This window comes from Podarcis melisellensis (genome assembly GCF_964234715.1).
Source record: "Podarcis melisellensis genome assembly, chromosome: 1".
Classification (NCBI taxonomy): Eukaryota; Metazoa; Chordata; class Lepidosauria; order Squamata; family Lacertidae; genus Podarcis; species Podarcis melisellensis.
This window is the reverse complement of record NC_138528.1, coordinates 44,683,520-44,971,877: the sequence shown is the minus strand read 5'-3', so window position 1 is coordinate 44,971,877 and position 288,358 is coordinate 44,683,520. Positions and strand designations below refer to the sequence as shown.

Genomic DNA, 288,358 nt, shown 5'->3' with positions numbered 1-288,358 from the left:
GTAGGCAACTGTGTATATATTAATGTTTTTATTAATAGTTTAAAGTCTATGTTACATTCATCTTACATGGAAAATTGAAATTCAGCAATTCTAGTGTGGAAGTGACAGTCTACAGATACGTATGTTAAAGCATTTTACACACATGTATTGTCATTGTGCAGTATGACCACTTACATGCAAAAGTCTGTTTATACTGCAGACAAACTTTGTGTATAAGTTTGGTAATGTGTGACCCAAAGGGTAGGTTGGTACGGTGTTGCCTTGTATGTGTTCTCCACTTTGTTGAACAGCATTATTAATCCTACGGAACAGAATATTTCTATAACTGCTGACATAGCGTATTAATTTGAAACCTGCACTGTATTATGTTGTACTTGCTGCATAAAAATATCACATGAATCCACACTAAATTATTTTTATTTGTTCAGAGAGCGCCCACATTGTAGTGTATCATTCTCTTTAAAGTTTGTGCCAGGCGTCAGCAAATTCATTTGCCCTCTTGTCATGTGTGATGAGCGGCAAGCATTATTCTCTGAGCAGTAGAGTGGTGGTTCCTGCCACCGCCCCAGCTTCAAAATTGGGAGGAAGGCGGTATGGCAGAGGAACCAAAAGAGACTTAGCTATAAAGGATTGGCAGGCACGGGAAGTGTTGGCTCTTGCTACCTAAATGCATCTTAGGCACCTTTGTGCAGCACCCAAAACTGCATGCTGCTCTCTTCACCCAGGAGTTATTGGGTACCACTTCCCAGAAATGCACAGAGGACCTTCCTGCAGCAAGTGCCAAGCACTTTTCAGCTGGTCTTTTCTGAACGCAATGCTGTGTGTGTGTGTGTGTGTGACCACTCTGCAACTTTGTCAGCTGGTTGGTTCTGTACAAAACAAAACATTTTCAACTCTAGCAACACAAGCAGTGCTTTAGGCATTAATTTAGCTTTGTCTTCCAACAATGAGAATAAGTAGTAGAGTGCTAGGAAGGCCTTTTGTCTTGAGAAAATGATGGGGATATATGTGAACTTTCTGGGTTTGCCAATTGAAAAATTCTGTGTATCACTCTTGTGAGGACTAAGGCTGGGCAATGTATTGATATATCATCCAAAACTGCTTGAAGTCCATATCATTATATCGGTTTCATAATTTTTGACCTAGCAATACAGTGGTGCCCCGCAAGACGAACGCCTCGCAAGACGAAAAACCCGCTAGACGAAAGGGTTTTCTGTTTTGGAGGCGCTTCGCAAAACGAATTCCCCTATGGGGTTGCTTCGCAAGACGAAAAAAATCTTGCATCCCCCCGCGGGTTTTTTCCGCTTTTTTCACCCTTTTCTTAAGCCGCTAAGCCGCTTATCAGCTGTTCCGCTGATAAGCCGCTTAACAGCTGATCGCTGGAAGCCGCTTGACAGCTGTAGCGCTAATCCGCTAAGCTGTCAATGGGCTTGCTTCGCAAGACGAAAAAACCGCTATACGAAGAGCCTCACGGAACGGATTAATTTCGTCTTGCGAGGCACCACTGTATATTGAGAATCATGGGGGGGGGGGGAGAGGTGTTAGTTATGCAGAAATCCCAATGTGGGAAAACTGAAGCCAGCCAATGCCTCTACATATAGCACAATGTTGAAAACCACATATCGCCCAGCGATAGTGAGGACCTACTAGAATCTGTAGTTAAAGGCTGATTGTAAGGATGTTAAGTACACCTAGCACTTCCACTTGCTAGCTACATGTAATAATAGACCTATCTAGTTCATATGAAGTAAACATTTTGGATGCTGTTCTGCTATGTCCCATGTGCTTGACTTCAAGATTTGTGTTACTCTTTAGAACACCAGGCCAGAAACTACAACTGATGATGATGAAGCCCTGGATGAAGAAGCAAAGAGAAGAGACCAGCTAATTAAAGGGGCCATTGAAGTGTTAATACGGGAATATTCCAGCGAGCTCAATGCCCCCTCCCAAGAGTCTGACTCTCATCCCAGGAAGAAGAAAAAAGAAAAGAAGGAGGATGTATGTGTTTTGATTTTGGACACAAACAGATTTACTTCATCTCCCTACATAAGGGCCAAACCCTGTGCCAATACATTAGCTCAAAGCATCTGATGAGAACACAAATCAACAAAACCTTGATGTTAGCAGAAGTTTTCATGTTTCATACTGAAATTAAATCAGTTCTAGATGCCAAACCCTGTGGATGTTGTAGGTCTGTGAACACAAAGGTCACAAATGGCTAGACTTCTTGGAGCTACAGGTTTGAATCTCAGCAGGTTTGATTCAGCCTTTCATCCCTTCTAAAATACATGTATTGAAATAATTGCAAAATGTTTTTTTGAGATGGGGAGAAGATTTTAAGACCCTAAAAGAGATTCTGCCTGTAATGTTTGACATCTTAAATGCCCTAAGTCACTGGGTCATAGAGGTTTGCACTGGTGTTATAGCCACAACTCAGCTGATTGGCAGCCCTTCTTCACTGTCCTGATTTAATTATGTTTGTGCACATAGCTAAGAAGCTCTTTCTTATCCTTGAGGGATGAAAGCCATGATGTTACAAAATGGTTTGTTAATATTTGGCTGTTGGGCCACCTGACATCCATACTTTTTAAGTGTAACATTTGACCCAAAATGCTATAATTCCCCTTCTGTGGATAACCCTGCTGATGATTACACTAATTTTTGCTTTCCTCTGGGGGGGGGGGGAGGGTACAGCTTAGTAGTCATTATGCCAGCCTTGAAAATGCGTCATGATTGTTTCAATGATGGGCTCTTAATACCTGCCACTCACAGCAAAAGATGGGGGTGAATTTTGGTTTCTGCAGCCTTGCTTACTAAGCTTAACTTTCTCCCTTATGTTGTGCAAGCAATAAGATAGCCTTGGCTGCTGGTGAAGTGTATGAAAAGGCAGTGCAAGAAATAATGCTTCTCACTCAGGGAGTGAGTGCACCTCCCACTGTTCTTTAGCCTCCACGTAACTTATTCTTGCACTGATTTTTTTGCATTCTGCACTTATTTATAGGCAAGCCATGTCTCTCTCTTTAAAAGTTATTATCCATGCTATGTATATAATCAAGAATATAATGGTATCGAGAGACATAATGGCACTGAGAGGTTACTTTTTAGAAGCCCATATTAAAAGAACTGAATATGGATCTTCCTCCTTTAATAACTGCTAGTTTTAGGGTGACCTGTAGCCACACCTTGCTGATGTAGCTGGGTTTTAAATTTAGGGTGGTCTATCAGAACAATGAAATATTTAACTGTGTCCTTGTCTTCCTGCCCCTTGAAATAGTGGAAGTGCATCTTTATTTTGTAAGGATGAACATGGGACACGAGCATGACTTCTCCTCCCCTTATCTGTTGGGAAGTGTGGGACTAAAAAAGCTCTGTGCATGGTGGGGGGAGGGAAGTATATAAAACTGTGGTGGGCGCCATGTCAAGCTGGTTTTGAGGCACTGTTATCCCCTTTATTGAATGCTTATAATTGTGACTGGTTCCCTTGCCCATTCTGTTTGTTGAAAAGATGAGGGATAATGTGGGGAAATTGAGAGTGCGGGGAAAGGAAATGGCAAGTGAAATCTGACTCTTGATTTCAGATGTGGGGAACCTCGCTAATTTGCAGTAACTGTTGGCAACCCCCCCTTTGATATAATTACAATTTTGCGAATTAGCGAGTAAGAAACAAAACGAGGCTTATAATAGTACCACAAAAGGCCACTTTGAACAAGCGTAGCTTAGCTTGCAAGATTTCCTAGAATGCTAATGTTCTGCAATTTTAAATGGAGACATGCCAGGGTGAGGTGGCACCCAGCAAACCTTTGCCGAGAAGTAGATCAGTAAACGGAGAATTAGCGAGGTTCTTCTGTAACTTTGTTGAGTCAGACCTACGGTCACAGCAATGCAATATTGCTTATTCTGCAAACATACAGAACATTGTTTTTTTTCCAGAGTAGCGTGCAATCTATTTTTTAAAAAAGAAATCTCCGTGGATTTTTCCGCAGATTTTCCGCAGATTTCCAGTGGCCCCACTGATACCCTATCCACTCATCACCAAGGTTCGTTTACATTGTAGGCTTTGACAATGACTATGTTTACTGCTAGTTACCAGATTTGTGACTCGTGTCCATCTAATTTTTTTTTCCATTCATTTAACATCAGACTGTGAGGTTTGGTACTGCAGAAGGCCTTTATTTATCTCTTACAAGACTGGTACAAAACATCTAACCTTCAGCTTTTCTTTTGGTTCTCCTGTTTCTGTGCAGATGGGTTTTAATATTCTATCTCCTGTTCTGCCCCCCTTTCTCTCTTACAGGAGGATATAAATGCTATTGAAATGGAAGAAGATAAAAGGGACCTGATATCCCGAGAGATCAGTAAATTCAGAGATACGCACAAGGTAGTATACTTATTTTTGTACCTTATACAAAATTAGGTTTTTGCAAAATCCAGTTTCCCTCCCCCTTTAGAAAATTTAAAAGCACATGACCATATCACATATAGTAGGCATAATGTGTGTCTAAAAAGCCACTAAGGACAAAATCCCACTTAAATCATCTTATTTTGTCCTTTTTATTTTCTAATGACTACCTTGCAGTCTCCTCAGTGTGAATACATTAAAAAAATCAAACACATCTACCCCACTTTTCTTTAAATTAACCCAAAGCAGCTAAAACCATTTACATAAGACCCAATAATTAGACTGGGCTGCTGCGTAAAACATTCTGGCCCCCACATCATTCAAGCAGTTGTAAGACATAATTCAATCTCTGTTTTACTGAGCTCTGCTGCTTAATTTAAACTTGAGATTTAATTTAATAGCTCTGAGTTGAGAATGGGGGTGAAATTAAATTAGGTTAGTGGTTATCAGACTTTACCAAAATTTAGATGCATGGAAGAACTGTAAATTCCCATTAAGCTAATCTATTCATTGACCCCCACCATTATGATAGAGATCATATGGTGACTAATGCAAGATGAAAAACACAGCTTGGAAAGTAACATGGAATAGGATGTAAGTATGAGCTTCTGTTTTTTTTATTATTTATGGATGCCCCCTCAGAAAAATATGCAAAGGGGTAACTGGCTTGGAAATGTGTTTACACAGCAAATCCTACCTCAGGGTTCCCACCTACAGAGGTTTCTGTAATGTGAATTTGTGAATGTGTTCCGGTTGGGTTGGGAAGGGTGGTTTAAGGGAGGTGAAATTCAAGCTATGCATGCACTGTCTCTTGATGTTAGCTTCTAAGGGAATATGAACTGCCCACCAAGGCTGGAGTACTGCACGCTCAGTGAAGTATTTATCCCTGAAATGAGTGCTTGTAGTTTGCTAATATTGGTATAATGGTGTGAATTTACGAAACGGGTAAAAAGTACTCTGGTTACAGGATCACACTTACTTTAAAGCAAAAATGGGTGTACATTGCTGGCAATGCAACATATTGTAATATAACTTTGGAATGAGAACCTGAGGATAATTGTTCCAGAAGATGTATGAAACTGTTCAGTGGTGAAACATCGTCTTATTTCCAAGCCCCAACATACCTCTGAAATGTAAAGAAATAATGTGATTAAAACAAAATCAAAATATGCTTCACTGTTTCAGAAGCAATCGGGCATTTTGCTGCCTTTGATCTATCCTATTGGGGGAATATTTTGAATTAACCTTTTCTAATAGATGGAACTAAATCTAATACAAAATGGCCATTTCATATATTGGGTGGGATGTTCAAAAAGGGGCTGGCTAATGAGCACAGTGAACCTTTGCATGTTTTTTGGTTAGAATTTACAAACAATTGGACTGTTAGGGTATCAGCATTGCAGGGGGTGTCCATTTACAGCACAGATGAGTCTGAAGAGAACCGAAGGTAAGATTTTCCTTTTTTTTCTACCTACCGTCTTTGCTCATTACTTTATTAGCATATCCTGAATCCTTTTCACCCCTCATTTCCTATAAAACATCCTTTTGTTCACTTGGAAGCAGCCTATTACTTAAATTTTCAATATGAAACAGCAGTGCTGATTTGGCTTTTAAGAAAAGAGAAGCTTGAAATAAAAGCCTTAAGATGCCAAAAGTCAATGCAAATTTTTATCATGGCTTTTACTACAAAAGAAATTTTTGCGGGGGAATCCCGGAACTTAACCAAAGACATTGTTATTGGAACAACTAAAATAATCTGTAAGTATCGATCATTTCAGTATATAAACTTTTCTATAAAAGTATATGAAATTTGAGGTAAGTTCTGCTTTTGAAAGTTAATATAGCTAGCATAACCTTAATACACTAAATGAAATTATATTGTATGAGAGCATTTCACTTAGAAAGTAGGTTGCCACATTCTGTACACTTTCACTTTTCCTCCTCCATTATGGCTGTTCTCTACCATTCTCAAACACCCTTTTCTTTTGTGAGTTCAATGTATCTAACACCACCCTCCCTATATCTCACTTTTGGTACCATTTAGTGTGGTGGTTAGATATATTGACCTTTTGTTTATTAGTTTTATTACTGTGACTTTGTTTTGGTTCTCTGGTCCATGAGCGCACACGAGAAGACTGTCTGACAGGTAAGATTGTTTTTAAAGTTGTCTTAAATTCTTTGTTGAAAGAGAGAAATATATGCGCACTTTATTGTTCCAGTTTATAAATTATTTCAGCAGTGGTAAACACGGTGCCAAATGGGGCGATTTTGCTCTCCCCCCCTTGCATCAACTGCATACAATATATTCAGGGTATAATCCTTCCTCACTCATGCTACACCCATGCACAGACGGGTCCTGTAATGATAATGGTGCTCTGTTACTTTCTCCTTAGCATACATGCAGGCAATGAACCAGGCCACTGCTGAAAATAAGAGGCTTGTGCACTTCTCTTACACCCTCCTCCTCTTGCCACTTGGTGAAGGAACGGATCATGCTCCTTCCACCAAGTGACAAGAGGGGGCTGAGTAGTGATGCAAGAGCCTCTTATTGGCTGAAATCGTTCGGTGCACTGATTGTGCGCTAAGGAGAGAAGGCGTGAGAAATGGGCTCTGTTAAGCCCTACGTTGATCTCTTCAGGCACAACACTTGGATGTGGAAGGATCATGCCCTTAATATTTTGGCACCCATCAGGCTGATATTTGGCTTATGTTTTTTTCCCTTCCTTTTTTTGGTTTACTTGTGAACCATGTACTTGCTCTTCCTCCCAGAAATATAGCTTGTAGGCAAGGTTAATCCAGTGTTGGCGGTCCATGTCCTAGCACAGCATCTGTAAGTTAACACACACCAATTGCTTCCAAGGATGGATTTATCTATCATTTTAATGAGATTTTATTTTTCTATTGTCTTCATGGGAGTTTTGGTAATAGGCATGACTTTTTGAATTTAAGAAATGCACTTTTGTATAGAATTCAGTAAAAATGTACTGTATAACCTTTTAGTCTTGTCTATGTGCGATTTCCAACCTTCTTGAGGATCCTGTTCTTTAGAAACCATTACTTTAAGCAGTGAATGCAAAAAATTTTAAAAGTTGGGGAGAATAAAGTGATTGGTAAGATGTATCCTTCCAAACATTTCAAGTAACATACACAGTTGAAGTTGATTTTACTTCCCATCCTTGCATAGAATGAATTTGGTTTGGCTGTGGTATGAGGTAATCTTGTCTGTCAGCATCCTACTAAATGATCTGCCTACATGGGCAGAATTAACTTTGCCAGCTAAAAATTCATCTGTGTTCAAGCTCTTTTCTATCTTTCGTGGCTCGGGAGTTTTCTGTGAACTATTGATGGCAATGCACTATGTAATTGTCAGCATATGCATATATGAGGTGAGCATTGCCCTTCTTTCCAAGGTTGGAGATTGCCAGTCTATGTTAGATATATGCTTTTTGCACGAAATCTAGCCTTACGATTGCAGAACTTTTTTTCTTATGAGCTGACAGTAAGCTGTTAAATATTTAAATGTTAAATTATTGGTGTTTTTGAAATGCTCACTACCAGCCTTGGGTGTTGTGCTTGGTGGTGGGGTGGGGCCTCCGACTCTAGCTACATGCTAACTTTGAAAATCCTCTTGGTTTCTAGAAATTGGAGGAGGAAAAAGGCAAAAAGGAGAAAGAGAGACAAGAAATTGAAAAAGAACGGCGCGAAAGAGAGAGGGAGCGGGAGCGTGAAAGAGAAAGAAGGGAGCGTGAAAGAGAGAGGGAGAGAGAGCGTGAAAGAGAGAAGGAAAAGGAACGGGAGCGTGAACGAGAACGGGATAGAGATCGGGACCGCACTAAAGACAGAGACCGGGACAGGGAAAGAGATCGAGACAGAGACCGCGAAAGAAGTTCAGACCGAAATAAAGATCGGAGCAGATCTAGGTAAATTGTGCTGTGTAATGAATACTTGTTAATAAATTTGACAATGGTTCTTAAGGAAATAATTCATGGGTGCAACCTGTTTTGAAGACCAGCATGCAATAAGCCATGAGGCAGTGAATTAAATGGTATGATTTGCTGACAGCCGTGGTGCCCTGACCCTCAGGCCCTTTTGTATGGTTTGGCTGACGGAATAAAGCCACAACCAACGTACAGAGAGACTGTGTGTGTGTCTGTGTCTGCCTCTCAATGTAAGACAGCAAACTGATGTACTGTGTCTATTCAAAACGTCATTTGTCTAATGACTACACAAGCAACGTTGTGGCTAATTTGAAAAACTTAACAGAGGTTTTCAGTTTTGGCTTAATTTCGGTGATCTCAAAATCGCAACTTTTGTAAACCTCGTATTGTATGGTGTTTTAATTATCTATTAGAGTTAATTTTGTTAGACCTAACCTCTATTACCAGCAGTATTAAATGTTGACAATTACATGCATTAATCATTTGTCATTATATTTGTCCACAGAGAGAAAAGCAGAGACAGAGAAAGGGAGCGCGAGAGAGAACGGGAGAGGGAACGGGAGCGAGAGAGGGAACGGGAGCGGGAAAGGGAACGAGAACAACGGGAGAGAGAGCGAGAAAAGGACAAGAAAAGGGATAGAGAAGAGGATGAAGAAGATGCCTATGAGCGGCGCAAACTGGAAAGGAAGCTCCGTGAAAAGGAAGCAGCTTATCAAGAGGTATAGGAGGATGTTGCTTCTGATTTGGGGATTGGATTCAAAGGGATTCTGTTGCAAATGGAAAGCACCCGGTTTTCGGGGGTGGGGTAAGAATATTAACTCTACCATTCCACCCACTGGCATCAGAGCCCTGCATTGAAGCCGCTCTCCTCCAGTACCCCATCCTCCCTCAGGAGACACTTGTTGAAAGGAGGTTGTCTCTTTTCAGGGTGAAAGCCCCGTTCTCTGAATGAGGTCTGATAATAGTTGTTAAAGATCCAACTCCATTATCGTGGAGCATGTTTCCTGCCCATACCTGTATTCTAATAATTTTGTAGCATTGACCATCAAACTTCAGAGCATTTTACAGAACCTCTGTATTGAAATAGAAGACTGGGTGATATAATTAAATGTGGATGGTTTTGCTTCTCTCAAGTGACATATGAGATTTCCCCCCCCCCCTCTGGTTCAGTAAATGGTAAACAGATTATTTTGTTTCAGCGTCTTAAAAACTGGGAGATCAGAGAACGGAAAAAAGCTAGAGAATATGAAAAGGAAGCTGAGAGGGAGGAAGAAAGGCGAAGAGAAATGGTAAGGGGTTCATTATTTTTTGCACTGCCTTTATTAGATTCTCAAATGGCAGAATCTCTATGCTGGTATACAAGGGTGTCCTGTAGTGGCAGTAGTAGTAGTCGTAATATTTTTGTGACTTAAGTGGTAGCTCACAAATGTGAATGCAAAATAGCTGAGTCTGTATGTTGCCACAATTTTTAAAAAAGCATTATGCAAAAAGAAAGTGTTTGGCTGCTTTACAGACTTTGTTCCTTATAAAGTGAAAAGGTCCACTTCCCACCTGAGAGATGCCCGCTCCCACTCCAGCTTGCATGCAAGTAGGAGTGGGATTGCTCACCTGGGGAGTTCAAGCCCTTCCAAGCTGAGAAAGCCATGATCCCGTTCTGCAGCCCGGCAGCTGCATCTTGAGAACTCCTGCACTGCCTCTAATGCAGCTGTCCGCCTGTCTCCGCCTTGCCAGGTGGTGCTCCTTTAAACTTCTCCATTGAGGGGAACGTAGCTACACACCTCTCACAGGAAAAGTGTGATGGAGCCAGCACCTCCTCAGCTGATCCATCTTCTGCTCCCATGCAAGCAGGAGTGGGGTCAGAGATCTCTCACCTGGGAAACAGGGGCTTTGCACTCCCCAGCTAAGCAGCCCTGATTCCGCTCCTACTTGTGCGGGAGCAGAAGCTGGATCTAAGTTTGCATGCCTAGTGACATTTTTACATGTTTCTTTCAACAGCAGGACCCATCCATTTTCAAAAGCTATATTGTAGACTGTTTTCAAAAGTGGATTGGCACAGGAAACTGCTTTCTAAAATGCATGCCCAAATTCCTCTCATGCATTTAGAGATCATTAACTTGGTTCTCTTGCATCCTAGCCAGAACTGACAGGCTACTTGAGGCAGATTTGCACTCAAAGCGATTATTTCAGGTCCCTTATGCAAAGCCTGGCTAACTTATCTCATGCCTCTACACTTTAGTTCAGAACTGGAAAGTCCACTCTCAACTCCAGCTTCAGAGGGTTCAGTAGTTTGTGAGGAGGAAATACAGTTCCAGAAGCAGGAAAAGCAAACTAGTAGTGACTTACTATCAACTTAAAGGAAGGTGCTACTCTAGAAACTTTCTGGCAAGGAATAACTTCTACTCCTTCAAGGGTGACGAGCTAATTTCGGTCTGAAATTAATTAAATGTTTTCAACTCTCTTACAGGCAAAAGAAGCTAAGCGTCTAAAAGAATTTCTAGAAGATTATGATGATGACAGAGATGATCCAAAATACTATAGGTATGCTTAGCATGAACTGCAGGAGATTTTTATTTATTTATTAAATTTGTATACCCTTCTATACCCGCAGGTCTCAGGGCGGTTCACAAGATAAATCAGTTTGTGTTCTCAGGTTTCGTCAACACGACTCCTATCAGAAAGACATACGTAGGAAACCTTGTGTTCCAACATGTGATGAGTAGGAGAGGTTTACAGACAATGTGATTTAGAATAATAGAATTGTAGAGTTGGAAGGGATCATGAGGGTCATCTAGTCGAACCCACTGCAACACAGGGACATTTCTGCCCAATGTGGGGCATGTAGTGGGTGAATCAGGTTAAGCTGGCCAAAGGTGCTCCACGCCACAAAGGAAACCTGTGTGTTCAATGATGGAGATGGCAGCCCCAAATTTGTAAATTTAATGCAGCACCAATAAGAGTGATCATTAGATAAATCCTAGCAAATATGCACCTCTTTTATGAAAAGCACTGAACATATTCAGATAACTTTGTGTTGGAAGAATGAGGAGACTCGTAATCACTTTCAAACTAAAGGATCTTTTATTTCCCTAGTTTTAAGAATTGCTATTCCTTCCTGGCATGTTCTTGTAAGAATCCAGGTGCAAAGAAGTACATGGCTAAATCCTACTCCAAACAGAGTATTTTATTTCTCTGATGTAGGGAATGAAACATGAAACTTTACAGTCAATATTCTGTATCGGGTGCTTATGGTGTGCTGTTTTTGACAAATATTTGTGGGAAACAAGTGCCACGAGACCTTTAAAACAAAAGTGAATACATGTTACAGGGGAAGCGCTCTGCAGAAGCGATTGCGAGATAGGGAAAAGGAAATGGAAGCAGATGAAAGAGATAGGAAAAGGGAAAAGGAAGAACTGGAAGAAATCCGGCAACGTCTTCTTGCGGAAGGACACCCAGATCCAGATGCAGAGCTACAGAGGGTAAGGAATGCCTTTTTTGGCAAAGTGTGGTGAATGAGCATTTTTATAATAGTAGACCGTGTCATGTAGTCGACTATTGGTAAGCTAGAGATTTGTGACTGACCCTGTTGGTTGACATGTCCTGGCTTTATCCCCATGTTCATGTGGAAAGCAGTTTTTTGTTTCAGATCTCTTTATATAAGTATCATAGTATTGTTAATCTGGATTATTCCTTACTTATAAAGCCAAATAAAATTGAGCTTTTAAAAAACTGCCTCGGATTAACTAGGATTATCCATTTACGGGGACAGCCAGGCTTGCTTTGCATGTTTTAACTCCTAATAAGTGCATTTGGTGAAGAATGTGCATAAGACCACAATTTTGTTCCATAGATGGAACAAGAGGCTGAAAGGCGTCGACAGCCACAAACCAAACAGGAGCCAGAATCTGAGGAAGAGGAGGAGGAAAAGCAAGAAAAGGAAGAGAAGAGGGAAGAACCCGAAGAAGAGGAGGAAGAGCCAGAGCAAAAGCCCTGCCTTAAACCAACCTTGCGACCCATCAGCTCTGCCCCATCTGTTTCCTCAGCAAGTGGCAATGCAACTCCCAACACTCCTGGGGATGAATCTCCCTGTGGTATTATCATCCCACATGAAAACTCGCCAGATCAGCAGCAGCCAGAGGAGTACAGGCCTAAAATAGGGCTTAGCCTCAAATTGGGCAAGTTTTTTTTCTTGTTTCTATCCATGTGAGGAAGTAGGGCACAAAGATAGGAAGTCAGATTCTGTGCTTCCCTTCTTTGAGCCTTTTGATTGTATAATTATTATTGATCCATTTGAGAGCAGAGCAGTTGAGTGAAGCAGCATAGAATAAACTCTTTAATCTTAGCCACTTTGCTCTGTGGTTGATTCCCCCCCCCCAGTCTTTTATTATTATTATTTTGTTGATATCCCATTGTTTTTAAAAGTGCAGCTCTTACCTGAATTTGGAAGAGTCTCCAGATTGTGTTTAAATATATTAGAATGAATCTTCTTTATATTTTAGGTGCCTGCAATAGTCCTAACCAACCCAATGCCGTGAAAAGAAAGAAACTCACTGTGGACAGTGTCTTCAATAAGTTTGAGGATGAAGACAGTGATGACATGCCCCGAAAAAGGAAACTGGTGCCCCTGGATTATGGTGATGAAGACAAAGGCTCCTCCAAAGGCAGCGTCAATACTGAGGAGAAGCGCAAGCACATTAAGAGTCTAATTGAGAAAATTCCCACAGCCAAACCAGAACTCTTTGCTTATCCTCTTGACTGGTCTATTGTGGATTCAGTAAGTGTAAATTTTTACAAAATCTTGAGTGTGAACTACAGGACATGTGTTGCACTAATTTGCCAGCTCTTGTGGTTCAACACTGAGTATAGGTAAAATTTATGCACCTTATTGAATAATATGAGCTCTGTGGGAAAATCCTTATTTCGGTACATAACCAAGCCCACATGCCTGCTATTTATCTTTAACTAGAAAAAAATACTACCCTAAACATAGGCATGTCACATCATTTTATTTTATTTTATTTTATTTTATTTTATTTTATTTAAAATTAATTTAATTATGTTCTGTTGAAAGCCGCCCAGAGTGGCTGGTGTAGATAGTTAGTTAGTTAGTACCGAAATGCAAAGATTGGCTTGGATCCTAAGTTTCTAAGTGCCCCTCTGCTTGTGAAAGGCTTCCAGTCTAGCAAAGGATTCCACTAGCAGTAGGAAGGGGAGACAATATTCACTTGTTCATCTTAAAGCTCTCCCACAATGTTCTGGAAATTCCCCCAAACCTATGGAACACATTACAGTGGTACCTTGGGTTACATACGCTTCAGGTTACAGACTCCGCTAACCCAGAAATAGTTGGTCTTTAAGGTGCTACTTAGTTGGTCTTTAAGGTGCTACTGGAAGGAATTTTTTTTGTCCAGAAATAGTACCTCGGGTTAAGAACTTTGCTTCAGGATGAGAACAGAAATTGTGCTCCAGCGGCGGCAGGAGGCCCCATTAGCTAAAGTGGTGCTTCAGGTTAAGAACAGTTTCAGATTAAGAACGGACCTCCAGAATGAATTAAGTACTTAACCCGAGGTACCACTGTATGGAGGACGCAAGAGGCTGGGGGGAAGAGGAAATCACTTCTGCTCACTGTACTTTAATCAGTGAAAGAGAATTCTGGATTCAAGCCATTCACTTATATATCAGATCATTTAGTAGTGGTAGCATGGAATATATAGCAGGCAAGAAGTAAGTTGCTGTTCAGTCAAACTTGTCTCCTTGATGAGATCTGCTGCAGGCAAAGGGAGACAACTAAAACCTGTTGTATTGATACATCTGCCCATGTCCTATTATGGATCCTGGCTTACAAGTTTGGCAAGTGCTAGCTACCAATTAAATAATGTTAAGTTCATAAACATTTTGTCTTTTAACTGATCTACTTAATTTTTTTTACATGTTACATACTGTACATGCCTTGAAATCGAAGGAATTTAAAGCAAATTTTGATAAAGGAATTGCCATCTTAACTCTGCAGTCCTATGCATATTGTTTTAGAAGTAAGTCTCATTGAGTTCAGTGGGACTTATTTCCAGGTGTGTAGGGTTGCAACCTCAAACATTTTTTCTATTTCATTCTGCTATAATTAAACACCAGAAGCAGATAAATCTAAAAAAACCAGTAGTTAAAATTAATTCAAGCTTTACTTGGTTTATTTACTGATGTAAGCCCATTTAAATCTTGCAGTCATAAACACAATAGGAACTTCTTTACACACTACATTACAAGATGTGGTCATAGACACCAGCTAAAATGCGATTAGACAAATTCATAGAGAAGGCTTTCAGTAGCTATTAGGCATAACGGCTTTATACTGCCTCCAGGATCTGGAGGCAAAATTCATCAGTAGTAGTCACTGGGGAACAGTGGGAACAGGGCTATTTCATTCATGTCCTACATGTTTGTTTCCCAGAGGCATCTGGTTGGCCTTTCTGGGAAACAGGTTGCAGGACTAGATAGGCCTTTAGTCTGAACTAGCAGAGATTTTCTTTCAATATTAATACAGTATTGTTGCTATAAGTGACAAAGGGACGTGAGTGGTGCTGTGGTTTAAACCACTGAACCTCTTGAGCTTGCTGATCTGAAGGTTGGTGATTCGAATCCAATTGATGAGGTGAGCTCCTATTGCTCTGTCCCAGCTTCTGCCAACCTAGCGGTTCAAAAGCATACCAGTGCAATTAGATAAATAGGTACCGCTGTGGCAGGAAGGTAAGCAGTGTTTCTGTGCGCTCTGGCTTCTGTCACGGTGTTCTGTTGCGCCAGAAGTAGTTTAGTCATGCTCTCCACATGACCTGAAAAGATGTCTTTGGGCAAATGCTGGCTCGCTCAGCCTGAAGCGAGATGAGCACTGTACCCCAGCCTTTGACTGGACCTCACCATCCAGGGGTCATTTACTTTTATCTTTACTTTTGCCTTTTATAAGTGACAAGGGATGAAAGCAATGTATGGTCCAAATAAAAAAATATGGAAACTATTTAAAATGATAATATTTTCTATTCTAGACATTAATGGAACGTCGAATTAGACCATGGATCAACAAGAAAATAATAGAATATATTGGTGAAGAAGAAGCAACGCTAGTTGACTTTGTTTGTTCAAAGGTAAACTTCTTCATAAATACATATTTTAGGTGGCTGGTGCTATAATTTTGCTTGCCAGTTGGACTTACTTGCACCTCTGGACTAAGTCAGGAATAGCCTTTACAGCAAATAGGCTGGCTCCTTTTACTCTTTCATTTCAGCTTAGCAATTTTCTTGTGTGATTCCGCTATTTCTACTGTTCTTTCTATGTATAAATACTAAAAATAAAAATTAGACTTCCTTTCCCTCATCTTCACAGACTGGCTTCTGAGAAGGAGACACAAGAAGCTCCCCCCCCCCCCCCTTTTAGGGATAATTGGATTGCCCTCCTTAGCAGCAGTGATACAGTGAGATCTACCTCTCTGCAGGCTTTAATTTTTAGCCCTAACAGAGGTGTCATTGGCTGAGGTGGATTTTTAGAAATGTGTACAGTGGTTACAGACGCTTCAGGTTACAGACTCCGCTAACCCAGAAATAGTACCTCAGGTTAATAACTTTGCTTCAGGATGAGAACAGAAATCGCGCAGCGGCAGCGGGAGGCCCCAATGGCTAAAGTAGTACCTCAGGTTAAGAACAGTTTCAGGTTTAGAACGGACCTCCAGAACGAATTAAGTTCTTAACCTGAGGTACCACTGTACTGTCATCACTAGTCAAAGTATGAGCTGTTTCCCAGCCCCTATGCACCCAAGCCACCACAGCCTGAAGTAGGCCAAACACTCCTGAGCAGGCTAGACCAGGCCTAGAGGACACCACAGCTGTGTGTGGCATTCCCTTCACCAATGGAGCTAATATCCCCTTTATAAGGTAGGATGGCAGTCTCAGCATCACATGAGTGCATTGGAGCACATTGTGAGGGGCAACTGGTCCAGATGGATGGGAGACCCTTTGAGTCACAGCACAGCATTGACTGGCTCAAACTTCAGGCAGCATGTCTGGCCACCCAGTACTACTTCTACAGCATGCCTGTCTCACACCCTTTGCTTCCTCTGAAACAGCATTGGCTGGAGTAGTAAGTTGTTGCTGTTGGGATCCACCCTACTTAGTTGGGCTTTTGTACATCCCAACCCAGTGATGCTACATGGGCAAGTGAAATAGCACCATTGTACCTATCTGAAGAGTCGATTTGCTTGTCCAATGTAGCATCACCGAGGCCACACCCTTGCATAGCCTGCAACATCTCTTTCCACCTCTGCTAGCACGGTCGGCTTTCAGTTGTAGGATATAGGTTAACATTAGTCTGAGTTTCATTTCTGGACTGTTCATGCTCAGTGAGTACGCAAAACTAGAGAGGAGTCAGCCTATTTCCTGTAAAAGGTACTCCTCCCTTCATCCACTGGAGGCGCAAGGAAGCCCAACTCAGTGATACTACACTGGACAAGCAAATCTACCCTTCAGGTAGGTACAGTGGTAACTTTCTCTCCACCTCCCAATCCGTGCACTTTCATTTCACAGTATTTGCCCAAAGTAAACTACTAACAGTGTGTTGCCTTCTATGCATAAATATATAACTATGTTGTTTTTTAAACTGATGGTTCAAAAGCCTGATACTAGACTTGCACACATAACCTGCAGGCTTGTGCATCAGTTATTTTGGGAACTACAGTCTGCTCCAACATGACTGCAAACTGTGTGAGGGTTTTGTTTTGAGTTAACTAAGGTGGCAGGACACAAGTGGTAACTTTCCTTTCTCCCTGTTCTTGGTCTACCTCGGTCACTCACAAATGCAATCAAATACCTGTTATGAATCGAACAAGGGAGTTGAAACTAAAAATGCCTTTTGGTCCACCTTTCAAATCATTTAGGGTTGTATCCAGTTGTGTTTCTACTCACAATAAGGGTTTTTTATCAGCAGAGGCTTTTGTGAATGGATTGGGAAGAGAAGCCGTTTCCCAAATTTCCTATTTCTCCTACATACCTGGAACACCTCCCATGCTCTTCCAAAAGCCCCCCCCCAATCCTCTGGAACAGGTTTTTGAGGTGCAAGGAGCTACAGAGGGAAGAGGGGAAACAGTAAAAATCACAGCGCTTGCTTCCATTCTCAGAAGCTTCCCCTGGAGCAAACAACCTTATTTAAAATTGAAAGCAACGGGCTTGCTTTTCATGGATTTTATTTTAAGATACATGTGTTTGCTACCTGCTAGAATGTTACTGTTATGCGGGTAACAGTTCTAAATCTTGCATGGTTCAATTTTCAGTCATACAAGTGCTGTGTTCTCAATGTTGATATGCCTCTCTTTTTCAGGTTATGGCTCATAGTTCACCGCAGAGCATCTTGGATGATGTTGCTATGGTGAGTAAAGGAAAAACATGCCACATCCAGAATTTCGAATTTGTGTAACTTAGAGCTCTTCTGTGAGAATCACCTTCACTAAATGTATTCAGAGAGATGTACTTTTTCCTCTGGTTTTTAATGCCCTATTTTCTTCTTTTTTGGTGTAGGTGCTAGATGAAGAAGCTGAAGTTTTTATAGTCAAAATGTGGAGGTTATTAATATATGAAACAGAAGCCAAAAAAATTGGGCTGGTGAAATAAAGAATCCCTTTTTGTTTTGGGGGCGCCATTTCAACTTTTGTTCTGCATCACTGAAGAACTTTGAAGTTTCTCTGTCTTCAAGAGACATTTGTGAGACCTGTATTTTTTAAATGTAGAAAATGTGAATTTTTTTCCATCTTGTTACACTGAGGTCCCCTCTCCCTCCCTCCCACCCTCACCCCAGCTTCCTTGGTTGTAATTATCTGACTTCTGCATTGGTGGTTTTTCACTCACCAGGTACAGTTACAGGTATTGTTTCATAAACTACTGCAGCTGCTGTACACAGTCTCTGATATTCATCTTCTAAACTGTTCCTTGTAAATATTGAAAAGACCCATGTTTTAGAAACATCTGTGCTTACCACAAACCAAAATAATTGAATTTTATGTAAATACACCAACCTCTTCTTTCCCTTCTCCATTTTAAAATATTAGAATAAACTTTAAAATTCTAAAAATGGATGGGAGTCATTTTGTTGGCACACAGTTTTCATCTGCATGGATAGGGGATCATTCCCTTGTTGGACTTTCTAATATTTCTAGAGGAATCTGTAGAAAAACATGGTGGACTTGCTTCAACTCAGGCATTCTTGTAAAGCCATTGATAAATTTCCTCCTGCTCGTTACATGAGGCCTTTTGTTCAGTTACGGTGGTGACAGAATTTCATACTCAGTTGTGTTTTTAATCAAGGATAACTAGTGCACAAATTTATTTAATTTTAGCTTCCTACTAATACAAGTCTGACATCTAAAGTATTCTTTTTTAATTATTTAAAATAAAATCCATAGACAGGTTTGGGAAACTTGTGGATAGAAAAGGTTTGAAAATGTAACTTGAGCACAACAGTTTACAATGTTAAAATCATATGCTTTCGAACAATGGAGAAATTTGTTTTTATGTAAGTCATCAAGTCAGTTGTGACTTCCTTTTTGTACTGTAAGCTGTCTGTCGGATAGAGGATGATATTTCTTGTCCTCTTACTCTGTATGAGTTTTATACATATGCTGATGTGGTATCAATAACAATGTACTGTAAACTGCATTTTTTAAAATCTTCACAAGTAGAAAGACTGTACGCTATGGGCCTTCTTGATTGCAGGATGAACACTTTCCAGGAAGCAACAATTCTCACTTTTTAAAATACTGCTCTTCTGATATCTCTTTACCTGAAGGATACAGGTTGACCTATTTAGGAGGTGCAACCATGACACTGAGTTACTGAGTACATGCATTATAAGAAGACAGCTGGAAAAAAAACTGTTCTTAATAAATGGGATCCTATAAATGGTTCCATCATGTAAATATTTCAGATATTAAAAATGTATATATTTGATCTGGATTTTGATTATTTAATTATGTTTCAAAATATACTACTACTTCTATTTCATTTCTGGAAGTAATGGATTAGTTGGCTTGTTGATCTGGCAAAAAACTTCCCAGTATGGAAATACAGCTTCAAATTCTGCACACTGGCCAAACTATATAGTGTTGAGTTGGATCTAGAATAAGCTGGTTGCACTTGAGTTTGTTGAAATCAAGTTAGTCATGTTAGTTATGACTAACTGAAGTCCCTAAGTACAATTTGTTAAATTTGTAGCCTACGTTTCCACCAAATGTTGCTGTGACTAACAGTAATAATTTAAATAGAGTACAATAAAACACCAACAAAATACAAGTTGAAGTAAAAACAAAGTTGCCAAACTTAATCTAGATCCCACCTAGTGAATTGTATTGTTACAATTACTGGGGGAGGCGGGAAGGAATGGAATCTCAAGAATGGGAACCATACCACTTCTAGGAGACAAATTATATGTAATTGACCTGTTACGCAATGATAGAAGTGACAGCCTAACTAATCAAAGAACAATAAAAAACTGAATAATGGTCTGTTTTACCACAACCCTTCACAAAAAGGGAAAGGGCCATAACTGGATCCTAGCATTTCCAGGCAGGATCCCGCTGAACTGGAGAGTTGCTGTCAGGTATTAATCTGATGCCCTTCAGATGTGTGAGATGAGGACTCCTGTCATCTGCTGATCATTGATCATGCTGTCTGAGGGTGATGGTTTAAGAGTCCAATCTGGAGGGGGCACCAGGTTGGGGAAGCCTATTCATGATGAACAAGTGGCCTGACTGCTATAAAGCAGCTTCAATGTATGGTTTATCGAAAAAGCAACACTGAACACTTGAAAACAAGAATGTATGCTTGATATGTATGGACATACAATGCTAAATTAGCAACAGCAGTGCAGCAATAAAAGGTAAAGTTAGCTGCATGGCTCCCTGGAGTTGATGTTGGTAACATTAATCTCACCATCAAAATTAACAGTTTGCATCCTAACCAGCAAAAAAAAAAGTCGAGAGCAACAAAAATTACTGCTGAAAAATTAATTTTAATGTATGTAACTCCCAACCATCTGCTGAAACATAAGTTTTTAATGCAGAATTGACCTGATAGTGTCTTTTATTGGTCCCTTTTTTTAGCAGACATGTAACTCATGTAACTTGTGTATTTGTTTTGAAACTACTGATTTTACTTATGTTTGATAACATTTTCTGTCTTCTTGGTTTCAAAGTTTTATTTCACTGGCATTTTATTACAACTATATTCTATGAAAACCACATGGGAGTTTTTATTGATTATCAGCATATACATCTTGTAAAATATAAATAAATAGATCAGAGGGGGGGAATAGTTCATCATCCCAACTTGGCCATGCATGCACCTGATGGGAGTTTGATACCAGCAACATCTGCAGCACCGTAAGTTCCCCAGCACTTATTTTATATACAGTAAAAAGTTTTTCAAGGTGTGTATTAACACAAGAATATTGGTTTATAAGAGGTGCTGAGATAATAACCTAGCTCAGGGTTTTCAAATGCCTTGGACTACACTTCACATCTCCAGCCAGCATGGCCAGTAGTTGGAGATTATGCGAACTGTAGTCCAAATTTTAAGTTTCTGCAGTGTCTTTCATGTTGTGGGACCCTTGATTGTATGCTCCTCACTTTAAATCAGGGTAGATTTGTCTAGCTGACAGTTGGGCCAAGTTCACACACTAGTAGTCACAGCTGTAGCAACATAAACTGGATACCTTGTACATCTTATAACAAAGCTTATCTAAAACTATGAAGGCAGTCCTTATTCCCAAACTCAAAAGGTATTGTAGGTTAGGATGTTGAAAGCCATGAGGCTTGTTTGTACATTATTTTAAGTTCTTACATTCATGAGAAGCCACCACGGACAATCTACAGAGTTGTGTCTACATGTAAACAGCTTTGTATCGTTTTTGAAAAGTCAGGAGCCTTTGCTTGTCAGAGTAAGTAAAGGTAAAGGTACCCCTGCCCGTACGGGCCAGTCTTGACAGACTCTGGGGTTGTGCGCCCATCTCACTCAAGAGGCCAGGGGCCAGCGCTGTCCGAAGACACTTCCGGGTCACGTGGCCAGCGTGACATCGCTGCTCTGGCGAGCCAGAGCCGCACACGGAAACGCCGTTTACCTTCCCGCTGGTAAGCGGTCCCTATTTATCTACTTGCACCCGGAGGTGCTTTCGAACTGCTAGGTGGGCAGGCGCTAGGACCGAGCAGCGGGAGCGCACCCCGCCGCAGGGATTCAAACCGCCGACCTTTCGATCGGCAAGTCCTAGGCGCTGAGGCTTTAACCCACAGCGCCACCTGCGTCCCTTTTGTCAGAGTAAGGCAGGGGTCAAATCCCCAGTTATGCATGAAGCTCAGGAGATGACCTTGGGCCCCTCACTGTTTCTCAGCCAAAGCCACCTCACAGGACTGGGAGGCTAAAACGAAGAGAGGAACCATACACTACCCTGAGCTTGGAGGAAAGGTGGGGGTATAAACGTAATAATAAAATGAAATAAACCTTGTCTCATAGGGCAAATGTAGCAAGTGGCAGAGGTAAGATACTAGTGGCTGTGGCTCCTCCTAAAGTGCTAAGGGAGTTGTAATCCTCTGCACACTGCTTGAAAGTAATCCTAACTGAATAGGATTTTAGTGTCAACATACATGTATACATAGGGTCGGGCTGCAAAATAAAGTGGGTGTGTACCAAAGATGTCATGGACTTTGAAGACACTCGAACTCAGGACGAAAGGTAGAAATACGCTAATAATAATAATAATAATTTGTTAAGAGGAAGGCACGTTTGGCAAACCCTCACCACGATAAAGTCCCACCCGGAAACCTACGTCCCCATTGTGGAAGGATGTGTGGATCCAAAACTAGCCTCCACAGTCACTTACGGGCTCACTCTTAAGACCGTGTTCATGGAAGACAATCTTACTCGGCTACGAGTGATCGCCAAACTTAGAAGAACAATCGCAAGGGATCTACCCTAGCAAAGGAGCGACTTCCCTGTTGATCCTCCACGAACAGAGCTAGTATTTTCTCTCGGCCAAACTAAACCCAATGCGCAGCCCTTCAGAAAGAACGCAGACGGTTTTGAGCTTTAATGTATTTATTATCCCCCTTTTGCGCCAATACAACCTGACCAACCTTAGCTACTAGGCACCTACACTTCGGTGGAAGGCGGCGGGCGAGCGAGCGAGGACCTTCTAACTCTTAGGGAGCAGAATGCCTGCGCCGGCCTTGCTTCGAAGAGAAACGTGCAGATTAAGGCAACCCTTCTTCGAATGGAGCTGCTGCCTTTTTGGCGCAGCGATTCCTGACGTCATCAGCCCCCGCCCGCTTCCTCCGGCGGCGGCTGCTGCTGGTGCAGCTGTTGTCGTTGCGCGGCCTCGCGCGCTGCTTCTGATAGACAGACAGCTGCGGTCCGCCGAGGAGAAGCTCGGCTGCACAGGCGCACCATCACCCCCGAGAGAGCGTGAGTGGGCGGGGACGAGGCGCCGAGTCCCGAGGGGAGGGGAATGGGGGCGGGGCTTCGGCCGGAAGCGCCGTGCGTGTCGCGGGAGGAGGGGGTGGGAGGGAGGGGGTTGTGCTGTGAATTCGGGCCGGGAAGAAAACAAACCGGTGGGACCGGCTCCGAGGGGGGACAGGTAAGGAGAGGTGGGCCCGGGGCGGGGAGCTGCGAAGAGCGCGACGAAGAAAGCAGGCCCGTGAGGGGGAAAGGAAGCGGGGCTCCTCTTTCGGGGGGGGTGGGGGCCCTTCCCCTTCCTCTCGTCACGTCCCCGCTCCTCTCGCCCCTTCCTCACACGAGCGTTTCCGAGGGGAGTCATGGGACTCCGGAGCCAGCCTTCCCTCACACCTCCGTGGCCCTCTTTGTCTCAGATCAGAAAGGATGCCCCTCCCCACACGAAACCTCCTCCTGGCTTCAGACACTTTAAACAATACGGGCTGGCATCCCACCTCCCCGCCTTCCCTTCGTGGGTGAAAATGCCCCGGAAAGAGGGCGGGTCTCCTCCAGCCACTCCCGCGGACCTCCAGTCCGTGTCGGAAGTGTGTTGAAATCTGAATTAAAGGGCACTCCTAGGCGTGTCTACTCATTAGTAAGCCTCGTTAAGTTTGTTGTTGTTTAGTCGTGTCCGACTCTTCGTGATCCCATGGACCAGAGCACGCCAGGCACTCCTGTCTTCCACTGCCTCCCGCAGTTTGGTCAAATTCATATTAGTAGCTATCTCGTCCTCTGTCGTCCCCTTCTCCTTATGCCCTCAATCTTGCCCAACATCAGGGTCTTTTCCAGGGAGTTTTCTCTTCTCATGAGGTGGCCAAAGTACTGGAGCCTCAGCTTCACGATCTGTCCTTCCAGTGAGCACTCAGGGCTGATTTCCTTAAGAATGGATAGGTTTAATGGGATTTATGCCCAGGTAAAGGTGCGTAGGATCGCGCGACCTTAAGTGATTTTGAGTGTACAGCATGGCCAGAATGGACTTGGTATGCTAGCAGAGGCTTTAGAAGCTCTGAGTGGTATTCTAAGTTTTACTCGGAGAGTAGACCACTGGAATTGATGGGATTAGTTGTGTTCATTAATTTCACTGAGCCTACTCTGAGTAAAGCTTAGTTGATTTTTACCCTCTGTGTCTTTTATAGTTGTACAAACTGCGGAAACTTGGAGCTTATGTCATCATGGGGATGTGGTAATGGGGAAATCTTTGTCTGTTGAAAGTTCTCTTCTGAGTGTTTTTTTAAAAATGGTGCTTTTTCCTTTGGCACAGTGTTCTGATAGTACTGGACTGCTGTTTGTGTCCAGTTGTTTTCAAACTTTTTTCAGAATAAAGACTTAAGTGCTCCTTTTGAAGTATGTTAGCCAGTTCTTTTTCGCTTTCCACCAGAGGTCTTGAAGCCTCTGAACTGGTGCTTATCAATGAGATGCAGAAATATGTGGCGATGCACATATTTCTGATTGGCTGTACTGATGAAATTTGGTCTTAGGTCTGCTTTGCTAACCCACCCCCCTTTATTGAGTTTTGAGGAGATTATCTGATAGGAGAGGGTTGTAGATGACTTAGATGGTATAAGACTTTTTTTAAAAAAAAAAGTCTAACCATATTAAAAATTGAAAAAGTAAGTGTAAATCATTTGTATAGTCTGGATAGTAGAAAGTTGGACTTTCCCTTATTTCTTTGCATATTTATCATATGTAAAGTAGGGTTCTAATTGGCATTGACAATGGAAATATGGAACCCAGCAGTGTAACTGGGGTATATTCCAAGCCAAGCAAGTAATATTCTAAGCACTCTTGGAAACAAATGAAAATGAGGTAATGCACAGGATTCCTTTTTAGTGCTTTTGAATTGGCCACAGCTCCTTCTAATTGCTATTACTATCACATTTCAAAAAAGTTGGCAGGACTATCATAATCTGTCTAGACTGTTCATGAATTGATTGGTTGCTAAGCAATGGATTATGTTTTCCTGTCATTTTGTTTCAGTGGTTTCCAATCAAATACTGTAATGTCGGTTAAGAGAACACTTCACAGGAACCTTGGTTAGTTCCAACCATGATTAATGTCACTGCTAATATAATAATTTGTTGTCACTTGAAGCTAGTTTGAAATCCTCTGTTAAGGAGGGCGCTAGTCGTTGCTATGTGTAGCAGCTAAGCACAACTAGGTCCAGCAAGACAAATTTGTGTTCTAGAAAGGAGAAATAATTCAGTCCTGTGGCCACTCCTGACTGCTTAACTGTGATTAATTTCCAAAAATTATAGTGCTCCCTTCATTGTACAAATAATCTCAGGGTGAGTCACAATAATAGTAGAGCATCCACAACATAAAATTGATAATAGAATATTGCTAATATGCAGATTAGCATCTAAAAGAAGTACAGCAACCCTTAATGATACAACAGAAAACTACTACTACTACTTCTTTGGCAATCACTCATAGCTGAGTAAGATTGTATTCCATGAACACAGTTTTAACAGTGAGTCCATAAATGACTGTGGATGCCAATTCTGGGTCCACACATCCTTCCACAGTGGGGACGTAGGTTTCCGTACTGGAGTTGATCAGGTAACAAGGTTGTGTCTGTACTGGTCTTGTGTTGTAAAGCATCTCTGTGCTGAAAATAAGTATCCAGAGAAATGTTCCTGTTTAAGAACAGATCATCTCTACCTGAAATAATAAAGCATTAATATATTTTAATCCTATTTACAACCTGTCATGCACTTTCTTCCTGTTTTTAAACCAGCTTCATTTCTCAGTTCCCTCCAATCCTTCTAGTTTGTTTCCTTTAAAATTTAATTCTCATTCATTGTGCCATGCATGCAGTAACTTCTAAAATCCACTTGGTCCACATGTGAGATATTTCTTAATAATTAATATGTGCATCTCTTGTAGTTAGAGGCTTTTTCTAGGTTGCTTCCATATAGTTTATGAAAGTTCAGTGGAAATACTACAGAAGAGAGTACCAACACTTCTTTCAAAGAATCAGTCTGAGTAAAGTATATCATTTATTTCATTAACAAATGTGAAGAAAATTATGGACTCTGTGTTTTTATAAGCATTTGCAACATCCTTCCTTTACAGTGGTACCTCGCAAGACGAATGCCTCGCAAGACAAAAAACTCGCTAGACGAAAGGTTTTTCCGTTTTCGATTTGCCTCGCAAGACGAATTTCCCCTATGGGCTTGCTTCGCAAGACGAAAACGTCTCGCGACGTCTAAAAACAAAGACATGTTTTGTTTATAAAGTTAATTTATTTTCCCTTCAGTTTTTGAACTGCTCTTTACAGTATGTGTGACTTTAAAGAGCAGTTAATAAACTGTTGTTGTACCAAATTTGGCTTTGTTTAGACCTTTTTTGACCATAGGAACGCATTAATTGATTTTCAATGCATTCCTATGGGATTTCGTGCTTCGCAAGACGAAAAATTCGCTAGACGACAAAAATTGCGGAACGAATTAATTTCGTCTTGCGGGGCACCACTGTATAATATTCTCCACCTCCCACATTCACTCCTCCATGCTATCGATTTTTATCAAAATAATAATTGGCAATGCTAACTGCAAGAATACCAAACCAGAAAAAGTTAACTGTCTACTAATAGATGGTCTCATTTATTACAACATATGGTGTTCAAATATCTGACTTTCCCCATTATTGCATTCCTTCACTGATAAATGGCTGTGGAGAAATAAGTACGGAGTCTTATTTAGCTCTCTTAGTAAAAATATAACAGTATACTACTACTCAAATATTGCTTCCTTAGACTTGATGAATAGAATGCAAACTCAAATAAACAACAATAGATGCTATGACTATATATTTTAATTTTTCTCTGTGATTGTTTAATACTGTCCTACTGGACAGTTAATAATCTTCCATGTGTGTATGTCTCATAGAATAAAGTCAGAACATAGTGAACACTGAAATCCTAAGCAGTTTTCGGTGAAGGTGAAAGCAATGATCAACTGTCTGAGCCTATGCAATTATTTATTCTAGACATTCTTCAGGTGGAGCTTGGCCAAACTTGTCAGTAGAAGAAGGATTACTATTATACACATCAGCTAGCCTACCAATCTTGCCACCAGGGTGGAAAGTATAGAAACCATCATTCTTGATTGCATCCCCAAAGCCTTGTTGGAGCATCTGTTCAAGATGATAATGAAGTGTTTCTGCCAGTGAACTCTGTAGCTATCTTTTATTTTAAATCTCAGAGCAGGCACATTATTGAAACAGTATTTTTCAGAGTAGAGTCATACCCTGGGTTGAATATGCTTCATGTTGAGCGCGTTTGAGTTGCACTCCGCGGCAACCTGTAAGTAACGGAGCGTGTTACTTCCGGGTTTCACCGCTCACGCAGACGCTCAAAATGACGTCATGCGCAGAAGCGGCGAAAGCGACGTGCATGTGCGCAGACATGCCGTCGCTAGTTACGTTTGCTTCTGGATGCGAACGGGGCTCTGGAACAGATCCCGTTCGCATCCCAAGGTACCACTGTATAGAATAAATAAGTCTAAATGGGTTGAAAATTTTCCTTGTCTCTGTTGGTTATATCCTACCATTTTATGTAATTTCCTACAGACCTATGCTTGATTCTTAAACGACCTTATCCAAAGAAGAGGATGAAAGGGCAGAGTAGATTGTAAAGTAAAGAGACCTGGGTGACTGATTTCAACTAATTAGTGTGCTATCAAGTTATTTTTTGAATAATTGCATTCGCCATAGGTTTAAGAACACTAGTGTGTAGACAGCGTGTATTTGGAAGTTTAAGAAACAGTTCTCTTGGCTCTGGTTTTGCAAAACTTTTCTTTTTTTTTTTGTAATAATGTTGCACCCAGTAGAGCTGATTGCTTGTCTTCCATTCTTTCTTTTATGTGTCTAAAACTAAGATTTCTCCCATCCTTTTGATTTTTCAGAATTATCATATATCAGTATTAGATCTTATAGTGTACATATCATTCTAATTGGTTTTCATAGGAGGTTTGCATTGTTTTTTGCATTGCATTGTTTTTCGATAACAGTTAAAAATCTTGAATGGCTGTCACATTTGAATCTGTTTCCCTTACTACTGCCCATCAGCTCCATGTTTCTATGTTGCAGACAGCTAAGGCTTAGAAGTAATTTCCATTTAGCAATGTGGAACTTTTCCTTTGTGCTCGGTAGGGCTGGGCAATATATCAATATATCATCCAAAACCAGTTTGAAGTTCACATTGTCATAATTGTTTCATAATATTTGAGCTGTCAGTATATCACGAATCACAATGTGTGTAAGGACTAGGCGATAACTGGTTTTCAACATTGCAATAACTCACCAGCTAAACGTTGCAATGTTGTCAGCAGCTAAACCTCACACAATATCACCAGCTAAACTTTGCAATCCATCACGTCTGTAATAAGGATGAAACTATACAGAGGTGAACAAGACAATGTCCAGGCAACTGCTACTACTTAAGAGGTCTAAAATGGGTAAATGACAGTATTATCAATCACCACACAGTCAGTTTCATCAGCAGGCAAGCCAAAACGCATCCCAACAGAATTTTTGGTTTTGGCTTGGCTACCAAATGGTGGTATGCAGGACAATCCAAAGTACAGCAGTGAGTCATAGTGAATACATATAATCTGGGACTGCCAGTCTGCCAGCAGGAGGCAGAAGCAGCAGTGGCAGAAACAGCTGGCCATGACCGCGGTATGTGTCGGCAGTAGAGGTGACAACTTGCAAGGCCTCACTGTGACAGCCCAATCAGTGGTGGCCTGTGAGTCCTTGTGGTGGTGACAGGAGGGGGCAGTAGTAGCAGCGGCAGCCTGCAAGGCCTCGTGGCGGCAGAAGTAGCAGTGGAGACTTGCAAGGCCTCACAGCAGCTATGAAAGCTGGTGGCAATAGCGGTGGCAGCCTGTGAGGCCTTGCGGCGCCAGCACAAACAGTGGCAGCCCGCAAGGCCTCCCAGCAGTGATAGAGAGTGACGGCAGGAGCGGCAGCAGCCTGCAAGGACTCACAGCAGCGATGGGAGGCAGTAGCAGTGGCAGCCTGTGAGGACTCAGCAGTGATGGGAGGTGGCAGCCTGCAAGGTCTCGCGGTAGTGATGGAGTGACAGCAGCAGCCTGCAAGGCCTCATGGCGGCGACAGAAAGTGGCAGCAGTAACAATGGCAGCCTGCAAGGCCTCACAGTGGTGACAAGGAGTGACAGCAGTGGCCTTGCGGTGGCAGTGGGAGATGGTAGCAGCCTGCAACGCCTCGCAGCGATAACAGGAAGTGACAGCAGTAACCGCAAGGCTTCGTGGTGGCAACAGGAGGTGGCGGCAGTAGTGGTGGCAGCCTGTGAGGCCTCACGACGGCGGCAAAAAGTGGCAGCAGTAACGGCGGTGGCTTGCAAGATCTCATGGTAGCAACAGGAGGTGACAGCAGTAGCAGTGGCCTGCAAGGCCTCACAGCGGTGATGGGAGATGGCAATAGTGGTGGCAGCCTGCAAGGCCTTGCAGCGGCAACACACAGTGGTGGCCTGCAAGGCCTTAAGGCAGTGATAGTGATGGCAGTAGCGGCAGTGGCCTGTGAGGACTTGTGGCAGGGATGGGAGGCAGCGGTAGTGTCCTGTTGGCCTCTGCATAGTTCCTTCCTTATTTCAGATATCAGGGTATATCAATATATCATGATGTTTAGCTGGTGATATATTGCAATATTGAGAACCAGTTATTGCCCCGCCCTGGTGCTCAGTACCTTCTGCCAAGCTGTTTCGTATACATTTTCCCCCACCCCACCCCCCAGTTTATTAAGTGACTTCTCCCATCTTTAGGATCTTCTTTCAAAACCCAGTACCTTAGCACAGCCTTTCTGCAACAAGCCTTGTCTCAACTTACTTACACTTCTGCTGCCATTTGACATACTTTTCCCCTTCCACTCGACCCAGAACTTACACTTACTTTTCATTCGTGATTGGAACCTTAGGTGGGTGAGCAATAAATAAATGGAGAGCAAGGACAATACACCATTCCCTGCTCTCCATTTATCTATTTTTCCTCCCCCCACCCCACCCCCGCTCACCCAGTGGGTTTTCCTTGCTTGCTGGGCATTGGGCAGGTTGCAGGAGGGCTCTGGTAGCATCCTAGGGCCCTCTCATTATCTCAGATTCTGGTAAGCAATCCTCTGCAGTGCGGGAGGGGGCAGTTCTGGGGTTACTGACTTTGCACGATTTTGCCTTTGTTCATGTTCTCCTGCAACAGAACCTTAATGTAAGTAGCAGGCCAACTGTATATTTATAAATCCTGGGTGTTCCCTTTATTCCCCATTTCTGGTGAATATAACTTGCAAACTGTGTACAGCACATATCAAACTTTGGCAAATGGTGGTAATAGTAATGGTGGTTTAGATTAATGTTTTATATTGATTTAGGAAACCATCAGAACAACAAATGTATCAGATGGTTGCATGTAAAGATTGGCTTCTTTCTGATGTAATCATTTTAAATTCTGTTCTTACCCCTTTTGAGTTGCTTCCTTAATCACTAACAAGAAATTCTAGATCACTTTCACACTTCCTGGTGATTTTTTGTGGGGGAGGTAGATATGTTGAGGGAAGATGTTTGTCTAGGCACATGTTCCTGTCCTGAGCACTATCACCATTTAGTTTTCAGGGGTTCATTGGCCTGCTCCAAGCAAAAACACTGCTCAACTTTCTAGCCATGGTTTAGAGACAATTGAGTGTTCTGTGGGTTCACAGGCTCATCTTGTGTGAGCATTCCTCAGTCTCGTGGCCAGCTGTGGTTAGCACTGTCTCTGCTCAATGTCAAAATTAACCATAGGGAGTGACAAACAACCATTTTCAACCCAATGGTTAGAAACTGGTTTGCGTTAACTATTGTTAGCTTTTTAACATCAGTGCAGATATACGAACCACAATTATCTCCAAAATAGGAAGGAGTCCCCACCCAGGACAGGAAGAACAAATGACTCCATGGCGTACAACAGATCACCTAACAATGGTATGGAAAGAGTTATAGGGTCAGGCAGCAGTGTACTTGCATTCAATTACTTTCCCCTTCACTCTTGTCTTGAAAGCCAACAGCTTAAAGCAAGAACATCATTTCAGTTCAGGGTAAGATAACAAAGGATTTCAGACTCTCTCTTTTTTAAAAAAATTACAGTTGCAGTATCTCAAGAAGAAGGAGCATTTGTGGAGTACCAAGTTCCAATGGCAGAACTATCTGCACACTTATCACAAGTCCAGCGTGGGCAGCTGAGAGAGAACTTGCCTGACAACCATCAGACCAATACTGTACGTAAGGACTATTTTTTCCACATGCCAGATTATAAACTGCATATGGTAGCTGTGTTACAAAATGCTGAAAGATTGTGTAAAGCCTCTTGTGTTTGTTAAATGGGTCTTGTAATCTTGAATGTCATGACGAAAGCAACATTTAGCAGGTGTAGTGAAGTGGTTAGAGCAGGCATAGGCAAACTCGGCCCTCCAGATGTTTTGGGACTACAACTCCTATCGTCCCTAGCTAACAGGACCAGTGGCCAGGGGTGATGGGAATTATAGTCCCAAAACATCTGGAGGGCCGAGTTTGCCTGTGCCTGGGTTAGAGTGTTGGACTAGGAGTGAAAAGACCAGGTTCAAATCCATGCTTGGCCATAAACTAAATGTGTGATCTTTGTCCAGTCACTATCACTTAGCCTAACCTACCATTATAAAGTGGTTTTGTAGATTAAAAAGTCATGTGTGCTGTCTTCAGCCCTTGGAAGAAAGACAGGATACCAATGTAAATAATAAAAAAAATATATATAACTGCATTTAAGGGGGGGAAATTCCTGTTTCATTCTTTGCTAAATCTTTCACAGCACATGCATATTATACTACTTTAGAAAGCAGTGACCAGTAAACTCTTTAACTTTGATTTATTAAGTTATCAGATTGTATACACTGGTACCTTAGTCCTCAAACTTAATGTGTTCCGGGAGTCTGTTCGACTTCCGAAACTGTTAAAAAACCAAGGTGTGGCTTCCGATTGGCTGCAGGAGCTTCCTGCACTTAAGTGGAAGCCGCATCATATATTTGGCTTCTGAAAAGCATTCACAAACCGGAACACTTACTTCCGGGTTTGCGGCGTTCGGGAGCCAATTTGTTCGGCAACTAAGCCATTTGGGAACCAAAGTTCCACTGTACTGCTTAGTTTTTATAGACAGTACAGATTTATTTAATTTTTTTTGCTGTGTGAACATTAGGATTTATTTGTTTATGTTTTATTAAAATATTTACAACCTGCCATTTGCCTGTACTGATATCAGGGTGGAGCACAGAACAATAAGTAAAAACAGCCACCTAAATAATAAAATAAACAGTACTGTTAAAATATACCATCAAGCAAAAAGGAAATGTCTGAGAAAAGAAATAACTCTTAACCTGGTGCCAACATGAGGATAGCATTGGTGTTGATTGTAAGGAAAGGGTGTTCCACAGACAGGGCGCCACTATGGAGGAGGCTGGTGCAACTGATGCATCACACTTCAAGAAATTGGCACTGCATACTGTGTTGTAGCATCTGCTTGAAGTTTTGTACTTGTAGTATCTTCTGTATTTGCAACATACTCTTCCAATCTCACTTGCCTGATAAAGAACCACAACCTGGGCTCAAAAGCAAATGACTGATGAAGTAACTCTGGAAAACTTCTTGCTTTAAACCCTTGTCTTGTAAATCACATTGTGAGGGCAGTGTATCCTGCAAAGTGGGTTATCTTTTAAATAAAATAAACGAAAAAGGCCTTATTCAATCAAAGTTTCTGAAGATCTGAATTCACTAGAAAGCTTCATGATCTAGTTCATATTCAGAATTACTGGCCTTGTTCACCTGTCACAGTAAACCACAGTTAATGGTTTATGGTTAACATATCAGTACTGGATGTTTTGCTCTTACCCACTTCTGCTACATAGGTAGAAACAAACCATAGTATCTGACTTAGCCTTACATCCAAATTAGCGTGAGCTGCGGGCCATTTTCTCCAAACCATACCCTCCAGCTCATCAGCTGATGTCACTTAACTCCCTGCTCATCACCTTATGAGTTAATGTTAAAACCTGCTCAGTTTGGCAGAATTACATGCAAACCCCTTTCTGATTTCGTGATTCAGGAAGGGATATGCTTTGGAATCCAATGCTAAAATGTGGGATGGGGGCTTTGTATAATACTGCCTTGCAAGATGCTTTGAAGTCTTGACTTTGGGACTTTCTACCTTGTTAAATTTATGGCAGTTCAAACCATATGCAATTGCAGGCAGCTTGGGCCAGTTTTGGAGCCCCACAAGCTATCAAGGAAGCCAAGAGAGGATTTTACATCTTAAGACACATGAGCGTCATCTCTTCTGGTCATTTAGCTTACTCATTTCATTCAAAGCTTCAGCTTTTTCATCAGGTCACTGCTAAATTCTGGACCTTCTCTCTGTGTCCTGATCCTCAGTGAAATTTTAGAACTCATAAGGCTTCGTGGGCAATTTGGTCATAAGCTTTTCCAATAATGTTGCAATACATTATGCATGGAAAGTCACGTCTTTTATTGCTTTAACTGTGTTGTACTATATTCATTCAGAATGGGACTTTTACAGAAATATCATAGCATGTGCTGAACAATGAGGGGCCAAACATAAACTGACATTTGTGAAGAATTTGTAAGACATTTTGAACCAGTATTATTTCAGTATCATTTACAAAATCTTAAAACAGCTTGTGCCATAAAAGGGGAAATTTCAGTATTTTTTATTAAAATAAATGCATAGATATGGTTCCCATTCTGAGTGGCCAGTCCAGATGATGTTAACTTGGCAGGTATACACAAGATCAGCAGGCAGGAACAGCATCATTTAAAAAATACTATTGCTCCCTAATTTCCTGACAAAGATTGCAGACACTTGTAATACCTTACCAGTTCATTGCTTTTCAACATGAGTTCCAATGCTTTGAACATCTTTTTGAAACCTTCGTGCCAAGCAGAACTCCCAAAAGTTTCCATACTGAATGTGAAGGTTTCTCAGCATTAGTTCACCCAACTCCTGATACAAGTTTTTCAAGTTTCCCTGAAAATCTCTTGCATCATAAGAGATAGTAAACACATTCATTTATACTGAATGACACAGAATCTGTGTTTCAAATATTGCCATTTTCACATGCTAACTTGGAAATTGATAAGAGCCATAGTCGGAAAAAGGTTTCCCCCCTAAAAGATCACTTACTGCACTGACTCCTTGCAGAAACCAAGGCTCATCCTACATAGAATCCTCAGTAATTGAAGAGTCAGTGGAAGTCCAAAATTTGGCAAAATTTTCAAACCCTACACACCATCATATCTCTTTCCTGGAGCTGCCTTCTGCATTTCCAGTTGGGTGAAAAGGCACTGACATAGTTCAGGAAGTTCGCACGTCCCAGTTCTGCACCTTTGGGACTATTGCTTGGGTTTGATATTTAACTCTTTTTTTTGATAGTTGCCAAGGCTGCTGTTTATCTTTGGTATTACTCATTCACCTTGAAGATATACAGTCATTCTTGCCCACACACCAGAAGTACAAGGGTCTGGTTCAAACCTCTTTCAAGGCTTTGCTTCCATAATGGCTGATGAAACTGAGGAATCTGTTCCTTTGCTTCCACTGCAGGTGGCACCTCTGACCTGTGATCTGTTTAATGCTAATCAGGTAGGGATTTGTGTTTTGTCTGTACTGGAACAAAGTGCAACAAATATGACACAATTCCCAGTGTCATAAAATGCATCTTTGCTCAGATATGCCTGCAGGTTTCACTGTTGTGCATTACTTTATCTTCTGTTCTGAATTGCAACCCTCAACACAGTTCTTACTTGGAGTAAGAACCATGTCATAATGTCTTTTTTCCGTCTTTGTGTACTTGTGGCCAAAACCCATCATGCCACCCTTCAGAAGAACTGATACCAAAACTATTTAGTTCATACAGCCTGTGAAAATTAACTCCCTGTAGGAAGCAGTCATCAATATTCACTTGCAAGTGTCTTTGAATTGTACCTAATACTGCACTTTTTTTTTCCTTCCAAGGTAAGGGCCAAAGATGTTTATTTGAATCCATCAACAGTTATTTTCAGTTTCTTTAAATAAAAATGTGATGCACTTGACTCTCACCAGGAGAGGAAATTTAGGATCATGGGTGTGGTTGTGATTTGTATTCCTGTGGCTTTTGGGAGAGTAGTTTTACTTAGATATTTTTTCCTCTCTAAATTGAAATTATTTCATATGGTGTATTAGGTTTGAATGCTACAACAGCATACAAGCTAACGTTTTATGTTTTTATGCCACCACTGCCAACCTCCACAATCTCATAAGCATAGGTATTACTGCTCTTGTACCTGCTCCTGTCTTGTGGTAATGCCGTACTTGTTTATTTCCAACACCCTTTCATAATTGGCCTGTGTTCCCTTTGCAATTAAAAAGCAACTGGAGAAGGCAAAAATGTAGGAATGGATATGGTTGCACTTACGGGAACAAAGGATAAGTTCAGTCCTACTTTGTTACTGCTGTTGAGGATATAGATTTTACCTTGGACCCTCTAGCACAGCATTGGAGTTTATTATTTATTCACAAAATTGGTTGCTACACTGACACCATACCTAATACAAGTACACCAAAGGAAGGAAATGAAAATCTGGGAAATTTTTGAAGTCTTCTTCTTATATCCCTTCCTGTTTTCCTACTTCCTCTGTTCCCATACCAGAAGGTGCAGTACTTTTGCATAGTGTTCACCAGAAAGGGAGGCACTTCTCAATGTCATTTTTGGCAACATTGAAAAGCACACTCATCCCCCAGTTTAATTTATTTTATATTTTGTAATTGTATCAAAAAGGCTGGAGGAAATCTTTGTCTCAGGGTCATGGCAACATTTCAGTTCGGAGTGATATCAGCCTCTAGCCAAAATTGATATTGTATCTTCATGATGTCATCCTGTTCATTACATCATCCCTGATTTGCTGTCAATGTATGACTAATTGAGGGGGGAATCAGTGCCGTGAGGAAAGAAAGAAAATGGTACTGCAGACTTGGTAAATGGTACAGCAGAGTGAAAACATTGGCATAAAGAAGGGGGTGGGGAAACATTCCTGCATATATATTTTTAGGAAATACTTTGGGACTCGACACCAAATGCATTACTTTCTATCCAAAAACCAAATGGGAAGACTATCTGACACAGCCATATTATTTCAAACCCTCAACTTTATGCCATGAAGCTCTTCTTAAGGGAAAGGTGCTGTGGCAGAAGGAGAGGCTGCTATTTACTAAATGCCCTAGTGGAAGGAAAATATGTGCATCAGTAAAAAGCACATGAATCCTAATGTGCTTGTGCATTCCTTGTTAAAATACTGAATGTAAATTGCAGATTTTAAAACGTTTTTATATCTCTTCAGGTTGTAAAGAAGCTTCAGATAGAAAGGTGATGGGAAAAGGGGTCATGTTGGGGAACGAGGAGACTAATAGGTTGAAATTTACCAAAGCTCTTTCCCCCAAGAGCTGATTCATTTTTAATTTTTTTTGCACATTAGTAAATATCAAGTAAGAATATTGTAGAAAAAATTATTGAGGTAAATTAACTTTGGCATTTGTCGCATATGTAGAAATGGTACACTAATTAACTGAATACAGGTAACTGATATCTGTCTAATTAGCATAATTACCCCTGAGGATTGTAACACTAACTGCCCTGCCTAACATATGCTTTCTTTCTGCTTCATCTACAAGTGCACATTTACCATTTATTGCTTCTTATTCTTACAGTGTGACTGCTATCATTAATTGCCCCTGTATATTAGATGCTCTGCTGGTCTTTAGATCCTTTCAGCTGAATCTTTCCTTTATTTCACATGTTGCCCTTTAGAAATATAATTTTATTATCCCTATAACTGGCAACTTCATGGGGCTCCTGGCGATGTGGCACAGGCGGGGCCCACGCCCACTTAGCTTCAGCAGTGCTGCAGCATCAAATGCTGCCAGACTACTCACTGAGCTCTGCCTTTTACGATTACAACATGGAATATACATGTTGCATGCATGTGCTTATGGATCTGGGATTTTTAAAATTACGTTTGTAGAATGACAACGTTGAAAGACGGCGTAATGAAAGCAGCGATCGAAGATGCAACGATAATCCCGGTTCGGCCTCTAACGGGCAGCCACAGCACAGCACTCGGCAAGTGGTGGAACAAGATGATGACGACGACGATGAAGAGCTGACGCTGAAATACGGGGCAAAGCATGTGATTATGCTGTTTGCACCAGTCACGCTTTGTATGGTGGTAGTTGTTGCAACCATCAAGTCTGTCAGCTTTTATACACGGAAGGATGGACAGCTGTATGTATTATTATTTTTCCTTTTCGCTCTGATGTCCTCTGATATCTACCCCCTTTTGTGTTCTCCCATTACGCCAGTCTTTCACAGTCATACAGTGAGCAAACAAGAAGCAGGAGACAAATGTTCCCTTGGCTGTGCTTTCTTTGGGGGGGGGGGACCCTTCCTCTAGCTGCTTTTCTCCCAGCCATGCTCTGAGACTAGAAATGAGCTCTACCAGGAGAAAAGCAACTGGAGGGGGGGAGGCAGTTTTGGAGGGGAAGGATTAAGCTGCTTCTTCCTCCCACTTCTCTTCTTTAGATCATTCTGGACCCAGGTCCCACTTTAAATGACCCATACTATAATACTGTACACTATTACATCTAGTTATACCTTCAGTGACATTCTGTGAACCAAAGGATAACTTGAGGTTTCTCATTTTATAATAACATGCAACATTGCTCCTTTGTTGCATTCCCATGTAAAGTCAAGTTGAACCTAGTACTTTATAGATAAATAACCCAAGTTTTTATTCTATATGCTCAAGTCCTCAGTCTTAAGGGTTTTTTTTCTAGCATGGTAATCTTTTATTAACCTCACTACAAAAATTAAGCTTTCTGACTACAACGTATTTCCTGTGTCTGCCTTTGGTTTTGTTCACAAGTGAATGAAATATTAAATTGTAATTTCATTCCATATCCACTAGATGGTGTGGGCATACAGGCATTACAGTGGAACCTTGGTTCTCGAACGGCTTAGTTGACGAACAAATCAGCTCCCGAATGCCAAAATCCCGGAAGTAAGTGTTCCGGTTTTCGAATGTTTTTCAGAAGCCAAACATCTGATGGGGCTGTTGGCTATTTTTTCCGGGGCGCCAGCGCCAATTGGAAGGCGTGCCTTGGTTTTCGAACGTTTCGGGAGGTAAACTGACTTCCAGAACAGATTAAGTTCGAGAACCAAGGTTCTACTGTATTTAGAAGAATTATGGCTCAGAGTATGTACTGTATGTGCTAACGCTTGCTTATTTGTTGAACTCTCCTTAGGGTTGGTCTCTTGCGCTTAGTCAAAAACTTACCACAGTTTAAGAATACATTCATATTGCACAAACTTCACCTTTTACTTTTTATCTGTATTCTATTGCAGCATCTACACCCCATTCACGGAAGATACAGAAACAGTTGGACAAAGGGCTCTGAATTCTATTCTCAATGCTGCCATTATGATTAGCGTCATCATTATCATGACCATACTCCTGGTTGTGCTTTATAAGTACAGGTGCTATAAGGTGAGCTCAGGTTTACTCTTACTGTATCGAGGCTAATATTGTTTCTAATAGCATACCAGGAATATTTTCAGCATACAAAGAGCCAAAATAGTTGCTAAAACAGTGCCTAAGCTAAAGATCAACTGTGATAGAGCAGCACAGGGTGATAATAATAAAGATAGCTGCTTTTTCGATATTTCACTATAGATAAGGATAGTTATGAATATCTAAATTGGCAACTAATGTGTATTTTTGACTTTAATTTAGTAGACCTGTTTTCAGGGAAAGAATAAATATTGAATTAAATTAAAGCATCCTTTAAAAGCTGGGAATAATATGGAAATGTGCAAAAAAACAAACCAAAAAACCCACCCCAAACTATTAGAGAATGGTTTTGTTGCATGCACTCCAATCTCTGATCGGTAAGAGACTCCAGGGGTCCCAGTGCTTACCCAGGCTTTAGTTTTCTTGGAATGAAGGTCAGTGGGGACTGTGGTGTCTTTGGGATATATTGCTTTATTTATACATATATACTACACGAGAATAAGATGGAACGGCTCAGAGCATTAACAGTCTAGGTTGGAGGGGGGGGGAGGGTCACCAAAGTCATAGTTCTGGATTCAGCACACAAAGCAGGTCAAGCTGCTGTGTCTCTCCAGCTTCCTCCTCTAGCTTCAGACCAGACTTAAGACAAAGGGCTCACTCTTTACTGATGTTTTCCTTGATCTTGTACTCCTAGGATGATGTAACGTTTGGCCAGGGGGCAAAGGTCCACACATTTGTCTCTATAGCAGTATGGTCACTCTTGCCTTGTGTAGCTGAAGGGTGCTTCCAAGCCCAGCTAATCTTACAGAGAGACTGGCTTGACCGGTTCAGTGGTCCCCTCTGCTAGATTCCAACCTAACAGATACATCATCACAGACTTGGAAGGGACCCACAGGCATCATCCAAAACACCAGACCAATCCTGTAACAGGTTATTTGGACCTCTTGTAGTCTTTATTTGTCCATAATGCTGGTTCTCCCTCCCTTTGTCATGGACTGCATGTACTTATGAAATGAACACATTTTACTGTGGAATATATATGTACTCCACTCTGTCAAGTATAACTATCTCCCTATGGCACGTTAAGCCAAACCTTGGCTTAGTTGCCACACACACTCAACTAAAAAACCCCCAGAAGGAGCCAATCACCTGTGACGTGAACCAGGTTCTTGTCTTATTGACCAACAAATAACAGTTTTCTTTTTTATTAGTAGTTTAGGTGTATGTAAAAAGAAAAAAAAATTCCAGAAAAACGGGCTTCAATTTTCATTATTATATTCCTTGTGTATAGTAAAATTATACTGCTGTTTTTTGTGTTTTCAGGTGATCCATGGGTGGCTCATCGTTTCTTCACTCTTCTTGCTTTTCTTTTTCTCATTCATTTACTTAGGGTAAGTTTACAAGTATCTTGACCTTTAGAAATGTTAGTAAGTAAGAGGATTAGCAAATTTTTGTTGGCTTGTAAAGTCTATACCCCTTGTAAAAAGTAAATATTGAAGTACATCTGGAGTAAAGAATACCACGAGTGCAGCACTGCAAAGCTTTGTGTATTTTTCCTTGGACATTCCTCTCAGCAAGGAACTAATAATCCTTAATTCACTAAGTCTTGTAGTCTGAGCTGTAGAAGAGTGTGCTTCTCAATCAAGATTAAAATAGAGATATTCAATCTTGGGTCCCTAGCTATGTTGCAAGTCGCATTATCCTAGACCATGGGTAGTCAACTAAGGCCCGGGGGCTGGACCAGCCCAGTCGCCTTCTAAATCCGGCCTGTGGACGGTCCAGGAATCAGCATGTTTTTATATGAGTAGAATGTGTGCTTTTATTTAAAATGCATCTCTGGGTTATTTGTGGGCCATAGGAATTTGTTCATTCCCCCCCCCCCCAAAAAAAAATATAGTCTGGCCTGCCACAATGTCTGAGAGACAGTGGACCGGCCCCCTGATGAAAAAGTTTGCTGACCCGTGTCCTAGACCATAGGCTAAGCTGGCTGGGCTTGGTAGGAACTAGGATCATCTGGAGACCCAGAATTGAAGAGCTCTTCTCTGGAACACGAGTGAATGGTGTTCAGTTATAGCGTAGAACACTTACATGTCTCACTGTTGTGATTACTTTTCCAGTTACGGAGATTAGAAGGAGGTAAAAGGCAATAAAACAATGTGATGCACAAGCGAGCCTAAAAGCATGACACCACATTTGAAATGAAACTTGAATCCTGTGTTTCTTCTAAATGAATTCCCCACCCCTAAGCTTTAAATCTAGGCTAGGAAATGAAGAAGAAACTTTGAGCTTGCTGCACAAAATTCAAACATAATTTGCAGGGTTGACGGTTGCTGTTTCTTCTCCACCATTCTTTGTGTAACAGGTTTTTCTCTTAATCTTGTGTGTGTGTCCAATAGGGAGGTTTTTAAGACTTACAACGTTGCCATGGACTACTTTACCCTAGCGCTCATGATCTGGAACTTTGGAGTGGTGGGAATGATCTGCATTCACTGGAAAGGCCCTCTCCGGCTCCAGCAAGCCTATCTCATTATGATAAGTGCTCTAATGGCCCTGGTATTTATCAAATACCTCCCTGAATGGACTGCCTGGCTCATCTTGGCAGTGATTTCAGTGTACGGTAAGATCCTTCAAACACATCTTTTACTAGGAACAACATTGACTTACTCTGCTTTTTTCCGCTTTTATATTTAATGCCTAGAAAGCTAGAATCAAGAACCAGACCCTTTTACTTGTGTCCTTTTGAAGTCTAAGAAATCATATTGTGAATCTGTAGAATACCTTGATTATTCTTCCGTGTGTGGACTATTCCATCACAAGAACTATTTCTTTTCAAAGCATTTATTTTCCCCAATCCTCTGTAGAAACCTTTGCCCTTAAGACAGCCTGTCTCTGGTGAAATGAGATAGGTGATGCCAATGGGAGAGAGATCTCATTCTTAATACCCAAACTCAGAAGACCTCTGAAAAAGAGGGAACGAGAACTTTTCCATATTTTGCTGCTTGATAGCAGCCAGTCCTAAGAAGAATCTCTTAACAAAAAATCTCATAACAAAAAAAAATTGTTATGGAAAATATCTAGTAACAACAACTCTTCGTAGTTTGCCGTTAATAAATTAATACCGTCTTATCTTTTATGGCATACTTCCTCCTTGGTGATGCTGGACTAGGTTTACCTTTGGCCTGATCCAGCATGACTTTTCTTAAGTTAACTTGCTCTCATTCTAAAAAGAGACAAAAGGGGGAAAGAGCAGATTTGCGCAAGCCATGTGACAAGTTTCTTCCCAAGCTTGATCTGAGGTGAGAATTGTGATGTCTTTGCAGCACTGAACAGTACAGAACACAAAGAGCAGCCTTTTGAGATATACACACAATGTAAAACAGGTTTGTGAATGTCACATGCTTTCTCCTCAAATTGTATTTGTTCAGGAAATCCAAATGACCTTTATAAAGCATTCCTGTTCTCCTGCATAAGATGTACAGAAACAAAGGTTGCACATAAACACAGATGTTCCGTGTCACAAGATTATGCAGATTTGACAGTACCATCATATAACACTCTGTCATCATTCAGATTCTGCACTCAAAATTTGTTTGCTATGCATAAAGGCAATTTATATAACTGTTATTAACATCTACGCTGAATATGAAAAGAATTGCCAAGTCACGTGGAAATACACATTTGCATCTGCGTAAGACTGTAAGTGGGGATGTTTCGTTCAGGAAGAGTGGATGTTTTTCACACTATTGAATTTCAGGCACATCTGATATTTGTGTGTGTGTGTGTGTGTGTGTACGCGCACTGCTAAACAAAGTGATGGCATTTAATTTGGTAAAGAGTGTCTTAAGTGTCTTAAAATTACATAGTTCTAGAGATAGCCATGTAATGTTCAATTTTAAAAAGAACCTGGAGAATAGGCTGTGTCATGTACATGTTGTAAAGGTAGTTTTATTCTTTGATATGTGAGCTAAAACTATTGAATGCCCAGGTGCTAACATGTTTTTGAAGCCTGCCAGAAGCAGCCACATAGGGTGGAGCAGGAATAGATTTAAGCCCCAGAGGCCACATTGAAATGGAGGACAGCCATCATTTGCTAAATCTGCTTTGCCTCACTAGTTAAGTCAGTTAATAAAGATGCCTGAACTTTTTGGTATCCATGGAGGGAAATGATCAGACTGGAAAGCACATAAACAGATACATTACTTTGGTTGCTGCATATATATTTTTTCAAATAAGACTGCATATATATTTTTTCAAATAAGACTTTATCTTCACAATCGTGAGACCTGTGAAGTTTTGGTTACTGTAATATTTTGTCCACAATGTGGAGAGATATACAGGCAGTATCCTAGCACATAACCTGAAATTTTCTGTAAGACTTCTTCCTGCAGGAGCACTGAACTGCTTACTAAGCTCTTTACCTGATCTTTGACATCTGAGGCACAGTTTTTACTATTATTTATTAAATTTGTATATCGCCCTTCATCCAGAGATCACAAAGCAGTTCCCAACATAAAAATACAAAAGGAGAACACAAAATATATAATAAAACAAAAACAAACCAATTATGCCCCCCCCCAAAAAAACATCCCCAAAACACCCCTAATGTAAATCAGCCCAAGGCCTGGTTATAGAGAAACGTTTTTGCCTGGTACCTAAAGATATATAATGAAGGTGCCATGCAAACCTCCCTGGGGAGAGCATTCCACAAATGAGGAACTGTTTTTAGGACTCAGCCTACTCTTTTTATGTAATTTATTTTTACTGATTTTAATATGGTATTTTTATACTGTTGCAATCCACCCTGGTGTCTTACAGTGACTGTTGAGGTGTAAGCAATCTCCACTTTTAAGAAACTATATTGTTTAGTGTGTGTTTTTTCTGGACAGGAGTTTTTTCTGTGTGGGTTGACCCCAATGTTGGTGTCTTTCAGATCTGGTTGCTGTATTGTGTCCTAAAGGACCTCTTCGTATGCTAGTTGAAACCGCTCAAGAAAGAAATGAGACTTTGTTCCCAGCACTCATTTACTCATGTAAGTATACAGAGTTGAGTTTTATATTCTGCAGCCTACTCCCAAACTATGGATATTAAAAATCCATCTGATTTTCTGTTGAGGTTGTGTGATGCTAGATGTGCAGCTGTGTTGTCGCGTTTTCATTTCTTTGGGACTCAGATCTGCTGTTGGCTCAAGAGCTTGGAACGTGTGCTGCGGAGGATGTCTCAAGATGAAAAGAACATTATGTTCCACCTTAATTAAAAATGGAAAGAGGGAAAAAGGATTTGGCCTGGTCAAAACACCTCTAATTGTTTTTAGCAGTATTAACTTACTGCATTTAGATCTTTCTTTAGATCCAAGGCTGGCCCTGTTTACAAGCATTTATAAAGATACAACTGAGAAATACAAAGTTCATCTTAGAGATTTGGGAGATCTCTGCCCATTGATTTGTATGTAACTTTCAAGGATTCTTTTTGAGGAGTGGGAGGAAACTGATCCACCAGTGCAGCAGCAGAAGGACATACGAATAGTTCAGCTGGATCTCTCAGTGGCCAACCAGATACCCATAGGAGGGGCACAAAAGGGGACATGAGTGCAGCAGCTTTCTCCCCACTGGTATTCAGACACATACTTCCTCTGACATTGGAAGTAGAACATTGTTAAACCCTGCGATTTCATGCAGATACATAGCTGTCAACTTACAGATTTGAAAATAAGCAGCCTCCAAAATAAGGGATCAGCAGCCAAAATAAGGGATTTTAGTTAACCACCTGAAATACGAAGTTAAAAGGGACCAGATAATTTTGGAGAGCAGCGCCGGTTTTTAGCCCTTCGTTTCCAGAGGTTGCTGCTCAAGCTGATGAAACACTGCAATTAAGTAACTACAAGCAGCAACCACTTTTCGCGCAAAACAAAGTCCAAGCTACAAAGATGCTACCCCAGGCAGAGACGCTCAGTTCAGCGGCCGCAAGGAGGATGGTGGCAGAAGGGCCCGAGGCTCCCGCCAGTCCCGGCGGGGAGGGGCTCCTGGGGGCCAAGGCTGGTGAGAGGAGGCCGGAGGGGGGCGGGCCCTGGCAACCAAGCAACACAGTTGGAGCCTCCCTCCTCCCTGGCCGGCAGGGAGGGAGTGAGAGGAGCTGCTTCATTTGAAACCTGGGAAATTTAAGGGACATCTTCAGTAAGGGACAGCAGCGGGACACGGCGCTGGGATAAGGGAGTTTCCTGCCAAATAAGGGACGGTTGACAGCTATGTGCAAATAGCAGTACAGATGATTTTATGGTTACGAAACTATACAAATATCACACGTGCCTGTCTATTTGGATTAAGTCAATCTGATTTCTTTATACTAATCTGAATGCTTCTACCATGGGTGCCTACTATGCATTTGTATCAGCAAATTTCTTTTTAAAATAAATAAATAGGCTAATCATACTTCTATTTGATTTTGGCATTTTGTTTCAAATTAAGATTGCATTATAGTTTTATGCAATAGAGAGGGTTTTTTTAAATCACCTGGACTTACGACTAGCCTTCCCAGCACTCATTTACTCATGCAAGTGATTTAATGATAGCTGTGCAGTTAACGAACAGAGAAAACAGCCTGGTTACTGTCGTCTTCCATTTTTTGCTATATTTATTTGTTTATTTAAAATAATTTTTATGCTCCCCTTCAAGCTCAGTAGCAGATGAAACATCTTACTGGCTTACAATCTAGACACCAGGTTTACAATAGGGATGGGGAGGGAAGAAGGGAAAAACAAAACCAGTCACTGGTTCCTGAAGTTACAAATGGCATAATGGAACTCTGGAAGAAGAAAAAAAAACCTTAAAAATATACTTTCCTGTAATTGACGTGTAGTTAAAAAATTTAAAAATAGGTAAAGGTAAGGTAAAGGTACCCCTGCCCGTACGGGCCAGTCTTGACAGACTCTAGGGTTGTGCGCTCATCTCACTCTAGAGGCTGGGAGCCAGTGCTGTCCGCAGACACTTCCGGGTCACGTGGCCAGCGTGACAAAGCTGCCCTGGCGAACCAGCACCAGAGCAGCACACGGAAATGCCGTTTACCTTCCCGCTATTTATCTACTTGCACTTAAGGGTGCTTTCGAACTGCTAGGTGGGCAGGAGCTGGGACCGAATGACGGGAGCTCACCCCGCCGCGGGGATTCGAACCGCCGACCATGCGATCGGCAAGTCCTAGGCGCTGAGGTTTTACCCACAGCGCCACCCGCATCCCAAAAAATAGGTAGCAGCAGTTAATTAAGGATATCTCTGATTTTTCCAATAGCAACAATGATATGGCTGGTGAACATGGCTGAAGAAGACCCTGAATCTCAAAAGACAGCTACCAAAAACTCCACTTATGATAAACAAGGTGGGTTTTTTCATCTTTGCTTAGTTTAGTTCTTTTCACAATGACTTACTGATCAACTTACAAGTGACCCTCCTTTGCTAATAAAAAGTACTTTTACTCATCATGTACAAGGATTTTATGAAATTGTATTAAAGAATTTTGCTTTCTGTGATTGGTACAACTATACTGGAATGGTAGTTTGGGTAATGACACATAATGTTAATTCTTCTGGAATCCCATTAACAACCCCCCATGCTCTTTTCCTTTCGTCTCCATATCTCCTGCAGACATGGAACAAAAATCTTAAATAACATTTACAACAAGGACATAAACATAAAGTACTATTCTGTTAAATATAGTTTTCACGATGTTTTTAGATGTCCAAAACATTGGATTCCAACCATAAAATTAACCCTACAATGTATTTTATTATAATTATTATTGATTAAATTTGTATATTGCCCTTCATCTGAAGATCACAGAGTGGAAGTTCTGTTACATGAGCAGAGGATGTTCTGTTCATGCAATGATTTTGTTGGATTCAGCCCATTTTCTCTTTTCAGTTCCAGCAAATCAGAGCCAGAATGCAAGTAGTGAGGCAGATGATGGAGGATTCAATCCGGAATGGGTGCAGGAACAGGTTCGTAGAATAGGGAATCAAGAATCAACCCCTGAAACGCGACAACCTGTTCAGAATCTTCCCAGTAGTTCACCAGCAAGTGATGAAGACCCAGAGGAAAGTAAGTAACATTGCCAGATAAATATATGTCAGCTTAGCAGGCACCTAAAAGAATCTGGGCCATTGCAAAAGGACTAGTTGTTGATATGCTTGTAGACCTTCACAAGATTTTTGCTTCAGATTACTTGCCCTCAGAAACTTAAACGGTGTTACTTTTATATAAGTAGGTGCCATAAGAACCTGCTTCTTTGTCATTCTTTAAATGAAACTGTAAGCTTCAATGAGAGATGAGGTATAGAGCATAAATTGTAATTTCTACTTTAATTATTCAAGTGCCCTGTTCAGGAGGTAAGGATGAAATGTAAACATTTCAGTCATTGCTGGTTCATAATCAAGAGATCAAGGAGACAGTAAAAGTATTTGTAGGTTATTCATCATGTTTTCTGTGCAGTAGTACTGGGCCTGCATTCATCAGAGACTCCTGTAAAGCTTTTTGGTACTGTGCACACAGAACATCGCTTAATTTTTATTCCTTGTTGCAGCATTGTGTCCAGATGTTCATTTACTAATAGAACATGTAGACAGACACATAGTAGGAGTTTGTGCACATCACCAGACTTTTGGGACACCAGCCCACCACTGTGATAATGGATGTATATGATTAAAATAAATAAATAGAGAGAGGGGGGGGGACAGGCAGACCCTGTTATCCATGCCTGTAAGATACTTTGGCCAATATAAATAAATAAAAACTTACTCCACATGCCCAAGCTGCATTCATCTTGTGTTTCTCATATACCAGCCTCTTGTGCCACATGGCAGACCACTTTTGCAACCGGAGCTACTTTCAAAAGCATTTTGTGATACAATATATATGGGTCTTCTGTTCTGAAGACAGAACCAGTGTGGTGTAGTGGTTAGTGTGTTGGCTTAGGGCCTCGAACACCAATCCCCACTCTGCCCTGCTGGGTGGCCTTGGGCCAGTCACTCTCTGCCTACCCTACCTCGCAGGGTTGTTGTGAGAATAGGGATAGGGAGCAAGAGGAACCACGTACACCACCTTGAGTTCCTTGGAGGATACGTGGGATGCATTCAAAAGAAACAAGTTTTTTGAAAAAAACATTTCCCCCCTAAAATAAGTTCATATTTTGTGTGTTTCAGCTGAGAATTCCAAATCATTGGGGGTGGAGAGAAATATAATAGCCATAGTACTTCTCCCCACTCATCTGGAATTCCCAGCTGAAAGGGACAAAATAAGAAGTGCAACTGGCAGAATTGTGGTTTCCTATATGTGCTCAAGGTTGCCATTGTCACAGATACAGATATAGGCAAGGAGTGTTGGGAAGAATTTAGGTATTTAACCAGGACAAGAGACCTCGCACAGAAATATCACCTGCTATCTGGCAACAGGGATGCTTGAGGATAAGATCAGTGAGGAAAGTCTAGTGAGGACCTGGGTTTGGAAGTGTTAGTCAGTGCCACTGTTGTAACTTAAAGACTTGAGAAAACATTAAGGCACTGCTTGAGTTGCATTGAATGGGATGAAAATACAGAGGCCCTCCTGTTTTCTGTTAATTGAATGTTATGATTCCAAAAACCTTGCCAAGCTGCTGATTATCTTAAAAAAATAAAGGTAACTCATACAGAAACCATAAAGATAGGTTGAATTATAAGGATGCATCATAATTAGACACATGTAACTTTATAAAAATCATTATAAGAATTTTGCAGGAGACACGAGACATTGAAGCAATCTTCCAAGCAAGCAAACTTATCATTTTATGCACAAACTGCAAGCTCCAAGCAAATTATTTGCTTTCTAGGCAGAAAAACTGAAGTTGTCTTTTACCAGAAAGTTGTAATCAAGTAAGATGCATGATGAATGTGCCATAATTTCAGTCAAGGAGTTCCCACTTGATGATACCACTTACATGGCAGGGAGATGACTAGGAAACGTGTGGGGAGAAGCATAGAGGTATGTCGGGCAGTATTTGTAATGTTGTAGGAAGGCAGTAATGTAGTACCTGACCGCATTGTTAAGCCCACTGCCACTCCAATTTCCTGCAGCTTCTTGGAAGCAAGGAGAACACTGAACTTACTGTGGCGTCAGAGGCTGCAGTCTGCCTCTCTACATCATGGGTGGAAGACCTTTGGCCCTCCAGATGTTGAACTGCAACGTCCATCATCCCTAGCCATTGGCCATGCTTGCTGAGGCAGATGGGGGTTATATTCATCAATAGCTTGAGGGCCAAAGGTCCGCCCCCACCGCCGCTCCAAGTTCTACCCTATGATTCTCTGTCATCTGTTTCCACTCAGTCTGAAGCTGTACACTTAATTTGCATATGCTGATGTGGATGTTGTTGAGTGTCCCTCCCCCCACCCCCGATTTCCGTTCTAGTGATGTGCACTCACTCATCTTCTTGAGAAATAAAGCTTCCAAGAAATAATTTGTGTTTCTGCTTTTTCCAACTCCCTGTTTTGGTTCTTAATTCACTCAGTGGATTTGAAATCCTGGGACTTCACCATATTTATTCAGGTCACATCTGTTTGATATGAAATAACAAGCATTCGGCACATTGCCGTAATATCGCCAAGAGAAGGGAGCAGGAAGAACCAAAATACTTTTAGCTGCTTAAGATGGCCTTGATTTTAGGGTTGAATGACAGGAGTCATTTTGTGCCATTGCTTAGTTCTTCTCCTTTACCTCGGCAGGGGGAGTTAAGCTTGGCCTAGGGGACTTCATTTTCTACAGTGTCCTGGTCGGCAAAGCCTCGGCAACGGCCAGCGGAGACTGGAACACAACTCTAGCCTGTTTTGTAGCCATTTTAATTGTGAGTATTATATTAAGGTAGCAATGTTAACGTCCCACTCTAAGTAGCAAAGTGAAGTCATTACTACTGCATCAGGGGATTTTAGAGATCACATTTCAGAGCTCTATTCTGTGGGATTTGTTTGTCTGCCTTGCCGGTCAGGCAGCCTCATTAGCGCTTCTTAAATGTGTGTTTCCTTTGTTTTGTCCCCCTCAAAAATCAGTGGATGAATTGTGATAGATTCTGAACCTGGTATGTAGTTTATGTGAAGAATGTGCATACCCAATTCGAATTCTCTGCGTGATGCTGAGCCACCAATACCTACCTGCCTGGTGGAAATGAGGCTTTTCAGCTTGCCACTCTGGGCTTTGATGATCAGTTGAAAGAGCCTCTACTCCCTGCAGATTCCAAGAGCAGGTGGGCTCTGCTGTTTAACTGAGGGAAGCCGAGCTCAGAATCTGCCAACAGATAATACCCGGTGGCCATATCCATGTTGGATTTTCACTCAACAAGATAAAGTGTGTGAATCATCTGTAGAACATTCAGTGCAAATAGTGTTTCTTGGAAGCAGGCAAACATAGCCTGTAGTATTTTGTGTTTGTTAGAGTTCCACTGTCTAATTTGTGTGTACTTTTTTGTCTTTTCCTCCCCAGGGCCTGTGCCTTACCCTCTTGCTGCTTGCCATTTTTAAAAAGGCCTTACCAGCTCTTCCAATCTCTATAACCTTTGGGCTCGTTTTCTATTTTGCCACAGATAACTTGGTGCAACCTTTTATGGACCAGCTTGCGTCCCATCAGTTGTATATCTAGCACACTCAGAGTTGATCACCCATGGACATTTGTAACGACTGTAGCAAATATGGGAGGGAGCAAAGATTTTTCCCTATTTCTTAACTGCCGCTGTGCTGGGCACTACTGGTTTCTTCTCTTCTTTTTTCAAAAAAGGGTCTCTTAATGAAAGGGTTATAGCACATTAAGTCTTCAGCAAACTTGAGTTATACATCTTTGAAAGGACCTTATGTACAAGATACCTATGCTTTCACCAGCAACACTTCTGTTTAGCATAGCGATTCCACCTCCACCCCACTGCTGAAGAGTGCTGAGAATTGTTGTGATGCTAAAGAAAGGGAACTGGTAAATCAAACTGAGATATCTGGACCATTTGAAGTCAGCCTGGCTCCGGAACATCAACTCTTGCATCCCAGCTTCCACTCTGGGTTACCTGGAGAACAGTAACTGGACTTTGGATGAGAAGATTTATATCTTGTCTAAAGAAAAAAAAAATCATGCAAGTCATTCTGTGTGTTTTGTGTTGAATTTAAAAATTCCTAATTATCATTCTGGCACAAAACCCTGTGTGCAAATTTGCACATTTCTAGCATTCTTTGGCACAAAACACACACTTTCTGATTATGCTGCCAAGTGTTCATCGGATTCCATTTACAACAGGTTTGTCATGAGATCAGAGGTGGGGTCTTTGTTTTTGAGACATTTTTAATCCTATATTTCTCCCTGTCCCCCCATAAAAATATGCTGAATATTTAATGTCCTTTCAGCATTATAATGAACATTATAATCTATAGAAGAATGAGAGATTTGAAAAGCTGTAGAAAAGCAATGAAACACACTGCAACCAAAAACATTTATAGTTTTCTTTTCAACAGAGTGGTGAATTTTGGAATTCCATCTTGTTTTTTCAGACTTTTTTTTTAGCATTTCTTGGGATCATTTAGTAAAATAGGATGTGTTTATACTGTAAAAGTAAAAAAGAGTAAATATTTATTTTATAAGACTGAGGGCTGACACATAACATTTACCCCCACAGGACTGTTATGTAGCAAACTCTGTGAAAGCATACATGTGAAAAATACTACATCTGAGCTCGTCACACATATGGGTTTTTCAGACAAAGTCTATATGCAAAATAAGTTCATCCTCTGGCCTACCCATTGGATAATTCCAGAAAAATTCTTGTGGTAACCACTTGTAGGGTAATTTAAAAAACAAACTTGTATTCTCCATTGGGAATCATTCCAGAAGTACTCATATAGAAGTGTTTGTTATGTTAGGGGAAAAAAGACCTAAAACCTCCACAAAGACTATATTGGCTATGTTGGCTTTCTTCTTTGATTGCCTCAACTTGAGTGCCCTTGAGAATGTCAGATGCACCAGGCTGCAACCTAGAAAGTAGAACATCTCTATTGAAATGAGATGTACCTACCTACCTAATCCTGTAACACTGAATGGCTCACAATTACCTATTGAATTCAATTTGGATAAACATTAATAATGTGGAAAAACTTACTGTGGCTCTCAGGCTGAGATAAGCCAGAGCAAGCTGTGTAAATAACAGCTTTCTGTTTCCAATATTATTTGAGGAATAGGATCTGAAATGAACTACTGATTGTCAGATGATAAGCTGTTGGTGTTTTGTTTGTATTTGTACATTGTTCCTCACTTGAACGTTCATGGGGGGGGGGGACTCTGTCAGTATGATTCCTATAGAAGGAGATTGACAAAGTCTGATACTACAGTTGATACCCCAGATCTACATCTTAGCAGAGCAGTGATGTTTATCTGCAGAAAGAAATAAACTAGTCAGCGCCCGCAGAAACCAATAGAAGTCTTTACATGAATTTCAGGAGGCCCCGAGAAACTTGCTTAGAATTGACTCGCACTACTAGTTTTTGCACTGCTAAGATCAATTGCACCAAGTTTGTTAGGCCTCAGTGAAATGGGGAACCTATGTCTGTACAGGTTAGGACTATGGTGGAATGGCCTTCTGTGCAAAAATAAACAAATCCCTCCATTTAAAAAGACAACATTCCTCTTTCTGACTTGCTAGTTGTCTAACCTTCGAGTTAGAAAACTCAAGATGGAAAGTGTTTATTAACTAGTGCATTGAATACAGTAAACTTTAAATGAAGTAAACTAAGTGATCTCTTTTGGTCTTGGCTTGCTCTTAGGAAGTAAAAGTTGCACAAGAGTTTGAAACAGATCACTCCCTAATTGTATCTTGTAAAATATTAAAAGAATTGACTGCATTGCTGCCAGTTTCTTAATCAGTGGCAGCGACTAACATGGTTTAGGTTTAGTAACCAAAATCAAAAATTGGACACAAGAGACGTGTGTATTTAATATAATATTCATTTGGAAAGTTGTAACCCAGAAGAGGTTGCTAGGTACTAACAGCTTCTCAGGAAGGACTAAGTCATTCAGTAATTTGAATTCACTTGAACACATTAGATTACAGTACCCTTCAAAAGACAAGACAACTGTAGTGTACTGTTTGGTTAGATATGAATATAGTTCCCTATTGAACAGGCCATCAAATTTGACCTTAACACAGAAGTCAGTGTTCTTCTGTGTTCTATTGCGAGCTCTGGTATCTGCAATTCGGCATGGCTCTTTTAAGGGGGGTTGCTTGTAAACAGAAGTTTGAAAATTCAAAGCAAGAGTTACAGGAGTACTACTGTGAATGTGGATTTTCTCTGACTTTTCCATATAATGGAATTTATTAATAAATTGACGACAAATATGGGGGAGGCGTCCGTAGCATACAGTATAGTAGCATTTTAGAACGAGGCATGTACGTTCAGGTGCCATTTAGAAATGTTGGGTTAATGCAGTTTATTCAACCTTGATGGTTACCAAACTTTTAAGGGCTGTAGTAAGCTGAAAATAGCTGAATCTTCTTGAAGTACAAAGCACATCTTGGATGTCTTTGACTTGCAGGCTCTTGATATTACAGTTAGAGCAGTTGCTTTATGGTGTAGTAAAAGAAACAAATAATTGGGGTACATTACAGAGGATGATTAGAATGAAGAACATTTAAGGGTTTTTTGGTAAATTGTTTTGGCAGCTATGTGTAAAGGCCATTATCAAGAAATCTACAGTACTTGCATTTGTACAGTGGTGTGATTTTTTAAATCTCACAATATTGGTCTGTCAGTGGGAATACTGGAAATGGGGTAGAGTTGAATTATTTTACACTCTAGCATTTTGTTTTTTGTTTTTTTCCAAACACTGGTTTGTATATAACCTGAACTGAATGTGAATAAGTCTTTTTAAAACACGTTTCCAATTAAGATATCATTTTGATAGGTTATTGCAATTTTCCCTGTATTTATCTGATTATTAAAAATAAAGAATGCATGGATCCTATGACTTTTTCATTATTTTTGCCGAACACTTTTAATTCCAGAACAGATGAAAATCTTGAAGGGCACCTTGTCTAGTATTTGTATAGAAAACCCCCAGCTAATATATTGCACCACCTCTATTACTGTGGTGCACCATTCCAGAGATAGCTGTGTAGCAAGAAATATGCATAACGTTTAAAAATGTGAGTGGCTGAAAGCATATTTGCTTCAATTGGAATTAAGTAAGGTCACCTGATCTGGAAAATCTTTGCCACACTCCAGACTGAGAACTGAGCAAAAATTCAAAACTTGCACGTTGAAGCTCTCTAGGATAAATAAATGATTTGGTCAAGCTAATTAAGATTGTTGTTTTTATTTCATTTCAGGGAAGCTGCTCAAAAATTTTAGTAGAAAACATTCCTGTCAGTGATGGGCAATTTACAATGGGCAGACTCCAACTAATTTGTGCCATTGGGGCAAGGATTTGCAATGGTGCAACAGGACCTTTCTCCTTCTCATCCCCTCCAGATATTCCTCAGATCTATTTCAGAGGGTTGGGGAAAGGCCTGGAACAAATTTGATGGACAGAGGAGAACATTTAGTTGTGCAGTCAGAAATACTTGCAGTGATGGAACATTCATTTAGCAGCCTGTTTAATTCCTCTCAATGATGCCAGATTAGTATTTATATAATATATTATATATATATAGTATAATATAATATAATTTATATATAATAGCATTTCATATTCAGTTATATTATATATAATATAATATAATATAAATATATAATATTTATATATAATAGCATTTCATATTCAATTTTGTTTTACAACAATGTGGCTGTTCCCATGTAGAACAAGAATTCTCCTTATCCCTAGGACTAGAGTAGAGATGTCTGAAAAACCACCAGTCACAGTTACAAAATCTTGGTAGATGTGGGCAGAGTTTGGTGTCATCGGCTGCCAATTACTGACATTTCCTACTGATACCTAATCCATCTTCAGAAATTTCTAAATCCTTTGCCACAGCATTTTCCTTGTGCCAATGAGTTCCTTATCGACTTTCCTTCACACAGGCATTTGCTTTGGAGGCATAGTGACTCAGCTGCTTCATTTTAGGCAGAACCTGCTGCTCCAGAGGCTCTTAACTGCTGAAAGCCTTTTTATTTTCTTTACTTAAATTAGTAAATTCATATCCCACCCTTCATCTCCAAGGAGCCCAGGGCAGCAAACAAATCAGTTAGAAAACAATGCATTTTAAAACGCACATTTAAAAAAATCAACCCAAAGCATGTAAAAAAACAACAACACTCATACCATCACAGCTAGCAATTTCAAGGCTGCCAGGAGCAGACATTGAAAGTTAATAACTGAGAGAAGCAGATGCACCACACCAGGGAAGGCATTTAAGAAATTGAGGAGCTGCCACCAACGAGCCCTTGTGGGACAGCATCAACTTGACCATATGACTTTGTAAGGTAAAGGTAAAGGGACCCCTGACTGCATTATGGTTCCTCTGCCCACCCCCATAGGCCACTCAAAATATTTCTACCCATCTCCTGAAATTTATTTAACTCCCTTCTTAACCCCCTTCCCTTCACCACCACTTGGTTTCGTCTCTCCTCCCTGATCCTTTGCATTCATTTAGTCTGCCTGTAACAGATTTTCTCCCTTAGCATCTTCCTTTCTGTTCCCAGCTGGTTTACTTATTTATATCATTAGTAATTCTTAACCTCTTAGCTTGCTTTCTAATTTCTATCAACACCTCCTCTGGCCCTTCCTTGGACCCACAGGAGACATGATTAAGACACGGAAACGGCTATACGGAAACGCAGAAAGGCAACTTGCATTTGAGCAAGAAAAAGTAGCCTTATTAGGACAAAATGTATATAGGTCACTGATGGGCGGAAATACTTCATGGGCAGTCAAACAAATCATTAGTGTTTATAATACGAGAGCAGCAAAATATGAGCAAATGTTTTCTTCTTCTTTTCCCCAGTTCATTCTATACTGTTGAGTGCTTTCATACTGGCGTAAATTTATCCTTTATGTGTTGGTGGTGATCAACACCACAAAGGATGTAATAAACACAACTTCAGGACATTTATCGTGCAAACCAGGGAGAGTAGGGAATTGCTACTAATGAACATTGCTTAATATAGTTAAGCCGGTGGCAGATGGGGTCTTCCACCTACTGCTGCAAAATAGGCTCCACTGAATTTCAATAAATTACGTGGAATTTAGTGTTTCCTGGGGTGCTTTGTAATGTCATGTCCTGTGGACAGCAGCCCGGAAGATTCCTCCCATGACATTACCTGCTTAGTGAGCCTGTCTTATGACCAAACTCAGATTAGATATCAAGATGGTCCAGTGGGGAGGGAGGTTGGGGGGAGAGGGGTGTGTCTCTAGAAATAGACCAGCAGTATATATAAGCCCTCACAACTATTAAGTCAGATTTTATCACATGCGCAGAGAATCCGAAGACAGATTTTCTTTAACTAAGCTTCAGTTCAGCGGGTAAGATTGGATTTTCACAAGGCACAGCAGCGGAACAATGAGAAAAGCTCAGAGCTGGGGGAATTAATCAGCGCACCTTGCAATCGAAATACAGGTCAAGCGAAAGTGTGAATGAGCCCTCAGATAAATTGGATTTATTCCTGGTTTGTATGGACAGCAGGGGTGAGGAACCTTTTCCAGACTGAGGTCCTCACCTCGACAGCCTTTCGTGGACCACATGGTTTCACTGTAATGTGCCTTTTCTCTGTTTCTAACCCTGTTTGTATTGGTGGTGGTGTGATACAAGATTAAAACTGACTTTTTGAGAAAAGCTCCACTCCATTAGTAACCCCATTAGCTTGTCATTTCTTAGTTACAGCTTAAACTATTTTGTTTGTTTTACATCTTTTGGTATCCCCTTGCTCACTGTGTCCTTAACATCTTGTTTTCATATGGAACAAAATATGCCTGCCATTTAATCCTTAATTTTTCTGTTAACTTGACCATTACATAGCACATTATGTAAGTTAACACTTGCTCTATGTGGAGAAGGAATGACAGGGAAACTCACCGCCTTCCTATGGCCTGGCCTTTATATCCTCTCCACCACTGAGTGGGGCAGGGGGTTGCCTGGTGCTATAAGCCCCCCGCCCCACCAAGACATGGCTGACCAAGGAAAGGGTGCTATAGGGTAGGGTTGCCATATTTCAAACTGAAAATCTGGACAGAAAAGTTGTTGAGCTTTTTTGGCAAAATCGCAAAATAAATGCCGTTTTTGAGCTATTTTTATGGGAAATCGGCAAAAACAGCACTGCTCACACGGGCTGCCATACATCTGGATTTCCCTGGACATTTCACCAATTTCCGCCCAGACACTGCTGCCAACTGCAGTATTCCAGATGTGTCCAGGAAATTCTGGACGTATGGCAACCCTACTATAGGGCTTTTATGAAGAGTCTCAAGAACCAGATAGCCAGGGCAGAATTTGGCCCCCAGGCCTGAGATTCTCCAGCCCTGGTGTAGAGGTTTTTTTATATTCTTTGCCAGATGGAAAAGATTGTGGCCTCAGCAAAAAGTGCATATATTCTCAGGAGTTTATTGAGATCTTTATCCTGCCTTTCTCATTATAAAAAGAACCATTCAACACAGCTAACTGTATCATTACAAAAGTACACGCTACCTACTATTAAAATAATCAACAAAGCATCACAGTAATAATTAAAAGCACTTAAACAGTGCAATCCTAGTTAAATGGGAATTAACCCCAGGTAAGCATATATAGGAATGCAGCCTAAAAGACAATGAATAATCGGCGACAGCCAATAAAATTTTCAGTGGGTGAAATCTAGAGGACATAAATTTTACTTGCAGTAGTTTCTCCCCCTTTCTATTCTGTTTCTATTCTATTCCAAAAATATATACCGGTAATTATAGAATGAAAACGCACACATAATAGCAGAGGAAACAAAAGGCAGCGCACCTTGCTTGGTTTGACTTGAACTACAAAGCGGCAGGTCACTGGGACTGTATCCTGGAGGTGAGTCACAGTGAGCTCAAAGTCATCAGCAGCAGTTTCCAAACTATTTTAAGAGTAGAACTTGGCTGTTGCCATAGCAGCAGTAAACCCTTTTAATCTCGCTTCCTGCAAAGATGAAGCCGCCGCTGATTATCCACTTTGGAAATCAGTGGTAGGCTGTGAAAACAAGAAGCAACAGTGTGCACTGGCTGGCTGTACTAAAGACTCCAGTGCAACCGTTTGATTTGTATTTTTCAGGAGCAAGGAATAGACAGGTTCCCTGTCACACACTGAGCATCTCAATGGAGCTTTTGTGGCAATATGCCAGTGTGGAGTAGTGTGGTGGGGGGGGGACTGCTAAATTTGGTAGATTACTGCATGACTTGCTATAGATTTGCAAAGTGTTCTCGATCCTAATTGTTTAAAAATAGCAACAGCAACAAAGCTATTTTTTAAAAATTCTTCCTAAATTAGGCAGCTGAAATGAGTAAAGATTGGGAGGGAAGCCAAGAAGTGATTTTGTGTGAAAGGGACTGTGTGTTTAGCCACCCTGGTATAATACTCATGAGGTGCAGTAATGGACACAGCGATTACTGCTGAGATGGCATGTGTTCCTATCCCTGCTCAGCCATGAAGTGATCTCTCACAGTCTCCTGCTGCACAGCCTCCTTCTGTCCTTTTGTAAGGACAAAAAGTGAAAAATCCAAGTATGTCACAATAAGCTCCATGGAGGGAAGCTAAGGACCGTGAGGGCCACTCCAAACTTGTGGCTTCTTCTTCCTCTTTGGCTGGTATATTCTGCAACATGTCACTGACGCAATAGTAGTGCATTAGTGATGCTTTTAATACTGGACCACCCACACTTCATTCTGGTTTATTAGTTGGTCTGTGATGCTCCTCCAAACAACATTATCAACAATTTCCAGAGTTGTTTTAACAACCAATCCCTCTTCACAGGGAACTCTGGGAATTTTAACTCTGTGAGGGGAGTAGGGGTGTCCTAAGAACTCTCTGCATCCTTAACAAACCACAACAACCAGGATGGATTGCTTAATGTAGTATCAAAGTGCTTTAAACGGCTCCAGGGTTTCAAGGTTTTCACAGCCCTATCTAGCAATGGCAGGGATTGAATCAAGTGCTTTCTGCATGCAAATAATGTGCTTTGCCACTGAGCCACTCTGCCTTATTGGTTTTTTAAAAAATAAAACGATTTCACAAACATTTTACGTGAATAACAATACACTGGGACTGTGGCACTGCATGTGGGGTTAATTCTTTTTCCTGCATACCCCCATAGCAGGGATTTGATTTGCAGGGATACTACTGATACCACATGAGTCCCAGTATGTTTTCTCCCAACAAGGTAAACAACTGCTTCAGGGCGGTCTTTTTTTATTGGGAAAACAGCAGAAACTCTTTTAACAACTATTCCTAGCACAGAAATTCTAACCCAGTTCAGAGTTGCTGCTATTAATTTTTTAATAGCTTGTGAGCTCCTGATACAGTGGTACCTCTGGTTACGTACCGGTACTTAATTTGTTCCGGAGGTCCATTCTTAACCTGAAACTGTTCTTAACCTGAAGCACCACTTTAGCTAATGGGGCCTCCTGCTGCTGCCGTGCCGCCGGAGCCCGATTTCTGTTCTCATCCTGAAGCAAAGTTCTTAACCTGAAGCACTATTTCTGGGTTATCAGAGTCTGTAACCTGAAGCGTATGTAACCTGAAGCGTATGTAACTCGAAGTACCACTGCACTGGAAATGCTAGGAACAGGTCTAGTTGTGTCTACATGGTGAGCTGCTCTGCAAATCGTGAACACAGTGTGCAGAGTTGGGCATGTGGAGGCTGTTTATATGGGAATAGGTAAACCAGTGAGAAAGTGGCCCCACACAATATTATATATATGTTTAAGTAAGGGCACTCGGTTGCTAGTCAGCACACATATAAGCCCAGCCCACACAAAGATACCTTACCACCAAAAATGTCAGTCTTTCAAATGTATTTCTGTAAAAATGTGTTGCGATAGCAGCTCTTTAGCAGATTATCTTAAGGCTTAAGCAGTGGAATGTGTGAATGCAGAATAGCTTCCTACTGGAGGCTGGCCAAAGCATCAGCATCACAAGATCCTATTTATGCGGTTGATGTTTACTGGCAGAGAAACAGAACTAGCTTAACTTTTACATGGGAACTGTTTTAAAATATAATTTGAAAATTCTTGTTTGCTGCGATGCTGCACATCAAGGTGAATTATAGTGTTACGTTGTGGGTGCCAGACTCCCTTGAGTTAGGAGTCTGTGGATGCCAGACCACTGTAATCTCCAGATCTGGCTAGTGCTAGAATTTAATCAAGGCTTGGTTGTTGTTGTTGTTTAGTCGTTTAATCGTGTCCGACTCTTTGTGACCCCATGGACCAGAGCACGCCAAGCACTTCTGTCTTCCACTGCCTCCCGCAGTTTGGGCAAACTCATGTTGGTAGCTTCAAGTACACTGTCCAGCCATCTCGTCCTCTGTCGTCCCCTTCTCCTTGTGCCATCAATCTTTCCCAACATCAAGGCTTGGTATATGTGTGTTAATCTGGGTGCCAGACATTTCTAATCCCTGGACCCAGTAAGTGTTAAAATCTAATAAATGTTCTTATTCCCAGAAATAAACAGGCTAGCTTGGCGTATTAAGATGTGTGCTAGACCTCTCTAATCCTTGGATCAACAAGTGTTAAAAGCTAATTAAGTTTCTAATGTTTGATGTTTCATTATGTTTTTTATATTCTGTTGGAAGCCACCCAGAGTGACTGGAGCAACCCAGTCAGATGGGTGGGGTATAAGTTGTTGTTGTTGTTGTTGTTGTTACCACCACTACTACTATCTTTTTAAATGAACTTTTTAAAGCTGTTATGATTACAAATTCAAAATGTGAATTTAACTGATCAGTGATAGGCACAATACAAATATTCACACAAAGTATAAATGGCTTTTGGTATTTATTGCCAAATGCTTCTTCTAATGCAAATGCTCCAAGGCCACCTAGGCCACATACAAACCTCGGGTTACATACGCTTCAGGTTACATACGCTTCAGGTTACAGACTCCGCTAACCCAGAAATATATACCTCAGGTTAAGAACTTTGCTTCAGGATAAGAACAGAAATTGTGCAGCGGCGGCGCAGTGGGAACATGAGGCCCCATTAGCTACAATGGTGCTGCAGGTTAAGAAAAGTTTCAGGTTAAGAACAGACCTCCAGAATGAATTAAGTTCATAATAATAATAATAATAATAATAATAATAATAATAATAATAATTTATTTATACCCCGCCATTTGGCTGGGTTTCCCCAGCCACTCTGGGTCGGCTTAACCTGCCCACTTTTTAACCCGAGGTACCACTGTATCTGTTAGTGCATGTGAGTTTATACATGCAGAGAAAAGGGAAAATAATGGGTTGATTTGGGTGTGCTTGTCCTACACCTGCAGCTGCTTAAGTGTGAGTCAGCAAACTTGTGTGAGTGAGTCAGAAAGTGGCTCAGCACAATCTAAAGTATAAATACCCTTGTGTTTGTAGCAAGTTTGCCTTGTGCCCTGCCGCTTGGCTAGAACCTAATCTGTGTAGCAACGCTGCAAGGAAGACATGTTGCTGGAAATACCTTTTAGTACTTTTGCTGTGAGCAGTCGAGGTAGGATTATTTATGCTACAATGGTGTGTAACTGCTAAGCTAAGGAGCTGCATTATCCTTTGGACTACCTGTCAGTAAAGGAACTGACTCTACCCAAACTGTCTGGTGTTTTTCTTTGACAACCCCATTCTGGTTTTTCCATTTGCTGGTATGTTGAATTGGCAATCTGCACAGTATCATCACCCCAACAGTACCATCCCACTGCAAATAGTCCTGGGTTAACTCAAAGAATCCTGGGGTAAGCTGCTTGTTATGGGTGCTAATAAGTCTTGTTAAAAGGTAAAGGTAAAGGGACCCCTGACCATTAGGTCCAGTCGTGGCCGACTCTGGGGTTGCAGTGCTTATCTCGCTTTATTGGCCAAGGGAGCCGGCGTACAGCTTCCGGGTCATGTGGCCAGCATGACTAAGCTGCTTTTGGCGGACCAGAGCAGCGCACGGAAACGCCATTTACCTTCCTGCTGGAGCGGTACCTATTTATCTACTTGCACTTTGACGTGCTTTCATAGAATCATAGAATCATAGAGTTGGAAGAGACCACAAGGGCCATCGAGTCCAACCCCCTGCCAAGCAGGAAACACCATCAGAGCACTCCTGACATATGGTTGTCAAGCCTCTGCTTAAAGACCTCCAAAGGAGGAGACTCCACCACACTCCTTGGCAGCAAATTCCACTGTCGAACAGCTCTTACTGTCAGGAAGTTCTTCCCAATGTTTAGGTGGAATCTTCTTTCTTGTAGTTTGGATCCATTGCTCTGTGACCGCTTCTCTGGAGCAGCAGAAAACGACCTTTCTCCCTCCTCTATGTGACATCCTTTTATATATTTGAACATGGCTATCATATCACCCCTTAACCTCCTCTTCTCCAGGCTAAACATGCCCAGCTCCCTTAGCTGTTCCTCATAAGGCATCGTTTCCAGGCCTTTGACCATTTTGGTTGCCCTCCTTCAAACTGCTAGGTTGGCAGGAGCAGGGACCGAACAACGGGAGCTCACCCCATCGCAGTGATTTGAACTGCCGACCTTCTGATTGGCAAGTCCTAGGCTCTGTGGTTTAACCCACAGCGACCTCTTTTATCCTCACAGAGCCCTGCAATTTAAAGAGTTTGCTGGGAAAAGGGATTGATTGTCAAACCACTCTGACAACTGGAGCTCTTTGAGAGGAGGGGAATGTGTGGGTGAGTGTGTATACTACAATAACAAACAAAACATAAATGTTAAATTCTTATAACAAAATGTTTTGGCTTCCGCCTTCATCAGGTGCCCTGAGATATATTTACTCAACACAGTCAGATTTTATCCCCACACCCACTGCCTGCTGGGGACAAACTTTATATTCTGATGCTTCATTTTTAACTTCCCAACTTGTTAGATTAATCTCTCACTTGAGGGTGCAGAGCTTTGCCAGACGCACCATCATGTGTATGTTAGCAACATTAATCTTACTTTGCAATTTCCCCCACATTCTAATGGGCTTCAGGATAAAGTCTGAAGATAATTCCCATCCATCCCCCTGCTTTGTGCTCTTTGCTGTTCCTCCTAAACTGTGTGTGTGTGTGGGGGGGTGTTAAATCTTCCACCTCTGCAACACCAGCCCCATTACTCCATTATAGATAGCTCCCTTTCCATTTGTCCCATCTGCTTCAGCTGACAAGCTAGAAAACAATATATTTCCATCAAATGTTTCCCCCCAACATGGAATGTGAATTCTAAGCAGGTTGAAATAGAATTAAACACTGTATACGGCACTGTATCAGCTGTAGAACTCTACTCCAACAACTTCTGTGCCAACGTTCTGTCTCTGCAGCACCATAATTCTATCATTATAAAAGGGATGGGGGGTTCGACTTCCATTAAGAGCTGCTCTTTCATAATGCTACATGTTCCAACCTGTTATACGACTAACCGTGTCACACAAGGTCTGGGCTTGAAGCCAGCACAAACGATTCCACAAGGGCATCCAGGACGTATATTTTCATTATCATTTTCTCCTGCTCTCCTTTTCTGTTTAAAAGCATCCTTCGGGAACTGAAGCTCTCTCACACCCTAAGCAAGAATTGTGCCCCTAGACTAGGAATGGCAAACCCGTGGTTCTCCAGATGTTGCTAGACCGACCTTTAGCCTTGTTGGCTCACGCTGATAGGAGTTGGAGTTGAGCAACACGTGGAAGGCAAAAGCTTCCTCAGCACTTTGCTAAACCAATAAGCAGGCTGGGTCTCTAAAAGCTCTGTTCCAGGCCCTGCCTATGTATAAACCTTCTGCTCCTTACATGTCATCCATACTGAGAGCCAGTGTGGTATATAGAAACCTATTGTGGTGTAGTGGTTAGAGTGTTGGCCTAGGGCTGGTCATTTTCTCTCAGTCTAACCTCAGGCCTGTAGTGAACATGGAGGGAGGGGAGAACCATATATGCCATCTTGAGTTCCCTGGTGGGATATAAATGTAATACAGTGGTACCTCAGGTTAAGTACTTAATTCGCTCCGGAGATCCGTACTTAACCTGAAACTGTTCTTAACCTGAAGCACCACTTTAGCTAATGGGGCCTCCTGCTGCCGCCACGCCGCCGGAGCACGATTTCTGTTCTCAACCTGAAGCAAAGTTCTTAACCGGAAGCACTATTTCTGGGTTAGCGGAGTCTGTAACCTGAAGTGTATGTAACCTGAAGTGTATGTAACCCAAGATACCACTGTAATGATAATATTTTTTTAATAGCATTATATTGTGGATAACCAGTCAGCCCATACTATAGTGTAGACACAAAGCTATTTGTCTCCGGAGAGTTTTGTGTTTTGTCTGATTCCTAACCGTGATGATGTTGGAAGTACAACACCATTAATCATTCTGCTTGTAACTTCAGGTCAATTTTGGTATCAGTAAGTCAGCTAATGAAGCGAGGGGCGGGGGTGAGGTGTTGCTTAGCAACCAGGCAGAGTGGTATGATATTTGCTGAGGTAGTATATGCTCTGATTGGCTGTGTAATTCTGAGGAAGTTTTCCTCTGTATGTTTGGTTGAATGCAAGGCCTGAAGTAAAGAAAGGCAAAACCCCTCTGTTCCTTTCTCCTCAATTTATACACTATTTTTTGTTCAGTTTCCTCCACAAAGTGTTATCAGTATTTATTTTCTCTCTGGACTCTCTCTGCTTTATTTAAGTGACTTTGCTTGCTGCCTTTGAGCAAGCAAGATTGGGAGCAAGGATGCCTCCTGAACCAGCAAGGAAGTAGAAAAGAAAAAGAATAATAGAGGGTGTATGTCTGTATCATGTTTGTGCTCTGCTGTCACATTTTCCAAACGTGTCCCTGCAAGCACAAGGGCTGGAACAAACTCTGAGGTAATAATGTTTGTGAAGAGTTTCCTCATACTTAAAATGGGTTACACAAAAGTCTACCTATTCCAACTCATAGCAGACATAACCCTAACATTTTAGAGAGAGCCTGGGAAATTTTGTTTTTATGATAGGAAAGCTAGTACAATGCAGTTTGTTATTAGTCATCTCAAACACATAGGAAGAGAGGAATGTGGATGGGACGAAAGCAGGTGGTTCTGGCTGGTATCACTGGAAAAACTGCAGGAGAGGTAATAGGAGAAGGGGCTTGAGATGCAAACTCAGCAGGAAACTGGCAAGAATGTTAATGTCAGCAGTAAAATTTTAGATTTAATTATCTGGATGATGGAGAAGGAGTTGCAAACTTCAAAGCACCAAGGATGAAACCTGGTGCTCTCATTAAACCCGGTTTTGCCTCATTTTATATCTATACGTTAATGGCAAAGTAGTAAAAAGGCCAGCGCTCAGCATGGGAGAAAAAACTGACAAGGGTGCATTTATATTAGACATGCTCTCCGCATTGTTGCTGAAGCAAGACTTAACTTCAGCAGGAAGGCCTCTCCTCTTATAATCCTTCCTGTCTAGAAGAAACCAGTGACCAGCTTGAGTGGATGGGAGTCATTCCATGGGCTAAGGATACACTGCAACCTGCAGTTCAGTGGCTCACTGCGTAGGGAAACCAATCACAGAGCCAAAGGTTTCTAGTTAGAGCTCCTGTTACTATGACACAGTGCCAGATTATCTGGATACTTCATGGAGGTAGTGCTGCTGAGTTGGCTCAGGTCTACTTATTAGCTCAGTTTGTGGGTGGAGCTGTGCTGCTACTGGGGCTTTTCAGTGGTGGTGCCACTAGAGAAGTGCGCCAATCTCCATTATTAATTGTCAAGAGGAATTTGAAAACATTCCGGTTTACCCAGGCATTTGGTGACAGAAGAATACTGTTCCTTGCCACCTCAAGATGTTTAGATGGAAGTATGCTTTCAATTCTAATTGCTTTTAGAATATATTTTAAAAACTGTATTTGCTTTTAGATGTTTTTAATTGTATTTGTTTTTAAAAGGTTTTGATCTGTTTTTGAATGTTTTTGTTTTGTCATTGTTTTTAAGTGGTACAGTGGTACCACGAGTTAAGTACTTAATTCGTTCCAGAGGTCCGTTCTTAACCTGAAACTGTTCTTAACCTGAAGCACCACTTTAGCTAATGGGGCCTCCCTCTGCTGCCGTGCCGCCGGAGCACGATTTCTGTTCTCATCCTGAAACAAAGTTCTTAACCCGAGATAATATTTCTGGGTTAGCAGAGTCTGTAACCTGAAGCATATGTAACCCAAGGTACCACTGTATATCTTTTGCCACTCTGGGCTCCTTGGGATGGAAAGGTGGGATAAAAATTCAACAAACAAACAAGCAAAATGTCTGCCAGCAGGCATCCAGAGAATACTGGCTGGGAAATAAGGTTGGAATTTAAAACCACACTGACACTACGATGAATGAAAACATGGAACATCCTGTCAGTGAAAAAATTCTTTCACACAAAACCATAAAGCCTGTGCAGGAAAGCACTGGGATGATACAAGAAGAATATTCTGTGCAAGTTCCAAAGGGAATTAATTTATTTTATATACAAGCTTAATACCAAAGAATAACAATTTCTCAAAGATAATCAGTCTTTCATTACCTGCTTCTGCAGGATACATCAGCCTGCCAAGTAAATAATAGACATTTAATACTATTTTACACTTATGTCAATATTATGCCATTAAATAAGCAACACACATTTATTAGAGTGATCTATTATCTTTCGCTATGCATTATGTAATTTTTGTCCTATGAGAAATAGATCATTTCTTACAATTGTGTGTTGGGGAGCGGAAGACACACCCCTAACCAGGCACACAGTCCAGCCAAAGTCAACCTCTTTTGAATATCATTGATTTCAGTGGGACTCAACTCTTCACATTCCTCTGATTTGCAGCACAATCCTGTGCAGTTCTACTCAGAAGTACTGTAAGTTCCACTGAGTTCAGAGGGACTTACACTCTGGTATGTGTGTGCATGCAAAAATGCAGCTACATTGTTTCTTCCCCCAATTTGGAGTAAAACTGGTTTGGGGAGGGGGACTTACACACACACATAAAAATGTAGTTACTCCCACTACTGGTTTGTGAAGCGGTTTATCCAGTACATTACCCACCATCCACATCTATTGAGAAATGCTGCATTTTGATGCATTTCCCTCCAAACCAGCTTTGATCCCATTTGAAAACATAAACTATATGAAGACATGCAGGCCCTGCTCTGCCTACTGATATGGACAGACTGTTGACAGGTTGAAAACACACCTAACCATACTGATGTGTACCATGACATGCAGCTGGGGGGGGCGGGGAGACCTTTCTGTGTTTCAAGATGATAATGCTTATACAAGCTCAGTGAGCCCTTAATGTTAGCTGGATTGTGTGTGTTCCATTCTCAACATCTTCAGTTAACAGATGGTTACATCTGATGGGTGGTTGCTTTCTGTATGCTTTGCCATGCAGCCAGCATGTATGTTACTTCAGAACATTCAGCCCTTCCATAGGTTTTTTTTTTTTTGCATTGCAGTATAAATAAGTAGATTATCCCCAGCAAAGAAGATTAGGGGTAGTTTGGAGAAGAGAAGGGAGGAGAAGGACAGAAGAGAGAGAGGGTGAATAAAAGAGACATCAAAAGTGTCAGTATCCAGGCTTCTTGCTTCAATATCACACGGTGGCTTTTTTTATCCCCTTTGGGTTTGGGTTTGGACTTGGGCGAGTCAACGGGAACGGACCAGACACCAACATGTCTCGGGAGAAACTGGAAGCCCTTGTGAAAAACATGGAGATTATGCTCTCCGAAGTGGAGCAGCTGAAAATCCACTGTACCAAACAGACGGAGGAAGTCAATCAGGTGGTTCTGGAACTCCGCCGTGAAAACAAGGAGCTGACTCAGAAGTATGAGCAAATCTGTCAGGACCTGAAGGAAGCCAAAGAGGCCATAGTCCAGCTACAGGACACTAAAATCGCCTTTGAGGCCAAAGAACGGCAAGCACAGAAACTGAATCGGCAGCTGTGAAGCAGGAGGAGTGTGTGTATGTGTGTGTTGAGGGACCATGATATTTCCCCAGCAAAAGCAAATTAAGGGTTGTGGATGCAAAACCATGGACTGGCACCTCTAAACCAGCATTCGTCAGCTCCCCTCCAAATCCATGGGTAAGCTGAAGGTTAACATCCATCTGTGGAGATAAAGTTAAGGCAAGAAAAGTGCAACTGTGTGTGTACATCACAAGCTTGTCGGTGCCAAGTGATGTCTCTGAATTTCACCACTTTGAGAGGGGCATTTCACCACTTTTCTTCTCTTTGATTGGATTTTCCTGTTGGAGGTCACGACCTGGTGAAAAGAAATTGAAATCCACTGTGGAGTATGTACCAAAAAACATAGGGAAAGGAACTGGTCCTTCACCGAGCTTCTGATAGAAACAGGATTGTATACTCCTGCGATTTTCAAAGATAAACAGTGAACCATTTTCTCACAATCTACTTTCTTCTGCCGAGATGATCCTTTCTGAGCTATCAAGTTATGGTACCATCAAGTCTCGTTTTGTGGTGTTCTGACATTGTTACTGCCCTCCTGAGAGTGACATGCAGGAAGGATTGTCACATCAGCCTCAAGATTGTATCCACTTACTCTTAAGGTCATGTCAGGCAGTGACAGGAATTATGTTATGTTTTGCTCTAGCCATCTGTTGCAATACTAGTGATACAAAGTGCTTAGTATAGGTGCTTCTCTGATATTTCAGAGCATTTCGTCTTTGAACTGCATTTTTACATCATTGTCAATATAACTGTTATATTAGTTGAAAATGTGAAGGGGGGAAAGTACAAAACCAAATAGTAACCATGAGATTCTGTCATCTAAATCTGAACCAGACTTTAATTAATAATCCATATAGTGATAGCAAGAGAATGAAGATCTAAAGTTTGTAGTAACAGAAAGGTTGAGGGTTAAGAATGGTCTTCTTGCATATGTGGATTATTATTGCTTTGCCTAAGGGAAAGTTACCGTACCTGCAGGCGTCTGGGGTGAAAGGGAGCCTGAGTGGCATTTGCATTTGCAAATCAATAATGTTAAATCAGGCCCCCTCTGCCTCTTAGCATTGGTGGATATTTTTGTTTGTTTGTTTGCATACAGATGTATAGAATCCAACCAGTATATAAGATCCGTGATATTGAGGGAGGAAATATCTTGATCTGCAGCACAAGTACCCAGAGGCAGAGGTGAGGGGATGAGACAGACTTTATAATTGTTTGGTTAGGTGGTTATAAAGATGGAGTTCTTCAGGTGCCTGTTTTAACTTGCCTGCTTGAAGACCAAACCCCATTTGTAAACAGATAAACGTAATCCTCCTCATGGGGACAAACCCAAACTGAGTGAATTTGATGGGAGGTTTTGACACCAGTTTTAAATGGAGCAGAGCTAGTCCTCCTAAATGAGACGTATTATTAAAAATTGTAATAAGAAATACACACAACAGTACTGTTATTGGGAGGAAGAACCTCTTAGGGCAATGTGGGGAAAATAAACTCATTGCTTCATCATTGCTGGTGATGAAGGCGACTGTTGAAGAGTTTGCAAGTATTATAATTAGCAGCTTCAGACCTCAGTTTTGTTGTGGGCTGGCCTGAGATACTTTACTGCCTGAGACAGAGCATCAAATAGTGCCCCATGTTATGCATTTTTGTGTTTTTATACTTTAAACTGTTATTGTGATCCTCAAATGAAGGATGGTATATCAATTTAATAAATAACAACAACAATAGTAATGTTATGATAACTAGAATCCAAGGACGGAAAAGTTATTTTGGCACCTGAGGTAAAACATCCCTCAAGCACCTCTCCCCATCCTCGGCAGTAAAAATACTAAATTAAATAACATTTTGCTGCCTATATATTACACACAAAATCGGTGTTTTGCAGTCTTCCATTTATTCTCAACTGAGAAGAGAGGCAACTGAAAACAGGCAAAAGAGATGCAAAGGAGAAGAGCAGAGGCCTCCTGTATCTTCAGGAGCTGTGAAGCGAAGAGCATTTCAGCAGTTGCAGTTTGTCCCACAGGAGGTGAAGGGTTGCAATGCCCTCTTCTGCACATCACCTGCTAAAGGTGTGGGAGCCTTTGGTAATCTGTCCGTAGCTGTGAAGAACATTAAGCTGAGACAAAGGTTGTAGACAGCAGGTGACAGGTTTTTCAGAGGGTAACAGGAATTGCCTCTGTGGACACATGTCCCGCTCTCATCTCTTGCAAAACAGTTTTTGCAGGTTTTCAAAACGGTACAAAACCTTCCCAGTCTGAAGTCTCTGGGGGTGAACAGAGATATGTTGACCAGTTAGTGCTTTTTTCATTCTGCTTCTCAACAAATATATTTTTCTTTGTACTTGCAACATACGTTTTATGCAACACCGACAAAGGTTGATGTGTTAATCAGTCTAAATTAGATTGGGCCTGTAGCTGCCAGATTCATTTTGTGTTGCACATAAATCCAGAACTCCAAAGGTGGGGAGGGGAAAGAGCTTTCTATTCCTATACGGTCTTATTTCTTAGTTATTTTTCTCCCTCTTACTGGGCACAGCTTTATACCCTCCCTATCTCTTGTCTTTGTATGGTATACCTAGCAGGCTATAAAACTGTCAGTGCTGATTTTATTTTCTTCCATCTTTGCAAGGAGTCTAGGTGTGATATACCATAAATAGTGTAAATAGTGACTAAAATCTTCAGGGCCAAATATTATATACCTTGGCAGGAAGCAATAATGAGTTTTATTTTAAAAATACGTAGAGGGGACAGTTTTGAAAATAAAATCTTAAAGTGCATATCTACATTACAGAGACTTACAGCACAGGCCTGAGAAAATGTCTACTCAGAAGTAAGTCCAATATAATTCAATGAGGCTTACTTCTAGGTGAGTGAGGTTAAGATTGGAGTCTTGGAGTATAATCCTTCATGTTTGTTCAGATGTAAGTCCCACTAATGGCTTTTACTTCCTAAATTTCCTCATAAGCGAACAACACTGACTTTAGTGGGATTTATATCTGACTAACCATGCATAAAATTGCACAGTTACACTGGTTTAATAGTGGTTGTAAGTCAAGTAAAAAAAATTCCTTCCAGTAGCACCTTAAAGACCAACTAAGTTAGTTCTTGGTATGAGCTTTCGTGTGCCTGAAGAAGTGTGCATGCACACGAAAGCTCATACCAAGAACTAACTTAGTTGGTCTTTAAGGTGCTACTGGAAGGAATTTTTTTTGTTTTGACTATGGCAGACCAACACGGCTACCTATCTGTAACTGTAAGTCAAGTAGTCCATCCCTTGTGGTAGGCTCTGCATCTCACCAAATTATATTTCTTATGATCCTTTGTGAAAAGCCATGGCAGTTAGCAAATATACATTTGTTCTAGATACACTCTAAGAGGTGTTATCTGAAAAGAACCCCAAGAATGGAACAGCCCAGGGCTGCAACTATTAAAGGTACAAAAGACCTGCCCTGTTTTGTCAGTGACCACTCTTATTTTTTTAAAAAAACACATGTGCTTATAAAAACTTCAGATGCCAAGCAGCATCTTAAGAGTCATTCTTGCTTCTCTTGCACACAAGAGAAATTACTCTTCTAAGGCAATTGCTAAAAACCAAGGGAATATGCTTCCTGCTTTGGAGATAAAGTTTTTACCCATATGCAGATTTAACTCAATAGTTTAATCAACTTAGATTTATGCAATGAATTGGTTGAAATTTGTTTAATTGGGCTACAGTTGTACTTAAAATGTAGTTGATATTTGAGATCCAGAAGAAAGGCAAACAAATAGTCTCAGGTTTGTTCGTAGGCTTCAATGTTATAAATATTTTCAATTCATTGCAATCTTATAACACGTCTGCTTTCATCATCTTTTTTCTACTTAAAAATATTATTGTCATTATTACTACTGCTGCTTCAATAAACACTGAATAAAGAAAAGCAAATGTGTAAGGTCTCTATTGTGAATTTCAGGACATTTGTGACTGCATACAATTCCCCATTAATAGTTAATCATTATAACAAACTGAAAGAATAAATAATTATTATCAGAGTAATGAAGAGAGGCTGCTCAGATTCCTCTGTGCTCCCAGATTACTTGCTCCAAATTAGACTCCGTAGTGACTGTAGCTGCCAGATTCAATTTGTAATGCATTTGAACCCACAATTCTAAAGGTGGGGAATAGGATGAATTTCTACCTCTTCCTACAATATTTTTAGCAAGTCAGGTAATTTCTCCTATTGTGCACAAGATAAGACAGTGGAGTAACCAGCCTTACTATCTCATGGCCAATGGGGCAGTGAATCAGAGGCATTTATAAATGCCATCTCCAACTCCTTGAAAGATTCCATCAACGGTATCTCCGAAATATTTTACACATCACTTGGGAAGACAGGTGAACTAATATCAGTGTACTGGAAGAAGCAAAGATCACCAGTGTTGAAGTAATGATTCTTCAACATCAACTTCGTTGGGCCGGTCATGTTGTGCAGATGCCTGATGATTGTCTTCCAAAGCAGCTACTCTATTCCAAACTTAAAAATGGAAAGCATAATGCTGGTGGTCAACAAAAGAGGTTTAAAGTGTCTCAAGCAAATCTTTAAAAATGTAGTATAAACACTGACAACTGGGAAACACTAGCCTGTGAGCGCTCCAGTTGGAGAACAGCCTTTATCAAAGGTGTCATGGGCTTTGAAGACACTCGAACTCAGGACGCAAGGGAGAAACGTGCTAGGAGGAAAGCACACTTGGCAAATCCACACTGTGATCAGCTCCCACCTGGAAACCAATGTCCCCACTGTGGAAGGATTGTTAAAACCGTGTTTATGAAAGACAATCTTACTGGGCTACGAGTGATCGCCAAAGAAGAAGAATCAGAGGGCTCAGAGGGTTTACGGGTACCAGGGGAAGATCTCAAGGGTGCCATAGTGCCACGTTGCCAACCCCTGCTATGTAGGATGCAACTGAACATCTTCCCTTCCTTGCTCACATATTGTTGATGTTGTTGTTTAGTCGTTTAGTCTTGTCCGATTCTTTGTGACCCCATGGACCAGAGCACGCCAGGCACTCCTGTCTTCCACTGCCTCCCGCAGTTTGGTCAAGCTCATGTTGGTGGCTTCGAGAACACTGTCCAGCCATCTCATCCTCTGTCGTCCCCTTCTCCTTGTGCCCTCCATCTTTCCCAACATCAGGGTCTTTTCCAGGGAGTCTTCTCTTCTCATGAGGTGGCCAAAGTATTGGAGCCTCAGCTTCAGGATCTGTCCTTCCAGTGAGCACTCAGGGCTGATTTCCTTAAGAATGGATAGGTTTGATCTTCTTGCAGTCCATGGGACTCTCAAGAGTCTCCTCCAGCACCATAATTCAAAAGCATTAATTGTTCGGCGATCAGCTCTCACTTCAATACATCACTACTGGGAAAACCATAGCTTTAACTATACGGACCTTTGCTGGCAAGGTGATGTCTCTTGTTGGCAAGGTGATGTGCTCACATACGGCTAACGCCAACTGTCCTGTGGGAAGGAGCCTGATGAATTGTTATGTTTTGATGTTATATTATCTTACGGCAATTTTATTGTATTTTGATTGTACTTATACCCTGCCTTGGGCAGGTTAATTCCCAGAGTGGTTTAACAGTCAGTCCTCCCCCCAGGGGGGAGGATTGTACTTCTGTGAGAGGAATAGGGGTATCCTAACAGCTCTCAGCATGCATAAAAAAACCACAGCACCCAGGATACTTGGAGGGAAAGCCACAACTGTTTAAAGGGGTATGATACTGCACAGGTCTGGACTTTAAATCTCTGTGCCCAACAACAACACACACCTCAGAAATGGAGCTTTAAAGCACTAACTTGTGCCTGGAAAGCTCAGAACAAAAGGACGTTGGGATAAATACTTCCTTGAGTAAATTTTGCTTTTGGGCTGCTTTGGTATCCAAAACCAGGTACAGTACTGCTTTTAAAGCTTGTATTTCAGGATGGTGAACCACTTCAGCCTATTTTGTGGTTAAAATGAGTTTAAGGTAAGGAACAGGCATGCCTGCTTCAACCTTACTGCAAGACTTACCGGTAGTCTTTGTTTCTGATCTGAGCTGATAAAGGACATCATTCTCTTTTAAAGCTAACTGGGGACTACAGAAGATCTATGAACAAATGTAATGAGCCTATGCATCAGAATCTTTAAAGGACCCTGGAGGGACAGCAAAATGTATACTTGTTAAATAAGAGAACCATATACCATTTAATTGCAGGCATGGTTCTCAGTTGGTTCAAAATGAACCCGACCTAACTGTGGGACAGGCAATTATATAATGTGTCTAGTAATGGAGAAAGACGTGAGGAAAATGTCCGCTCTCTTAACTTAAATGGACAAGAGAGATGATGGAGTTTCTTGCTTCTGAAGAGCAGATGGGCAGGAAGAGGTTGGGGAAAAGAAAAGAACTGAGGTGCTTAGGTGAAAGATGTGCTCTGATCATCACAATCAGTGTGTGCTTCCCTGCCAGCAGCAACATAGCGGCGTAGACTGCAGTGGTACCACATAATCAACCCTTTTCTGACCTGATTGGATGGGTTTCGCGATTGCTTCAGCTGAAATATTTTTGATCCCTGACAGCTTTCGATCAATCAACAGCATAATGAGGGTAGACAGCATGGGCTCTTGCCACAGCCATGTGGGGAACAGAGGTGAAATGAAACAGACACACACTAAGCCAGGGGATCTGTTCTGAAATGTTTTAAATGTGCCTCTTCTCTGAATTACTCTCAGTTTTCTCCTCACCTACCCCTCAGCACCACCCGTAAGGGAATTTTAAACTTAACAACTGACTAATTTATATGAAAGTGCAATTTTAGTGCAATCCCAAGCATACGATTTGGGGGCGGGGGAAATTAAATAGGAGCCCATTGAACTCAATGAGGCTTTCTTCTGAGTAGGCATAACAGTGCAATCCTACCCATGTCCACTCAGAAGAAGAAAGCCCCACTGCAGTCAATTGTATTTACTCCAATTTTTCTAATAGCATCCTATTTTTAAACCTTGTGGTTATTATTTTAAGAGGCCCAAATTATTTTTAGAGGAAGGTAGTGATTGCTTGTTTGTTTGCTGCTTCTTCTTTTTTCTTTGGCCTTCAAGCGCTGCAGTTTGGTGGTCTTTTGAAGCACAGAGAACCTGTTTCCTGGTACTGAATGATCCATTGCTAAGCCAAAACCTTACAAGAATAACCTTTCCCTATCATACTAGCCCATCTGGATACAGGATAAAACACAGTAACAAAACCTTTGTTGAAATCTTTTTAAGAAGTTCAAAGTCTTCATTTTGGGCTGACATTTCATACATCCCAAGGGACTTACTCCTTAACTGAGCAAGATGCTGCCCTTAAGCAGTGGCCAACAGAGCAGTAGGCACAGCTGGTTTCCCCCCCTATGTGTCTTGGCTGGATCCCAGCTTGGATAGTCACATTATCTGATGCCCCAAACTTCCCAAATAGCTTAATCATCTAACATCTCTGAAGAGGCTGCTATCAAAAGGAAACGTATGGGTGGAGAGGAACAGGTTTTGTCAGGGTTATTCTTAATGAAATAGAACAAGAGTTTTAGGGCTCATCCACACTGATCCCCACCCACCCACCAAATGGTTTTGCTGTGAAAAGTCACTCTTTAATGCTCTTGGCAATCCATGAAAAACCCAAATTGCCATTTTCCAGAAAAGCTCAGATCTGTGCCTAGAAAGTACAGGGCAAAAACTAAGTGTCGATGAGTCCTTACCTAGAATTTGTATTTCAGTACAGTGGTACCTCAGGTTAAGAACTTAATTCGTTCTGGAGGTCTGTTCTTAACCTGAAACTGTTCTTAACCTGAAGCACCACTTTAGCTAATGGGGCCTCCCTGTGCAATTTCTGTTCTCATCCTGAAACAAAGTTCTTAACCCGAGGTACTATTTCTGGGTTAGCGGAGTCTGTAACCTGAAGCATATGTAACCTGAAGCATCTGAATCCCGAGGTACCACTGTAATTGGTTACAGAAGGGAGGCACACAGTGGGCTTTCCTTAAGAGGCCCTTGGCATTTTTTCTTTTCGGTCTTGTTAGCGTTTTGTTCAGAAATTTAAGCTCCTTAAAGGCAAACAAGGTTTTACATGCACACATCAGGTAGCCACTATCACTGCTGGGCATTTATATCTAGGAAGGTTAGAACACACAAAGAGGACCCTTGAACTCATATGAGGTCTAGGCGTGTCAATTTATTTAATACAGTGGTACCTCAGGTTAAGAACTTAATTCGTTCTAGAGGTCCGTTCTACCTGAAACTGTTCTTAACCTGAGATACCACTTTAGCTAATGGGGCCTCCCGCTGCCGCCACACCACTACTGCACGATTTCTGTTCTCATCCTGAAGCAAAGTTCTTAACCCGAGGTACTATTTCTGGGTTAGCGGAGTCTGTAACCTGAAGTGTCTGTAACCCGAGGTACCACTGTACTGGTGAAAAGAAGCAGGTTTGACTTGGCTATTTAAAGCACCACAAGGCAACTTCTTTACTGCCCCCTGCTGTACCTTGAACAGCAGCAGCTACATCATCTGCAAACATCTCAATGCAAGGAACAACTTCACTTGCTGATTTTGCAGATTAAGCTGGTATTAAAGGCACAAGAACACGCTGGGCTGTTTAATTTGTAGTTGGCTGACAACCTCAGATTTGTATATTGCTAGTAAATAATGTATTGGTTTTTGAGCTAATCAATAGTATTTCAGTTATATTTCAGAGTGGACAAATGCCGAGAGATGAAAAAGTTTGATATTATCATTTCTTTGTTAGGATACTGTGTTGTTCTTTTAGTCTTTAATTTTTTAAAATGAAAGTCAGATTATTATTATTTTTTTCATTTATTATCAGCTGCCTTAGGAAAACTTTATTTTGAAAAGCAACACAGAAATTCCAGAAATAAAAAATAAATACTCAAAAAAACCCCTGTGCAACCAGGGTTATGCTTCAGTTGGGCCTATAGGACATAGCCCATCAAATCACTGTGGGTCCTAGCTTTATTTAAAAAAAGAAACGATGTGAGGTCTAGGTACTGCAGAATGCACTGTTTCTCCTGCCTGATTCCAGTGGTGTTAACCAGGGGATCTTTAGAGACAGGACTGCAAAGAAGGGGAGGGAAAGGCAAGCATTCCTCCCACCAGATTTTTTTGTGTCTGCACAGCTCAATGCCATAGTTCTTTTCCAGTTGGCTTTTCCTGAGGATTCTTATTGTCAAATGAAGATTAAAGTAGAAACAAATTCTTCAAGCAGAGATTCGTATCTTGGTGCTTCTGCATTTTTTCCAGACTTCTGAGATGTACAAGTCCTAAGAATCTGAATCACTGCATTGTGATGATGGATCCAGCCCTGCAGAAGATTTGGGATTGATGTTCCTGGCTTCAAAGGGCAGGAGGGGAAAAGTTCAAAGGTGGACTTTGGTGTAGGCCTGTTTTCAGGTTGCAAAGGAAATGCGATTTGCAAAATCTCACTGTTTAAACTCCAGGACTTTAATGGAAATGAGAAACAACAGCTGCAATTATAGACCGTTCCAATAATCTCTCTTTCTTGTCTTTTGATGTGCTGCCTGTGGCTAAAATAAAAACTTAGCTGAGAAAGGCCCCGCCCTGGAAATGACTTGTGCAGCCAAAGACAGATTGCGTGTTGTTGTTGTTTTTGTTCAAAGACACTCAGGTTAAAGAGCTGGAGATCATTCAAAGCCTGTCCCTTCCATGTGTGCATGGTTACAACTTCAGCTTCTGAAAGCAAAACAGGAAAGCTGTGGAGGAACTTTTGCAGCGGAAGGGGTTAAATGAAACCCAACTCCCCTTTTCCTGTGCAGTAAAGGATTAGTAACCAAACAGAAGCTAGAGGAGAGAGGTGGTGTTAAAGAGCCACTGATTGAGCTGGAAGACTGAGGACTTGAGTGGTGGTGATCTAAGATAGCATTGCTGCCTCTTGCAGTCATCTGTGAGCAGACAAGCACAGCCACAGGTAAGTCTTCCTTTTGGATTACTGACTGTCTGGCTCTTTGTGCCTCTCGTTGTCCACATAGTGTCTGGGTTTGGGGCTTTTTTATCGGAATAATAAAAAGTTTTGTAAAAGTGACAGGGAAGAAATGACTTAATGTGAGCCTTGTTATTATAAACATCAGATTTCCTGGCAGTAAGAAAGCAGCCTCACGTATTAAATTAATGTTAATCCACCCATAGCTTCAGTAATTCAAATATTATCAAATAGCTAATATGACATTCCCATGTGGGAGGCAGGTAGAATTTGAGCTTCATATATACTTGGATTGTCTGCCTTTGGATAATCTTCTCAGTTTCGAGCTGAGAAGGCAGTGTATACATTTAACAGATCCTGCGTGTGCAGGAAAGGTGATAAGGGTGCTTTTATTTATATGTCAGAAAGTAAGTTCCAAGTTTTGGAACTATGGTACCACAAAATCCATTGGTTTCTACACATGCCTCTGTTTAACTATCACTTCTGTGTATATGCTTGGCTGCTTCAAAAAGCAACAGTGGCTGTCTGTGAGCCAGACTGCACTCCCATGAAAATGTGCAGTTATGCTTCAGTGCCAATGGTGAAATAAGCTAAGCTCAGCACAAGGTGGACAGCAGTGGGTGGCATTATACAACTGGCACAAACCGTGGTGGCTGGCATGGGCTGATTAAACAATCATGTTGCTACATGCTAAAATGGTTGTGTGAACAATTCCACAGATTTTCTGGAGCTGTTTCAAATACTTGCTTGATCCTGTAGGCAGGATTTCATGGGAATTTCTTTCTTTGTCTTTTTTTTATATATATAAAAAATACTTTGTGTGGGGAAAGGTTTGCAGGATCAAGGCATTTCTTATGCGGTTTTCTCCACATAAAAAGCAAAAGACTTGTAGGGACAGCCTCCTTTTAAGAGCGGATCAAAAATTCCAGGGAATTAATCAGAGTGCAATAAATCTGACTATTAGAAAATGGTTCCGTTTATTTAACAGCTGCCAGAGAGAGGTAGAAATTCAACAGGTGTAGCTTTTCTCCAGCATGAAGAGGCAGTGCTGGGTTAGTGTTAGTGGGAGCTTCTTCAGGGAGGGATCATCCTAAGGCTTTCAGAGCATGCACTCAACGCGAGAAAGATCCCATGTTTATTCTGTGGCATCTCCAGCTCAAAAAACTGTATATATTTTTGGGTGGCTGGGGGAGGGGGTTGTGATTGTTGAGGTGATGCCAGTCACGCTGGAACAGATATCAAACAAAGCAATATAGTAGTAATAATGTATGCATCCTAATTCATTAGTTCCCCAATGTTCAGTAACCATGTCCTGTGACTACAATTATTTTTAGACCTTAAGCAACAACTTAAGCTACTTCTACCCCCTTTACTTGGTTCCACTTCCTCATAGACGATGTTCTCTCTTTATGCTCATGTCCATGTGCCCTACTAATGTCATCAGCAGTTAAGTTCCATGCTCTGGCCTCATCATATCAGCAGATGCTTATTCTCATGCAGTCCCTTTTGCCACATGTCATGCAGAAAGAGCATTGGCCAGAGACAGTGCACCCCCTTGCAGCTAGACCCTTGTCAATCAGGTGCCTGACATCTGTGGAGACATTTGCCATTCTTCAAGTGAACAAAGGTAACTGCATGTTCACTCCAATACACAGAGATGAAGTTAGTACAGTACAGCATTGACTTGCCACACCCTTGATGTCCCTGTGTTGCACATCAAGTTTCCATAGGGGCTTGCATGTGTGTGTGGGGGGGGTGCATGCCTGTAGGTCCCAGCCAGTACAATCTATACACCACAAAATGGAGTGAATAGTTTCTGAGGTTGGAGCATAAATCAGTTGGGGTCTGCATACACAGGCTTCCAGGGAAATCTAATATCCGGTACAGTATGTGGATGGTAGGGACGGAGCAAGCTGCCATGATCCTGATCATTCACTTGTGCTACAAGTGTTTGAACATCAAATAGTTCTACATTAAAGGAATATCATGAAAGGAGAGCATGTACCAATCCCCCTGCCATTCCCCCCATATTAACTCCCTAGCGCTTCCCCTTCCCACCCCATGCAACTACTAAGCTCCCTTTTCACCTTCTGACGGGGTGCAGGAAGGGGGGTCAGGGGGTGCAGTCCACCCTGGGTGTCATCCTGAAGGGGGGTGACATTTGTGCACCCCCCCTGCCCACGACTCCCCCAAGCCCAATGAGCGGCAAAGTGGCAAGTGGTGAAGTAGCTGCTGCAGCTCTCTCTCCCCCCCCCCCCGCTCGCTGTAGGCTTGGGAGTTGCAGGGGGGGCGCACAAATGTCGGCCCCCGGGGAGCTCCATCATTGTCTTCTGAATCCCATTTCTGAAACCTCTTCTCTCTTCTATTCTGCAGCCCCACTTTGCACCCTTGTTTCCACCTTCTCCCCCATACCCATGCTTCCTGCTTCCCCTCCTTTTGTGAAAGCCCTCCCCTTGCACAGACTACCCCCCTGGTAATCTCTTGCATTTTCCCTCCCACACACTGCAACTACTGTACTAAGGACTTTTTTCAGCTTCTGCCCAGTTATAAAGCCACCACCCCCTCATTTTCTTCAGACCCTTTCATGCCCCTGCTTTCATTTGCAATGCCATGCCCATGCCTCCTACTCCGCCTTTGTACCCCCATTTTCACCTTCACTCCCATTTTCCCTGCACATACCTTGTTACTTTTCTCAACTCTGCCTTGCACACAGATCACCCCATTTCTATACTACTCTCTCTCTCTCCTATTGTGTAGCCCCCTTTGTGCACACACCCTATGCTGATATACCTTTCAAGGTGGATAGAGTCTTAAGAACAGATCTGTTAGCTACAACTCAATTGATGGATATGGTAAGAAGGAACACCACTCCCCCCCCCCCCGTGCCTTCCCCTTCTTGCTTGCATGCCACGGCTACTGTTGTGCAACCTGCCTTCACTTTTAGCTCCCTTACCCTACCCTGACTTTGTGCAAATCCAGGATTGTGATGAGGCACTTCAAATCCTCCCAATGGAGGCTGTGTGATAACAACCTCACTTTTTATGTATATAGGAAGATATACACAGAAGCTTTAACTTCACAGCTATTATTGTATGTGAACACACCCATTTACGTTTATGTCTGCTAACTTGTTCAAAGAAACACATTCTCCGTGCAGAGAAAAATTACCTTGTATGGAAGAATACTGCCACTGCTTGTTTGTTTCTTTCTGCATGAATTCCAAAGAGAAATGAATCCCAGTTTTGTTAATGCTGTGGTGAAAAGACAGTAATTATTACTTGCAGGGAAAAACAGGTTTTATTTCCAACAACACAGTTATTTTGTTCTGATCGCACAGCCAGTCCCTCACGTGCTTCCTTTCATGTGCTGCAGTGCCAAGAGAGATCACACACATGCACACACCCCTGAAACTGTTTGTGTTAATGGCTGGTGGAATAGTGTCTGGACTTGCAAGTATACAGACTGAAGTACTTCTTTTCCTCACTACAAGCTAACATAACATAATATAACATAATCTTATAGGCTGATGTTCTTCTGTGAAACACTTGCTTATGTGTACATATATCCTACCCTTGCTCCACAGAGCTAAATGCTGTGAACATGGTTCTCTCCCCCTTCCCCAATTTTACCTGTGAAGTAGGCTATGCTGAGAGACATTGAGTGGCCCAAGATCATCCACTGAGCATCTCGACTGAGTGAAGATTTGGAGCCTGGTCCTAGGTCTGACACTTCACGTTCCTTTTACAGTTGCAAAATACAGCCTTCCTCCTCACTCCCTAATCAGCTGGTGTGGAGTGGAGAAAGAAATGCTTTGTCAGGCCTATGCTCACCACTTTTGAAAGCGTAGGGCTAGGAATGCCCCTTGTGCTGTGGTTCCCAGGCACCTGACAGCTAGGTGAAATCCCACACAAGGGTTTTTGAGAGTGTCAGAATTTACCCACAGGAAGCCAAAAAAGGTTCTCTCCCCTTGCTCTAACTACTGGTATGAAATCCACCACACATATTAGAAATATGCTTTGCTTGGAATCTCCTTACTATATCTGAAAATCCAAAATAGTTGAGAAGCAGGGCCAACCCTTCTGTTTTGTGTGTGTGTGGGGGGGAGATATTTATCCCTCCAGGGCCTTATTGAGTAGCTAATGTGGAATTATGGAAGAAGTGCCAAAGGAAGCCAGGATCCAAGCGCCATGTACATGAGTGGATATTGGTCCAGCTTCCAGGGTCAGAGGTTGATGGTTGTTCTTACTGACCTCCATCCTTGGCACTGTCTTGTATCCTGTTTTGGAGGATCACCTGATCTCCGGGAGCAGCTGTTCAGAGAAGTGTGTGTATGTGTGCAAGAGGCTGCAGTAGAAAGATGGATAGGAAGGAGCTATTCTGTGCAGGCTATTTGGGTCCAATACATAATTTTCATTAATAAATAATAAACACCACGAGTGCACACAATTCCTTACAGAATTGTGTAAACAAAAACAAAAATGTCCTTATTCACCCAAGTATTTTACAACCACAGGGTCTCAGCAGAAATGGGTTATAGCACTTCTTTACCATGTGAAAATTAAGTGACAGAGAACAATATTTATGCATTGATCCACTGCCACAGTTCATGCTTTGTGGATTATAAAATGTTATATAATGATCTGCTGCGCTATAGTGCAGCATGAGAAAATTAGATTATTTCCTCTATTACCACCACCACCGCCCTATTCACATGCACCTCTGTCCAGATGCAAGAGGTGACTTAGTGCCAAATAGCCAAGGACGTTTTGCAGCAGCTGTGAAATCTCCCAACTGGGGAGTGACTCTGACAATATCCCAGAGACAGATGCTGCATCAGGGAAGACCTAGTTTTCAGCTCTCTGTACACTTTAATTCCTGGCTTGATAGCTGTCCTGCCCCAGGAGTTGCAGTCTTGATGACATTTTAAAAATACTATCTGACATCTCTGCTTACTTGAAGCCTTAACATTCAGCATTAAGGCACCATTGCTAAGGAGGCTGATATTAACATAAATAGATTATAAACTCAAAGCATATCGTCATGTTGAGATACTCTTCTCTTCATTAATTAAAGACAGGGTTTTCCGAAATGTGTTGTAACCAAGATCTAGAATTTCCTCTGGCCTGTTATCTTGAGAGACAAGCACCTGGCTTCACAAAGAATTCCAGGATGTTTCAGCCTACATCCTCGCTACCTTGGCACCTTCATGAATCACTGTTTCTTCACAGTTCAGAGTTGACATAGGGAGAAGGGTTGTAACTCCATGCTACAGCCACATGTTTTGCCTGGTGAAAGTCCTGAGGACTGAGACAGGCCCAGATCTGAAACCCTGGGAAACCACTGTCAGTCATTGTCAACAATACTGAGCTAGATGGGGAAGTGGACCAACTTAGTATAGCTTCATGTGAATATGGGGAATATATTTTTATTACAATTGTCGTGGGATGCTAGAGAAGGGGTAGTACCTTTGGTGAGGGGCACGTTGTGCTCCTCCTGGAATAATTTGCCCACCTTTGGTCCCCATCCTACACTCAGCTCTTACCCATGGCTCCCAGTGGTGCAGGCCCCAGTCCAGTGGCCACTGCTGCACCAGAGCTCCAGAGATAAGGCGGCACTCCACGTGCCACTTGCCTCGCCTCCTCTGCGCACTGAGCAGCGCTTACCTGTGGCGCTTCAGTGCAGCAGCGGCTACTGGACCGTGGCCTGCTGTTCCAGCACAGTGTATTTTAAATACAGATCTCTCTTCTGCTCAGTGATCTGTTTATCTCTAACATCTCTTTCAGCAATTAAATGTCCTGGTCTGCCAAGAGGTAACAAACAGGCAGTTCCAATCTATCTTTTCCCCTCGTGTCATCTTTTTGCACCTCTCAGACATGTAGATTTCCTAAATGGATTTGTAATTTATGATGTTGTTGATTTTGCTACATTTTCCCAAGAAAGGGAAGTCCAAGCATTGCAATGATCCCATTTGTTATTTGTGGTGTGATAATTCCATACTGCTGTTCTTATTTGAGTTGTATCTGAGTAAGTCATATTCACAGCAGACCCACTTAAATCAACGAACCTAAGTAAATCACATCCATTGATTTCAATGTGCTTGTTCTGAGCATGACTTGGACAGATGCCACTCTGTAAGAGCCAGTGTGGTGTGGTGGCTAGGGTGTTGTAATAATAATAATAATAATAATAATAATAATAATAATAATAATAATTTATTTACACCCCGCCCATTTGGCTGGGTTTCCCCAGCCACTCTGGGCAGCTCCCAACAGATTAAAAACAGAATAAAACATCAAACATTAAAGACTTCCCTTCAGATGTCTTCTAAAAGTCAGATAGTTGTTTATCTCCTTGACATCTGATGGGGGGGCGTTCCACAGGGCGGGTGCCACCACCGAGAAGGCCCTCTGCTTGGTTCCCTGTAACCTCACATCTCGCAGTGAGGGAACCACCAGAAGGCCCTCGGAGCTGGACCTCAGTGTCCAGGCAGAACGATGGGGGTGGAGACGCTCCTTGAGGTATACCACGACCTGGGAGACCAGGGTTCAGGTTGCTCATTCTCAGCCTAACTGATCTCACAGGGTTAAAATGGAGGAGAAGAAGAGGAAATATTTACACTTGAGCGCCTTAGAGGAAAGGAGAGATCTCAAAGTATTAAATAAAGTAAATGATTATTATGCTGTTTTTCTTTTAAAAAATGGTCTCTTATGAGAAAAGAGCCTTTTTGGTGGTGTTTCAGCTATGCAACTTTCTCCCCTTATCAGTTTGCCTGGTGTCCACTTGATGACCTTTGGTTGCTTGGTAAAATGGTTTTCTCTCCCTCCGCATGCCTTTAATGATTTTTACACTAACTTTAGGTGGTTCTCGAGGAGCTGGCTTGAAGAGTGTTTTTGCTGTTATAATTACATGTTGCAAGATGCTCTGAAAATATTTTATTGAAATGTGAGGTAAAAACCAGGGCATGTGCCAAGGCCTATACCCTAGTGAGGGCCGCACTGGAGCCCCTCAGTCTATCTGCTGTTCCTCCTCCTTACTGTCCTTGGTTGTTCACCTGAGTTTTTCAAGCATGTGAGCAGAAACAGGAGCAGGAGCACTAGATTTGCTCCGCTAGTATGTCTATACAGCACCACCCTTGTCATCCCTTCCTGGTAAGCGGCAGTTACTCTGCTGCCAGGAGGCTATTGTTGGCCAGGTGAGGCATTCCTGGCAACAACCTCAGTTTGTCTTGCCCTCTCCTTGGTAGCCATGCATACTGACCTCAAAGGAAGAATACAGATGAAGAATATTTGTTGACATTGATGAGGTCCTGCTAGGGACTTTCTGTCCCTTCTCCTCCAGTAATTTAGAGCCGACACTGGTTAAAACAAAACAAAACAAAACAAAACCATTTAGCTAACACAAATTTGGTCTTCTGTGATGAATAACTCTGTTTTCGCCTCCACAGGACATGATGACATTTGCGTTCCTACTGCTTATACTAACAGTGATGCCTTCTTCCATGTTGGCGGTAAGTATTCAGATGTCCTTGTGAGTGGCTGGTTCTGGAGCTCGAGTCAGGTGATGGAGCAAAAGTAATAAACCATGCTAGGAAGATCAGCATGTGAATGCCATTTAAGCAACTTTGTTGGCAGATGAAAAATTGCAAATTATCTACAGATTAAAAGAGAATAATGCTACCAACATCTACTGGTCATTATGGCTATATGCTGTCTCCACAATCAGAAGGAGCATACCTCCCTGAATACAAGATGCTTGGGAAGAATAATGGGGGACAGCTATTGTCTGTGTGGACTTCTTGTGGGCTTCCCATAGGCATCTGGTTGACCAATGTGGAAAACAGGAAGCTGTTCCTATTTAGACTTTTGGTCTGATCCAACAGGGCTAATTTTAATCTTACTAGTTTAAACAATCATAATTGTTCTAGAAATTGTAATAGTTTCAGATCAGTGAGTGGGAATTAAAAGAGTCAACAATGTGCTGGAACCTGCCCATTGTAAGTTGGTGGGAGGTCCATCACTAATGTCAAAGAAAGTAGAATGTAATGTATTTCTGAGTAGAGACTGTGGTCCCATAGATATACTATCATCTATACACAAAATGTATTTTGATAGCTTCAAAAATCATTCCTTCTTCATGCCCTACTTTTTTAGGTTTTTAAGAAATGTTGGACATGATACAGCCCAGGTTAAGCATGGTGGTCTTAAAACTCTCTAATTTGAATAAGTGTGATGCTAAAGTACTTAACTCTGCAACATGACCAATTATATGTATCACCTTGCAGGACCTGGTGTCAGGCTCCCCATACCCCAACCCATATAATGGGCAAGGGGCAGATCTGAGGGAAGCCCACCGTTGGCTCCACCCCCTGGCACAGCCCTCATCCCCATTTGCCAAAGCAGGGTGCAGGCTAGGGTCCGGTTCCTGACAGACGCGCGCAGGGAGGGGTTTTCTTATGACTGTTTTTTGGCCTCATTAGTTCTAACTGAGCTGTTGGGGTTGGGCAATTTCAGACTGCTGGTGGGGGACTGATTGAATGCTCTTTCTTAAAACACACACAGAGAGAATTAGATGTCCCACCACCACCCGAAAGCCAATTGCTCTTTACCTTTTTCCCAGAATAAATACCAAATTCTGCATCAATGCATAGTACATGCATTGTACTATGGCACCAGAGTTTGCTTCAAAGACATCCAATTAGCATAATCTAGACTCCCTGGTTTCTGGATGGGAACCAGGGCAAAAACTGATGCAGTACTGGCTCTTATTTCTGCCATAGCTGTTGGCAGAAGAATTACAGTTTTTTTTAAAAACATGTTTATTGTATATTTATATTTGAGTGCATTGCAGCGCCAACATTTATCAGCTTAGATTACCTTTACTTTTTAGGTATTGACTATTCTGCATCTGACATTTGAAGATTAATACACTGCTATTTAGTATGCTACTTTGTATTCCTGTTTCATCTTCTGTTTCATCTTCTGCTGTCAGTATTTTATTTATCTTCCCTTGCCCAGGAGGTTCCTGTTTTGTACAAGTGCATTTCCTTGATAACTGTGGAGTTATTATGCATATTAAAGATACTTATCCCATTTCACCTTGAAAGCTTTTTACAAACAAGCTGTCTCACTGAGGCAATGAATCAGGAGTTACAGAAATGATTACAAGAAATGATTTATTCCTTCATGGGCTAAGTGCTTTGAGCCTTCCCTGCACAGGACACACATGTTGACTCTATTTTAATATTGCAATAGATGAGCTTGTATCCCACCTGCATCTCTCTTGATATAAAGATTGGATATGTTGTGTTAGTGAGCATCTGGCATGCCTCTTTGCACAGTCTCAAAAATATTCTAAAAGGGTTATTAGCATTTGTTTGTTTGTTTTCCTAGTACTATTTTCCTGTACTAAGTCTTCACTGTTCCAAACAACCTTTCATATTGCATAAGACTGGAATTGGACAGGAGAGGGTAAATGGTCAGGGCACTACTGAAGACTGCTTTCGTAGCCCTGACAAAGTTGCCAAACACCTTCCTTTTGTTCTCATTAGCTTTCCTTCTGAATGATTAGGAAATACCTGAAATATCTGCACTGAGATTCTTACTCTTTCTTCTGAACATAATTGTGATCTCCAAGCACATTAAAACTTGGTTAGATTTACATCTGCCACCACCCACCTTTGAATAAATGTTCTTAGGTTATTCTTTGAATAAAAAAAATTCTTAGGTTAGAATAAATCACAGATACTTAGCATTTCAAATAAGTTTATGTTTTATTCACAGAGTTTCCAGAAGTTACATCAGACAAGTGTCTATCCGTTGGCAGTAAAACAAAAATGGAAAAAAAAAATTCCAAATGTTTTATAAAGAAAATAACGTCATTTCCTTACAAAGAAACAAAAAAGAAAATGTAATCAGACTAGCAAAGATCCAGGCTTTAACACCTCCCTTTGGGAAAGATTGAATTCACTTAGTTTTTCTTGTACAGTAGTTGGGAGCCATAGCCACATGGCTCCTTGCTTGTTCCAAGAAGCATGAAGAGAAGGAAAAGGGGTAGAGCATGCTAAGCCACACCCACTGGCAACCTGAGCTCAGGTTAACCTTTTCATGTGTGCAAGTGTGAGTCAGTGACTGTATACAACATATATATTGTCCCCCATGGGGAAGTTGTTATCTAGGTATCTGTGAATAAAATAAAAACAGACAAAGAGCTGAGTTTGGGCTCTGTAAACATCTGATCTGACACGGGTGGCACTGTGGGTTAAACCACAGAGTCTAGGACTTGCCAATCAGAAGGTCGGCGGTTCGAATCCCCACGACGGGGTGCGCTCCTGTTGCTCGGTTCCTGCTCCTGCCAACCTAGCAGTTCAAAAGCACCTCAAAGTTACCTTCCCCGGCGGGAAGGTAAATGGCATTTCCGTGCACTGCTCTGGTTCGCCAGAAGCAGCTTAGTCATGCTGGCCACATGACGCAGAAGCTGTACACCAGCTCCCTTGGCCAATAAAGCAAGATGAGCGCCGCAACCCCAGAGTCGGTCACGACTGGACCTAATGTTCAGGGGTCCCTTTACCTTTAAGCATCTGATCTGATACAGGAGAACTGGTCCTAGGTATATTTTTAAGTAACCTCCAGGTTGAATTACTGCACTGTGTTCTATGTGGGACTGCCCTTGAGTTTGGTCTGTCTGCATGCAGCTGATGCAAAATGTGGTGGCTCAGCTGCTCACTGGTGCTGGATCATTGCCAACTTGTTACTTGAGCCTTGAAAGAATTGCACTGGCTGTCATTTGGCTACCAGTCTAAGTTCAAGGTGCTGGTTTTGGTTTATAAAGCCCTCTGCAGCTTGGGACGAAGATACCTGAAAGTTCATCTCATGCCTTGTTTACCTCACTCTGCAAGCAAGAGCCTCTTGCAGATACCATCTTATCAGAAAGTCTCTTCCACACAATGTAGGGTTTGAGCCTTTAGTGTTATGGCAGTCATGCATTAGAATTCCCTCTCCTTGAATATTAGACAGGTGCTGTCTCTGTTGATGTTTTGGTGCCTGCTGAAGACCTTCCTCTTCCAACAAGCTTTTAAGTTTATATATTTCCTAGTCTGCATCTGCATTAGAATTGTTTTAAATAAGCTTTTATTGTTTTCCCCCTTGTTGTTTGACGCCCTGGACTTCTTTGAGAGATAAACACACACACACACACACAATGCCAATAAGCCTCCAGTGATCTCCCTGCAAAGGGCACCAAATCTGGACATATTCTGTGCCCAAGAACATGTCGCCACAGTGAGTGTGAAAAGTGGATTGAGAAGACGGGTCGGTGTAACAATATCTTCATTATTGCTCATAATCTTGGGATTATTTGCCAGCAGCACAGTTTGTACCAGAGCAAAGTCAAGCCTAGTAATTGGATTACTTGGTTTGTTAAGCTGTAGTGATACTAATTGTAGCATCACTAACTTTCTGAGAAGGGTTTTTCAAGGCTGCCATATGAAATTCTATTAAACACCTCCTTCTCCATAAAACTCAAAAGATCACCTTCTAAATGCATTTGTATCTGTAGTGCAGTCCAATGAGGGGAACAAGTAAAATACGAGGCAGAACTATGGAAGAAATTAGGAGTAAATTAGGTGACTTGGTATTAATTTCCAGTACGCTTGGACAGACTTTTGAATAAAAGTTCAGCAGTTAATTCAGCAGGTTCTTGGTGATTTCTGGTTGCTATCCTCTGGAGCAGGGGTAGCCAACATGGCGCCCTCCAGATGTTGCTGGACCACAACTCCCATCATCCCTGCCCATTTGCCATACTGGCTGGGTCTGATGGGAACTGGAGCCTAATAACATCCAGAGGGCACCCATATTTGGTGCCTTGGCTCTAGAACAAGGTGGTCTAACTTTTCATACCAAGTGGGCAGCAAGAGTACTTTGACACAGAACCAGTGGGTGGGCTGCACACTGCCTTGTTGCACAGAGTGGGGGGAATGAGGCAAAAAGTTGATAGTTCTGCCACTGTTGTCCCTCTCCCTCTTTTGCCCACTACCACTCTTCCACTCCCTGCCTTGCTTATTTTTTTTTAAGACTGCAGCTAATGCAGTGGCGGTGCTGGTGATTTTGCCGCCTGACTCTTGAGGAAGAGGGCTTTTCCTCAGAGCACAGAATTATAAGTAAAGAGGCTCAGCAGATTGCCTAGATGACCATCGCTTTTCTTCAGTAGTTAGAAGTTCTCTTTTAAACGTCGTTTAAAGTTACCGGTACTTTGAAAATTGTGGTTTGATTTATTTTAATGTGGCAGTGCTGCACACTCTCCTGGGCCATCTGACCCAGAATGCCTCTCTCTGAGGAAGAACCCCCTTCAGGCTGAAGGATTGGGTGGGCACTCTGGATAGCCCCACAAGAGGTCACCAGATCAGGAAGGCAAACAAACCAGGATCTACAAGAGGCAAATTCAGCACCCCATCACCTGAGGAAATAGTCTCTGTTTGCGAATGGGAAAAGCAGCCCTGGAATCAGCTGTCAAGCCCAGTCAGCTTCTGTATGTGCAATGGGACAGTGGCATCCTCTTATTATTTGCCTCAGGCAGCAGAATGTCTTAGGCCTAGCCTGCTCAAAGGGATGCCATTTTTCCTCCTTTATCTTTGTGTGTCATCGAAAGAAAAAAGAAGCAAAAGACATGAGTTCTGATAAGTGTGCATTTACCACCTGATCTTTTTTCTTTTGGTGTGAAAATGATGCAGGCCAGCCCTGATTGTGGTAATAGTCTAAGATCTAAGCATATAATCTATAAAACACAATGTGTCTGAAACCAGTATTGCCCTGTGAAGATCTGTTTCTCAGCACACTAATTCAGAGTGTTCCAGCAGCCGTATCTTTTTTTATTTGGAGCTTAAACTGGAAACTCAGAGAGAAACTTACTGGGGCCATCAGCAAATGCTGGTAGAGTCATGTTTTTTTCAACCTGGAACAGTTCATATTTAAACAAGATCTGGCATCTAATCAGAAAATGGACCAAGAAGTCACGAAATTAACAACATAAGCCCTGTATGAACTTCGGTCAAATTCAAACATTTAAGATGCAAAATTAAACTCTATGCTCTGCTGGATGGTTTGTAGATGTTTAATCTTCCTGTACTTTGCGGTGAACCGTCATAGATACTCTTAGCAAGAAAGGGATGCCTTTTTTGTTTTCTTTTTCCCCACCCCTCCGCAGCGACCACAGGTACATACTTGCAAATTCCTTACCAAACCCGTCTGTGTGCCTGTAATCAGGGAGTACCAGATTCATTGGGCCATATTCTTTTGGACTTCCCTTTGCACAGCAGACTCCACAAACAGGTGTTGAGCAAGATATTGGACCTGCAACCCACGGCTCCAAGAGAAAGCCAAATGAGTTTCCTCCTAGCGCAGGGGTCTGCAACCCGTGGCTCCGGAGCCGCATGTGGCTCTTTTACACCTTTGCCGCGGCTCCGGGGCGGATACTAGCGAGGGGAGGAGGCGCATTGTGCGCCCCGACACTCCCCACTGTGGCGGGCGCTGTACTGGCTGTGACATCGCATGGGGGCGGTGTGTGCGTTAGTCACGCACCGTCCCGACGTCACCTTCCCACCCGCCCGCCCACCACATTGTAAGGGGCATTTACGCTGGTCACTGCATTGAAAGGGGGCATGTATGCTGGTCACTGCTTTGAAGGGGAGTGAAGAACACACACACACACAAAAGGTAACTTGTTAATTTAACGTTTATTTCTATGAGGAGGAGTAATTCTGAGGGGTCAAACAAAGAAATAATATTAAAAAATGACAAAAAAGTTATTTTTATAATGACGAGTTTTGCGGCTCCCAGTTTGTTTTTTTCTTCGGAAACGGGTCCAAGTGGCTCTTTTTGTCTTAAAGGTTGCAGACCCCTGTCCTAGCGGATAGGGACAAGGACATTACTGCCCCAGTGACTTCCTTTTAAATCTCCATATTACCTGAAAGGGTTCTTAATCATTCCTCTAGGGCAGGGGTTGTCAACCTAGTCCCTACCTCCCACTAGTTTCAGGATTCTAGGTGGGTGGTAGGGGGTTCTACGGCACAAGCTGAACCCTCCTTCCATCTAGCACTGGTGGGCAGGAAGGAAATTTCACCATCAAGAAAGATGCATTAGTGGGCGGTAGGTATAAAAAGGTTGACTACCCCTGGTCTAGGGAATAGACAGCGTGAAGCAGAACAATTGAGTACCTTGTGATCCTCGACAGCCTCACTCCTGTCCCTTTTAAATTTATCCTATTGTTTTGAAATGTTTTAACTTGTAATGCCAGTAGAGGTATTTACATTTGTATTTGTGCTCTTAGCAAACTCATTATCCAAGTGTGAATCTTTATGTGGTCAAAATGGCTACATGCACAAAAGGAAGGCAGTGTCAGGGTTGGGAATAACTAAAAGCTTTGCAGAAGTGACACAATGAAGAGAAGAAAAAAGAAACTCTGGTGACTGAACATGCCCAGATTGCATGATACTGAACATCTGTTGAAGGTTGGGGTGGGGTGGGGAAAAGGAATGAAAAACTAGGGGAATGGAATGGTGTATCCTTGAAAAGGGCATGGCAGTGTTGTGTTCCCCATTGCAACTTTCTGTTGCAGGTCCCCACTTGTTTAATTATAAATTCCAATTGGCTTAGATGCATTTTGATACTACCCTTAGGACATACTAACAGTTATGTTAATGTGTTGGCATCCTTCACCAATATGCTTCAGGCTTTGTGAAGAGAAATTCATAACTGGACTCATATCTATATCTACAGTATCTGAAGAAGTGTGCATGCACACGAAAGCTCATACCAAGAACTAACTTAGTTGGTCTTTAAGGTGCTACTGGAAGGAATTTTTTTTGTTTTGACTATGGCAGACCAACACGGCTACCTATCTGTAACTACAGTATATAGATAGATATAGCCTGTTTTGGCTAAGCAACTGTCCTATACTAAGTCAAAACATCTATATTATAGACCAGTACTATCAATGCTGACAGATGGTGGCTCTTTAAGGTGTAGCAAACAAAACTGTCACTCAGTCCTGCCACCTGGGATTCTTGAACTGGAAATTATTGGGACCAAATTTCGTGATACAAAACTCTGACACCTTTGCTGATTGCTTGAAGAATAAAGGAGGGCAAATTAGCTGCACTCCCCAATGCACTCATACTCAGAAATAAGTGTCATGAAATTCACTGGGGCTTAAAGGTAAAGGGACCCTTGACCGTTAAGTCCAGTCGTGGACAACTCTGGGGTCCTGCGCTCATCTCATTTTACTGGCCAAGGGAGCCAGCATTTGTCCACAGACAGCTGGGTCATGTGGCCAGCATGACTAAGCCGCTTCTGGTGAAACCAGAGCAGTGCACGGAAATGCTGCTTACTTTCCCGCCAGAGCTGCACCTATTTATCTACTTGCATTTTGACGTGCTTTCGAACTGCTAGGTGGGCAGGAGCTGGGACTGAGCAATGGGAGCTCACCCCATTGCAGGAATTCGAACTGCCGACCTTCTGATTGGCAAGCCCTAGGCTCTGTGGTTTAGACCACAGTGCCACCTGCTATGGTCTGAAGGTCAGCGGTTTAAATCCCTGCGATGGGGTGAGCTCCCGTTGTTTGGTCCCTGCTCTACTGTCTGTTGACTGTTGAAGGATATTCTGATTTAGGTTGCTTATTAAGTTTACTAAAATTAAATGTCACTTTTGTACATTCTACACACAACCCAAAATTCATCTCATCAGTGTTACAACTCTGATGTGTAGCTCTCGGGCTTTGAAATGCTGGTCCTCTTACCACTTAAGCAGATTTTTATGATCATAGAATTGTAGAGTTGGGAAGGGACTCTGAAGAAGCAGTATACATATTTCATTCAATAAAATATACATGCAGCTGCATTATTCTTACAGGCTCGTAAAGCAAAGAGGCAAACTGACTTCTGGGGGAGCTGGGGAGAATGGGGCGACTGCAGCAGGAGCTGCGGCGGAGGCGTCAGTTTTCGGCAGCGACGCTGTTACTCAATAAGGTAAGAGCCTTTCCCTGCCAGCTTTCTCCTTCTGAAGCCAATACAGGGGAGAGCAGCTGTTAGGTAGGCTCCCCTGTAGGGAAAGCACTAAAGAGTCTAGCTGGAACTTAAATATTAAACTTATATGCCATGATAAATATGTTTTGTGGGCTAGACCACAAAATGCATGAAGTGGTCTAGCAACACAGTTCTAATCATGTCTACTCAGAAGTAAGATCTATCGAATTCAATGGGGCTTGCTCTCAGGTACATTGGATTAAGACTGCAGACTGAATCTCTTTAAGGAGAAGACTGGGTCTGGGCAGTGATTGTTTTTCCGAAACTGAAATTCCCTTCAGTTGTTGCTGTGTTCACAAAAGCTGTAGAATCAACTGGGACATGGTTAGCATGATGTCATTTTGTGAAGGCTAGAGAAAGACTAGATGCCATATCTATGTGGTACTAAAAATGCCTGAGCCTGCCAGGGCAGGTAGAGCTGCACCCTTAGACGTATGTTCTGGATGAAACTGGCCAGACAGAGAATACTATTAAATACGTAGTCTCTGCCTCAATGTTGCTTTGAAAAACCATCACATTTTCTACAGCCATGTCTCACTTTGCAGAATTATTAGAAGTGCTGTTCTAATTGTGGGTTTGATATACCACCAACTTTCTGAGACTGTGATCCTAAATGCACTTATCGGAAAGTCAGCTCCATTGAACACAGTGGGCTTACTGTGAAATAAACATGTCTAAGATTGCCCTGTGAATTTTGCATTTTCTCCAGAGTGTTTATCTGCCTGAAGGGTTTATCTACTGATTAAATTGTAGCTCTTTCCAGTACGGATTGGCATCAGAGAAGGCAATGCCCCTCCCTTACCGAAAGCACAGTACTTCAAAGTATAGTGAATTCACATGATGGGAAATTATAGCAGCTGGAAACTGATCACCTATGTTTTATATGCAGCAGGGTTCTGCCCTTCTTTAGTTACTAGCTCACTAGCAACCAGTGCTGATTAATTACAATTTAGGGAACTTTCTAAAAACACTATCCAAGCTGTATGGTCGTTATTTTTCTATGGGCAGCTGTCCTAAGCCATATAGGTGGAGGGGCAACTGTGCATCAAATACATTCGTGGGATCCATGTAATTGGCCTAGGGGCCATATAGTTGGGCTTTCCCAGCTGCTCGTAGAATGGTTCCCATGCAGCTAGGCTTGCATGGATTTCGGCTCACATCTATCTTCCGGCAAGGTGGTGGCTGAGCCTAGTGCAAGGGTAGTGAGAGAGGGGGAAATGAGCAGCTTCCATGCCACCAAACAAAAAGGAGCCTGCGTGTCACTGGCCTGTTGCTGGGTGGGAAGCTGTGGTTGCTTTTGGAGAACTGATGCTACTTCAAGGCTAGTACTGGCTATCCAGGAGTCTTCCTACTGTCTCTGTTTATTTTTCTCTGATCTGGCTTGCAATTCTGGCTGGGACACTGGTTTTAATCAACTATCATACCTTTTGAAGGTGGGCATGTGAGGGGAAGGCAGAGGTGCTCAGGTTTATCACTTGTTCTTGCTCCAACAAACCATAGTTGAACTGGGCTGGAAGAAGTAATCTGACCTGGGCCTCCTTACAAGGAAACGGATATCATAAAAGGCTACCTTGAAACTTCCTACCACCTGAGGGGAGGGGAAGTGCAGAAGACTTCACTGCCAACTAGCGCTTTATTAGCAAATGTAAGAATGAATTGATGGTAGGTTTTTGTCATTTATAATTTCCCCCCAAGCCATTGCAGATTGTTGATTTCTCTTTCAGGGCAGATGGTGGGTTCAGCTGCATAGGACCGACCCGAAACTATCGCTCGTGCAATGTTAAGGTAAATTGACCAGTGAGTTCTTTTATGCTGCTGTTCTCCCTATTACTTCAAGAGCTTCAAGATTCCCCCCCTCCCTGCCAGTTACATCTGACACCTACTCAATGTCTTAAGGAAGATTACAAATGAACTTCCTTGAACTAACTTTGTCATAAAAACAAATGGGCTAACAGATGAGTAAAAGGACACCCTTCTCACCCTTTAATGCATGACAGCTATTCAGAACTAATTAACATTAGCAAACATTGAGTACAAGAATGTGATCATTGATATATACAATTCGTTTCCCCCCCTAGTTTCCTGACAAATGAGATTTTATACTATATTGAACAACCTTTGTAAAATCTTTCTATTGCACAACTGTACAGCGTATGTATTTACATCTGCTTCTGAATAGAGTAATTTCTTTTATAAACATATTATGTAAGCACTCTGTTATCCCTGGATAGTATTTCCTTGACTTTAGTTTTTTATGTATTTTGGGGATGAAGTAGAGGTTGAACTGAGGTGAAAGACTCTCAATAAACCTTTGAAAAATGGCTACGCATGGAAATTTTGAGTTAGCAGAAGAAGCAGTACTATCTGATTAAATAAACAAGCCCAGAAATGTGCTATGTAGTCTCCACCAAATAGATACCATTTTCTGTTGATCACCATGATCTTTAATAGGCTTCCCTTTAAGATAAGATAAGATAAGATAAGATAAATTTATTGTCATTGTCCGTATATACACAGTATACACAACAACGAAAATCAAACACCCAAAGACCGGGTTCACATACACATTTGCACGTATCTCCAACACTCTCATCCTATTCAGACATAATCTATAAAACATAACATAATCCAGAATATAACATAACCTATTAAAGGCATAACATAACCTAAAACCTATCTCCTTCCTTCCTACTCCCTGCTTGCTATTTCTTGCAACTGGCCCTGAGATCATTATTTAGTGCAATCAGAGCTCTTGGATAGAAACTATTCAGAAGGCGTGTGGTTCGTGTTTTCATTGTCCTATATCTTCTGCCCGAAGGCAACAGTTATTTGATATTCAACATTGCATTTGAAAGACTCTTATAATGCAAGGTAAGAAGAAAGGCATAAAAAATAGAGGCAGAAGTCTGAACTCTGAATGGGAAGGAAGGTTTGAATAGTTTTCCTCACTTATTGTGCCCACTGATTAGCCTAAGATCACTCAATGAGCTTCACGGCTGAGTGGCAATTTGAACCCAGGTATCTATGCACCAGCACTTAATTCACTGGTTCCAGTTGCATGCTGGTGATACCCAAAGTCTTTTGAAAATGAGGAAGCATAGAATAAGTGGATCCCAAACCACCTTCCATAAGTTAGGCTGACTTGAAGAAAATATAGAAAGCCACACACAGGACAGTTCTTCCAAGCAAGATGCTTATCTTCTTCTATTCCAGACTTTGTTCCAGATAACAGATTTCTTTCTCATCCTTCCTAGAACTGTCCTGAGGGCTCCAGAGATTTTCGAGCAGAGCAATGTGCTGAGTTTGATGGGACAGAATTTCAGGGAAAGAGATACAAGTGGCTTCCTTATTATGGAGGTAATCCATGGATTTACTCTTACTCAATGATTATTCAGTTCATTTGACATAGTGAATTACGGAAAAAGTGAAATGGCTTCTTTTAGAATCAAATCTCTGCTTGGACAGTACTTCAGTGCTACATCCTGCAAAAACAGATTAGAGTCCATTGAAATAGATTTTGCAGGATTTGTGGAGAAGTCCAGTTTGATCACAAATGGTATGTAGGTGGCCTTGTTCCAAATTTTGAGAGGTCTTGGGGTGTGTTCATAAGGTGACTTGAATATATTTTAATTATATTTAAAGTGTAGCATTGGTAACTCCTGGTTGTTGCTAATCAGTGCTATTTTTCTGGAAAAAGAGGTGCCTGAACTCACCATGAACACATCTCTCATTCTCTTAGAATGGCAATGGTGCCCAGCTGACAGGTGCCAGAACTGAGTTCTGGCAAGTTCCAACTGGAAAAAAAAGCCCTGTTGTTAGTATGGCTAATTCACATTGTCTGTGGTTACAAGTGAACTCTATTCATTTCCTGTTGCAAAGTTTTCCATTCCATCCCCATTTGTCTAGTCCAAAAATATACTTTTCTATGGGGAGCTGTAATGCACTTCAGGAGAGCTGACATAAAAATGACATCCATATTGAAATGTAAATATGCCCTCAGTCACTAACAGAGGAAAAGGGGGTGTGGTGGGTGCGGGCCACCCCAGGTGTCATCCCTGAGGGGGGGTGACATTGCTGTGCCCCCCCAGGGCGCTCACCCTGCTCCCGCTAGCTCCACCTCTGCCCTCAGCATATCCCTTGATCAGCTTTAAAACTACCATATGGCCCTTGACACGTGTGCAAATCCTGCTTCATTCAACATGTCACAGTTCAATAATGGTGGGCTGATTCAAACCAGTAATAATATACAGCCCAGCCTTTAAATCCTTTCTCCAGGTACTGATAATCAGGCTTTATCCTCTCAGTACTGAAAAAAGTTTTCTTCATAGAAAGTGTGCTGTAATAAACGGGAATCCCAATGAAATGAATGACTGTAATGAAATGAATGAAAGCCTTCTTCAACTTGATTCAGGAACTCAAAGAGCATGCCCTATGCAGTTGCTTGCATCTTTATTCTGCAGTCAATCGTTTCAATGATGGTAGTTCCATACTGCTTTTAACCATTTTCTTGTGTTTTCACATTGCTGTGCAGTGCCCTGATATTCTTTGGGATATAAGTATTTATATAAATAAATAAAGCTGCACAACGTTGTATGTGCCTTTGTGGGGGAAACAGAACATGCAGAGTAATGCATTGCTTTTTCACTTTCCTCTCCCCACAGCACCCAATAAATGTGAACTAAACTGTATCCCAAAGGGAGAAAACTTCTACTACAGGCACAAAGACACCGTGACTGATGGGACGCCCTGTGAGCCAGGGAAGAATGATATCTGTGTGGAAGGAGTCTGCCAAGTAGGCCTTTGTTATCTCTCTCTTGAAAACTGGGTCTGTCTTCCTCCCCCACCCCTTATTTCCTTTCTCCCCCCCTCTTTTGCTCTTAGTTCTCTTATTTATTAATCAGATTTGATCCTATCCTTCTTTTTAGATGCTCACAGTAGTATACCTAGGGTTATCCCATTTTACCCTCAATTTTGATCTGTAGCAGACGGTGTGAGGAGTGGGATGACGACACTGCCGCTCATTGACTTCTGGTGGGTTTTTACTGCAAAGGAGAGGGCTAAGGCAGAGACGAGGTCAGTACACTGCAAACAAACCAGCAGGAGTGCCCTATTGGCTCTGCCAGTGCATTGGTACTGTGCTGACCTTGCTACCAGCTCACCCGTCTACTTCTTGATAAGCAGCAGGTCAGGTGATCTGTGGCACCCCACCCCTTCCCATCATCCACTATTGACTTCGTTTGGTAGGCTAGGCTGATAGCGACTTGCCCAATGTTAACCTGTGAGCTCCATGGCTAAGCAGGGATTTGAACTCTGGTCTGGATCCCTTACCTTTTTTTCTACTACCTGCTAGGATGTTACCTCTTAAGACTTGGCGAGTTCACTTTAATTTATGGGTACTTTAGGTACATAGCATGAAGACAACTTTGTGTGTGTGTGTGTGGCATATCTGCTCATGCTTCAGATCCTGCAACATGTGCTCTCTGGGCTCCGGAAGGGGCAGAGCATGGAAATAGGAACATGCTAGTTATTGTGAGGCAGCAAACTCAGCGGAGCTCTATTGGACTCCCCAAGTACATGAGGTGAAAGCCTTTGTTGGCTCTTTAAACCAGTGGTGCCTCACAAAAGCAAGGGACTGGAACAAAAGGGTTTTCCCAGTTCTATTAAGTAGTGGGTGGACATAGAAGACAACACAGAGATTTCTCCAAGTAGTTCTTTCTAAGTAAGCTGGAACTGAACTGAACTGGAACTGAACTGAAAGCAAACAGCTCAGCCGGCCTGCTTTTATAGGCAGCCGGCTGTCAACATTGTAACAACAGCCCAGGGTTTCCTACCTAAATTAACTGACGTGGACCTGAGTGAAAACTATATACAATGGTACCTCTGGATACGAACGGGATCCATTCTGGAGCCCCATTCGCATGCTGAAGTAAACGTAAGACACGACTGTGCATCTGTGCGCGTGCTGGTCGCGTTTCGCCGCTTCCACGCATGCGTGTGATGTCATTTTGAGCATCTGCGCATGCGTGAGCAGCGAAACCCAGAAGTAACATGCTCCATTACTTCCGGGTTGCCGCGGAGTGCAACCTGAAAATACTTAACTTGAAGCTACTTCAACCCGAGGTATGACTGTACACAGTACCCCTGGTGACCAGGGTGAGAACTTCAATACATAACAAGTTCCTCTGGGAAAAGCAGCAGGGAAGACTTGTGTAATCCAAAATGGTCAGAAGCCACCTTGGCTGTTAAGACTGCTTTGAGTTCCTGCAGCCCCATCCATGACCGCTAGAGGACACACAAAGACAAAAAAGAAACAAGCCCTCTTTAATGGGGTGAGGGCAGGTGAAGTGGGATAGAGGTTCCTGCTCCTCCTCCTTGTATTATGCTCTGACTTTCCTCCCAAGAGAGGTAAACATGCACTTCCATCCCGTCCCTGTCTTTGCCTTTCTGGGGCTCTTGGCTTCCTCCCTTGCTTGGTCACCTGCTAAAGGCTGTCTTTGCTGTTTGGCCTTTCCCACAAGGGCTGGAGGATTAGGTGAAGGGGACAGGGCATGTAAAATGACCTTTCACCTTCCCTCATACTTTGGTTGACTGCCTACTTTCTGTTTTAGCTACAGCAGCTGTGGGTTTCTCCACTGAGGGAGAGTGTTGGCCTTATGGAGGGGCTGCTCTTTTGGGAAGCGTGAAGCAAGCAGGCAGCTACTGTGGGGCACTGTTCTGGCTGTGCTCCATTTCATTATAGATTTTAATATCTAAACTTCATTAAAATGGCCATTTTACTGGTCGGCAAAAGGAAAAAAAACCACCACAGCCATCTTTTTTTAGAAGCCCCGGTCCATACAAATGCCAGATGTATTTTCATCTCTGGTGTTTCTTAGCTGTCCAAGTTTAAGAGTTGTCTTTTCCCACAAAGCGATTATGTAATATATTACTCACGTATTTGAAACTTGAGCTGCCAAGGAAGCCTAGTGGCTGAAATGTGTCTGGCATTTGGATGATATTGCTTAAATTTTAAAAGAACACAGACACATTTTTCAACTGGACATGTTTATGCCTCAGGGGGATACTCTGATGAAAGTTATTTTATTGAACAAGATTGCTTAATAAAAAATCTCTTAAGGCCCCATTTGCACAATACACTTAAAAAGCAGTATTGTACCGTTTAAAACAATCATGACTTTTCACAAAGGACCCTGGAAACTGTAGTTTGTTATGACTACAGAGAGCTTTTAGGAGACCCATTATTCCCCTCACAGAGCTAGAGTTTCCAGAGTCATTTAACAATCAATCCCTCTTCCTGGGGAACTCTGGGAAATTGGAAAGTCTATAATGAAATGGAGCACAGCCAGAACAGTGCCCCACAGTAGCTACCTGCTTGCCTCATGCTTGGGAGGGGAACAGGGGTCTTCTAACAACCTTCAGCACCGTGAACAAACTACAGTTCCCAGGTCTCTTTGGGGAAAGCCACAACTGTTTAAAGTTATATGATATGGCTTTAAATGTATAGTGCAAATGGGGCCCAAGTGGTGTACATAAAATGACATAAATTATTAATTAAAATAGCAACAACAACACTTTAAAACAGTAAACTTTTGTTTGTTTGTTTGCTTGCTTGTTTGCTTGCTTGCTTTTTATATAAGATAAGAGTTACAGGCATAAAATCAACAGATTTAAAAAACAAATGTACTGTACAATATAAAATTAAATGTCTGGGTAGGCTTGCCTAAGCAAACAAACAAAAGTTTTAAGCAAGTGCCAACCTGTACAACAAAGCTGCCTTCCTCATATCTACAGGTGGAAGTTCTAGGGAATAGGTGCTGCCACACTCAAAGATTGGGGTTTTTTTTTTTTGCAAGTGGATATGGTTAATAGTCTTAACCACAAGACTATTGCTTTACCCACTATGTATGTATTTTCTCAACCTGGAGTCAGACAGTAGTTCTTTCTTCCAGAAATTTGAAGGTGGGTTGAAAGAGAAATTGATGCTTGCCGTGCGTATATTTATCCCACTGTTCTTGTGATAACAGGTTTTGCAGATTTGTTGTGTTTCAAAAACCTGCAAAACGTGTTTGGACCAGAGGCAAATGTAGGTCAAAAGAAAACAGACATTCACCATGGGAACTGAAGAGGTGCGCAAAACATTTCTAAAAACTGTATCCAGTCTGATTCTTCCAGTCCTTGGTCTTGGTATGAAATGTAGGCCTTTCCTTTATCTTTTCTCATGAAGGCATTCCTTGACTGGCCTTCTGAGTCATACTTGCATTTTGGTTCACACTCTGCTGTTTTACAGGCTGTTGGCTGTGATAACATTCTGGATTCTTCCAAGAAGGAAGACAAGTGCCTACAATGTGGCGGAGATGGCAGAGCCTGTTTCGAAGTGAAGGGCTTCTTTGATGTGCCCAACCTCCCCAAAGGTACAGAATAGTGGATCTTCCACACTAGCTAAGTAGTGAGATAGCAAAAAATGCTTGGGTTGGGTCTGGCAGGGAGAGATTCCATCGTGCTTCTTCATCAATTTATATCTTCAAGGCCCAAGGAGCTGAAGCACAAAAAGGCCTTGACTGTATCAGTGCAGAAGCTTGATGCATCATTAGCACCACTGCTTTCGGCTGTAACTTATCAATTACATGGCTGGGCTGCTTTATGGACAATATGAATCTGGACACAACCAATCCAAAAGCGACGGAGTAGTTACAAGTGGATTTATGTCTTCTTCCACTTGCCTGCTTATTCATTCTGAAAAACACCTTCTGCACATGAAAGGGCAACTTTAGCCTGCCTTCCTTGTCTATAAGCATCTGCCTTAGTAAGTAGAATTTACTGTGCCTGACTTGCTGCACTTTCTTTAGGCTACAATCAAATCTTCATCATTCCCATGGGGGCCACGAGCATCCGGATTAAGGAAGCGACACCTACCAGGAACTTCTTGGGTATGTACAACAGTTTTTCTATTGCTCTGTGTTAAAAGAGAGAGAGAGCGGGGGGGGGGGGGCTTAAAGCACATAATTCCCAGTTCATTCACTTAATTGTGCACTTAACTTAATTCTATATTAAATTAACTTAATTCTGCATATTCAGAAATTTCACATGGTACAGTTGTCCTGGGACTATACCACTCAGAATGCAAGTGGAAGATTGCTCAGTTCATGGATGAGATTGGGATATAAGTAACAAGGTTGGCCTTGCAGAGAAAGTCTGGCAGTGGGCCTCTGTCTGCCACAAAAGCAAGATACTTGGACAAGAGAGCAACTGATGTCAGCTGTCTAAGAATACTGGCTTCCCATGGCAGTTTGATTTCACAGCATTTGCTCAGTGTTGCACACAGCTCTCAGTAAACTTTGTAATATATCAGTAAACCCTGAAACTATTGACATCCTTTTTTAATGGGATGCACAGTCATAACAACCATGTAACAACAGAGGTGTATTCTGGATGTGGTATTAGTCTTCTATAATGAGCCTGAAATGAGCCTAGTTTGGTTTCCAAACTAAACAGCCTTTACATTTCCTCCCTTGTGCCCTCTGGGTTTTTCCCCTTCTCCCTCAGCCATCAAGAACGCGCAAGGGGCATACTATCTGAATGGCCACTGGACGATTGAGTTCAGCCGTGCCTTGCATATTGCTAGCACAGTTGTGCATTATGACAGGGGTTCTGAGGGGGATCTGGCACCCGAACTTCTTCACGCCAGGGGGCCAACTACTGAGCCCTTGGTCATTGAGGTAAGCCCAGTTTCTTGTTTTGTATATTCCCCTCCTCTTCCAGCTTCCACAGAGGTGGTGCTCAGCATTATTCCCAGAGGGAACTGCGGGACCTTAAATAAAAATACAATGCCATGTAGATTGAAGGGAGAATAGCCATTTCTTGGCCGAAAAACCAACAGTGAGGGTGGATAAGAGAACTTGTATCTATGTTACCTACGCAACTGTGCATTAAGATCCATTTAGATTATTGCCTGTTGCTGAAAAGAGGTGCGGGGTACACCCTATTCCCCAGCAAGAAAACAGTTCCTTCTTTTAATTGAAGGAAGACTCTTCTTTGTGAAAAAGGAAAGGCATAAAGTAGACCCTGGGTGGGGAGGACAGTCTCAAACTCGACATGAGCAGTGGATAGAAAAGGAGTGTGCTTTGGCAAGGATCTGGGTGTTAGGTGTAGTTCAGATGAAGCGAGGAAAGTTCCTGAGCTGTAGCATTCCAGTCAGCAGATGGGTGATCATGTGGATTAATGTCTCTCAGCGAACACAAGCCCAGTTCCAGGAATGGTTTTACCACCTCATCTGCCTTTTTGAGGTGAACTGGGTGAACGCCAGACAACACAGCTACAAGAGTGAGGAAAGCAGTTATATGCATTACACCTTATTTGCCTCTTCTGTTTTCAGCTTATCAACCAGGAGCCAAACCAAGGGGTACATTATGAATACTACCTGCCAACACAAAGGCAGAGCTTGGGCTACAGCTGGGCCTATGGTTCCTGGGGCGAATGCAGTGCTGAGTGTGGTGGAGGTAAGGACCTATCATAGGATGCTAACTCCACACGGGAGTTTAATGTGGATTTGAAGCTGCATGTGCCTTGAATTTTTCATTGTCATTCACATGCCATTTTCAGCATCCAACTGGCAGCCTGCAGCAAACTCGGATTTTTCCAATTTAGGGAAAATCCAAAAAGGGAAAGAGATCTATTATAAAAGCATTCGCCATCTGGCTGTGGATACACTGCAGAGCATTATGTGGGCAGCTACTGGTTTCTGTGATGCCATTTGAGGCCACACCCCCTATTTCCATCTTGCTTCTGTCAGGCATAAAATTGAAAGCAGTCATGTGTGGATGAAGGCACACAAGATGACAACACAAAAACAGCAGCCCACATATGTGTGAATGCTCTCATGTGGACACAGCCTTCTACTTATATTTTGCTTCTTGGGTTCGATGAAGATGATGGAATGCTATATTGTTCTTAGATGTATAGTGTTTCTAATCTCTCTGTAGTTTTAACAGAGAGATGAGTGACGGTAACCAACATCCTTTGCTGTTTTTCTTTTATAGGTTATCAGACACGCTTGGTCTTTTGCACTATTGACAATGAAGTATATCCAGATTATATGTGCAGAGATAAACCACAGCCAGAAAATAACCAAACTTGTGGCCTTCAGCCATGTCCCCAGACAAAACGGTGAGACTTGATTTGGCTTCCCTGCCTGGTTTGAACCATTAGATTTATGAACCTAGCAATTCTGAAATCCCCAGGCAGTGTCTCTCTTCTGCCCTTAATGCTGTCATTGGAAATGTAGATAAGGAGAAATTGTGGCTCCTAATGTGCATGAAGATGATAAAGAGATTGTTATTCAAGACAATTCTTTGTGCTGACAAGCTGTTATGGGGTGGTTTTAGTATCTTTGAAAATGCTAAAAAGGACAGGGCAAAAACCTTAGTCTGAAGGATCATAGAACATTTTCAAGCCAAGTTGGAGGCTGGGGTTATGCTGGAGAGCAGCCATTGTGGTGAATACAAGTGGTAAGTGACAAGTCCCTATGTGGGGAACTAATTTTAATTTCATGCAGAGGTTAGTTGGATGTGATTATTTGCAGAGATATGGAATGGTTTTTCTGTGTCCCGGTACTGAATTTTTTATATAGGAATGGGATTTATGCTCAGGATAGTGTACAGATTTTAAGGTTCCCCTTCAAATTGCCCTATGAAACTTCCCTTGCAGAGAGAGATGGCCTGTGGAGCCTTTCCACTTTCAGAACTTCTCAGGATCCAAAGCTAACTTCCAGTGTGCCATTTTATGGGTCATTGTAACTAGACTGGCACAAGCAAATCTGCATCATTGCATACCCAGTTCAAACATTGGAGATGTGTGAATGTATCACTGATGTATTTCTTCATGTTGTCTCTAAATGCAGGGGCAGGAGGGACATCTTGAGTTCATAGTGTAGAAGTAGGTGGATTTAACTTCACACACACACAGACACACACACACACACACGGTTATCTCTATTTCTTCCCATTCTTGCAGCTTCAGTTAGCTGTGGAGATTGAGGGGGGGGGGGACCCAGACACTTGCGATAAGATACCTGAAAACCTTACATGGCTAATACTTTGGGGAGATGCTTCAGGGAACTGGTACAGGAAGAAAGGGTCAGCTGCCACTCCCCCATATGGCCTTGATCCAAATTGGACCCCAACTCCATAGCAGCCTTTTTATTTAAAAACAACAACACACACATCAGGGCTGCATGAATAAATTTTCAACATCGTATCTAGTTTGGCCCTAAAAGACAATTTGCAGTCACACTGTAGCAGGCACCCCCAGATGTCTATATATTCACTTTTGGCTTTAAAATCTTTGTTCTATATATATAAAGGATATCTTACCTCTATCTGCCGGGAGCATGGAGCCGCAACACAGCATGGAGCTTACAAACAAAGAGGTAACAAGGAGAAAGCGATTGCAGAGGCCCTGCTCAGTTCCTCTTTCCCTTTTCCCCACCTGCAACAGTGGTCTTCAAACTTATATAAATTGTGCAGAACAAATTCGTGCATATTGCCAAGGAACTCTGGGTTGTGTTCTGAGCTGCACATTCAGTTCATGTGGATGATGTGGTATCCTGGCCATTCCTGTGGAGCTTCACCATTGCCCACTGTAAACTGAGTGCATGCCCCTAGACTGCATTCATTGGCTGCATATCGCAGGACCAATTTGCTAATAATGGACAAGCTGTCTTTAAGGTCAGCCATACACCAAAGAACCCAGGGCAAGTTTCTGAGGAGTGCCAGGGTTCATAGGCATAGCCAGGGGGGGAGGGGGGCAGCTGCCTCCTAAATCAATACAAATCTGAGGTTCTGCCCCCCTAACAAAAGCCTCCCCCCCTAACAAAAATCCTGGCTACGCTCATGCCAGGGTTCTTAAGGATATTGTTTGAAAGCCACTGTTCTAGATTGCTTAGAGGAGCTTTCCTCCTTGGTGACGGTCTCAGTGGCTGCTTATAGCTTTGGCTTTTCTCTGTAAATCATGATAGGGTGTGGTAGATGCTGGGGAAATGGAGCTTTGCCTACCTAGGAGTGGCTGACCTGTGGTCATCCATCCTTTCCCATTGGATATGCTGGCTGGGGCTGACGGGAGCTGGACAGGGACGGCCTAACTTCTCATGTCTATGCACTGGTATCCTTTAGATTGTGATTACTCAGGCTGCCTTTGAAGATGTTTGAGAAACTGCAGCTGGTGCAGAATTCTGCAGCCAGATTGTTGGCTGAAGCAGGAAGATCCATACATATAACACCAATTCTGGCATGATTGCACTAGCTACTGATTGGTTTCTGGGCTGAATTCAGACCTATAATGCCTCATGTGGCTCAGGACCCCAGTACCTTGAGGACCACCTCTCTTGACATGAACTAACCTGGACCCTGTGATCGCCATCTGAGGCCTTTCTCTATGTGCCCTCTTCACAGGAGGCCCAGAGAGTGGCAACACAATAAGGGGGCTTTTCGGCTTTATTTCGACACCAAATAGCCTTTTGTAGACACCAAATAGCCTTTTTACCTGGGCTTTGGGCCCTTAATTTGAAAGGTTTCAGATATTTGTGGCCTCTTAGGGCAGGATCTGTAAGAACCGACTTATCTGTATACATGTGTTTGTGTAGATGTGTTTGGCTGTGTTTGTTGTAATTGGTTTTAGTGTTTATATTGTTTTTGTAAGTTGTGGGTAAAGTGACATAATAATAATAATAATATAATGAAGAAGTTGCATTAAAATTATCCTATGCTGTTCTCAGGATGGGGAAGAAATTTTATTAGTTGCACTGATCATTGGCCATTACATCATAAAAGCACTTGCCACTGGGTGGCACCAGGCAAAATTCCTCCTGGCATCTAGGACCAAGAAAAATGTTCAGACAGTGTTTCTAGTTTGCAGTCTTTTTTTGTATTGTCTGGCCATGATAACAGAGCTGACCAGATTGATCCTCTGCCAACTGAGTTTATTTTTATCAATAGACTTCCTTTGGGAAGCTGACCTCCAGTCTCAAGGAAACTCTTGCATAGCATCATTTTGGGTCTCCTTCCCTGCCGTGATGGGTTGAGTTTATTTTACTGCAGCTTGGAGGACTGAATTGTCCATTACTGCTCAGTATAGACAAATGGCTATTGATTGCAAGTACAATATTTTCCTTCTGAATATAGATCTTGCTACTGTCAACTTTGTGACGGAAGTTCTTTGGAAGGTTGGGAGGGTTTAATGTCAAAGGATGCAGATAGAAAAAGCATGTTATTTCAGGAATGTCAGGTCTAGGTAGAGGAAACTTTGTTAGTCTTGGTGTCAAACTAGACAGGTCACTGGAAAATATGTAAGCAGTCTCCAGAGGGTTCGCCTCACCCAAAAAATGCCATATGCTGAATCAGATCAAAGAAGCAGTAGAATGCTTAACACTCCCCCCCCCCGACCATTTCTCTAATAACAAAAAATAAAGATAGGTCACAGAAGAAAGGTTATCATAATTCAGAATTTAGAGATTATCCTTTGTTGGAGTATATATGACTTTTTGCTTTTTCTCAACAGTAAGTGCACCTTTGCTTTATCAAAGCCAGTTCAGTTTCTTTCTGTGAGAAAGACTTCCACAGTACCTAATCGCTTCCACCACTGAGGCATCCTCGAGCCATTCAGTCTGAAACTATCCTCTTAATCCATTCCATTCCTCCTAGTACCATAATCTTTTAATCTGCGGCCATACCATTTTAAATGCTTTTAGATACTTTTCGCTGTCACCCAAGTTATTGTTTTTTGAATTCAATTACTTGAAAGTGGTAAGCCTCCCTGCAGTCCCATGGATTTTCTTGCTGCCAGAGTTGGCTTCTTGGTTTCTTGAGAGATGCTGCTTCTGTATTTACAGATGGAAGATTGGGGAATGGGGAGCTTGTTCTGCCACCTGTGGAGGAGGCACCCAGACTCGTTCCGTTTATTGCGTCTCCCACCACGGACCGGGTTCTCAAAATGCTGTGGATGATGCCGAGTGCGCATCCTTGACAGAGAGGCCGCGTAGCACACAGCCTTGCAACATGCGTCAGTGTGCAGCATGGACCACAGGGCCTTGGTCTGAGGTGAGTTTGTCCTACAGGTTCAGTGAACATATATAGACGGTATAGCCCAGTTACCTCAGTGGCTTGAGGAGGAAAAGAAAGCACAAGCTCACCTACTCCTCCCATTTCGCACTCTTGAGTCTCCCCTCGTGTATCATCACTTTGCCTGTGACTCTTTGCTCATGAGGTGGATTCCGCCTCTCTCTCTCCGCCTTGAGAGAAATCAACAATTCAGGCTTACACAGACTGAAAAGACCTTCCCTCTCACCAAAGAACATGGGAATAGTAATTTTGTGAAAGAAGCTAGAGCTATGTAACATAATTATGAGGATGTTCACCAGGATTTGGGGAGCAAGCCATGGCAGTTAAATTGGTATAAAACAAAAATAAATGCTTAATTCTTTGAATTCTTTCCCAAAATGTATTTCTTTGGCAAAGCTTTATTTTAGTCACTCTTGTTTCGCCATCTCTGATAATCGGTTGTCATTTATTGAAGTGTGTATTTTATGAATTGCTTTCCATGAAACATCCCCATGAGCCATCACCAGGCTGGCCTCATGAGGCAGCTAGTTGTTGTTATTTCCAGCCATTGCTAAATTCATGAATTTATGTTTTTACTCAAATTCTGACCCTTCACTGAATGCAGTGTTTATTGGGGAGGAGGTCTGCCCATGTACTGCAAAATTTGCAGACATGTCAAAACCAAAGTATAATTATGTTTCAATCAGTATGTTCGTCTGGAAGCAGGAAATTAAGTGGTCCAAACAACAATTTCCTTGATCCCTATTCCTAATTTTTGCATTATTCCTACCTTTTATATCTTGAATAAATTAAAAGCTCTTTTAGTAGGCATACCTTCAATTTATGTATTCTATACAGCACTGTAGCACAATTGGATGGTATGAAAATGGCTAGTAGGAAAGAGTTTTTAAAAATTGGTGCTAACTCTCACATGTGTTTATGCATGTATGTATACATGCACTTATGTACACAGACACAACAAATATGGTACATAAATGTATATGGCAGGTATAATGTAAATGAATATTACCAAAAATTCCACCTCTGAGTTATTCTTCCCACCCAGAGGAAGCTTTACCATAGAACGTCTCACACACTGAATTACTCTTTCTGGGACAAGAGGATTTCTGAAAACTTTTAACTTGAAATGATGCCTTCAAAATGTGGAGTGAGCAGACCAAATAAATGCAATAGATGTTGCTGTTGTTTAGTCGTGTCCAACTCTTTGTGACCCCATGGACCAGACCATGCCAGGCACTCCTGTCTTCCACTGCCTCCCGCAGTTTGATCAAACTCATGCTGGTAGCTTCAAGAACACTGTCCAACCACTGTCCAACCAACAGTGACTGTCATTTATTTAATTTTTACAGTGCACAGCTAGTTGTGGGGAAGGTATTCAGACCCGGGCTGTAAACTGCATGTCGGAGCTGGGCACTCGGACTCTCGAAGTTGCCTGCTTGACACAGCCAAAACCTTCACACACCCAGTCCTGCACTGGTGAGAATTGTATCCAAGAGATCGGCTGGCATATTGGAGACTGGGGACTGGTAAGCATTGCAACAATTTCTGCCTACTTTGCTATAGGTAAAAAAGGTACCTATACTTCGCTATACCCCAGTTTATCTGTCCATTGCTGCCCATCTCCTCTCTGCTGCCTCTTTCAGGACATTTCCACACTAGGGCATTAATTCATATGTAGATCTTCACACATGAATGTTTTGCATGTTATGCACTTGAAATCCGTCTCAATGTTTTCATTCTACAGTAGTGAGTGGTTCTTGATGGAATATGTTCATGCTGTGTGTTATCCCCTCCCGACAGTGAGTACTTCTCCGCTTACCACAGACCACTGTGGACATACACACAGATATCTGTTTACCTGTGCTTGCCCACTTATATTTTTATATAAGATTGGCACAAAGTACAATAAATAATTATTTTAAAAACAAAAATGTCGCTCCAAGCCAAGCAATGATTTTGAGTTGGTTGCATGAAAGGCTGCAACTTCCTTTCCTGCCCCTTTCCTTTCCTACCTTTTGTATCAGCAAGGGTAAATTTTATGCTTATTTTTAATGCAGCTGCTTTGTAGAAGATCAGCTCTGCACAAAAGAACCCCTTTAAAAATAAAAATATCACTTAGCTGCCTTCAGAAACAACCAGTGGGAAAAAGGCGGGCTGATTTTTTTGCCTTTGTGCAAAGAAAATGGAAGTAGGGGGTGTGGCAGTGAAATGACATCACACATGCTTTGAAAAGAACACCTGCTTGCACAATGAGCTTCAATTGGGTAACATGGAGTTTTATATTGGATTTTCTTCCATTACCAGATTATCTGTGGATTACGAAAATCCAAATTTAGCAGGGGGGAAGTGTGGGCTGCCATTTGGGTGAGAAGAATGTTGTGTGGACAGTGGAAAGAAAAAAAGAGACATAAGCAGCTTCAAATCCACACATTAAATTCCAATGTGGACAACCCCTTTACAAGACCTGTTTGCATTAACATAGCCTTTGTTGAACCTCTGGAATAATGGAAACTAAAGTGAGAATGAGATCACCTCAAGCATGGTCAATAGGTAGAGTTGTTGTATTAAGAGACAACCCAGACATTATAATTTATAGCCCAGCTCAACCATACATGCCTGTGGAAAGTGCTGGTGAATGAAGCATGCTCAGATTATCACTTTCTCTGGGAATTTATTTTATAAAATTTATACACCACTTAACTGTAAAGTATAGAGATGATACAATTGGAGCCAACATAATTTGTAAGTTTGTCTGGGACTAATTTATCCCATGACATGGAAAAAAAATTTCCATTTATAATTTTATTCTCCCACCAAGGCCTACAACCTACTAGCGGTTACCTGCTCACTACCTGAAAATTCATGTTTTAACACCTGCTACCAGAAACTCATAGGGTTACTCTCTCAGGATAGTGTTACTCTTGTAACGTTACTCTCTCGGGTTACAGCCCCCTAGTAACTCGGCTTGCACTTTGTGATCTAGTGCTCAAAGAGCTGTGACTCAGGCATCCGAACGCGCCAAGTCATGTGTGCAGACGGGGATTCCAAGTTCTACAACCACGAGATGTGCCGGGCCATCCAGCCGCAGATACCAGCCATGCTTGGAACATGCAACACCCAGCCCTGTCATCTGCCGCAGCGTAAGTGAAAGCTATCAGCTGTCCACAACCCCCCTTGGTTCTTTTCCTCCTTTTAAGGTGCTGTTCCTACCCAGTATCCATTTTCGGACACCTGGGCTGTTAGAATGCATAGTACCACCACCTTTACGTAACAGATTCAGCATTGGGTGTTGAATGGTTTCTTTAAATGTAAAGGTTCATCATTGTTCCACCTGATGTGTATGTCTTTAAGGGGCCAGAGCAAGGGCCAGAGCAAAATAACGAGACTCAGCTTTACAGCTGTGAGACATAGCAGGTGCTGCTGAGTTGTATTTGATTAAGGTGTGTCAGCATTTGGGTGTAGTATATAAGGAGCAGCACCTAGCTCTCCCATTACCCTGGGGGATGGGTTGGTGGTTGGGTCATGTTTGTTTGTTAATGTATTTAGTGTAAATGGAGTTTTTGTTTTTCTTATTAAAACTTTGTTTAAGTTATTTTTGAGTCCCTTTTTAATGCATGGTCTCCCCAGCAAGCTCTCTGCAGTGCTAACATACTGCAAATAACCAACAGTTTTCTTTTGCTGCTCCTAAACCATGGGTGGGCAACGTCTTCTCTTTGTTAAACAAAGGCCTGTTGACCCATGGGAGAAATCAGTTGGGGGCCTGAGCCAAAGATGGTCAGAGCTGCAGCCAACAGTGGGAGGACCCAGTAATAAACACTGTATGGGCCCCTCCAGAGATCTATACAGTGGATTAAATTATGTCATCAGGGGTGCAAGAGGGCCTAGGAGCCTCCAAGCTGGCCGCAGCAGATTGGGTCTTCCCTGCTCAATGTTGGAATCACTGAGATGTCATCAGGATAGCAACAAGGTCTAGAGCAGCCTTTCTCAACCTGTGGGTCCCCAGATGATGTTGAACTACAACTCCCATCACCCCTAGCTAGCAAGGCCAGAGCTCAGGGATGATGGGAGTTGTATTCCAACAACATCTGGGGACCCACAGGTTGAGAACCACTGGTCTAGAGGTTTCTCGGGCTTTTTCATACCTATTGATGAAGATACGGGCCTTTCCGTTTCCCTGCTAACTGCTCTTTAAAAAGAAAAAGAAAAAAGGAGATGCCAGAGGCTGACCCTGGGAACTTCTTCCTTCAATGCATGTGAACTATCTCTGCTCTTTTGGCTACAAATTACATATACCTAATCAAACTGTGGAAGCTGTCAGAACAATGATGAGAAAAGCAAGAGGCTTATTGTCTGGATGTGCTAGGGTATCCCGTCAGGGGAAATCCGGACGTATGGCAACCCATGTCGGCAGTATCGTTTTTGCCAGTCCTCCTTAAAAAAGTTCAACAACTTTGTGTGTGTGTCCCCAAAAAAATCTCAACATCTTTATTAGTCTGCTTCTTATTGAAATCAATTAATATTATGGTACCACATAAAGCAGTACAGAACAGCATCTGATGGGTTCAGTTGGAACTCCCCTAAAATCTGCCCCCAATACAGACTCAGCAATAATCCAGTTGGTGCTTCTCTGTTTCAAAAGTGTAATAAAAGTAGGTCCTTTCTCCTTGCATTTCTGTTTCTGTGTTGGTGCATTTTTGCCTCATAATAACAACATCCCACATCTCAAGCCCTGGGTGTGAAAGCCTGCAGAGGTGACTTTTTGCAGCTTCATTTTCACATGTCTTGAAGTTCCATTCCCCCCCACCCCACCACAACTTTAAAAAACATATAATTGAAGCTTCCTTTCACTGATTTCCATGAAAGCAGGATTTTGGGGGGTTAGAGGATAATTTAGAACAATTCTCTCTGCTCTGCCCCTACCCTGCTCACCTAGTTGCTGAAGACACGGATGATTTTAGGTATTCCCAGTTGTTGATGTTGATCTTAGTTCAATGTTTCTAACCTATGGATACTAATCTCATTGCAGAGGTTCCCAGTATGCAAGACTCTGCAGGCTATGATGTCAACCGCCAGACCTTGCTGACCCGATACAATCTTGACCACAGCACCATAGGTTTGAAACTACCTGAACTTTGCTTTCTTTCTCCAATGTTTATGTTGTTGTTTTTGTACCTTCCTTTAGAATAGCTTTACAAAAGGTTAAGAGTCTTTGTGGCCCATATGTATGTAGAGTACAGCTCTCTGAGGGAAAGATGGGAAATGGGATGGACCCTGGACCAAGCCAGTGTCTGTCTTTCATTTTCCTGACTCTGAAATGATGGTATGCCTCTTAGAAAAGAAAGCAGTAGTAAACATGGAGGTAGGGAGTCAAACCTAACCCAGGAGCCCAGACCACTCCTCTACCACCACACATCTTGCTAATCTCCAATGCCTGGCAGTGGGTCCCGCTGAAATTTTGCCTCACGCCCCTCCCTCCTTAAGGAATGTGAAACAGCTTTATGAATTCTGCTTTATTCAGTGTTATTTCTAGGGCAGATTCTGAGAGGGCCCCTTGGTTAGGAAAGCTTTTTGTGGTTCATTATCCTGGTGGGATACTGCCTGATCCTGCATACTGATAGTTGTTGAGGCCAGTTTCAAATGTGTGTTGGACTTCTCCCCAAAATGGACAGGGCCAGACAGTAGTCACATACCCTTAGCACATAGAAAATCACAGACACTTGACCGAGACACACACTTGACACACAAACACATATGTACAGGGGCGATGAAAGACTCTAACATAATGCAGGAACAAAAAGCAGTTGTGAGGAATTTCTATGAAAGGGCACTGTCAACTTATTTTTACTCTGAATAGACCTATTGAAATTAAAGAACCTAAGTTAGCTGTGACTGTTAATTTCAGTAGGTTAACTATGAGTTGAATACAACTTGAAGTGCCTGTCCTGCTAGGACAGAAGGAGAAGCCCTGACATATAACCATAGATCTGGGCTTAACTCTAGATGTGAACCTGTAACTGTGGGTACATGCCATAAGATATTATGTTTTTCAGCTTCTGCAAATGAACGAATAACCCAAGCTGGTTCTACTACTCATCACCAAGTCCACCCCAATGGAGATCATGACTCCAATTTCTTGCCCCTTCAATGGGAGTCTTACTTGGGATCCTCAGTGTCCCGCCACTTCAATTCCCATCAAAATGTTGCCTCAACAACTGAAGTTCAAGACTGCAACCAGAGCCTTCATGGTTGCTGTTCAGATGGCCAGACTGTGGCCACTGGTCCTTTTGGCCAAGGCTGCCCATTTGACACTTGCCATCAGAGCAGGTAAGACAAGCTGGTTAAATCCATTTAATCTGCCAGCAAAGACAGCAGATCTGTTTGAACAGATTACACCAATATTGGTTTCCATTCTTTTCCCCTGGTATAGGTATGGGTGCTGTCCTGATGGAATATCACCTTCTCAGGGGCCAAACAAGGAAGGGTGCCCACAATACTACAGTGATGTTTATGTGAACAGGAATGAACCTGCTGTTGCTGCTCCAACAGTAAGGGTGACGCCAGACATCCTTCTTGTTGTGAATTCATAATGATTTGTACTCATGATGGTACCTGGGTGGTTATACGCAATCCTGCTTTAATACTGTTTGCATCTTCAAATGCTTTGGGTCGGACATACAGCCTCATTTCCAATCAGTGTATATACTGCATCTTCCTAATGAAATCCTATAACTTTTTCTACCAGTGGTGGGGTAGAGGGTGTTCCCCTGCTTTTGTTGCATTGTAACACAATAATGCAATAAGGCTGGAGAAGCCTTGCAGTAAAGCAGAATGATGTGTGGTCAGTCCAGTATAAATCTACCACTAATGCACTATTATGTTGCAGAGTACACCTAAGCATAGGAAATATTTATGCCCGATGTTCTAGGTGAAATAATTCAACAGTAGTCAGTATTTATACTGCGGGTGGCACTGTGGTCTAAACCACTGAGCCTCTTGGGCTTGCCAATCAGAAGGTTGGCGGTTCAAATCCCCGTGACGGAGGGAGCTCCCATTGCTCTGTCCCAGCTCCTGCCAACCTAGCAGTTCGAAAGCATGTCAGTGCAAGTAGCTAAATAGGTACCGCTGTGGCAGGAAGGTAAACAGCAGCTCCGTGCCCTCTGGTACTTGTTAGTGTCCTGTTGCACCAGAAGCGGTTTAGTTCTGCTGGCCACATGACCCGGAAAGCTGTCTGGACAAATGCCGGCTCCCTCAGCCTGAAAAGTGAAATGAGTGCCACAACCCCATAGTCGCCTTTGACTGGACTTAACCGTCCAGGGGTCTTTTACCTTTTTATCTTTACTTTATACTGTATTATACCAACAGTGCGCTAGATTAGAAGTTTTGGATCTTGTCTCTGGTTTTCAGTTAAACCTGTGATGATCTTCTCCTTTCAGGGATCTAAATATGTCCCTTCATTCAGGCGATGACTTTGAGGCATTACAGTTACATTGTGATTGTATTGCATACATCGTGTAATGAGTAATAATACTACGGTAATACCTACTACACACATACAATCACACACTTGGTTCTAGTGGGTCAGTTACACATTAAGGTAGGGTGTGTGAGAGAGAGGAAGACTAGCTTGCTTAAGGTCACGTGAGATCTTCTGGTTCACAGCTCAGTATTATATAGGGACCATATTGCCCAATCCGTAATTGTGCAGTCTATAATGCCCCAAGAAACACCATTGAAGCTGGGTTAGTATTTGAAGCACAGCGTTTTGTAAATGTTTCTCTGGAGTTAATGATAAACATTTAGACCTTCAGGGGGATCTGTATCTCACAGGAAACAAACAGAAGTACTGGATGAACCCGATTGCTCGCAGTGTATATTATGATAAATTTTCAGATCAATGGTGGGTGACTAGAGTATTGTCCAGATGGCAGCCACTGAGTTGTAGCATCCCATTGTCCATTCTGGACTCACAAGCAGTATTTTGGCTTTTTGGCACCCTGGACATTAGCCCTAGCTCTGACGCCGTATCCTTCTACTTTCCTCCTTCTTTATTGTATTTATATACCGCCCTATACCCAGAAGTCTCAGGGCGGTTCACAGAACAAGATCAACATAAAACACCACAATATATACAAGATAGATAGTAGATAGAGCTATCTGTCTATCTACTTTCTTCCTTATTTTCCTTCAACCACTTCTGGGCCTGCAGCTGCCTCTGGCAATCATGCTTGGATCCTGTCCCAGCTGCTTTGCTAAGCACAAGCAGTAGTAGGAGCCTCTCCAGTGGCTGAGGATTGCATTTGCAACACCTAATTATCTACTGCATTTTTTAGCAAAGTGCATGGGCTCAGTTCCCAGGGATACTGATGGTGGGTGTTTTGAGAACAAAGTGGGTGGGAGCTTTGCCCAGCTGCTCGGGCCATCTGGAGAAACATCCAATTTATTCATAGGTGGGCAGACTCTTGGGTTTCCTGTATTATCTGAGCTGATGGTCCCCATTTAGTTCACACTAGGCAAGGGGTCAACTTTACAAGCCTGAAGCAAAAGAAAAAGAAAACAGATTTTTCTTTCCTTAGCATGTCACTGGAACAGTTTATGAAACAATTCCCCTGCTCCCAATATTGCTTATAATTGTTAGTGGCAATTATCCCAAGTCAAAGAGAAACATTCTGGTGCATGTTTTCATTACCTGTCAAAGTTGCCCCATCAGGTGCTTAAAGAGGAATGGTTGGTCTTAGCTCCTCCTGTGGATTTGTTTATGGGTTTGGTTTTGTGGTATGAGATCTTTTACACCATCTCAGTAATGAGACCATCTCAGTAACTTCTGGCTTTGTCCAAGGCGAGCCGAGTTCTGTCCCAGGAGAGGCCAGCGGAGGAGTGTCGTGTTTCTACGTATGGTTGCTGCTACGACAACGTTGCTTCGGCTTCTGGGCCTCAGGGGGATGGATGCCTCAATAGACCCAGCCAACGTAAGTGATGCTTACGTTTTGAAAGGTGGTTTACCCATTGCTTTATGCCAACATGAACAGAATCACTTCACATCCTTCTTCATGGCAGTGTAAGCTATAATAATAATAATAATAATAATAATAATAATAATAATAATAAATTTTATTTATATCCCGCCCTCCCCAGCCGAAGCCGGGCTCCGGGCGGCTAACAACAATAAAACAGTACAAAAGTACAGCACAAACAACATTCTAAAATCATTCATTATAAAATTAATTAATTAATTAGACAACCCAGTATCCAAATAATAATAATAATAATAAATAATAATAATAATAGCAACAATCCCTTGGCCAGAATTTAGAATCAGTCTGAAATCCACCCTTAAGATCCCAGTCTCTGAATTCTGTTGGTTTTGTAAGAAATGCCTATTAAATAATCAGAGTACCATTTCAGTTCCGTTTTATGGGGCTTCTGCATTCAGTGTTCCTGACAGGAAGGAATCACTTAACACATTTCTGTTATCGAATTATTCTTGTTCAGCTACCCTGAAGAATGAATGGCTTTTGAGCACAGTTTCCCAGAAAGGAAAACAGCATGGACAGGGCCATGGACCAAGCGACTGCAGCCTTGAAGCCACCTGGCACCTTGCCATCTTTTTCAAAGCTGCATTGTTTATCACAGTCGGCTACTTCTGGTTGGCTTCTGCAAGCTGTGATGGGCATAGGCCCAACCTAGAAGTGCTCACCCACATACCCTTGAAGCACAATGCCTGGTTTTGTGAGCAGCGCCATTTGATACAGAGACAGAACTGAGCCTCTGATAACGTGAATCCTGACTCCCCTCTAAGGGCAAATCCATAATGCAAACTCTTAAGTGCAAATTATTTTAAACTAACTGTCCCAGCTTTCTCAAAAGAATTTTAGAAAATGGTTATGATTTTTTTTAAAAAAAGATCTGATCTTAAATGACGTTTGCTGCCTTTTTTTACGCTTGCTCTCATAACGCCTGGCCCCCTGCTAGGCTTTTTCAGGTGCTGAGGCAGAATACTGTGACAGGAGACCCCTCCAACCCCAGACTCATTTATCTAAGCTTCCAGTGACTGCTTAGAGAGCCAGTGTGGTGTAGTGGTTAAGAGCGGTAGTCACGTAATCTGGGGAACCGGGTTCGCGTCTCCGCTCCTCTACATGCAGCTGCTGGGTGACTTTGGGCCAGTCACACTTCTCTGAAGTCTCTCAGCCCCACTCACCTCACAGTGTTTGTTGTGGGGGAGGAAGGGAAAGGAGAATGTTAGCCGCTTTGAGACTCCTGAAGGGGAGTGAAAGGCGGGATATCAAATCCAAACTCTTCTTCTTCTCTTTGTACTGCCATAGCATCCTTTGTGCCAGGAACGCTGGCATGATTTTCCAACAGTTGAGACCTGGGCAGTAGTAACAGGATGGGAATGGTATGTGGTGAGGGGTAGGCAAGTCTGAGAGAGTGTGCGGTTATCCCACTGCTTCTTATCTGATGCCTCCTCCCAGAGTGAAAACACTCTCCAGTTGCCCTTGCGCCATGAATAGGGCAACACTCTTTGCACAGTCTGTCTTGGACTGGTCTGCGCTTTAGTACACATCTGACTTTATTGTTTACTTGTACTAGCTGTACACACAGTTCTTGAAAAAGACTACGACAAAATCACACAGTAGAAAATAGTTTTGCTGTGCCTAAGCAACCTGTACTGAATGAGCAAGGGTTGATAGCAGGCTTCAAGTTCCTGATACCATTTTGTCATCTGGGTTTATTTACTGAGCATCTTACAGACAAACAGTGATTTGGGGCTCATGAACACTTCTTTTTGTCCCATGCCAAGAAAGCTTGGGCCTGAGAAGTTTCCCACTTATCCTGTGCTTTCTAGGTGTGGCTCCAAAGGACTTTGCCACTTGCTCCTGGAAAACCTGCTCTTTGTGCTTATCACACTTCCTCTTGTCCTGCTGCTTCCCCCCACCCCGGGGCACCTACTCTTTAAAGCTCATTCAGAACAAATGGCAATTTGGGTTTTCTCCAGATTGACATTTGTTCCGATTTAACACTAAAGAGCGGGTTTTCCATGGGAAAGGAGTGGGGCAGAGGGGGAAATCACTCAGACCCATGCTTTCTAGGCATGGGACAAACAGAAGCATGGATGAGCCCTGAGTGGGGATGTGGTCAGAAGAAGATTTGTGTATCTGCTTATTCTATAACAACTGCTTCTCTCCTAACATTTCCTATTAGCTTATCCTATCGGTTGCCTGTTGCCCAGCGCCCATGGCCCATGCTCAGATTGGACTACGCGCTGGTACTTTGTACATGACGTTGGGAAATGCAATCGGTTCTGGTATGGGGGCTGCCATGGCAACAACAACAACTTTGCTTCTGAAGAGGAGTGCATGAAAACTTGCCATAGATCAGTGGGAGGGAGTGATGTGGGACACCACCACCATGCTGCAGTTCCTAACATCCACTCTAGTTCTCACTTGGGAGGAGTTGCAGAGGAGCAGCACCAACAGCAGCCTGCAAGAGGAGCCACGAGTCATAGCCATGGAGGAGGAGGAGGAGGAGGAGGACGTGGGGCTTTCCATGCTCAAACTGACTCAGAAACTCACTCATTGCTACGTCATGGGGAGAGAGGCTGGGGAAGGACCATGACTATAGATAGCCTGCCTGAGTCTCAGCCAGGGATGGGGGGAAGAAGGAAGGATCCAGCAAACCACCTTCATGGTTTAGGGGAAACTGTGGTCTCTGGACACTCTGAGAGGCGGCAGACAGTTCACCGTGAGCATCAAGGGTGGAGGAGAGAATCTGCAGCAGATGGATCAGTAGCGAATGGATTTGAGCGCCAAGCCTCAGCAAGCTCTTCCTTCCCTCATTCTCTAAACAGGTAATATTTTGCAATAGCAGGCTTCTCTGTTAGGAGTTGTTTTCTGCAGCATGAGATTGTTTTGCTGGAGGGTGAGGACAGACAACCTATCATAAAGGATTCCAATATAAGCCTGACACAGGACTAATCCCCTCCACCCCCTGGGAATGTGAGCTACCCAGTACCAGTATTTTCTTTTTACATTTTAAAGTGGCCGTGCATTCATTTTTATACACCCACAACCACTGACTTCACAAAGGGATGTGAATGAGTTGTGTCTGCTAACAGACTTGTTGTCAGCTGTATCTCTCCTGACTCGTTCTGGATTCTAATGCCTGGCAGCTGTGCTCTGTTGCGAGTAACTTCAAACTCTTACTGGGGCCTTTTGGATAACAAAAGACAGTTAGCTAAAAGGCCCCAGCTCTTGAACACTCTACTGCAGGAATGGAGAACCTTTGCCGCATCCCAGTGTTGTTGAACTTCAACTCCCGCCTTCCTTGGCCATTGGCTTGCTGTGGCTGTTGGGAGTTATAGTACAGCAACATCTGGAGGTCCAAAGACTCCCCACCCCTATTATAAAGATAGGCATTTGGATATGACAACATGGTTTGGCCCTTCATCTAGATAAAGATTGTTCTGGGTCAAGAACTGGTCTTCCAGAGAAGTGTGTGTTTATGAATTTTGGGTCTGGTATGCATGTGATGCAGAAGGTTTAACTTTCTCCCCCAGTCGGTTTGCACTGTCTCTTCAGTCTGCAGAAGACTCTTCTGCCACTGTTTCCTTGCTTTAGCCACATGCAGACTGCTTCCAGCTCTGCCTAACATGGACCCACAGGGTAAAATGCTATTATTAGTTACTCCAGACTCTATCGCCCTTGCAAAAGCATCAGGTGTTTTTTCTCTCTATCAGCAGTTATGCATTTACCACCCTGTCCTCTCAGAGCAGCCTTTGAACTTTGGGCTAACTACAGTATGTCTTTCAGGGTCTTCTTGGATGGATCGGAGTCTTCAGCAGTGGAGGCAGGCTTGGGACAAAGCATCCGTCTTCTCTGTAAGGCAGGCAGTTCCCGCTTCTCCAGAGTTGAATGGCAGAAGGATGGGCGGCCAGTGTCCTCTGACAGGTGAGCTTGACCCCTGGCACCCACCCCTGTGGTGGAACCCGCCCTACTGAAACCTATTAACACCACAGAAGCTTTTGGGTGAGTGGAGGACTTTGACATGAGTCTTATATTTTAGAATTCCTAGACACAGCAATTTCGATGAGTAGCAGTAGAAGCTCTCTCTATATTTTATGGGGCCTGCAACAGAATATTGCCGTGTGGAGTGCTGCTCGGGATTCCAGGCACTGCACTCCATTCTGACGCACACACCAGCCACCACTCACTTCCTTGGTTTTCTATTCCACACCCTGCCCTGCTCCACACACAGAGGATTTTTTAAAAGACTCCTTTGTACTTCTTTAAACTTTGGGGCTCCTTCAAGCCTGCTGCTACTCCCCCCTTGTGTGTGTGAATGGTGCCGAGTTTGTTACAAAAGGACAGCATTCAGAGAACTGAGATTACTGTTAGTATTAAAGATTATTGACTGATATCAGACTGCTCAGTGCAAAAAATTACGTACTGAGCAAAGTGGACTTCTGTGGCTCTTGTGCATGACACGAAAATGAAGCATTCTCCCCCCCCCCCGCCCTCATGTGTATGTATTTTCTTGCATTATTCACTGGGTCCCACCTATGCAACTACTAGAAAAACTGATCAGAAGTCCGCCACATCATTTAAGATTCCACCAGGCACTGCCCCAGTAGAGAAATAAATAAAAAGTTACAATACTGTTAACAGGCATTGGTTGCCAACAGGATTTGCTGCTGCTTTATAGCTCGTCTGCAATAAATATCAAATGCTCTCATTTCTCCTCCTGCAGGCATACCTACCAGTCTGACAGTTCCTTGGTGATCAGCCAGCTCAGAGCTGAGGATGCTGGGACCTACATGTGCAAAATTTCGAATGGGAGGGTAGAGCACAGGAAGATTGTGCTGAGGATCAAAGGTGAGGCGTTGTTTCTGTTTTAATACTTGAGCTACCTTTGTCCATTTGTCAACTGAAACAGCCGGGCATAAGGAAAATGCCAACTTTGTAATAATAATCTGTTTGGTATAATAAAAATGCTATGGGTTGTATCTCCTGTAATGAATGGCCACGGGCAACTTAGGCCTATTAATTTTAATGGATCTACTCTGAGTAAAAGTTAGTTTAATAAAACCCTGTGATGTCAGCAAATCAGTCTCTTAAGCCAAGAAATAGTATTCTCTATGAAATTGAATATCAATACACGTATCAAGGCTTTGAGATTAGACCACTGAAGAAGCTCAGAAAACTACCTTGGGAGTGTGCTACCTGCAAGCCCCAGTAAAAGGGCCCCATCGGGGGTGATCAGTGGCGTCTTTATTACTTGGACTGCCAGGGCGAAACAGGTGCAAAACGCCAGCACCCTGTCTACAACTTTATCAACATCCATCTACAAATTCACTAGCATCTCTCGATCTTCTGTTGATTGAATGAGCAACATCTTTTCTATTCTAGCCCTGTCTTCTCTGTGGTGGTAGGTCTTTGAGGGAGTTCTGCTCTATCATAATTTTGCAAAGTTTTTAGTAAGCAAGGTCTCCGATTTTCCTTCCCATCCACCTCTAATTTAGCCATATTGGGAGGAGCCCCACTTTTCAATTTCTAGTAGGAATTGGGCTGTTGCCCGAGCCAGGGCACATTTAAACTCTGGCCTCATAAATGAGGGGAGGTCTTTGCACATTCAAGGGCCCAGTTGGGTAGTGTTTTGCACAGAGCACGCAGAGTTACTGGACCTTGCATGAAGGGCATTTCACTCCAGGCAAGACTGTCTGCTAGAGATTGCGAGCAATACACATACTCCGGATTGGGTTACCATTTTATAGTAGGCTCCCCTTGTAAACTGTTCCTGCTGGCAGGGGAAAACATACTTTTACAATCAGCACTGGGGTGAGAAACAAACAGGTAAACAACAGGTTTCCCATGGCTGTTTTAAAGGAAGTGAGCAGATATATAGTTGGTTCTGATATGTGAAATCAGCTGCTGATTTTTCTGTTCAGTCTTATGGCACAGGGCAATCTTATTCAAAATTCTCTCTTTCTAGAAATCCCTGGATCTGATGTTTCACAGAGAGCGGGGAATCAGCTGATTCATGGTCAAAATCACCAGCACAGAGCGTTTGTTTCAGGACTTAGTACTGGGCAGTCACATGACTCTCCTGTCAACCTTCCTCAGACAACATACAGGTAAAGCTAACAGCAAATATAATACCTCTGTTCTCCACAGTGTGTCAAACCAGGCTGTGGCCCTTAAGCACTGTGAGTAGGCAAGAGAACTATTTTGAGAAGCTTCAGGGTATGAAATCACAGCTATATTGCAACTCATCTCAGGAATATTCACAGCAGCCTCCTTGGGAGGGGGGGGACAGCTTGTTGCCGTCATGTTTAGGAGTCCATCCCATAATTTTTTTACAAGTGTTAACATTCCAGAATCTGGAACAGGTCCAGTAGGTCTCCTGCTCTTTCCCCACAAGCAAGACTTGACCAAAAACTTATGCCAGTCCTAATCCCCTGTCAGTTGCGGTGGTGGTTGAAGAGACCTTAGTCCACTGTTTCCGTAATGGCCGTAGTCGTAGTTGCAGTCAGTCCATTCTGAGTCATATGGGTGGATGGTGGCAGTTCTTGCCAGTTGCTGCTACCTGTCTGCACCTCCCAGAACAAAAGGAGTGGTTCTCGGCAGGCTATTATTTATTTGATGAATTTCTAACCTGCCCCTTTAGGACACATTGCAGTTTACCAAAGCAGTTTACCAAATTGCAGTTTACTCAAAGCAGTTTACCAAAATAAAACTGCCCTCCTAACTCATACAGTTCCCACTTTCTCTAGCCGGCTGATAGTTCAAGCAGTTGGGAGTGTCTAGCATGGGAGGGGAATGGGAATAAGTTGACCTCTTGGTACTTTTCTGGTAAGCATTGAGGTTCTTTATCTTTGGAGTGAAAGGAGTGGCTAGTGAAGATCCTCAAATAGCTACATGGTGAAACAGTAATATTCCACTGAAATTCCTCCAGCCCTTTGTAGAAATCAAGATACAGAACCAGGCAGGCTGGGGCTACAGGGATGGCACTGAAAAGAACATTCTGTTACTGTGGATTCTTGTGGCTAAAGGCATTTCTCTAGGCTTGCAGCCAAGAGAGTACTTAAGGAAGATGTGTTTATACAAGCCTGCATTTTGTAAAGCACTCGCCTAGTTGGTTTGCAACTTCTGTCTTAAGTGCAGCCTCTGCAGTAATCCATTCATGCTCAAATCAAGATGAGGAGCCGCTGCATACTAAGTGTGTGTGTGTGTGTTTGCATAGGTGCTGTTCACAGGAAAAGTCAAGAGAAAGGTTCTGATTACATTACACAGATTCAAAATACAGAGCTAGAACACTTGTAAATTTGTTTTCCAGGTTAAAAATGTATAAGAATGAACCCTCAGTTGTTGATGCCAATATCGGGGAGCGAGTCAGATTGCCTTGCCGTGTAGAGGCTTTGCCTTCTGTAACCATTGAGTGGCAGAAAGACGGAGAGCCCATCTCCTCTCCAAGGTAAGCTACAACTAATGTGTTTCTACTTTCCCATATTCTTCTTTCAATGCCGGGGTACACAGCTCAAACCACTCTGACCAACAGGGCTACGTTGTTAGGTTAATTAGGGACAAGCATTTGTTACAATTTTTACCGTTTTTAAAGGCACATCCTCTGCTAACGTACATTTTCACTATTGTAGGCACTCTTTGTGACAATATAGCTTTTCGCATTCATCTGAGGCCACACCCCATTTCTCTTGATGCCAACTCCCCAGGTCATTCTCCATCCTCATTTTTCATTTTAGCAAAACCTTATCTGAGCAACCCCCTTCTCTTTCTGTTTCCCCACCCAAAGTCTTAATTACAACTCCCATTTTGTAGCTACCTACTATTTTCCCTTCAGCCTGTGACTCCTTTCAAAATTTCTGAAAGCTAGTTCTCTCCTGTCCTGAGGGCAAGGTGGGTCCTTAGGTAGCCTGGTGGCAGTGTTGGGGGCAGTGGTGTACCAATGGGGGGCGGTGCTCCCTGGGTGCCATGTCTGGGGAGGTGACAAGAAGGCACTCTGCTTGCGGCTGCAGCCACATGTAGAGGATCCTCCCTTCGTGGCTGCAGCTGCGAGCAGAGTATCCCGGCACCGTCCGTACGGCACTGGGCGGTGGCAAACTGCTATGTACAGCGCATGTGTGGCATCGCTATGTACGGCGCATGCGTCGCACGTAGCACCGCTGCACATGCACCCTACGTAGTGATGCCCCACCCCAGGTGTCACAATGCCTTCATTCGCTCCTGGTTGGGGGGAGGCCACCTCAGCTGTAACTCTGGGAACTAGATGGCAGGGAATTCCCCTCCCTTCAGGGCAAGATGGTCTTTGCATAGACCTTGGTGGTGGAGGTTGGGGAAGTAGAGGTCACCTGCATCAAGAAGGCTGCCCTTACATGGTGCATACCTGCTCTGCTTACCCCACATTTAGTGACTTACTCGGTCCTTATTCTGGTTCATCCAGTTCATTGCCAAATTCACTGAAATAATGTGACAAAACTGTTGTGACCACTTAACCAAAATTGGTTCTTGTGACAACCAAGGACTTAAAATTCTTCAAAGTCATTACATAGTAGTTGACAGCAAAAGTAATTGTTATTTTAATAATAATAATTTTATTATTTGTACCCCGCCCAACTGGCTGGGTTTCCCCAGCCACCCTGTATGGCTTACAGCACACATAAAAACATAGTAAAACAGCAAACATTAAAAACTTCCCAATAGAGGGCTGCCTTCAGATGTAATTCTTTATCTCCTTGACATCTGGCTAAAGGGAGGGCATTCCACAGGGAGGGTGCCACTACTGAGAAGACCCTCTGCCTGTTTCCTGGTTTTACAGATAAAAGGGGTGAAGCCCACCTGCACTGTACAAGCTTGAATTCAAAAGGATGAGCTTGAAGAGAGACTACTGCTCTTTGGTTGTTGTTCACTTTGCAGCAGTCAGACAGGCTTGACAGCTGATCCTCAGAGGTCGTAAACAAGTTTTGAGAGAGAGATGTGGAGGCACAGTAAGGGTACCTGCATTCAGACTATGCTTTGAGCAATGTAAAGAAAAGGTAAAGGTACCCCTGCCCGTACGGGCCAGTCTTGACAGACTCTAGGGTTGTGCACCCATCTCACTTAAGAGGCCGGGGGCCAGCGCTGTCCGAAGACACTTCTGGGTCACGTGGCCAGCGTGACAAAGCTGCGTCTGGCGAGCCAGTGCAGCACTCGGAAACGCCGTTTACCTTCCCGCCAGTAAGCGGTCCCTATTTATCTACTTGCACCCAGGGGTGCTTTCGAACTGCTAGGTTGGCAGGCTCTGGGACCGAGCAACAGGAGCGCACCCCGCCGCGGGGATTCGAACCACCAACCTTTCGATCGGCAAGCCCTAGGCGCTGAGGCTTTTACCCACAGCGCCACCCGCGTCCCTTTGAGCAATGTGACCTCTCTCAAATAAGTCATTGAGTCAGATGCAAATAAATTCCTTCTCATTAAGACTCATAGTCGCTATTCTTCTCTTGCTTTCCAGGCACAGACAGCAGTCTGACGGTGCCTTAGTTATCAGTCGCCTTGCCTCTGAAGATGCTGGCTTCTTTACCTGCATTGCTTCCAATGGCCGGGATCAGGATCAGCGAAGAGTCCAGATCATACCTAGAGGTACTAAAAAGCGAAGGAAGATAGATCTTGCTTTGATATTAAGGGGGGACTAGGGTGAACTTGCACAGGAGGTAAATGGAAATGCTCAATTTGTGCCGCTGCTGTTAAACCAAGCATCAGGCCAATGAACAATGCTGAGAGCCAATACGCACCTACAACCAATCTGGAGTGGGAGATATTTGTGTGTTTCAAACAATGGGTTCCTTCGTATTTAGGTTATCTGAAATAGTTTGAAAATGAGAGGGAGCTGCAGTGATGTGTTTTTAAAAAACCAACTCCAAACTGAGCCACTCACACAAAGCAGCCTCAGACAGTTCTGTTTCAAGCAGCCAGCAACATGTTTATTAGTACTTGGTGCTAATGATGATGAGGCCATGTGGGCCCCTCCAGATGAGCATTCATCCCGATTTGCTTGCACAAATAAGGTTTGATTATATCCAGCCTTCATGGACCATTTGTTCCAATTTGTTTGCAGGGCGGTTATATGACAATAAACATTCATTCTGTTTTGCTTGTGGGGTGTTGCACACACATTCCCATCAGTAATTCATTCATATCACACTTTTCAAGGCCTTTCCCCATCACATTTCAAGCTGCAAAAGGTTTGATACACTTTTTAAAAATAAAAATTGTTTTGCTAGGGCAACGGAGCTCTTTAAACCACTTTAAGTGCACAAAGCTAAAGTTCTGGCATGCAACTGAATCACTCCCACACAATACTGACACACTGGAGGTGCCCAAATTTAGCTTCATCATTAGTAGCACCAAGTTAGAGCTCATGCATTTGCATGTAAAAAGGTCCCAGGCTCTGTCCCTGCATCTAAGGCTGGAACAGATTTCCATCAGAAACCCTGGAGAGCTGCTGCTGGTTAGTGTAGACCCGAGGTCACCAATGTGGCCCTCTTCAAGACTTCCCCTGGTGCCCACAAAGCCTCTGAGCATTTCCCCTGCTCACTAACCCTTTCATATTGAGATGGTGAAGGGGATTACCTTTCTCTTCCACTGCCACCATTGGAAATGGCATAGAGCTGAAAAAGGAAGTTGAAAGAGCAATGTTCTTTCCCACTTTCCTCTTTCCCAATTCCACAGCCTTTTCAAGGAACTGGATCAGCACCTGAGTAGCTGAACAGAAGACAGAGTGACCAAGAAGATAGGAAAGAAAAGGGAGCAATCCAGGAGGAGGAAATCAGAGCAGCCGGGGGGACAAAATAGGGTGGAGACAGACAGACACATGCACAAACACTCAAGTTGAATCCAGCAAAACAGATCCTCTCCAATTTGCATTATTTCCCACCATCAGGTCACAGATCATATCTACCTCCATCGACTTTCCAGTAAGGCCATGGTACAAAAACATAGAGGCTCATAATTTTTGTAAGAGATCCTCTCAAAACCACAACCAAATCATTAGGCACATGTGTACACAGATGTAATGGTTCTCTTGTCACACTGTGTAAAAACCAAGAGGATCCATGCCTTGGATCAATGTTTCTGTAGTAATGGAAATCACCAGATGTGCAATGTTTACTATAAAGGGGTAACCTGTAATTGGATGTATTTTGAGGGGATCCCATGTACAGTGGTACCTTGGTTTGCAACCGTTTTGGATTACAACCACGTCAAACCTGGAAGTGTGGGTCCCTTTTTTGGATTACAACCCATTTTTTGGAGGCCCCATTGGCGAAAGCGTGCCTTGGGTTACAACCTGTTTTGGTTTACAACCGGACCTCTGGAACGGATTATGGTTGTAAACCAAGGTACCACTGTACAATCATACACATTCAATCCATTCTACTTTACCCGTAACTGCAAGAGCAAGAGAGCGCCTTTTATTTTTGTTCATCTGTGAAGGGAGGGGACGCTGACTGCTGGGGTGGGGTGAAGAAGAAAAGCAACCAAAGGGGATGGTGCCCACAGTATATTTTGAATGTGCCCATGGGTCAAAAGGAGGTTAGCAGCTCCTGGTGTAGACAAGAGTGAGCTAGGTAGACCTGTGGTCTGACTCTACATAAGCCAGTTTGACTACAGCGCAAAAGCAGCCCTCCTGGTTTAATGAGTTAAGGTCTCTCAAATTAGATGGGAGGCTAGAAGACCACACAAAATTCATAAGGGGTTTTTTTGTGGGGTGGAGACTAGGGCAGTTTTGGCAGTTTCAACTTTCAAACTAGTTTAAATCTTCAACTCTATGGAACTCTGGGAACAAGTAACTCCTGTGACTGAACAAAGTTGTTGCTTTTTGTTGTTGCTAAGACCAGAGTTCATATTTTTGCTGCTAAAGAAGAGCCTTGAAGAAAGAGGCATTTTAACTATAGGTTGATGGTTACATCATAAGGTTTCTGGACAAAGGATCCTGTTGTGGAAAATGGCGCCGAGATTCCTTTCCCACACTTTACAGTAGGCTAGTGTCCAGCTCGAGAGGCCAAGTTCATGCAAGCAGCAGAGCTTTGGGTAGTTAGTCAGCGCTGGGTATTCAGAGCTCGGCATTCACAGCCCCGTTCCTGAAGGAATTGGCTTGGCCCCCTGCGTGGACTCTTCCTGGGATTGACAATACCCTTTTCCTCCTCAGGGGAGCTGAGAATCACTGGCCTGCTGCCCAGCCTCTCTGTGTCAGAGGGGGAGACTGCTCAGCTTCAATGTGTTGTGACAGGCAACAATGTGAACATAAGATGGTCAAGGTAAAAAAAGGAAAAACTGAGCTGCAGAATTTACCTTCCCTTCCTTTCCCCTTCAATTCCAGTGAGACATGAATTGGCAAGCAAAAACTTGCATTACCACAGCAATGGTGAATCCAGGTTTACTTTAGTCTTCAATCCCAACTCAGCTGTTGAGAATGTGGTCTCTGTTCATGTAGGCTTGTTAAAACACTTGTGTGTCTGCCTGTGTTTCCTTCTCCTGGGGTCTGCAGTAAGTGAGAGGCCTCTCTCTTTCAAAGTGCAAAACAAAGGCATTTCTTTCTGCTCAGGAATGGAGTTCCGGTGAGAGCCGATGGCCATCATGTCCAGACGTCCCAGGATGGAAGCCTATTCATATATAATGTGCAGACGGGTGATGAGGGGTCCTACACCTGCAATGCCTACAGTGGCAGTAATTCTGTCAGTGCTAGTACAGAGCTGAAACTTATCCGGAAGAGGCCAGAAGGTATGTATGCTCTACAGTCTTTCCAGCTAAGCCTCCACAATTGTAGAGTTCCATTCTGAACACTATGAGCACATGCTAGCCTCTCTTGGGCCTCAGGTAAATGCATCTCCCAGTAGGATCAGGTTCCCCTTGGAGCAGACTTGTGGGGTTCTTAATTTACATTTCAGATGCCTGTCCTGTTTAATTTTCTCCTTTAAACACAACTGCCCTGGTTGGTTTTACCACTATCTTTATGCTTTAAGTTATGCTTCAGTATGGCTGAAACTGAATTTTCATGTTCAGTAGCAGGTAGCCCTGTGCCATACCACTTGCTAGGACGCCAAAGTAAGAGATAACACTGTTATCTTTAATGCCCTGAAGCTTTTGACCTTAGGCCAGCATGAGCATTCACAATGCACACAACTGCACCAGTAGGAAGTGAATTATGCTGCATTCCCATTGGAGGGGGATATAGGACCAGTAGGTAATGACTACCTTGTTCTACTTCCGTATAAATTAGGAACTAAAGTAAAACTACATTTCTTGGGGTTTGGGTCAAACATGTTTAGTAGCTGGAGAAAAATGTTGTTTGTACATTAACAAATGAGCTTGTACGTGGTAAACTATAGACCTGCCCCAAACCACTGTGTTAAATGGGACTCATTTGTTGAATCATGCCCATAGTTTCCCCTCAGTGGAAACCCTGCACAAAGGCTTCCACTAGCTCAATGGCCTTCTCTCGCCACCCCCCCCCCGGTGCACCCCTAAACTTGGCTCCAGAGGGGGTGTTGGGAGTAGCAAATGGAACCATCTCCTTAGGTTCAGCAATTTTAGTGCTACAGGGGTGGTATTCAACTTACATTTTAGATAGTGCAATGGGCTTGAGTAAAACTTAGTTGATTACCACCATATACCACTAAAATTGCCAAACCTTATTTTGAAAATGAAACAAAATGTTGCTTGTATAGAAGTGGAGGAGGAAAAAAATACAAGGTCAAGTTCAATCAGTTTCAGTTATTAAAAGCTAAGGGCTGAACTAATTATAGTAGGTAACAACTGCTTGGTGATTCTCAGACTGAACCGCACACATACCACAGCTTTCCAAACTGTGTGTCAGGACACATTAGTGTGTCGGCTGCAGTGTGTAGGTGTCACACAAACACTCCCTGTGCTCTTCCCGGGGCTGGAAAGGGATTAGTTTAACCTCCGGTTTGATAGTAAAACTGAATTACTGTGTCGCAAAATGATGCATGCCTAAAAAGTGTGTCACCAACATGAAAAGTTTGGAAATCTCTGGCCTAGGGGATAGTTTCTTACTAAAAATGGCAACTGCTAAGAACATGGGAGATCAAACAGAGCTTATTGCTCATTTCTGCCTTTGAATATCTCCGAAGCTATGGATTCTTATCACATTTGTTCAAGGTGCAGAACACAGAATATACTCTAGCCTATAGTGCAGGAAGTAAATTCTTTTGTAGTCTTAGATGATTGCATGAAACAAACTGTGTTCAAGTCCTCTTCTCTCTTCCTTCTCCTGCAGTACCTGCACGCCTCCCTTTGGACCCAAGCAGGGAATGTGTTGACCAACCACACCTTGCCAACTGTGACCTGATTATACAGGCTCAACTCTGCAATAATGAATATTACTCTAGCTTCTGCTGTGCCAGCTGTTCTCACCACCAGGGCTGAACCTCATTTTCCCCTAATGTGGTCCTGCTCCAGAAGAAGGAAGTTTATGATCTACAGTCCTGATTGCTTGAGAAATCCCATATTTGTTTACTCAAGCACACACTGTCACACACTGGGAAGTGGAGAGAATAGGTAGCAGTAGCCAAATTTCTACCTTTCTTAAGCTTTCTGTGGTGTTTTGCAACACAAACACTGATTGTCTAACAGCTGGCTGCCCTACCCATTCAAGGAAATAACAAGGGACTGTTTTTCTAACATAGTTTAACAAGCAATATGGACAAGAGTCAAAAAGCAAGGAAGAAAGGTTCCTTCAGGCTGATTAATGATAACAAGCAGCACTCACCTTTAAAGTAGACTAAAACACAAAAAATAAAGCCACTGAGCTCACATGTCTGTGGAAAGTTGGCAGGTTGACCGTCAGTCTTTCCCTTATGGTATCACAAGTGTCCTACAATCACTCAACCCTTTCCAACTTTCAAGAGTCGCAATTGGACCAAGTGGATTTGCTTCACTACAGATACAGACAGCTGTAAATGAAGAGGCCTTGGCAGCATGCAAACAATGCTTAGTATTAGAGCTGCAAGGGAGTTGCTGAAATGAAGAACTATAGGAATTTGGATTGGGTCTTGCACTTCTGATACTCCTGAGAAAATAAGGTTGCAATTCTGTAGCCCTTTTCCTGGTAATAAGCCCCTCTGAACACCGGAGGGGGGGGGCTTAATTCCAAGTAAATATGCACAGGGGTGTACTCCAAGTCTCCCGCAGAACAAAGTCTGTTGTGAAGTTCTGGGATTCTTCATGCATATCAATGCCAGAGTATATGGGCTATCTCCTATGTGTAGCTAGCCAGGGCTCTGTTTCTTCTCAGAAAAATTACTCTCAGATCACAACGTGAATGTGTAACATCTAAGGATAACCACTGATGCCAAGAAAGGTCATGTTGGGTAAGGGAAGCTTTTACGTCCAGGCCACAAAGCAGTCAACTTTATTGATCTCTAGAAATTGCTACTGCAGTATAAACAAATTATGTAAACAAGGATGGGATCCCAAACCACAGGCAGAAAGGGGGGGGGGGAACCCTGTACATTCCGTATCCCAGTAATCTGGGCAAGTCACTTAGTTGTTGTGAGAACCCAAAAGTAAAAAGTCTACATGTCATGTGGAGGGAATGGGAAGAAGCATCCTAGTTCTTAATCAGAGGAAAAATTATGCCTACAAGTTGAAATTTAATGAAATTTCCTTTCCAAAGCCTTTAACAGGAAGCACATGTATACTTTTGTACATTGACATTCAGTTCAACCCACTACCAACAGATGTACTTATAAGGTAAAGCCATGATTTACCACCCAGTAGTCCTCTTTGCTAACTTTTAGGGACACCTTTTCGTTAGTCTGATTTTGTGTCATTTCAGTAGCCTGCAAACAAGCACAGTGGCCTACAGTGCAACAGTCCCGGAATAAATTCAAGGCCTATGGTTCCCAAACTCTCCACGTCCAAGAACCACTTAGTTTCTTGATGGCTCATTTTATGATTTTTCTGCCTGCTGTAGCAATTGTAATACACCAAGCTAGATGCGGTATGATTTTTCATTGTATATTGATTTTTTAAATTTTATTTCCTGCTTCTTGTATTTTATTGTATTACAATTTGACTTCTGTCATACAATAAAATGCAATATAAAATAAAATATAAAGAACGCAATGAAAAATCAGTATATTTACTGTGGTAGATGTGCCGCCTCTCCTCTTAAACCACAGACAGACTGCAGGCCACCTAAATGAAGCTTATGGACCACCAGTGGTCTGCAGAGCACAATTTGGGAACCACTATTCTAGGCTATGGGACACAGGTGGCGCTGTGGGTTAAAGCCTCAGCGCCTAGGACTTGCCGATCGAAAGGTCGGCGGTTCGAATCCCTGCGGCGGGGTGCGCTCCCGCTGCTCGGTCCCAGCGCCTGCCAACCTAGCAGTTCGAAAGCACCTCCGGGTGCAAGTAGATAAATAGGGACCGCTTACCAGCGGGAAGGTAAACGGCGTTTCCGTGTGCAGCTCTGGCTCGCCAGATGCAGCTTTGTCACGCTGGCCACGTGACCCGGAAGTGTCTCCGGACAGCGCTGGCCCCTGGCCTCTTAAGTGAGATGGGCGCACAACCCCAGAGTCTGTCAAGACTGGCCTGTACGGGCAGGGGTACCTTTACCTTTTACTATTCTAGGCTATGGCAGGCTACATGAATGGCTTCTACCTTAAGACTGCTCCTGCGCTCTGCTAAAGCTGTACTGAACTTAAAAGGAGAAGAAGGCAGCCTTGTTGGGTTTATGCAGCTGTCATATCCCTCCTTGTTCAGGGTGACCCCGAGGGGGCAGCCTGCAGTAAAGTTTTCCACCGAGGAGTTATCCACATGCAAACTGTAACACAGTTTATAGGGACACTCAGCATGAACAACTTTCACATTCTATTTTCTATAGTCTAAAGCATAACAGCATCTTGGCTGATAAAATGTCAACTTTCCGTCATCCAATGCTTTCATGGAAGAAACGTTTTAATGCACCACCACCACTTGCTCTTGAAATGGCCTGCATTTTCCCATTTGCAAAGCACATGAATGTACACGGTAAATCACAGTTCCAGGATCCCTGTATTATGACCAACTGCAATAACATCTGCCATAAAGCCTGCTTGCATGGAGATCCCACACAGCCAAGGACCAGAACTATGCTCTTTCAAGACCCTAGGATGGAAAGAATTATGCGCAAAACTACCCACACATAAAAGGGTCAATAGACTCTTCCAAGTTTGTAGGAAAACCCAAGTCTAGCCACAAACCATAACTCCAATATGTCACTCTATGGAACAGTTTCGCAGGAAAACTAATGAAGCAGCTCCCAGATCTACTAATAGGTTTTCTTAATACAACAGCATTTGAATACAACAAGCATTTAGTGTGACAACTGACACCATACTAAGCTTGGGGATAGATTAACTATATGGGTAGCTTCTCTTTCCAAAACACCCAGATATCTAATTTCAGAAATATTGGAATGAGCAGCATCCATGAAAGGATGAACCAATTGGGATCATCACCACCACACACACTAACATATTATCAGCAATCACAATTCTGCAAATGCATTTGTGTAGCCAAACTGTTACCTACCACCCATGCAAAACAGGTGGAACTTGTTCAGGGGAACTATGCAAAAGAAAATATTCTGCAATCATGGAATGCTAATAGAGCAGAATGTGTGGGCATGTGCAAGAGAATGATTACTAGACTTGAGTAACCTAGAGTGCAACATACCTGACAGCACAATCCTATACATCTCTAAGAAGCATATCCCACTGAGTTCTTACTCCCAGGTAAATAGGTTTACAATTGAAGCCTGTACCGGGCAGGAGTGCTCCACACTGCAACTTGCATTTTTTCAGGTCGCACTATTTTTCAGTTTTCAAATCGCTATTTTCAAAGGCTGATATAAAAGAGCCAAACTGTTGTGAGCTTCTGGGCTATGAACAGTTAAAAATCGGCCACTGTAGAAGAGTGAAAGAAAAATGCATTGGCATTTTATCCCAGAGATTAGTGTTCATAAGTCAGCCTTTGTTCTCAACATCATCTGACTACCCAATGGGAACAGCTTCACTTAAGACTGTTGAGAACATGGATCTATTGCTCCTCTAAAAAAGCAGCATCTACAACACAGGCAATGTTTAGATGACAGAAACTATATGATCAATGCATATTGCCTGCCACTGAACAGCTGAGTGCTATGGGAACAATTATGTCACAAGTTTTTTTTCCCCCCAGCTGAAAAACAAAGGTGCAAGCAAACTCAGTGATTGCATATTTTCAATGCAGAAAGGATATGATACTTTAGATTTCCTTGAAATAGTTTAGATTTCCTTGAAATGGTTTGTATTCAGAATTTGTTTCCTGTGGAAGAGGGAAGGCACACTCAAAAGATTTACCATATAAAAACCAGGCAAGGAATTATATATTTATCCAATCAAAAATTGAAAAAAGAATCCTATGCAATTCACAGGAATTTTATAGATCTGAAACAATGAAAATACAATTCTCAGGAAAGACACAATCTGGGATTTAGCAGAGCAATGCTCCATCTGCACCACAATGGATGGTAATCTTGATACAGATGCACAGGCACCCTGTATTTGCAGCTTTAAAAACATGGGGGGGGGGGCATTCCAGGTCTGGCTTCTCACAGCAGGGAAATGGAGTCAGCTCTGTATTAATGCTTTATAAAATGATGACACAGGTTCCTGAAATGGCAGAACGTGTAGTTTTGCTATGATTTTTAAAAATGCTGAAGGAGTACGCCAACGTTTGATTTTAACAGCTGGGTAGCATATATAGCTGAGGGAATCGCTTTTTGGAATGTGTTCCTAAAATGCTGAGGAGTTGCGTCCAAATTCATGTACAGTTAGCAACTGCCTATTTACTGTGCAAAAGCACCTTATGGAAATCCTTGCCTAATTACTTGAGGCTTTGTGCAAAAGTTCTATGGTTAACAACAGATTGTGTAGTTGGTGGCAGCTTTGTTAAGAGTGTGTTTATACTTTCAGAACTCATGACTAGAATAAGAGAAAGAGGTGGGATGGATTTGTACATAGGTGCAATAGGGTATGTTCCAAATTCTCATAAATATGCATGTATTTACATTTGATGCAGTTATAGTTTAGTATAGGGACTCATGCTTTTTCTTACTTTTCTATTGAATCTTGCAAAGTCAAAATAGCCTAATCATCAACTGTTTTCCAGTGACAATTGTGTAGTCAGGCAGAGTCCTGAATTATGGATGATGCCAGTTATCACAGACCATGCCAAATCATTTTCATGCTGCAGCAACAAACAGCTCTATCCCTGCAAATGGATCAGTTCTGGAATGACAGGAATATGAATGATAAAGCTGCATAGGAAGCACAGAATGCTCTCCAGGGTTACCTCTGAGTAGAGTGCAGCAACAACCACTAAACAAAAAAGAGATTGCCATACAGTTTGGGATCAGAAGCAGGTACATAAAGAACCATATTTCTCAAATGCAACACACAGAAACCTAGTGACTCTGCTCACAGCATTCAAGAACTCCAAATAAAGCAAGAGCAAACCAAGTGTTCAAAAGTCTAAGTTCTAGTTTTCAAGTAATCAATTTCATACGGAAATGCGAATGGCAGCGGCAGCCTGCTACATCAGGCATGCGCCAGATGAGTTCAAATTCAAGGAAGTACAGACACTGCAGGAAAAGGACAAGGAAACCTGCTCAAAAAGCCACATTATCTACTACCAACATTTATTTCTGTTAAAGCAGATTATAAATCAGTACAAATATATAACTTACGTTTGCTTGTAAGGCCAAGTTTTACGAGTAAAATTAAAAATGAGATGGATTTTCATGATTTGCTGAAGGAAGAACATGGAATAGCTGCAGTCTAGCCACAAGCTTTCACATAGAACAGTGGGAAAAAGCTTTTTTTAAAAAAATAAAAAATAAAATCTAAATTCTATTCAATGCACATAAAATGGGTTCCTAAGTAGATCTGATTGTAGATATGATTACAGTCAACTTACCACAGTAGTGTTAAAACAGATTCAAGACAAGGAAACTGCAGCAGTATATGAAAAAACCTATATGTACTCCAATATGATCTAGTTTGAATTCTTTTTTTAAAAAGATAGAATTTACCCATTGTTTTTAAACCAAGACAATACTGCTCTTAATACTACTCTACTGTGATTTTTTTTTGAATTGGTCATGATTCATGATTGTTGTTGCAATATGCTACTTACAATGATAGGACAAGAACAAGCTAATAACTCTGCTCCCCATTCTACTCTCATATTACTGACCGTAAGAATCAGTGATAAATCAATCTTATGTACAATTTTACATCCAACCCCCTTTTATACCTTTGGCAAGATTACTTACAACTCATTCCGCTTTTATTACCTAGAACTATTTAAAATAATCTAAAATGCATAAAAATAAAGATTTTGGCTTTATTTTATATATAATAATTATTGTGTTACTCAAAATGGAAGCTCATCCTTTTCCACAGACGGCATATGCCAAGCAGCTCTCACTTCTTCCCATTCCCCAGCTGAGCTTGTATCCCCCTGGCTACTCCTCCCTCTTTCCCCCCGCTCAGAGGAATGGCTCGCTCACAGGAAGGTAGACAGACACCTCCTGAAGATAGTGGCGACTAATTTGCTTCTCATCGTACGAGGTCTTCTGAAGTTCTGTGCGAGGAAAGGGCTTCAGGGCTCATTTCCCTTCTTCAGCCCTTTTGAGATTTCCTTTGCCATTGAAGCTCCCAAGCAGGAACGCAAGCGGCCCAGGGACATTTCCTAGATTTCCCAATAGTTGTGTGGTTGGGGCTTGGAGCACCTCCCCCCACCCCACCCCAATTGTTCCCTCTCTGTATGCCCACTGATTCCATGGGGACACCAGCAATGGCGCATATGCTGCTCACTCGTCCCCTCTGCCCCCCTTCCACCCAATCCAATTCCAACATACATACATACAGACTTAAGCACAAAGCCACGGGACTGCTTAAAGTTCAATCTCAAAGGTCTTCTGCAATTCGCTCGAGAAAGGGTTAGTCGGAGACGGGTTGGTGCGCTGCTTTGATTTGCTTTCCAGTGCCGCCCATTGCGCTTCAAATGGATCAACCTGCTGGGCAGCTGCAGGCGGCAGTACATGCTTGTCCTCTGTGGGCCATTTGGCAGCGTCCACACCGTTGAAAGCAGCCGACCCGTTGAGCTGCTGGGGAGGAGGTTTGAAAAAAGGACTGGCAGTAGCACTGTTAGTTTCGTACTGGGGGAATGTCTGCTGCTTTATAAGACTAGGCGACTGGTGAGAGTGGGATCCTTGAGTGTGGCTTGCCGTGCCAAACACGTTTGCTACCATCTGGGAAGGGGTGATTCCAACCACTGGCACACTTGGGGCGGAATAGGGCATTCCGTTTGCGACAGCGTATGGCTGAGCCGGGATAAACGCTGGTTGCATGGGCTGGACCACACCGACAGGCACAGGCTGAGATGCAATGAAGGTGCTGCCTGGAAAAGCTGGGGCTGCTTGAGAAGCCACAGGAGGCTGGAGGAGTGGCTGGGGTGCTGGAGGTGGCTGTGGCTGCGGCTGTGGCTGCTGGGACCGGACAGTTTTGGACACCTCTTCCAACCAGCGGTCTGCCTCGGAGGGAGTACGTCTGTGGTTCGCCTGGAACAGATTCGGTGAGGCAGCTCCTGAGTTGGTACTCCACTCGGAACCTATGAAGGAAAACAGAAGTTAGGGTAAGATCTCAGCAAGGGATACGCTTCATCCTGTTTCTAATCGCTGCTGCTTGATAAAGGATCTAACAGGGACCTTGAAGAAGTTCCAGTTTCCAACCATAATTGGATCAGGCTGGTCAGTTTCATGACAGCAGTTATGAAACTAATATATAACAACTAATATAGCAGGTTTGATTAATCGGACAAATGTGAACTTGCACTTGTTCATACTGGAGTTATGCCCAAAGACAGACTTTACAACATCCAGTCCCACTTTCAAAGTAGAAAATATTTACACTCATAAAGCTCAGTAAAGGAAAAGTGCAAGCCGTGGTAACTGGACTACAAGAATGTACCAGATTGCCAACCCCTAGGTCAGGGGCTGTGATTTATTTTATTGGCTCCAGGAGTCAGAACTTAGAAATAGGCCAACTTTGAAAGGTGGATGGGGGCTATCCTGTCAGTCACACGGCATCACAAATGACAAGTGGTTTGCCCCTTCCACCAGTCAAATTACAGGTGGGAGAAACTGCTGCAAAGAGACCCAATTGCTCTCCTGAGTCCAGCACTAATCGGGGTCACCCCTTCTTCGAATAGAAGGAATGAACCTGCTTACCACAGAGTTTGGATGCATCTGCACTGCAGGCAGCTCTCTGATATGCTTGACTCAGAATAATCACTCAGATGATTGATGCTCAATGCTGGGTCTTGGCTCTGCACAGCTAGTTGTCAGGTACTTTGGGCAATCAATAACATGGCTTTGGTCAAGCCCTGCTTTTACCAGCATGGGTGGGGTATGACCTGCCCAAAACGGCATTGTGGAACCAAGAGGGCCAAGACTGGCCCGCAGACTTTAGGATCTCCTCCCGCCCTAGGCCAAATGAAAGGCTAATAAGGGAAGGATAGTATAGTACATGGCATTCCAAGCAGGCACTGGGGAATTTATGCACCCCACTTTGGAATCAGGGAGATTGCCAAACATGGTGTGAAATGGCCCAATCGCCAATTACAAGCCTGAGCATGTGATATCTGTACTGGCTGCTAAATAAATAAACTCTATGACTCGGAATTCACCATTTGCAAAACTGGCATGATAGTTTGAAACTGTACTTACTGACAGCTTGTTGCTTTCGTTCTTTCCCTTCCTTCACTTATACTCCTTGCTTACGCTTTCTACGCAATTCAGTCTGTTAACCTCTGTCTAATTGCTCTGTAATATTCAATACTTAACATTTCAGTTTCTTTTAACTTATTTCAACTTAATACTTCTTTTCTGGATCATGCTTTATTCCCACCCTCTTCTCTGCAAATGCTAAACCCCTGACTCCTCCTCTATTGAGTTTCTTTACTCTTCAAATCTGAAAGGGCATGTTACTGTTGTCCAACAATCCCCAACTTAAGCAGATTTTGATGCTTCACCTTGGAGCTGCTTCTGGGTCTTTCTTTCCAACTATTTATTTTCATTACTTTTGTTACATTTATATCCTGCCTGCCTTCCATCGTGAGTCCAAGGCAGTGTATATCTGGTTCCCAGGCTGTTATCCATCCAGGCACTGACCAGACCCAGGCCTACTTATCTTTGGCAAGGTGGTGGCCTCATGTGCCATCAGATGAGAAGCTATAGCTCAGTGGTAAAACTTGTATGCTTGGTTCCATAAAGCATGAAGTTCTGCCCCTGCCTTCTGGCTTACAGAACCTCAGACAGCATTGTAGGGTTCTGAAAGGTCTCTGCTTCAAATCCAGTCCTGCTGGATCAGACCAAAGACCCCTCTAGTCTCACAGAGGCCAAGCAGATGCCTGTGGAAAGCCTACAAGCAGGTTCTGAGTGCAACAGTGCTCTCCCCATGTGTTATTCCCAGAAACTGTTATTCAGAGGCACACTGCCTTCACCAGTGGAGGCAGTAAATATAAACATCTATTGACCCAAAAAAGGGTGTACAAATTTGGCTTGGCTCAGTAGTCAGCCATCGCTGGACTTCACCACTGATTCTCCACTTTGCCCAAGTCCTCTACACATGCCAGAGGATTCTGGGTAGGTCACATGTTGCTCTGTAGTTTAGAGAAGGAACAGCGCAAGTCTTATGCTGCTTCTACGTGCTCCAAAAAATGCTTCAACACTGATCTGTGCAATAGGAATCTCATGCTGCACTGAGCAACAGGTGTTTTAGCCAACCAAAGTACAGTGTGAAAAAGACACTTCCCATAAGTTCTGCGCAATTCATGGAGAACTTCAGGGAGGGATCGTTGTGCACATGGGCATCATGCTATGCCAAAGGTCTAAGCTACTTGCCCATGGTAAGCAGAAATGTGGAGGTCCAGCCAGACACAACTGGCACAACCAACCTGTGGCTTTCCACTGCAGCAAGGTACAACATACATGCATTTTTATGCCACCGGGTAAATGTATCTGGCAACCCTTGCTAAAATGCATGCATACATGCATTCAAGACTGTACAGATGTTTGGAAGTACTGGTATGCAAACAGTGATCATGTCTGGTACATTACATGTACAGCTGCCCCCAAATCAGTAGATTCATCCTTTGCTAGACTGAGCCGCACTTCAGGGGTGAAGTCAAACCACTGTGTTGGCAGCACCAAAGTGATCTCTTTGGGGTGCAAGCATGGTCAGTGGGGATGGAGGCCCTGGGCTGCCCTCTCTTGACCTTGCTGATATAGCCCAAAGGAAAGCAGAGCAATAAATTTGGCACTAGCCTGGCTGCAGGAGTTGCTGGAAGGAGGCGTACAAGGCACCATCTTAGGAACTCCATTCTGGATTTGTGTAGGATTTACACCTTAGTCTTTTCTTCTCCCGAAGATATCCCACAGGGCAGAGGAGGTTTAGGATCAGAGTTTTCCTTCTCCTAGATAGGCTACCCTCCCAGGTTGACAAGTCCCATGTGCCCTGCTACAGTGCCAGCTTTGAATTTACAAATGGTGCCAGATGTATCCTGGCTACTAAAGTAGTCTTGGTCCTGCAGTAAATTCTTATCCTCTCTCAAGCCATCTAAATGTTTCCCTAGATACTGAAGTAAAAGTACAAAGCTGCACCTCAAACATCCTTGAACACCTATTATTATTCCTACAACTGTCCCTGGCTGGTGATGATGCAAGGGAGAGCCTTGCTGGTGGTGGCACCCCAGATTTGGAACTCCCTCCCTTCTAAGATAAGACTGGTGCAGACACAGTTGCGCTTCCTGCACCAGGTAAAGACTTGGCTATTTGCCCAGGCCTTTGCAGGAATGTAATGCCAGATTGGATTTTTTTCTCTCTTCAAATTGCAATTCCTCTGCCTTGCTTTATGCATATTTTATTGTTATCTTCTCTGGAATTGCTTTTTGTAGCAAAGAGTGAAACAGAAAGGCTGTAAATAAAATAAATGGATTCCTTTGCTTTGCCTCAAACCAGATGGCTTTGGATATTAAAAATCCCCAAGCAATGCATTAGATGAAAGATCCCTCTAATCCAGCACCACATACTTCAACCCTCTGAAAGCAACACACAGGATCTGTGCCCGGTCTTACCAGAAAGAGTGGCTGCGGCTCTAGTTTTAGCAGCAGCTGGAGCAGCAGGGGCAAGAGCCCAAGGATTGGTTTCACGAACTGGTATTGCAGTGGGTGCTACAGTAGTTTGAGCTGGTTTAGCAGTAAGCACACTGAAGGCAGAGGCAGTGCCATTAACTAAAATGGGAGCAGACAACATCAATGCTGTTAATTCATGCAAGGCATGCAGGTGACTGGGATGTTAAAAATAAATGTATGATTTCTGCCAACATGCAACACACATCAACATCTCAGCCACTCTTTCACACTGTTAATCTACTGACATTTTCTACGATGCAAATTACATTTCCTGTTGACTCAGGTGTTAAGACAACCAAGCAATTTTTAACTATTTTTCCTAAGCAGAATGCAAATAAAATGACTTCCACATTTTATACTCAAATGTAACCCAATTTGTTTTTATAACCTAATCAATACAGTTAAACTACTTCATCTGCACTGCAAATTCAAAGCCATTAATTACAGACTTCTACTATCCTACCCACATGCTTAAATTTAAAGTGTCCATGAAAAACCAAAGGACGTGAACTTCACGTTCCACACTATTTTTATTATTACTTGCTTGACCATGAGCAACATTCTTACTTCCTGAGCACTAAGGGTGTGGTTTGAATTGAGAAAGTGTGCAACAGCTTGGAACTGTAAAGATCTTCTGGCTAATGAAATCAATTTCACCAAAATTGGTTGGAATTATTATTGGTCTCAAGGATCCAGTCTTAAGTTACTTTGAGCAAAGCTATCAAAACATTGAAGTTGAGAAACTAATAAAAAGAATAAAAAAAACTTTGAAGTTGCACCTCATTTAAATCAACACAACAATTGTTTTCAAGGCTAAAAATGTGATCTTCTCTTTGAAACCATTTTATATAATTAGTTGAATAGTTTTGGATGGGTCCTCATCTTTTGAGGAAAAGCATATAAAATGAGCAAAGCATAATGACTTCAGAGACAAACAAGGCACTTGCAAGACACTTAGAGACATTAAAGCAATGGTGGTGGTGGAAAGCAGCATTGCATATGTAACAAACACCATGAATGCACCCAAACTTAGAGAGGACACACCTTGAAAAGCAGGAGACTGTGGTGCAACTACAGTGACTGGTTTTGTCATAGGGGCAGAGGTGAAAGGGTCCTCCGACGGTGTGCTAAATGCATTTGTAATCTGGGAGCACAGGGAACTAATGCTATCCACTTCTCCTTCAACCTCAGGAACTGAAAATAAGAATAAAAATTGCACAGGAATGCAGTCAACTGAATGCACAGGGCACATTCTTCTCTCCTCCCCCCACTCACATGATATTTCTATGGCTATACAATATTGGATCAGCCCTAATTTAGCAATATCTAACAACAACCACCCCCCAAGAACTAAGTGTTTAATTCATTCCTCTGTGCAAGCACATGAATTAAAATTTGCCAACTTAAACCACGATGCTCATGGCCCAGACGTTCAGACCATACATTTCTACCTCTTAATGTGTTCCATGTATTTCAAACTGTAAAGGTATTTAACAATAGTAAATATTATTGGACTAGGTATGTATATTACAGTGGAACCTCGGTTGTCGAACGTAATCCATTCTGGAAGATGGTTCGACTTCTGAAACACTCGACAACCGAGGCACAATTGTCAGTCGGCAAAATCCATTAAAAAAATGGAGAAACACAGAAATATTATACAGAGGAAAGTTGATAGAAGTTAAGGTCACAATGTAAGTACACTTTGGTGCAGAGCCAACAACAAAATTGGTGCCTGACACTGACATTTCAAGAAAGAAACAGTGAAGGTACGAGGGGTAGAGGATCATAACATCTCTTTACAGAGATCTCTCTCAAATGTGGTGATCAAGTGAGCTCAAACTGCATCCAAGTGTACTAAGGACATGGGGATAAATTTTGCCCTACCTGAGTTTTTCATGGGGAAGTCGCTCTTCCTCTGCACCGTTGAAGGGAGCTCATTTATTCGCAAAGAGAGCTGTCGTTTAAATGGGGACATCTTCTGGCTAAGAGCAGGGAAACCTCTGAACGAGCCTTGTCTGGCTAGTTGCTCTATGGGAGCGTGTCTTCGCGGGATAGCATGGGGGTTATTTGACTCTTTGTCAGCAGAGGATGCAACCTCAGCACTAGGAGAGGTTGGGGAACTTGGTGATGGGGCTGTATTGCCAGGTACAACACTCGACACCGCCGCTTTCACATCAGTTTCAACTGCGAGAAAAAATAGCAGGAAAAAGTTAATACAGGGATATTGGTTAGAGAGACCTTTTAATCATTGGGTTCTTCAGAGGTTTTTTAAAAATTAATTAAAAACAATATGGTAACTTCCTGGATAGATAGATGATAGATAGATGATAGATAGATAGATATAGATAGATGATAGATAGATAGATAGATAGATAGATAGATAGATAGATAGATAGATGATAGATAGATGATAGATAGATACAAAATGCTATTTTTCTACAGTAATTGTTTTTTGCATTTTTATCATGTCTATTGGAGAGACAGTGCTCGGTGCAATTAACTAGCCTCTTAATCTATCCAGGTTAGTTTAGCAAACATTTCAACGATAATAATGACTTGTTATGAATTCCATTTTCCGCCTTCACTGCTACTGCTCTGTTGTTTCAAGATCAGGATGGAGCAAATCGCCTCTCATCTTGACACACTCTAAATGGGCTGCCTTGGAAGACTGTTTAGAAATGTCATTTGGTTCAGACTGCTGCAGCTAGGCATCTTATGGGGGTATAGGGATGTAGGACTCATGTTACTCCCCTTTTGTAACAAATGCACTGGATACCTATTCCTTTCTGAATGCAATTCAAAGTCCTCATTTTTACCTATAAAGACCTAAATGGCTTGTGGCCAGATTACCTGAAATGCCTCCTCCTCCTCCTCCTTCCATATAATCTTGCCTGAGAACGTAGATCTTTCACAGAGGCCCCTCTCAGTGTCCCTTCAGGTATCCATAACATATGACAGGGGCATTTCTGTAGCTGCCCCCACCTCTGGAACTCCCTTGAGAGATCTGCACTGGTTTCATGGCTTGCGTTTAGGAAGGCAGTTAAAGCTGCTGCTTTTAATCAAGATTTTAAGCCCTCTGAAATACTCTGCTGTGGGTTTGGTTGTTTGCTATTGTTTATGCTCGAATTCACTACAATTGGCCCTCTAGAGCTGGATTTAAGTCTTTTATCTGTTTGAACATTTCATAGACATCACACAAAATAATAAGCCATTAATGAATGGCTTTTGCATAGCAAAGAGCCATGGAGATGCTGCACATTGATCTGTCAGAGATTTGACAGAAATGTATAGGGAGCAATTCAGTGCTTCGCTGTTTCAAAAATCCTATCAGTTTAAGCGTTCTTGCTTTCCCAGTGGAATAAGCTTCCCTCGCATACTGTATTGCAGTTTGCCCCAGTCCCCCCCCCCAACAAGCCAATTTGGGGTGGGTGGGCAAGGAGTGGAGAGAAGGGGAAAGCCCCCATTGCAGTAGTGGAAGTCCCTGCGCAGGCTTCCACTAGCAGGACCAGTAGTAGAATCTGGTCTTCAGTGTGTCGTTCCAGATAATGAAACTAAAATTGCAAACATCTTATCAGAATATTGTGTTCTACATTAAGCATTTTCCAGGCATATTTGAATTAAATGTGGTGAAATAAGCAACAGTATGCCAAGATATGGGACAGAGAAGCTCATTTAAATGATTTGTTCGAGAATAGCTCCAAGACCTGCTGCCTTCTTCCACTTCTTAATTTACACACTTCCCAACTGTATTGGTGCCTATGCCCCACATACCTCTAAAGGAAACTAACAATTTCAGTCATTATTTAAAGGGCTGGGTGGGGGGAACCTAATATGTAGGGGGCAAATACATGTCTACGAAGTAAAGAGTGAAAATATACCGTATTTTTCGCCCCATAGAACGCACTTTTTCCCCTCCAAAAATAAAGGGGAAATGTGTGTGCGTCCTATTGGGCGAATGCAGGCTTTCGCTGAAGCCTGGAGAGCGAGAGGCATCAGTGCGCACTGACCCCTCTCGCTCTCCAGGCTTCAGGAAGCTATCCGCAAGCCTTGCGCGCCCGGCGGGAGGTCCCGCCGGGCGCGCGAGGCTTGGGGCGGCAGCCTGTCGCCTGAAGCACGGGGAGCCCTCCAGAGGGTGCCCCGTGCTTTGGGCAGGTGTGCGTAAGGCTTGGGGCGGCAGCCACGGCTGGGGGGAGGAACTAATTTCTTTTTATTCATTCCCCCCCCAAAAAAACCGAGGTGCGTCCTATGGGCCAGTGCGCCCTATAGGACGAAATATACGGTAAGTGTACTAAAAGATTATCTGCTCTATCTTGTCATGAAGATGCAACCATTGTTTGAGAGTCTATGTGTTAAGACAGCTTCTATTCTTAACCAACTAGGTAAATCATTATTACTTTTTCTAAGATCACTGGCTCTGAAGTGTTGCAGGCCATGAAATCTGCAGGTGCTCCTTTAGTATTTAAGAAACCAAAGTATTAGACTAGGAGTGGCAAAATTTTGGCCCTCCAGAGATCGCTGAACTACAACTCCTACCTGTCCCAGCAAGAATGGCCAAATGGCAAGGGATGATGGAAGTTGTAGCACAGCCCTTTCTAGAGGGTCAAAGGTTCTCCATGCCCATATTAGACAAATCAAGCTCAGAAACACAGGAAATTAATGAGTTACACTAATCCCTCCTCCTCAATCTAACTCGAAGAATACACAACACACTATATCTCTGTTTCTGCAAAATCCAAAGCTCTCAGGAGCCTACTGAGGATATTTTAGGTCCAAAACCTTATCAAAAGGTATAATGAAGTTATTTTGCAGTAGGGTTCATAATCTCACTTTTATTTAAAATGACAGGCCAGGTAAAATGGTAGTTTGCTTAAGAACTTCCCAATAGCCAGACTTGTACCCCATTACCTTTTGTGTCTTGTATCTGCCTCATGCCTTCCTCTCTTTCTGCTTGTTCAGTTGCTGTAGTAACCCTGAAAGACCCCTCTCTTGTGAATGTGGTTCTGCTGGCATCAAAGGTGGCAGTCACCCCACACTCCTTCTCTCTCTTTTGCTTTCGCTCCAAGCAGGCTGCAAACGCACAGCCAACTGCATGACTCAACCTCTCTCCCTGAAAAGATATTGCGTCATTTAGAAACCAAAATGGAACTACATATTTCCTCCAAACATTGCCAAATGATAGCTGGCACTCAGTGCAAGCTTCCCTTCTCTGTACAAATTCTGGTCAGCAGAATTCAGAACTATTACATCCAGATAAAGCACAGGTTATGAGAGACATGAGACATACACATGGATTAAGACTTTAAATATATATTTTAGCTGCCAGGTGTTAATGCTGTTCAGTCAGCTCATATACTGAAATATTGGTGCTATAAAATCCATAATGCAGATACTGTACAATTTTTTAAAATGGCAATTCATGCTCTGTAAGCACATTAGGTTCCTTGTTTGTATTAAGAAATATACATGATTTACACTAGCTACAGCATTTTAACATTCCAGTTTCAAATATCTGAGCCTGTTGAATGCACTGCTCTTAAATGACAAGATTGCCACAAGAAAGCTAAATTTCTCTAGACAAGTGACATAATTTGGAAATGGCCTCTTCCTTTTTTGTGATCCTAAAAGCAGCTTACCGTGTCCTTTACAGCCATAAAGCAGTGACATATCCAGCGCCGTGTTGTGCCATCTCGACAGATGTAAGAAAATGCCCTATCAAAATTCCTGTCCGGAGCACAGAAAGAAACCTTCTCTATTGTCTGATCAACTATAAGGTCCTAAAGGAAAAAACCAAGAAAGATGATATAAGAAATTCAAATCATTACAGGAGCATGGAATATACCACACAGTACTTTTCTAGATTTCCTTCTTCCCTATATCAGATTAATACCAAAGTTGTACCTTTCAGTCTGCCAGATATATTTGCTTTATATATTTCCACATATATACTACATATTTAAAGGGGTGACTTAAAAAAACAACTTTGGCTTCTCTTCAAAGCTCTGTGCAAGTGTATCCCCAAAATTATTGTACTGATTTGAGATTCAATGTTTGGAGACGTGTACTAATTCATCCAACCACCAAGGGGCAATATTACAATCAATTTCCCACATGAGCTGAAATATTACCATCAAGCATTATAGAGTGTAGTAGCAGAGTTTAGAATAACAGCTTTAATATTGGCATCTTTAAGCTAAGCTGTTTATTAAGCAGCAACTGGCTCTCAAGCATCCGTGGCAAAGTTCAGCTGCATTTTAAAATAGTTAAATATATAACATCAGCAGCTCTAGAGAGTTTAGTTTATGGAAACAGAGGTCAGGTGAACCACTGGAAGCACAGGACTTAAATCAGGTGTGTGGGGGGGGGGGACTTTGGCTCTTCACATGCGGCTGTAGTGCAACCCTTACCACTCCTGCCAAATGGCCCTGCTAGCTCAAGCTGATGGGAGCTAGAGTCTAACAAAATCTGAAGGACCATAGGCTTCTGATTCCTGACTTAGACAAAACTATAATAGTAAGAGGCATAATAACAACACCACTTGACTTTCATATAAGGGCTTAAAAGGTAAAGGTAAAGGGACCCCTGACCATTAAGTCCAGTCATGACTGACTCTGGGGTTGCGGCACTCATCTCGCTCTATAGGCCGAGGGAGCGGGTGTTTGTCCACAGACAGCTTCCAGGTCATGTGGCCAGCATGACTAAGCTGCTTCTGGTGAACCAGAGCAGCACACGGAAACGCCGTTTACCTTCCCGCCGGAGTGGTACCTATTTATCTACTTGCACTTTGATGTGCTTTTGAACTGCTAGGTTGGCAGGAGCAGGGACCAGGCAACGGTAGCTCACCCCATCGCAGGGATTCGAACCGCCAACCTTCTGATCGGCAAGTCCTAGGCTCTGTGGTTTAACCCACAGCGCCTCCCGCACCCCCATATAAGGGCTTACGTGCATTCAAAGCATTTCACATACATCTTCAGGTCAAAAACCAGATATGCACATGTTTGCTAAAGATGCCGCTGCCAATTGGGGGTGCTGGGGGGGTATTTTGTCATTAAATTTAGTGGAGGTGGGAGTGCAACCCTCCGCCTCCCTTGCTTTACCTCTGCTCTGCTGCTTTTAACCCTCTGTCCCTCAGGCTGTCTCAGATACTGAAAGTTAATAAGGGAGGGGGAGTCTTCAAGCAGAATTCTGGGAAGGCGGCCAAGAGTCGCTACCCCTCTGTACTCTTTTTTGTTAAAAAAAAATGCATATAGATTCTTCATCTCCACTTTACGATGAAAGTGGCAAATTAATGTTTACCAAATCTGCACACATCTGGTTTGGGGCCTCAGTAGCCCTTACAACAGCTCTATATTGTAAGTGGGGAGCTGAGAATCGGAGACATCTATACAGCAGGCTCATGCCCAACATTTGAATCGTTAGCTTGCCAACTCGCATCTTATTCTCTTTCACTACGCAACACATCAAATTGACTCTGAACCTGCATGGGGCTCTGGACTTGCACAGTGGGTATTAGTCACAAGTATAAATATAATCATTGCTGGAACAATTTCCTTACGCTTCAATGTACATCATTTCCACAGCTGTCCCTGGGATGAATCTGCCTTCCACACTAACACAGAGGATCGAGGCAGCAGAGAGACAGAGTTGTATCATCTGTAGCATCCCAAACAGTGCCACTACAGGGTATGATCCATCACAGAACCTCCTTATATTTGACATTAAATGGCAGCTGCAGCGGATGCAAACCTGTCCTTGGTTGGCGTTATTCCCCTCTGCAGATACCTCCATCTATTACTACTTTTTTAAAAAGGGAGGAGCAGAGAGCAAAGAACATAGGTGACCCCCAGCCTACTAGAGTCACTGGCAAGACTCCCGCTGATCTCTGTGTGCTTACTGGGGAAAGGGACAAGTTGGGCTGCCAATTTTAAAAGAATAACTGTAACCCTCCTGCAATAAAATAGGATGGCACAAATATCACGCAAACATCATTTAAAACTAAAAATAGGATTGGACACATTTGGGTATTCAACTAAAAAGCCATATGCAGTTTTTAAAATATGCACCTTCGGGATACGAATTAGCATATAAAGCGATATACAAATCATTAATTTTAATGCTCTCCCTTCAGTAATGCCTTAGAGATATTTTAAAGATTGAAAACCTTGATTGAGAATTAATTTGAATTGCACTGGCTTCTAGAGCCTTCAAATAATACCTTCCTCACATATTTTATTCATTTCTCACTGCAATATTTTATTTTACTTATTTTTTTAATATTGCCCTTCATCCAAGGATCGCAGGGCAGTTTACAATATAAAAACACAAAAATACGCACCATAACAAATGTAAAAACAAACAAAAACAACAATTCTCAACACAGATTTTCAAAATCTTAGGATGCAGCAAGAATGAAATTCAGATCAATCACATATCTGTATGCAGTTTAATCTCTTTCAGCTTTTCTGCAGGGACAGAAAGAACAGGATGAAACTGTTGCCTTCTCCCTATTTATTGCTATGACAAAAAAACACTTTTCAAGCAAACAAAGCAAAACAAGAATTCAAAGGGCCTAAGTTCACAAAGGCAGAAAAAGCCAAATAAAATTTGAGCCATATGTAATTAGCATATTTCATTCGCTGAACTAGGCATGTATGAAGTTATTAAAACCCTGCAATAGAAGAAGCAGTGAGAACTACAGTGAATATCTGTACAGCTTTTGATGGTTCCAAACCCAGCAGTGTCTAACCTTTGTTTTCTCATCAACAACTCTGAGTCCATCCGCTGAAACCCACAGGACGGCTTTAACTGCCTTCTTTCCGCTCTTGCAGGGAAGAAAAAAAAAAGAAACACAGTATTACTGCTGTGCTGTCAATAAGGCTGAATGCAGACTTCCTCTTTCCAAGAAGCACAAAAGTCAGTGTGCAGATGATATCCAACTTCAGTAGGAGTGCCCAAAGCCAGATATTCAGACCAAACAACAAAACCTCCAGAGAATCAAGCTGAAGCCAGCCTTTCAAGAACACAATGCAAAAGGAAGGGGGGAAAGAATAGAACAGGATGAGTCAAGTATGTTAATACATTCAAATAAAGGCAAAGAATTCAAGCTTAAATTCTTTACCTGTTTAAACACCAAAAACTGTCAGTTAGCACTGACGCTTAAGGAGTTACACCACAAGTAGCCTTTTTGCTGCCAGTTTAAGCAACAAGCATTCTAAGTCTGTCTTCCCATCAGCCCAATGTTCTGTCCCCTGTCTCATGCGATAGCACTACCATCAAACGTGGAAGTACTTTACAGGATCGTAGTCAGCATAGGATTAGGGAAGTAGTTCCATTTCTCCTTGCGAAACGGAACTTTTGTCCCATCCCCCCATATACCCCCTAAATCTGTTCCATGGGCTCTTCCATATTGGGCAAAAATATTCCAATTTAATTTAATTTGGTATGATTTGTAATAATTTGGAAAATTAATAAAAAGAATTCAGAAAAAAAGATTCTCGCATTGCAGGAGGTTAGACACTATGACCCTCAGGATCCCTTCCAACTCTTATTATTCTATGTAACTTTCAAATGACCCATAATGTGTGTGTGTGTGTGTGCTGTATGCATTCACTGGCTTTGACTGGTCAGCTAAAATGGGGGTGGGGATAGCTGAAGGGTCTCAGAGCCTTCCTGAGTTAGGGACTTCCCCTGCATGTGAAGAAAGGCTCTGGAGGATTGAGCAGACAAAACTAAGAGTGGTCCAACTGTTAAGAAGGCCGTTTCTGCACATAGTATAGAGGGAGTTGAGGGGCAGGTGGGGCTTATCAACCTGGAAAGGTAGCCTATCTAGCAGAAGGGAAACACTGATCCTAGACCTCCACTGCCTGCAGGATATCTTCAGGAGAAGATAAGGCTAAAGAGTAAACCCTAGGACACTTGGATAGTGCCTTCTATGCCTCCCTCTGGCAACTCCTGCAGTGAAGCTGGTGCCAAATATGTTCCTCTGCTTTCCTTTGGACCACATCAGCAAGGCTGAGAGTGGGGTCTTGTGGTCTGGGCAGTCCAGGACCTCCATACACACTGCCCAGGCTTGCGCCCCAGGGAGGTCACTTGGGTGCTGCTAACGCAGCAGTTTGACTTCACTCCCAGAAGTGCACTCCATCATCTCTCCAGACGGATGGATGCCAACAATTGTGTTTTTATGCTTTGTGAGACATCCTGATTGGGCTCAGCTCTAACAGTTAGGCTATAAATATGTGAGTGACTTATGGGATCTTTTATAGGCTAAGCAAGATGGCAAATACTTCAAGCCCCAACAAAATTCCTGTTACAATTCCCATTCTCAAATGTCCCAGGGCTATTGCCTGAAGCCTGTTCCCTTCTTTGGAGATGTGGCAATCCCACTATCTAGGAGTGGGTTGCAAAACCCCTCTGACATTTTAGAAGGAAGCATACATATCACTATTCCTTTTTCCATTTCCCCTTATCAACAGAGAAGATCTCACTACTGATACTGGCCTAGGGCTAATAAAGTTCCTCACAGCTACCCTATTAATTGTTTGGAAGAGTCTTGGAGACTAACTCCACTCCGTGGAGATTTAACCTTTCATCCTATAACATATAGCTTAGATTGTTTAACGTTACACTAAATAACAAGTGCTAAGATTACTGAAGTCATATTTTGATGTGATGCAGTTTAGCTGGTCATGTTCTCCATGTGTGGTATTATAATCTAAGCAACATTTATGATTTTAAATACTGTTTATTTGGTATTTCAGTACAAAGTGTTTGCTGGGATGAACAGGAATGGGCCGGCTGTTCAGATTCATTACACACCTACAATTCTTGAGTTCACAGAAGGATACGCTTAGTTTCAGGGCAGGGGTGGTAGTGCTGGCATTAAGACAATTTGAAGTGTCATACTAGATGTTTACCTGTCTCACCTAGATGCCTTAACAGAAGCATATGTTTAATACTTGAAGTAAGATGTAGCTATTGATTCATAGTTTTAAAAATGAGTTTTTGCCAAAAGTACATGATAGTACTATAAATTTTTCTTCGATGGTTTAGTAGTGGCCTACCAGAGCCACTACTTCTTTCTTCACTTGAGACACGCTGAGAGCATAGACTGAACAATTGGGCGGCCTAGATTGATACAGTGACTAAAATACTGAGCTAGGGATTCTCACTTTGAGATTCAACACTGCCATGAACTCATTAAGTGCTGTGATATATTTTCAAAGGAGGTAGCCAACTGGTCAGCGCTCACAGCAGAAAATGAAAAAATAAATAGCCCAGTAGCACATTCAAGACTACGGAAAATGTATTGTTAGAGGATTACAGGATTGGCTTAGATGATATTTTAGGTCTCCAAGCCTGTGGTTTTCTATCTGCATGTTAGGATTCTAGGTAGCGATTAGAAGTGATGAAACCAGTTAATGACTCTGGCAAACCTTTTAAAGATCCTTTTTAGTTGGACAAGAAGTGTGTGTTGTCTATAGTTTACTACCTAAGCAGCTATGACAAGAGAAACTGGTTTCAAGGATATAACAGTATTATTGTCTAAGCTTAATGGATTACCAAGAGTGAAGCTTCTAGTGATGTGGACTCCAGCCCAAAAAGGTCTATGCCATAATAAATGTGTTAATCTTTAACAACTCTCTCCATTTCCCAAAGTTATCCTAACAACAATCCTGTGAGGCAGGTTAGGTTGAGATAGTGACTGACCCAAGGTCTTTTGTGAGTTTCATGGGAAATTTATTCCTAGTCTTTATTCTAGGTCCTTGTCCATTTACAATCCCTCCACCTTATTCCACATTCTGGGGTGAGGTGGGGGATATAGAAGCAAATAAGTTGGAGGAGGGGAAATAACCCTTTCCCATAGGTCTGTTATGACATTTAAAACTAAGCAAGGAAGGAAGGGTGTGAACAGTGGCAAGTAATTCATGAGGTACCTTGCTCCTTGCCTGACACGTGAGGCTTTCCCAGCTGTTGCCCTTAACTTCTGGCATGCTGCAAAAATGTCTGGCAGCAATTGCAACTTTCTCATCAATTTCTCAATGCAGATTGAAAGAATTGTGTCCTGGCATAATCGTATAGTAGATGACACACAAATAAGTATGGCAACACAGACAGTTAATGTACAGAGAAACACAGCTCTGAATGGGTGTGGCACAGCCTTTTATGATCCTCTGCCTGCTGTTGTCCACTCTCTTTCAACCAGAGACAGGAGACAATGCCAGCATGTTCCAGAGATTTACACTCAGTGGGATTTTGTAAAGAAAATGTTTTTTGGTTCTCTCTGTTTTTAGTTCAAATTTTAAATGCCAATATTTTTAAAATTACAGCAATTTTCTAGCAAAATAAATGCACATTTAATTATTTAAAATTAAGATTAAAAACACACTCTCTCATGGTTTGAGCTCATGAGCTCATTCTGTCCCCCCATCCCCCCCAAAACCCCGCTGCTGTTGTTGTTGCAGTTGTTGTTGTTGTTGGGTTTTATAAACAAGAATGTTATACAAATAAGTATACCACGTTTTCTCATGTTATTTGCATATCACAAAAATAGAGTAGTAAATGTGGAAAGCTATCTACAACATATGTTTCATTATTAGTCAATGTATGAGTTTTTAATCCTGCCCCCTCCCTTAAAGGGGACTCCTATCCATGTTTGCTTAAATGCAAATAGAAGTGTCAATGAGTACATTAACCAGGTTGTGTGATTGTTGAAAGGTTCCATTCACATTCAGATTAAGACAGGTAGAAGCTCCCTTTAGACCTTCTCTGCTCAACACAGGAATGCCTGGGACTGAGAAGGCAGGGAAGGGCTGTTTGGGCTAGTGCCGGCATGTGCAGCCCTATGCACTCAACACCAATTGCTATTTCCTGTTCAGACACTATGTCTGAACGGGGCTCCTGACACAAGGCAATGTTATACTGGGGATGTAACTCCTTACAGCACAAACACAACAAGGCATTAAACTTACTTTTCCAAAGAAGCCTTTGAAGAACTTCCTTTCCTGGAGGAACAGGGGGGACAAGTCGAATGCTATTACTGTAGGTAGCTAAAGTGTCCCAGGGTTTTAAACCAACACATACATACAAAAAAATGGGGATTTGAAGGAAAGTAGGGAATGTTTAGGGTTATCCATAGAGGATGTGACAGGCAGATATGGAAAGTCCCATGAAAATGCACACAGAAAGCATTACATGGGCTTTTATTAGGACAGGCCATAGCTCTGAAATTGGTGGAAAGGAAAGGAAAAATCAGACCCAATTTCATGCAAAATGTTGTAGACTTCATTTTGTTTGTCCCTTTAGCTTTTAGTAGGTTACAAGCCAAACTTGGCAGCAGACATGGAGATGTTCCAAATTGGATGATGATGACTTGAAATAAGCACATTAGATAAATTTTGAAAAGCTCGAGTTAATTAACAGAGCTCAAATAGCAAAAGGAAAATAATTTGGGGAGCATATTTCCAGTCCTTATCAAAAGCCTGCTTAGAAAAGGTGTTTGTGTTTAAGCTCATATACCCTCCATCATGATTTTCCAACAGTATTTTGTAAAGATTTAGTAGAAAGTGTAGGGGATATTTATGCCGCAGTTTCTTTTGTTTTAGAATGTGGATTCTTTCACTGAAGAGGCTCCATATTAGATTTTGGCTTCTTACTCCCCTTTCTTTCTCTCTCTCTCTCTCTCTCTCTCTCTCTCTCTCTCTCTCACACACACACACACACACACACACACACACACCATTCAGAAACTTACATGTAAACTATCTGCATCACCTAAGAGTTCTCTCTTCACTGTTATTATATGTATATGGTGCTTAGAGTTTTGTGATTAAGCAGTTTTATGAAGCTTTCCAAATAAACAATGTGTATACTGAACAGGAACACTTCATACACATCTTGCAATATACATATAGAAAATGTGGTAGATTTGACAAGCACAATCAGCAAAGTGGGAGTATTACACATTTTGATGGCAATCAAATGCAGCAGCTTTAAGATATATTTCACAGGCAATTTTAAATCTATTTATCCATTTCAGAGACAAATAAAAGCCCAGATATATATTTCCTAACAATCTTCACTGAAAATTAAGGGATGGATCAATAGTGCTTTAAATTACTCCTGTGATGACTACCATGAAGCAAGCCATTTATGGGCCTTGGCTTGCTTCACAAGCTTCACAGCCTCCAGTACAAAACATTTATGGTGGTTTGGAGAAAGTCAATCTGCATGGTGAACTGCTGATCTTGAATGTCTTCCTACATGGCGGCAGCAGTTTCTTCATATGTACAGTGGTACCTCAGGTTAAGTACTTAATTTATTCCAGAGGTCTGTACTTAACCTGAAACTGTTCTTAACCTGAAGCACCACTTTAGCTAATGGGGCCTCCTGCTGCTGCCATGCCGCCGGAGCACGATTTCTGTTCTCATCCTGAAGCAAAGTTCTTAACCTGAAGCACTATTTCTGGGTTAGCGGAGTCTGTAACCTGAAACGTATGTAGCCTGAGGTACCACTGTATAAGAGATACAAAGCCACATCTATGGTCACCTCTGATACTTAAGGGCCTTGAAGTAACAGCAGGCTTTACAGACATTATGTCCCTTCTCTGCCATCTATCAGCTATTTCAACACATGGCACTGGGTGGTGAAATATCTAACTTAATATTGTTGCTTTAAATAATTAAAACTGTCTTCAAGATAGCTTATTACAAAAAAAATCTCGGTAAGAAAAATGGAACAACTACACTAGGTTAAAAAAATGCTATAGGAGTACATACTTTAAGATTTGTTATGGAATTCCTTTTTTCCCTTTTTTTAAGTTACCAGTTTGAAAATGTACAGTATAATCAATCTCATTCAAACACACACACACACACACACACACATATATATGCCACCACTGCCAAGTTAAGCATTAAATATCAATATAAGCCTTCAGAAGATATGCCAGAGTTCAGGAGGTCCGTAAGGTACCTTGCTTAAGAAACTGTAATTAGGTTTAATTTTCAAAAAGTGTTAACTTGGAAAAATTTAGATGTTCTAGAAAAAAGTATTAATGATAGAGAGCATGCAAAATGGATTTTAGGGTAGCTATGGAAGTTAATATTCAGATACACTAGTATTTTCAAACACTATTAAGTTTCGTTTACCTGCTAAAACAAGAAAATACATTAACAAATATATCATATTTGCAAACAAAACGAAAAAAGACTTGTTAAAGACACTAACACTGAAGACAATTTTAAACAAATGAGAGAGGATGGAGACAAGACACAGGCAGCTTCCAACACAGTTTACTGATGGGCAGGTAAAATGCTGTTTGTCAAGAGGAAAGCTACATTTTAAAAACATTGTGGTAAAAATTGTACATCGGTATTTTATTCTGTCAATTCATACTATTCTAAATAGACTTAGTAATAAGACTAATGAAACTATTCCATGTTCCAGCAACTGTGACAACCAAAGTATATAAACTTAATTATTCCCACCCCTCCTCTAGTGAGCTTGGATATGTGTTTCTCCGTAACTGAAAGTAAAAGGCAGTGTGTCCTAAAAAAAGAAAGAAAAAGTAACTTTTATATCTTTGGGGGGGCACTTCCTCACATAATCTTTTTGGTATAATTATCCAAATCTGAGGCATGCAGCACGTCCAGTGAAGACAATTTACTGCGGCCATTGAAGAGCACAGAAAAGGAGAAACCGGGTTTAGCCATTTAAGAGTTTACCACACACACGTCAGTCTGTTTTGACAACATCAGATTGCTACACTCAGATAGATACATCAAGATTCAACTGCCCTTGAATGACTTATGACTTGTTCTGAGAGGAAATTGTTCTACTGTATTGGAAGAGACACGGTTGCCCTGTGAAAATGGAAGTTCAGTCGACAAAACAAAATCCTGGGTATAAACTAACAAAGAAAATCCACATTTATGAACAGAAACAAAAAGCAGCAACTTAAGAATGATCTCTACAGTTGGATGTTTGGTTGACATTTGAAGTCTCAATATGAGAATGCTCCTCAGTAATCAGTAGAAGTGGCTTGAGAGGAGTGAAATACATCAATATTTTAGAAAAGCAGCACTAAAGTCAATATCAATTGGCTTTATTGACAAATGGTCTGACAGAATCAGTTAATCTGTATAGCAATAGTATAAGTGAAAGCTGTATGAGCTTAAGATTTCAGTAAAAATAGAAGTCTTTTGTGTTGAATGCCACACAAGGAAGGCCCATAGTCTTGTGATTTCCGTGTGCCATCTGTGTGTAAGAGGTGTTTTCAAGTGACTGTTATTTCAGAGTGATCTTCCTTGGATATAGTACACAAAGATTTTGTTTAAGTTATGAACATGAACAGGGAATTCAAAGACTGAAGTTATGTTCTTTGATTCCAGAAATGTAGTGTGCAATGTGCCAAATGTGTTATATGCACAACTTTAAACATCTGTCTCTTTGGGCTTAGAAATCGGGGGGGGGGGGATAGTTTTATCAATCACTTTGTATTTAGTTGTACCAGACACTCATCTAACTAATTTGACAATGTGCTTGCTCCCCCCCCCAAAAAAAAAAATATGGATAGCATCATTTATACTAACAAGTCTGAGACTTCTTCCTGCCCTGAAATGCTCTGTGGAGTATAGCATTCACATCTTCCAAAATGTTCAAGACTAAGAACAAGGAGAAATTGAGGATGGCATCTAATCAGATCACTGGAGTTCGTTCAAAAGCTCAATGCCCATTTTTTCATCCTCTTGTTGTGACTGAGAGAAGGAAACAACAGGTTTGAGTCTGAAGTCACTATGTTCACCTGCAAGGGGACCTTTTAAAAATCCTTTTAGTATTTTGTAGTAGGCTTAAGATTTATTGATGCAGTCAATGACGAACACGAAAACAACTAAAAAAATGTAATCAGTGGGTGTCAAAAGTCAGCTAATGCATTTAAAACAGGGATGCAGAACAGAATTTAGCTAGTGGGCCGGAACCCTGCCAAGCCAGGTTCAGGTAGGCGGACCCAATCTCCTGTCAATCACTTGATGTCACAATGACACCAGGTGATCCTTTTGGCCTTTGCAAAGCATGCAAAAGGCTTTCTAAGCCATGACAATCAGCTATTAATCAGGGATTAGAAAGCACAGTGTTTGGGGGTGCCTGAAAAGTCCCTTTCACCCAACTACCCCCCCTTTACCTGCTCCACTTCTGATGGTGTATGCATTGGGTGTAGGGCAGGTGGACATGGCTTGGCTGGAGTATAAATAGGTCCCCAGGCCGGAGTTTCCCTGCCCCTAATTTAGAAGATCTTATATGGCATGTTTTTCTTCTTAGTGAGGAATCTGATCACTACAAATATTCAAGAGAGGTTTTTCCAGTTCTTCCCCATCTTCAGTCATGAGTGGAAGCAGGTATCAGGAAGAGTAAACACTATACAGCTAGTATCAGTTAACCATCTGGACACCTAAGTACAGCAGTAAAGTGAAGGCCTCTAAGCACATACATGCTATGGCAGCCCCAGTCCATATAGACCAGAGAATAACTATCCAAAAAGCTAACCGGCTTAATATAAAGATAGCGGCATTTGTTTGAAGCACAAATAGCACACTTCCGAGAGTGATCTCCTTAAAAACAACAACACAGCAATAAGCCTAAGTCTTTCTGAACTGTTTTAAGAACACAGAATAGCTACTTTGATCAGGACAGAGCAATGGTTTTAGTTCTTCTTCCAATTTGTACTGGTATGCCTCTGTAATCATAAGCTCTGCTTTAAGGCAGCTATTTAAATTCCCCTACAAAAACCTCTGTAAATGGAAAACAATTGCATACTTAAAATAATATTTTAATAAGTATACATACAGCTTTCAGTCTCTTCACAGCATCTTCACATATATGCATTCCTCTTGATTCATCTACTTCCACATGTCCCAGATACTGAAAGGGAGAGTGGAGGGGAAAAGCACCGATTAGAATAATTGGACTAAACCAGCACTTTGTAGTTGTATTTATCTTCATGTATCAGCTGGATTAAGTAGTCCAGTATTTTCACACATACTATACACCCTCAACATAATTCAGACAAAATATAAGTCTATGGACAAAACGATGACTCAGAACACAGCCATGTGATTTTTAAACAGGCCTTATTGCAGCTAGGATTGTGAGAAGGATTTAAAAGATCTTCATATCACCAGGCACAGCCACTGTCCTCAGACCAATGAAATCTTGCCATTTTATCGCCCTTCCACCCAAGTCCATAAATAGTAAACCTTCCAAGTGCTGTCTTGAGACATGGTTAAGACAGTCTTTCCTTACAACAAATGATTTTGTGGTTTCCATTAATCCTAGAATTTATAATACTGAAGAATCTTCTCTGGATGATCAGTCTAATTCTACGTGCTATGATGTACTATATCATAGATAAAACTAATATAATGCCAACTACTGACAAGTCATTTATTTAAACAAGGCTCTAGAACCAGCTCCTCATTTTTAACAGGCTGTTATGGATGGGGCTAATACGCAGGAACATGACTGCTGCAGTGTTATACAAAATGACTTTGTATGTCCGGCCAGTCTTCATTCTGAAAAAGGGATGTTATATTTCATCAAGGAACTACAGTATACAAACTATTATACATTCCCAAAGACCATGGCATTGTTACTAATTATATAGGCTTGATCTAAATACTTTGCTTGGCAATTTCCCCCATGCAAATAGGCAAGGAAAAAGGTGTCAAGATTAAATAAAGTTGATTTATTCTAAAGGCCCTATTTGTTGGCCTATTTCTAATAGGAATGAAATCTTAAGTTCCTAATGGCATAGAGTGTTACAGAAATTATTTAAGTTCTTACACCTATTTCATAAGCTTGAGAAAGCCCAACTCTTCCCCATCCCACGCCAATAAAAATGAGGCAGAGTGAAGATCTGCAATTCTAAGCAACTATTGGTACTAGTGGAATAATTTCAATTCATCAGTTCAGCAAAATTAATATGTTCAAGTCCATTCAAATGCAAGTAGGATAGGTCTCCATGTTATGGTTACCATTCTATTACAGAACAGTGCCATTTAGAACTGGACTGGTAGCTTGAACACCTCATGTGCTTAAAACGTCAAGAATTAAGAGTTCTACACTGTAGTTTGTAGGATTAAATAGAAAGATTCACAAGCAGCAGCCACAGAACCAAAAGTGATCCTCATTGAGGGACGGGGGAAATTGTCCCATCCTCCCAATGCCATGCCACAAACACAGCTATTTAGTAGTATGATTTGTCCACCACTCTTAGAATAAATTCAAGGTTCCAACCCTCAAAGAGGTCAGCAAAGCATCTACAAACCGTAGATTGACTTTTATGCAAGACTGTACTATCATCCATATTTCTTTGAAAAAGTAAAGAAAGCCAAACCAAATCCATGTTTTCTGCAATTTGGGGGTATTCACAAATGCCCATTAACTTCTTTCCAATTTCTTCTATTCAGCAAGACTTCCATTGTTGTTTTTAAAAAGAAAAAAAAGCAGGTATCGTCTTGCTATATAAAGCTTCTCGGTACTCCATAAAACCATGCTCTTATATTTCTGGTCAGGTATGGGTGTGTGATATTCAGTTGGAGGTACACATTCTGACACTGGAAAATGTATCTTAAGTCTCCTCATTTACTTACCTATTTAATGTTCCAGTTTATAGGTTTATAAACACAATGACAAATAAATGACATTGGTGGAAATAGATTCTTCTTTTTAATAATAATAATAATAATACCATTTGCCGCAAGTCAGAAGATTAACATTTACTTTACCACTCCTGAATGCTTATCTCGCACCAACAGTACCACAAAGGCAGTACTGCAAAGGTCAAACATCAAGCCAGCTGAAACTGTGTACTAAACATAGATGAAAAAGTAAGCATTCTACTTACTGAAAAGAGTTTAATTTCTATAAATGCAGCTCTACTTCTATAAATGCAGCCCTACTTTAATGGAGTAGGGAAGGCAAATACAAAAGAAAACCACCTCTACTACAAAACAAGTGTAAGAAAATAGAATTTAGGGGGAAATAAGACTGTACTATTATTAGCCTATGGGACGTGGGTGGCGCTGTGGGTTAAACCACAGAGCCTAGGACTTGTTGATCTAAAGGTCGGCGGTTCGAATCCCCGCGACGGGGTGAGCTCTTGCCAACCTAGCAGTTCGAAAGCACGTCAAAGAGCAAGTAAATAAATAGGTACTGCTCCAGCAGGAAGGTAAACGGCGTTTCCGTATGCTGCTCTGGTTCGCCAGAAGCGGCTTAGTCATGCTGGCCACATGACCCGGAAGCTGTATGCCGGCTCCCTCGGCCAATAAAGCGAGATGAGCGCTGCAACCCCAGAGTCAGCCACAACTGGACCTAATGGTCAGGGGTCCCTTTACCTTTATTATTAGCCTGGATAACTGATAAAAACACTTTTCTACTGAATATCTGCTTTGTAAGCAGTCAGTTTGCAACAAAAGTATCCCCATTAGATCTACAGAAATTATTTATTGCATTCTTGTGTGTATTCCATATGTGTGTGACTCCTGCAAGAAACGGAATAAGAGCTACTTGATACAGTTGATTGCGAACACCAACATAAGGTGGAAAGAGGTAGTTTGGGACAAAAGCTATAAAAGCCGTGACTGTGAGCTGCTGGTAAGAATACTGTTGCACCAGTGTAGAATATGGATCAGTAGAAGCATCATATCAAGACATAGGCCTCTTACCATCAGAGTTGCCTACTCTTTTCATATTCTAGCCTGTCTTAAGATCGCTTATTTCATATCCACTTAAACAGATTAAAAAAGCACAATGCTTTTTTTCTTTCTTTAATCTGCTACCTCCTCTGTTGAAGCAACTCAAAGACACACAATACAGATCTATGAGAACCATTAAAACAGCCATTCCTATTTGCTAAAGAGTGCTTAACACTACTAAGCAGCATGAAAAAATTAGTTATCCAGTAAAGGGTGAGACTTGCTGTGAGAAACAGAGAACAATAATTTTTAACACTGTTCCAAAAGTGTAAATCACACTCTTGCCTTAGCTAGCAACTTTCTATAATGAACTTTTTTTAAAAAAAATCTGACTAGCATGGAAGACATTTGGAAGTTTAAAAAAAAAAATTATGGCTGCATGATGTAATGTTTAACTACTTTGATCAATCAACGAATACCCTTTTGATTAAAAGGTTCTCCAATTAACCTTTAAAGATACATTACTCTTTCCCTATATAACAAATGCATTTAAGATGCCTACTGTATAATTTAATAACAAAATATGCTTGTTCTTCAGACTATAGCTTTATACATGTGCAAATGTATGCCAATTTAAACAAGTAAAACTTGTAAAAAAATTTTCTTTAACCAACATTTCTTTATTCAGCCCCAGCGATATTTTACATACAGGAAGAACTATAAAGAAAATGTGTGCATAGACAAAAAACAGGATTTGTACAAATACAAACATTCTTCCACGTAACTATTGTTAGCATGATCCAAACACAAACAGGGTTTAGAAGTTTGCTGCAGTTCTTAAAAGAGTAAATATATTTACCTTAACAGGAAAGCTGCATTTGCCAGTCCGAACCCCTTCTTCATCTGTCTGCCACTGATGTGGCCTACTTGCTTCAGGGACATAGACATCTTTCTTTCTTCTGAAGCTCTGTCGTAATTTATTCATTGCTCAGTTCTTGTGCCCTACAAAAAAGGACATGGTTTAAATGAAAATTGAACTCGGATCTCAATATATATAATGAACCAATCTACCATATTTCTCCAACATGGTAAAAGGCTTGCTCAGACAGTCCTTTAATATTACACTAACATGGGGAAGGCTTTTCCGTGGGTTCATCCCTTGGTGCATCCCATGGTGCTTATCTAACCTTGGAAGGCTCACAAGCACATGCACAGAGGCCAATTGCATGTCTCTTTTCCATAGAATCAGCAGCCCAGGATGCTGACCTTGTATATAATTGGATGAACCCATGGAAATGTGCTCCTTTCATGTCAGTGCAGTAGTTAAGAGGATACCTTGGGGGGAGAGCGAAGGAAAGCATTGTGGCATGTGCTTCAGGACCAGCTTAAGTGGCTATGATCAAATTGTATATTGTTTCACATATTCAAGTTATTACTGATCCATTTTCCACTTCCATTTTCATCTCCTGACACAAGATGATGCCCCTTCCATAAGCACGTAGGTTTTCTGCCATTCCTGTTTGTGAGAAATGCTTACATTTCCTAAAGCCTCCAATACTGTATTGCAAATTATTTCTAAAATCCTATTCAAGCCTCATACTTAAGTCTGCCTATACAACACAAGATCTATTATGCCTCTGTGGCGATCACCCACACATGTTCAGACACCACAGAATACCCTCTGGAGCAGGAAATCACTATAATGCTTGGCATTATAGTGATGCCCATACAGCTCTGTATGTTCAAAGTCACTATTTCCCACAAAAGAAAGCATGGAACAACATAACACCAAAATATGAAGCTTGACAGAGGTCACCACTGTGAACAGCTTCATAGCTAACCTGCTAGACTCCTTAATGAATTAAGCAACAAACATTATAGCTAATGAAATTTATATTTTGACAATCTATGGAAATTAGTATTTACCTCAGTACTTTGACTATTTTATATTAGAATGCATTTATAGCTATTACCCTTTACCTTTACCTAGCCATTCAGCCCATGTTAATTATTTAAAACAAAAGATTTATGGATGCAATTGATAACCCTTTTGGGTTATGTAACATTACTGAAGGACAAAGGTGAACATAAACCCAATATGAATTTCAAAACAACCTGTCACTGACATTTTCAGATGGTACATTTACCTTCTAGCAAGCCAGTAAGTTACTCTTCAGTATCCCAGCAATGTCAAGTATTGAAAGCAGTCTGCCAGCATCCTGGGTATGCTGGTGTTACTAAGGCTGCTTGCCAAAGCAAACACTTCCACCCACGTATGAATTCCTAGTTATTACCTGGGGTGCCTTTCATGATCTGATGACAGGAAGTTCACAGCACAGGAAGCAACTTTGGTACACAGTTTGGTAGTGTCTGAACCCCAGAAGTGAAAACCTGTCTTATTATTAAAAGATGCAGGTTGGTCCCTGAAAGTGCTTTCAGCACCATAGCTCTGCAGCCATTGCAATCCAAACCAATAAAACTAAAATATAATTGTCAACAAATGGTCATTAATTGTACAGTAAATGATAGGATACCCTCTCAGTTACTATAACAATTGCATCCATGTATGAAGTAGAAGCCAAGTTATTACAAGTGATTGTTATGAAGAGTATCTTAACAGCACATATGTTTGAACCTATCTGTTTTAATAACATGCTGGTAAACAACTTAATAAACAGAACCCCCCCCCCAGCCCTAACATTTTAGCAGAATATGTTAAACAAACTATGAAGCAAATTTATCAAATGGCACCTGGTCAAAGCTGCCGAAAGACAGTTTGTTGCTCAGAGACCAGACTGTTTCATTGAAAGCTATTAACATAGCTGCTGAACTGCTCAGACTGAAGCCTTCAGAGAAGGAAGATGAACGGGCAGTTTTTTCCACTGGCTTCTAATTCATCAGTAGGCACATGTTGTGTCATGCCTTGTTATCCGAGATGAATGGATACACCCCAGATAACTTCCATAGCGAAGATACAGGCATTGCCCTTCTGCAAATACAGAACTGCCTAGCATATACTAAATGGTTTCTCTCCACCCACAATGGCTGCATCTGCACAGAATGCTAAACCATGGTTTGTTTCAACTGTGGCATGTTCAAATCACAAGTCATCTTACAGACAATCAGACAAGGCACTGCTTGTTTCTTCCAAGCTTATGGGGGTGGAGTAGCCAAACAAGCAACACTGTGGCTGAACAAATCATGGTTTAGTGATATGTGTGCATCAGGCCTGAATCAGTACGTCACCCAGCTTCAGAAGACAGTGCATATATTATGACTTCTGCAGTCAGCATGAAATGCCTGGGGGCCAGAAGATACTATTACTGAGGATGGGAAGAACAATTATATGCTGCTGGTAGGGGCTGGGATTTGACAGAGGTTTCCCTTTGCTGCTGCAAAAAGACCCTGCTGCACCCAAAAGTGCAGGCTGTTGTGAAACTTCCATTAGCATTTTGGAGATGAGCAGAGCCAGCTAGGGATCCACTGGATCTGAACCAGTCCATCTTCCTTAGAGTTACCCAATATGGGCCTCTCTGCTGCACCAGTCCAAGAGGAAAATTAACTCTGCACCTGCACACAGTTAAGATTACTCAGTTAGTGAATCACAAGGTAAAGGAAGCTTCTTAACTGTGGGATTCAACATGCCCTTGCCACTCTTGTGTGTTGCATGGACAGAACTATAAATGAGGCAGTGTCAGCACAAAGGACACTGTTAGAACCAGGACCTTGTAAGAATATCTGAGGTTATTACCAACACAGTACAGTTGTGCAATATTTAACATTTGAACTGAGAAGTTTGGATATCCACTGGTCACAGCCTTCAACAGCAGGGACACATAGAGCTCATCAATAAGCTTTAAAGCTTTAAAAAGTGAACTGGCAGGTAACGGGAGGATTATAGCAAATGGATTTGATAAAAATGGATTACACCTATCTCTGCAACCTGGCTTTTCAGATAGAGGTGTCAAGGCTATGAATGATGCGAACTATTGGAGTTTGAAGTCCAGTGAACTATCCTTCCATAACACAAGAACAGCTGATCTATTACCACCACAATCATGTTGAATAGAGCTTGACCAAGTTAAATTCTCAGTCACAACTAGACATGTAAGAACTGAAACTATCAGAGCAAGATCACAAACAAAGGAAACATAGAAGCAGCACATATATTTTTCCAAGTTCTCTCACGATAAGAAGCTGAAATTTTCCTGTTACTTAGGAGTACTGATGCTAAGTTCGTGAATAGCTAGATAGAATACTCCCTCCTCTGGAATACCATCAACCTCTTTTCACCTTATTCCTCTCTCACTTTAAAAAAAATGCATATCTGCATAGTCCATCCAGCAAAATGCAACAATTTAAGACACATCTCATGTAACTCCAAAGCAGCTTCTTCAAATTATGTTGAAACTATTCCCTGAACTCCAGAACAAGAAAACATTATGTACTGCAACAGAAACCAAAGATTATGGATTTCAACCAACTTTGATTTACTTTTAATCATAACTACTCTTAAGTATTCGACAACTTTTCCTTTATCTGCACTTCTAACAATGCACACCACATCCCCTTCACTAGCAGAACATTGGTCTTCCTCTCAAGTAATACTAGTGCTGCCAAACTACTTTCAAAACTGATTGCCATTCATTGTCCAAATAATTAGGCAAGTAGTAAAATGGCAGACTAGCCCAGGACATATGATTTAATAGTTACAAAAAAGGTCAAACATTTGACTTGGACTCAGTGACTCTCAGTAGGCAGGAGGAAAGAATGGACGACGAAACCTAGAGAAAAGTAGTCTAGGGAAACTTACAGCTGTACTATATCCTTCACAACTTCAGAGCAGGCACACAGAGAGGAGTCCAATTGCATTATTTCACCAGCCTCTCCACCCCAACCCCTTTATAGTTATTTCAGCCTCAGAGACACTTCTTGAATGTGCACACAAAAATGGTTTAAATGAATTAAGGGGTTATTCCAGGGCAACAGATGGTTTGCTACAAGCTCCAGATTTTACAAAGGAAAACAAAACTTTTAATTGCTTTTTGTCTTCGTTTTTTCAGGCTTATATACAAGCCTAACTTGATCTCCTTTCCAGCCACAAGTTGTAGCAAAACTTTCACATCTCTACATCAAGTAGCTTTTTAAAAAAAGCTATTCATTTTTGGCCCAAGCTATATATGATAAAAATCTGTTACTCTCCAGTCTGCCAGGTTTTACAGAAAGCTCTTCTATGGCACACACTTTTATTTAGCATTTTATGCATCTTCTGTAAGAAACATAATAGCATAAAAGTTCTTTTAAAAAACTGTAGTAACAATACAACCTTATTCTTCCTTATCATTACAGGTTGAGATGATCCAAGAGTCAATACTGATTGCTGCCGTTTGATGGCACACATTTTTGAAGTTTTAGAGACTTAAACATAAAGGCATGCTCAGTTTTGAATTCTAAAGAAGAAAAAGCTGTAGTAGTGCCAATAACTTAAAGACTGTGTATTTTAGAACCACACCCTGAGTTCTACCGCTTGCCAAAGCCAAACAGCTGCATGCTGTTAAGAACTTAACAGGAACAATACATGTAAGAACTCAATTGCTTTTACCACTAGTTACTAGACATTCCCTCTGCTTTAGGTTATCAACATACCATGCAACTTTTGCTCAGAAACATTTTAACAGGATCATGCCCGCAACTTGTGCAAGGGTTACGTTCTGGGGAGCGTGCGCTAAAGCCAAAATTGTGTATAGCCAAAACACAACAGCAAACTTTTTCAGCAGGGGTCTGGTCCACTGTCCCTCAGACCTTGTGGGGGGCTGGACTATGTTTTGGGGGAAAAACAATGAACGAATTCCTATGTCCCACAAATAACCCTGAGATGCATTTTAAATAAAAGCACACATTCTAGTCATGTAAAAACACACTGATTCCAGGACCATCCGCCAGCCGGATTCAGAAGGCAATTGGGCCTTAGTTTGCCTACCCTTGCACAATAGGTTCAACAGCTGACGGGATTGCCAAAGACTTTGTTCCCCAGACAACTGCCCCTTTTATTTATTTTTACAATTTCTGAGTGCATAAAGCTAAATGTGCAGAAGTTAAATGTGTGTAAGTTGCACATCCAAAGTCAACAGAAGGGTTTGGACAGGGGTAACTGGTGCCTCCAGGGAGTCAGAATAGTACAAGTCCTGCTCCCTCTACCAAGCCACTCCCATTGTACCTTCTTCCATCAGCTCTACAGACTTCAAGCTTCTTCTACCCGTTCCACTCAAACTATTTATCCTTAGAGTTCGTTTCATTTCATTATGAAATGAAAAATAGTATTACATAAATCTGCCATCATGAACTTGCTTCTGGAGAGCAAAAAACCCAATGTCCTCAAGCACAAGAAGAATGCTCGGCTCACCTAATGAATATGCAGGTTCTCATACGGTAGGGAGCTGTGCATTCTGCTCCCTATAGCCCACTATCAAGTCACAAGCAGCAAGCCAAGAACAAACGTTGACTATCGCTTGTGATTTGTTAGGCGGGAAACACACCACAAGTCCATGTTCAGATGGCATGAAAAACAGCCCTGCGCAAAAGAGCATTATTCACGGTACACAGTCTGTCCAGGCATATAGCAAGAGCATCTGTTCCAAATGAAAGGGGCGCAACCTATAGAAAACTGCAGGTTTAAGGTCTATTTCAGCTTAGCTAACTATTTTTAGCATGAATTGTGGCTTTGATTTCTTTAGTCTGCCATGTGTTTCCATTAACCTTTAAAATCAGATACAAACTCAAAAAGTGTATCTGGGTGTTCTAAAGTGTATGCTGACCCTTAAACTATGAAAACCTCTGCCACAAAAAAGATCTTAAAATGCATTTCACTACCACCACATTAGTTTCAAACTTTCCCAAGTGAATAAAACTGGAACTGGAACTTTAGAATACTGCTTCTCACAGCGGAATTTTTATAAGTAAAAGCAAGAGAAAAAAAGTTGTACGTGAGAGATTCATCAGTTTTAAAAACAGAAGTGGTAAAATCAAATCATTCCATTAGAACAAGTGTTCAGTCCTCGCAGAAGTTTTATCTTTATATATTCAAGGTACAAAGGCCAATCATATTTATCCAGGAGAAACGGAACTGGAGCAGTGTGTGTGGTTGGTGTAAAGTTTTACCTGTCCTTTGAATACATGTTTTTATCTGCAGCAGGCAGCTTGGTAAGTAAGTACAAAGTTCTTTTGTGGACTGGTAATCGTTAGCAACCAATCCACCTATGGAGTGTAGCTTGGACAGAGGACTTGGCAACTTAAGATTCTTGGAACAATTGCTACTTGCCTCAAATCAGTGTTCAAAATTAATCAGGTGCCAGGCGCACTTTGCGACTGGCATGTGTCCAACTCTGACCATGCAGAGATCTCTGGGTGCCAGGTTGGCGTCTGACATTTCCATCTGGCTGGCCCCTCCAGCTTCCTTGCAGGGATTTTAAAAGTTATTTAAGAGCTTTGAATTCAGAAGTCAGGATCCTAGAAAATGCTCAGCTAGCATCTATGCCATGAAGTTCAGTTCCAGAACAACTGAACTCTTGGTTTCTCAGCTAGCAGGAACCTTAGATATGATTGGATAAAAACACATTACTGTAAAACAGCCTAAAAAGGGAGCCCAACATTCTATTCTTATATCTCTCTTGCAGCAAGGGGACTTAAAGCCCTTAAGGGTGAGGATTACCGCTCAAGTACAGAAATCACTTCAGGGAGTTCAACAGAACCAGGAATTAGCCAACAACATGCATGAGAAGTAAATCAAGAGGGTCACAATTGGAAAAGTGAATGGCACATGAGTATTAGGAGTAAAAAGCATCTCAAACTGTGCTTTAAAAGAAAAGAAAAGGGGGGTGCCGTTACTCACCATGAAGTTGCTACAGTAAATGCCACACTGTTAACGTTGGTTGGGTTTGTGTGTGCAAGTACTGTGTACCCTTGAGTACCTCAGAAAAAAGCACAGATCTCAGACATGTGAACTAAGAAACATTTCAATCATCCCTTCAGTCAAAAGGATGAAACTAATCCTTTTCTAGCTTGTCATGCAAGATCAGTAATGAACAAAGCAGCAGGACTTCATAACCTCATATGGTAGGAGGCTGCCTACCTCATATATATTGACCATTGGTTCTGGCTATGTACTTGGTGCAGCACCAGGGTGGTGTTTCAAAGGCAGCTGATATTCTTTATGTATTGGCAGTCACTGCAGAATACAGTCAACTTTGAATCTTTATGCCATCAGCCACTCCACCACATAATGCAGAAAGCTGTCTGTGGACAAACACCGGCTCCCTCGGCCTGAAACAAGGTTAGCGTCACATCCCATGGTCAGGTTTGACTGAACTGTCCAGGGGTCCTTTACCTTTTACCACTCAATTCCTATCAGGCTTCTGGACTGTTCTGACAAATGGTCTTGTGCCTGGCATTTGACTAGAGTGACACAGGAGGTCTTAGGCATGGCATTTAAGTCAGTCGGAATGATCATTTTTGAGGAGTTTTGATAAACATCCCAAGACTCCCTTTCCTTGGAGATGGCACAGAACTTCACATCTGCCAAGCGAACCCTGATCTGCTTCCCAATTTTACAGGCACAACTGACCACACATGTGCTGCACTGGATTACACTCAGGTAACCTGACCAATATACAGTACATCTAAAATATTAACAGGAGGAAAAACTTGACTGTATTAAACCTCTCCCCAGCAACCTTGGATACTAGGAATAGTCAGTTCTACTAATTAATCTGCAGGTTTTAGCAGGTATAACTGGCTCCATCTTAGGTTGTTGTTATTTGTTTTGCATGTCGTTTTTGGTGTGGGGGTGGGCAAATGAATCAGCTTCCTAGAAGCTAATAAGAGGAGTGTTTCAAAAATCTACCTTGCCCCTTTGAACATCTCTATGAAATTGCTAAATGGCATGATTCATAGGTCTGTTATGGGGTTATCATCATTACCCTGTCAATCAGACAATTCCATTTTTATCAAATCTATGAGTGTCAGTTTTAGTTCTTATCTCAGGTCTGATAGCTGTACTTTGGCTAAAGCAGAATACAGATAAAATTCATTTTAGTCCTCAGATTGCAGGGAACATATATAAAAAAATTGTCCAGTAGCATCTTAGAGACCAACCAAGTTTGTTCTTGGTATAAGCTTTAGTGTGCATGCACACTTCTTCAGATACACTGAAAGAGAAGTCACCAGACCCTTATATTGCAGGGGACAGTGAGGTGTATTTGATTAATCTGTTGTCATTTGTCAATTATGCTTGCAGTCCAGGAGAGATTTTGGCTCTGCCTCTGATATTAGTTAAATGAGTGAGAGATATAGCCAACACAAGTCTTTTACTATCTGCATTCAGTCTGCTATATCTAGACAGAAGGAATCTTTACACAACTTGCATCTGATTGCCTTAAAGCATTTGGAAAATTTACGCTTGGACAAAATGCAATAACTTGCCTCCTGCCTGATACAGGATAGCAGGGTCACATAACAGTACCTGCAGCAACTGCAATGTTGCTAGTTTCCAGATGCCATTCAAGATGTTGCTTTGACCTTTAAAGCTCTAAATTATCTGTCTCACCATATATTAGGAATATCTCACTCCCATGTAACTCCTGGGATACAGGGAAGCCACCCACTTTAAAAATTATTTGTACTGCAATGTCTGTCAAAACTATGCATGATGGTGGTGAAACTAATAGTTAATATATATTTCTACTGAATATTAGCAGCCACACACTGCTCAATAACAGATAAGGCATTATAAAAGTATTCAGGAACTGCCCCTGACAACATAGTATTGACACTAGATCCCTTTTTTAATGAAGCGATCAGAAAGGTCATAAAGTCTCTGCTCGTAGGACAAACATTTCAGAAAAGAATGGTTATGAAAGCATGCCCTCAGAAGTTAAACTAGTATTAGCTTGGAGTCAGCAAAATGAAACACTTTATAATGTCTTTGTACAGGTTCATACAGAAATGTAGTAAAACATACTACTCAACAATAAAAGTGTATAATGGTATAATGAGAAAGTGGATTGTAAGAGGACACATGGAATGCAAGACTTACGGTAAATCTTGATTTAAAATGGGCTGCTTTACTATTTCCACCAAATTAACTCACTGCAGTATTCTCTTCCAACAGGGTTAACTGACAAATGGTTAGTCCATGCAAATGCACTTTAGGGTGAGACTTTTGATTTATCAGACTTATCCAAACAGTGTTTGGGATATAAGCCCAATAAAAGCTTAATTGCTAGCCTCAGTACAAAGCAATCATTCTGGTCTAAAATCTAAGCTGGAGAGGAACCTAAGTCCTCCCTTTGTCCCTGCCTCCAACTCAACCACCCTTCACTGGTTCTAAGCTCCCTCTTACATTTTTGTTGCTCCAGCAGTGAAGCAAGACTACTCTCCCAGCTCTCTCCCCAAATGTCTGGCATGCTGCTAGAGAGCTGCAAGGAATGGAGAAAAGTAGACTTTTCCCACACTTACTGACCCATGTCAGTAACTACATTTTGCAACACCCCAACATTTGGACTCTTGTGGAAGAGTGACTGGACCTGATCATTTTCCAGCGATATCACAGGGTGGGGGTGGGGTTGATAATCTGAAATGCGCACCAGGCAGCTATTTTCCAAGACTGTTCAATTTTTGAGCCTGACTGGGACAAGTTCACCCATCACTTGATGAGACTATTAAATCCAGCAAGAACTATCCATTTGGTATGTTTCATTAACGATAGCTTTTGTTATACAAGTCCTCTTAGCAATGATAGCTACTGCCAACTTGCTATTACACTTTCCCAGATATTGTGCCCAAGTTAAAATGTTTTATTCCAAAACTAACAGCAATCCAAACTACAAGGAGCCAGCATTATGCCAGTGTAATTTACCCTAATTCCAAACTCCATTCTGCTAGATTAGTCAGCCCAAACCTGGCAGAGGGGAAACAAGCTTTTAAAATACAGTTTGACATACACCACCCGCTTCTGCTGGATTGCTACGTCATGTGACTGAGGTTAAGAGCATTTGGAGTGACGTAATCCTCCCCTGCCCTGCCCCCAGCCCAGAAGATTCCTTTATGGGGGGGGACACTTACCCCCACCTCAACCTTGGGTTCAGCCAGTTGAGCCCCAGTTGAGTCAGGATGGAGGGCTTATGTTGGCATCTCTCTAGATCAGCCATAATCAGGGCTTCAAACAGCTGAGCACCACCTGAGCCAGAGATCTGCCTATTTCAAACTCTGGTCAACACAGTGGATCTTGGGTTTGGACTGCTCCCTAGAAGTTTATACATTCACATATGATTCATTCATAAACCTTATGTTGTCTTTATGCCTAACATTACCAAATACACCAGGATCAGACAAGAGGTGCCCCCCTCTAAATGTTGGACTAAAGCTCCCATCATCTCAGACCATTAACTATGCTGGGGTAAATGGAATGCTATGTTGGCTACCTCTGCAATAATTTACACCAAGAAAATTAGTGGTGTAGGAAGTCATATTTACATAATTTTACATCCTGCATCTTCAATGTAATTTTATATTACCTGGGCAGAGTAGTACAAAACAAAAATATTATAATGTGATCAAGTAATGCTGCAGCAGACAATTTAAATAAAGCAGTTTGATTTTACTATACAAGTTGGGGGAGGGGCGCTTACTTTGCAATTCTTAAAAGCCTGGGAAAACAAATTTGCTTTTGTTTGGTGCATGAATATGATCTATAGGTAAAAAGGTAAAGGTAAAGGTACCCCTGCCCATACGGGCCAGTCTTGACAGACTCTGGGGTTGTGCGCCCATCTCACTTAAGAGGCCAGGGGCCAGCGCTGTCCGGAGACACTTCCGGGTCACGTGGCCAGCGTGACATCGCTGCTCTGGCGAGCCAGAGCCGCACACGGAAACGCCGTTTACCTTCCCGCTGGTAAGCGGTCCCTATTTATCTACTTGCACCCGGAGGTGCTTTCGAACTGCTAGGTTGGCAGGCGCTGGGACCGAGAAGCAGGAGCGCACCCTGCCGCAGGGATTCAAACCGCCGACCTTTCGATCGGCAAGTCCTAGGCACTGAGGCTTTAACGCACAGCGCCACCTGCGATCTATAGGTACTTATGAATATATAGGGTCCAAGTGATTTACACCAATAAAATGTTGCTAAAAGTTGAATTACAAAGTGAGTATATACAATTCTGTTACACTGTATGCCATCAAAGGCTACTTACTTGCATGCTATTTTTGTACAGTATTGAGATGTTTCTTTGTATTGATGCAATGCCTCTGCAGAAACTCCAGGACAGATTTTCCTTACTAAAGTTCAAGGTAGAATGGAAGCTATTGGGTTTTGGAGTTGAAAAGAAGCTCGCACAAAGCTTGAATATCTGGAATGAGACCTTGCCAAGAAATTCTGAAAGCCCTACTCTAGATAAATATTTAAGGTTTTAAAACAAATGAATTCTATGTTGTCATTTCCTGACCACTGTGAGACTTCCCCAAGATGGCATTTAACTCTTCTGATCACTCATTAACTACCACAGAACCCTGAGCACAACTAACAATTACATGTAAAATTTGCTTCACAGATTGGAAAGGAGAAATATATTCTTACCACAAGTAGCTTGCAGTGAAAATGAGGCTGTCAGCTATAATCACCTCTGTAATAATGACTGAGAAATTCAGCAAGTCTCATACTCAGCTCCCTTTTCTTCTCCTAGACTTCTAGGAAATTGGGGCCACTCCATAGATTCCAACCTGCCATGAAGCAGGTTCCACACCACTCAACACCAGAACTGCAATGCTGCCTGCTGGTCAGAGAATATAGCCAAGGCAAGTTTCCTTTAGGTAATTCTCCCTTGTGTATCCTGTCTTGCTTATAGCATTTCCTTTTCTCAATCAGACAGCTGAGATTTGATAAGGACTTTAATCTGCTCCCAGAAAATCCGTCTTGGTTGCTTTTAAGGAACTAGGTGCTATAGCAGCCCCCCAAGATAAGGATGTATGTGTGTGTGAGACAGTGGCTCCTCCTCCTCCTTCCCCCTCCCTTCCACTCAAGGTAGCAAGTAGTAAAGAAATGTCTTCACCCACTTTGAAGCTTCCCCCACTTTCAAAGGATTCCAAAGGATAGGCATAGGGCTGTGGTAGTCATGCATGCACACAATTATAAAACCGAGGTAGAGGGCAAAATTAGCCCAGTTACATCCAAATAGATTGAATCTTAATTTTTTAAGTTTAAATACCTAACCTCAAACTTTCACGTGTCAGACTGTACAAACTACTTTTCAAGTGTTCTGTTGCAAGCACACAGTTTTCAAAGTTCACTTAGAACTTAAAACTATTAAGATTTATTTCCAAACCTCAAGTATCATAGAATCATGCCAGCACTTAACAAATTCAAAGTTCTATGCCAACAGTTAAGTGGGTCAGTTTTCTGCTTCACTGGGTGTTTTGTCACAGAGGTTCCACTATGCTTTAATAGACAGCTTGTGTCTTCTGCAGCAGACATATCCCCACTTTCGTCTCCATTATTTCACTGCTATTCTATCAGGACACCTCTCCATCATGAAACATACAATAATTAATGACACAGGTCAATGTTATCAGGAGCGTGCTTGCTCTGCATTACATAGCTACAACTCCAGCTGAAAATCAGATCCAAAAACCATATCAGTTATTTTCAGTATTGACATTTACCAGTTAATTTAGCAGGTAATACAAAAATATGAGCTTGCCTGACTTCAAGAATAATCCTACTCACATGTCAACATGGCTATTTTAACTCATTTGTAAAAATATCTCAAGAAGCAATTAAATTTTAAATGGAGAATGACTCATTTGCTCATGCTAAGCTACAGGCTAAAAAGTGCAAAACAGAATAGGATTAATGTCTTAAAAGTGTGAGATTTTGTAATTAGGATAATTCCCCTCAAACAGAAGACATTTTCAAGTAATGGTTGGCTCAACTGTGACCACCTTCACCCATACCAATTTGCCTAGTCACTGGGCTCATCAGAGACTTTTCTCTGGGTATCATCTTCTGAGGTTCAAGCACATTGGTGACCAGATATAGTATATGAAATCCAATTAGGAAAGGGATCTCATTTTTATTCACATCAGTCTCGACACTGAAACACTACTGTATTACTGACTTGTTCTTTTGTCAAGAAAGCATGATACTAGCATATTTTTTTACATTCAGGAGAACTGCTGTCCTGATCTTCTACATTTCCAGAAACTAAGTTGTCTCATCCTTCACAAACATCTCTAGTCCAGCAATTAAATTACACCACAGACTGCAAGCCTTTCCAATTCACCAAACCAGATTTCCCCAGCAAGCAATAGTTTAGTATTCAAAATTATACTGTCTACCTTATATAAGTAACAAACTTAATTAGTTTAGAGCAGGGATGTCCAACTTCCAAGAGACTGAGATCTATTCCCACTAAAAAAAAACTGGCAGTGATCTACCCATTGTATTGACCAAAGTTGTTGAGCTTTTGAGGAGCATTGATCAGAGTTGTTGAGCTGTGTGTGTGTGTCCCAGCATGTTACTTTTTAACATTATGCATGAAACAGACATTTATGTGTAACAGCCTTTGCCAGGTTTCTAATCAATGTTAAAAACTCAGATATATAAGCTAGGCACCAAATGGCTCCTTAAACCATGGTTTAAGCATATCTCTTTTAGTTCTTTCCATTCAAAAATCAACTTTAAAAAGATGCCTAGTGGAAAAGCCTCATGACATATTTGTCTGAAATTTGGCAGATTTCTTACCCAGGGACATCTCTTTCATGTCGGCAGTTTTCAGACCTATTACCCACAAAGTACTAGAGGAGAGTAAGTGATTCCATTTTTAGACACTCCTAAACTGTAATGGCAGTCTTGCAGGAAAACCACCGAAGCTATCACTTCTGAAGTTTGGCAGGATTCATCCCCTTAGAAGGAGTGACCTTTGCCACCAAATTCTTTCCAATTCTACCCATAAATAAAAGTTAACCTTTAAAGGTGACCAGCGAAAAAGATCCCACCCAGACTAAGTGGCTTGTAATTTAGCAGATTTTATCTAGTAAATAGGACTTACTATGCCTGCAAGTTTTTGCAGAAAAGTGAAGAAATATCACTGTTTTTTCATTTCCCAATAGTGAAAGTGTCATATTGGAGTTTAAACCAAATTTTGTGGTCTATGCACATCCTTATTAGTTTCTTCTATTGCTTGCCTACACTGGCCAATTTCCATAAAACAAGGCAAAGCTTACAGGCACCTGATCTTCTCTATCCATACCAAAAACCTCTAAGAATGAGTGCAAGTATGCTTAGCACATTGTTTAGCCATAAAAACTTACATGACAAACAGAATGCTTAAAAGTTTCGAAGACAGCAATTTATTTTTCTAGTTATATTATATGCTAATCACTGCACAGCCTGCCGGCGCCTCAGTTAAAGTTCTGGGGAAATGCTTTTTAAGTAATTGGATCAATTGTCTGACAAGCACAAAACAATTTAAGCTTCAAATACTTTTTATCAAGTTCAGGAGAACTGACTGGGGGCTGTTAAGATCTAATGGTCTTTTTGGTCTTTGTTGCTCTGGTTATGTTTGAAAAGCTGATCTAGGAGGATGACAAGAAAATCCTGCCCACTAGACACCAATACCCATTAGGGAAATGTACACTGCAGCAGAGCTCAGTTTACAAGTAAATTGTTTTAGGTCTACAAACTGCTTGAAAGTTAAGTTCCAAGCCTTTATATATTGATGTGTTGAGATTTGCTACAATTACTCAAAGTAAAAAAAAAGACACCAAGTATGTTCCTAGGGACACTGTTTTTCAACCATCCTGAAGGTGTACATGGACACTAAAGCAATAGCTATGACCTGAACCCAAATTAATCCAAGGTGTAAACTAGGATTAGAGAACCTCGGGTCTAGGGGCCAAATGTGGCTATCCAGGCCTCTCTGTAGGCCATGCCCCTGCCCAGGCCACCTTCCAAACACCTCTGGCTCCACTCTGTCCTCAAGTGTTTTTCTCCTGTCAGGGATGTGTCTCTGAACTGTAATAATGCCTCCGGCTTGTCTAAAGTGAGCAATGTTTGTGTGGGTTGGTGGAAAACACCTGCTAGCGTGGCTAGAATGCAGTCTACTGTACAAAGGTTAAGAGCACATCCACTGATTGGCTGACTTTTGCTTCTCACCATAACCACCACTGCCATGGTGGCTGCCAGAAAATTCCCCACAAAAGAATTCAGTCCTGATGTTGAAAAAGGTTCAACAATCCTCCGCTAAAACAACAATTCCCACCACCACCTCAAGTCCAGGAAATGTGCAGTTTAAGACCTGATTGCATAAAGTTCTTCAGTGAACACAGCTGATTTGGTCGGAAGTTTTCTTGCAGTTTGGTGGCTATGGGCAAATGCTGTTCCTGTGTGGTTTTGGAGACTTGGAGTCATCACTACAAGTTGCAGTATAGTAATTGTGAAATGAATATTGCTCACAATGCAACTGAAAGCATTATTTAAGGCAGGTAAATATTGCATCCCAGTAGACTAAGCAGGCAAACTGTAAGTACCAGAAAACAGACCCATACAGAGCTTGTCTTGTACCCACCTGCTCCCCACCTGCCAGGAAGTCTCCTGGTGGTAGGCATGGCTTTACTGAAGAAATGCACTGCAATGAAAGTATTGAATATGCTCCTGCAACAACTAGAATCAAGTGCAAATACTGGAACTAAAGAAGCTGGTTTTCCTACTTGGCATAAACACATCTTTACAAGGGGGTTGCTCAGGCAGCCATTGCAGTTTAGCAGTAAAACACAGAAGAGGTGCACATGGCATAGACTGAGAGGAGGTTTAAATGCTTTTGCATAGACATGCAATAAGCTCCTATGCACAATAGAAGCTTTTGATAGTTATGGTTCAGTTTTTTCAACAGATTGCCTTGCAGAGTTGAACCTTATGGAATCATAACCTAGCTTGGAATAGACAAACACGTTGTGGATTTATATTAGACACATGGGATTTACTTCAAATGAGAGAGAAGAAAGCCCTGAAAGTTTATTGGTTTTGTGAACTGCACATTTCCATTTGGTAAGAATGCAAATTTTTTCAGCATCATTGTCTACAATTTAGCCTCTACAACGGCTGAATCCAAATGCAAGTCACACCTTTGCCAAAGTGACAGTCTAAGTTTGGAAAAAATGTATACCCACTTAATACAGTCCATCAGTATAAATAGACAAAAAAATTCTGAACAAGCACACATTGTTCAAGAGTAAGAAGGTAATAAGAGTTATTCCGGATCAGGCCAATCCGATCTGTTCTCAGTGGCTAACCAGATGCCTTTGGGTAGCTCTCAAATAGGACACAAGCTGAACAGTGTCTCCCCATCTGTGATTCCCAGCAACTACTATTCAGAGCCATACTAGCCATATTGTGGCTAGTAGCCATTGATAGGTTTATCCTCCAAGAATTTGTTTAATCCTCTTTTAAAACCATTCAAGTTCATGGCTATCATTGCCTTTTTGTGGGAGAAAATTCCATTGTTTAATTATACATTATGTGAAGTATTTTCTATTGTCTGTCCTGAATCTTTCAACATTCAGCTTCAGTAGATGCCCTGAAGTTCTAGTATTATGAGAGAGGAAAAAACTTCTCCCTATTCACTTTCTCCACACCATCCACAATTTTATATCCTTCTATCACAGGCTTCCTCAACCTCGGCCCTGCAGATGTTTTGGGCCTACAACTCCCATGATCCCTTGCTAGCAGGACCAGTGGTCAGGGATGATGGGAACTGTAGTCTCAGAACATATGGAAGGCCGAGGTTGAGGAAGCCTGCTCTATCATATCCCCCGTTACTCACATTTTCTCTAAATTATGAAGTTTCAAATGCTGCAGCCTTTCGTTGTATCGGAATTGTTTGCTCTTAAACATATCACCTCCTCTAAAGTAAACAATGAAATAGATACAGTATAAGCAGGTTCAACATGGGCAACCTTTTCAAGCCATCATTGCTCATATTCTTTGCACAGCAACTACTGGTTTAAAAAGGAAAGGGGTCTTTTAAACTTAGTGCCACAGTGAACTTAAAAGGGAGGTAACCTTCACCAACAGACTTTTATTATCTCTAAAATTATCTAGAAACACATCTCAACTTATGTTACAGTATGCAAAGGCTAGGCTGATCTGTAGGAGACTGAGGGCTGTAACTTTGTGCCTTCAGACCCCTGAAGTTCCCAAATTTACTCCTAGTTGCTACAGACTTCAGGATATTGCTGCATATGCCTCTTGTTTAGACTTTGGGTGTGTGCCTGCACTGCTGCAAGGAGAGAAAGTATACAGCAGCCTTCCAGGTGCTGTTGAGACTCTCAGCAACCATCAACTCCAGACAGCATGGTCACTGTTCAGGGATAATGGGAATTGTAGTCCAGAACATCTGGAGAGCACCAGGTTGGGAAAGACTGGTGTACAGCATAGTATTCAAATAAATCAGGAAACTGTTCTTAAACCAGGGAGAAGAAAGTCAAGAAATTGTCCTTTTCACAAGGCATTTCAAAGGATAGCAATTTTACTTTGAATTCAACCAAGGAATGAATCTGTGATAGCCAAAATCACAGTATTCATTTAATCTGTACCACATTTCCCTCTTCAACACACTATATTCACTGGCTATCAGTAACATGCAGCTGCAGTAATTTACTATTACACTGTTTTGAATGTCACCATTCCTTTTTCCTCTTCCCCCACTCCACCCACTCCACTTTTGTGAACTTTGGAAGCTAAGGATTAGTCAAAGAATGAACGAACAATGTGAAAGACAGAAGGTCCAAAGGGCAAAAGTTCCAGCTATTTCTGGTTAACTGCTATCAGCATGATTTTATGATCCATCTCTACCATGAAGAGTATCAGACAGAGTATACCAATGTAGCCATTTAGATTCCTGGATTTTTAGTACAGTGGTACCTCGGGTTACATACACTTCAGGTTACAGACGCTTCAGGTTACAGACTCCGCTAACCCAGAAATAGTACCTTGGGTTAAGAACTTTGCTTCAGGATGAGAACAGAAATCGTGCTCTAGCGGCGCGGCAGCAGCAGGAGGCCCCATTAGCTAAAGTGGTACTTCAGGTTAAGAACAGATTCAGGTTAAGAACGGACCTCCAGAATGAATTAAGTACGTAACCAGAGGTACCACTGTATTCTGTAGTGCTTCTACAGCACATTTATTTGTTGAATATCTATACCACCCTTCATCTGAGGATCACAGGGGGGTTTACGATAAAGAAAACTTCTCCCCGTCTCTCTCTCTCTTATACAAACACACATATATATAACAGAATTTAACAAATATAATGCCCTACATTGACGAAACTGCAGTTTCCTACTTCTTTTTTAAAAACCCTGTAATGCAAGCAAAAAAAAAAAAAAAAGGATGTATAGAACTACCAAGAAAGAAATACAGGTGTTGTGGGACTGAACAGTTTGAAAATCAAAAACTTCCCTGACAAAAGATAAAGTAAACAGCTCTACCTACCTTTCTGCAAGAGCTCTCCCCCACCTGGGCTATCTTCTATTCACCTCATCTGCAGCGACATGTGCTTATCTCTTGCCCCAAAACCATGTGCTTGTGTGGCTGATGCAGCAACCAAATGCAGTTAAAAGGCAGGAAAATCTTATAAACGTGAACAGTTACACAGAAATTATCAGGATGCCAAATGTTATGTCAATTACTGTATTTCTAAGCGGCATGATCAAAAGATTTGGTATACACAGGCACAATTTAGATGCTCAACTACGAGCTTGCGATACAACAGCGTCGTAGCTGGGAATGAGCAATATTCCTCACTCCTTGCACGCACACACACACACCATACGTACATACTGGTTTAATTAAAATATAGTTAGCTGTAATGCCCCAAAAGGAAATAGTGGTTTAATGGTCAGCGAGGCTAGCTCAATCAGCAGAACATGAAACTCTTAATCGCAAAGCTGTAGGTTTCAGCCCCACGTTGGGCAGAAGATTTGTGGTTAGACTAGATGACCCTTGTGGTCCCTTCAAACTTGACAAGTCTATGATTCTATGATGCCTTACGATCCTGATTAGTAAACTAACTTCTAATTGTGGTTTGAGAAAAGATTAAAGCAATCAATAGGTCTCATCATTAAACTCCCTGTAATCTACACATTCTTATATTTTAAAATTTTGTTTGGTTAAATTACCCTTCTGTTCCCATATCATGAAATATTTAACACAGTTCGTGATCTCAGTTTACTTTCTGTGGACCAGCACTATATTCATTAACTAGCACATTCTTTTCACAAGCTATTGTTCCAAAACACATTTCTCCTCTACACTGCTACTGCATCAAGACTACTGTAGCACTCCAATATGACAGCAGAGAGACAGGGCATCAAATTCTACTGCTCAGTACAGTTCTCTCTAGAACTCAAATTGCATTACCCTACTTGTGTTTTAAAATGGTACTTGAAGCAGTCATCAGCTCATAGCACCACAATTCATTTTATCCAAGCCAAAATTTCAGATTTCCTAATCTAGCAGGCATGTTGAACAACTGCTATACCATGGCTAACCATGTCAGGAACATTGCAGGTTAACTTGCTTCCTTGCATTATTCACTTGCATCACTTCCAATGTACATACCTCATTATCTGCCCCCAAATTAGGAAGTTCTTCTGTCTGCATGAACTAGGCTTCATTCTGGGGCCAAAACAATATAGATTTTGTATAGATTCCATAATCTTCAAGTCTTTTATGTTCTTGCAAAATGTGCCCACCTATATAACTACTGTAACTCTTTTTTTTTTTTCAACACAGTGGCTCAGGAAGTGAATTATGATCCTACAGATCCAGTGTCCTCCCTCCTTTATTTTATTTACAACAGGAACTTAATTTGCACACAACACAGGAAGACAGACTAAAATGTAAACACTCTTCTCTGTACTTTTGCTTTTTAAGTATAGCAGGTTATTTCATCTTGCTAATGCTTTGAGCAAGGTACCTGTGCACGTTATACTTACACCAGTTCCCATCCATTGTCAGTTGCGATACTCCAAAGAGTTGAAGTTTATAGCTAAGCTACAGTTCAGGCACTGCAGGTCAACAAGTGCTCTACTATAACATGACACTGACCCACCCTTGCAGTGTTTGGCAAAATTTAGTTTTCATTATTCATTAATTAGATATTCAAGACCTTGTATCAATATCCCTGACATTTTAAAAAGTATTTAAGAATTGATCAATCTTACTAAAAACAGTCAACTGCCTTGCTAAATGATAATCAGTTCAGTTTTCAACATCTGGCTAACAGTGATTCCAGGAAGCTCATTTGCAAGAAATTATGTTGATGCCCATTCAAGATTTGCCCCCAGGCTCTGGTACTTAGTAGTATGTTGCCTCTGAACATGGAGGTTCTATTCCTAGCTATCAAGGCCAAGAACTGTTAAAGTATCTATATAATGTGTATTTGCTTCATCCTTCTTACAAGAAGTCATCACCACATGGTTATACAGTGGTACCTTGGTTTTCAAATGTAATCCATTCCAGAAGACCATTCAAGTTCTGAAACGTTCGAAAACTGAAAACTCAATACAGAAGCCTCAATACGGAAGCTGCATGGTATGTTCAACTTCTAAGGAGTGTTCAAAAACCAAAGCATTTACTCCTGGGTTTACGGTGTTTGAAAACTGAAATGTTAGTCAACGGAGACGTCTGAAAACCCAAGGTACCACTGTACTTGTCAATTCCCTAAGTTAATTATGCACTTCATGAAAAGGGATTTCTTGTTTGCCTTGAAAACTTGCCAATCAGTTTTATTATTTATTTTTTTAATTTTGTATTATCATTTTTCATATCAAACATAAAACATAACTCACATCAACCACTTTGCTTAAAAATATCAAATCAAATTCTTATATATCACCCCCCCAATATTTCCACATATTGCCAAACAGTTTTGTTGAATAGCCCAAAGCGCAAGCTAGCATTGAGAGAAGATAACTGATAACATAATTGTTTGCATGAAACCACTTCGCTTTTTCCCTCAACTGAGCAACCACAATTTCTATTTCCTTACTAGGAACATGATATGACCTTTGGTAATTTCAGTAGACTTTTTCCATACCTTTTCCAGAGCTAGTATTACCTAAAAACTTAGCTCAGTTGGAACTCTTCACGTGCACCTGAACTTTGGCTTTGCTCTGTACAATGACTGCAGTGCCACTGCAGAAAAATTCAGGAAGCAATACTGGCTTAAGCTAAATGACCTCCTTAAAGCTAAAAGACGTTAGTGAAAATACAGAAACTTAATTGGTCTTCAGAATCTCTGTCCTTTCTAATGCAAGTATATCCCTCTATTTGACCATTAATTAACCCTGATGAGAATAAAAGCCTTTTTTTCCAAGAAAGCATCTCTCTCCAGAAATTGATCGTTTTTTGTTCCCCACAATCATCATTTGTGACAATGGCCAACACCAATCAGAATTATTTTTCCTGTAACTACGCATCCCTCAGACCCTGACACTGTTCTGTCTTGCTCCTACAAGATTGTTCCATGCTCCATTCTTCTTTCTTCTCTAAGCCAACTCAATTCTATTATTACAGGAACAGACCTTTCCAACTTAGCTTGATCCTTTACCCTTGCCTCCCTTCCCCTTTTCCTTACTACTATACTTTTAAATTTTCTTTCAGATTATTCTGGTGTTCTTTTAGTAGGTGCTTTGTGACCACCCTTAAGGGAAATACTTTTTCTTTCTTTTTTTTGGAACCACCTTAGCATGGTGAGGGGACTTAGGCAAGTCTTCTAATGTCATCCTTGAGCGATCTTTGACCACCCATCAATGCTTGGACCTGGGTCCCTTAGGAAAGACAGTAAACTTGCAAACTACCTGTTTTGGAGTGAACCCACCACACCCACCAAAAGGCTTCACACTTAATTCCTGCTAAAGCCTCGGTCTACAGCTGTGACATCACACAAACAGGTCACAGTGAAACTCAAGAGAAACTATTCTCTCTCTTTCTCAGGACAGGTTAACTAGTTGTGTTTTACTCCTTCTTTCTTTTGCCTCATTTCCTAAATATCACTGTCTTGCTATTCTTACATTGTCCAAAGCCTAGGCATTAGCCTTTGAGCACCCCCTTGGCACACCTAGACTCACACTGCAGCCCTGACAGTTCTCTAGTACCCTCCCATTTGCCATTTGTACCCTCCATCCATTTCTATTTCCTAAATAGCAATTTTAAACTATTGGCACAAGAAGTGTGGATCTGGGTGATCTGTGAGCATTACTGAATGATTTATCATTTTGCTGGATAGCCTGTATTATTTTGTAACCATTTTATCATTCCGTACCATTGCAATTAGCACTTCAAGTTGCAAAACTATTTAACTGTCTGCCATTTTGCATGAACACCATTTTATCCACATTTATCTTGCAATTTTACTGGTGCCCCCAAGCAAGTGTGAATGAGCATTAACATAATGTAATAACCCCTATGGCATGCAGCCATACTCAGATTAAAGATTGCCAAAAACCCTGTTTCCAAGGATACATGCATAGCTTGCAAGTTCAAGTGCACACATAAATAAGAACACTAGAAAGTGTGATAACACTAGGGTACCCCATCCGAGATGTGGATAAGACTGTATTCAGAATGTATCTGTACCACAGATTTGAACATCACAATTTTAATACAAAATTTTGCTGTGTCCATAAACAATAAATACAGTTCTGACCATATGCTATTACCATATAGAAAAATTATATAATATCCATATCTCATATCCGTATCTTTCATATATTCAATCACTGAAAGCCATTTACCATATTTACTCAAAGCTAATGCTCACTTTTTTGGCCAAATAACATTATGAAAATTAAGGTGCACATTAGATTCAATAGCACATTTACATTCGCCAGCAAATGCTTTTTTTAGTTTCAAGGTTCTGAAAATTGAGGTGTGCATTAGATCTGATGGCACATTAGACTTGAGTAAATATGGTACTTCGAAAAAGTTTCCTTCCTGTGTCTTCCATCATTCTGTAGGTTTATGCATTTCCATCACTTTCCAAAGTTCAACTAGCCATTATTTTAATTGTAGGAAATAGCTTGTTCAGTTTGTTCTTCTGTTTTTGGACTATTAACATAATGGCATCACCTATTAGGTTCCATATCAATCTTTTAGGTTTAATCTGGTCATCTAAGCAGCCCAACAGATTTGTTAAAGGATCCAAAACTATAACATAATGCATAAAGTAGTTTGATTTATATTGTAACTTATCCCCCATATTTTGTTATTAAAGGACAAGACTACCATACAGGCAGTGACCATTTTGCGCAGGGGTTCCGTTCCTGACCCCCGTGTGCATCAGCGGAACATACATAAGCCCATTGCATTCCACCACCACCCTGTTCCGCCTTCTTCCGGGTCCAAGGGGACCCACGTATTGGCAATCATGTGTCAATAGCGCAAAATGGTTGCCACCTATATCTGCATTTGAGGATTCATGCATCCAAACCTTTATCCTCATGCCAGATATATATATTGCTCAAACTGTGAGGTGTCAGATACCACTGGAAAAGCAATTTGTAGTAGTATTATTTTATGTTTACAAATGTAGGTCTTGCTGGCCCCTGATAGCCAATTTTATGCCATTCCTGCTCAAAAATTCCTCTAGCCGCAATGTGATCCTTTTCTTCTTAAAACTATTACCCTTGTGTAAAATCAAAGTACATAATAAGCCATATATTTGGGATAACTTTTGTTTTCTTTTTAAACATCAAATCTTCAAAAGTCGTAACTGAGAAAGCCACTTAATGAGGCATTGTTTTCTTCAACATAACTTTTTAATTGTCAACTGTGGTGTTAGACCAGTAGTAAATCTATAGATTTACAGTATCCATTACTAATACTTTCTAGATACCTAGTTGTCTTATGGATCACACCCAGGTTCTTTCTGTGTGAATAGTGTTTCATATTTGATGTCTTGAAATTGTAACGAATATTTTTTAAAACTATCACCATTTCTTGCAACCCTTTCCTAAGGGTTCCTAGGCACACACTGCTATAGTTCATGCATCAAATTAAAACATAATTAAAATTAGCTATGGTTTAATGAGAAAGTAGTGTGATCACACAACTTAAATATTCTCATTCTGCTACTGGGAAACAAGCTGGAGTCCACCTTGTTGTGACTTTTTAATCTAGGCTCATGGCTTGTTTCTCTCCAAACGAACCATGCACAGGAAATGAATAACAATCCTTGGTTATCACTTAAGGCCTCTCTGGTTTGTTTCCCAGAACTGCAGTGGCAGTGAGAGCAGAATGAGGACATTTCAGCAGCATGCACCTAACACATTAACATTACAGCACAGTTTGTTTTTAACTATGGTTTAATGTGATGCGCAAAGCAGTCCAGAAAGCATTCTACTGTGGCCAAGATCACCCTCCTAAATACAGTAGATGCCATGTATACTAGATCTTGCACTGTCAGGCATCAATGTGCTAAATATGAGTCCTCTACTTCTTTATAGCAGACGTACAGAGTGAAATATTTTGTGGGGGGAAATCTATCACATATTTCTCCAAAAATACATTGTTTAGAAGATTTGCAACAATCGATTTTGTCAAATTGAGCAGCTTCAAACTTTGCCATTAACTTTTTTCAGGTGACTATCCCTACGAAGCATACCTGTATCTATCATGAACAGCTTTCTAGACTTGCTAAAGCTATATCTTATGCAGACACTGTTCATGAATTTTATTTTGTATGAGTATGTTAGTTTTGTTATGGCTTATGCTTATGGTCAAACAAGATGTATTCCTACCATATTATTTTCTTAACATTTGAACAATGTTAAGTATATGCTACTGAGTTGTTTTGTTTTTGAGAAAAGTACATTTTAAAGTACAGATGTGAATTTCTATGAACATTTAAACCAAATTAATTGTGCATTTTTATTTGGTCTATATAAAATATTTCAGGTAAACTATTTTTGTGTACTGAAAATAGTTAAACAAAAAAAGTGTTTACTTTTTTGCTTTTAAGACAAATGCTAAATCAAATCCCAATTAATTAAAGGTACAGGAAAAGTTTCTGAAAACTCTGTACTGCCACTATCAATTGACTTTACCTAGTCTACCACTAGCTTCCTGCTTCTTCAGTGGCAGAAACCAAGAATGCAGCTTTAGGCAAAATATAAATCAAAGTTAAATGCACCTGACACGTTATTTTCTTGGGTGAAACTTAAGATCTTCTACACTACACAAAGCAAGGCTGCATTTCTATACACACTTACTTGGTAGTAAAGTCCCATTTGTATGAATATATTAGTGTGTTATGGTCAAATAAGATGTATTATTCAGCGGAATATACTTCTGAGCAAATATGCACAGAATCAGGCTATAAGCCTCACCACATTTCAAGATTAACCAATATCAGATATCAATATATGTTTAGTAGCAGAACTGCCATAAAAGGCAGATAATTCATTTTAAAAGTGTAAGATATTAAATATACAGATGTCCATCAATAAAGTTTTCCACCAGAGAACTCTGTAAAGGCAATAGTTCTAAGCTTTTCAAAACTAGCAGAACAAAATACCCAGAACTATTCCTTCTGGGAATGTTGCAGTTTGCAGACGCAGAATTACAAAAAGTCAGTACAACTCAGAAGCATACCAGGTTTGCATGAGGGGGAAAATGTTGATTTAGTGATTTTCCACAGAACTGTCTCAGCTCTTTCCAAGAAAAAAAGAGAGACATAAGCCAGCCAAGGTTTCTCAGGAATTTTATAGTTGGCAAACTAGATGGCTTTAAAATTCTAAATAAGAGTTTAAAGTTATAAAACATATAAGTACTGTGTAATGACTTACTATCCTTCATCCATAACTGTAATTTGCTATAATAGAGAACTACAGAAAATAACATTTCGAGCTTTTATAAGTCAATATATATCACAAAAAATGTAATTATATTATTCTTGCATGAGAAGCAAAATATAATTTCAGAAGACAGTATTCAAAATGTTGAAACCTATTTGCTGAAACTTCAACATGTACTCAGCTGTACTCAGACAGGACAGTTAGAAGTAACACTATATTGGTAAGTGTACCTTTCAAGAAGGCTGACAACACTCAGAACCTGCCTCAATCAGGGTGGACAGAAGGTAGATTGGGATCAACAGCCAGATCTTTGGTTATTCTGCAGTAGATCAGCAAAGATTTCAGATTCCCAATTGTTCAATAGTAGCAACTACAGAGAGGCAGGGTTTGACTAGGCAGGGAAACACCAGATCTGTACTGTATCAGTATCCAAGACACAAGATAATGTGCAGATAGGGTGCTCCCTGTAGATCTCCTCACCAATGCCAACAATTTGGTATGATGGTTGCATGGTCCTGCCATGCTTGAAACAGGAGTCTGTGATTACAGTGGGCAAAGAAAGATATAAAAATAACCACCACCCTTAACCATTACTAACTTGAAGAGGCAATATAGGTGTATATTGAGACCACATGTTTCACTCCACCCGCAAGTAAACACAAATCTCTTAGTCTCTTTCATAATGAAGATAAACCTTTGATTCTGTGGAGGCCCTCCACAGATTGAGAAACTTGGAAGTTCATTATTATCCGTTGCACAGGGTACTTCCACAGATAAAAAAAGCTTCTTCACTACAGTACTTTATCCTCATCATAAGAGAGACTGGAAGAGCTGCATGGTCAGGGGAGAGAAGAGATGACCCTTTATGGTAAAGAACCTAAAGATGACCCTTTATGGTAAAGAACCTAAGACACTTCTGGATTGGAACAAAGGCCCATTTAGTCCAACGTTCTGTTTTCACAGTGCTAACCAGATGCCTGTGAGAAGTCTGCAAACAGGACCCAAGAACAAAAGCATTCTGCTGTCTTGCAGTTTCCAGAAACTGGTATTCACTGGTATGTTGTCTCTTCAAGCCAGTTAATGCCAGAAGAGAGCTACAGAGGACAGAATATTTGAAGTCCAGAAAGACAGTTTACCTATATTCATCACTAGCTTTAGACAGCAGACAATACGGGAATTCTGGCACAGCGTGCAATCTACTTTCACTACCATAGCACATTAGTTACAGCACTTGTTCCTATATAAGGCCCCCTTTTTAGGCACTGCAAGTGTGTGGAACAAGAGAGGTCATCAACAGAATGAACTTGCAGTATATTTTCATTTAGAGTCATGAAATTGTTCTCCCAATGTAATATTTTGTCCAATATTTTATTTCTCCAATAAAATATATTAGCCAATAAACGTTTGTATTGCTGATATCTGTTTTATTGATCTGGCTATTGACTATTCCAGAGTACTCTAGAGTCTAGAGCCTATAAAATCTTCAAAAATGGCTCAGGATTAAAAGATGTTATCTGATAAGATTCATTCTCCTAAAACAGAGTAGTAAAGTTACTTAACATTGTATCTTCTGCCAGCAAGACTTTAGACAGAGCACTTCAAATGGATTGTTTGATGTGCCAGTCCCCAATTGTGCTACTATAAACAGAGTGCAAGATAATATCAATAAGTCATATCTTCCCACCAATACTTCCACAACATAAAAATCTCCTAAATTTAGAGATTACAAAATATTCCACTTCCATCATCCATCCCCTCATGGACTAACTGAGGCTTGATACATCCTCTTGCTCACTCCATGATGAAGAGAACCAAAAAGCTTGGCTCTTTTTTTCTTAAAACTGTGTGTGGGCAGGTTGACAGGCTAGATCAGGGGTAGGCAACCTCAGGCCCAGGGGCTGGATGCGGCCCAATCGCCTTCTCAATCCAGCCCATGGACGGTCAGGGAATCAGCGTCTTTTTACATAAGTAGAATGTGTCCTTTTATTTAAAATGCATATCTGGGTTATTTGTAGGGCCTGCCTGGTGTTTTTTCATGAGTAGAATGTGTGCTTTTATTTAAAATGCATCTCTGGGTGATTTGTGGGGCACAGGAATTCGTTCATTTCCCCCCCCCCCCACACACACACAATATAGTCCGGCCCACCACATGGTCTGAGGGACAGTGGACCGGCCCAAGGCTGAAAAAGGTTGCCGACCCCTGGGCTAGATAATATTTATGTGGGCTAGTAACTTTTGTGAGCTTATTTGCAAGGTTGAACACAGTAAGTCTTTAAAAACAATGCAAAAAACAAAAACAAAACCCTTGCTAGACTACAGCTTGAATTTAATTAAACCGGTATTACATTGTTGCAATAAGGTACCTAGAGTGTTTGCACAAATGATGCTACAGGCAACACAGGGTAATATATATTACACACACTACTGAATTAAGAACTTAAATCTGATTAGGCAAATAAAACTTTGGAAGATGCATCACATCACTGTGGAAATTATTCTCCTTGTCTCTATGTATTTTCTATTAAAAGAGTGCAAATGTCTGAGCCAAGGAGGCTTCAGTGACAGAAAGTTTTCACTATGCATCTTGGCTTTGCCACTCTTTGTACAGAACTTGTGTAACAGCAACTTTCCCCACCCCACCATCTATTTATCTGTAGATTAAATAAGTTAATATGATAAAGGACAAGGATTGAACTGAGGGGGAACAGACAATTTATGGTTTTATTTTGCTCACATGAGTGATGTCACTGATTTAGTGTTTCCATAAAGAATGGCCAAGAAGGAAAGAATGGAAAAACATTGCAACATTCCAGCGGAAAAACTGTACAGATCAGCACTCTTTTACTATGTCAAACATTAAATAGCAGTTGGCCTTAAGAGACCTATCATGATTTTAACTACAGAACAAGCCCAAGGATTGGAGAAGTGAAATATGCGTAACATGCACACTTTTGCAGCAGAGAATAACCAGATACAAATGCCATTATGGTTCAACTGTACTGTATTCCTAAACATCATCTTTGCTAAAGATGCCACACACACAATTTGAGGACCACAAAATGTTTAAGAGTGGCTGGGGAAACCCAGCCAGATGGGCGGGGTATAAATAATAAAATTAGCTGATTACAACCAAATAACAAATCCTTATAAGTGCTTTTATAAGCGTCTTGGAAGACACAACAACCTACACATTAAACAGAATAAATTCTACCAGAAACTTTTAGAGCTTTATGAAAAATTAATGAGCAGGTTACATAAATCTTATGGATGAAGGAGTTCTAGATGAGAGCTGCTGCAAGACATTACAAGCCAAATGGACACATCATTTCACAATAAATACTCATAGAAAGGATAAAAAAAACTCGAGTATTTTGTTATTTGGAGACATGACACACAAGCCTAGTATTTTATGATTCAGTAATTGTTGCACTTTGTATTAATATTAATCCTCTCCTTAAAAAAGATATACACTTGCTTTGCGCCCAACATCCTGACAGAAAGCCATAAAAAGGAAATGAAGCTCTCCTTTAAAGACCAAAGTAACACCCAATCTTTCAAAGTTTAACCTCGTTGATTTTAATCAATTCTGCTTCGCACAAAGCCAAGTAAGAATAGGTGGGACGGCGCTTCGCTCAATTAGCTTATCAGCTCTTTCCCGCCGCCGCCCCCTTTTCCAGGGGTTGCAAAGGCAGGAATCTGCAAAAAGGCTGCATTTACAAACAAGTAGTCCTGGAGACAGAATGAAATATAGGGCAGATATACTCCGAGGAGAGGAAGCCAGTTGGCCACATTCCTTCAGGAATCCCTGACTCCCCAGACCAAGCGGGGCCTGGAAGGGAGGCCAGTCCCAGGCAGGCACCCCGGAAGCCGGGAAGGGGCGGCAGGGCAGCTTCGCCCGCCGAGGTCCCTCCGCTGCCGGGGATGCGAGAGCGGCGCTTCTGCCTCTCCCTCCCTCCTCGCCGCTTCCTGCACTATCCGCCTCTCCCTCTCTCCTCCTTCCTTCCTCCCTTCCGCAGGGCTCCTCATCCGCCCGCATTCCTGGGCCACTCGCCGCAGATCCTCGCCCAGCTTCAGCCTCCAGCCCAGCCCACCATTATATATACAGTAGATATATATATACCCTGTATATATGTGTGTGTATGCAGCCGAGAGACGCCCACCCGGCCCCTTCCTTTCCCGTGCACCTCGAGTGCCCCACCTCCCTCCGGCACCTCGCCCGACCTCCCCTCCGAGCAGACCTCGCACTCGCACCTTCCCTTGCACGCCGCTGCACTCATTCACACGTACTCCGCGAGCCCGCTTCCCCCCATCCCCGGATTCCCCGCCGCCGCCGCCGCCGCCGCCTTCCCCAGCGCCTCCTCTTGAGCGCAGCAGCCCCGCACCTCCTTCCTTCCTCCCTTCCCCTTTCGAGGCTCACCCACACGGCTTCGGAGCCGACCAGCCCCGCAGCCGGGAGCTCGGGCCTTCCGCCACAGGTCGCCCCGCCGCTCTCCCCGCCGGGCAGGGAGGAAGGAACCGCGCCTCGTCGTCCGCGGAAGCCCCTTCCCTCAGCCAAGCGCCTACCGGGCCCGGCCGCCGCTCGCTCGCTCGCTCCGTCGCTCGCTCTCACCTGCTACCCGCGGCCGCCTCCCTTCAGCTCCTCCTCAGCCGCCAAGCAGAGCTGCCTCCTACTCCCTGACAACAACTCCCACCTCCTTCGCTACCCTCTCTCCTTCCCTACTTCAAGCCTCGCGGGCGCATTGGCTGCTACGGCCCGAGTCGCTGGTAGGTATTGGTGGGGATTTGAGCCCGTCAAGCCTTCGCTCCGCCTTGTCGTTTCGCAGTATTTGATTCACACCGAAGCATTGACGCCCCCACTTCTTTCCTTGGTTTTTTTTTTTTTTTTGGTCGGTCCAAACCGCAAGAAGCGGCAGCTGCGATAGGTCAGAAGAGATGCGATCATTCAGGCTCCGCCTTCCTGATAAAGTACCCGATGCAAAGTGCCTAGCCCTGCTTGGTTTGGTTGCACAGTAGGGAGGGACACAGTTCAAAAGAGCGGGGCAGGGCACACCTGACCTGGAATTAACCCTTCACTGACAGAAACATGGCTGGTTGGTGTCATTCAGTTTACAGGTTTGTCGCTCTCCTCTAAGAGTTGCTGATATTTCCAGGGCAATCCTAAGAAGCGCTATACTGTATATTTAAAATATGCCAGATCCCATATTGGGTTCCCATATTTTCTCAGAACTAGGAGACAGGGCCAATCTTTTAACTGTTTTTAATTGTTTTAACTGATTTCAATCTGTGTGGATTTTTGTTATTTTTCTTAATGGAGGGAGGATGTGCCTGGCAGTGGCGTAGCGTGGGTTGTCAGCACCCGGGGCAAGGCAAGTAATTTGCGCCCCATAACCCGTGGATTTGCACCCCCTAACCTGTGGATTTGCGCCCCATAACCCTAACCCCCAGATGTTGCGCCCGGTGTGGCCAGCCCCCCCTGCACCCCCCACGCTACGCCACTGGTGCCTGGGAGGACAGGAGCAGGAGAGAGTGGGGGGTGGGGACAATTACAGTGGTACATGGTAGGGCTCGGCATGATCTGATTATGGATGAGGAAGCTGCCTCACCCATTAGTGAGACCTGGGTGGGTGAACAGGGTGGAATTGGTCTCACCCAGCTGTGCCCACCTGGGTCCTCAGGGCAGAGCTGAGGGATGGAGAGGAAGAATTGCTGTAGTCTATAGAGATTCCATCTCTCTCTCTGGGCTCTCTGTCCAGTTGTGGGAATCGAGAGTGTGTGTTCCTGACATTGAGCAATCGGGACAGATTAGAGATTCTGCTAATTTACTGTCTTGCTGCCAAGCAGTCTCCTTGCCTGAGCTGGCAGAGTTGGTCTCGGAGGCATGGTTGAGGACTCCCAGAATGTTGGTTTCGGGGGGAAATCCATGTTGAGGTGACTGATTCTGGTGTGGTTTGGGACTTCATGACTGTCATGACAACCTTGGGGCTGCCCCAACATGTCGTCAGCCCAACATACGTGGCAGGCCACACTCTGGACCTTGTTTTCTCAACTGGGCAGTAAGAGGGTCATCTGAAATTGGGAAATATTGACATCAGTTCCTAGTCATGGTCAGATCATTTCCTGTTGAAATTTAGGCTTTCAGTGCCTTTTCTTCTGTGCAGAGGCCAGGGAACTATTAGGGTAGTGTACCCTCGGAGGTTGGCGGATCCAACTGGTGGATTTTCAGACTGATATGACTGGCAGTCCTGTTGAATCCCTGGCCAACCTCTGGAACATCTGAATGGCTTGGGCCATTGATGTAATCATTCCAGAGCACCCTCTCCTGCTTTGTGGAGCCCATTTAGCTTCCTGGTACACTCCAGAGCTTAGGGCAGGGAAGCAAGCTGGGAGACGGCTTAAAGACAAGTGGAAGACTGGCTCAACTGCACTGGCTGTTTGTTTCCATGACCAAATCAAAGTGCTGGTTTTGTCCTATAAAGCCTTAAACTTGTCAGGACCACAATATCTTAAGTGCTGCCATTCCCCATACGAACCAATCCAGATGCTGAGATCTAAGGCCCTTCTTCATGCACCTCCTCTGTGAGAGGTTTGGAGGACTGCAACATGAGAATAGGCCTTTTCTGCAGTGGCTCCCCACTTGTGGACTGCTGTCCTCAGGGACACTCGCCTGACACCTTTGTTGCATATCTTTAGGCACCAGGCAAAAACATTCCTCTTCTCCCAAGCGTCTGGCTAATTAAAAAGTTATGGCCTTTTAAACTGCAAGGGGGGGGTGGTATTGTTACTATGGTGTGGTTTTTTGTGTTTTTATATTGTAAACCACCCTGTGATCTTCGGATGAAGGACAGCATAGAAATTTTGACAAATAATCATCATCTCTTCTGCTTTGAGGAGAACAGCATTCTATTTTTTAAAAAGCCTTTCTGACAACTAGCTGAAGTTGACATTTTAGTCGTGATAATTGGGATGAATTGTTTTATAATTATAGTGAGAACATAAAGTCACAGAGAAAAGGGTGGGAATCCCCAACCTTTGTTCCATGACATCTTTTAAAGATATTTTAACCTGCAGTACTTTTACCCATTCCCCTATATTCCTCTATCTAATTGCTCCAGTTAATGGTTCCTCTTTGTTTTTTCTCCAAATTTGGAACGTCTGTGCCACTGAAAATTATAATTCTTATATTATTGAATTTTGTCAAAGTACAGTTTGTGTATCAGGCCATTAAAACAATACACATTTGTATTTTGAAATTCACAAAAGGGAAAGATCAGATTTAACTGTATGAAATAACATTTTCCCTCAATAACTGGAATCTGAAATTTGGCACTTTGGTAGCGCAAGGGCATCTGGCACAAAAGAGAACAAGGTTGCCTTCAACTTTTCAATAAAATAGTGTTAATTTGTTAATCAATAAACATTAGTGATTTATGAGTACATTTACTCATATTTAATAGAAAGTAACAGGAAACACGTTGGCCCATTAAGAAAAATGCTCCAATCTGTATTGGAGTGAGACTTTTATTAAGCCAACCAAAATTGCAGAAAATGCTGTGCAAGCTTTTGAGTTCTTCAGAACTCTTGAAACAAAGCAATGGACTGGGCAACAGGGTGGCAGTTAGGAAAGAAAACGACTGCTGTTGAAGCCATGGAGTCTACATCTCGACACAATCTTAAAACTTAAGAGGGAGGAGGTAGCAGACATTTGGATTATGCTCTTGAGGTCCTGTATGGGTATCAGGTTGCACCAAAGTCTGCTGGGAACAAGAAGCATAACAATGGCTGATTCCCTATCTCTGAAAACACAAGACCAGGTCTGTCCCTATCCTCCTCAGATGAAACACACAGGTTTCTTTGAAATAAGTCTCCAGTGTGACTTATTTTCAGTCCTACTTTAGATTGCTGCCTAAAGCACAGTATTGCATACCTGTTGTGTTATAGAAGGATGGATTTTGGGAGGTTCTTTGTGGACAGGATAAGTTTAAATGGGAAGTGGGAGAGAGAGGATTTTTTCATATAGGTAGGTAAGAGAGGGTGACTATCTGTTACATACCCAGCTATGGGTTTTTCCTCCATGCATCTGGGTGGCATCTGCTGGAAACAGAATTCTGGCCTGCATAGATCAATTTTTATATTACGTTCATGGGAAGATGAAGACTTCCTCTGTATATCCCCTCCTGAATTGCTTCTCTTTGGTTAAACAGCTTCTTGCCTTCCTTTTCATTAATATTTTGCAGAAAGCTTATGGCTAACTACAGCAGCTATTTGCGAATGGAAAACCATAAGATAGTCTGATTGGATTTAAAACCACTAAAATTGCTTATGCAAGTCACTCACTGAAAACCCGTTGTTGAAATTCTTGATACACATTACTAGCCCCAGGTCAGGCATGAATTGCAAGTGTTCAAAATGTTTCCACAATACAGAGTTTGACTTAGGGCTATTTAAGTGTCAGGCATTCCATCCAGAACCATTTGCAGACACAAGGGGTGTCTGAATGTCATGTAGGCACTTGCTTTCTACAGCCACCAACAGGTATTCTGCAACAAGGCCTCAGTAATGTAGAAAAGAATTATGTTCCAGTATCCAAGGATATACAGTTAGTACTTAAATAAATAGTAAAAAAAAAAAGATTGAAAGGAAAGTGAAATAAAAGATGAGCAGCTGTTATGGTGGACAAAGAGGATATGAACCAGAGTGCTAATCATTTTTATTCAGAAGTAAGCCCCAGTGAGTTCTTTAGATTTTATTCTTAGTGTATGTAATCTTAAACCACTGTTTATTGAAGTATTGTTTATTTAATTATCTGAGCACTACCTAGTGGCACAACTCTAGCCTGTTATCTTCCTACAAACCATGATCAGACACCATGGTTTATTGTTTGCTTACAAACTTTGGTTTGTTTTAACTATAGTTGACATTAGAACCATAGAATCTTAGAATTGGAAGGAACCTCAACGGTCATCTAGTCCAACCCCCTGTAGTGCAGGAATCTAAGCTAAAGCATCCATGTCAGATGGCCATCCAACCTCTGTTTCAAAGCCTCCAAGGTAGGCAAGTCCACCACCTCTCATGGGAGTCTGTTCCACTGCTGAACAGCTACTGTCAGAAAGTTTTTTTGAATGTTTAATCTGAATCTCCTTTCCTGCAGCTTGAAGACACTGGTTCAAGTCCTACCTTCCAGAGCAGGAGAAAACAAGCATGCTCCCTCCTCCATATGATAGCCATATCATATGATATTTGAAGATGGCTATCGTATCTTCTCTCAGTCTCCTCTTTTCCAGGCTAAACATACCCAGCTCCTTCAAGAGCTCCTCATAAGTCTGTTTCCAGACCCTTGATCATCTTGGTTGCCCTCCTCTGCACACATTCCAGCTTGTCAACATCCTTCTTAAATTGTGGTGCCCAGAATTGGACACAGTATTCCAAGTGTGGTCTGACCAAGGCAGAATAGAGTGAAATTCATTTTGTTAGCTTGCTTGTTCTTCCTCTTCCTTCAGACATAGCAGAAGAAACCTTTTGCTTATGATTTTTAACCTCTCTTGCAAGCCTGAGCTCATTCTGAGCTTTAGCCAGCCTGACTTTCCCCCTGCAATTGTTGGCTACTCATGTATACTCCTCCTTTGTGATTTCCCCTTTCTTCCATTTCTTATACAGTGCTACCTCTGGTTAAGAACCTAATTCGAGGTCCGTTCTTAACCTGAAACTGTTCTTAACCTGAAGCACCACTTTAGCTAATGGGGCCTCCTGATGCTGCCGCGCCGCCGGAGCACGATTTCTGTTCTCATCCTGAAGCAAAGTTCTTAACCCAAGGTACTATTTCTGGGTTAGCGGAGTCTGTAACCTGAAGCGTCTGTAACCTGAGGTACCACTGTACATGCCCTTCTTTACTCTCAGCTCATCTGTGATCTCCTTATGCAGCCACACTGGTTTTCTCAACTGCCTCCCACATTTCTTTCTTGTTGGTTTGGTCTGCATTTGGGCCTTCAGTATTTCTCCTTTTAGAAACTCCCATCCTTATTGGACTTCCTTCTCATTGAGTATTTCTGACCACGGGATCACACCCAGTAGCTCCTTCAGGTTTTAAAAATTGGCCTTCTTAAAGTCCAAAGTGTGTGTCTGACTACACAAAGTTTTCCCTTGCCTCTGTATCCTGAAACCCACGTGAACCCGGGTCCCCATTCTTGAACCTGGTTTTGCCACCCTGCTGAAGTCACTCGCCAGGCCACATGGCGTGAGGCAAAAGCGGCTGGGAAACAAAACTGTTTCCAGGCTAAGCTGTTTGCTTTTCAACTTTTCCTGAAGAAGACCTCACTCCAAACGCTGCCTGGCAACAGGCTCTTTTCCTTGCCCCCCTCCTCCAGGAGAAGCCCTCCCTAGCCAGGCAGACAGGTTTGCCTTGCGGCTGCTGGACTGTGAGGTGAGGAAAGTTTAAAGAGACCGCTGTCCACTCTGCCCAGCTCTAAAGGGATAAATAGGAAAGTAGGAACATACCACGGAAAAGGACACAATGACAGTCAAAGGCGCCTTTCTTAAAATTGTTTATGTACAGTGGTACCTCAGGTTAAGTACTTAATTTGTTCCGGAGGTCCGTTCTTAACCTGAAACTGTTCTTAACCTAAAGCACCACTTTAGCTAATGGGGCCTCCTGCTGCCGCCGCACCGCCGGAGCACGATTTCTGTTCTCATCCTGAAGCAAAGTTCTTAACCTGAGGTACTATTTCTGGGTTAGCGGAGTCTGTAACCTGAAGCGTATGTAACCCGAGGTACCACTGTAATGGGATAGCTTGTCAGAGGGAAAGAATTAAGATTGCCGTAGTTTATACATTTAAAGCTGCTAAGGTTTCAAAAGTTCACACTTCTGTGGGTAACACTGTGAAATCCTAGAGGGGTAAGAAACAGCTCAATCAACAGTAAAGCCTGACCAATAAAAACAAAGCCTGTTGCTTCAGCTTGCAACTTTAGGGTAATAGTTTTGTTCAGTTACCTAGAGAACAATTAATGCAGTGCCTGGAAGTCTCACTCTCTTGGCTGACCTTGGTAACCTGGGGTGAATATGTGCATTAAGTAGTTGTTTAAGATGTGGTCTTTCAGTACTAGTGGTTCAGAGGTATTCCTTTAAAAAGTCGCCATTCTAGCGCACTTCCACAAAGCTATGGCATGCATCATGATGTGCAGTTATCACCCTCCATGGCCAATGACCACACCCAAACCAAAATGATCAAGGCAACTCCCAGCTATGAAGAAAGCTGGTACCATTTGGGACATGCGATTTAAAAAAGGCATCTTTTAGGGAAGTTTTTAGTGTTTGATGTTGTATTGTGTTTTTACTATTTTTGTTGGGAGCCGCCCAGAGCGGCTGGGGCAACCCAGTCGGCATATAAATAAATTATTATTACTATTAAATTTACAGAAAAAGTGAGTAAGCTGTGAACACGTGTTTGGAATCCATGGCAGCAGCTATGAGCTGCCTTTGAGAGGCACATGGCACAGAGAGCTTCCTTAACTGAAAGGCAAACTACCTTCTGGAATGCATTGTGGAGGCAGTATGCAGCGGTGGAGCATATGCCCACACTGCCCAGGGTGGGTGCGCTCCCGAGGGGGGCGTGGCGCAGAGGGTGCCCTCCCAGGCACAGGATAGCCACTAAGGTGCACACCCTGCAGCCAGGGGCGGAGTGAGCAGCCCATGGCGGCCATTTGGCATACCGCCCGCCCATGACTCCGAAGCCTCCCCCAAGCTGTCAAAACAAAGGGGGAAGGGGGGAATGCCGCTGGCAAAGCGGTGCAGCTCCCCCCTTACCCCGACGGCTCAGGGTAGGCTTGGGAGCTGCGGTTGCATGGCATGCTTAATGTCACCCCCCTCAGTGAGGGCACCTGGGGCGGTCTGCCCCCACCGCCCCCCCTTTCCTACACCCCTGGAAATATGTGCACATCTCCTCCAACAAGTGTGTCATCCTAGGAACTGTGTAGCACAGCAATATATGCAAGACAGGTCAGTGCTTTCATCCACAACCACCTCCACCCCTTCTATAAAACTCTATTTCTGAATTATAGTGGGATTCTCCCACTGCTATTAATCTCCTTGAAAATTCTGAAGAGGAGCAAATGGGGCAAGGGGGAAATGCCCCACAGGCATAGGGATAAGATATGAATTATTGGAGCTAGCTTTGTTATTGTTCAGAATTACAAGTTGATATTAAAACACATTACTTGGTATAGTTAAAAACAGAGAAACTTTTCTGTCTGTCCAGCCCAGGACTGTTTTAAAGGTGTGTTAAAGGATCTGATCTACCAGAAATGGTAGCCCCTGTTCTCTCTAGTTATGTATGTATGTTTGCTTATTTGGAGCATTTATTTCCCCCACCCACCCCAGAAAAATCTGTGGATGCCCATGAAACAAGTCATGGCTTGCTTGCCCATGAGATAATCTGTAGTTAATTGATGGTTTGTTAAACAAACTATTGCTTAGTGTTACGTGGGAACCTGACTACCAAGTGTGTATAAGGCTTGTATAAAATTGCTTTTATATAAAGTCAATAACAGACTTGAGAACAGAATGTATTATTTTTAATGATAACGTATTAAACAGAAATATTATTTTGAAGTGTTAAAAATGGGAAGAGAAGGAAAAGCATAATTAGTTTTATCTTTTACATGCAGCTCCACGTTCTTTTGCATTTAGACTGCACACACATGACCACAGTCCAAAAGCCCCTTTAAAATCAGTTGCCATAAGCATAATTAACTCTGTAGTGGACTGTGATCATTATATTAAGACAACTGGAGTACTCTTAGAATAATTTTTCAATTACAAATTAAAGGATAGCTCCAACATGATATTCTTTTGTTAAGGATTTGGTTCAGTTTTATCCAATTTAATGAAGGGCATTTCCGATCTCAGTATTGCTGACAAAGAACTTCAGATAAGGAACTGAGCTTTAAACCTTCATTCCAACAGAACAGACGTCATCTTGCGTCATGAAATGACCTCAGACTTTCACAGTAGTTGTAGCTATGAGTTGGAGTTATCATTACGAATTCATTTGTGATTGCTATGTCAGCTAATTGCTACAAAGAATGAAGTTAGTCAAGCAGTATAGATTGCGGTTATTCTCACATTTTTGAAATGTGTTCCTCGGCTATTTAAATCTATTCACACAGTAATTTATAATTCTCTTTTCAGGTGTCACAGTTTCCTAGACTAATTTGCTTTTATTGGGGACAAATAGGAGGAAATAATAGAAACAGTGTTCCTGTTGGAATACAAAGGAAATGAACATCAACTCTGACTTCTAATTTGTGTGACAGCCAAAGAGTGCTAAGAAATAATTACTTAGACGATTTCTACCTTATGGGAAAGCCAAGGACTCACAGCAGAAACAAAAACTCTTTAACAGTGGCAGAGATTATGACTCAGTGCTGGCTTCTCGTTAGGTTTATCCACAAACGTGTGTCATGAATTCAACACTCATAAGTGCTATTGTCAGGTTTACTCCGAGGTGGTATGGCAGTGCAGAAGGAATTCTCCTCCACCTTTGGATCCTCACAGTGTCATCCGAGAGAGATTTTCTCAGTGGTCTGGGGTCTCTTGCAGTCTGGCCCATCTGTGGATCTCAGTGAGCGCACTGTGAAATGTTTGCAAGACATTTTTGAGGATAAAATCTGCCATAATTTGGATGCCCTTTCAGGGTCAGGTCAGCCTGTCGAGTATCACTAAACCTAAATGTCATGAAATGGGGCTTTAAAAGCAGCAAGATGTGAGCGCATAGGGAAACTGCACATGTTGTCGTGCGAATGAAGATCACACCCTGGCTGCACAGGTCTTATTTTTCCGTAGGGAAGTTCCTGACACACATTCAGCTACCAAGGCCCTTGTTCACAGTGCAGGCAGGATCCGAGTGAATTAAGTCGATTTGTGCATATTGCCTCTGTTGTGCTTCCTCATGGTAATTCTATAGTGCAGTGACTTCATCCAGTTTCTCTCCTTGTTCGTTTTATTATCTGAATTTCCCCTCTTGCACATGCTTCCCTCTCTCCCCCTCCCTCTCCCTTGAAAAGTAAGACGCTTGGAGTCTTGGAGTCTGAAGCTTTGTTGTGTAGTCACTGGCTATTGAGACACTACAGATAGCATCTTTTCAATATCACCAAGTGAGCGATCCTTGCATGCCGTGTTTTGTGAGCATCAAATGAGCCTTAATAAATCTAACGATTAATACAGGGAAGTGGGGAGCCTACAGGAGTCCCCTGCCAGCAGGGTACAGCAGCTTAGCTGGGGATCACTTCATGTGCCCAATTTTTTTCTGTATCTGAACAGCGCAGTGAGTCTTTTTTCAGCCTATTTCTCAGTTTCCACTGAGTCTATTTCACAGTGGCTTTTGGTTTTGGGGGTTGTTGTTTTTTTAACATACTGATGTTATTAATCTATTTCAATTAGACTGGCCAAATTTAGATAAAGCTCATTTTCTCAGTGGAACCCTGTGTGCACGAAAACCGGGATTAAGGATCACAAACCAACAGAGAATGGGAAAATCCTGGAGAGAGAGAGAGAGCCGGCAAGCTGCAGTTGGAGGGAAGCCAAGATCTCAGATAAGAGATGCTTCATTGATTGAGTGAGTGCATTCATACTGATGGAGGAAGGGGGGAGCAGGGGAGCAGCGAGCTCTTGAGAAACAGTATTTTGAACAAGCTCTCAGTCTTGCTATCTAGCGGTGGATATTACAGTCACCACAATGGAGAACAGATTTCACAATCCTGCCCAGTGTCTTTACACTAGTGATATACTGAATGCCACCGGGCCAAACGGAGAGGCTTTGTCAAGGCCTTCTTTTTTGGGAAGTCTGCAAGAACAAGCCTGGAAATGTTCTTCTCCCATAATAGGATGTTGCTGTTGGCAGCACAGCAAAAGTGACAAGGCAGGACTCAGAGTTGCTAATAAAGTGGGGGAAAGTTAAAAAGAAGTGACAAATCAGGATTGGATTGTGGCAGCTCTTAAGCAGACATGGGGTTTTTTTAGGTACTGTTTTCACACATGCAGATCTCTAACCCATTTACTGGTGTGTATATATATATATACACTCACATGTATGATGATAATGATAACAATAATGTCCAAGAATCGGAGGTTGTGCTGGGTACTTTTATTCCATTGTATGATTGCTTTTTTTGCTGCTTTAACCTGCATTTTTCTTCACAGTTTAATTATATTGTACTGTTTTATTGTTGTAATTTTATTTTTACTGCTATAATTTGAATTCTTTTAGTTTCGGTTGTAAGCTGCTTTTTTTTTTTTTTTTTTTTTAGCAAAAGAAGGTGGTATAAAATCATTCAGTAAGGAATTTCATCCACCAGCTCCTATGGTAGTTTCTGCTTGCTATTTGCATTCTGCCTTGCTATGGAAGTCTACTCTTTTTCAAAATGTAGAAACAGATTTGCAGTACCTAATTTCATTTGACAGCTATTGAAAGATGTGCCAGTTTCTATTGGGCTAACTACTACTGATAGCGCTGGCTTCTTTTTGCTTCTTTTAAGAACAAGGCCCATCCAAGTGCCTGAAACTTGCTCAGCCTCAGCTTTTGGGGTGGGAACTGTCCTGTGCTAGAGAAAACTTTTTACCAGTTTTGAAGCATAACTTTTTACCATTTTCAGAAAGGACTTGCAACTTTTTAAGAATAACTTTCTCAATGTACTTTTAAATCCCCTTTTGTATACAATGTGTGTGGCTTTCGGCAATGCTGCTCACTAGTGCTTTTCCCCCCCTAAACAAAATGTTTAGGGGTACTCTCATTTTGACTCAAGAAAATTGCCATTTTGTGGTTCAAATCGGGAAAAATAAATACAGTAAATGGACAAAAGTACAAAGGTTCACAAAATTTTGGAGTGTGCGTACCTCTGTGCCCCCCCCCCGAAAAAAAAACACTGCTGGCTTACATACTTGTAAAGATCGGAGCAGAGTAGCTCTTTGCTTTCACTAGGCAGTTTCTAAAATAGGCATGTGGAACCAGTACCAGAAAAAAGGAACAATTGCAACAATTATGTACTGTTTCATTGATTGATTGATTATTAAAACAATTGAAGCTACATTACTCTGTTCGGCGTCTTATTTTATTTATGAGTTTTATAGAGTTTTTAAAGGGCCAAGGAAAGCTTCTAGATGAATCATAACTGACACTCTGAATATTTTTTTCCTATTTATTTTACACTGCAATCTAACATCCTTCTGCCAAGGCGATTTGTAGCTCTCCTAAGCAGAGAATCTCCTCTTATGGACACAGTAGGACATATTACTTCCCACAGGCATCTGGTTGGCCACTGTGATGCTGGATTAGATAAGCCATTGGCCTGATCCAACAGGCTCCTCTTAAGTTCTTACTTTTGTCCCAGACTTCAAATAATGTGATGTAGATTAATCTGTTCTCTGCTCTATGACTCAGTTCTTTACTGTAGAAATATTGTCAGCACTTGCATGGTCTCCATACATTTCACTACATGAACCTCTATGACATGGGTGAAGAACCTGTAGACTTCTAGATGTGATTGGACTCCATAAGCTCCAGCCAACATGGCCTGTGGTTAGGGATAATGGTAGATTAGCAACATCTGGAGGGCTGCAGCCCCCCACTGTCATATACTGAAACTATAAGATATTGAGCTTTGCTCGCGTTAAAGGGGAGCAACTCATTTTTTAGTTGGGCCCTCACAGCTACTGTTTTAGAAGGGCGCAGAAGGTATGATTTGGTCTCCTAACTCTAGTCAGGAGCCCTACATTGACCTCCTCTGATTTCTCTACTGTGTGTCTCTGTGCTGGACTGAGGAGAGCAGTCTGGTCTTTTGTATCACTATCCCAGCCCACCTATCTGATGTCCCCTAGGCTGACCTTTAAAGCCCTAAACAGCCTCGGCCCAGTATATCTGAAGGAGCTTCTCCATCCCCATTGTTCAGCCCGGACACTGAGGTCCAGCTCCGAGGGCCTTCTGGCAGTTCCCTCACTGCGAAATGTGAGGTTACAGGGAACCAGGCAGAGGACCTTCTTGGTAGGAGCGCCTGCCCTCCCATCAGATGTCAAGGAAATAAGCAACTATCTTACTTTTAAAAGACATCTGAAGGCATCCCTGTTTAGTGAAGTCTTGAATGTTTGATGTTTTATCATGTTTTTAATATTCTGTTGGGAGCTGTCCAGAGTGGCTGGGGAAACCCAGCCAGGTGGGCAGGGTATAAATTATTATTATTATTATTATTATTATTAGGCTGCCTGTCCCTCTCTCCATTATCCCACCCTATGTACTTGGTTTACTCAGATATTCCCTCTTGTCAGTCAGAGTGTCTTGATACTCACCTACACTTTGCAAGGATCCCAGCTGTCTTAAACTGTGTTTATGCTGGATGACCCTTTTTTGTAGCCAAAGTGGAAAAGCCTCCCTGCTTTAAAACATGCCATATGCTTGGACAGAGGCAAAGCTTCTGCCCTAGAAGTCCTGGCTGATCTCCTTGCTTTGGGGTGATTGCCTCAAGTGCTTCTAGACCATAAGATAATAGTAAGTACAAGACCCAGGGCCAGAGAGCTTCCAAGCTGCAAAAGTCCCCAGTGAATGATTTCCCTTCGCTGCTGAATGTTGTGTAGAATAAGAGAAAGTGTCATTTCTCTACCTTTTATAATGGCAAGTAGATACACTGGAAAGGAAGAGGAAGGCTGTAGGCCTGAGAGAGTTCCCCCTCGCAAGAGACTCATTGGGGGTAGGCATCTGCTTTAAATGAAGGCTGATTCACAAACTGCTTCTGGCAACGCAATATCCCAAATAGATAGGAAGCTCTTGTTTCCCCTCCTGATAACAGCAAGCTGAACCTAATTTCCCCAGAAAGAGAAATGCTAAGCTTGAATATCAGAGAGCCTGTGCACAACAAAATCCTCACCACTGCAGCGGAGATATGTGGAGCTCAATTATCACAACTTCTGGATGGGATTCATAGAGGGGCAAAGGTGCATCTCTTACATGACATTGAGAGGTTGATAGACAGATGGAGTTCTAGAACGAAGGAACAGAAGCCTTTCTGGCTACTAGAGAGACCTCAATCCTTCACTAATAGGAAGGGCTTTCTGATTATAAAAAGAGTGTTGGCGCCTCAGGAACAGACCCAAGTGCTGCACCCAGCTGAATAACTAGCCCCTAGAAAAAAACAAATACAGAAGAATTAGATATACATGATGCACATGTATTGATGCATGCATTCACATGTGCAAGAATATGTGTATTTGGAAAAGACACATTTTTCAAAAAAAGTCTCATTTCTCAAATATTTTGAAATAGCTTTCCGCTAAGCTCTTAAGTTGTTTATCCCTGAGGTGCACATCTAAGACTTATCTTCTCTCTCTCTCTCTCTCTCTCTCTCTCTCTCTCTCACACACACACACACACACACACACACACGTTTGTGCTGGTTTGGGGATAGAGTGCTTACATTTATCAAACAGTGAAATGGTGCAGGCAAAATATCCAGCTCCCTATTATTGCATGTTGGAAAAGTTAGACCATCTCAAGTAAAATGTTTTTCTGTACCATACTACCACCTACTGGAACAAGCCATTTCTACAGTGGTGTCTGTCACAATTGTGATGAGCAATGAAACAATTTGTTCACATATGCCCCTATTCTTAGCATCTTTTTCTGCTTTCAGCTCACTTGGCATAACAACTGGCATAATGGCTGTAGTGTCCCTACATGGAATTAATGTTTCTGTTTAGATAACTCCAGCATGTGTTTTGACAGCAACAATGCTTCCAGGAAAGTGATATGGTAGCAGATGCCCTGTGTACAAGATAAAGCACAAATCAGCTAAGCACAAAGTACATATATTTAAGCCAATATACAGCCTGATCTAATTCTGATGCAGAATTAGATGCCCCCAAGCCAATTAAAATCAAGGGGCTTAGGCACTCCTAACCCCACATGAGTCTGGTCTGAGTGACTTGTATTGACTCAAATCCAAATACCCTATCTTAAGTAGTTCTGTGGAGCAGATTAACCAAGGGGAGCTTCCTGGTGAATGATGTGCTGTCAGAAAATTTCCCACCATGTTTGTTTTGTTTTAATGTGTTTGTTTATTGCCTAAAACATTGTAAGTTGCTTTGAGTTGCTGTGGCAAAAAAGTGACTAATAATTTTAATAAATAATAACAATTCTGCTTCTACTTTCCTGAAGGTTAACCATCTTGCATTACTTTTATGTTGTCCCAGCACTATATAGTATTAAAATTTCCTGAATGTTCAAGATTGCTACTGAACAATTCTCGCATGCTGTTGCAGGTTCTGGTTGCATGACTCTATGCAAAGCATGCTACTTATATATGTTGCTTTTCTATATTAAGTGTTGAGCAATGTTTAATATATTGCTGTGAATTTGGGGAGTTCACTGAAGGAGCCATGCAAGTTTCTTGGTGAGTTAAAGTGCCCTAAGTATTAGTATAAGATACTGTTTCAGAGGGCAAATGGTTGGGCGCCCTCCATCACCTGACTGGTAGTGAGAAGAACAAAGGAAGATTGGTTGTGTGCAAGAGCTGGGCTAGAAGCAGATAGCAGGAAGAAGCCTGAGAGTGGGAGCTATGCCTGATTTCTGCTTGAATCCAATGCTGTGACTTTGGGAGAAGCAAGACTTTCTGGGTTGTTAATGCTGCGAGTCCCTCAATCATAGACTCAGGTTGTATGTATGTGTAAATTAACCATACATCATAAAGACACCACAGCCCCTCATTTCAAGGAAACTGAATCCTGGGCAAGCACCTGGAACTGCTTGGAGACTGGGGTGGTGTGCAACAATATTATTACCTAACCACTACATTCATCTGATGTTGTTCTGATAATCCATTCAGTAACACTCACACTTGTGCAGATTATTCATTCAAGAAGGGAAGTAATGGAAGGGTGAAGGCAGGGAACTATGGTACACAAAAGTATTTGCTTTCATTTTAACTTTTAATTTAATTGAATTAATTAACTTCTAAAAAAATTAAAATTAACTTTTAGTTTAGTTTAATTTAATTAATTTACTGTTGCACAGGTGTAAAAAATCAAAGCCAGTAAATTACTACAACTTTAAAAAGCATAGAAGTCCATTAACAAATATACATTTGTTGTAACTTTGTCTAGCCATCCCTCTGATCCATTTATTTTCTTCAAGAGTGCACTTCTGCTAGTCAATCAGATGAAGGTCCCGAAGTATTTGAGAATGACAGAGATGTACAGTAATGTCCCTCTGCATCTGGAGACAAAATAAACAGTGTGATGCTTAGGATATATGAACGGAGCGATAGCAAGGTTTCTAGAGACTTAAGGCAAAACACTTGTGCCAGACCTTATTGTTGGCAGTCAATAAACGCCACTGAACACTGCAGACACACTCTCTAAAACTGCCAAGTATCCTATACGATGCTAATAGTATATTCCTGATGCTTCGTTTTCTTAGGCTTAATAGTGTTGTTTAGCTGAGCTTATTCAGCTGTACCCGGTGATGCCAAAACTGGTTTCATACTACAGTTTGTTTGTTTTTCATCTTAGGTAGTTCTATGCACTATAAAGTCTCTTTGCAAGAAAAAAAGAAACAGGGAAAAATCACTTCACTGCAGGAAAACTGATAATATGAATCCACCGTTTTTATTTTATTTATGGGATTTCTACCATCAAGAGCCATAAAACCACACAGTGTGATGTAAAACAATAAATCTAGCTTGACAACAGGACCATACTCTAGAAATCATTTTCTTAATACCCATGACTAATGTGAAAATGGGTCGCATGAAAAGACAGGAAGAACTGAAGTGACAGTTAAGAATTTCTGCAGGAAAGGTAGAAAGGGATTTAGTTAGTTAGTTAGTTAAAATATTTTTACCATTTTTAAGCTGGAAGAGACTCCCAGCATGGTTTACAATAATATGATCCCTTGTAATTTAATAAACAATAATGTGGGGGGTATTGTTTCATTTGTTCCTATGTTATGCATTTTTGTGTTTTTATATTGTAAACCACCGTGTGACCCTCGGCTGAAGGGCAGTATAGAAATTTTAATAACAATTCCTTTTTTAGGGGCAGTGATGAATGCTGTCCACCCTGATTTTACACTGTTCAGCATGCCTAAACTTATTTTAACCAAACGCCATACCTACTGCATAGGATTGACCAGTAAGCTCCTCCAAGGTCACCTTTGTTTTTGAAATGAGATGCTATGCAGAAAATATCACTCTGACTGAATGTGTGATCATCCAATAAAGTGTCCAAGGTGGACAATAAAGTTTCTATTACCCTGGTTTTTCTATTACCCTAATAGCCTGTTTTTCAGGCCAAAATAGTTTTTTTAAAACTATGTATTTAGTTCTAAAGCTGGCATAGTTGATATTTGAATCAACAATGACAACAATTTCATGGTCTTAAGTAAAGAATGGTTCAGGTTACATCACTATACAAAAAATAAATCCATGAAGCCCTGATTCCAACAATACAAACAGGAATATTGTACAGAAATATGTTATTCATATTTATGTGTATGTATTTTAATCTAAAACTGATACTAAGAGTGATAACCAATGTTGGTCATGTTCAGATTAGACCCACTGAAATAAGCTACAGTTGTACCTCGAAAGTCGAACGGAGTCCATTCTGGAAGTCTGTTCAACTTCCAAAACGTTCAGAAACCAAGTCGCGGCTTCCAATTGGCTGCAGGAAGCTCCTGCAGCCAATTGGAGCCTGCATCAGATGTTCAGGTTCCAAAGAACATTCGCAAACTGGAACACTCGCTTCCGGGTTTGCGGCATTTGGGAGCCAAAACGTTCAACTTGCAAGGCGTTCAGGATCCAAAGTACGACGATATTTACTTTCAATGAGTTTACTCTGAGCTAGACAATTCAGAGCAGGCAGAAGTAAGTATTTGTACTCTTTTCTAATGAAAGTACATATGAAACAGACCTGAAATCTAGACTGAATCAAATAAATTCTTCTGACCCCATTTGAATGTAGTTCTTCCCTCACTGCTAACAGAAAGTGCAGCATATTATTTATCTCCCTGCACATTCACTGGCTCTTGTTCATATTGGATCATTCACCTCATAAAAGAAACATCAGTATTGTATATGATTGAACCTATTATGTCTTCCTTCTATTTTCATGGTGGGTTACAATATGGGTCAATTTAGTCCATGTCATTTCTGAAACGTGAAACTGAAAATGCACCTAATAATTGCCGTGGGGCTTTAAATGTAGATGGACTGCATTTCAATGAAGCACTGGAAGTGACTTACAGCACATCCCTAAGCATTTGTACTCAGATGTGAGCTTCATTGAAATCAATGGGCCTTGTTCTTGCTGGGGAATTAAATATATGAATCCCTGTGGATCCACATGTGCGGGTGAACAACAAAAGAATCAGCTGGATTCATAAAGCACACAGAAAGCCCCAAGAGAGTTTAAAGCACAAAAGTCAAGCAGCAGAGTAGCATTAGGAATATAGGTTGTTTGACCCCTCTTATCTCATTTACAATGCTCCCACTCTTTCTGCCTCTTTTGCAAAGAACAGACCACACTGCTAAGTAAGTTTTAAATGCTTTACTTACAGATTCAAAGGTCTGGTACATGCATTGCTCCATGCAGTTGCAAGGAGGACACAGGCAAAATATTATTGGGTAGAAAGCCTCACTTCCTCGCTCTCCAGAGGAGAGGTGAAGTGAACTAGCTGAGTCTAGGGACACAGCTCTATTTTCCTAAATCCCTTCATGCAGTAAATAACCCTATGCTTGCCACTAGCTCTATGCTTACTAGTTATGTTTGATTGCAATTTCCAATAATTCTCTTTGTAAAAGTGTGCTTAGAATTACAGGCTTAAGTACAGTGGTACCTCTGGTTGTGAACGGGATCTGTTCTGGAGGCCCATTCGCAACATGAAAAGAGCACAAGCTGAAGCACCGTATCTGCGCAGGTGTGCGGTGTGATTTGGCGCTTGTGCGCATGCGCGAAGTGCAATTTAGCACCTCTGTGCATGCGCGAGCAGCAAAACCCGGAAGTAATCCTTTCCGGTACTTCCAGGTTGCCGCGGGACGTAACCTGAAAGAACGTAACAGGAAGCAAACATAACATGAGGTATGACTGTACCTCTCATCCAGCATCAAAAACGTAGTAATTATGCAAATAGAATTAAACTGAGGGGAAACTCCCACTAGTATGCAGGAAACAGGAAGCCTGGTAAACACTCAGTGAACATAGTGGTAAAACTGAACCCAAGTTGCTAGCAACTTCTGCTCTTCTCTCCTTTTAAAAAGGAAAAATGTGGGCATTACACATAGGGTGTGGTAGCTTTGCCCATTTATTTTTATTTCTAAAGGGCTACATGAGCACATGTGGACATGTGCTGTAGTTCATGCAATAAATAGACTATAAAACTTTAGGTTGGTTTTAACAAAAAAAAAAAAACAACCCAGCTCCTTAGTGAAGAAATATATTGCTTTGCATAGTCACTATCCCATCTAATAAGTACCCATCTAATGCAGAAGTATTGCCAGTAATGTAATAGATGTGTGGCAATACCAGCAGTGCTGGAAATACACCCTGAGAGAGTTGAAACTAGATGCAGAAGTAAGCTCAATGATTCAAAATCCTGCAGAGCTGGTTTGACTAGAGACCATGGTGGAACACATACACCAATTAACAACTGTATTATGATTATTCTGCTTCCAAGTATCTGAAAAGCTATTTTCTGTACATGACTTTTGTACCTTGTTTCCCACAGTAGAAGAGTCAGCTGAGTGGCTGACTAGTAAATGGACTCTGAGCAGGTTTTTTTGTTTTTGTTTTCTTGACCCTGGATTTTTTCCGCTTCTCTGTGGGTGCTTTTGGTTTCTTGGCACATTCTGCCTTCTCAGCATTGCGTATTTTCAGTGCTTCTAAGAAGGCTCTTTGTGTCCATGGGGTTGGAGGGATTCCCAACCAAGGCTGAAATACAAGTAGCAAAATAAGATTTGACTTTGCAAAGCCATATACAGATTCATCTTATCTCTTTCTTTGCAAATAATAATTAAACAAGAGAAAGGCATAACTTGTTCATTTTTAATATTTGCTGTCAATTTTCACACATATTATGTAATGTATATATATATAATAACATCTAATATTGCTGTTTTTAAAATCAGTATCAGTAATATGCACAAATTGGCAATGCAATTCACATTACATGAAAAACAAACTTTCAATTGATTTCTCCTAACCCTCTAAATGCAAAAGGCTGCGCAACATTATACTTGGCATGTCCTACTTGCCCCTAAAGGACTTACTTTAGTAAACATGTTTAGGATCCCAGTAAAAGTCACAAACTGAGCTACTTGCACTTGAATAGCTCAAACTGCACAAGTTGGTGATTTAGGCAGCAATCCTGTGCATGCTTACAAACACAGGATTTACTTCTAAATAAGTGCACATAGCTAAAATGTATTTATAGTGGCTTAAATTATTTGTTGGTAAGTGCCTGTCCTTCTGAGGTCTGTGTCTGCAATCTAGGGAAACCTTAAAAACACCTATGGGAATTACTCTTTCATATAAGAGTGACTGTTTATTCTGCTATTATCATATAATTAAATAATTTTGCTGTAGATATTTCACCGGATACATTTTAAATAGCATTAGTAATTATTATTTGTTGAGCAGCTGTTGTTACTTTTATGTCATTGCCATTATCTATGTTAAATCTTGCTGTACTGGATATGATTTGTTAATATGGCAAAGCAGCATCTTGACACAACTATGTGGCTTGAAGCCCAAACTGAACCTCTTTTGACTAATAGGATTTACCTCCAAGTAAATAAATATGGCTTTAGAATTCCGACCTAATGCACTAAACATAGTTACTCGAGAGTAAGGCATGCTGAGGTGAGCTCCAGCCTATGGGTGTTTGCCCGGAAGTAAGGTAGCTTGAATTCAAAATAATTACTCCCAAGCCTCGGCCTCTAAAGCGAGATGAGCGCCGCAACCCGAGAGTCATCTGCGGCTGGCCTTAACTGTCAGGGGTCCTTTACCTTTAAATCTGATTTACGATGCAGGAGTAGCAATCTGCTCTACCGTAGTATCTTTGCAAAAAGTTAAGAGTCGCGCACAGCCTAAATTTTAAATCTGGTGTGTGTGTGTGATGATACAACATTGGATCCAGTGGTGTCCTGCTGCTTTATTACGATTGTATGTTATGTTTTTAATAGAGCTTTTAGATTTTTAATTCTGTTAATGTTCAATTGTTTTTAACTATTGTTTTCCCCCTATGCTTTTAGGTGTTCTTATTTTATGGGCAAGTTGCCCTGAGTCCCTGTAAGAGTCAAAGGCAGAGGATAAATATAAGAATAACACGTTTCACTCTAGAACGTAAAATAGGATCGTTCTATCACTTCGTATCTCTATGATATCCTAGATACTTGTTAGAGAACAAGGGCCCAACTTCCGTTTTAGAACGGAAAAGCCCACTAGGGCTAGAGCGGCACTCTCTCTCACCGACTCTCTCTGACCCGTCGCTCGTAGGCAGAGGGCGGAGCTAGGTACGAAGTGGCACCGGAAGGAGTGATCGCCTCGCTCCTAAGCCGGAAGCCGTCGGCACGTGTTGGCCGGCGCTTCCTCATCCCGGGCCCCAGCATGGAGCTGCTTCACCCGCCACGCGTGTCCGCGCTCTCGGCCTACCGCTCCGCCGTGCAACTCGGGGACCGGGAGCTGCCGCAGCGCCCGAGGCACGGACTGTCCGTCTCGCTGAGGCGCCACAAGGCCAAGAAGCGGCCCTCTAAGAGGGCGGGAGCCGCCGAGGACTGCGCGGAGGCACCGGGGGCCGCCAACGGGGAGCCGCCCAGGGATGCTCGCCCCATCTCGGATGCGGCCGTGAAACTGGCGAAGAGACGGAGAATGAATGCGAACACCAGGGATGCGGCGGCCTTCAAGCGTGAGCGCGGCCTGGCAAGCGGAGAAAGCCCTGCTCCAGCACCCCATAAGGAGAAGAAGGCGCCTTCCCCCCAGCGTCCTTTTATGGGCTGCCCACTCCAGCGCCTCCTCCAAGAGCTGGGGCAAGTTCAGCATAGCCGGCAGCGAGCCGCCAAACTCTTCGAGTGGCTCATCGCTCCCACTTCGCCTCGTCACTTCTTTGACCGGTACTGGGAGAAGAAACCCCTCTTGCTCCAGAGGCACAATCCAGCGTATTACCAGGGCCTCTTCTCTACAGCAGAGTTTGATGCCATCTTGCGTGACAGTGATGTTCGGTTCGGCGTCAACTTGGACGTGACCAGCTACGAAGATGGGCAGAGGGAGACGCACAATCCGGAGGGCAGGGCGCTGCCGGCTGTGGTGTGGGATTTCTACAGGAATGGCTGTTCCCTCAGGATGCTTAACCCCCAGTCTTTTTCTTTCACCCTCTGGCAGTTCCTCTCCATCCTGCAGGAGCAGTTCAACAGCATGGTGGGAGCAAACACTTACTTGACCCCTGCTGGTACCCAGGGCTTTGCCCCTCACTATGACGACATTGAAGCCTTTGTGATCCAGCTGGAAGGAAAGAAGCATTGGCGGGTTTACAGCCCAAGGAAAGAGGCGGAGGTGTTGCCTCAGTTTTCGAGTGGCAACTTTAGCCAGGAGGAGATTGGAGAACCCATTCTGGAGACTGTCTTAGAAGCTGGAGACCTGCTCTATTTCCCCCGGGGGTTTATCCACCAAGGCGACTGTCTCCCAGATGCACATTCACTCCATATAACGGTATCCTCATACCAGCGAAACTCCTGGGGAGACCTGTTAGAAAAGCTCCTTCCTGCAGCATTGCAGATGGCCATTGAAGAGGATGTGGACTATCGCCATGGGCTACCCACAGACTACCTGGAATACATGGGAGTTCTGAACTCTGATGTTGTTGATCCTCGCCGAGATGCCTTTATGCAAAAGATCAGAACACTAATAACCAAACTAATAGATTTTGCACCAGTTGATGCTGCTGTGGATCAAAGAGCCAAGGCTTTTCTTCATGACTGCCTCCCGCCAGTGCTGACTGAGAGTGAAAAGGCATTGAGTGTGTATGGACATCCAGCACGGTGGGAAAACGGAAATGTCCAAAATCTTGATGTCCAGTTGAAGAAAAAGACACAGGTACGGCTGCTTCAGTATGGAATTGTCAGATTGTGCAATGAAGGAGATGCCACATTGCTGTATTATACTGCAGAAAATTCAAGGGTGTACCACAAGGAGGAGCCCAAATACTGTGAAATAGAGCCTGAACATACAGATGCTATTGAATTTTTGCTTTCTTCCTACCCAAAGTATGTCAGTGTGGAAGACCTTCCTTGTGCTACGCTGGTTGACAAAATTGCCTTGGCCTCAGTCTTATTTGAGAAGGGATTGTTGATTACTAAGAACCCTCTGTTGTCTATATAACATGTTAAATATGATCAAAATAAATGTGTTGGAAGAATTCTTCTATTATACTTACTAGTATATTTAAGATAGCAATCCAAACCTCTGAGAACTTCCTGCTTGGACATTGAAAGCTTTCTGAATAGGAAAAGAAAATACATGTTAGTTTAACTACAAACAGATTGATGCTATCTGCCTATTAAAATGCAGAATTGTGTATATAGTACTTCTGGTCCAGACTCAGCCAACATGACACCTTCCAGATGTTGCTAAGCACCATCTTCCTTCTGCCCCACCTGGCATAATTAATGCCCAGGGATGATGGGTGTACTCTTGGATGTACATTTGGATGCCATCAAATTGGCTACCCAGAACAACAGTTAATTTGTAAGCCAGCTCTTTTTTATTTGTAGATCAAATTAAGGGTGATGAAGACCTTCATTTCAATGAAGTTTGCAGAAGTGTAAATAAGTTTCTTTTCCTTTGGCAAAATAAGATCATCCAATATTTAAATATAATAAATACAATCTTTCTAACAGGGATGTTTAAATTGTGTGTTTGATTAGAAATTAAAATATACAGTGACTGTATCTAATACAACTGGTAGCCATAGATCTGTGTGCACACAGAAATATGGCTAGGTGACAGTTTAATTACACAACATTTCTATAAATTCATTGAAGCTAATCATACATATTTTACAGGTGCAGGATCCTAAACTGTTTGAATATGGAACACTTATTTCTGTAAAGCAAAACAAAACCTACCAAAGATAGTGAATGCTTTTTTGTTTTGGTGTAGATAAACATTTCAACATGACACATAGAAGCTAAGTTGTCAATTAAAAGCAGTGTTTTAACACAATGAGTACATCAACACTGGGTTTTTTAAAAAGCTGATCAAAGCAGCCTTAGCAAAATGGACAAATTTCAATTCCTCATTCACTTATGTGGACAACTTCGTATCTATAGGACCTACCCCTACAGCTACACTTTAGTTTCTGTGAAATGTTATTACCCATCCTTCATCATAAAGCCCTAGAGCAAGTTGCAGGAACAAAAAAAATATACAATTTTGTAAATTCTTCCCAAAAATGAGGTTTGCATCCAGACCTGAATTTAAATGCATTGCAGAATACACGCCTCACCTTTGGCAGGAATCTTTGTAACCATGCCTTGGAACTAAAATGAGAATGCTCCTGATCCTTCCTTTGAAGTGGAATTGCCTTACATCATATGTCACATGACTTGACAGCTGTGTGGTCTGCCCCTCCCAAGAGTGTTCTCTGGATGGTGAACCAGTACTGGAATCAGCCTGCCAGCCAGATCCAGTTCTCCACCCCTACTTTAAAGTTTGTGCCGAGCACCCTTTCTGAAAAAATAAAAAAATAAAAACGCAAAAGCAAATGAGCATTCGACCAAACTGCTTTCCCCACCACCCTGATTTACCAGTGAAAATATCTTGAACAACATCAAGGAAGATGTCCCTTATTGAACTGTACGCAAAGACGTCTCCCTTCTCTCGATAGATGCGGTGGGCTTCCTGCCACGTGTTCTTTGTTATCTCCTTAATTTTGAGCACTTTCTCAATTACCAAGTCTTTTTGGCTTAATGTGGCAACCTGCGTCAGAAATAGTTATTTTTGTTAAAATTACGTGCCACTTGTCATGTAAAAACTTGTCCAGGTGGTGCACAATGGAAACAAACCAAATCCAATGTACTAAAACCAAAAATACAATGATCAGTAGCCCAAAGATTAAAGATTAAAATTCTGTAGTCTTGGGGATGTAAGACTAAAGGTGAAACTAATGCACCAGCCCTTGTAGAAGGGTAGATCACTTGTCACTAGGTGCTCCATTCAACAGAACTTAATTCTAGTTGACCAGATCGAAACAATACGCTCTTACCTAAATAGGATCAGAGTGGGGCAGATCTGTATTTGGAGAGTAGGACTGCTAAATGTTTCTCACTTTCATAATTGATGTCTGTGTCTGCTTTCCACAATTCCTTCTGGTTTATATACTGACATACATTGCGTCCACTTCTTTTTCAGGGGCTGGTAGGAGCCAGTTGTGATGTGAAAAAATTAGTAATGGTATGGCTGGGCTTCAGAGAGCCTAGACAGTTGCATTAAGACTGTCCAGAGCCCTGTGTGCCCTAACAAGCCGAACCTTAACTCTTCAGTAAGATTCCTAGTTTCCTTAACCTCCAGGATGTAAGACTAGAGCTGAAACTAACACACTAGCCCTCCTAGAAGGGTAGAGGGACAAAAAGGGGCATTACAGCTAATTGCTCTATAAGCTGCTAGATCTAAGAGCAAGAAGCCGTGTGGTCCAGTTTTCACAGAACCATGCCACCTCCAGAACGAACATGAAGATTTTATGTGGAAGTAAGGGCACTTCCAGATGACCTATTTATTGAGCACTTGTCCTGCAGCAAGATTAGATGATAATGGCTATTTTAATTAATGTTCATTATGATCTGTGTTTAGGGAGATAAGAGGATGTGTCAAAGCAAGTGGTATCTCACGTGCTCTCTCTCAAGTTTAGACTTCCTCCATTGCTTACTGCAAAAAGTCTGATTTTAGGGGGAGGGGAGCAGCCCCCCCCCCAATCAGCTATAATTGAACATCCTTGGACAGGGGGAGTATTCATAATATATTTCTGAATTCTTTACTCCTACAAAAAAAGAATCTAGTTCTTTCTGCTAACTGGAGTTTTCTCCCACCTTATTCTTGATCATCTGAATCGTTTCGTGTTCCTCTTCCTGTTCAAAATTGAAAATCTTCACAGCACGGCTCACTTCCCTAAATTGGAAACAATGGACGGTGTGTTATTTACATGCTTCAGAGATCTCAGATGAAAGCCTGTCAAATCAGTACACTAGCCATCTTCTATTTTCATTTTACTTTTAATTTGTATGCTGCCTTTCTATATTACTATTCATAAAGCAGTTTACAGCAATAAACGATACACCAAAGAACACAGACCTTACAATAATCTGATCCGATACAAAAACATAATAAATACAATACAGTAACTTCTCTCAGTCTGTATTTACTATGTGCATACAGCTAGCACCTTATTCTGTGAGATATCTGCAACAGTGTAAGTAGATCCTTCTGCTCCTGCGGCAGTGTACAGTGCTCAGGTTGCAAACAATCTATTCCAGAGGTCCATTCTTAGACCAAAGCGTTCTTAAACCGAGGTGCGCACTTTCCCTAATGAGGCCTCCCGCCACCAGTGTTCGGCTTCCGGGGCAAAGTCCGCTAACCGGAACGCCTACTTCTGGTTTTGCAGAGTTCATTGTCCGAAGTGTTCATTAACAGGACTGTTCGTAGACCGAGGTACCAGTGTATAGCTAGAGAAGGCCTCCCCTACGGGTCCTTTGGGCTTATCTGAAGCTGGTTCATGCTTCCACTTATCTCCATATGTTTGCTGCACCCTCTGAAATCCTTGTGATGCAATACAAGGGGGAGGTGGGTGTAAAGGTAAAAGGTAAAGGTACCCCTGCCCGTACGGGCCAGTCTTGACCGACTCTGGGGTTGTGCGCCCATCTCACTTAAGAGGGCAGGGGCCAGCGCTGTCCGGAGACACTTCCAGGTCACATGGCCAGCGTGACATCGCCGCTCTGGCGAGCCAGAGCTGCACACGGAAACGCCATTTACCTTCCCGCTGGTAAGCGGTCCCTATTTATCTACTTGCACCCGGAGGTGCTTTCGAACTGCTAGGTTGGCAGGCGCTGGGACCGAGCAGCGGGAGCGCACCCCGCAGCAGGGATTCGAACCGCCGACCTTTCGATCAGCAAGTCCTAGGCGCTGAGGCTTTAACCCACAGCGCCACCTGTGTCCCTTGGAGGTGGGTGTAAGAGACACTAAAATCTGTCTTTGCCATGAGTATGAGGCAGGTTGGGGAAGAGATGGGTATTGGTACCACAGACCTGGCGTGGCACTTGGTCCAGACATGGTGGCAAAGGCCAATTGTAACCTTACACCGCATTCTTCTGTACCACCCTATGATCTGCTTGGCCTGTGCAGCAGTTCATGGGAGAAGGTTATTAGGGTAGGTGGTAAAAATGATAAACTACTGAAAAAACAGATGTAGCTAGCAATTCTGGCTGGTTGAGGCTTGGAAGGAGCACATGACTATGTAGAAGAGGGGAGTGGACTGAGGAATGGAACAGGAATAATAATAATAATAATAATAATAATATTAATAATAATAATAATTTTATTTATATCCCGCCCTCCCCAGCCAAAGCCGGGCTCAGAGTGGCTAACAACTGTAAAATGAAAAAACATTCTAAAGTCATTTCATTATAAAATTAATTCAAATCAGATTAATGGCAACCATTGGGCTAGAGTTCTGTGAGGATTTAAGTATAGTACTTCTCAGTTTTAAGTATAGTACTTTTCAGAAGTACTTCTCAGGTTTAAGTATAGTACTTCTCAGAAGTAATGTTTATGTTTACAGTGAAAGTTTCAGTCCCATCTAAGGCACTTGGAGGCCACAACTCCAGTTCTCAAGTTAATCATGAAAGTAGGCTTTACTGTTTCTTAAAACTCTGTTTGCATACTTTTGAATAGTCTAGAATATGAGTTGTATCCAGTGCTGTCTCTGCACAAGTGAAACAGACTTCTGGAGCAGAACTTCACATCACACTCCTCCCTGAAGCCTTCCACATGCCCTCAAAATCTGCACGAGTGGGTTGGGGGTACATCTGATACAAAGTGGGGTGTTTATGATCAAGGTACCCTGCCAAATATGCCCTCAAAGCTTATTCTGTTTGTGTTACTTAAGAACAGCTAGAGCTTATTCTGGACTGCTAATTCTGAAGCCACTCTAGTGTTTGAGAGGTGCTCATTGGAATACCTGTAAGGAAAGAAACCATTAACTCATGATGGGGTTGCCAGATCATACAGGCCCTGACCCCCTAGCTACATGTTTGGAGTGTGAGAGGAGGGGACCAACTTATAAGTGTAGTTCCTCCATGTAGGGGGGAAATCCTGACTCACTCAGGGGCCACTCTTAAGTGGAGGAGATCTATACACATAACCCGCTGGCCTTACGCTCACCAAATGGGTGGTGGTGGGAGTGTCCAGTGAGAAACAGAACTTAGTTTCAGGACTTCAGCTTTCTTTTCCCCCTCCCCCAAGCACAAAGTTCATTCCCAGAAGCTGTAAATGTGTTCCACAGGAGCATTATCCTGAAGAAGTACAGTGGTACCTCGGGTTAAGTACTTAATTCATTCCGGAGGTCCGTACTTAACTGAAACTGTTCTTAACCTGAAGCACCACTTTATCTAATGGGGTCTCCTGCTGCTGCTGCGCCGCCAGAGCACGATTTCTGTTCTCATCCTGAAGCAAAGTTCTTAACCTGAAGCACTATTTCTGGGTTAGCAGAGTATGTAACCTGAAGCGTATGTTAGCTGAAGCGTATGTAACCTGAAGCGTATGTAACCTGAGGTACCACTGTAAAGGTATTGCACATCTGCCAAGAAGAACCCAGGAGAAGGAAGTGCATAAGTTTTTCTCCATTTAGGAAACAAGGGACTTACTCTTTGACCATCTCATTTGGCTCCATAATCATTCTCTCCAGCAAAGTAGCTCGAACTGTTTCATCCTTCATCTTGAGAGTGATGAGACTACGACAGGCTTCCCTTCGCACCCCAGGATCTTCTTCATAATGAAGGGCCCAGAGGAGAAGTTCTTTCAGGTAAGGACTTGCCTCTCCTATCTGACCCAGAGCTGACAGAAAATAAAAGAGTGTTGATTTCAACATTTATGCCAGGAAGATGAGGCAATGATCCAAGTGCCACCATCACCTAAAGTTCTACATCCTACACTCTGAAACTAAATGTTACCCTTCTCCCTGAAGTGGAAGGTAGGAATTGCCTTATTGTGGGAATCTCTTGTGCTGCAGCCTTCCTTGCAGCACAAAACAGATTATACTCAAATCATCTTTTGTAGATGCAGGTATTATTGCTGATCTTACTCATCTTTTTTTTGGAAATCAAGCCACTGTTAACTTATTAACTCAATGACAGTCCAGGATTGTGCTCCTGGACATACCATTTTTGGCAAGGTGTTTAATTAGAAAGCAGGATGCTGACTCTAATGCTGACTCTTTTAATGTGAAATTTCAGCAGCAGGAAAACACTTTTGAGGCATGTAAAAAGTTCATTGTATCTGCTCACTAAATAAGTATGCTAGCTGTTGCAGTATCAGATAGGATGTTAAATATGGCTAGTTATTTTTGCACGCAAACAGCAGCTGCCTCTGGGGCTGATAATTAAACCTTTCCTCCTTTGCTGCGGTTCTGAGGAAAATCCTTTGCCTGAATGTGTTATTTCAGAGGTGGGAAGCCTTTTTTAATAGCAATCTTCCAGGGGGCACGTACCAGTGTTGGGCAGGACAGAGGCAAAAGTGGGTAGATAAATGAATGTAAATGGCACCTTTATATAGTACACTATTTTCTACAGACACTCTTCTCAATCAAGAGTCACAATCAGAGGTCAAGAACACTTTACAGCCAAGTGAAAACATTCAAGGGGAGTGGGAAGGAAGACCAGTGCGGGGACTGGCCTGGGAAGAGACAGTGTGTTTGGGAGAGGTTATGCTCTGGGGAGAGTCCCAAGGATTAGACAGAGAGGCTTGGCAAGCCACATTTGGCTGCTGGGTCCAAGGTTCCCTGTTGCTGCACTATTTGCGTTGAGAGGAAATCCCCAATTGATACTAGCAGGAGGCATTTCTTCCCAGTGCAAATATTAGCTTCAGAAGAGGGATTTCCCTCAGGATCACAACAGGGGAGGAAATGGTTACACTCGCCAACCATGACTTGTTGTGATTCTGATCATCATATCCCTTCCCTTGCAGCTTTGGTTTGCAGTTTTTACAGTGTACATATTCAATGCAAGGTTGCAATTAATGGCATATCCAGCTTGGCCCCAAGAGAGTGTACCAAGAAGTCTCTGGCTGAAATCACTTAGCAGTTCTCTTAAGAGGCTTAGGCAAGAGGCTTTGCTCTCAACATCAGACATATGCCTGTAGCATGAATGATTAAGATATTCACTTATCCTACAGGGCTGTTACAAAGATAACTGGTGACAAACTAGATTTTAGTCTATGGAAGCTGATACCATAATAATGTGATAGTCCATAAAAGGCCACAGAACTCTTTGCTGTTCTTGTTGCAGCAAGAGACAGCTACTTCTCTGGAAACAATATGAGACAATATGAAGTGCTAAATGCTTGAAATATGCTATGTAAATGCTAACACAGGATTATCACTAGTCTTGGGGCTGCTTCGGTCCTGATGATTAAAACATCCACAAATGAGGATCAGCATTTTTAGTGGAACTTGAACATCTCCATACTTTTTACAGGTTGGTTCTGCACATGAGAAGGAAATGATAGGATCCTAGCCTGTACAATACCTTTGATAGCTAGAGTCTTGATTTTCCAGAGAGGGTCAGTCTGCATTATCTTAAAAAGGCACCTGAGCACCTAAGAACAGCAACAAGAAAAAAGGTATTAGTTGACAGAACCTAGTTTGCATATTGTTTTAAACGGGATGGTTCACACCAAATATATTACAAGACTGCCCCAATAGGGAATTACAGAATGTAATATAAAGGCAGCAGGTAGGCACGATGTGGAACCCACCAAGCCAAACATCACCCATCAACGGATGTATTGTATTGTACCATTTGTGTATTGTAACATGTGTATTGTGTATTGTATGTGTATTGTAACATTTTTGCAGGGCAGACAGGTAGCTCATTCAATTCCATTGTCTTGAAAAAGCCATCTTTCCATTATGTGCAGTATTTTCTTTTCCTGTCCAAGCCTCATAATAATGAAGGAGAGAAACACAATAGCACATTTCTGCTTTCATTCACCCCATCAGAAGGTGAGGTTTTTAATATTTAATAGGGAATATTTATGGGAAGTTTTTAATATTTAATGTTTTATTGTTTTTTTTTGTCTGCTGGAGGCCACGGCAACCCAGTCGGATGGGCGATGTACAAATTATAATAATAATAATTATTATTATTCATTATCACATTCCTTTAACTTTCAATGGTGCTTAGAAGGTCTTGGCAAACCGTGTCTATAATATTTTTTAAAAATAAAGTATGGGAATGAATAAATAATAAACACGGCTTATTTTATTATTTTTAAGCACAGAAAATACAGTCTATGGCAGGGTGGACTTTCAGAAACAGCTAACAGAAAGTCCACAAACCAGATCAAAGCCCCCAAGCAACTTCAGCTGGATTCATTGGCTCTACCAAACAATACTTTGTAGATGTAGCAGAAATGTTTCCCTGGGATGAAACGGGATTGAGCTGGGATACGGAGCCTGTGGCCCTCCATATGCTCTTGGAGTACAATTTCCATCACCTCTGATCATTAGCCATGCTGATTGGGACTGACAGGTGTTGGAGTCTAACAACATCTGGAGGGCCACAGGTTCTCTGTCTCTGGACAAGGGACTTTAATATAGATCTTTGCCCTAGGAATCCTGACCATTAGGTCCAGTTGTGGCGACTCTGGGGTTGCGGCGCTCATCTCGCATTATTGGCCGAGGGAGCCGGCGTACAGCTTCCGGGTCATGTGGCCAGCATGACTAAGCCGCTTCTGGCGAACCAGAGCAGTGCACGGAAACACCGTTTACCTTCCCGCCGGAGTGGTACCTATTTATCTACTTGCACTTTAACGTGCTTTCGAACTGCTAGGTTGGCAGGAGCAGGGACCGAGCAACGGGAGCTTACCCCGTTGTGGGGATTCGAACCGCCAACCTTCTGATCGGCAAGTCCTAGGCTCTGTGGTTTAACCCACAGCACCACCCGCGTCCCTGATCCAGCTCAAATTGCATGTAATGAAGTCTACATCAAAAGGAATAAGAACAGTCCGGTTGAATCAAACCAAAGGCCCATCTAGTCCAGCTTCCTGTACTCATAGTGGTCAACCAGATGCCTATGAGAATCTTGTAAGCATTACCTGAATACAACAGCACTCTCCCCGCTTGCAATTCCCTGCAACTGGTATACAGAGGCGCACTGCCTCTGACACATGTATCATGGCTAGCAGCCACTGATAGCCTTATTCTCCATGAATTTCCCTAATCCTCTTGGAAAAGCGTCCAAGTTTCGGGCACCATCTTATGGGGGTGATTTCATAGTTTAACTATGTGTTGCGTGAAGAAGGATCTTGTCTGTCCTGAATCTCCCATTAATTCAGATTTTTTGGAGGGACCCAGGTTCTAGTATTATAGCAGAGGGAGAATAATTTTTCTTTACCCATTTTCTCCACATCATGCATCCAGGCAGAACCCAGCCTGAAAAAGCATCACAATGTAGATGTTGCGTTATACATCCAGATGCACGCCTGCATTTATACCACATCTATTATGCATATAGAAGGTTGGTTCTCCCCAAATAATCAGTGAGGAAGATGTATTGTTCCAGCCCTGGACCAGCGTCTGAAGAATAAGTCTCTGAAGAAGCCACCCAGGCTGCATTCAAGAAAGGAGTTTATATTTATCTCCGCATATAGGGCTTTTGCCAGTCATTTTGCTGGGACTGGCCCAAGAACATTTGGCACCTGAGGCAAACCACAAAATAGCATCCCCCCAGGGAAGAAGGGGTGGGTGAAGATCTACATCAGGAATCAGCGGGAAATAAATGACCACTTTGGGAACAAAGGATGGGAGAAGACCAGCAGTGCCTCCTATTTACCAAGAGGCTGATGCAAAGGAGGCATGGAGGGGGTGCTGCCAAGGAGGCAGCAGATCTGGCCTTCAAGGAACAGCACCCCAGCTGTCTCTGCCGCTGCAGCAGCATCAGAAGGCGATGCATTGCTGAATCTGCTGTCCCTGCAGATCCTGCCACCTGAGGCAGTCACCTCACCTTGCCTCGTGGGTGCACTGACCCTACATTTTGAATACTCACCATCTCTTCTTTAATCTGAAGTTCTCCAGCTGCCCAGCAGGCTTCTTTTCGAACTGCTACAAAGTCGTCAGTGAAACACTTTAGGAAGCCAGGGAGCAGCCTGGCCGTCATGAATTTCAGCCACCCAATCAATGAAAGAGCTTCCACCCTCATCCGGACATCTCCTCTTTTTAGCTTCTCCCTGAGGGCACAAGTGTGTTCTTAATGAACAATGGTTGAACTCAGTTATTAAGTCCTGGGCGTAAAGACTTCATTTGAAGTGAAGGGCCATTAATTATAACAAGTGTTAATAGAATCAGCAGCAGCAAAAACTCCGGTGTTCATGAGCTAGATGTGTTTAGCACAGGCATAGGCAAACTCGGCCCTTCAGATGTTTGGGACTACAACTCCCATTATCTCTAGCTAACAGGACCAGTGGTCAGGGATGATGGGAATTGTAGTCCCAAAACATCTGGAGGGCCGAGTTTGCCTATGCCTGGTTTAGCATAAAGAACTGCAAGGGTAATCATTGTGGTGCTGTCCAAATGTTGTTGGGTCCATCAGGGTCAGGACCAGACAGCATGGCCAATGGTTAGGGATGATGGGAGCTGTATCCCACCAACACCTGGAGGGCACCACTGCCACTTTCACGCTGGAGAAATCCTCTTCGGAGGAGGACCTGGAGCTCCCCAAGGCAAATGGAGCAGCAGGTTGTGTCAATTAACAGTCAGACAGAGCCAAACCTTTCATTGGTCACAGCCCTCCAACCATCTCCTTAGGACACAGGAGGCCCCTGCACAGAATCAGAGGCAGAGGCTGATCAGCCGCTGAGTCTGGGGGAGTCCGGGTGCAGGCTCAGTCAGACTGCTGCCCTCCTCAAGAGAAAATGGCTACTTGTGAGTAAGATGCTCCTCATCAACAGACGAACTCTTTAGGCAGCCTTGATGGCCTGCAGCTGCGCTCCGGGTTCCAAAGTAAACGCACCATTGTAATTGCACCAGTTGCCTGATTTGAGTCCAGGCCCCAGTGTCTTGACCGTGGACTGATTCTGGATGTTGCCTCTCATGTTGCCCCTGTGCATTGCCTTCAGACAATCAGACCAGTTCACATTATGGAGCAGCGGATCAATCAAGCTTTAGTTTTGTGCATTTAAAAGCACAACACCAATTGTTATTAACTTTATCCAATTTTGTCATTACTTAAGAGCATACTAAGGGTGCAAATCCTGTAAATGACTTAGGCCAGCTAAGTGGCTTTAGGAAGCAGTATATATGATGCTCTGCTGGCAGAGATGGAGCTATGTCAATAGAATGATACTTACCCTGAAGGAACTACCTCCAGTACGTTGGCTGAAAACTCTTGCCAGGATATCTGTGGCACTGGGCAGAAATGTGACTATAGGATTGCTCTGCCCGTCAGTGAAGATGATGTTTCTAACATGCATATGGATCTCTATGCGTCTCATTTCAAATGCCATCAGACATTATTGAGGTCCTCTGTTTCCAATGCACTGTCTATCTGCATTTCAGAATCTTGCAGAGGAAATGTTTTGCTAGTGATTGAGATGTCTTACCACGTTGTACGGCTCTCACCTGAGTTGATCATGGACTTCTTTCCCAAGTTCCAAATGCCCTAAAGCCTTGGCAGCTGCCTGGCGTACATCAAACTTCCAATCTGTCCACATGAGCTGGACAATTTTGTTTTTTAGGTCCTACATAGAAGAACTAAGAGTAACTTTAGGTTACAGATAAATTGACGCTGAAGAAGACAAAGATGAAGATGATCATTAAAAAGCATTTATATACTGCTTAATATTTTTAAAAATGCTAAGCAGTGTACAGCATAAAGACAACAAGCAATGTCATTGAAAGAGAATGCAACATAAAACCAGTAAAACAGTAGTATAAGAGTGTCCAGGCACTGGTTTGAAACGGCCACAGCCTCTCCTGATTCAGATGTAACAGAAACAGAGCCCCAAATCTCCCCATAACACAACTAGCAGGAGGCCGGTCCATAGTTTCCCAATGCTGCTCTCTGAAAGCAGCCCTGTGGGAGCAGAACTGCTGCAACACAACCTTGCTTCACAAAGCATCATTTTAAAAGAGTACAACTGTTTCTGATGTCAGCATCTCTGCGGGGAGCGATGTAGAAAGCCTGGACACCTGGAAAAGTCTAGGAATCAAGGAAGCTGGCCCCCTTCATTGCTGGGTAGCCCTTTGGGAAGGAATGGATATTTTTTGGCAGGCCTAGGATTTCTGCCGGCTGTAGAAACCTTAACCTGTGCATCCCAACCCCAGTGCTCATATACAGAGCTGTGGTCCTACATAATGCGGGCTTGGATTCCAAGGTAAGTTAATTTAAGAAGCTCATAAAAGGAAAGCTTCCCATTCCCTCTGTCTCTCTGAAGACACCTGAACCCTCCAAAAAGCCTACTCTGGAGGGCCAGTGGCCTCCTAAGCAATGTGGGTCTTCCAAAATCAGACTTGGATCATAAAATAAGAAAATCCACAGAAGGCAAGTTTTGTGATTCCCTCCCTTCTCCTTTTATCCCCAGGATACACCTGAGCCCAAGCCTCTGCTGTTTGGGAGGGCCTCCTGAGTCTCTGGTGAGGCTTTTCAGGGAACACACAGGGCTGGGTAGCGAGGAGGCAACAGGAAACTTTCCTTCCATGAGCTTCCTTCAGCTGATTTAGTTTAGGATTCAAACCAAAGAATTTTCTGTCTATATATTCACATCTCAGTCTTTACACATTGTTTCACCACCAGTGCCATTTAGGAGCAATTTTAAATGAATCAGATTTTTTTTGTTAATGCTTAACAGTGGCATCACCACTGCAACAATCCCCCCCCTTAATTACTATGTGTATGTTGGTGCATGCCACAAATGAAGAGATCAGTGAAACATGTTTTTCCCTCACTCCGAACTGCCAAACAATGGAATCTCTAGTAAGCTTGAATCATGTCAGAAGGAATATTTGAATCTGCTAGTGCTTCGGTCACGAAAATGGCTCTACCAATATTCTCTTATGGATGTTATAGTATGTTAGGTTCGTGAGGCATAACTTACTTGGCTGACACTCCCAGGAATACGTGAAAATGTTTTACAGGCCAAAACCCGATGCTTCCATTGGTAGCTGTTCAATTCGGATGCCAGTAAGCAATGAACCAAGCCCTGGAATATTAAGCCAATCAGTGGAAAGCCAAAAAGCACTGAAGTATAGAAGATGGACAGAGGCTTGCCAATATTTTAAGGAGAGGAGTTAGGACCACCGATGACCATTTTTGGAGCTGACTGCGAGATAACAATGGGAGATAACTTCAAAGCATGCTGTTTGCTTTGAGGAACTGGTACTAATTGACCTGATTAACTCTACAGCTGAAACTCTTAGTGTGGCTTGTTATGAAACAAATACTAAACCATAGTAACAAATACTAAGCTGTATCAACAAAGCAGACAACAATTTCAGCATTGTAAAACACATACATCCTTAAGGCCTGGGAAAATTAACATGTTATCACCTGGCACTGAGTATAAAACAAATATAGCACCAGCAAACCTCTCTGGAGAAGGAGGCCACAACTGAAAGCCACTGTCTCTGATCATCATCTACCTTTCTTCAGATGATGTGGGGAACTCAGAGCAAGGCCTCGGAGGTTGATCTTAATATCCAGATAATTACAAATACACCATCAGTTCCTGTGCTTTCTTTCATTACAAGGAAAGAGACTGCTGCTGTAACTTCACCACTCAGGGAAAAGGGGTGAGCTATCCCTGTTTGTGATAGTATATAACAAACAGATGTCCTGCTGGAACCATTTTTTAAAATATACATATATATTAGTATTAAATTAGGAATTTCCCATTCAGATTTTAACAACACACACCCACCCTTTAAAAAGAAAACACAATGTGAAGCCATTGTCCATGGCATTGTGATAATCTGGACTGGAATACTGCAAATAATGGAACCAGAGTCATCTGACTAATCTACTTGGAATCCAAGGAGAAATAATGTCATTGTTCACAAGATTATCATTAATCCCCATGGAAAAATCTGGTGAGTACAGCAACTGGCCTGGCCACTTATTCACAGACAGAAAGCAAAATAATTTTTGATGTGAATGTTCCCTGTGGGATTCTGTGCAAGGAAGCTGAACCTGACCCTTGGGCCCAAGTCCACCAAAGTAGAACAACAAGTTTCATGCCTGTCTTTTCTGCAACATGCATGCCTTGTGCTACAAAGAGTGTCCAGTGTCTGTATTCAACAGTGGTGAGCAAGCCTGAATCAAGTAAATATCAGCAGGCCACAATGGTTGTGTGTTTCCAGCTTGTTCTTTCATCTCAGCCTTTGTACTTACTGTTTGTCGGCTGAGTCGAGATAATAAAATACAAGCCTGGTCTTCTGTGGCATCATCCTTCTGCTCAAAAATCTGAGTCAGGATCCTTTTCACTACATGGAAACTTCCATTGCCTTCCATTGCCAGGGCTTGAGCTGCAGTCCAACTGTCTGTACTATTACCTAATAGCAAAAGAATTACTAGTATATAATATGACGCTCTATAAAAAAGACTCTCATTCCAGCTTGGTCTAATGCAGTAGTGGGAAGCCTGGAACATTCCAGATTTTGCTGAACTACAGCTCCCATCATCCCTAGGGGCTGGTCATGCTGACTAGAGCCAGTGGGATTTGGAGTCCAATAAGATCTGAAGGGTCACAGGTTAGCCACCCCGGATCAGATGAAAGAACACATTAAACTTTTAGTTTAATACACACACCACTTTTAATTATTAGAGTCTTTGCAGTCTAAGAAAGTGATTGGTAAGCACAGCAGGATTGTTGAAAAAGTTACACTGAGGCAGCATGAAGATGACATTTTGTCGCATATCCTCTTTTGATCTTAAAACATCTAGCTAACTATGATTAATAAATACTGTTGTTCTCAGTGGGTCAGGGAGAGCAGCAGGGCTTAATGCAGTGCCATAGCCACTGCAGAATCCGCAGCCCAGCAACTCTGGGATAGCTCAGTTGGTAGAGCATGAGACTCTTCATCTCAGGGTTGTGTGTTTGAGTCCCATGTTGAGCAAAATCTTCCTGCATTGCAAAGGGGAGTGGACTAGGTGATCCTCGTGGTCCCTTGCAATTCTACGATTCTATGATTCTAACTTATGCCAGCCAGGATGGAAAGTAGTGGGGGAGGGGTGAATGCCCTTTGTACTGCTACAGTTCCCAGGGTGGCACAGCAAAGAAGACTGGATTGGGCCCACTGCCATCACATATGGCAGCAAGGCCAGCTCACTGCCCACTGGATCCTTTGCTAGTCCAGCTCCACACCCATCCCCACCTTTGAAAAGGCCATTTTAGGAGGAGGGGGCATTTTGCCAGGAACCACTGTGGGGCTGGTGTACTGAGCCTGATTATCGTCTTCCAAAGCAACTACTCTATTCCAAACTTAAAAATGGTAAGCATAATGCTGGAGGTCAACAAAAGAGGTTCAAAGACTCTCTCAAGCAAATCTTTTTTAAAAAATGTAGTATAAACACCGACAACTGGGAAGCACTGGCCTGTGAGCACTCTAATTTAAGAACAGCCTTTACCAAAGGTGTCATGGGTTTTGAAGACGCTTGAACTCAGGATGAAAATTAGAAATGCACTAAGAGGAAGGCACATTTGGCAAACCCCCACCCAGAAACCTATGTCCCTACTGTGGAAGGACGTGTGGGTCCAGAATTGGCCTCCACAGTTACTTAGAGACTCACTTTTAAAACTGTGTATATGGAAGACAATCTTATTCGGCTACGAGTGATCGCCAGAGAAGAAGAAGGTATACTGAGACACTCCACAGTAGTGGAAGTAATCAAAGGCCAGCAGAACCAGTCTGGGCTGTGCAGAGGGACACTTCTGCCTCAACCAAACCCCTTCTAGCCTGGCAGACCAGGGTTTTGGATTGCAGCTTTAGCTGTGACTGACAGTGCAATCTTATATGTGTATACTCAGAAGTAAGCCCCACTGAGTCCCCAGGCACATGCATGTAGATTTACAGTCTAACTATAAGTGGATTCAGGCCCTAGTCTGGCTTCTTTTTGAATATTCTTTGTCAGATAAAATGTTTTCATGGCTTTGGAGATGCTTGATATCTACAAAACAGTTCCTATATTGAAGGAAGAGGAAAGTTATTTTGCTAACCATTTATCAGAGCATCCTTCATGATGGACCGTGCCACTGGATTCCACTCCCCCATGGCGTAGAAGCCCACCGCAGCAGCCATTCTCACATGAGCATCCTTATCAAACAATGTATTTCTAAGCAAAGGCTGTATTTTCTTTGGTATATCTTCAACTTCTAAATTCTTGCCACCAGTTTCTATCCCTATTACTGAAAGAAAGAGTAGAACATTCGCATGTAAACATTTTTGCCTTCCTATGGAAAAACTATGCCAGCTTTTAAAAATAAGATGTTTCTTTTATTGATGGTCAGTAAGCACTCATTTTATAAATATGCTCACTATGAAAACAGTACAGTGGTACCTCGGGTTACAGACGCTTCAGGTTACAGACTCCGCTAACCCAGAAATAGTACCTCGGCCAACATAGTTCTGTAACCTGAAGCGTATGTAACCCGAGGTACCACTGTACTAAAAATCCAGGAATCGAAATGGCTAGATTGGCATACTTTGTCTGATACTCTTCCTGGTAGAGATGGATCATAAAATCATGCTGATAGCAGTTAACCAGAAATAGCTGGAACCTTTGCCCTTTGGACCTTCTGTCTTTCACATTGTTCGTTCATTCTTTGACTAATCCTTGGCTTCCAAAGTTCACAAAAGTGGAGTGGGTGGAGTGGGGGAAGAGGAAAAAGGAATGGTGACATTCAAAACAGTGCAATATGTTGGCCCAGAATTGCAAAACAGATGTAATACCTACTATTATGGAATGGCAGGTTAAAATGATGAATTACGCAGAATTGGCCAGATTATCAGGGGAAATACAAGACCAGGACGAACAGAAGTTTTATGAAAGTTGGAGTAAATATTTGGTGTATATAAGAGACAATTGTAAAACCTTAAAGACACTGGCAGGGTTAGACTAACACTAACAGCATATGGTCAACCAGATAAACAAACAGAATACGAGATGTAAGAAAATGTACGATACTTACCGAAGGGGTGGAGGAAAGTCTGAAGCTCGGCAGAGCCAAAGATATATGTGAGATTTATTTGTATAATGAATGTATGCTTAATGAAAATCAATAAAAATTTATTGTTAAAAAACAAAAACAAAACAGAAATAGTACCTCGGGTTAAGAACTTTGCTGCAGGATGAGAACAGAAATCATGTGGTGGCGCGGTGGTGGCAGGAGGCCCCATTAGCTAAAGTGGTACCTCAGATTAAGAACAGTTTTATGTTAAGAATGGACCTCCAGAACGAATTAAGTTCTTAACCCGAGGTACCACTGCATGGCACTCTCAAGACCCTGTCCTCTGATGATTTCAGAAAGGTCCTCAAGTATTCATTCCAAAAAAAGCCTTCCCATTCTGACAGAAGAAGGCATAACTGTTGAGGAACATGGGGGGGGGGGGGATTCTATGATTTGGCCAAGAACCCAAAGTAAAAGACAGTGCTTTTCACCCTACAACGTTGGCACCTAGTCATTCAGACAATATGGTCCAAATATTTGGAGCAGTGTGATTAGTCGGTTTCAACTGTACAATCCTAATAGTGCAATCATATACATCTTTACTGGAAAGTAAGTCTCACTGTGTTAAATTAAGCATTCTCCTTAATTTGGGTAGGATGACACCCTAGCTGTTTTGTCTATAAACCAGAGGTACTTGGATCCATGATAGTCTGTATTCCAGTCCTAAACAGTTGTGCCACCTTACCAGCCTGCTATACCAGAAAAACCACAACAAAAGTTACAACAGTTTCCAGTAGAAGCTGCTTATACCTGACTCATCACTTGCATCGTGGACTTCGTGGGGCCGCTCAAGCACAGCAGTTGCGCAGGTAAGTATAGCATTGACCCGATTCTGAATGTGCACATCTGCCAAGTCTCTGATTAATCCTTCTATAGTTGCTGAATGCCATCGTGGACCTGAGCATTGAGAAGAAAAATGTCACACGGCAGCTGTGGCGCTGGAGAAAAAGAAACGGCCTTCCCCCCAGGGGGAGCTGAGGACATTCGACAGATCATAATTGGGGGAATAGGTCACATTAAAAAACTGCATTTGCTTGCATGGAGTTTTCTTTTTAATATATGGTGTAATGTGAAAGTGAGGGTGAATCTTTGATTTTGGCTGGCTTCCCTAGGGCCCAGGGGAACAAACCTGGATCTTAGAGGAGCTAAACTAAACAATCACCAAACAATTATTGAAATATACCCCACAGCATTGCTTTTTGATGGAAGATTCACTTTTGGAACGCTAACTTGGAACACTAATTTAGAACACCATGGGAGACTCATATTTGGAATACTAACTCATTAAAAACTCAAAGATTGCTGTGCCATAAATCCTATCAAAAGAAGGAGAGTTGGCATGTGCTGAGAGAGTTGGGAGAGAGCCCAGAGCCTGAAAGATAAAATAGCGACATGAAAGATAGGGCCACTGAGAGGACTATGCTGAAAATCAATTGAAAGAAAACAGTACAGAATAAGCTGCCTCCTGCATGTTAATAGAATATGGATTTGTTGGACATGATAGAGAGTCATACACCAGGACTGTGAAGATAAAACAATGGGTTAAGATAGGACCGCCAGTCACCAGTCTGGCTGTCACATTCTGGATTAGTTGTAGTTTCCGAGTCACCTTCAAAGGTACCCCCACATAGAGATGTTGAAAAGCATGGGGGAGAGGACAGAACCCTGAGGCACCCCACAAGTTAGAGCCCAGGGGTCTGAACACTCATCCCCCCACCACCACTTTCTGAACACGACCCAGGAGGAAGGAGCGGAACCACTGTATGACAGTGCCCCCAGCTCCCAGCCCCTCAAGACGGTCCAGAAGGATGTTATGGTCGATGGTATCAAACGCCGCTGAGAGATCCAGCAGAACTAGGAAACAGCTCTCACCTTTGTCCCTAGCCCGCCGGAGATAATCAACCAGTGCGACCAACGCAGTTTCAGTCCCATGATGAGGCCTGAATCCCGACTGGAAGGGATTGGCCTACGGACAATAAAATGCTCACCATATTTCCAAGCAGCCTTCCACTGTTCCAGCATAGTCTTACGGATACAGATTTCCTCAGACACATCTAGATCAGTCCCTCCGTACAAATATCTTCTCTCTCTCATAGCTGGTTCAATGGATTCAGCTTCTCTCACTTTGGTGAAGTGTTCAATGACAGAGGGAAGCGCTGCCCAATGGATGGCTCCCTTCTGCACCCTATGAACTGAACCAGCAGCAGTCAGTGGAAATTGGTTAGTAGCAATCCATACTAACCCTTGCCAACAATGACATGAATGGACACAGAAAGAAAAACTGGAACAGGGTTAAACACTGAGACTATTTCAACCTGGTAAATACTACCACCTCACATGTGGAGATTTGGAGCACTAGCTTATAAAATAATTGAGAAAGATGGCAGTGGTGTGGCTGATGGGCCAACAATAAATTAATTCAGGTAAATCAAACCAGACCAATCAATTGAGGATTTTTATTCTTAGGAAAATTCATTCGCTTTGTGAAATCAATTAAGGTTTTTTTTAACAAAAATAGCCAGGCTCTATTTCAATCCTATTTAGTCTAGGGAAAATAAAGCAGAAGGAACAATTGGCTTTGTAAGGAACTAGAGCTCCCCAAAAGTCCTGTTCCTGCAGAGGAGACAGGACCACAACCAGAGGCGCATTTAGGGGAGTGTGACCAGTTTGGTTGCACTGGGCAAGGAGCCTCAGGGGCACCACAGGAGGCTACGGAAGGTGAGGGGTGGGGAGTGCCAAATTTTGCCATCACACAGGGCGTGCTGAAATTTGAGACCCCAAGGCCCACCACTGCCATAACAACAACAACAACAACAACAACAACTTATTATTTATACCCCGCCCATCTGGCTGGGTCCCCCCAGCCACTGTGGGCGGCTTCCAACAAAACACTAAAATACAATAACCTTTTACACATTAAACGCTTCCCTAAACAGGGCTGCCTTTAGATGTCTTCTAAAAGTTTGGTAGTTATTTTTCTCTTTGACATCTGGTGGGAGGGCGTTCCACAGGGCGGGCACCACTACCAAGAAGGCCCTCTGCCTGGTTCCCTGTAACTTGGCTTCTCGCAGCGAGGGAGCTGCCAGAAGGCCCTCGGCACTGGACCTCAGTGTCTGGGCAGAACGATGGAGGGGACAACTGAGGGGAGGGGAGCTTCCCACTGAAAGGTAGAAGAATGCAATATAAAGATTAACATGGCCCTCCCTGTGTAGAGAGCAGGAGCAGTGATCCGTCTCAGAATACACTGAATAGGCGGAGGGCTCCCTTGTGTTCTTGGCAAGGAGCTGTATCAACACCTCCAAAGTCAGGAGAGACCATAGACCAGGTACTCAAAAAGTTTGCTTTTCATTGCCTTTCACACACCGTTGGTGACTTCCTCTGTGGCCATCAGGGTCCACCTGCTCTGCTCCACCTCCCCTCCTCTTCCCTCCGTCCGTCTGTCTGCCTCCCCCCTCCCCATGCTGCTTTCCTTCCTAGTCACCCTAAGGCAGAGTGGAGAGCCACGGCAAGGAATCCTACATTGCTGTATGTAAGTCTCTTGACATGTCTCTTATCCTAAAGCCCTAGAAGTGATTACTCTGGTATTCTGTGCCTCTTTCTTTGGAATCCCTACAGCTGGATCCTTCAGTGCAGCTGTCAATTCTTTGTCCCAGTCTGTACTTGGACCCGTGGGATGGAACAAGTACGTAACCGCCTCTTACCTGTCTTTTTTGGTGGCATGAAGCTCCAGACCTCTGGAGGTCTTGGGTAGCATTGCTGGAGCTGTTTATAATATTCATAATGATTATCCATAACAATAAGATCCTTCTTGGTCTTTTGATGGACAATTTTGGCTGACCCTAAATACACACAGAAGACAAAAGAAACCACAACTAGATTGGGGATGGCATGGATGATCCCGTTCCTGTTGCCCAGAACTTTCTGGTGGCATATGAAAGGCAGTGTGGTGTAGGGGTTACAGCAAGAATAGTCAAGGTCATGCCCTCCAGATGTTGAGGACTGCAACTCCCATCATCCTTGACCACTGGCTATGCTGGCTGGGCCTCATGGGAAAAGTAGTCCACAACGTTTGGAATGTAACACGTTGTACCTGTAGACAACACAAAGCTTACTGGGAGGCCATAGTCTGGTCATTATAATTCAGCCTTCCCAAGGTTGCTGAGGTCTTTAAAGGTGGATGAGAATAAAACTGAAATAACAAACAAAATAGTAAAAAGGTAAAGGGACCCCTGACCATTAAGTCCAGTCGTGGCCGACTCTAGGGTTGCGGCGCTCATCTCGCTTTATTGGCCGAGGGAGCCGGCGTACAGCTTCCGGGTCATGTGGCCAGTATGACTAAGCCGCTTCTGGCGAATCAGAGCAACGCAAGGAAACACCGTTTACCTTCCTGCCGGAATGGTACCTATTTATCTACTTGCACTTTGACGTGCTTTCGAACTGCTAGGTTGGCAGGAGCAGGGACTGAGCAACAGGAGCTCACTCCGTCAGGGGGATTCGAACAGCTGACCTTCTGATCAGCAAGTCCTAGGCTCTGTGGTTTAACCCACAGCAACACCCGTATCCCAACACACAAAATAAGTGCATACAAATAGTTCTCTCCTAATTTTCCTGGACTCAGGTACATATAATATTTAAAAATGTGACAGGGAGCAACTTAGGATGGGATGGCAGAAAAATGACAGGATTTGCACAGTCCACCAAGCATCACCAGATTGTATGATTGTATGTTATTGTATGAATCCCACAGTTGATCCAATGCAAGTGATCTTTGTGCAAGAAAGATAACCATAACACTCACTTTTTTCCTCCTAAAAAGTAAGGGGAAATGTCTGTGCGTGTTATGGAGGGAATGCCTACGGGTGGCATGCCTACGGATTTTCCTCCTCTAAAAACTACGTGCGTGTTATGGTCAGGTGCGTGTTATAGAGCGAAAAATACGTAATCTTGGATCATTCATATCTATACAATGCTAAGCAAAAGGAATTATAGTTCTACCTACCAAAATAGAGCTCTTGTTCAAACACATTCTGGGTAGTGTATGAGTACTTTCCAACCCGGGCGCTCAGCCGTTCTCGAAGTTTAGTACGTGCCAGATGTCTGAGATCCTTCTTTGATATTTCATCCGCAGTTTTGTTTATATCAACTGAATCTTCCACACCACGCCTTCTCATGTGGAAAGATGGCCCCCTGCGAAATGAGAAGCATACTTCCAGCTGAGACATGGTGTGCAGTGGAAAGAAACAAAACAATGCTTAGAGCACTGTACAATTTGCAATTCTCTCAGAACAAGAACGCAGGTCATCACACACATATGGAAGCCTACCAGGTAGAGTTGTCAATTCTTGAAGTAAAGAATTTGGGTACCTGGGAAGGGCCCTTGGGCAAAGCCCAGAGGAGGACCACGCTGCCATAAAGGCTAGCAGTCTCAAGCAGTGCTTTTTTTCCTGGGGGGACGCAGGGGTAAGCATATCGCTCAACATTTTGTGAATCTAAGTTTGGCCTCACTGAGGGGCAGTATTTCAATATGAGTAGGAAAATGAGAGTACCCCTAAACATTTTTTTTAGAAACAAGCACTGGTCTCAGGCAAGTTTGGGGACAGAATTCAGTGTGACCTGACAGAAAACAGTTCTGCCCCCCAACGTGCCCAGTGCCAAGTATATGTAAAAGCTGCAAAGAATCCATCTTAAAGGGGGGGGGGGGAATCTAGAGTGATGGTGGAGAAACAGCCTAGGCTCTTGCTTTTTTGGCACTTGCCCTAAAAACCAAACAATTATTTTTCTGTTTGGTTGCTTGGTTGGCATCCCTGAAGCCCCAGCCTCAGTGAATCACATGCCTTTGCTGTCTGCCAGGGTCTGCAGAAACACCACTCAATACAGGCTCATTTGGCTTGGGGAGCCACAAGTTGTATAGACCCAATATATACAAAAATAACTGCTGTTGCCAAGTTGCTTAAAGCATTTTACACACATGATCTCAGGAACCTCAGCTTACACCCGCAGCATTGTTGATAATACTACAGTTCTTATTTTCCCCCAGGGAGGGTTACAGCACAGCAAATGTAGTAAATGCTTCATTTAGAAATTACTGCCCCTTTTATCTGACACTCTTCCTCCTTCAGATATAATTCCCATAAGATCTTTTGCAAATAGGACAGTTTACTGAATTGTGACCTACTTTACTCTACCTTTGATTATTAAAAGGAGAACCTGAGGCTAGCAGGTGAACACATTCTTAATCCAACAGGCTTGTGGGAACTGGTTGTTTTTTAATGAAAGGGCTGATGCTGTGCTGTATTTATTGATAAATAGATAGTTGTAATTCTATTAATGTTTGATTGTTTCTATGTTTTTGGCTGGTCTTTTTTTATCTGTAAGCCGCCTTGAGCCCCTGTCAGGGAAAAAGGTGGGGTACGAATATATACAATAGTTTTCTAGTGTTATCCTGGCCCTTTATTTGTTTCTTTTCTATTCCAGGTCATCCTTTAATGCAGGGGTTCCCCAGCCTTTTTGGAATTCTGAGAAAGTGTTTGGTACCACGAAACACCAATTTCACAGAAGTAAAACTAGTAATGTTCAGTGCCTCCACCCAAAACAAGCAACACACTCCCCTCAACTAAAATACCCTCCCACAAAAAACACAGTAAAACAAGCAAGCCACGCCCACTCCCCCAAAACAGGCACCTTCCCCAACCAAGAAGGCAGCCATCAATTAAAAAATGCATAAAAACATTATGACGCCTTGGTGGATGCTAAGTAGGTTTCTGAGAGCACCATGGTGGTTTTGAACAAAACAGACTGTGCTCAAATAACTGATTCTGTGTTCCCTTTGAAAAAACTGATACAGGATAAGGAAGTCTCTTTCAAGCTCCAAAGATCTCAGAAAGCTACTCCATAGTAACTCAGAGCAGGGCAATATTTGCAATATCTAGTAGCAATTGAAGGCATTTTTGTTCTGACCAGCTTTCCCAGCTGGATGAGTAACTTTCTGTCATATGTGTCCATTTTGCGTTTTTAAAAACTCATCTGTTAATTTTTAGGCTGTTTTGTAACTGTTTTTATCATACATTGTGTATTTTTACTTAGCTAATTACCCATAGAATGGCCCTCACCAGGGTGTCACAGAAACCCATATTTTGTCCCATCATCCTTCAAATGAGGTTTGGAACGTGAGGGGAAAGAGCAGCTTTTATTGCAAAAATGTGTATAGGGCTAAACCTAAGATCACAATCCCATGAGGCATGTTTCCAAATAATGAGATTAGCATCTAAATGTAACACACCTTGATGCTCCAGTAAAACAGGTATTTATTTGCCTTACCTATAATAATAAGCAGAGAGAGGTGTCTCCAGTTTCTTCTCTTCATCTATTTGAATTGGAATCTGACCTTTCACTACTGTATCCTCAGCCTGGATCTGATTCAGTAATTCCACATCACTTTCATCAGGAAGCACGTACCTGATGCTTTCCCAGTTATATTTTTGCTTCTTGAAACCCGGTGGCTTACCCTGAACCCAGCCTCCCCAGGTGGGCTGATTATTCACAATGAATTGAGCTGTAGCCTTGTTTAACTTCGTCAACATTGTTCCTTCCCACCTCAGGTCCCCATGATCTGGCTCATGGATTGCGGTGCCCTGGGGTCTTGCTTTTGACCTCTTGATTGTCAATTCTCCTAACATCTCATGAGGTTCTGTCAGGAACGCCGGTGTGTAAGGAGGTTCACAAGAAGGAGGAGGGGGAGGAGGTGGAATAGGTACCAGGAGACTTGGCTCTGAAAGTGTGCTTTCCACCTTGGCTTTCCAGATAAGCTCTTCCATGCAGACAGGAACATCAGCGGTGGTTTCCTTGGGAGGAGGCGTGTCTGGCTTCATTTCCAGGGACTCTAATTTCTTCAAAGGTTTGAGCCTACTTGGTCGCCTTTGCTTCTTAACAACAACATTTTCACTTTCTTTTCTCTGAATGACACTGGAAAAATCATACAACCCCCTGGGGTCATAGTCCTTAAAGGACTGAAGTATTGCCCCTCTGTGGTAAACAGCTTCTTTCGAAAAATATAGGTTCTTGGCTGCATTCTGGAGGCATTGTTTCTGGTATTCTGCATAGTGCTCTTCGGCATGACAAACATCTCTCTGGTACATGAAAGGCATTTTTGCCCTCATTGCAGACAGCATTGCCTTGCGAGATGGCAAGCTGTGTCTGTCAACTCTGGCCTTCAGACTAGACTCAAGGGGGAAGGGATTTTTGCTCTTGAAAAAAGTTGGTATTTCCATCCTTTCAAGACTGGTGAGACTCCTCACTAGTGGCTAACTTTTCATAAATCTTTAGAAATTAGACTTAAAGGCTGTGTAAAGAAACAAACATCCCGCTGTTTTCTGAGGGGACACTTGAGCTTTTCCTAAATCACAGAGAGAAAACAAATAACCCTATCAGATTGTAAATGACAATTCTTTTAAGATTCAAGCCAACCTCAGCACTCCAGATGTTTCTGGCCTACAACTCCCAGGATCCCTAGCTAGCAGGACCAGTGTTCAGGGATGATGGGAACTGTAGTCTCAAAACATCTGGAGGGTCGAGGTTGAGGAAGCCTGATTCAAGCAAACACCCAACACCACAGTTCTTCCCCAAACAGGCTATCACTGCAGAATGCTGGTATCGTTGAATCTCCATGATGACCTATTTACCTTTGATGGTGGATGTAATGTGATGTGGAAGGAGGAGAAGATGCTATCATGCATGATTTATCTTATATCTTACCCTTCCTACCAAAGAAACCCAGGGCATCAAACAACAATAAAAAAACCTATTTTAACACAATTCTAATACAGATGCAAACTGGGAAAGATCTCATCTGAAAAGGCTTGTTCAAGGCGGACAAAATGAAGCCCATCTGCTGTTCTCTACTTCTGGCTCTTTATAAGCAGAAAGAGAGTAGTGGGAAATTATCATTCACTATGTTATCATATTGCTTCACCAGCCTAGTGTCACCTCTTTGTCACCAAGGCATGCTCCAGAATGGGTTAAAACTCATGTCATGTCGGCACTTGGGATCCTAGGAGTACTGCTTCAATAGCCTATTATTCTACAGTACAACCTACAAATCACCCTGTCTGTGTTTAAACCATTGCTCTGCTGAAGCTGCTGGAGCTACAGCAGCATTAGCTTTTTAAAAAAGTCCTAGTCCAAGTAAATGTCATTAGGATGCTGCTGTGAATCTCTGATATTAAACTAAGCATAATTTGCCCTGGCACACAGATAAAACATATTTTTCTTTCTTCCCAGTGACTATTACACTTGTATAACATGCACTGTGCTGACAATAGTTATCCCTTTCTGCATCAAGATGTAAAATTTCTATCCTATTATTGTGCACTTGACATTGTCAGTTCTTGCCCACAAATATTGCTTCAGTACCCTAATCCAATCCAAGTGCTATTAACATTTCTTACCTGCAAATATTATTGCTGTCAGCTTTGCACCCTGCAGGACTTGTTTCTGCCTGGAATACATGAGCTGGAATAATTTAAGGATCTATGGTTCAAAGAAAACTTGCTCATGATGAGTTATTAGGAATTTTTAACGACATTAAATATTAATTTTATTGATTAAAATTATCCATTTATCCTAGTTTATAACCCTTTTCTTTCCTCTTTTAGTGCTCACTTCCTCTCATAACACTTATGCCACAATGAGGCTGCAATCTATACCAAAGAAGAAATCCTACTAGCCTTAATGGGGCTGGCTTCTTAATCATACAGTCAGTCTGTTACTCTTTAAGGTGCCCCAAAATGTTTTTGCTGTCTTCTCTTAAAGTAACATACATGTTTCATAACATACAGTATTTACTTGAGTCTAATGTGCCATCGAATCTAATGCGCACCTCAATTTTCAAAACCTTGAAACCAAAAAATGTATTTGCTGGCCAATGTAAATGTGCCATTGAATCTAATGCACACCCTTAATTTTCACAATGTAATTTGGCCAGAAAAGGTGAGCATTAAACTTGAGAAAATACAGTAATATTTATACAATATGCTACGTTAACTCCTACTACTGTATGGAAATGTTTTCAACAATCATTTTTTTAAATGTTGTGATTACAATCATTAGGTCTCTACATTAAATTACTACAAGCCACTGTGGGCAGTCACCTTTTTTTGTTCACTGCAATCTTTTGTTAAGTTTAAGTTGGAAAATATACATCGCAATATTGTACAAGAATCTCTGTTTTTATGTGAACCACTCCCAACTTCAGCCAATTTCATATCCCTGCTTCTTTGGATTGGTCAAATTCCAAGGTACAGTATTTCTTTTTCTTGTTCTTTATGAAGACTGAAAAGTTTGTACTAACCTTTCAGAATGGCTTTCACAGATCTGCTCTTGTAGGAGCAGGAGCACATCGCAAATACATGCACATTAGAAATCAGATTCTTGTCTCTTCAGACCTCCCTTCTACTTGTGTACTGTTGTTGCCAGGCTACAAATGATGTACTCACATTCTGTCAATTTTGATTTGTTGATTTTAAATAGAGCTGCCAAGCTAAGTCCCCTTTGGCTGTTTGGTATTAAACCTGCTATTTCAGAAGTTGTTGTTGGTTTTTTTAAACATGGAGAGAAACAAAGCTAGTGAAGTAACATTTATTGAACTACCTTAGAGTGCACAAGTTTTCAGCATTCAAGTTAGTCGAAGATCTCCAGAATGCTTCAGGTTGGGTGCATCAAACTGACATTATTATACATTACATGAAATACAGAAGGCAAACTTTTGCTCACTGGCATTTGTCCTGGCAATATATCTGGCTGTTTACAACATGAATTTCCTGTAACATCAATGTTATGATTTGAAGCTCCCTACTCTTTATTTTTATCACGAGTTGCTGCAGCACTCTGGTGAGGGGCCATTTTGCTTTTCCTCCGAAACCAGTATTTTGTTAATTTTCAACATATAACAAATATGGCAATCAACAGGAAAGCAAACGAGAGAGAGAGAGAGAGAGAGAGAGAGAGAGAGAGAGAGAGAGAGAGAGAGAGAGAGAGAGAGAAGTCTTACACCTGCACCTCAGGGATAAACAACTTTTTCTTAATTTTAAGATATCCGTTCAGGTTCAGGATTAGGATCTAAATCTGGTAAACCCCACCATGGGCGTAGCCAAGGGAGGCACGGGGTGCAAGCTGCCACCCCAACCCCCCATCAAGTAAATAAATAGAAATACTTAACTAACTCGGTTCTGGCCCCCAGACCCTGCCTCACCCGCAATATAAATCCTGGCTACGCCCATGAACCCTATTGAATTAAATGAAGGAGTTAGAGGACTCGATGGATTCGGACTGCACGGTGACCATTTGGCAGAAGGGGGAAAGGCCTTGTGCGAAGGGCAGCCTCCTCCCTCCGCCCCAAACGAATGTACTTTCCAAACAATTGTTGTGTAATTTGAAACCACGAGGGGTGGCGCCGCCGCTTGATTTGACTGGGGCTGACAGCCCGTTCCGCTGCCATGGCCTCATTTGCGCGCCTGCTCTGGGGACGCGGCCTGGGACTCCGCCTGCGTCCCAGACCCCGCTGCGCCTTTCGCCGCCCCGGCAGCTGCCCAAGCCGAGCCGCTCAGAGCGCCGCCTCCACCAGCGCTTCCCTCATGGACGCCCGCATCGACTTCTCCCCCGCCGGCCGGAGCCTCTTCGACGAGCCGCTGGGCATCTCGGTGTCGGGGCTGCGGCCTCAGCAAGAGGTCACGCTCCGGGCGTCGCTGCAGGACGAGACCGGGGAGCTCTTCGAGTCGCTCGCGCTCTACCGGGCGGACGGCAGCGGGCAGCTGGACCTGAGCCGCTCGCCGGCGCTGGAGGGCGGCAGTTTCTCCGGCCTGGAGCCCATGGGGCTGCTGTGGGCGCTGAAGCCGCGCAAGCCCTTCAGGCGGCTGGTGAAGCGCGACGTGCAGCGCCCCTTCAGCCTGGAGCTGGAGGTGCTCGAGGGACACGGAGAGGGCCTCGCGGGAGGCGTCCTCGCCAAGGGCGCCCACGAGAGGGGCTTCCTGCGCGCCGGCGTCCAGAGGATCCCCGTGCGGGACGGGCGGGTCCGCGCCACCCTCTTCCTGCCCCCGGGTGAGTGGCGGACTCTGGCCCCGCGCTTGGCCTTCTGAAGGCCTTCTAGACGCTCCTGCGCTTCGTGTCGTTGACACCCGCACACTTTTTGTGAGCCAACGCCAGCTGCGGCTCCTCCACGTGTTGTTGCATTTCAAAGAACTCGTTAGTCCCAGGCAGAGGAGCTTAGTTTCAGAGAGATCATGGGAGTGGTTGTGGTGAACGACTTCTGGAAGGGCACACACATCCCTGGCTTGGATTTCTCCATCCTGTAGTAAACTGGTTCTTCTTCTTCTTGCTCAGAAAGGGAGAAAGATACGGCACCCAGCAAGCAAACAAAAAAACCCACAATTAAGGAAGAGGAGGAAGAGCTGCAGAAGTGTGTTGGCAATAAAAGAAGTCTGGTGGCACCTTAAAAGACTTCACAAATACAGTGAGGTGGAAGTTGTCCCGGCCGGGGTGACGCTGCAAGGTGTAAAGAGAGAGAATTGATTACACTGGTCAACAACAAATTTGTTGTCTGCGTTTTTTTTCAGCTGATTTAGGACGAATCTGATGCGCTGAATCCAAAAATCACATTGGTTTTGCTCAGTCAGGTCACGTTTTTGAGTTATGGCCATATGTCTTTTTTTACATTTTTATTCACATGTACACTTGTGTGGAGCATTTTAGAAGACGTTGGTGGGGGTAAAAGGCCATGTCGAATAATTGTTTGGATTGGAAATGATTATTTTAATGACAATAAGTATTCAGGTTCAATAGTTCTGGGTGACTATGTCGAAAAGGGATCAGGACTGGCCTGTGCGAGAGGAATTGGTGCCTTGCAAAAAAAAAAAGGAACGTCATCAACGACCCTCTGGTGGACAGAGACAGAATACTCTTCCCACCACTGCACATCAAGCTCGGCTTAATCAAGCAATTCACCAAGGCTCTGGACAAGGATGGTGACTGCTTCACTTACTTGTGCCAGGCTTTTCCAGGATTGACCATGGAGAAGTTGAAAGCTGGCATCTTTGATGGTCCTCCGATCCATCAGCTCATCAGAGATCTAGAGTTCGGAAACTCAATGAACAAAGTTGAACTGGAAGCGTGGAAGGCATTTGTTCTGGTAGTGAATAACTTTTTTGGCAACAATAAGGCCAGAAACTACGCAGAACTTGTCAACAACACGCTGACTGCTTTCAGAAACCTGGGCTGCAACATGAGCGTTAAGATGCACTACCTATTTTCACATATGAACCGGTTTCCTGAGAACCTGGGTTCAATGAGTGATGAGAAGGGGGAGAGATTCCATCAGGACATGAAAGAGATGGAGACCAGGTATCAGGGTTGCTGGGACGCAGTCATGATGGCTGACTACTGTTGGACTCTGAAGAGAGACCTCCCTGCCGCTGAGCATCCCAGGAGTTCCAAGAAACGGAAGTTCAAGCCCTGAAGTTTGAAAAATGGTGAAGCAACATGCAATTTACGTGTACTTACCTTTATCAATGTCCACCATTCAGTTTACAGTAATCGATGTTTCTATCAGGTAATCAATATATGTTGCTGGAAAAACATTTTTTTCTCTTAAAAACATATTTAGGATGATATGTGTTGACAAAAATCAGCTGATAATGCCACAAAAATGTAATTGATTTTGTCACAAGATCTGATTTTTTTCAAATCAACATAGCACAAAAACCTGACCTGATGGAGAGAAACAGATGCCATTTCCTGATTCAGCAGTGCAAAAATACCCTAAATCAGTCGTAGAAATCTAGACATTCAAAAAGTAAAAAATTGTTGCCCAGTGTTATTTGCCCTACTGTGTCTAATGATGGTGCTGAGCTAGCCCTGTACCTTGCCTATTCCTTTGTATTTCGTAGCAAGCCTTGCTCACTGGAAACGTGGGTTTGTTTCAACAACAACAACTCACTGGCACCTCAGACTCCAAACTCTCTCATTCTCTGCTTTTGATCTGCTAATATGAACAGGTTTGAAAAGTGTATTATGAAGGATCCAGCCATTAAAGTGGGTCATCAACAAGGGTCTTTTCAACCCAAGTGGTCAGAGTTAAATTATCTCCAAGGTCCCTTCCAAAACTAAAATTATGTGATTCCATGCTAGGCTTTCTTTTCAATAAGGTGAATTCTAAAGAAATCTTAAAAAGATAATGCAACTTCGTTCTGTCTTTTATAGGTGATGGTCCCTTTCCTGGAATCATTGATATTTCAGGAACTGGAGGAGGACTTCCAGAATACCGAGCCTGTCTGTTGGCCAATTATGGCTTTGTAACATTAGCATTGGCCTATTATGCTTATGAAGATCTTCCAAGAGATATGAAGGAATTTCATCTGGAGTATTTTGAAGAAGCTGTGAACTATATGCTGAAACATCCAAAGGTAGGGCCATATGTGGACAGCCTTCACAAAAATAGCAACCTTCTGAGGGTGCTACATTTGAAACTGGAAAGTCTTGTGTGTAGAACCACACCATACATTTGAAGCACATCTAAGGCTCCAGAACGGATCCCGTTCACATCCCGAGGTACCACTGTATATGCAGAAGTATATATTCCATAGTATTCTTATTCTGTTTTTTTTTAAAATAATTTTTATTCATTTTTCAAACACATAATAAAAAACAAACAAAACACAAACAAAAACATACAAAACATTTAAACATGTATAATTTCATAATCTTATTTTCATACACCTTCTTTCCTCCGACTTCCCCATACCTCCCTTTCGCTGCATCCTTCTTTTGCAATTCTTTAGCAACCCTTTAGTCAATTTTTCTATTTGTTCCCTTCATTAAGTTTCCTTAAATTTATTAGTTACAGCTGTATTTCTCTGCTTCTTACCCCTTGACATCTTAACATTCCTCAATTTTACAACAATTTTTAAGATATATTTTAAATTTCTTCCAATCCTCTTCCACTGTCTCTTTCCCCTGGTCGCGCGACCATAGTATTCTTATTCTGAGAGCTGTTGAATTGCTGATTTGAGAGTATTCTCTGAGCTGAACTCTGATCATCACATGCTTACTTGCATTGCACTAATATTTTAAATTCATTATTTGTGCCAAACTCCTTGAATAAAAATACACTGAAAGGTTAAAGTCCACAGCAACAGTTTTCTCCATTTTTGACTGCAAAGATTAACCAAAGCAGGCAAGCCTTGGGCAGTCACTGTGATAAATTGTTCAGAAATGTGAAATGGTCCTCAGCTCAGCTTTTTTTCTTTTGCCAAACTAAGGGTGAGCAGCATGAGCTTTTGCCCACAGCTTAGTCATGTGGGGGGGAGGGGCACATACTGTATGTATCTTGTTTTCGTTTCACCTATTTATTTCTTTCTTTCTTCTTTCTTTCTTTCTTTCTTTCTTTCTTTCTTTCTTTCTTTCTTTCTTTCTTTCTTTCTCTTTAGGTTAAAGGTCCAGGAGTTGGACTGCTGGGACACTCAAAAGGTGGTGACCTGTGTATCTCTATGGCCTCTTTCTTAAAGGGTGTCACTGTTACAGTCACTATTAATAGCTCTGTGGCCAATATAGCTGTGCCACTGCACTACAAGGACATCACCATTCCACCTCTTGGTTTCAATGCAGAGCGGCTCAAATTTGACAAGTCTGGTGTTGCTGACATTTTGGATGTCATGAACAACCCACTTGAGGGCCCCGATCGCCAAAGTTTTATTCCATTGGAGAAGGCTGAAGGGTGTTTCCTCTTCATCGTAGGCCAAGATGACCACAACTTTAAGAGCGAGTTTTTTGCTGTGGAAGCCTCCAAGCGGCTACAGGCTCATGGAAAAGAAAAACCTGAGATAATTTGCTATCCTGGAGCAGGACATTATATTGAGCCTCCGTATTTTCCTATGTGCGCAGCTTCAATGCATCTCTTGGTGGGCAGACCAGTGATCTGGGGAGGGGAGCCCAGGGCTCATGCCGCAGCACAGGTGGACGCATGGGGTCAGATTCAAACCTTCTTCCGCAAACACCTCGATGGAAAACAAGATGAAGAACACAGCAAGCTGTGAGAATGTTGCTCGGAAGAGGTGTTTTATCAGATAACGGGTGTGTGGCCGATTGTTTTTTCCCCTGTTCTTATATATAACAATAAATCTGTTTGATATAACAATTCTGCAGACAGGGGACTCATTATGTTGACAGAGTGCTTTACAAGCAACATGAGAAAGCTTTTGTATAAGGGACATCTAAGAATCCCCAGCTACAAAAATAAACTACAAATGGTGTGTATTATACAAATCTCTGGTGCAACCACATTTGGAATATTGTGTAGACTTCTGGTCACCTCACCTCATAAAGCAAATGGTAGAGTCGGGAAAGGGCAGCCAAAATGATCAAAGGGATGGAGAAACTCCCATTAGGTTACAACATTTGGATCTTTTGAGTTTAGAGAAAAAAGTGAGTAAGAGGTGAAAGTGGGTAGAGTAAAGTTTTTCTCCTCTCACTAGAACTTGGGGCTATCCAATAAAGCTGAACCTTGGAAGATTTAGGACAAACAGAAGAAAGCACTTCACACAGCATATAGTGAAAGTATGGACTTTGCTCCCACAAGAGGCAGTGATGGCTGCCAACTTGTGGTGGCTTTGAAGAGGATTAGACAGCTTCATGGAGGATAAGGCAACAAACCCCAATGGTTAAGTCCTACATTCAGTCAGAGGCAGCAGGAAACTGCAGCAGGAGAGAGAGCTCACATCCTGCTTACCGACTTCCCACAGGGATCTGGTTGGCCACTGTAAGAATAGGACACTGGAATAGACGGGTCACTGCCTTGATCCAGCAGGTCTATTTTTATATTATTATGTTCTCCATGAATTAGAAGAAAACATAAATCTCCAGCAAGTCTATAATTAATTCTACCCTTGAGCCTCTGTTAGGATATAAGTTTAAAGTTTGCAGCAGGAAATATTACAAAGTTGGAATTTCACGTGATGCCACATGCTGTATTTACTAGGCTAACCTGAGTCCAGGAAAACCCAGCCTGTGGCTGCTGTACCTCAGATTACCATGTTTATCACACAAATCTTAGTGAAGGAGAGGTGCTGCTTTTCTGTCAGGTTCCCCTGCTACTTTGAAACTCATTTCCTGTTAGTGATTGGAAGTGGTAGGAGCAGGGGTGCCAATTTGAAAAAATATTTTTTTGTGGGGGCAAGCAAGCACTGCCTTGCATAATCAATCACATGACGCGGTGCATGCACACTGTTTGAATGGCAATACCCATCAACTGGGAGGGGGCAGACCCCTCAAATATTTTATGGGGGGGTCTGAAGACCCCTCGGCCCCCAGTAGTCCTATGGGTAGGAGGCCTTCTCTCGCGTGTTCAGCTGCTCGCGAGTCAACTGTCTGTACAGTGCTACCTCGGGTTACATACGCTTCAGGTTACAGACTCCGCTAACCCAGAAATATTACCTCGGGTTAAGAACTTTGCTTCAGGATGAGAACAGAAATCGTGCTCTGGCGGCATGGCAGCAGCAGGAGGCCCCATTAGCTAAAGTGGTGCTTCAGGTTAAGAACAGTTTCAGGTTAAGTACGGACCTCCGGAACGAATTAAGTTCTTAACCTGAGGTACCACTGTACTTTGGCAGCGCCAGACACGCCAGCGACTTACAACTGCTCATTATGAAGCGTGCGGTCCGGGATCGATTGATGCTGCCTTTTGTGCTCCCACGTGGACTTCCAGGCAGAGCAGAAGTTGCAGATTGTGTCTCCTTCTCTCTGCTCCGCTCTCCGTTCGAGCAGCGCGCAGTCTGCAATAGGAAACGGGTCGGATTAGCAGCAGCCCATCATGTGGCGACGGGTCACAGCCAGAGCTTGGGACGTCTGCCTGGAGCACTTGGGGGGTGTGAGCCGCCCCTTCGGGAGGACCTCCCTCAAAAGCTGCGGCAGAAGAGGGGTCTCGACAGTCTCGGTTGACCCCGCTGCAGGCTTGGCAGATCAGCCCGCGAAGGTTTCGGTTTGGGGACTCCCGCCTCTGCAGGAAGTGACCCTAAGGGCGCTGGCGGTGAACGAGGAGGGCATCCTCTTTGATTCCTGTGCCCATTACCAGGCGGATGAGCAAGGGCAGCTCGATCTGTCCAAAGACCCCTCCAAGGGAGGAGACTACACGGGCTTGGAGCCCATGGGGTTGTTTTGGAGCCTCTCGCCTGCTGCAATGGAGAACCCCTACCAAAGGCTGGAGCCCAGAAAAGTGAAGGGTCCCTTGAAACTGGAGATGTCAGTGCACCAGGGCTACAGCCAGCCCGGTGCTATCCCTGGACAGGTGCTTGCCAAAACGAACGTGGAAAGGCGGTTCATTCTTCCCGAAGTGAGAAGGATTAGGGTGAAGGACGGTGCGGTGAGAGGGAGCTTGTTCCTTCCCCCAGGTGAGTTGGGTAGACTTGGCAGTGGGACGGGGCTCAGGCTGCTTATTTGTCCTGAGGGAACCTAGTTAACTCAAAAGTTGACAGTCACCTTGCTTTTGCAGTCCCAGACAGGCAGCAAAACAGGGTAATGATCAGATTCTTAGTGGGCAGCTATGCAAGGCTGGTGGGCTGTCTTCAGCTTGGCAGGGCACAAATAGGACAGGCCTTCAGTAGAGATGATAATATTCAAATGATAATATTCCAAAACAATAAGGGTTGCAACTAGCACACTTTTCCCAAAGAGTAGCTATCACTCATTTACCAGCAAGTAATTTCAGAAACAAATATTTAACGAGCCAGATTTAAACTTTGGCAATAATCATAGTGTATCTGCACTGAATTCAGCCAGAGCCACCAGTCCACAAATATGAATACTGTACATGTTTGCCATATGGGAAGATTTAATTACAAGACACATGATTCTATACATTGGTTTTTAAACAAATGCAAAAACAATAACCTTTTAACACTTGCTCAGCATTACCTCTAATGGTATTTGTTCTATCCATTGACTTTACACATAAGGTTACACATTCAGTGTTCAAATATATTACTTAATGTAACTTCTCCACTGAGACAATAGAGCGGTTGGTATAACAAGTTATTGATTTTGGTCATTAACATAGAAAGGGGTCCACATTTCTTGGAAGCTGCCTCTCTTTGTTATGCCTTTACTTGCTCTCCTGCATCCAGTGAGATGCTCAAATATTGCTGTATCCCAAATATTTACCCCCATATGTTCAGGGGTCTTTCAGACATGTTCATTCGTTGTTGAGCTATCACTAATCATGCTGCAGTCAGTAAGAAGCCTACTAATTCTCTGCGGTGCAGGGTGAAGCCCAAGTCTATGTCTAAAGATAGTAGGGCTAAGGCAGGATTTGGAGAAAGAGGTTGGCTTTTAACTGTGGATATAATGGAGAAGAATTTTTTCCTTCCCTCCTTGTCTGATTGTTCCTCCAGTTTCATAGATAAATCTTCAGTCGTTGTTTGTAAGAGTTGCATCTCAGACTGATTGGTTACAGCAAGATTGTGCGCATCGTTTGCTGTTTGAGAAATATCTGACAGTTGTTTAGATAGCATCTCTAATTTCTGCTCAGAAAGAACTAGGGCTGCTCCTCTGTCCAAGATTGGTGTCTACCTTCTTTTATTAATGTACTCATCTGAGTCTCTGTTCTCCCAGACTGTGGCAGATACTTTCCCGCCATTTGGTGCCCTCATATTGCCTTTGGTCATACCAGTGTCTGACGCCTCCTCTGAAGCCTCAGACAGGGTTCCTGCTATTTCTTCCTGAAGATCTAACCTCACAGATTTGCTTTTTGGTCCCTGTAGTCCCTGGATCATTACCTCGCTGGGGCTGTACAAAAGTTTGTGTTTAGATATTAGTAGGATCCACTCTGCTTAGATTTTGCCCTGAGGTGATGGAGACACAGAATTACTTCGCAGTTTAGCTTTCCAGCTAGCCACGCCTCCTGAATTTTACATTTAAAAATAATAATAACATAATTTAATAATTGTTTACATTGCATGTACCTGGAGGAGTGACTGAGTGAGGTGAAGGAGCTTGACTTCTTTAATTCATCTGCCTCAGTGATGTCCAAGATACCAGGTTGACTTGGCTTGGTGGGGAATACTTACTACTTGCATTTATTTAGTATCAACAATGGGTTATGTCCAACTAAGTTTTCTTCATAGAGTAGACCCATTGAAATTAATGAATAATTTGGTTCCATTAATCTCAATATGTCTACTCTGAGTTAAGGTTAGTTGGACACAACTCAGTGGGCTTAAAACTTAAAACTTATATTCATTTTGTTTATTTATCCCTTCAATTACTGGGGATTTTATAAAATATAAAATAATTAAACAAGTTATATTTAACACAGTACATTATGTGAACCTACAAGACTGCCTTATACCACATCATATAATTGGCACATCTAGCAGCTGTGTCAGCATTCACCAACTGTGGCCTTCCAAATGTTTTGGACTACAACTCCTAGCAGCTCCAGCTAACATAACCATGGTGGTTGGAACTGATGGGAATTGTAGTCCATAACATCTGGAGGACACCATGGAAATGGCTGTTCTCCAAAGTCTCAAGCAGATGTCTTTCCCAGCACAGCTGCCTGAGATCCCTGAAGATGCTGAAGATTGAACCTTGAACACAGTGGTATAAGTAACTGCCAGAGCTGAATGATCAAGCCCAGATGTGATGTTTTAATGTACCACTGGTGTACAAAAGGAGTTCTTAAATTATATCGTATGCCTGAGATTTCCCCTAACAACCTGATCCTATGCATGTAAGCTTCACTGTGTTCAATAGAATTTACTCAGGTAAGTGTCAATAGGACGACGGCCTTAATATCCTTTCTACAGCTTGAGGACCACAGCACTGCCTTTCAGAGGAGCAACAGAGCTGTCCTGACAATTTAGAGGAAAATGCACCATTCTCTGTGTGAGGTACTTAGCATTCGTACCAAACCTGTGTAATATCCTTTGTTAGAAATCTTTGGGGCTCACTATGTGAATTAGGGTTATCAATGGACTTGTAACTGAATGGAAAACTAAAGATGTGTAAGGTAATAAAGGGGAGAAATTGGAAATCAGGGGTGGAGTGAGGGGAAGTCTAGAAGGGATGAATAAGTAAGTAATTTGGATGTTAAATTGTTAAATTATTGAAAATAGAAAATTAAACATAAAAAACGGAAGAGTCCAATATATACAGGCCTGAACAATACTGGTATGACTACAGTATAATGTCACAATTTTGCTAAAATGAGTGCTGTAATACAGAATACAGATTCTTAACTATCTACTAACCTAGTGGTTGGTATTTGTAGTTTTTAAATACAGTCAGGAGGCCACTGAATAAGGAAAGAAATACAACATAAAATAATACTATCATAGGATGAAAATATAATACTGTTATTAAAGAGATTATTTTAACACAGAGGTCAAATAGTGGAAAACTTGCATCGCACTGTCCCACCAAATTTAATGGGGCTTACTTCTGAGTAGAAGGTAAAGGGATCCCTGAACATTAGGTCCAATCGTGGCCGACTCTGGGGTTGCGGTGCTCATCTCGCTTTATTGGCCGAGGGAGCCAGCGTACAGCCTCCGGGTCATGTGGCCAGCATGACTAAAGCCACTTCTGGCGAACCAGAGCAGCACACGGAAACACCATTTACCTTCCCACAGGAGCAGTACCTACGGTATTTATCTACTTGCACTTTGACGTGCTTTCAAACTGCTAAGTTGGCAGGAGCAGGGACCAAGCAATGGAAGCTCACTCCGTCATGGGGATTTGAACCACCAACCTTCTGATCGGCAAGTCCTAGGCTCTATGGTTTAACCCACAGCGCCACCCGCTAGAATTGCACTGCAAGTCATTCAAAGCATTTTCTCTTCTTCCTTTCTGAAAATGTGGTATCAGAGTTTTGTTGTATTTTGATAATAATGTAGTTTTAATAGTGTTATTCTGGTTAGCATTTTATGAACATTTCTTTCAGTGCTCTCTGCCCCAACAACATTGCTCTCTGCTTTCATTAGGAAATGGCCCCTTTCCAGGAGTGATAGATATGTTTGGTGATGAAGGTGGGTTAATTGAATACCGAGCCAGCCTTCTGGCTACTCATGGCTTTGCTGCTCTTTCCCTGCCATATTTTAATTTTGAGGATCTTCCCAAAATCATGGAGGATTTCCACCTTGAATACTTTGAAGAGGCAGCTAGGTTTCTGCTGCGCCATCCAAAGGTGAGTATGGTAAGGATTGTTTACCTATACATAAAGCTCCTTGCTCTCCTGCAGCTGAAAGAGTCTGTATGGACGACAGTTTTGAGAAAAACGGCACTTCATCCCTTGAGGAAATACCAATGTTTGCTTTCAGATCTTGTACTTGCTAGCTGAAGAAATCATGGGATCAGGTCAGATCAAATCATCTGGAAGAAGACTGGTTATATTGGGGTATGCTTTGGAGAAGGGATTAAAAAAACTATGTGCATGAGACGGAATAGATTATGCTCTTATTTTAAGAAATTAACAAATAGTTTTATTGTGAATATATTGTAAACCTAGTTTTCCAAGCTAATAAAATAACATTTTTTTAATGGGTTAGACTATTTGAATTGATATTTTGGTATCAGCTTTTAGGTTTGATGTATGTTGTTTTCTCAGAATAAGTTAATAATTTGGCAGGTTTCTCTATATATCAGGGATGCTCCACAACACAGACCTCTAACATGTGTTCTTTCTTCTCTTCCCCTCTACAATTCCCACTCGTGCTGTTTCATTCCTGAAGGTTAAAGGGCCAGGAATTGGTGTTATTGGGACTGGCAAAGGAGCAGAATTGGCATCTTCAATGATGACTTTCTTGCCAGAAGTAGTGGCTGCCGTCTGCATTTCTGGTTGCAGCTCCATCACAGCCACTGCCCTCCATTATGGCGCACTTACTTTGCCTGGGCTTTGCTTTAATATGAGCAGAGTCAGTATTTCAGAGAATGGTGTTTTCGACATTTACGAAGCCTTGGATGACCCAATGGACCCAGCTAATTCATGTAGTCGCATCCCCATAGAAAAAGCAGAAGGGCACTTCCTTTTTGTAGTCGGGGAAGAAGACCGCATTTGGAAGAGTTCTTTATATGCTGAGATAGCCACTGGGTGCCTGTGCCAACACGGGAAGGACAACTTTACACTCTTGAGTTACTCTGGAGCAGGCCATCAAATTAATCCAATATTTACCCCAGTTTGTCTGGTAGCCTTAGACCGTGTTTTAGGGGTGCCTATTCTGGGTGGCGGAGAGAGGAGAGCTCATGCCCATGCCCAAGAACATTCTTGGGGGAAGATTTTGGAGTTTCTGCAGTTCCACTTGAGATGATCACTCAAATAGCTGCACACCGGCAACCGAAATTGTGGGTAAATGTGCCGAAGGGCCTGAGGAGGAAGGAAAGACATGAAACATGTTGTATGGACCTAGCTGGATTAAATTATTATCTAAACTGATGACAAGGTAAGATTGGACTGATTCAGAGTGGAACAGCCAAAGGTGTATATGATAAAATGTGTTTGGGATGAAGAACTCTAACGATAAAAACATGCAGGTATATGAATTGGTTGAGGGTGTAAATATGAAGCTGTAAACCCTGGCCAGCTCTTTAAAGATCAAAGGTGGCAAACCATAGTGAATTTAAAGGTAAACAAACAAACTTGTTCTTCAAAACCAGCAAAAAAAATCTGCCATTTTGAAATCAAATATCCAGAATATGACTACTTTCTGCTATCTTGAAATTTCTGGAATAAGTCTACCGTTAGCAAACACAGCCAATGTTACTACTTGAAGACAAAGCCAAGAGGTCTTTAAAACATGGTCAGAAAAAGACTAGAGTCACACATAGCCTGACCTTCTAAGTTTAAAACGAAAACCATACTTGGCCATAATTTTCTTGGATGTCGTGTGGTATTGCTCTCTCCCTGATATGAAGCATAAAAAATGAGACTAGCATAAAGTAATGCAAATGAGGATTGCCATGGGACTGTACACTTCTTGTCTTAAACACTACTTTTTTCTACCTAACCTAATGGATTGGTCCATTAATGTTACTGCTTCATGAACCCCTTTAGTCAATAATGTTTTTATTTTTCTGATGTATTTTTAATTTTGTCCCGCTCCATCCTGTGTTGTTATTTACATTGCATTAAACTATCAGTGAAGTCAGAAGACAAATAATTAGAATCATAGAATCACAGAATTGTAGAGTTGGAAGGGACCCAACGGTCATCTAGTCAAAAGCTCTGCTGTGCAGGAATTACAGCTAATTAGTTTCCTATATTATTACAACAGGCAGAATTCTTTGCACAAAGTATTGGAGATTGCCAACCATAACAAAAATCAAATGAGTCAGAAAATCATGGGCTTTAGCAATTATGGCTAAACTGACTTTCTTTTTTTTTAAAAAAAGGACGGAGACAAAATAAAGTTTTACCAAAATGTGAGAAAATTGTTGATTATACTAAGAGATTGTTTAAAACCAATAAAGACCTATGGTTTTACAATGTATTTATATTTTGGGAAGTGAAATTTTGGAAAAAAAATATGTATGTCTGTTTTATTGTAAGACTATTACTCAAATTTGGAAATGTGAAGTCAGTTTTCCTTTGATTCCTTTTTTGAGTAGGAATAGATCAACAATTTCCTTATATTAGTATTATAATTATCAGATTCATGTCTAGAGTTTTGTTGTGCACTTGCTTATGATTAATGTTACTCCTTGTGATGTCACAGATTTAATTATTTTCTTTGATATTATAAATGTACGGAATGGAAGTATTGTGTTAATAAAAGAAAAGAAACATTAAAATGTATGCTAAGTCATGCAAAAATTGTTTTACAACTTTAAAAACATAAGCAAGTCACTTGAGACACTGTCTCATAAATGCAAATTATGGTAATTATAACAATAATAATAGTAGCAACAGAGAGAGATCAGACAGCCATTCGTCTGACATGTACACATAAATAATTTGTCTTGATCTTAGTCTGTTGTCTGTAGTTCATTGAGTTTAAAAACACACCGCCTGGGTATTTTTCTTTTATAAAGTATTATGTATTTAAATGTTGAATTTGTAAAATTACCATTTGCAGCATAACCCTTGCATAAATGGGGAATTTCTTGCATATGTACACACATATAGGATTGCATTCAATTAAGTTCAGTAAGTAAACTCACTAAGTTGGGCATATCCACAGCGACGTAGCTAGCCGCTCGGGTGCCCGGTGCGGAGTGTGCGTCCTGCAGCTGGGGGTGGGGTGAGCTGTCTGGAGCCTCTCCGCCCTCCCCCTCAGTTATAGGGTGGCTGAGGAAGAGGCAGTGAGTGGGCAGACACGACACAAGCCCCATGCTGCCATTTCAAGCAGCGAGGAGCCTGCAGGCGCCGAAGCCACCACATCACTCCCAGGAGAGACGCGTGGCTCGGGCACACTGCAGGCCCTGTAGTAAGTGCCGCCCCCCGTGGTGTGGCGCCCAGTGCCAGACGCGTTCCGTACGTTTCTTGACTGAACTAAAAAGGTTTGTGAGCCCAGTTTTTTTAAAAAATGCCTATTTTTGTCATCCCCGCAGTGATGACACCCAGGGTAGCCCACACCCACCGCACACCCCTTCCTCCGCCACTGCATATCCATTGACTTACCCTGAGTAGAACTAACAATAGATGCAACCCATTATTGTTTAATTTAATCAATATATGATATACAGTGGTACCTTGGGTTACATACGCTTCAGGTTACATACGCTTCAGGTTACAGACTCCGCTAACCCAGAAATAGTGCTTCAGGTTAAGAACTTTGCTTCAGGATGAGAACAGAAATTGTGCTCCAGCGCAATTTGTGCGCAGCAGCAACAGGAGGCCCCATTAGCTAAAGTGGTGCTTCAGGTTAAGAACAGTTTCAGGTTAAGAACGGACCTCCAGAACGAATTAAGTACTTAACCCGAGGTACCACTGTAATGCAGGTGGCGCTGTGGGTAAAACCTCAGTGCCTAGGGCTTGCCGATCGTACGATCGGCGGTTCGATTCCCCGTGGCGGGGTGAGCTCCCGTCTTTCAGTCCCAGCTCCTGCCCACCTAGCAGTTCGAAAGCACCCCTAAGTGCAAGTAGATAAATAGGTACCGCTTTATAGCGGGAAGCTAAACGGCGTTCCGTGTGCTGCGCTGGTGCTGGCTCGCCAGAGCAGCTTCGTCACACTGGCCACGTGACCCGGAAGTGTCTCCGGACAGTGCTGGCCCCCGGCCTCTTAAGCGAGATGGGCGCACAACCCTAGAGTCGGACACAACTGGCCCGTACGGGCAGGGGTACCTTTACCCTTTACCCTTACCACTGTAATATATATAAAAGAGTGTATAGCCTTTGTTGTTGGCATCCGTCTGTCTCAGGAGTCAATGGTGTGTACTTTGGGGGTGATGTCAAACCTCTGAAGAATCACAGCGCCTGAAGTGTTTTCCTTCTCCTAGATGGGCTACCTTCCCAGCTGAACAAGCCCCATCTGCCCCTCATTTCCCTCTACAGAATGTGCAGTAACTGCCTTGACCAGTGGACTCACTATTGGTCTCATCTGCTCAATCCACTGCAGCCTGTCTTTGTATGCAAAAGAAGTTTTTAACTCACTGAGGGTTTCAAACCTGTATCTTCTGCCAGAATAAGAGTTTACAAATGACTTAACAATACAGTGGTATCTCGGGTTAAGTACTTAATTCATTCCGGAGGTCTGTTCTTAACTTGAAACTGTTCTTAACCTGAAGCACCACTTTAGCTAATGGGGTCTCCTGCTGCCGCCACGCCGCCAGAGCACAATTTCTGTTTTCATCCTGAAGCAAAGTTCTTAACCTGAGGTAATATTTCTGTGTTAGCGGAGTCTGTAACCTGAAGCGTATGTAACCCGAGGTACCACTGTACAATCTTACATTTATGTGGTACTATAATATCTAGTAATATCTGCAGCACTTTCCAAAATGTAGTAAACACTGGACAGGATTAAAAAAAAAAAATCTGGAGGATAATGACAACTTTAACCAGTGCTTTTCTTCTAGACAAAGGGGTGCCAGTACTGCGTACCCTTGAGTAACCCCCAAGAGAGAAAAAGCACTGGCTTTAACATAATCCATTCTGAATACTGTAAAGAGTTTCCATTGCTGGCCTGTTAAGTTCATCTGAAGCACAGCTCTCTTGTAAGCAGCTCTCTTGAGCATTAATCAGGGTTGACTGGTTATGTTAACAATAACAGTTAATATGAACGGATGGTGATGATGATGATCTAGCCAATATGAAATAATGGAAGCGATGGGGCCATGACACAGAAGGTGATGACTATTCAAGACAACACTGAAGATTAGTTGGAAACATCAAATATATATATATTTGATATTTCCAACTAATCTTCAGTGTTGTCTTGAATAGTCGTCACCTTCTGTGTGTGTGTGTGTGTGTGTGTGTGTGTATATATATATATATATATTTGCTTTCGTAGATTTTCACGGGTACAGGAATGCAGGTTTGGGTGTCCTCGGGTGTCTTCCCGTGTAAAAGTTGGGGTGTCTAGGCGACGTTTCGACGAGGTCTCACTCGTCATCTTCAGGCTGGTGTTTTCGGCTTCTTGTTACTGGAACAGAGCAGGATCTCAGTGTTTGAGTTCCTATAAATACTGTTGAGGGGGTGTGGTGTATAGCCTCCAATGTTCTGGGCAGAGAGGAAGTTCCCAGGCTAGTGTGCCTTTTCTTCTTTTGTTCCTTAATTACTTGAGGGATATCTTGAGTGATTTCTTGAGTGATATCCTGAGTACCACTTAGGTGGGTCATTAGGTGTGGATTAGTTGCTAAAGTCTTTGTGTCTTGACCTCTTGAACTTTGTGAAGAGTTTTTCTGAGAAGATGGCTGTACTGCACTTAGTTGTGCTCTGGCTTGGCTTCGTGTATAGGGGCGAGCTGTGGTTTTGTGGCCTGTGTCAGCCAGATCTGTGTAGGGATTGCAGGGGGGTGCAGCATCCGGAGGTGCCACCATGGTTTGGCTACTGGATGGTGTCTGTAATTTATCTGTGGAGAGGGTCTGGGTTTGGGTCTGGTGTGGTTGATTGGTGATAGCGTTCTGTGTGCCTCTGGATCTGGTGTCAGTTTTTGTGGGGAGGGCTAATTTCCAGATGTCTGGCAAGCGGGATGTGTCGTCACGCTTGTTCATGTTGTGAGGGTGTTTCTCTATCTCGATGGCTTCCATGATTATTCTCTTGTGGTGATGTTCCATGTTAAAGAGCAATTTGGAATCTGCAAAATTAATTTCGTGTCCTGTTTCTTTCATGTGTTGGAAAAGAGAGGAAGTTTTTTCTTCTTTTTTGACGGCATTCTTGTGTTCTGCGATACGTGCATTTATTCGTCTGTTTGTTTGTCCAATGTACGTGGCTGGGCAGACTTTGCAGGGTATTTCATAGACCCCTTGGTTTTCCAACTGGATTTTATCCTTGGGGTTTCTGAGGATATTGGCTATTTTTTGGTTGGTGCAAAAGGCTGTTTTGATATTGTGTTTATGGAGGATTTTGCTAATTTTATCTGTAGTGCCCTTGATATAAGGAAGGAGGGCCATGCCATTGTTTTCTTCTGTGTCTTGGTTTTTGGGGGGTGTTTCTTTTTGGATTAGCTTCGTAACCCTGTTTTGCTGGTATCCATTGGCAATTAACACATTTGAGAGATTCTGTAACTCAGTTGTCAAGTGGTCTTTGTCAGCCAGGCGTTTGGTTCTGGAGATGAGAGTCTTGGCTACGGAGTTTATTTGTGCAGGGTGGTGGTGTGATTGTGCATGTAAGTAGCGGTTGGTGTGTGTTTTTTTCCGGTAGATAGTGTGTCCTAGGGAGCCATCAGGTTTTTTGTAGATTAGGACGTCAAGGAAGGGAAGTTGGTTGTTGGCTTCTATTTCCATAGTGAATTGTATTTTGGGGTGTAGGCTGTTGAGATGTGTGAGGAAGCTATCCAGTTTTTCCTTCCCGTGTGGCCAAATTACAATAGCCAATATCCTCAGAAACCCCAAGGATAAAATCCAGTTGGAAAACCAAGGGGTCTATGAAATACCCTGCAAAGTCTGCCCAGCCACGTACATTGGACAAACAAACAGACGAATAAATGCACGTATCGCAGAACACAAGAATGCCGTCAAAAAAGAAGAAAAAACTTCCTCTCTTTTCCAACACATGAAAGAAACAGGACACGAAATTAATTTTGCAGATTCCAAATTGCTCTTTAACATGGAACATCACCACAAGAGAATAATCATGGAAGCCATCGAGATAGAGAAACACCCTCACAACATGAACAAGCGTGACGACACATCCCGCTTGCCAGACATCTGGAAATTAGCCCTCCCCACAAAAACTGACACCAGATCCAGAGGCACACAGAACGCCATCACCAATCAACCACACCAGACCCAAACCCAGACCCTCTCCACAGATAAATTACAGACACCATCCAGTAGCCAAACCATGGTGGCACCTCCGGATGCTGCACCCCCCTGCAATCCCTACACAGATCTGGCTGACACAGGCCACAAAACCACAGCTCGCCCCTATACACGAAGCCAAGCCAGAGCACAACTAAGTGCAGTACAGCCATCTTCTCAGAAAAACTCTTCACAAAGTTCAAGAGGTCAAGACACAAAGACTTTAGCAACTAATCCACACCTAATGACCCACCTAAGTGGTACTCAGGATATCACTCAAGAAATCACTCAAGATATCCCTCAAGTAATTAAGGAACAAAAGAAGAAAAGGCACACTAGCCTGGGAACTTCCTCTCTGCCCAGAACATTGGAGGCTATACACCACACCCCCTCAACAGTATTTATAGGAACTCAAACACTGAGATCCTGCTCTGTTCCAGTAACAAGAAGCCGAAAGCACCAGCCTGAAGATGACGAGTGAGACCTCGTCGAAACGTCGCCTAGACACCCCAACTTTTACACGGGAAGACACCCGAGGACACCAAAACCTGCATTCCTGTACCCGTGAAAATCTACGAAAGCATATATATATATATATATATATACACACATATATATATAGTACTGCCACACTTTTCTGCAAGCGACCCATGGCTGTTGAAGGGTACTTTTTAAAATGCTGCAACGGAAGCCACCTTTGCCTGGCTGTGGTCAATACCTGCTGCCAACTCTTTTGGCTGTCGGGGAAAGGATCACACCACTTGAGATACGCCCTCGGTTTTCAGAAAAGTTGAATTACAGTACTTTAATCCGACACCTTGCCAACAAAGGTTTATAGTTAAAGCTATGGTTTTCCCAGTAGTGATGTAAGGAAGTGAGAGCTGGACCATAAAGAAGGCTGAGCGCCGAAGAATTGATGCTTTTGAATTATGGTGCTGGAGGAGACTCTTGAGAGTCCCATGGACTGCAAGAAGATCAAACGCATCCATTCTTAAGGAAATCAGCCCTGAGTGCTCACTGGAAGGGCAAATCCTGAAGCCGAGACTCCAATACTCTGGCCACCTCATGAGAAGAGAAGACTCCCTGGAAAAGGCCCTGATGTTGGGAAAGATGGAGGGCACAAGGAGAAGGGGACGGCAGGGGACGAGATGGTTGGACAGCGTTCTCGAAGCTACCAGCATGAGTTTGACCAAACTGCGGGAGGCAGAGGAAGACAGGAGTGCCTGGCGTGCTCTGGTCCACGGGGTCACAAAGAGTCGGACACGGCTAAATGACTAAACAACAACAACAATCCGACCCCTCCAAAGGCAGTATCTAATCTCCCTTGTACAGACAGGCGTGGACACACAACAAACAACACCGGAAACCAGGGGGCGTCAGATCTCTTAGCGACCTTTCTACCTCCTCCCCGTTTCTATGGTCCTTTCGAAGAGTTCCGGAATCGAAGCCGTTCTATTTTTTTCAGGTGAGTCTCTATGATCCCAACTGTTGACTTCACCCTTCTTCCCAGAGGCGTCCGCCCCGGCCCTCTTCTCCCTCCCTCCCTGCAGGTGAGCATGCGCACGGGCTTGGCGTGCCATAGCAACCGGAGCGGCAGACGGTAGCAACCAGAATCATAATAATGGTAAGTCGGCTCGAGAGCTGCAACCGGAGTAGGAAAGGAGGCCGGCGGGGAGTGGGGGGGGGAAGGCGACTGGACGCGCGGTAGTTGGGCTGAGGCAAAGAAGGCGGAGGGAACCGCCATGGTTTTGCGCAGGGAAGACCCCCGCGGGGGACGGGCTGGAGGACAACGGGAACAGGCTCTCCCCCCCGTCTCTGTTTGTGTATGGCGGGGAGAGAGCTGCTGGCCGCGGTTTTTGGGAGGAGGAGAAGGGACGGTGGCTGTCGAGGGAGGAGGAACGTGCCCGGCCTGAGGGAACAGAGTTCTTGGCTCAGGGGCTGGAGAGAGGAGCCTTTTGGGGATGCCCGAGGGACCTGTGCGTGGTGTGAGGCGGGTCTGTGGAGCAGGGGATGCTCGAGGGTGTGCCTTGAAAAGTTCAGGGGAGGGAATGGTTCTTCCAGCCTTCGTGCAAATTGAAACAGGGAGGCCGGGGTGTATGTGTGTCTCACGGAGAGATGGTTCTTTCCTTCAGTGTTTTCACCCCCCTCACATTGTGTGTCAGGCAAACCAGTTCCTGCCCCTCGTCTGCAGCGTGCAATAAGGTTTCATGAGCCAGCGCTCACTTGGTTCATCTGATGCATGAAGTGGTGGTCTCGACAGAAAAAAAATATATACAGTATATAGTGAGTATAGAAAGATATACTGCGAGCGTCAAAAGTTTCTTTTTAGTGAGTGCAAGGGATAACTGTTGTGTCACACAGCACAGATTAAGGCGAGTTTTACTTAAGAGTAGACAATGTATTTGAATCGCTGTAATCACTCTTAAAAAATCTATATAAATGGTAGCTATTGTTAATAAAAGAACCATAAGCCAACATAGGACCTTTTTCATTTGTCTTTCATTTGGAGATTATCCCTATGGTGATTGAAGCTCATCCTAACACTTAGGGGTGGTTGTTTTTTTGTAGGAAGGCTGCTCATTTGAAGAGAGATCAACATAAATTGTTCTTCATCAAGGAGTTGTCTGAGTATCGGAAGTCGCCTTCAGTAGAATGGTAAATAAATACTTTTGAGATTGGCACAAATTGAATCTGAGCTAAAAGTTGACATTCACGTGAATTTTTAAAAGAATTTTCAGTATGATAAATTCCATGACATAATGCATGTATTGTTTATACTTAAATTTTCTGCTTTGGGCTGTGGAGTTTTTCATTTTACTGTAAAGTAGTTGTGGACAAAAGGTAGATCAGGATCTACTGGAGTATCTCTGAGTAATTTGCTGCACAGGGCTCCCCCCCCCCTAATTCCCAAGTATCACAACAATAGCAACAACCAAATGACTTATCCCATCTAAATGCTGAAATGAAGGAAAGTAACTAGGTGTGGAAAGACTGTGACCGCAGTTTAGTATTGATACTGATAACAAATTCCCAGATTCAGAGGCACCCTTGATTCTCACTGTGTGTCTTTTGCATCTGGATCTGGTTGGTAGATTTTAGGATATAAGAAAGAAACAAATTAGATCTGTTACGTCTGTGCTCTGCCTATCTCTGTAAAGCTGTAAAGTATCTCTTTTGGTTGGGTACTCTTTCAGGCAACTAAGAGCCTGAATCTATCTTGGGTTTAAAAATAAAAGCAAAATACCTAAAACTGTATCAAAAGCAAAGCAGAGCCTTTAAAAGCCCCATAAGCCCCTTTCATGCAGCACTGCCCTGCTTAAAGCTTCAATGTAAGAAAAACAATGCTCATGTTTTATAGAGAAGACGTGACACACATAGCTGTGCTGATCCTGCCAGTTGGTAGCATTTGAATTTGCTGATTATGTGACAACTGTGACAGAAGGTTTTTTTAAAAAAAAAAATACTGAACTAATATTTGGTGTTATGTTGCTAATGAGACTTTTCTTTGTTTGGTATAAAAATATCTAAGAATATATGTGACTGAAGATTATAACACAATCCAGATAGCTTTATGTTAATGCTGGTACAGAAATAATTGTACAGTACTTTTAAAGTCATTTTAAAACAAACAAACAAAAAATATCTTCAAATGGGGGGATTAAATATTTTAGAATTCAATTTTCTACCCCACCCTTTTTATAATCTTAAGATTCAGCTAATGCTGAACAAAATTTGCAGACTTTAATAGACTAGTGAAATGAATTAACTAATACTGTAATACAGTACTGATGTGTGGGAAACACCATTTCATTTGCTATGGTATAGGCTGTACAGTTGTACTGATACTTTCCTTCGTGTACCAAAGTTGTTGACAAATTTAAAGTAGTACTTTCCTTCCAATTTATATCCAAGTTACCAAAGTTTAACCTATTACTTCAAATCCAATAATAAGCAAATGGAATTGTCAGCTGCAATTACTGCTACTGTGTCCTTTAAACCTGGTTCTTCCCTTTTTGCTTTGATATAATGAGGAATAGCCAATATTTCCAAATAAGATGAAAATTTGTGTTGTCTTAACACATTCACTTACTTTGATTACATATTAAATCATTCATTGAACTTCCCTCATGCCTTGACAAGGATGTCTTTATAATATAGTACAGTATGTCTATGTATTTAAATATAACTGATCAAAGCAAAACAAAATTAACTAGTTGACTTCCTGAATTAATTAAAATGTATTTCCATACTCTTTTTTTGTTAGGCAAAAGCAACTACTATTAAGGAAGCTCTAGCCAGATGGGTAAGTAGATTTGTTGTGCTTATGTAGTTGTGTGGATTTCCTTTGTTAAGAATAAGTTTTTGTCATTTTTCTTGTAATGATGTAGAAATAGCATTTTGCAAGGAATGGAATGGAATACCTCTGTACAAAAGGTTGTATATTTTTAGCTCACTGAAGTTCTTTTTTTAAAAAAAATTGAGCTGCTATATACTGCTACTACTAATGCTGGTTAATATTTATATAACTTCAGCAATGTGCAGACACTGATGTGTGCACAAACTTTACATAGTCAGTGCTTGAGTGCTTAGTATCTACATTAGATGGGCAAGATGCAGAAGCAGGATAGAAATCAAGATTTCATAGAATTTTAGGGTTGGAAGGGACCCCAAGGGTCATCTAGTCCAACCTTCTGCAGTGCAGGAATCTCAACTAATGCGTTCATGATAGATATCCAACTTCCACTTCAGATACCGGTACCTTTTAATTGAATAACTTTTAAAAGAAATGCCTGAAGTAACTGATATTATGGTTTGAAGTCTTGTTTATTCTGTTACATTTTACTCCAAGAAGACCCATTTATCCTAAATAGAACCCAGTAACCCATGTATGTACAAAATATTTTTTTTAAATGTAATCACATCGAGATCCCAAGATAAAATTTTGAAATCATAAATACAACTTTAGGGGAATTTATATCACTGATTTTTTAAAAGCACGTTTAACATTTTTAAACTTTGGAGCTTAACTTTAAATTTTAAAGTAAGTTCATAATGTGTCATGTCATATTAAAACCCATGAAGTTCTGAAGAGATTTGTAGTTTTAGTTTTGAAATACTGCATCTTAATTCTGGGCTGAACTTTTAAGGTTTTGTGTAGCCAAAATTGTCTATTTTTTGAAATTTCAAGCCCTCAAACTGAAAAACAGGATGAGATAAAATAAAATCTGAGATCAGGGATCTTCTTTAATACTGTTTTTAGGAAACTGAAAGCAATATAAAATAGTACAGTAAAAGGCATTGGATCACATGACATGGAATGACCCAACAGAGGAAAAGCTAAGAGTGATAGGTAGGTTTGGGAAAGGTTTTTCTGAAGAAGGAGGAAATGAAAGCTGTTTGATTAATAGGGGCATGCATATCCAAGGATAAGACACAACATGATAAAAAGCATTGAAGGAGGTCAAAGGCAGGATAGAATGAAAGTGCTTGATAGGCCTTGCCAGCTTTATTTTGAGAGGATGGTCTCAGCCTACCTAGTTATTATTGGGATCTCAGTATTAAACTCTTCACTTTTGATAAGTTAGTAGAGCATAGTAGAAATGTTTATAAAATTAACCCTCAATTTATTTTCAAATATTATTTTAATAAAAAGGTTACATTATTATACAGTGTTACTACAGCATGCTCCAGAACACCTAAGTTTTATTGTCATACTGTATCATTGTTTGATTTGTCCCTTTTTCTGAAAATGATAGTCTGCAGGGAGCTACATGACCTGGTGAAGAATAGTGGGGGAGAAGAGAAGGGAGACAAGGGAATGAGCTGAGACTTAGTCAAGGGCAGGGAGGTAGAAAGCTTTAAAATCAGGGATTATAAGCTTGTGGTTGGTGCGGGGTGTAAAGGCTGATGTAATTAGGGAAGATATGTTTGCTTCAGTCCCCTACTTAGGTATTTGATGGATCTTCTGCCAGCTGTCCTGCCTTTCTCATACAATTAGCCTTTCAGTCTAATTACCAGGAAGTCATTCCCTTTTTCAAGTAAACAAACAGGACATGTGCAAACACACTTCATAAAGAAAATGTTCTAAATTTGTAGATTTAAATTAATTTTATCAATTATTTCTCTTATTTTCCCTTTTAAATTAACTACTACTAGTTTTTTTCACATTTTGTTAGTACAATTTAGCATTTATTCAGTACAGACAGAATAGTAACAATCAGCATTACAACTAGATTTGGAAGATGCTTGATATACACTCATTCACCATTATGCAGGATGCCAGTTAACAATGTAAAGATCTAGTTTTTCCTGATATTAAATGGCTGGTGAGTAGAAAGGGCAGTCAGGAAATGGAGTAGTTTGTTTGTTGTCTTCAAATTACTGTTGTAACGGAACATGACACAAATCAGACATGGGGCACTGGGTTGTATGTACCACTTGTCTGAACTACCATGAGTATGACCATGTTCTTACATTAAGTGAAGTGCATATTTAAATATCTGAGTCAAAGACAAAATGATTAGAATAATGTCTTCTCTGATTGGATAGGCAAAAAAATAGACTAGGTGGAATATAGGAGCTCCGGCATCATTTTGAGAAGAAATGATTACAGTTTTATATTAAGAAAATGTTGCCCCTTCTGTTAAAACTTTTTGTGATACTCCTTTGTAAATTCACAATTTAGTCAGAGGAGTTCTTACAATCACTAAATACAAGGCCAGGAAGCTTTTCATTCCTATCCAAGTGTAATTTGCTCATGACAATTTGTTTCTGTTGGGGTTCAACCAAGGCCCTGATTGCTCTTGAGTGCAGTACCTTAAACAGTAATGAATTAGTGGTGACAATACACACAGCCATATTTTGGACCAGTGATATCCCTAACTCAGTGCAATCAATTTTTCATAGATTGTGTAAAGAAACTGCATTCCAGACTGAGAAAAAAAGCATTTTACCACATATTCAAGGTTGCATGAACAATTCTCAGTCAATATTAACTATAGCTTTAGTGCAAGTTATTATGCAGCTGAATAGCCACAATAGACTAAATTGAACATTCATAATTATATACTGAATAGGATGTCTTCCTCTATCTGTTTCTCTTTTTAATTAGGAAGAAAAAAATGGTCAGAAGCCGTCGGAGGCCAAAGAAGTGAAACTTTATGCCCAGATTCCCCCTATAGAGAAAATGGATGCATCTCTTTCCACTCTAGTTAGCTGCGAGTACGTTCTGTATATTGGTGGGAGCCACTTTAAGTTATTTCAGCCTTCTTTGCTTCTGCTTTTTTGTTTTAATTTAGTGTTCATTTTTTAAAAGCAATTTTCATATTTCTTGACTTGTTAATTGTTATGTTTGGATGTCACACAAAACTATGACACCCTCTCTTCCCAGGTGCTTCCTCCTATGTGCCTGGGAAGAGGAGTTTGGAAATTTTACTTTTGCTTTTGGTTAACCACAGCTTGTGTCATTCTAACTACTGTGTTTGCCTAAACATTGTGGCATCTAAACTATGATTAACATTAACAATTGTTAGTTTTTAAATAACTCAGCTTCAGAAATCAGGATTTGGTGTTGGCTTGTTTTAAATTAACCATAATTCTTTTTTTAAACCCATATTATTTTAACAAATGGGGACCCAGGTGGCGCTGTGGGTTAAACCACAGAGCCTAGGACTTGCTGATCAGAAGGTCGGCAGTTCGAATCCCTGCGATGGGGTGAGCTCCCGTTGCTCGGTCCCAGCTCCTGCCAACCTAGCAGTTCGAAAGCACAAAGTGTAAGTAGATAAATAGGTACCCCTCCAGCAAGAAGGTAAACAGCGTTTCCGTGCGCTGCTCTGGTTCGCCAGAAGTGGCTTAGTCATGCTGGCCACATGACCCGGAAGCTGTCTGCGGACAAACACCAGCTCCCTCGGCCAATAAAGCGAGATGAGCGTCGCAACCCCAGAGTTGGTCACGACTGGACCTAATGGTCAGGGGTCCCTTTACCTTTACCTTTATTTTAACAAATAGTAACAAAAATAAATATTGTTGTGCAGCACAAAATATTATGCAGCATTTAACATCTGTAGCAACTCCCACATTCTTCTCTAACAAGATACAGTACTGACAATATTTGATGGTCACTTTAGTTGCATGACACTAGAAACTGTGGTTAACCAGAACTTGAAGCCAAATTTGAATATCTGGAGGACCATGAGTTCTCCATCTGTAACATAGACAGTAAAAAAAAAGCACATATAAAAACATAGGCCAAGATTCCACATCAGCGGAAGCCCTAATCGAGGACTTCTGCTTGCACAATGGTCAATGTTCCCCTTCTCTTCCCCCAGTGCCCCCAGAAATAGGCTTTCTGGGATTCAGGAGAACCCCTTGAACAGAGAATGAGGGTGGGGGGGTGTTCTTCCTTCTGGGAAGTCAAAATGTAGTATTCTGAGCAATTGTTATTTGTAAAAAAACCACTACTTTGGTAATTTAAGTGTTCTTCATGTACAATTTCTGGATTTGTCCCCCATTTTAGAAAGCTGTCCTTATCTACAAACTGCATTGAAAAAATTGCCAACTTGAATGGGTTAAGTAAGTAATATGTGTTTTTTGAAGCTGCTTCATTATATGTACCTTCACTTATTTCATACTTTGAGTCTGTTCAGATCCTCCTCCTGCTGCAAATTTTTATGAGCACTGGAATTGGCAGCAGGACTCAGCTTTGAGTTCACCACCCACCTTCCTAGAAGGTTTCATCCGTATCAGGATATCTTGAGTATAGTATATATTGTAGGATCAGGGAGATCATATTTTTTTCAAAATAGCATTTGAGCAGACACCAAGTTTACATTTACTGACTGATTTTAAACAATTGATACCATCTTTAAAAAAGAGGAATTTGGCATTAATTTTTCTCATTGACTACAGCAGAAAACAGATAATTTGAAAATCAAGATTTCACTTGAAAATTGATATAAGCAGTAGAGTGTTAGGAAGCATTGAATAATTATGTTTGATTGCTGATTTGATGATGAAAATCTGCATGCCATGATTTGGATTGTGAGTGACTTCTAACCCCCCTTAACACGCATGCATGTGTATGCATGTACACACCAGAGAAGGGAACCACTTCCTTGGTATAGGTCCCACTGAGGAATGTGTGTGGATATCTCAAACACATGGACAGGTATATTCTAGGTTCATGTTATACTTGTAAGCTGCTGCTTTTTTAGTTCTATGAGCAAAATTCATCAACGCTGTTGCATCCGTTTGTATCTGATCACCAAGCGCAGGTTAAGACAGTAATATTGCCAGGAGCATTGAGGAAGGGAGACACTATTAAGCAGTTGTTTCCAATATATTCAGACACCTCATTCATTATGCTTTTTGCTGCTTTGGACTACTATGGCTGCTTTGGAAAACATCTCACATAGTGATTCTAAACACATGGGTGAGATGCTGGATGTCTATAAGCTCCATCCATATGAATTATTAATAATCCATATGATTATTGTTTTCTTATGATAGGGGAGGGGTGCAGTGAAACTCAGCTCCCTGAATGACCAGACTATAGAAGACTGACTGACTCTCTGTATGGTTAGAGCAGGATTATGGAACTTGTGCCACTGCAAATTCTGTTCCAATCCAGTACCCATTAGCCCCATCTAGCATGGGCAGTGGTTAGGGATGATGAGAGTTATAATCCGAAATACCTTCGGATGGCCACAGATTCCTCAGTCCTGGGTTAGAGCATCCATGCAGGATAGTTTCAAACTGTGTCCATTCAGTGAGTGGCTATCTGTTTCCATTCTTTGACTACACACTTTTCCCTTTGACACAGCTGGATCAATAAAAGATAGCTCCTTGGCATTGGCTTCTATGAAGTTTCCACATAACTTAAATAACTAGCACTGTAGAAAAATACCTGCTTTGTTTCCATTGCAGAAAACTTACGGATATTGTCACTGGGAAGAAACAACGTAAAGAATCTGAATGGACTGGTAAGTAACCCTCTTAAGACGACAGCTGCTTATACTACTGCAGAGTAGTTTGCCATATGTTACTGTGCAAGGATATGATGCTAACACTGTTCAAAAATATAGTAGATGCAGGAACATCATCAATACTTGTAGCAGCTGTGCAAATTTCCCACCAATAAGGAAAACTCCCCTAGTAACTGTGCAGATAAAGCACCTTTGGCACAGCCTTCTGCCAACACTTCACCCATTCCATTTCCCAGATCATGACCAGTTTTCAGTGATGAGGAACAACAGTTGAATGATCTAGCCCAGTGGTTACATATCGCAGTAGGAATCTGGAGATGTAAATTCAATTTATCCTCTTGATGGATGTTGCCTGTTCTCTGCAAGACTTACTTTTATACTTAATGAGATGGCTAAGGAACTAGTCATCTAATGTGCAGGTATCTGCAAACAGTTCTGTGTCTTCTTTCATGTCCAGATGTCTGGAATACAATTCTCCTCTGTCTTGATGTCAAGGCTGAAGGTCTTGGCTTCTCTCTGAATTACGATGTTGTCCTCTTGTTGGCTTGTCTCAGCTTGCAGCCTGCTAGTGGGGAAGTAGGGACTCCAGAGGAAAACTTTTATTTCTTTGATGTGCTCATACATACATACATACATACATGATAATAGGAAAATGCAGAGCATTCTTTTCTGAAGCAATATCATCTTTCAGGAGGCAGTTGGGGATACTTTAGAGGAGCTGTGGATCTCATACAACCTGATTGAGAAATTGAAAGGGCTCCATGTGATGAAGAAGCTGAGGATTCTCTACATGTCAAATAATCTGGTAAAAGATTGGGGTAAGCCAGAGTTGTTTCTCAATAAATATATTGGTAATTTATAAAGAGTTCATAGCAGGTAACTTATGTTGGTAAACGAGTTGATTCCTAAAGTTGTAAGTATGTGTGTCTATGTGTAGTTATTTTTGACAGTGTATATAGCCTGACCTTCAGCAATTCTATTCCCAAGGTAGTTAACAAATCATATTAAATTATATTAGGGGGTGGGGAATGAAATCATGCATTGATGAAAACAGCAGAACAGTAAAGGCATAAAATCACAATAAAAGAAGTTCAAATTCAGCTAAGATTTTAAAAGACGGGTTGGGGAACAAACTGCCTGGTGCTGAAAAGACATACAACTTGGTGGCAGGTGAATTTCCACCAAGGCAGGTAATCACAATGGGAAAGGCCCTTTCTCTGGTAGCCACCCATCTGACTGAAGGACTGGGCACCTGAAGAAGAGCCTTCAAGGATGGCCTTAGCATGCAGGCAGGTTTATGTGGGACCTGGCAGTCTGGGTCCCACATCTGCAGTCTTCTGGTCTTGAGAGGAGTCTTCATACAACTCTGAGGTTTCTGTGTTCTTCATAACACAACTTTGTTTCCTTCTGTGGTTGCAGCAGAGTTTCAGAGGCTGGCAGAGTTGCCATTACTGGAGGATCTGGTGTTTGTAGGTAATCCACTGGAAGAGAAATATTCCGCTGATTCGCAGAGTGCCTGGGTTGAGGAAGCAACGAAACGAGTGCCCAAACTCAAGAAACTTGATGGTGAGAGCTGGGTAGGAGCAGGGTGGCTTTTAGCAGATGAGAAAAGCAAAGTAGAAGAAGAATCTTTAGTTGCATCAGCCACTAGCCATAGAAATAAAATAAAATAAAATAAAGTGAACTGAAGATAGGTTTGCAAATAGGGTGCCATTGTGTCAAAATGACTAGGTGGAAAATAATCATACCATGGACAAAATTTCCTTATCGTGACAATTTTCTCTGTCGCTCGATATCATTATTATTTGCTTTACTGAAGCTCAGTGTTAAAAACATGACAATCTTGCAATACTAAGGGTAGTAGACCGGTGGGGTTTAAATTTAGCCAAATGTCCTACACCAAGTCTGTAATTCAACAGAGGGGAGATTAGCATCCAAGCACAGTGAAGCATTTGGAACACAGAATGGAACAGAAAAAGAATTGCCTTAGGAGCTTAGATTGAACAGCTTCTGTAGATCCAAGGTGTGCACCTGTCCAAATCTGAGCCCCATATAATAACTGTGCTAAGGGTTTAGCTGTAAACACTTCAAGTGCTGATTGTATGTGAACGCCACCTTTTGTATGGAAAAAGCGTGTCAGAATTTTGGCACTTTGAGAAGCTTTTTCCTTTGTATATTTCTAATGTGCTCCCCATGACCCTGTTGACTGAAAATTAAAGCCAAGGTATTTAAAGACTGATTACCCATATACCATCTACGGGCCTATAGTTTCTTGAAAACACCATGACTTTAGTTTTCTTGTAATTCACAGCCAGATGTTCTCTTTGGCAGTATCCTGAGAATGCTCTCATCAATCTTTTTAGGTCCACTTTTATGTGAGATAAAAGTATTGCATCATCTGCGTTTAGGGGCATGATACTCTGGGGATGTTAACCTCTGGACAATATCATTTAAATAGAAATTAAACAGTGTGGGAGCTAGGATACAACCCTGCTTAACTCCCTTTGTGGCTGGTATGCATCCTGTGAGCTACCCATTTGAAGGGCAATGCAATTTCAGCACAGTGTTTTTATATAGACATTTAATCAAGAACAATAATCTTTTATCTATACTTGAAGAGTTCATCTTACTTGAGAGATTGAATCAAATGCAGCTTTTAAATCAATGAAAGCTGCATATAGCACACCACTTGGTTTCTTAACATACTTATCTATAAAATGGGCTAGTACAAAGCAATGGTCTATAGCGGATCTGCTTTGTCTAAATCGTGCTTGCTCTTCAGCAAGAATAGCTTCATCAGTTAAACAAGCAAAGTATTAACTCATCATTTCCCCATTAAATATATTTTGGTAAAGATTTGAATTCTTTTCTGTCCAGAATTTCTGTATATTGGGTGGTTAATATAATGGTATCTTAATTTTTTAAGAAAACAGACCCATATATATATTTTCTGTCAGTGCTTTAAAATATCTATTTTGCTATGTAGCCCAAATTATCCAGTATTCCCTAGAGAATGGCAGTTAATACATCACCTTGAAAAATTATATTGTTCACATATTTCCATTTTCCAATCAGATACAAATATTGGGTTCAGGCAACAAATTGTAGGTGGACTATGGTGTATTGCTCAGACAATAGAAAATGCCTTGGAAAAGGCTTTTCTGGGCTTCTGGAACAATTTGTAGTCAGCCCAGGGAAAGGAGGCAGTTATTAAGCATGCTAGAATCACTGTGTTTTTCTTCCATTAGATGGTGATGGTGGAATTGAAGCTTTCTCATTGGAAACTGTTTCTCACTTGTATTCTTTCACTTCAGTCCTTTAATATCTGTGCTCCTAGAATACTATGATATTCCACAGGTGCATTGATCAGTCCATTTTCCTAAGTGCTTAATTGCTGGCATGTTATTAAGTCAGGCCTGGGCAGCAGTTTTAGTTAGTTTTATTGTTTGCACTGTTTCTCTCTCGAGTTTTAGTTAAAAGCATGTTTAACGGTTCTCCACTCTCATTTTTAGGTATTCCAGTTATTAAGCAAGAAGAAGGGGAAGAAGGGGAAAACCCAGCGTGACTTTTTTCTTGTTCCCTATTAAATTATTGCTGTAGCTCCAGCTCTATACAGTATGTGAAACTTTTGTATAAATATGTCTTTGAAGAAAATCTTGGACAACATTTTAAATTGGCTTATCTCTGTGTTCTCCTTTCTCACCCAAAGACTTATTTACCAAAACTGGGGATGCCAATTATGTGAAGCATTTGTCTTTTTTCGATTATTTTTACTATGAGCGTTTACTGTTTTGTTTAATTTAAATGTAATTCTTGCAAGTACATTTTTTTTTTGGGGGGTGGACCACAATTCAGTCTTCCTAGTAATGGGCACATTTGTTTAATGTGTTTGTTCAGCAGAGTTTTTAATCATTTTAAAACTGGGGGTGGGGGGAGAAGCAGCATTTTTTATTAGACTATTTATACCATCTGCTTTTTTAAAAAGCAAGCACCTGAAACTTGGTATGCTCTACATGTTTGTCAAAGTGTCTCATCTTTTTATTCCTATTTGCTATGCTAATTATGGTCATATGGACACTGGTGAGACTTACAAAATGAAACTCATGGTGTAGATAAAAAAACAAAATTTGTTGCTGCTAGGAGCCCAGTACTTAACATATTGAGCTGTGTTGGTACCTTAATTGTCAATGTTTCTGGAAGCCACTTACTGTTTTTATGTACCGTATTAGTTGGAAGAGTGAAGGCAATATATGTGGTTGTAGATGAACCACTAATTTCCTGACCATCAGTTTGATTTGATTCATGGGCTGAATTTTGCATCCTTTGTTTAAAGACTTGGGCTGCTGGTGTGTTACTGAATGGCAGAATCATTCATCAGTCTGGAATTTTAGTAATGTAAGGAGGGGCAGCAGCTGTTTAAAGAGGCCCAAATCTTGCAGCTTATTTGAAAATAAGCTTCAGTTTCAGGGTTCAATCAATGATGAATGACAGCTGAAGAAATTGTAGGAAGGAAAGAAGGGAAAGGGAATGAGGCTGTATGTAGTCTATGTGATCAAATGCGCTGTATTTTTACATGAAACAAGAAAGCCCTAAACTCCTTTCTTCCCTCACCAATAGATATTTTGTTTATACCATTGGACTTCTAAAGTCAGTCCTAAAAGATTTAAAGGAGAGCAACTGGGTGTTGCAGTTTGTTGTAGGCAGTACAGTAGTTAACCTGAATGCAGAGATTAACCTGTAATGGCATGTTGCAGTCTGTTCTTCCCTTGCTCCAGTTCTTCTTACTAAATGATTTTGACTCTGACAATCAATTTCATTGTCAACATGTGATATAGGAGCATAAAATGTGGTCCATATTACATCATCATTTTCCACATATTCTAATCCCCAGCCCAATAATATCTATAATTTAGTCATAACCATTAACCAATCTAATCTTGTCTTAACCATTAACCAAACTAGATGAACAAAGAAGTTAAGGGAGAAAGGATTTAAAAAATAATTAAATAAACTAAATATATATGCTAAGCTGTCATATCAGTATACAATAAATAACACTGATGAACCTGATAAGATGTATGATGCATGTATATAAGAAAATATATCAAATGCCTGAATGTGGTTCAGCCTCAAAGGGTGCTCTTTGAAATCAACCCGTGATTTCAAGCAAAGCCGTACATGCAGGTTATTTTAAAAAGAAGTAAGCAAGTAAAAGGTCTGGTAATATTTGTAGTCCATAAATCACCAGCTGATGTTAAGGAGTAGCCACATTTATACACTCATAAGTACAGGTCCATTCAGTCTGTATATAGAAAAGAGAGACGGTCCCATGTTAGATTTGTATGAATGGTAAATTCCAGATATTACTATGGGCTGCAAATTTGCCCCAGAACTAACTTGTTTGTTGGATTAGCTAGAACAGTTATATATTTTAACGGCCACTTTAGCCTTTGGATCATAACAAACTTTAGAACATGGCAGTTGTATACACCTGGTTAATCATATGGTACTCTACCGTCTCAAATCTGTCTGTTTTTAATTAGGCATTAACCAATTATTATAGTGTCCTCTGATTTATTAGACAAGATGTCTGATTTTAACCATCCTTTTAAGTGAGAGAATGTTCCTCTAGTTTTGGGCTTGTAAAAGTAATCCCATTTAGATTCTTAATGTAGAACAGAGGGGGCTAACGCTCAATTGGCGGGGAGGCCTGATCCACCCTAAACCAAAATTTGTCTCCTCCCCACCCCTCCAATGTTGATGGCAAATGTGTGCGCATTCAATGGAACCTAGTGCCCTGGTGAAGATTAAAATAGTTTCCTCCCTTATCATCAGATTGATAATTTGATGGATGGAGAGGGGACAATAACACCTCCTCCTAAGTTGATCTGCATGGGGGCTGTGTGTGTAGACTGTGTATTATTTGTGTGTATGACAAAGGTTTGGCCACACCTGCTGCTGACTTGTGGCTCCTGAAGTGTTGGCGAAGAGTGGATGCAGCTCTCAGTTAAAATCATAATACTAGAATAGTTAGCCTCACCAAACTAGAATTTGATTAGTGTTGTGATGGAATCATTACTTTTTTACTATTGTTACATTAGTTAGTTCCCCGTAATATTTGGAATAATAATCTGTGGGATTAAAAATAAATAAAAATAAAGTTGCAATATACTATGCCAATAAATAAAACCTTTCCCCCAGAAACACTTTTTTCTATTCTAAGAAGCATAGCATTTTTATTTCCATAGTGTATATTTATATTTCATGCTAATTATTTCTATAAATCTTTGTAAGCAAATAAATTATTTTTTAAAATATGCATATTCACCAGTCAGACTTAATTGGCATCATTTTTCCCACTAGGGACCTCGTTCTAAACTTTTGACTGTACATCAGCTTAGTAACCCAGGCCAGTGGTGGACAAACCAGTCAGTCTTCTGCGAATGGATGGATGAAGTTGATAGCTCCCAGTCTAGCGCATGTTTCTTTAACAGCGTAGAGCAGTGAAGCACTATGTGGGGATAGCATTCTAAGCCCTTGTGCTTGAATTTGCCTACTTGCTGTCCTTGCCGCTGTAGCAATCCAGGATTGGTTCTAACATAAGGAGAGCCCTGCTGGATTAAACTCATGTAGTAGACCAACAGTCTGTACTCACAGTGGCCAACCAGATGCCTGTGAGAAGCCCACAAACAGGTTCTGCTGGTAAGGAGGCTAATGGGTGTTGCAGAACTGGAGTGGGAGATGCTATTTCTGCACAATGTCATGGGTGCACTCTCAGGATTCAGGGCTGGCAATAAATCCTGCAGGCCTGTTAGAAGCCACTTGTCAGGTAGCCTGTGGCAAAGTAAGAATTTCCTCCAGGTGATCAGGCAGGCTAGTTTTTGTATATTGGAAAGAAGGCTGTTCCTCCCCTCCCCCCTTGAAATCATCAGTGTGCCCTAGATGACCACGTGAACAGGGTAGTTAGTAAGATTTGTGGACTAGTAACTTTATGGATCTATTTTCAAGGCTAGGAAACTGCAAGATGCTTAAACTTTGTCTGGTGTGGTGTTAGATATGCAGGGAACACGGTAATCTTAGCAGCCAAAATACCCTTTTTCTAAAATAAAATATTTTAGTAAGCAATCCTCTCGGCTACAGAATTCTACATTTTCTGCGATCCTGAAGTTTCACAGTTGTTGCTTATATGCACTGTTAAATATGCATAAATATACTCAGGAATGAGACGCAATACATTTTGAATAATGGGTAGTATTTAGATCATATGCTCTTGCTAAAGCCAATAGGGTGAATAGCTGTGCTGTCCTTAGATATGATTTTTCTGAAGCCAGTGTTTTGCTTTAAGTTCCTCTGCAAATGTTATTAGAAACAAAATAGTTACAAAGGAATAGTCTTATGGATAAACCTTTACGCACATCTTGTGGTGTGATGTAAGGTTTTGGTCTAGGAGCGGAACAGATGACCAACAAATAGATCTGCTCTTTAATTAGCAAAATGAGTTTCTTAAGTCTTGGTGCTAAGCTTTCCCAAAGTAACACATTCTTAAACTCCTACTAACAGCTGGTGTTGTTTCTCACTAGAGATTAGCTGGACGAATTAGTTCTCAGTCCACATATTATTATTGCTCAAGCTCAAGCTACAGTTGTTTATAGAAAAGATGTCCATAGTGCCCAGCTGTCTGCATCTGGTCTGTTAATTTAATACTGTTGCAGTGTACTTTTACATAAAGGATTTAGAAAAAAAGCCAGGGGGTTTAAGAGCGGAAAAATAGAAATCCAAAACTGTTTACATTATTTTTATATAACTTTTAAGAAAAACATGCCTTTTTTTTTACTCATTTGGTCATGGTTGAAATAATGAGCAGAAAAGGTTTTTTCACTCCCATTGATCAGTTTTGTAACTCAGGTTAAAAATCATGGATTATATTGATATTTGTGAAACATCTTTAATACTTCTGAAAAATTAAACAATAATGATGCTAGGACATCCCGTTTTACTTGATTTTGGTTTTGTTCAAGCAGAAAATTTTGATGCATTTCTATGCACATTATTCTTCGTCCTGAATTTGCACTGCTGTGCTCATGCATATATAAACATCATCAATTTGGTGCAATGTGTTGGAAAAGGTGGGATATTGGAGAACCCAAAAGATGGTGTCACAATTAGCTGCTACTTAAAAATTGTCAGGAGTTGGCAAGACATTTGATGATGGCACAAGTTCAGCATGCAATAAGACAGAAAAGACTGACAGTGCAAGATGAGGGGCAGATAAGAGGTTTTTCTTCAGGTCAAGCAAGGTTTCTAAAGAGGTCCAAACTTTTTCTGAGTGGATGTGTGGGAAGTAGTGCATGAAACTGTTTGAGAGTACAGCATGTGGTGTAGATGGCAGCAGCTCTTTTAATGTAAGCAGTTATCAGTAGTATCTGTCCCTAGGGAAATCTGTTCCCAAGGTTGCCAACAAACAGTAGTTGCCTGTCCTTCATCTTGATGTTGAAATTTCTTGTGTGCAAATGTGATTTAAATTTAATCAATGTCGAACACACCAGTTCAGCTTCCTTCAGGAAGAGGGGATAGAGAATTTTAACAGAAGGAATTTTGGGTTTTCTGGTTTTCATTTAAAGGCTAGAAGGTCAATGAAAGGTCACTCTTAAGTTACTTGGGTGCTGTACTTTCCTGAAATTTTCCAAGCGTTTAATATCCTTCATAAGGAAAGCCATTAGGCATAAGCATAGAACTGGCAGAGAAACACTATTGTAGCCATGCCATTTAATATCAGCAGTTTTGCAGAAAAAGCTTTCCCATGCTTCCTGGCTTCCTTAGGGCTGTTCCACATTGCAGAACAAGACAGATAGACCCTTCTGTTTCCACAGTGTGTCACTTGTGCCTTTTTTTCTACAGCACTTGAATGGGAGACATATGCATGCAAGCACCCAGAGAATGTGGCCTGGAGCCTCATTTCCCAATTGCATGCACTCATCTACTACTTAAACTTTACAAACAACATGGCCAACATGGTGTGGAAATGCAGGACGGGATTCCTATCTTGTTGAATGACTGGAACAGCCCTTACAATTAGTGTCAATAGTGGTCTGCAATCTCATAAAGGTCATAGACCCATTAAAGCTACATCGTCCGGCAGAGGATGTTGGTGGTATTATCATCTAATAGGCAGAGTTAGGAAAGTAGTCTTAAGATCCTTTCTACATAAGTCCAAGCATCAGGTTGATTTCACATTGCTGTCAAATTATTTCAAAGGAATTAATTTAATATAAGAATCTTTACTGGTTGAAAGAGGTCACATGTTGGTGAGAAATAGCTGCCATTTCTTGTCTTGGTGAATGGATTACTTTATTATTGTGGAACAAATCAAAAGTCAAATTGCCAAAATAGAAATGGGTATTTCTGAAAAAGAAATTGCACTTTAAATTTATGCACTGGATTTGGGTGAAAAGCAAAGCAAATGGTTAGCAGGTATGTGGTTGCTCAGAGAAAAGGGCTCTGTGCTACAGCAAAGAATTAAAAGTGCTTCCTTCCTTCATTGCTTGAATTATCTTGCCTTTCCTGTGATTATTTAGCCTATGTTATTGAACATGGATGAAAGGAGCACCCATGTGAAAACCTGTAAGCTATGTTGAATCCCCGACTTCATTGGAAATGGGGGTGGCTTACATTAATCTTATTTAATGGGGGTTTATACAAATATAAAACATATTGGCATCAACTGGAAAGGGGTTAATTTGCTTCCCAGTCTGTCTAGCTACTGTGTACAATCATTTATGCAAACATGTCAAAGGGCATTTGAAGTTGGCAGCTCTCACTTGTTGACCATTATGGCTCCATTAGAAGACTCTGCTTCTAAAGTAAACTCTATGGAGAGCAATTTCTAAGCACCTACCATGATGATAATTGGTTTTTATACAGTATAATTATATAGCATGATCATATTATCAAACTTTTTTGTCAAGTTATTTAGATCTGGTTTTAACTGTTTGTGAAACTTGTTTAAAATAGAAATAAATGTTTTATACAAAGGACGATCTTGGCTCTCATTTGTATTAGTGAAACAGTTCAGTAATAACTCTACAGTCAGGGAGCCAGTATAAAGAGAGGTGCATTCCAGAATATCCCTAAAACTGAGTTATTGAGAACTGAAAAGGGAAAACATACATTTTAGCTTCATCTCCTCTTGTAGAAATGATTAAAAAAATATCTTCCACATCCGGGGTTGGCAAAGTTTTTGTGGCTTGGGCCGGTTCAAGGTCCCGCAGAGGCCGCAGTGGGCTGGAGTGTGTGCACACGCATGCATGTGCAAATGCTATTTCCGGCGCTCCTTTCGGCGCAGGGGGGGCGTGCGCAACTTCCCATTGGCTGCAGGAGCTTCCTGCAGCCAATGGGAAGTCGGCCAGCATTGCGGAAGGCTGTCCCCGCTCTGCTCCGCACCGGTTTAGCGTGGCGCACGGGAGCCAACTGAGTGGGCGGTGGGGGTCCCTGAGCGGGCAGCAGGGTTCCATGGGCCAGTTAAACGACCCCCGTGGGCTGCTTGTGGCCCATGGACCTTAGGTTGCCGACCCCTGTTCCACATCAACAATATGACTTCATTCCAGTAATAACAGGGAATGCATGCTTCAAAGAATGGCAAAGAGAGACCTCAAGATTTATCTGGAATGGGGAAAGGCCAAGGATACAAAATGAGATACTTACAGATGTGAAAGAAAGAGGCAGGTTCTCACTTCCTGATTTAAAATTGCACTATGAAGCTGCATGCCTAATATGGATCCGGGATTGGATCAAGTTAGATAAGGAGGAAATAATAGGAAGGACATGACAACAGGTTTGGATGGCATGCTTATCTATGGTATGGAAAGGTGAAAATACATAAATACATAAAAATACATAATCATATAATAAGGAGATCACTGTTCAAAGTGTGGGAAAAAGGTTTATTAGAATCTAAGACACCTTGGTGGCTATCACCTATTGAGGCATTGTCACTTAAAACATTGGGGGGAAAGGGAGAATGGCCAACATATAGAGAATTATTGGTAGAACTGAAAGGAAAACGAAAACTGAAAGAATATGAAGAAATAAAAGAACAACTTCAAAGCTGGTTGTACCATAGACACCTAAAGGATATTTTTAAAGAGAACAATAAGAGAGGTTTTTCATATTCGGTTTCCAAATTCCAAACGGAAGTGATAGAAGAAAGGTCTAAATTATTTTTAAAATATTTAAAAAGGCATATAATATCCTTTTGGAATGGGAAACTAAAGACCGGTAAAGAAGTAACGTCGGTGATGATAAAATGGGCACAAGATATAGGCCACAATATATAATTTGAAGACTGGACAAAACTGGAAAATAAATTTGAAATTTATGGATTGTATATTGCTGAGAGAGAACTATTTGAAGATGATGTATAGATGGTATATATCACTGGTCAAATTAGCAAAAATGTATAAAAATTAAAAGGAGTATTGGAGGTGTGAGACTGAAGGTACGTTTTATCATATGTGGTAGGACTGTAAAAACGTTAAAATATATTGGGAAATGAAATACAATGAATTGAAGAAAATGTTGAAAATAACATTTGTTAAACAACCTGAAGCCTTCCTGTTAGGTATTTTAGGTCAAGATCTGCCGAAAGAGAAGAGGACATTATTTATGTATGCTTCTACAGCGACGAGAATTCTGATAGCAAGAAACTGGAAGACTGGAGAAATTCTAAAAGAACAATAGCAAGAGAAACTGATGAATTATGCAGAACTGGCAAAACTGATGGATAGACTACTAGAAAAGGACAACAGTGACTTTGATGCTCTAGTTATCTCCCGCTTGGACTACTGCAATGTGCTCTATGTGGGGCTACCTTTGAAGGTAGTTGGAAACTGCAATTAATCCAGAATGCGGCAGCTAGACTGGTGACGGAGTGGCTGCCAAGACCATTTAACACCGGTCCTGAAAGATCTTCATTGGCTCCCAGTACGTTTCCGAGCACAATTCAAAGTGTTTGTGCTGACCTTTAAAGCCCTAAAGGGCCTCGGTCCAGTATATCTGAAGGAGCATCTCCACCCCCATCGTTCAGCCTGGACACTGAGGTCTAGTGCCGAGGGCCTTCTGGCAGTTCCCTCCCTGTGAGAAGTGAGGTTACAGGGAACCAGGCAGATGGCCTTCTCGGTAGTGGTGCCTGCCCTGTGGAATGTCCTCCCAGCAGATGTCAAGGCAATAAACAACTATTTTACAGTACTTTTAAAAGACAACTGAAGGCGGCCGTTTTTAGGGAAGTTTTTAATGTCTGACGCTGTATCCTTTTTAATATTCGGTTAGAAGCTGCCCAGAGTGGGAAACCCAGCCAGATGGGCGGGGTATAAATAAAAAATATTATTATTATTATTTGCAGAAACAAAGAAAGAACATCGACTTGATGGCAGGATTTAAATAAACACTCACATCTTTATTGATAGAGGACATTTTAAAATAATGAAGAAATGATATGGTGGATTGTAAGAAACAGCAGTGTGTAATAAGGGAATGGAAGCTGAGGGAAGCCCGGGAGGGAAGGGGTGAAGAAGTGTAATATATACGTTATTGATATGAGATGTTTGCAATGATAGAAATGAAAGTTAATAAAAATTGATTAAAAACAAAAAACAGTATGACTTCAGTGCCCTGCAAGAAATTACTCAGAATAAATATTGTTGCTCCTATACCCAGGGGAGAAACCTTGCAACATTAAAGACTGTGTCTGTGAAACCTGAAATAAGATTCACCTATAGAGCAGAATAAAGAAAAAGCACCTGAACAAAGGTTCACATAACCCACAGACTGCACATGTATGCTCAAAGCATGTAGTGAGGAAATATTTGACTGCATTATCCATTGCACAGGAAACTTGATTAATGCTGGCAAAGTTGACTATCATCTGACAGGTGTACAGGTCTAAAAGATCCAGCATGATCACTGCAAACTGCCATAAAGGTAGCTTACGTGGAGTTTTCAACCTTGCCCTAGGCCCTTTTCCAACATATAAGCAGGAAGGGGATCAAACACCACCAATCCTCAAAGGACTGCACTGGCTAACTGTGAGCGACTGGGCCCAACTGAAGGTGTTGTTACTATCATTTGTTGTTGTTGTTTAGTCGTTTAGTCATGTCCGACTCTTTGTGACCCCCATGGACCAGAGCATGCCAGGCACTCCTGTCTTCTACTGCCTCCCACAGTTTGCTCAAACCCATGCTGGTAGCTTCAAGAACACTGTCCAACTATCTCGTCCTCTGTTGTCTCCTTCTCCTTGTGCCCTCCATCTTTCCCAACATCAGGGTCTTTTCCAGGGAGTCTTCTCATGAGGTGGCCAAAGTATTGGAGCCTCAGCTTCAGGATCTGTCCTTCCAGTGAGAACTTGGGGCTGATTTCCTTAAGAATGGATAAGTTTGATCTTCTTGCAGTCCATAGGACTCTCAAGAGTCTCCTCCAGCACCAGAATTCAAAAGCATCAACTCTTCGGTGATCAGCCTTCTTTATGGTCCAGCTCTAACTTCCATACATCACTACTGGGGAAACCATGGCTTTAACTATACAGACCTTTGTCGGCAAGGTGATGTCTCTGCTTTTTAAGATGCTGTCTAGGTTTGTCATTGCTTTTCTCCCAAGAAGCAGGCATCTTTTACTATCATATGTTAATAATTTGTTACTATCATAGCCCTAAACAAGTCAGGACCCAAGCATTGAGAAAGATTGCCTTTCCCAGTAGCAGCAGACTGATCTACAGGGATTGTGCTTGTGCATCCTTTGATCATTATGGCCCAGGGGCTTAATCACAAGAGACAGGACATTTCAACTCCT

At 42.0% G+C, this 288,358-nt stretch overlaps 8 protein-coding genes across 23 annotated transcripts in view; 6 read left to right on the top strand and 2 right to left on the bottom strand.

Moving 5' to 3' along the window:
• The window catches only part of RBM25 (RNA binding motif protein 25), a 33,133-nt gene extending 13,823 nt beyond the window's left edge, over positions 1-19,310 (top strand). For 2 of the 3 annotated variants that reach the window (XM_081889886.1, XM_081889888.1), the window contains exons 7-19: positions 1,816-1,998; positions 3,984-4,037; positions 4,295-4,378; positions 8,039-8,319; positions 8,843-9,056; positions 9,537-9,626; positions 10,802-10,875; positions 11,663-11,813; positions 12,185-12,509; positions 12,834-13,108; positions 15,369-15,467; positions 17,689-17,736; positions 17,886-19,310. In XM_081889886.1, coding sequence (XP_081746012.1) covers positions 1,816-1,998; positions 3,984-4,037; positions 4,295-4,378; positions 8,039-8,319; positions 8,843-9,056; positions 9,537-9,626; positions 10,802-10,875; positions 11,663-11,813; positions 12,185-12,509; positions 12,834-13,108; positions 15,369-15,467; positions 17,689-17,736; positions 17,886-17,978 — 1,971 coding nt within the window. In that variant the 3' untranslated portion in view covers positions 17,979-19,310. The remainder of the gene's footprint in view (positions 1-1,815; positions 1,999-3,983; positions 4,038-4,294; positions 4,379-8,038; positions 8,320-8,842; positions 9,057-9,536; positions 9,627-10,801; positions 10,876-11,662; positions 11,814-12,184; positions 12,510-12,833; positions 13,109-15,368; positions 15,468-17,688; positions 17,737-17,885) is intronic. The other variant, XM_081889887.1, reaches the window with a different exon arrangement.
• A 3,571-nt stretch (positions 19,311-22,881) lies between these two features.
• Positions 22,882-53,462, top strand: PSEN1 (presenilin 1). Of its 2 annotated transcripts, XM_081890503.1 has the most exons (12): positions 22,882-22,986; positions 30,973-31,103; positions 34,469-34,507; positions 36,922-37,181; positions 38,301-38,442; positions 39,790-39,857; positions 40,863-41,083; positions 43,397-43,495; positions 45,745-45,831; positions 46,374-46,550; positions 49,202-49,320; positions 49,953-53,462. In XM_081890503.1, the coding sequence occupies exons 2-12, from the start codon at positions 31,020-31,022 to the stop codon at positions 50,106-50,108; spliced, it is 1,452 nt and encodes a 483-aa protein (XP_081746629.1). In that variant the 5' UTR covers positions 22,882-22,986; positions 30,973-31,019; the 3' UTR covers positions 50,109-53,462. The 2 variants fall into 2 exon arrangements, with proteins under 2 accessions (XP_081746629.1, XP_081746630.1); XM_081890504.1 differs by lacking the exon at positions 34,469-34,507.
• Positions 53,463-77,198: 23,736 nt separating this feature from the next.
• On the top strand, positions 77,199-133,630 carry PAPLN (papilin, proteoglycan like sulfated glycoprotein). Of its 3 annotated transcripts, none has more exons than XM_081889603.1 (28): positions 77,199-77,521; positions 84,978-85,040; positions 93,433-93,548; positions 95,330-95,390; positions 96,860-96,962; positions 98,267-98,397; positions 101,893-102,016; positions 102,452-102,532; positions 103,149-103,321; positions 103,978-104,101; positions 104,642-104,768; positions 105,964-106,029; positions 108,487-108,694; positions 110,065-110,241; positions 111,699-111,855; positions 113,742-113,828; positions 114,766-115,039; positions 115,143-115,290; positions 117,552-117,681; positions 119,915-120,560; positions 121,522-121,659; positions 122,459-122,583; positions 123,701-123,842; positions 125,045-125,182; positions 127,214-127,341; positions 129,908-130,016; positions 130,304-130,479; positions 131,999-133,630. In XM_081889603.1, exons 2-28 carry the CDS (start codon positions 84,981-84,983, stop codon positions 132,145-132,147), a joined length of 4,098 nt encoding a protein of 1,365 aa, XP_081745729.1. In that variant the 5' UTR covers positions 77,199-77,521; positions 84,978-84,980; the 3' UTR covers positions 132,148-133,630. The 3 variants fall into 3 exon arrangements, with proteins under 3 accessions (XP_081745729.1, XP_081745731.1, XP_081745730.1); XM_081889604.1 differs by having other exon boundaries at positions 77,200-77,521; positions 115,143-115,260; XM_081889605.1 differs by lacking the exon at positions 105,964-106,029.
• A 3,797-nt stretch (positions 133,631-137,427) lies between these two features.
• NUMB (NUMB endocytic adaptor protein) lies at positions 137,428-195,331 on the bottom strand. 6 transcript variants are annotated; one of them, XM_081890275.1, is made up of 11 exons: positions 195,207-195,331; positions 164,556-164,698; positions 160,848-160,922; positions 155,975-156,007; positions 151,753-151,827; positions 148,643-148,783; positions 147,915-148,116; positions 144,894-145,193; positions 144,051-144,200; positions 142,950-143,105; positions 137,428-139,424 (listed from the first exon to the last, which is right to left on the bottom strand). In XM_081890275.1, exons 2-11 carry the CDS (start codon positions 164,679-164,681, stop codon positions 138,709-138,711), a joined length of 1,974 nt encoding a protein of 657 aa, XP_081746401.1. In that variant the 5' UTR covers positions 164,682-164,698; positions 195,207-195,331; the 3' UTR covers positions 137,428-138,708. The 6 variants fall into 6 exon arrangements, with proteins under 6 accessions (XP_081746401.1, XP_081746403.1, XP_081746402.1 ...); XM_081890277.1 differs by having other exon boundaries at positions 195,161-195,262; XM_081890276.1 differs by lacking the exon at positions 195,207-195,331 and adding an exon at positions 195,015-195,154.
• A 15,304-nt stretch (positions 195,332-210,635) lies between these two features.
• On the bottom strand, positions 210,636-245,550 carry HEATR4 (HEAT repeat containing 4). Of its 4 annotated transcripts, none has more exons than XM_081889693.1 (19): positions 245,452-245,542; positions 244,550-244,631; positions 242,424-243,498; positions 240,106-240,293; positions 238,808-238,945; positions 237,095-237,298; positions 235,857-236,003; positions 234,096-234,284; positions 232,271-232,431; positions 230,979-231,083; positions 229,504-229,622; positions 227,933-228,113; positions 225,413-225,482; positions 223,535-223,724; positions 220,706-220,784; positions 219,428-219,599; positions 218,056-218,117; positions 214,340-214,556; positions 210,636-210,843 (listed from the first exon to the last, which is right to left on the bottom strand). In XM_081889693.1, the coding sequence occupies exons 3-18, from the start codon at positions 243,371-243,373 to the stop codon at positions 214,362-214,364; spliced, it is 3,150 nt and encodes a 1,049-aa protein (XP_081745819.1). In that variant the 5' UTR covers positions 243,374-243,498; positions 244,550-244,631; positions 245,452-245,542; the 3' UTR covers positions 210,636-210,843; positions 214,340-214,361. The 4 variants fall into 4 exon arrangements, with proteins under 4 accessions (XP_081745819.1, XP_081745821.1, XP_081745822.1 ...); XM_081889695.1 differs by having other exon boundaries at positions 244,550-244,613; XM_081889696.1 differs by lacking the exon at positions 244,550-244,631 and having other exon boundaries at positions 242,424-243,444; positions 245,452-245,550.
• On the top strand, positions 216,143-218,038 carry RIOX1 (ribosomal oxygenase 1). The gene has a single exon (XM_081890351.1). It carries the CDS (start codon positions 216,234-216,236, stop codon positions 217,998-218,000), a length of 1,767 nt encoding a protein of 588 aa, XP_081746477.1. The 5' UTR covers positions 216,143-216,233; the 3' UTR covers positions 218,001-218,038.
• A 788-nt stretch (positions 245,551-246,338) lies between the features above and the next one.
• On the top strand, positions 246,339-251,286 carry LOC309357868 (acyl-coenzyme A thioesterase 1-like). The gene is made up of 3 exons (XM_081890505.1): positions 246,339-247,196; positions 249,354-249,556; positions 250,580-251,286. Exons 1-3 carry the CDS (start codon positions 246,596-246,598, stop codon positions 251,183-251,185), a joined length of 1,410 nt encoding a protein of 469 aa, XP_081746631.1. The 5' UTR covers positions 246,339-246,595; the 3' UTR covers positions 251,186-251,286.
• Positions 251,287-252,862: 1,576 nt separating this feature from the next.
• Positions 252,863-278,192, top strand: DNAL1 (dynein axonemal light chain 1). 3 transcript variants are annotated; one of them, XM_081890787.1, is made up of 10 exons: positions 252,863-253,534; positions 257,123-257,325; positions 257,870-258,322; positions 268,801-268,839; positions 271,648-271,757; positions 273,052-273,107; positions 274,461-274,516; positions 275,211-275,337; positions 275,939-276,085; positions 278,032-278,192. In XM_081890787.1, the coding sequence occupies exons 1-10, from the start codon at positions 252,958-252,960 to the stop codon at positions 278,082-278,084; spliced, it is 1,821 nt and encodes a 606-aa protein (XP_081746913.1). In that variant the 5' UTR covers positions 252,863-252,957; the 3' UTR covers positions 278,085-278,192. The 3 variants fall into 3 exon arrangements, with proteins under 3 accessions (XP_081746913.1, XP_081746911.1, XP_081746912.1); XM_081890785.1 differs by lacking the exons at positions 252,863-253,534; positions 257,123-257,325; positions 257,870-258,322 and adding exons at positions 266,011-266,160; positions 267,105-267,191; XM_081890786.1 differs by lacking the exons at positions 252,863-253,534; positions 257,123-257,325; positions 257,870-258,322 and adding exons at positions 266,338-266,359; positions 267,105-267,191.
• The last annotated feature ends 10,166 nt before the right edge of the window (positions 278,193-288,358 follow it).

What these genes read in the sequence shown, in the direction of transcription:
- PSEN1 (XM_081890503.1), top strand. Translation starts at nt 31,020, where the DNA reads ATGGCAGAACTATCTGCACACTTATCACAAGTCCAGCGTGGGCAGCTG. An exon ending in GGCAGTGATTTCAGTGTACG is followed by an intron (nt 41,084 to 43,396) that starts GTAAGATCCTTC and finishes GGTGTCTTTCAG; the next exon opens with ATCTGGTTGCTGTATTGTGT. An exon ending in CCCAGCACTCATTTACTCAT is followed by an intron (nt 43,496 to 45,744) that starts GTAAGTATACAG and finishes TTTTTCCAATAG; the next exon opens with CAACAATGATATGGCTGGTG.
- PAPLN (XM_081889603.1), top strand. Translation starts at nt 84,981, where the DNA reads ATGATGACATTTGCGTTCCTACTGCTTATACTAACAGTGATGCCTTCT. An exon ending in TGTGCCCAACCTCCCCAAAG is followed by an intron (nt 102,017 to 102,451) that starts GTACAGAATAGT and finishes CACTTTCTTTAG; the next exon opens with GCTACAATCAAATCTTCATC. An exon ending in GACACTTGCCATCAGAGCAG is followed by an intron (nt 115,040 to 115,142) that starts GTAAGACAAGCT and finishes CCCCTGGTATAG; the next exon opens with GTATGGGTGCTGTCCTGATG.
- NUMB (XM_081890275.1), bottom strand. Translation starts at nt 164,681, where the DNA reads ATGAATAAATTACGACAGAGCTTCAGAAGAAAGAAAGATGTCTATGTC. An exon ending in TTGTTGATGAGAAAACAAAG is followed by an intron (nt 148,784 to 151,752) that starts GTTAGACACTGC and finishes TTTTTCCTTTAG; the next exon opens with GACCTTATAGTTGATCAGAC. An exon ending in CTTCCCCATGAAAAACTCAG is followed by an intron (nt 144,201 to 144,893) that starts GTAGGGCAAAAT and finishes TCTTATTTTCAG; the next exon opens with TTCCTGAGGTTGAAGGAGAA.
- RIOX1 (XM_081890351.1), top strand. Translation starts at nt 216,234, where the DNA reads ATGGAGCTGCTTCACCCGCCACGCGTGTCCGCGCTCTCGGCCTACCGC.
- HEATR4 (XM_081889696.1), bottom strand. Translation starts at nt 243,373, where the DNA reads ATGGAAATACCAACTTTTTTCAAGAGCAAAAATCCCTTCCCCCTTGAG. An exon ending in TTCAGATTAAAGAAGAGATG is followed by an intron (nt 225,483 to 227,932) that starts GTGAGTATTCAA and finishes TGCTGTTCTTAG; the next exon opens with GTGCTCAGGTGCCTTTTTAA. An exon ending in TTCAGATGATCAAGAATAAG is followed by an intron (nt 219,600 to 220,705) that starts GTGGGAGAAAAC and finishes TTTCTGACGCAG; the next exon opens with GTTGCCACATTAAGCCAAAA.
- LOC309357868 (XM_081890505.1), top strand. Translation starts at nt 246,596, where the DNA reads ATGGCCTCATTTGCGCGCCTGCTCTGGGGACGCGGCCTGGGACTCCGC. An exon ending in CACCCTCTTCCTGCCCCCGG is followed by an intron (nt 247,197 to 249,353) that starts GTGAGTGGCGGA and finishes TGTCTTTTATAG; the next exon opens with GTGATGGTCCCTTTCCTGGA. An exon ending in ATATGCTGAAACATCCAAAG is followed by an intron (nt 249,557 to 250,579) that starts GTAGGGCCATAT and finishes CTTTCTCTTTAG; the next exon opens with GTTAAAGGTCCAGGAGTTGG.
- DNAL1 (XM_081890787.1), top strand. Translation starts at nt 252,958, where the DNA reads ATGTGGCGACGGGTCACAGCCAGAGCTTGGGACGTCTGCCTGGAGCAC. An exon ending in GAGCTTGTTCCTTCCCCCAG is followed by an intron (nt 253,535 to 257,122) that starts GTGAGTTGGGTA and finishes TGCTTTCATTAG; the next exon opens with GAAATGGCCCCTTTCCAGGA. An exon ending in CAAACTCAAGAAACTTGATG is followed by an intron (nt 276,086 to 278,031) that starts GTGAGAGCTGGG and finishes TCTCATTTTTAG; the next exon opens with GTATTCCAGTTATTAAGCAA.